Below are 288,358 nucleotides of genomic sequence, written 5' to 3' on the forward strand. Positions count from 1 at the left end.
CGAAACAGTTCCACTTTTTGGTCAAATATCAGTAAAGTTATTTGTTAGTCCCTAGATGAGCCTGTATCATGGTGTTTGTGTGTTTAACCTGTGTGTATAAGCTACATTGTATGATCATTTATATATGAAAGTCTTCATTGATCTGAGCGCGTCTAAAAGAAGAAATCTAAAGTGTACAGTTTTGCCTAATTAAACTGATGGTACAAGTTTTGTTTATATTTGAAGTTAAATTGTTATCAGCTGCCCCAAACTGATGTCGGAATAATTGACTAAATGGAGGTTTTGTAGGATATGAATTTCTGCAATTTTTTGTGCTGTGGAATTTAAGGTACCAATTGTTCTTTATTAAAGGCAATCCCCCGCTTGCATCACCTTTAAAATATATTCTGTTTTAAATCCCTTGGCAAGAAAAAAAACGCAGAAAATCTTCAGTTTGCAAACCGTCCATTCAGTAAATTCACCCCATTGTATCCTTTCCTAAATATAAATATGTGTATCCCACATTCTCAGAGACCATTAGTGCAATCTATAGTTTTTGGCAATTATTCTGCTCCTTTTTACCAAGCTTGCAACAAAGATACTCCGAGCACTCACGGATTCAGCTTTACTTACTTATTTCAAAGAACATTGGGCCTGATTCAGAGCCGGACGCTCTGACCAGAGCACTCGCTCTGAATCAGGGCCCTCCTCCATTAAAATGGAGCATCCTCCTGGACGCTCGTATAGCTGTGGGTCACCACCCACAGCATATACGAGCGTCCAAAAAAGATGGTCACGATGGTCTTGACCATCGCGACCATCGGACTTGCGAGGGAAACCCTGCGGTCGGGTTTCCCAGCCACAAGCCCTGGAGTGATTTTGGCTCTATCAGAGCCAAAATCACTCCCACTGACATCACTAGTGATGTCAGTGGGGCCGGCTTCAGATGGTAGGTGTTCCCATGGGAACGCCACCGTCTGGCAGGCACGCCCCCGGCACGCCCACCAAAGGGGGCGTGCTGTCAATCAACATCGACAGCACGCCCCCTTTGGTGTGAGACCCCGAGCGATGGAAAGCCCGTCGCTCGCCGGGTCTCGCGCGTGCGCACGACGGAGCTCCCTCCGTCGTGCGCATGCGCAGTGAGGAACATCGACCCACTTGCGAGCGTACTGCCGCTCGCGAGTGGGTCTGAATGACCTCCATTGTTGCCAGGGGCAACGACGTCTGTTACACTCTGTATGTCCATCCATCCATTTTTTGTGAATGTACAAGTCTGTCCAACTCCTATAAAGCTGTGACATCCTCTAGACACTGGATTAATTCATGAATTTAAAGACCTAGGGCCTGATTCAGGGCGTGCCTCCCAGACGGGGGCGTTCCCAAGGGAACGCCTACCGTCAGAAGCCGGCCCACTGACATCACTAGTGATGTCAGTGGGAGTGATTTTGGCTCTAATAGAGCCAAAATCACTCCGGGCCTTGCGGTTGAAAAACTCAACCGCAGGCTCCGGCTCGCAGTGGCGATGGTCGCGATGGTCAAAACCATCGCGGCCATCAATCTGCACGCTCGTATAGGCTGTGGGTGGTGACCCACAGCTATACGAGCGTCCAGGAGGACGCTCCATAATTATGGAGGGCGGCCCTCATTCAGAGCGTGCGCTCTGCTCAGAGCGTACGGCTCTGAATGAGGGCCCTAGAAAGGAAGTTTCCACCAAAGAGTTTTAGGTTGCAAAAGACGGATAAATTATAGCATTAAAACAGTATAAATATAATGCACATATACAGTAGCAGTGACGTTTGGTCTTATGATAAGAACTATAATGGAACAATCATTTTAACTTAATATATTTATCTACTTGTAGCAATATGTATAGATGCATTTGTCTTCTCATGCATATTATGTTATGACCTCCGTTGCGCCATGAAATTGTATGAACTGCTACCTGGTAAATATATTTAACCATTTATTTTGTATTGCATTAAGGATCAATTATTAATTGTGATGGTTATTCGTTGCTAAAATATATTTTAGTCATAAAAAAATGTAAGAAAATATTTGGGAGACAGGATAGTTTAGTTGTTTGTGGAGTTTGTAGATTCTGGGCATGACAGAGAAGTGGACGCAAACTGAACGCAGCGTTGATGTTTTTTGCCACTGCACATGCGTGAAAAGTTCTGTTTTAAGGCGCATGTGTTACCCTGGTGGTACGCACAGGCGCGCTGTTGTGTACGGGATTGCTGGCATTAGAACTGGCGACACAAGACCATGGCCGTTCCTGGGAGGTGCCCTGAAGTGTGCTTCAATATAAAGTCAGTCAGAAGACGCCATCTGGCGGCTGATCAATAGTGTGTCACCTATCGCAATTCAGGGAAAGTGTGTGTTCTTTTGCCGCGAGACGGATAGAGCTTGCAGACTGTCACATTGCAACATCAAAATCGCTAATCGTTTAATGCAGTATACACACAAATGCTCTCTTCTCTTTTAGCAGACATTGGGCCTGATTCACATAGCCGGGTGATTATATGCAACTGCGAATGCGCATAAATGTCTGAAAGCCGCTACAGTGCATGCGGTACACAGAGAGTACGCACAAAGGCGTTCGGGTCAGGATATATCAGAAATGTGGTGGAAAAGTGATGGGTGTTCCCAGGCGGTGACTGGGAGGTGACTGGGAGGTGGCTAGTAGTGCACGCACAAATGGTCTGCTCAGTGGGTGTGTTATGGGAGTGTCAATGGGCGTGTTATGAGAGTGTCAGTGGGCGTGTTATGGGAGTGTCAATGGGCATGTTATGGGAGTGTCAATGGGCATGTTATGGGAGTGTCAGTGGGCGTGTTATGGGAGTGTCAGTGGGTGTGTTATGGGAATGTCAGTGGGTGTGTTATGGGAGTGTCAGTGGGTGTGTTATGGGAGTGTCAGTGGGCGTGTCAGTGGGCATGTTATGGGAGTGTCAGTGGGAGTGTCAGTGGGCTTGTTAAGGGAGTGTCAGTGGGCATGTTATGGGAGTGGCAGTGGGTGTGTTGTGGGAGTGTCAGTGGGTGTGTTATGGGAGTGTCAATGGGCGTGTTATGAGAGTGTCAGTGGGCGTGTTATGGGAGTGTCAATGGGCATGTTATGGGAGTGTCAATGGGCATGTTATGGGAGTGTCAGTGGGCGTGTTATGGGAGTGTCAGTGGGTGTGTTATGGGAATGTCAGTGGGTGTGTTATGGGAGTGTCAGTGGGTGTGTTATGGGAGTGTCAGTGGGCGTGTCAGTGGGCATGTTATGGGAGTGTCAGTGGGAGTGTCAGTGGGCATGTTATGGGAGTGTCAGTGGGCATGTTATGGGAGTGGCAGTGGGTGTGTTATGGGAGTGTCAGTGGGTGTGTTATGGGAGTGTCAGTGGGAGTGTCAGTGGGCGGGTTATGGGAATGTCAGTGGGCGTGTTATGGGAGAGTTAGTGGGCGTGTTATGGGAGTGTCAGTGGGAGTGTCAGTGGGCATGTTATGGGAGTGTCAGTGGGAGTGTCAGTGGGCTTGTTAAGGAGTGTCAGTGGGCGTGTTATGGGAGTGTTAGTGGGCGTGTTATGGGAGTGTCAGTACAAGTGGCTGCGTTCTAAGAGGCACGGCCGCAGGCACAGGAGGCCGGGGTCAGACTGGCACACTGCACCTGTCATGGGGCTGGTGCAAGTTTTGATGGAGCAAGCGATAGTCCATGTAAAGATGCGCCAATCGGTATAACATAACACAGAGATAGCCATGGCTGTACAGAACATATTCTACAGTCCGATCAGACAAGCATTGCCAAAGGTAATCCAGTATACGGCTTCCTCCCATTGGGTGCTGCGGTCACTTAAGTGTCTAATAGACAAATGTAGAATCTGTGAAATTTGGGCATAGAAGAAAATATAACTAATGTGTAGGACCCTCTTTAATGGATAAGGGTTTTGCTGTTTAGATTCAGAATCTGACCCCTCCGAGCTATTAGCCGAGCAGGCTATAACCGTTGCTATGGGTCTCGCTACAAAAGGGGCGTGCTGTCGATGGTGAGTGACAGCACGCCCCCTTTGGTGGGCGTGCCAGGGGCGTGGCTGGCCAGACGGAGGCGTTCCCATGGGACCCTACAACAAGGATCTCGTCGCAAGCCCGATGGTCGCGATGGTCTTGACCATCGCGACCATCTTCCTGGCCGCTCGCTATAGCTGTGGGTGGTCACCCACAGCTATACGAGCGGCCAGGAGGCCGCTCTAAAAATTCAGAAGGACAGCCCTGATTCAGAGCGAGCGCTCTATCAGAGCGTCCGTCTCTGAATCAGTGCCTTATTCTGCAGTGCAGGCTAGAGCACTGCTGTACACAGGTTCGATGGTCGGGAATCTGCGCAGGCGCTGGACCCATACCACACATGCTGAGCAGCAGCACACAGTCAGTGATTGACAGTCTGCTCCTGTTAGGGCGGGCAACGGTCTCCATTTCCCAAAAACAGAGGCTTGTCGCTGTCTTTGGTGGGGTTGGGAGGGAAGAGGGCAGGATCTCCGTTGGCTGATGGAGATTTCTTCCCTCATTTGCAATGGCCGGACTGCATGACCCCATTGTCACTCAGCTGGCCAAAGATCATCCAGATGATCCAATGTGCGTCCATAGATGCAGCTTGGATCACTAATGTGCATGCAGGAGGAGTGACACCTCTTACTGCACTAACATAATAGCCACGGACGGAATTGCTTGTGTGCGGCTTGTGTGCGGCTGTGCTATTTCGTCCACTACTGAATCACACCCTGGATGTTTGTTAAGGTGATTCCTGGTAAAAAAACAAAACAGTATTTACTAAACATCTGATTTGACTTTCAATAGAATTCCAATGTATTGTTTTCTGTCTAAAACTCTGTCAGATTCCCCCTTTTTGATAGTCTTCATTGTTAAATAGACTGCAGAATCCACTATCAATCTGCGGCAGATGTAAATATCTGCACAGGTCAGGATGATCTGTGCGGGCTTTGTTATGCGTAAGGGGGATTCATTGTGTGGGGTTTCCCCAAATGCAATAACCAGCGTCAGACCTCTCAGCATGGGCTGATCGCCGTACATGAATATGCCACGTCGCATAGAAGAACAGGTCAGGGTACAAGAATTGGTACTTAGCAAAACTATGGATTGCATCGAACTGATGCGATCTGTAGTGATAAGTAACAATTCTTTACAGCAAAACTTAATGAATAGGCCCATATATATTTTAATGAATAGACCCCTATATATTGTACCTGTCAACATTATGGGGTCAATATTTTGAATGAATAAATTTTTCCAAACTCAAATACCACCGGCCTGTTCTATAACAATCCCATACAATATATATGGGATATATATCTGCTTACTTGCCTACACTATGATATAATCCTACTGTATATGCCAGAGGTGTATAATCTGCCTGTCTGCACTATAATATAGTCCTATGTGTCAAAGGTGTATACACTGCCTGCACTATAATATAATCCTATATGTCAGAGGTGTATACACTGCCTGCGCTATAATATAATCCTATATGTCAGAGGTGTATACACTGCCTGCACTATAATATAATCCTATATGTCAGATACATATACACTGCATGCACTATAATATAATCCTAGATGTCAGATATATATACACTGCCTGCACTATAATATACTCCTATATGTCAGATACATATACACTGCCTGCACTATAATATAATCCTATATGTCAGATACATATACACTGCCTGTACAATAATATACTCCTAGATGTCAGAGGTGTATACACTGCCTGCACTATAATATAATCCTAGATGTCAGAAGTGTATACACTGCCTGCACTATAATATAATCCTATATGTCAGATATATATACACTGCCTGCACTATAATATAATCCTAGATGTCAGAGGTGTATACACTGCCTGCACTATAATATACTCCTATATGTCAGATATATATACACTGCCTGCACTCTAATATAATCCTATATGTCAGAGGTGTATACTCTGCCTGCACTATAATATAATCCTATATGTCTGAGGTGTATACAATGCCTTCACTATAATATAATCCTACATGTCAGATACATATACACTGCCTGCACTATAATATAATCCTATATGTCAGAGGTGTATACACTGCCTGCACTATAATATAATCCTATATGTCAGATACATATACACTGCCTGCACTATAATATAATCCTAGATGTCAGATATATATACACTGCCTGCACTATAATATAATCCTAGATGTCAGAGGTGTATACACTGCCTGCACTATAATATAATCCTATATGTCAGATACATATACACTGTCTGCACTATAATATACTCCTATATGTCAGATACATAAACACTGTCTGCACTATAATATAATCCTATATGTCAGATACATATACACTGTCTGCACTATAATATACTCCTAGATGTCAGATATATATACACTGCCTGCACTATAATATAATCCTATATGTCAGAGGTGTATACACTGCCTGCACTATAATATACTCCTATATGTCAGATACGTATACACTGTCTGCACTATAATATAACCCTATATGTCAGATACATATACACTGCCTGCACTATAATATAATCCTAGATGTCAGATATATATACACTGCTTGCACTATAATATAATCCTATATGTCAGATACATATACACTGCCTGCACTATAATATAATCCTAGATGTCAGATATATATACACTGCCTGCACTATAATATAATCCTAGATGTCAGAGGTGTATACACTGCCTGCACTATAATATACTCCTATATGTCAGATACATATACACTGTCTGCACTATATTATAATCCTATATGTCAGAGGTGTATACACTGCCTGCACTAAAATATAATCCTATATGTCAAATGCATACACACTGCCTGCACTACAATATACTCCTATATGTCAGATATATATACACTGCCTGCACTATAATATAATCCTATATGTCAGATATATATACACTTCCTGCACTATAATATAATCCTATATGTCAGATACATATACAGTGCCTGCACTATAATATAATCCTATATGTCAGATACTTATACTCTGCCTGCACTATAATATAATCCTATATGTCAGATACATATACACTGCCTGCACTATAATATAATCCTATATGTCAGATATATATACACTGCCTGCACTATAATATAATCCTATATGTCAAATGCATACACACTGCCTGCACTATAATATAAAACTATATGTCAGATACTTATACACTGCCTGCACTATAATATAATCCTATATGTCAGATACATATACACTGCCTGCACTATAATATAAAACTATATGTCAGATACTTATACACTGCCTGAACTATAATATAATCCTATATGTCAAAGGTGTATACACTGCCTGCACTATAATATAATCCTATATGTCAGATATATATACACTGCCTGCACTATAATATAATCCTATATGTCAGATACATATACACTGCCTGCACTATAATATAATCCTATATGTCAGATACTTATACACTGCCTGAACTATAATATAATCCTATATGTCAAAGGTGTATACACTGCCTGCTCTAAAATACTCCTATATGTCAGAGGTGTATACACTGCCTGCACTATAATATACTCCTATATGTCAGATCCATATACACTGCCTGCACTATAATATAATCCTATATGTCAGAAACATATACACTGCCTGTACTATAATATACTCCTTTATGTCAGTTCCATATACTCTGCCTGCACTATAATATAATCCTATATGTCAGATACATATACACTGCCTGCACTATAATATAATCCAATATGTCAGATACATATACACTGCCTGCACTACAATATAATCCTATATGTCAGAGGTGTATACACTGCCTGCACTATAACATACCGTAATCCTATATGGCAGAGGTGTATACACTGCCTGCACTATAATATACTCCTATATGTCAGATACATATACACTGCCTGCACTATATTATAATCCTATATGTCAGAGTTGTATACACTGCCTGCACTAAAATATAATCCTATATGTCAAATGCATACACACTGCCTGCACTACAATATACTCCTATATGTCAGATATATATACACTGCCTGCACTATAATATAATCCTATATGTCAGATATATATACACTGCCTGCACTATAATATAATCCAATATGTCAGATACATATACACTGCCTGCACTACAATATAATCCTATATGTCAGAGGTGTATACACTGCCTGCACTATAATATAATCCAATATGTCAGATACATATACACTGCCTGCACTACAATAAAATCCTATATGTCAGAGGTGTATACACTGCCTGCACTATAACATACCGTAATCCTATATGGCAGAGGTGTATACACTGCCTGCACTATAATATACTCCTATATGTCAGATACATATACACTGCCTGCACTATAATATAATCCTATATGTCAGAGGTGTATACACTGCCTGCACTAAAATATAATCCTATATGTCAAATGCATACACACTGCCTGCACTACAATATTCTCCTATATGTCAGATATATATACACTGCCTGCACTATAATATAATCCTATATGTCAGATATATATACACTGCCTGCACTATAATATAATTCCATATGTCAAATGCATACACACTGCCTGCACTACAATATACTCCTATATGTCAGATATATATACACTGCCTGCACTATAATATAATCCTATATGTCAGATACATATACACTGCCTGCACTATAATATAAAACTATATGTCAGATACTTATACACTGCCTGAACTATAATATAATCCTATATGTCAAAGGTGTATACACTGCCTGCACTATAATATAATCCTATATGTCAGATATATATACACTGCCTGCACTATAATATAATCCTATATGTCAGATACATATACACTGCCTGCACTATAATATAATCCTATATGTCAGATACTTATACACTGCCTGAACTATAATATAATCCTATATGTCAAAGGTGTATACACTGCCTGCACTATAAAATACTCCTATATGTCAGAGGTGTATACACTGCCTGCACTATAATATACTCCTATATGTCAGATCCATATACACTGCCTGCACTATAATATAATCCTATATGTCAGAAACATATACACTGCCTGTACTATAATATACTCCTTTATGTCAGTTCCATATACTCTGCCTGCACTATAATATAATCCTATATGTCAGATACATATACACTGCCTGCACTATAATATAATCCAATATGTCAGATACATATACACTGCCTGCACTACAATATAATCCTATATGTCAGAGGTGTATACACTGCCTGCACTATAATATAATCCAATATGTCAGATACATATACACTGCCTGCACTACAATATAATCCTATATGTCAGAGGAGTATACACTGCCTGCGCTATAACATACCGTAATCCTATATAGCAGAGGTGTATACACTGCCTGCACTATAATATACTCCTATATGTTAGATACATATACACTGCCTGCACTATATTATAATCCTATATGTCAGAGGTGTATACACTGCCTGCACTAAAATATAATCCTATATGTCAAATGCATACACACTGCCTGCACTACAATATACTCCTATATGTCAGATATATATACACTGCCTGCACTATAATATAATCCTATATGTCAAATGCATACACACTGCCTGCACTACAATATACTCCTATATGTCAGATACTTATACACTGCCTGCACTATAATATAATCCTATATGTCAGATACTTATACACTGCCTGCACTATAATATAATCCTATATGTCAGATACTTATACACTGCCTGCACTATAATATAATCCTATATGTCAAAGGTGTATACACTGCCTGCACTATAATATAATCCTATATGTCAGATATATATACACTGCCTGCACTATAATATAATCCTATATGTCAGATACATATACACTGCCTGTACTATAATATACTCCTTTATGTCAGATCCATATGCTCTGCCTGCACTATAATATAATCCTATATGTCAGATACATATACACTGCCTGCACTATAATATAATCCAATATGTCAGATACATATACACTGCCTGCACTACAATATAATCCTATATGTCAGAGGTGTATACACTGCCTGCCTGCACTATAATATAATACTATATGTCAGATACATATACACTGCCTACACTATAATATAATCCTATATGTCAGATACACATACACTGCCTGCACTATAGTATATTCATATATGTCAGAGGTGTATACACTGCCTGCCTGCACTGTAATATAATCCTATATGTCAGATATATATACACTGTCTGCACTATAATATAATCCTATATGTCAGATACATATACACTGCCTGCACTATAATATAATCCTATATGTCAGATACTTATACACTGCCTGAACTATAATATAATCCTATATGTCAAAGGTGTATACACTGCCTGCACTATAAAATACTCCGATATGTCAGAGGTGTATACACTGCCTGCACTATAATATACTCCTATATGTCAGATCCATATACACTGCCTGCACTATAATATAATCCTATATGTCAGAAACATATACACTGCCTGTACTATAATATACTCTTTTATGTCAGTTCCATATACTCTGCCTGCACTATAATATAATCCTATATGTCAGATACATATACACTGCCTGCACTATAATATAATCCAATATGTCAGATACATATACACTGCCTGCACTACAATATAATCCTATATGTCAGAGGTGTATACACTGCCTGCACTATAAGATAATCCAATATGTCATATACATATACAATGCCTGCACTACAATATAATCCTATATGTCAGAGGTGTATACACTGCCTGCACTATAACATACCGTAATCCTATATGGCAGAGGTGTATACACTGCCTGCACTATAATATACTCCTATATGTCAGATACATATACACTGCCTGCACTATATTATAATCCTATATGTCAGAGTTGTATACACTGCCTGCACTAAAATATAATCCTATATGTCAAATGCATACACACTGCCTGCACTACAATATACTCCTATATGTCAGATATATATACACTGCCTGCACTATAATATAATCCTATATGTCAGATATATATACACTGCCTGCACTGTAATATAATCCTATATGTCAGATATATATACACTGCCTGCACTATAATATACTCCTATATGTCAGATATATATACACTGCCTGCACTATAATATACTCCTATATGTCAGATACTTATACACTGCCTGCACTATAATATAATCCTATATGTCAGATACATATACACTGCCTGCACTATAATATAATCCTATATGTCAGATACTTATACACTGCCTGAACTATAATATAATCCTATATGTCAAAGGTGTATACACTGCCTGCACTATAAAATACTCCTATATGTCAGAGGTGTATACACTGCCTGCACTATAATATACTCCTATATGTCAGATCCATATACACTGCCTGCACTATAATATAATCCTATATGTCAGATACATATACACTGCCTGCACTATAATATAATCCAATATGTCAGATACATATACATTGCCTGCACTCCAATATAATCCTATATGTCAGAGGTGTATACACTGCCTGCACTATAATATAATCCAATATGTCAGATACTTATACACTGCCTGCACTATATTATAATCTTATATGTCAGATACATATACACTGCCTGCACTATAATATAATCCTATATGTCAGATACTTATACACTGCCTGCACTATAATATAATCCTATATGTCAAAGGTGTATACACTGCCTGTACTATAATATACTCCTTTATGTTAGATCCATATACTCTGCCTGCACTATAATATAATCCTATATGTCAGATACATATACACTGCCTGCACTATAAAAGAATCCTAGATGTCAGATACATATACACTGCCTGCACTATAATATAATCCTATATGTCAGATACATATACACTGCCTGTACTATAATATACTCCTATGTCAGATCCATATACACTGCCTGCACTAGAATATAATCCTATATGTCAGATACATATACACTGCCTGTACTATAATATACTCCTTTATGTCAGATCCATATACTCTGCCTGCACTATAATATAATCCTATATGTCAGATACATATACACTGCCTGCACTATAATATAATCCAATATGTCAGATACATATACACTGCCTGCACTACAATATAATCCTATATGTCAGAGGTGTATACACTGCCTGCACTATAATATAATCCAATATGTCAGATACATATACACTGCCTGCACTACAATAAAATCCTATATGTCAGAGGTGTATACACTGCCTGCAGTATAACATACCGTAATCCTATATGGCAGAGGTGTATACACTGCCTGCACTATAATATACTCCTATATGTCAGATACATATACACTGCCTGCACTATAATATAATCCTATATGTCAGAGGTGTATACACTGCCTGCACTAAAATATAATCCTATATGTCAAATGCATACACACTGCCTGCACTACAATATACTCCTATATGTCAGATATATATACACTGCCTGCACTATAATATAATCCTTTATGTCAGATATATATACACTGCCTGCACTGTAATATAATCCTATATGTCAAATGCATACACACTGCCTGCACTACAATATACTCCTATATGTCAGATACTTATACACTGCCTGCACTATAATATAATCCTATATGTCAGATACATATACACTGCCTGCACTATAATATAATCCTATATGTCAGATACTTATACACTGCCTGAACTATAATATAATCCTATATGTCAAATGTGTATACACTGCCTGCACTATAAAATACTCCTATATGTCAGAGGTGTATACACTGCCTGCACTATAATATACTCCTATATGTAAGATCCATATACACTGCCTGCACTATAATATAATCCTATATGTCAGATACATATACACTGCCTGCACTATAATATAATCCAATATGTCAGATACATATACACTGCCTGCACTCCAATATAATCCTATATGTCAGAGGTGTATACACTGCCTGCACTATAATATAATCCAATATGTCAGATACATATACACTGCCTGCACTACAATATAATCCTATATGTCAGAGGTGTATACACTGCCTGCACTATAACATACCGTAATCCTATATGGCAGAGGTGTATACACTGCCTGCACTATAATATACTCCTATATGTCTGATACATATACACTGCCTGCACTATATTATAATCCTATATGTCAGAGGTGTATACACTGCCTGCACTAAAATATAATCCTATATGTCAAATGCATACACACTGCCTGCACTACAATATACTCCTATATGTCAGATATATATACACTGCCTGCACTATAATATAATCCTATATGTCAGATATATATACACTGTCTACACTATAATATAATCCTATATGTCAAATGCATACACACTGCCTGCACTACAATATATTCCTATATGTCAGATATATATACACTGCCTGCACTATAATATACTTCTATATGTCAGATACTTATACACTGCCTGCACTATAATATAATCCTATTTGTCAGATACATATACACTGCCTGCACTATAATATAATCCTATATGTCAGATACTTATACACTGCCTGCACTATAATATAATCCTATATGTCAAAGGTGTATACACTGCCTGCACTATAATATAATCCTATATGTCAGATATATATACACTGCCTGCACTATAATATAATCCTATATGTCAGATACATATACACTGCCTGTACTATAATATACTCCTTTATGTCAGATCCATATACTCTGCCTGCACTATAATATAATCCTATATGTCAGATACGTATGCACTGCCTGCACTATAATATAATCCAATATGTCAGATACATATACACTGCCTGCACTACAATATAATCCTATATGTCAGAGGTGTATACACTGCCTGCCTGCACTATAATATAATCCTATATGTCAGATACATATACACTGCCTGCACTATAAAATAATCCTAGATGTCAGATACATATACACTGCCTGCACTATAATATAATCCTATATGTCAGATACATATACACTGCCTGTACAATAATATACTCCTATGTCAGATCCATATACACTGCCTGCACTAGAATATAATCCTATATGTCAGATACATATACACTGCCTGTACTATAATATACTCCTTTATGTCAGATCCATATACTCTGCCTGCACTATAATATAATCCTATATGTCAGATACATATACACTGCCTGCACTATAATATAATCCAATATGTCAGATACATATACACTGCCTGCACTACAATATAATCCTATATGTCAGAGGTGTATACACTGCCTGCACTATAATATAATCCAATATGTCAGATACATATACACTGCCTGCACTACAATAAAATCCTATATGTCAGAGGTGTATACACTGCCTGCACTATAACATACCGTAATCCTATATGGCAGAGGTGTATACACTGCCTGCACTATAATATACTCCTATATGTCAGATACATATACACTGCCTGCACTATAATATAATCCTATATGTCAGAGGTGTATACACTGCCTGCACTAAAATATAATCCTATATGTCAAATGCATACACACTGCCTGCACTACAATATTCTCCTATATGTCAGATATATATACACTGCCTGCACTATAATATAATCCTATATGTCAGATATATATACACTGCCTGCACTATAATATAATTCCATATGTCAAATGCATACACACTGCCTGCACTACAATATACTCCTATATGTCAGATATATATACACTGCCTGCACTATAATATAATCCTATATGTCAGATACATATACACTGCCTGCACTATAATATAAAACTATATGTCAGATACTTATACACTGCCTGAACTATAATATAATCCTATATGTCAAAGGTGTATACACTGCCTGCACTATAATATAATCCTATATGTCAGATATATATACACTGCCTGCACTATAATATAATCCTATATGTCAGATACATATACACTGCCTGCACTATAATATAATCCTATATGTCAGATACTTATACACTGCCTGAACTATAATATAATCCTATATGTCAAAGGTGTATACACTGCCTGCACTATAAAATACTCCTATATGTCAGAGGTGTATACACTGCCTGCACTATAATATACTCCTATATGTCAGATCCATATACACTGCCTGCACTATAATATAATCCTATATGTCAGAAACATATACACTGCCTGTACTATAATATACTCCTTTATGTCAGTTCCATATACTCTGCCTGCACTATAATATAATCCTATATGTCAGATACATATACACTGCCTGCACTATAATATAATCCAATATGTCAGATACATATACACTGCCTGCACTACAATATAATCCTATATGTCAGAGGTGTATACACTGCCTGCACTATAATATAATCCAATATGTCAGATACATATACACTGCCTGCACTACAATATAATCCTATATGTCAGAGGAGTATACACTGCCTGCGCTATAACATACCGTAATCCTATATAGCAGAGGTGTATACACTGCCTGCACTATAATATACTCCTATATGTTAGATACATATACACTGCCTGCACTATATTATAATCCTATATGTCAGAGGTGTATACACTGCCTGCACTAAAATATAATCCTATATGTCAAATGCATACACACTGCCTGCACTACAATATACTCCTATATGTCAGATATATATACACTGCCTGCACTATAATATAATCCTATATGTCAAATGCATACACACTGCCTGCACTACAATATACTCCTATATGTCAGATACTTATACACTGCCTGCACTATAATATAATCCTATATGTCAGATACTTATACACTGCCTGCACTATAATATAATCCTATATGTCAGATACTTATACACTGCCTGCACTATAATATAATCCTATATGTCAAAGGTGTATACACTGCCTGCACTATAATATAATCCTATATGTCAGATATATATACACTGCCTGCACTATAATATAATCCTATATGTCAGATACATATACACTGCCTGTACTATAATATACTCCTTTATGTCAGATCCATATGCTCTGCCTGCACTATAATATAATCCTATATGTCAGATACATATACACTGCCTGCACTATAATATAATCCAATATGTCAGATACATATACACTGCCTGCACTACAATATAATCCTATATGTCAGAGGTGTATACACTGCCTGCCTGCACTATAATATAATACTATATGTCAGATACATATACACTGCCTACACTATAATATAATCCTATATGTCAGATACACATACACTGCCTGCACTATAGTATATTCATATATGTCAGAGGTGTATACACTGCCTGCCTGCACTGTAATATAATCCTATATGTCAGATATATATACACTGTCTGCACTATAATATAATCCTATATGTCAGATACATATACACTGCCTGCACTATAATATAATCCTATATGTCAGATACTTATACACTGCCTGAACTATAATATAATCCTATATGTCAAAGGTGTATACACTGCCTGCACTATAAAATACTCCGATATGTCAGAGGTGTATACACTGCCTGCACTATAATATACTCCTATATGTCAGATCCATATACACTGCCTGCACTATAATATAATCCTATATGTCAGAAACATATACACTGCCTGTACTATAATATACTCTTTTATGTCAGTTCCATATACTCTGCCTGCACTATAATATAATCCTATATGTCAGATACATATACACTGCCTGCACTATAATATAATCCAATATGTCAGATACATATACACTGCCTGCACTACAATATAATCCTATATGTCAGAGGTGTATACACTGCCTGCACTATAAGATAATCCAATATGTCATATACATATACAATGCCTGCACTACAATATAATCCTATATGTCAGAGGTGTATACACTGCCTGCACTATAACATACCGTAATCCTATATGGCAGAGGTGTATACACTGCCTGCACTATAATATACTCCTATATGTCAGATACATATACACTGCCTGCACTATATTATAATCCTATATGTCAGAGGTGTATACACTGCCTGCACTAAAATATAATCCTATATGTCAAATGCATACACACTGCCTGCACTACAATATACTCCTATATGTCAGATATATATACACTGCCTGCACTATAATATAATCCTATATGTCAAATGCATACACACTGCCTGCACTACAATATACTCCTATATGTCAGATATATATACACTGCCTGCACTATAATATACTCCTATATGTCAGATACTTATAGACTGCCTGCACTATAATATAATCCTATATGTCAGATACATATACACTGCCTGCACTATAATATAATCCTATATGTCAGATACTTATACACTGCCTGCACTATAATATAATCCTATATGTCAAAGGTGTATACACTGCCTGCACTATAATATAATCCTATATGTCAGATATATATACACTGCCTGCACTATAATATAATCCTATATGTCAGATACATATACACTGCCTGTACTATAATATACTCCTTTATGTCAGATCCATATACTCTGCCTGCACTATAATATAATCCTATATGTCAGATACATATACACTGCCTGCACTATAAAATAATCCAATATGTCAGATACATATACACTGCCTGCACTACAATATAATCCTATATGTCAGAGGTGTATACACTGCCTGCCTGCACTATAATATAATACTATATGTCAGATACATGTACACTGCATACACTATAATATAATCCTATATGTCAGATACACATACACTGCCTGCACTATAGTATATTCATATATGTCAGAGGTGTATACACTGCCTGCCTGCACTATAATATCATCCTATATGTCAGATACATATACACTGCCTGCACTATAATATAATCCTATATGTCAGATACATATACACTGCCTGTACTATAATATACTCCTTTGTCAGATCCATATACACTGCCTGCACTATAATATAATCCTATATGTCAGATACATATACACTGCCTGTACTATAATATACTCCTTTATGTCAGATCCATATACTCTGCCTGCACTATAATATAATCCTATATGTCAGATACATATACACTGCCTGCACTATAATATAATCCTATATGTCAGATATATATACACTGCCTGCACTATAATATACTCCTATATGTCAGATACATATACACTGCTTGCACTTTAATATAATCCTATATGTCAGATATATTTACAGTGCCTGCACTATAATATTATCCTATATGTCAGATATATATACACTGCCTGCACTATAATATAGTCCTATATGTCAGAGGTGTATACACTGCCTGCACTATAATATAATCCTATATGTCAGATACATATACTCTGCCTGCACTATAATATAATCCTATATGTCAGATACATATACACTGCCTGCACTATAATATACTCCTATATGTCAGATATATATACACTGCCTGCACTATAATATAATCCTATATGTCAGATACTTATATACTGCCTGCACTATAATATAATCCTATATGTCAAATGCATACAAACTGCCTGCACTACAATATACTCCTATATGTCAGATACATATACACTGCCTGCACTATAATATAATCCTATATGTCAGATTTATATACACTGCCTGCACTATAATATAATCCTATATGTCAAATGCATACACACTGCCTGCACTACAATATACTCCTATATGTCAGATACATATACACTGCCTGCACTATAATATACTCCTATATGTCAGATACTTATACACTGCCTGCACTATAATATAATCCTATATGTCAGATACATATACACTGCCTGCACTATAATATAAAACTATATGTCAGATACTTATACACTGCCTGAACTATAATATAATCCTATATGTCAAATGTGTACACACTGCCTGCACTATAATATAATCCTATATGTCAGATATATATACACTGCCTGCACTATAATATAATCCTATATGTCAGATACATATACACTGCCTGCACTATAATATAATCCTATATGTCAGATACTTATACACTGCCTGAACTATAATATAATCCTATATGTCAAAGGTGTATACACTGCCTGCACTATAAAATACTCCTATATGTCAGAGGTGTATACACTGCCTGCACTATAATATACTCCTATATGTCAGATCCATATACACTGCCTGCACTATAATATAATCCTATATGTCAGATACATATACACTGCCTGCACTATAATATAATCCAATATGTCAGATACATATACACTGCCTGCACTACATTATAATCCTATATGTCAGAGGTGTATACACTGCCTGCACTATAACATACCGTAATCCTATATGGCAGAGGTGTATACACTGCTTGCACAATAATATACTCCTATATGTCAGATACATATACACTGCCTGCACTATATTATAATCCTATATGTCAGAGGTGTATACACTGCCTGCACTAAAATATAATCCTATATGTCAAATGCATACACACTGCCTGCACTACAATATACTCCTATATGTCAGATATATATATACACTGCCTGCACTATAATATAATCCTATATGTCAGATATATATACACTGCCTGCACTATAATATAATCCTATATGTCAAATGCATACACACTGCCTGCACTACAATATACTCCTATATGTCAGATATATATACACTGCCTGCACTATAATATACTCCTATATGTCAGATACTTATACACTGCCTGCACTATAATATAATCCTATATGTCAGATACATATACACTGCCAGCACTATAATATAATCCTATATGTCAGATACTTATACACTGCCTGCACTATAATATAATCCTATATGTCAACGGTGTATACACTGCCTGTACTATAATATAATCCTATATGTCAGATATATATACACTGCCTGCACTATAATATAATCCTATATGTCAGATACATATACACTGCCTGTACTATAATATACTCCTTTATGTCAGATCCATATACTCTGCCTGCACTATAATATAATCCTATATGTCAGATACATATACACTGCCTGCACTATAATATAATCCAATATGTCAGATACATATACACTGCCTGCACTATAGTACAAACATATATGTCAGAGGTGTATACACTGCCTGCCTGCACTATAATATAATCCTATATGTCAGATACATATACACTGCCTACACTATAATATAATCCTATGTCAGATACACATACACTGCCTGCACTATAGTATAAACATATATGTCAGAGGTGTATACACTGCCTGCCTGCACTATAATATAATCCTATATGTCAGATACATATACACTGCCTGCACTATAATATAATCCTAGATGTCAGATACATATACACTCCCTGCACTATAATATAATCCTATATGTCAGATACATATACACTGCCTGTACTATAATATACTCCTATGTCAGATCCATATACACTGCCTGCACTATAATATAATCCTATATGTCAGATACATATACACTGCCTGTACTATAATATACTCCTTTATGTCAGATCCATATACTCTGCCTGCACTATAATATAATCCTATATGTCAGATACATATACACTGCCTGCACTATAATATAATCCAATATGTCAGATACATATACACTGCCTGCACTACAATATAATCCTATATGTCAGAGGTGTATACACTGCCTGCACTATAATATAATCCAATATGTCAGCTACATATACACTGCCTGCACTACAATAAAATCCTATATGTCAGAGGTGTATACACTGCCTGCACTATAACATACCATAATCCTATATGTCAGAGGTGTATACACTGCCTGCACTAAAATATAATCCTATATGTCAAATGCATACACACTGCCTGCCCTACAATATACTCCTATATGTCAGATATATATACACTGCCTGAACTATAATATAATCCTATATGTCAGATATATATACACTGCCTGCACTATAATATAATTCCATATGTCAAATGCATACACACTGCCTGCACTACAATATACTCCTATATGTCAGATATATATACACTGCCTGCACTATAATATAATCCTATATGTCAGATACATATACACTGCCTGCACTATAATATAATCCTATATGTCAAATATATATACACTGCCTGCACTATAATATAATCCTATATGTCAGATACATATACACTGCCTATACTAAAATATACTCCTATATGTCAGATATATATACACTGCCTGCACTATAAAATACTCCTATATGTCAGAGGTGTATACACTGCCTGCACTATAATACACTCCTTTATGTCAGATACATATACGCTGCCTGCACTATAATATAATCCTATATCTCAGATACATATACACTGTCAGCACTATAATATACTCCTATGTGTCAGATACATATACACTGCTTTCACTTTAATATAATCCTTTATGTCAGATACATATACACTGCCTGCACTATAATATACTCCTATATGTCAGATATATATACACTGCCTGCACTATAATATAATCCTATATGTCAGATACTTATATACTGCCTGCACTATAATATAATCCTATATGTCAAATGCATACAAACTGCCTGCACTACAATATACTCCTATATGTCAGATACATATACACTGCCTGCACTATAATATAATCCTATATGTCAGATTTATATACACTGCCTGCACTATAATATAATCCTATATGTCAAATGCATACACACTGCCTGCACTACAATATACTCCTATATGTCAGATACATATACACTGCCTGCACTATAATATACTCCTATATGTCAGATACTTATACACTGCCTGCACTATAATATAATCCTATATGTCAGATACATATACACTGCCTGCACTATAATATAAAACTATATGTCAGATACTTATACACTGCCTGAACTATAATATAATCCTATATGTCAAATGTGTACACACTGCCTGCACTATAATATAATCCTATATGTCAGATATATATACACTGCCTGCACTATAATATAATCCTATATGTCAGATACATATACACTGCCTGCACTATAATATAATCCTATATGTCAGATACTTATACACTGCCTGAACTATAATATAATCCTATATGTCAAAGGTGTATACACTGCCTGCACTATAAAATACTCCTATATGTCAGAGGTGTATACACTGCCTGCACTATAATATACTCCTATATGTCAGATCCATATACACTGCCTGCACTATAATATAATCCTATATGTCAGATACATATACACTGTCTGCACTATAATATAATCCAATATGTCAGATACATATACACTGCCTGCACTACATTATAATCCTATATGTCAGAGGTGTATACACTGCCTGCACTATAACATACCGTAATCCTATATGGCAGAGGTGTATACACTGCTTGCACAATAATATACTCCTATATGTCAGATACATATACACTGCCTGCACTATATTATAATCCTATATGTCAGAGGTGTATACACTGCCTGCACTAAAATATAATCCTATATGTCAAATGCATACACACTGCCTGCACTACAATATACTCCTATATGTCAGATATATATACACTGCCTGCACTATAATATACTCCTATATGTCAGATACTTATACACTGCCTGCACTATAATATAATCCTATATGTCAGATACATATACACTGCCAGCACTATAATATAATCCTATATGTCAGATACTTATACACTGCCTGCACTATAATATAATCCTATATGTCAACGGTGTATACACTGCCTGTACTATAATATAATCCTATATGTCAGATATATATACACTGCCTGCACTATAATATAATCCTATATGTCAGATACATATACACTGCCTGCACTATAATATAATCCAATATGTCAGATACATATACAGTGCCTGCACTATAGTATAAACATATATGTCAGAGGTGTATACACTGCCTGCCTGCACTATAATATAATCCTATATGTCAGATACATATACACTGCCTACACTATAATATAATCCTATATGTCAGATACACATACACTGCCTGCACTATAGTATAAACATATATGTCAGAGGTGTATACACTGCCTGCCTGCACTATAATATAATCCTATATGTCAGATACATATACACTGCCTGCACTATAATATAATCCTAGATGTCAGATACATATACACTCCCTGCACTATCATATAATCCTATATGTCAGATACATATACACTGCCTGTACTATAATATACTCCTATGTCAGATCCATATACACTGCCTGCACTATAATATAATCCTATATGTCAGATACATATACACTGCCTGTACTATAATATACTCCTTTATGTCAGATCCATATACTCTGCCTGCACTATAATATAATCCTATATGTCAGATACATATACACTGCCTGCACTATAATATAATCCAATATGTCAGATACATATACACTGCCTGCACTACAATATAATCCTATATGTCAGAGGTGTATACACTGCCTGCACTATAATATAATCCAATATGTCAGCTACATATACACTGCCTGCACTACAATAAAATCCTATATGTCAGAGGTGTATACACTGCCTGCACTATAACATACCATAATCCTATATGGCAGAGGTGTATACACTGCCTGCACTATAATATACTCCTATATGTCAGATACATATACACTGCCTGCACTATAATATAATCCTATATGTCAGAGGTGTATACACTGCCTGCACTAAAATATAATCCTACATGTCAAATGCATACACACTGCCTGCACTACAATATACTCCTATATGTCAGATATATATACACTGCCTGAACTATAATATAATCCTATATGTCAGATATATATACACTGCCTGCACTATAATATAATTCCATATGTCAAATGCATACACACTGCCTGCACTACAATATACTCCTATATGTCAGATATATATACACTGCCTGCACTATAATATAATCCTATATGTCAGATACATATACACTGCCTGCACTATAATATAATCCTATATGTCAAATATATATACACTGCCTGCACTATAATATAATCCTATATGTCAGATACATATACACTGCCTGCACTATAATACACTCCTATATGTCAGATACATATACACTGCCTGCACTATAATATAATCCTATATCTCAGATACATATACACTGTCAGCACTATAATATACTCCTATGTGTCAGATACATATACACTGCTTGCACTTTAATATAATCCTTTATGTCAGATACATATACTCTGCCTGCACTATAATATAATACTATATGACACAGGTGTATACACTGTCTGCACTCTAATATACTCTAATATGTCAGATACATATACACTGCCCGCACTATAATATAATCCTATATGTCAGATACATATACTCTGCCTGCACTATAATATAATTCTATATGTCAGATACATATACGCTGCCTGCACTATAATATAATCCTATATGTGAGAGGTGTACACACTGCCTGCACTATAACATACCGTAATCCTATATGGCAGAGGTGTATACACTGCCTGCACTATAATATACTCCTATATGTCAGATACATATACACTGCCTGCACTATAATATAATCCTATATGTCAGAGGTGTATACACTGCCTGCACTATAATATAATCCTATATGTCAGATACATATACACTGCCTGCACTATAATATACTCCTATATGTCAGATGTGTATACACTGCCTGCCTGCACTTTAATATAATCCTATATGTCAGATATATATACACTGCCTGCACTATAAAATACTCCTATCAGATATATATATACACTGCCTGCACTGTAATATAATCCTTTGTCAGATATATATATGACTGCACTATAATATAATCCTATATGTCACAGGTGTATACACTGCCTGCACTATAATATAATCTTATATGTCAGATACATATACACTGCCTGCACTATAATATACTCCTATATGTCAGAGGTGTATACACTGCCTGCATTATAATATAATCCTATATGTCAGATACATATACACTGCCTGCACTATAACATAATCCTATATGTCAGATACATATACACTGCCTGCACTATGATATAATCCTATATGTCAGATACATATACACTGCCTGCACTATAATATAATCCAAAATGTCACAGGTGTATACACTTCCTGCACTATAATATAATCCTATATGTCAGATAAATATACACTGCCTGCACTATAATATACTCCTATATGTCAGATACATATACACTGCCTGCACTATAATATAATCCTATATGTCAGATACTTATACACTGCCTGCACTTAATATAATCCTATATGTCAAAGGTGTATACACTGCCTGCACTATAATATACTCCTATGTCAGATCCATATACACTGCCTGCACTATAATATAATCCTATATGTCAGATATATATACACTGCCTGCACTATAATATAATCGTTTATGTCAGATATATATACTCTGCCGGCACTATAATATACTCCTATATGTCAGATACATATACACTGCCTGCACTATAATATAATCCTATATGTCAGATACTTATACACTGCCTGCACTATAATATAATCCTATATGTCAAAGGTGTATACACTGCCTGCACTATAATATACTCCTATGTCAGATCCATATACACTGCCTGCACTATAATATAATCCTATATGTCAGATATATATACACTGCCTGCACTATAATATAATCAATTATGTCAGATATATATACACTGCCTGCACTATAATATACTCCTATATGTCAGATACATATACACTGCCTGCACTATAATATAATCCTATATGTCAGATACATATACACTGCCTGCACCATAATATAATCCTATATGTCAGATACATATACACTGCCTGCACTATAATATAATCCTATATGTCACAGGTGTATAAACTGCCTGCACTATAATATAATCCTATATGTCAGAGGTGTATACACTGCCTGCCTACACTATAATATAATCCTATATGTCAGATACATATACACTGCCTGCACTATAATATAATCCTATATGTCAGATACATATACGGTACACTGCCTGCACTATAATATAATCCTATATGTCAGAGGTGTATACACTGCTTGCACTATAATATAATCCTATATGTCAGAGGTGTATACACTGCCTGCCTGCACTATAATATAATCCTGTATGTCAGATACATATACACTGCCTGCACTATAATATAATCCTATATGTCAGATACATATACACTGCCTGCACTATAATATACTCCTATGTCAGATTCATATACACTGCCTGCACTATAATATAATCCTATATGTCAGATACATATACACTGCCTGTACTATAATATACTCCTTTATGTCAGATCCATATACTCTGCCTGCACTATAATATAATCAAATATGTCAGATACATATACACTGCCTGCACTATAATATAATCCAATATGTCAGATACATATACACTGCCTGCACTACAATATAATCCTATATGTCAGTGGTGTATACACTGCCTGCACTATAATATAATCCAATATGTCAGATACATATACACTGCCTGCACTACAATATAATCCTATATGTCAGAGGTGTATACACTGCCTGCACTATAACATACCGTAATCCTATATGGCAGAGGTGTATACACTGCCTGCACTATAATATACTCCTATATGTCAGATAAATATACACTGCCTGCACTATAATATAATCCTATATGTCAGAGGTGTATACACTGCCTGCACTATAATATAATCCTATATGTCACATACATATACACTGCCTGCACTATAATATACTCCTATATGTCAGATGTGTATACACTGCCTTCCTGCACTTTAATATAATCCTATATGTCAGATATATATACACTGCCTGCACTATAAAATACTCCTGTCAGATATATATATACACTGCCTGCACTGTAATATAATCCTTTGTCAGATATATATACACTGCCTGCACTATAATATAATCCTAGATGTCAGAGGTGTATACATTGCCTGCACTATAATATAATCTTATATGTCAGATACATATACACTGCCTGCACTATAATATACTCCTATATGTCAGAGGTGTATACACTGCCTGCACTATAATATAATCCTATATGTCAGATACATATACACTGCCTGCACTATAACATAATCCTATATGTCAGATACATATACACTGCCTGCACTATGATATAATCCTATATGTCACAGGTGTATACACTTCCTGCACTATAATATAATCCTATATGTCAGATAAATATACACTGCCTGCACTATAATATACTCCTATATGTCAGATATATATACACTGCCTTCACTATAAAATACTCCTATATGTCAGATACATATACACTGCCTGCACTATAATATACTCCTATATGTCAGATGCATATACACTGCCTGCACTATAATATAATCCTACATGTCAGATACGTATACACTGCCTGCACTATAATATAATCCTATATGTCAGATATATATACACTGCCTGCAGTATAATATACTCATATATGTCAGATACATATACACTGCCTGCACTATAATATAATCCTATATATCAGAGGTGTATACACTGCCTGCACTATAATATAATCCTAGATGTCAGATACATATACACTGCCTGCACTATAATATAATCCTAGATGTCAGAGGTGTATACACTGCCTGGACTAAAATAAAATCCTATATGTCAGAGTTGTATACACTGCCTGCACTATAACATACCGTAATCCTATATGGCAGAGGTGTATACACTGCCTGCACTATAATATACTCCTATATGTCAGATAAATATACACTGCCTGCACTATAAAAAATCCTATATGTCAGAGGTGTATACACTGCCTGCACTATAATATAATCCTATATGTCAGATACATATACACTGCCTGCACTATAATATACTCCTATATGTCAGATGTGTATACACTGCCTGCCTGCACTTTAATATAATCATATATGTCAGATATATATACACTGCCTGCACTATAAAATACTCCTGTCAGATATATATATACACTGCCTGCACTGTAATATAATCCTTTGTCAGATATATATACACTGCCTGCACTATAATATAATCCTAGATGTCAGAGGTGTATACACTGCCTGCACTATAATATAATCTTATATGTCAGATACATATACACTGCCTGCACTATAATATACTCCTATATGTCAGAGGTGTATACACTGCCTGCACTATAATATAATCCTATATGTCAGATACATATACACTGCCTGCACTATAACATAATCCTAGATGTCAGATACATATACACTGCCTGCACTATGATATAATCCTATATGTCAGATACATATACAATGCCTGCACTATAATATAATCCTATATGTCACAGGTGTATACACTTCCTGCACTATAATATAATCCTATATGTCAGATAAATATACACTGCCTGCACTATAATATACTCCTATATGTCAGATATATATACACTGCCTGCACTATAAAATACTCCTATATGTCAGATACATATACACTGCCTGCACTATAATATACTCCTATATGTCAGATACATATACACTGCCTGCACTATAATATAATCCTACATGTCAGATACGTATACACTGCCTGCACTATAATATAATCCTATATGTCAGATATATATACACTGTCTGCAGTATAATATACTCATATATGTCAGATACATATACACTGCCTGCACTATAATATAATCCTATATATCAGAGGTGTATACACTGCCTGCACTATAATATAATCTTAGATGTCAGATACATATACACTGCCTGCACTATAATATAATCCTAGATGTCAGAGGTGTATACACTGCCTGGACTAAAATATAATCCTATATGTCAGAGGTGTATACACTGCCTGCACTATAATATAATCCTATATGTCAGATACTTATACACTGCCTGCACTATAATATAATCCTATATGTCAGATACATATATACTGCCTGCACTATAATATAATCCTATGTCAGATATATATACACTGCCTGCACTATAATATAATCCTATATGTCAGATACATATAAACTGCATGCACTATAATATAATCCTATATGTCAGATACATATACACTGCCTGCACTATAATATAATCCTATATGTCAGATACATATACACTGCCTGCACTATAATATAATCCTATATGACAGATACATATACACTGCCTGTACTATAATATACTCCTATATGTCAGATCCATATACTCTGCCTGCACTATAATATAATTCTGTATGTCACAGGTGTATGCACTGCCTGCACTATAATATAATCCTATATGTCAGATACAAATACACTGCCTGCACTACAATATAATCCTATATGTCAGAGGTGTATACACTGCCTGCACTATAACATACTGTAACCCTATATGGCAGAGGTGTATACACTGCCTGCCTGCACTTTAATATAATCCTATATGTCAGATATATATACACTGCCTGCACTATAATATAATCCTATATGTCAGATATATATACACTGCCTGCACTATAAAATACTCCTATATGTCAGATACATATACACTGCCTGCACTATAATATACTCCTATATGTCAGATACATATACACTGCCTGCACTATAATTTAATCCTACATGTCAGATACGTATACACTGCCTGCACTATAATATAATCCTATATGTCAGATATATATACACTGCCTGCAGTATAATATACTCATATATGTCAGATACATATACACTGCCTGCACTATAATATAATCCTATATATCAGAGGTGTATACACTGCCTGCACTATAATATAATCCTAGATGTCAGATACATATACACTGCCTGCACTATAATATAATCCTAGATGTCAGAGGTGTATACACTGCCTGGACTAAAATATAATCCTATATGTCAGAGGTGTATACACTGCCTGCACTATAACATACTGTAATCCTATATGGCAGAGGTGTATACACTGCCTGCACTATAATATACTCCTATATGTCAGATAAATATACACTGCCTGCACTATAATATAATCCTATATGTCAGAGGTGTATACACTGCCTGCACTATAATATAATCCTATATGTCAGATACATATACACTGCCTGCACTATAATATACTCCTATATGTCAGATGTGTATACACTGCCTGCCTGCACTTTAATATAATCCTATATGTCAGATATATATACACTGCCTGCACTATAAAATACTCCTGTCAGATATATATATATATACACTGCCTGCACTGTAATATAATCCTTTGTCAGATATATATACACTGCCTGCACTATAATATAATCCTAGATGTCAGAGGTGTATACACTGCCTGCACTATAATATAATCTTATATGTCAGATACATATACACTGCCTGCACTATAATATACTCCTATATGTCAGAGGTGTATACACTGCCTGCACTATAATATAATCCTATATGTCAGATACATATACACTGCCTGCACTATAACATAATCCTATATGTCAGATACATATACACTGCCTGCACTATGATATAATCCTATATGTCAGATACATATACACTGCCTGCACTATAATATAATCCTATATGTCACAGGTGTATACACTTCCTGCACTATAATATAATCCAATATGTCAGATAAATATACACTGCCTGCACTATAATATACTCCTATATGTCAGATATATATACACTGCCTGCACTATAAAATACTCCTATATGTCAGATACATATACACTGCCGGCACTATAATATACTCCTATATGTCACATACATATACACTGCCTGCACTATAATATAATCCTACATGTCAGATATATATACACTGCCTGCAGTATAATATACTCATATATGTCAGATACATATACACTGCCTGCACTATAATATAATCCTATATATCAGAGGTGTATACACTGCCTGCACTATAATATAATCCTAGATGTCAGATACATATACACTGCCTGCACTATAATATAATCCTAGATGTCAGAGGTGTATACACTGCCTGGACTAAAATATAATCCTATATGTCAGAGGTGTATACACTGCCTGCACTATAACATACCGTAATCCTATATGGCAGAGGTGTATACACTGCCTGCACTATAATATACTCCTATATGTCAGATAAATATACACTGCCTGCACTATAAAAAATCCTATATGTCAGAGGTGTATACACTGCCTGCACTATAATATAATCCTATATGTCAGATACATATACACTGCCTGCACTATAATATACTCCTATATGTCAGATGTGTATACACTGCCTGCCTGCACTTTAATATAATCATATATGTCAGATATATATACACTGCCTGCACTATAAAATACTCCTGTCAGATATATATATACACTGCCTGCACTGTAATATAATCCTTTGTCAGATATATATACACTGCCTGCACTATAATATAATCCTAGATGTCAGAGGTGTATACACTGCCTGCACTATAATATAATCTTATATGTCAGATACATATACACTGCCTGCACTATAATATACTCCTATATGTCAGAGGTGTATACACTGCCTGCACTATAATATAATCCTATATGTCAGATACATATACACTGCCTGCACTATAACATAATCCTAGATGTCAGATACATATACACTGCCTGCACTATGATATAATCCTATATGTCAGATACATATACACTGCCTGCACTATAATATAATCCTATATGTCACAGGTGTATACACTTCCTGCACTATAATATAATCCTATATGTCAGATAAATATACACTGCCTGCACTATAATATACTCCTATATGTCAGATATATATACACTGCCTGCACTATAAAATACTCCTATATGTCAGATACATATACACTGCCTGCACTATAATATACTCCTATATGTCAGATACATATACACTGCCTGCACTATAATATAATCCTACATGTCAGATACGTATACACTGCCTGCACTATAATATAATCCTATATGTCAGATATATATACACTGCCTGCAGTATAATATACTCATATATGTCAGATACATATACACTGCCTGCACTATAATATAATCCTATATATCAGAGGTGTATACACTGCCTGCACTATAATATAATCCTAGATGTCAGATACATATACACTGCCTGCACTATAATATAATCCTATATGTCAGAGGTGTATACACTGCCTGCACTATAATATAATCCTATATGTCAGATACTTATACACTGCCTGCACTATAATATAATCCTATATGTCAGATACATATATACTGCCTGCACTATAATATAATCCTATGTCAGATATATATACACTGCCTGCACTATAATATAATCCTATATGTCAGATACATATAAACTGCATGCACTATAATATAATCCTATATGTCAGATACATATACACTGCCTGCACTATAATATAATCCTATATGTCAGATACATATACACTGCCTGCACTATAATATAATCCTATATGACAGATACATATACACTGCCTGTACTATAATATACTCCTATATGTCAGATCCATATACTCTGCCTGCACTATAATATAATTCTGTATGTCACAGGTGTATGCACTGCCTGCACTATAATATAATCCTATATGTCAGATACAAATACACTGCCTGCACTACAATATAATCCTATATGTCAGAGGTGTATACACTGCCTGCACTATAACATACTGTAACCCTATATGGCAGAGGTGTATACACTGCCTGCCTGCACTTTAATATAATCCTATATGTCAGATATATATACACTGCCTGCACTATAATATAATCCTATATGTCAGATATATATACACTGCCTGCACTATAAAATACTCCTATATGTCAGATACATATACACTGCCTGCACTATAATATACTCCTATATGTCAGATACATATACACTGCCTGCACTATAATTTAATCCTACATGTCAGATACGTATACACTGCCTGCACTATAATATAATCCTATATGTCAGATATATATACACTGCCTGCAGTATAATATACTCATATATGTCAGATACATATACACTGCCTGCACTATAATATAATCCTATATATCAGAGGTGTATACACTGCCTGCACTATAATATAATCCTAGATGTCAGATACATATACACTGCCTGCACTATAATATAATCCTAGATGTCAGAGGTGTATACACTGCCTGGACTAAAATATAATCCTATATGTCAGAGGTGTATACACTGCCTGCACTATAACATACTGTAATCCTATATGGCAGAGGTGTATACACTGCCTGCACTATAATATACTCCTATATGTCAGATAAATATACACTGCCTGCACTATAATATAATCCTATATGTCAGAGGTGTATACACTGCCTGCACTATAATATAATCCTATATGTCAGATACATATACACTGCCTGCACTATAATATACTCCTATATGTCAGATGTGTATACACTGCCTGCCTGCACTTTAATATAATCCTATATGTCAGATATATATACACTGCCTGCACTATAAAATACTCCTGTCAGATATATATATATATACACTGCCTGCACTGTAATATAATCCTTTGTCAGATATATATACACTGCCTGCACTATAATATAATCCTAGATGTCAGAGGTGTATACACTGCCTGCACTATAATATAATCTTATATGTCAGATACATATACACTGCCTGCACTATAATATACTCCTATATGTCAGAGGTGTATACACTGCCTGCACTATAATATAATCCTATATGTCAGATACATATACACTGCCTGCACTATAACATAATCCTATATGTCAGATACATATACACTGCCTGCACTATGATATAATCCTATATGTCAGATACATATACACTGCCTGCACTATAATATAATCCTATATGTCACAGGTGTATACACTTCCTGCACTATAATATAATCCAATATGTCAGATAAATATACACTGCCTGCACTATAATATACTCCTATATGTCAGATATATATACACTGCCTGCACTATAAAATACTCCTATATGTCAGATACATATACACTGCCGGCACTATAATATACTCCTATATGTCACATACATATACACTGCCTGCACTATAATATAATCCTACATGTCAGATACGTATACACTGCCTGCACTATAATATACTCATATATGTCAGATACATATACACTGCCTGCACTATAATATAATCCTATATATCAGAGGTGTATACACTGCCTGCACTATAATATAATCCTAGATGTCAGATACATATACACTGCCTGCACTATAATATAATCCTAGATGTCAGAGGTGTATACACTGCCTGGACTAAAATATAATCCTATATGTCAGAGGTGTATACACTGCCTGCACTATAATATAATCCTATATGTCCGATACTTATACACTGCCTGCACTATAATATAATCCTATATGTCAGATACATATATACTGCCTGCACTATAATATAATCCTATGTCAGATATATATACACTGCCTGCACTATAATATAATCCTATATGTCAGATACATATACACTGCATGCACTATAATATAATCCTATATGTCAGATACATATACACTGCCTGCACTATAATATAATCCTATATGTCAGATACATATACACTGCCTGCACTATAATATAATCCTTTATGTCAGATATATATACACTGCCTGCACTATAATATACTCCTATATGTCAGATACATATACACTGCCTGTACTATAATATAATCCTATATGTCAGATACATATACACTGCCTGCACCATAATATAATCCTCTATGTCAGATACATATACACTGCCTGCACTATGATATAATCCTATATGTCACAGGTGTATACACTTCCTGCACTATAATATAATCCTATATGTCAGATAAATATACACTGCCTGCACTATAATATACTCCTATATGTCAGATATATATACACTGCCTGCACTATAAAATACTCCTATATGTCAGATGCATATACACTGCCTGCACCATAATATAATCCTCTATGTCAGATACATATACACTGCCTGCACTATAATATAATCCTATATGTCACAGGTGTATAAACTGCCTGCACTATAATATAATCCTATATGTCAGAGGTGTATACACTGCCTGCCTACACTATAATATAATCCTATATGTCAGATACATATACACTGCCTGCACTATAATATAATCCTATATGTCAGATACATATACGGTACACTGCCTGCACTATAATATAATCCTATATGTCAGAGGTGTATACACTGCTTGCACTATAATATAATCCTATATGTCAGAGGTGTATACACTGCCTGCCTGCACTATAATATAATCCTGTATGTCAGATACATATACACTGCCTGCACTATAAAATAATCCTATATGTCAGATACATATACACTGACTGCACTATAATATACTCCTATGTCAGATTCATATACACTGCCTGCACTATAATATAATCCTATATGTCAGATACATATACACTGCCTGTACTATAATATACTCCTTTATGTCAGATCCATATACTCTGCCTGCACTATAATATAATCAAATATGTCAGATACATATACACTGCCTGCACTATAATATAATCCAATATGTCAGATACATATACACTGCCTGCACTACAATATAATCCTATATGTCAGTGGTGTATACACTGCCTGCACTATAATATAATCCAATATGTCAGATACATATACACTGCCTGCACTACAATATAATCCTATATGTCAGAGGTGTATACACTGCCTGCACTATAACATACCGTAATCCTATATGGCAGAGGTGTATACACTGCCTGCACTATAATATACTCCTATATGTCAGATAAATATACACTGCCTGCACTATAATATAATCCTATATGTCAGATGTGTATACACTGCCTGCACTATAATATAATCCTATATGTCAGATACATATACACTGCCTGCACTATAATATACTCCTATATGTCAGATGTGTATACACTGCCTGCCTGCACTTTAATATAATCCTATATGTCAGATATATATACACTGCCTGCACTATAAAATACTCCTGTCAGATATATATATATACACTGCCTGCACTGTAATATAATCCTTTGTCAGATATATATACACTGCCTGCACTATAATATAATCCTAGATGTCAGAGGTGTATACATTGCCTGCACTATAATATAATCTTATATGTCAGATACATATACACTGCCTGCACTATAATATACTCCTATATGTCAGAGGTGTATACACTGCCTGCACTATAATATAATCCTATATGTCAGATACATATACACTGCCTGCACTATAACATAATCCTATATGTCATATACATATACACTGCCTGCACTATGATATAATCCTATATGTCACAGGTGTATACACTTCCTGCACTATAATATAATCCTATATGTCAGATAAATATACACTGCCTGCACTATAATATACTCCTATATGTCAGATATATATACACTGCCTGCACTATAAAATACTCCTATATGTCAGATGCATATACACTGCCTGCACTATAATATAATCCTACATGTCAGATACGTATACACTGCCTGCACTATAATATAATCCTATATGTCAGATATATATAGACTGCCTGCAGTATAATATACTCATATATGTCAGATACATATACACTGCCTGCACTATAATATAATCCTATATATCAGAGGTGTATACACTGCCTGCACTATAATATAATCCTAGATGTCAGATACATATACACTGCCTGCACTATAATATAATCCTAGATGTCAGAGGTGTATACACTGCCTGGACTAAAATATAATCCTATATGTCAGAGGTGTATACACTGCCTGCACTATAACATACCGTAATCCTATATGGCAGAGGTGTATATACTGCCTGCACTATAATATACTCCTATATGTCAGATAAATATACACTGCCTGCACTATAATATAATCCTATATGTCAGAGGTGTATACACTGCCTGCACTATAATATAATCCTATATGTCAGATACATATACACTGTCTGCACTATAATATACTCCTATATGTCAGATGTGTATACACTGCCTGCCTGCACTTTAATATAATAATATATGTCAGATATATATACACTGCCTGCACTATAATATACTCCTGTCAGATATATATATACACTGCCTGCACTGTAATATAATCCTTTGTCAGATATATATACACTGCCTGCACTATAAAATACTCCTGTCAGATATATATATACACTGCCTCCACTGTAATATAATCCTTTGTCAGATATATATACACTGCCTGCACTATAATATAATCCTAGATGTCAGAGGTGTATACACTGCCTGCACTATAATATAATCTTATATGTCAGATACATATACACTGCCTGCACTATAATATACTCCTATATGTCAGAGGTGTATACACTGCCTGCACTATAATATAATCCTATATGTCAGATACATACACACTGCCTGCACTATAACATAATCCTATATGTCAGATACATATACACTGCCTGCACTATGATATAATCCTATATGTCAGATACATATACACTGCCTGCACTATAATATAATCCTATATGTCACAGGTGTATACACTTCCTGCACTATAATATAATCCTATATGTCAGATAAATATACACTGCCTGCACTATAATATACTCCTATATGTCAGATATATATACACTGCCTGCACTATAAAATACTCCTATATGTCAGATACATATACACTGCCTGCACTATAATATACTCCTATATGTCAGATACATATACACTGCCTGCACTATAATTTAATCCTACATGTCAGATACGTATACACTGCCTGCACTATAATATAATCCTATATGTCAGATATATATACACTGCCTGCAGTATAATATACTCATATATGTCAGATACATATACACTGCCTGCACTATAATATAATCCTATATATCAGAGGTGTATACACTGCCTGCACTATAATATAATCCTAGATGTCAGATACATATACACTGCCTGCACTATAATATAATCCTATATGTCAGAGGTGTATACACTGCCTGGACTAAAATATAATCCTATATGTCAGAGGTGTATACACTGCCTGCACTATAACATACTGTAATCCTATATGGCAGAGGTGTATACACTGCCTGCACTATAATATACTCCTATATGTCAGATAAATATACACTGCCTGCACTATAATATAATCCTATATGTCAGAGGTGTATACACTGCCTGCACTATAATATAATCCTATATGTCAGATACATATACACTGCCTGCACTATAATATACTCCTATATGTCAGATGTGTATACACTGCCTGCCTGCACTTTAATATAATCCTATATGTCAGATATATATACACTGCCTGCACTATAAAATACTCCTGTCAGATATATATATATACACTGCCTGCACTGTAATATAATCCTTTGTCAGATATATATACACTGCCTGCACTATAATATAATCCTAGATGTCAGAGGTGTATACACTGCCTGCACTATAATATAATCTTATATGTCAGATACATATACACTGCCTGCACTATAATATACTCCTATATGTCAGAGATGTATACACTGCCTGCACTATAATATAATCCTATATGTCAGATACATATACACTGCCTGCACTATAACATAATCCTATATGTCAGATACATATACACTGCCTGCACTATGATATAATCCTATATGTCAGATACATATACACTGCCTGCACTATAATATAATCCTATATGTCACAGGTGTATACACTTCCTGCACTATAATATAATCCTATATGTCAGATAAATATACACTGCCTGCACTATAATATACTCCTATATGTCAGATATATATACACTGCCTGCACTATAAAATACTCCTATATGTCAGATACATATACACTGCCTGCACTATAATATACTCCTATATGTCAGATACATATACACTGCCTGCACTATAATATAATCCTACATGTCAGATACGTATACACTGCCTGCACTATAATATACTCATATATGTCAGATACATATACACTGCCTGCACTATAATATAATCCTATATATCAGAGGTGTATACACTGCCTGCACTATAATATAATCCTAGATGTCAGATACATATACACTGCCTGCACTATAATATAATCCTAGATGTCAGAGGTGTATACACTGCCTGGACTAAAATATAATCCTATATGTCAGAGGTGTATACACTGCCTGCACTATAATATAATCCTATATGTCAGATACTTATACACTGCCTGCACTATAATATAATCCTATATGTCAGATACATATATACTGCCTGCACTATAATATAATCCTATGTCAGATATATATACACTGCCTGCACTATAATATAATCCTATATGTCAGATACATATACACTGCATGCACTATAATATAATCCTATATGTCAGATACATATACACTGCCTGCACTATAATATAATCCTATATGTCAGATACATATACACTGCCTGCACTATAATATAATCCTTTATGTCAGATATATATACACTGCCTGCACTATAATATACTCCTATATGTCAGATACATATACACTGCCTGTACTATAATATAATCCTATATGTCAGATACATATACACTGCCTGCACCATAATATAATCCTCTATGTCAGATACATATACACTGCCTGCACTATAATATAATCCTATATGTCACAGGTGTATAAACTGCCTGCACTATAATATAATCCTATATGTCAGAGGTGTATACACTGCCTGCCTACACTATAATATAATCCTATATGTCAGATACATATACACTGCCTGCACTATAATATAATCCTATATGTCAGATACATATACGGTACACTGCCTGCACTATAATATAATCCTATATGTCAGAGGTGTATACACTGCTTGCACTATAATATAATCCTATATGTCAGAGGTGTATACACTGCCTGCACTATAATATAATCCTGTATGTCAGATACATATACACTGCCTGCACTATAATATAATCCTATATGTCAGATACATATACACTGCCTGCACTATAATATACTCCTATGTCAGATTCATATACACTGCCTGCACTATAATATAATCCTATATGTCAGATACATATACACTGCCTGTACTATAATATACTCCTTTATGTCAGATCCATATACTCTGCCTGCACTATAATATAATCAAATATGTCAGATACATATACACTGCCTGCACTATAATATAATCCAATATGTCAGATACATATACACTGCCTGCACTACAATATAATCCTATATGTCAGTGGTGTATACACTGCCTGCCCTATAATATAATCCAATATGTCAGATACATATACACTGCCTGCACTACAATATAATCCTATATTTCAGAGGTGTATACACTGCCTGCACTATAACATACCGTAATCCTATATGGCAGAGGTGTATACACTGCCTGCACTATAATATACTCCTATATGTCAGATAAATATACACTGCCTGCACTATAATATAATCCTATATGTCAGATGTGTATACACTGCCTGCACTATAATATAATCCTATATGTCAGATACATATACACTGCCTGCACTATAATATACTCCTATATGTCAGATGTGTATACACTGCCTGTCTGCACTTTAATATAATCCTATATGTCAGATATATATACACTGCCTGCACTATAAAATACTCCTGTCAGATATATATATACACTGCCTGCACTGTAATATAATCCTTTGTCAGATATATATACACTGCCTGCACTATAATATAATCCTAGATGTCAGAGGTGTATACATTGCCTGCACTATAATATAATCTTATATGTCAGATACATATACACTGCCTGCACTATAATATACTCCTATATGTCAGAGGTGTATACACTGCCTGCACTATAATATAATCCTATATGTCAGATACATATACACTGCCTGCACTATAACATAATCCTATATGTCATATACATATACACTGCCTGCACTATGATATAATCCTATATGTCACAGGTGTATACACTTCCTGCACTATAATATAATCCTATATGTCAGATAAATATACACTGCCTGCACTATAATATACTCCTATATGTCAGATATATATACACTGCCTGCACTATAAAATACTCCTATATGTCAGATACATATACACTGCCTGCACTATAATATACTCCTATATGTCAGATGCATATACACTGCCTGCACTATAATATAATCCTACATGTCAGATACGTATACACTGCCTGCACTATAATATAATCCTATATGTCAGATATATATAGACTGCCTGCAGTATAATATACTCATATATGTCAGATACATATACACTGCCTGCACTATAATATAATCCTATATATCAGAGGTGTATACACTGCCTGCACTATAATATAATCCTAGATGTCAGATACATATACACTGCCTGCACTATAATATAATCCTAGATGTCAGAGGTGTATACACTGCCTGGACTAAAATATAATCCTATATGTCAGAGGTGTATACACTGCCTGCACTATAACATAACGTAATCCTATATGGCAGAGGTGTATACACTGCCTGCACTATAATATACTCCTATATGTCAGATAAATATACACTGCCTGCACTATAATATAATCCCATATGTCAGAGGTGTATACACTGCCTGCACTATAATATAATCCTATATGTCAGATACATATACACTGCCTGCACTATAATATACTCCTATATGTCAGATGTGTATACACTGCCTGCCTGCACTTTAATATAATCATATATGTCAGATATATATACACTGCCTGCACTATAAAATACTCCTGTCAGATATATATATACACTGCCTGCACTGTAATATAATCCTTTGTCAGATATATATACACTGCCTGCACTATAATATAATCCTAGATGTCAGAGGTGTATACACTGCCTGCACTATAATATAATCTTATATGTCAGATACATATACACTGCCTGCACTATAATATACTCCTATATGTCAGAGGTGTATACACTGCCTGCACTATAATATAATCCTATATGTCAGATACATATACACTGCCTGCACTATAACATAATCCTATATGTCAGATACATATACACTGCCTGCACTATGATATAATCCTATATGTCAGATACATATACACTGCCTGCACTATAATATAATCCTATATGTCACAGGTGTATACACTTCCTGCACTATAATATAATCCTATATGTCAGATAAATATACACTGCCTGCACTATAATATACTCCTATATGTCAGATATATATACACTGCCTGCACTATAAAATACTCCTATATGTCAGATACATATACACTGCCTGCACTATAATATACTCCTATATGTCAGATACATATACACTGCCTGCACAATAATATAAATAATCCTACATGTCAGATACGTATACACTGCCTGCACTATAATATAATCCTATATGTCAGATATATATACACTGCCTGCAGTATAATATACTCATATATGTCAGATACATATACACTGCCTGCACTATAATATAATCCTATATATCAGAGGTGTATACACTGCCTGCACTATAATATAATCCTAGATGTCAGATACATATACACTGCCTGCACTATAATATAATCCTAGATGTCAGAGGTGTATACACTGCCTGGACTAAAATATAATCCTATATGTCAGAGGTGTATACACTGCCTGCACTATAATATAATCCTATATGTCAGATACTTATACACTGCCTGCACTATAATATAATCCTATATGTCAGATACATATATACTGCCTGCACTATAATATAATCCTATGTCAGATATATATACACTGCCTGCACTATAATATAATCCTATATGTCAGATACATATACACTGCATGCACTATAATATAATCCTATATGTCAGATACATATACACTGCCTGCACTATAATATAATCCTATATGTCAGATACATATACACTGCCTGCACTATAATATAATCCTATATGACAGATACATATACACTGCCTGTACTATAATATACTCCTATATGTCAGATCCATATACTCTGCCTGCACTATAATATAATTCTGTATGTCACAGGTGTATGCACTGCCTGCACTATAATATAATCCTATATGTCAGATACATATACACTGCCTGCACTACAATATAATCCTATATGTCAGAGGTGTATACACTGCCTGCACTATAACATACTGTAACCCTAAATGGCAGAGGTGTATACACTGCCTGCCTGCACTTTAATATAATCCTATATGTCAGATATATATACACTGCCTGCACTATAATATAATCCTATATGTCAGATATATATACACTGCCTGCACTATAAAATACTCCTATATGTCAGATACATATACACTGCCTGCACTATAATATACTCCTATATGTCAGATACATATACACTGCCTGCACTATAATATAATCCTACATGTCAGATACGTATACACTGCCTGCACTATAATATAATCCTATATGTCAGATATATATACACTGCCTGCAGTATAATATACTCATATATGTCAGATACATATACACTGCCTGCACTATAATATAATCCTATATATCAGAGGTGTATACACTGCCTGCACTATAATATAATCCTAGATGTCAGATACATATACACTGCCTGCACTATAATATAATCCTAGATATCAGAGGTGTATACACTGCCTGGACTAAAATATAATCCTATATGTCAGAGGTGTATACACTGCCTGCACTATAACATACCGTAATCCTATATGGCAGAGGTGTATACACTGCCTGCACTATAATATACTCCTATATGTCAGATAAATATACACTGCCTGCACTATAATATAATCCTATATGTCAGAGGTGTATACACTGCCTGCACTATAATATAATCCTATATGTCAGATACATATACACTGCCTGCACTATAATATACTCCTATATGTCAGATGTGTATACACTGCCTGCCTGCACTTTAATATAATCCTATATGTCAGATATATATACACTGCCTGCACTATAAAATACTCCTGTCAGATATATATATATACACTGCCTGCACTGTAATATAATCCTTTGTCAGATATATATACACTGCCTGCACTATAATATAATCCTAGATGTCAGAGGTGTATACACTGCCTGCACTATAATATAATCTTATATGTCAGATACATATACACTGCCTGCACTATAATATACTCCTATATGTCAGAGGTGTATACACTGCCTGCACTATAATATAATCCTATATGTCAGATACATATACACTGCCTGCACTATAACATAATCCTATATGTCAGATACATATACACTGCCTGCACTATGATATAATCCTATATGTCAGATACATATACACTGCCTGCACTATAATATAATCCTATATGTCACAGGTGTATACACTTCCTGCACTATAATATAATCCTATATGTCAGATAAATATACACTGCCTGCACTATAATATACTCCTATATGTCAGATATATATACACTGCCTGCACTATAAAATACTCCTATATGTCAGATACATATACACTGCCTGCACTATAATATACTCCTATATGTCAGATACATATACACTGCCTGCACTATAATATAATCCTACATGTCAGATACGTATACACTGCCTGCACTATAATATAATCCTATATGTCAGATATATATACACTGCCTGCAGTATAATATACTCATATATGTCAGATACATATACACTGCCTGCACTATAATATAATCCTATATATCAGAGGTGTATACACTGCCTGCACTATAATATAATCCTAGATGTCAGATACATATACACTGCCTGCACTATAATATAATCCTAGATGTCAGAGGTGTATACACTGCCTGGACTAAAATATAATCCTATATGTCAGAGGTGTATACACTGCCTGCACTATAATATAATCCTATATGTCAGATACTTATACACTGCCTGCACTATAATATAATCCTATATGTCAGATACATATATACTGCCTGCACTATAATATAATCCTATGTCAGATATATATACACTGCCTGCACTATAATATAATCCTATATGTCAGATACATATACACTGCATGCACTATAATATAATCCTATATGTCAGATACATATACACTGCCTGCACTATAATATAATCCTATATGTCAGATACATATACACTGCCTGCACTATAATATAATCCTATATGACAGATACATATACACTGCCTGTACTATAATATACTCCTATATGTCAGATCCATATACTCTGCCTGCACTATAATATAATTCTGTATGTCACAGGTGTATGCACTGCCTGCACTATAATATAATCCTATATGTCAGATACATATACACTGCCTGCACTACAGTATAATCCTATATGTCAGAGGTGTATACACTGCCTGCACTATAACATACTGTAACCCTATATGGCAGAGGTGTATACACTGCCTGCCTGCACTTTAATATAATCCTATATGTCAGATATATATATACACTGCCTGCACTATAATATAATCCTATATGTCAGATACATATACACTGCCTGCACTATAATATACTCCTATATGTCAGATGTGTATACACTGCCTGCCTGCACTTTAATATAATCCTATATGTCAGATATATATACACTGCCTGCACTATAAAATACTCCTGTCAGATATATATATATACACTGCCTGCACTGTAATATAATCCTTTGTCAGATATATATACACTGCCTGCACTATAATATAATCCTAGATGTCAGAGGTGTATACACTGCCTGCACTATAATATAATCTTATATGTCAGATACATATACACTGCCTGCACTATAATATACTCCTATATGTCAGAGGTGTATACACTGCCTGCACTATAATATAATCCTATATGTCAGATACATATACACTGCCTGCACTATAACATAATCCTATATGTCAGATACATATACACTGCCTGCACTATGATATAATCCTATATGTCAGATACATATACACTGCCTGCACTATAATATAATCCTATATGTGACAGGTGTATACACTTCCTGCACTATAATATAATCCTATATGTCAGATAAATATACACTGCCTGCACTATAATATACTCCTATATGTCAGATATATATACACTGCCTGCACTATAAAATACTCCTATATGTCAGATACATATACACTGCCTGCACTATAATATACTCCTATATGTCAGATACATATACACTGCCTGCACTATAATATAATCCTACATGTCAGATACGTATACACTGCCTGCACTATAATATAATCCTATATGTCAGATATATATACACTGCCTGCAGTATAATATACTCATATATGTCAGATACATATACACTGCCTGCACTATAATATAATCCTATATATCAGAGGTGTATACACTGCCTGCACTATAATATAATCCTAGATGTCAGATACATATACACTGCCTGCACTATAATATAATCCTAGATGTCAGAGGTGTATACACTGCCTGGACTAAAATATAATCCTATATGTCAGAGGTGTATACACTGCCTGCACTATAATATAATCCTATATGTCAGATACTTATACACTGCCTGCACTATAATATAATCCTATATGTCAGATACATATATACTGCCTGCACTATAATATAATCCTATGTCAGATATATATACACTGCCTGCACTATAATATAATCCTATATGTCAGATACATATACACTGCATGCACTATAATATAATCCTATATGTCAGATACATATACACTGCCTGCACTATAATATAATCCTATATGTCAGATACATATACACTGCCTGCACTATAATATAATCCTATATGACAGATACATATACACTGCCTGTACTATAATATACTCCTATATGTCAGATCCATATACTCTGCCTGCACTATAATATAATTCTGTATGTCACAGGTGTATGCACTGCCTGCACTATAATATAATCCTATATGTCAGATACATATACACTGCCTGCACTACAGTATAATCCTATATGTCAGAGGTGTATACACTGCCTGCACTATAACATACTGTAACCCTATATGGCAGAGGTGTATACACTGCCTGCCTGCACTTTAATATAATCCTATATGTCAGATATATATACACTGCCTGCACTATAATATAATCCTATATGTCAGATATATATACACCGCCTGCACTATAAAATACTCCTGTCAGATATATATATACCTTGCCTGCACTATAATATAATCCTATGTGTCAGAGGTGTATACACTGCATGCACTATAATATAATCCTATATGTCAGATATATATATATACACTGCCTGCACTATAATGTAATCCTATATGTCAGATACATATACACTGCCTGCCCTATAATATAATCCTATATGTCAGATACATATACACTGCCTGCACTATAATATACTCCTATATGTCAGATACATATACACTGCCTGCACTATAATATAATCCAATATGTCAGATACATATACACTGCCTGCACTATAATATAATCCTATATGTCAGATATATATACACTGCCTGCACTATAATATACTCCTATATGTCAGATACATATACACTGCCTGCACTATAATATAATCCTATATGTCAGATATATATACACTGCCTGCACTATAATATACTCCTATATGTCAGATATATATACACTGCCTGCACTATAATATACTCCTATATGTCAGATACATATACACTGCCTGCACTATAATATACTCCTATATGTCAGATACATATACACTGCCTGCACTATAATATAATCCTATATGTCAGATACATATACACTGCCTGCACTATAATATAATCCTATATCTCAGAGGTGTATACACTGCCTGCACTATAATATAATCCTATATGTCAGATACATATACACTGCCTGCACTATAATATAATCCTATATCTCAGAGGTGTATACATTGCCTGCACTATAATATAATCTTATATGTCAGATACATATACACTGCCTGCACTATAATATACTCCTATATGTCAGATACATATACACTGCCTGCACTATAATATACTCCTATATGTCAGATACATATACACTGCCTGCACTATAATATAATCCTATATCTCAGAGGTGTATACACTGCTTGCACTATAATATAATCCTATATGTCAGATACATATACACTGCCTGCACTATAATATAATCCTATATGTCAGATATATATATACACTGCCCTCCTGCACTATTAGTGCCCCCCCCCCCTGCTGATGCCAGGGCACTGTCAGTACATGTTGGCCCTCAGCCTGGGCACTGCATCTATTTGGGAGCGTCCCCCAGCACTGCAGCACGCATGTGCTCCCTCATCCTCCTCTCCTGGTAACAGAGGCATCAGCAGCAGCAGCACCAGCCCGGAGGAGGGGGCAGAGCACCAGCCTGTGTTGCATAGAGTAGTAGCTGGGAGGCGGAGGCTGCCTGGTCCTCTGTCATGCACCAGGGGGGGCTGGGAGGGAGGTGCAAGGTGCAGAAAATCTAGGAGAGGGAGCCAGACGGGTGGATACTGCTGGAGGAGGATGCAAGTGTTACAATAAGCAGCTGTAGCTTTAGGGAAGGTCCAGATGGGATCCAGATAACCCCTGGTGGGGTGTTTGTGCCCCTGGTCTGCTGGCGTGAGGAGTATGCACCTTGCTGCTAGGACATAGAGCCTGTGCTGTATCCCAGCTCTGCAGAGCTATGAGATATGGAGGAGGCAGGCAGCTCCCTGCGGCATCCCCGGGCATCCTCTCCCATGCCCCATCTAGCAGCCCACCTCTCCTGCCCTGCACTGCTGCACCTCTTCTGCCTGCTGCTGCTCTCCTGCCCCCAGCCCTGGGGGGCTTCTGCCACGCAGACAGGTGAGTGATGCCCCTGCTCTGTGCTCCCCATTGAATGTTTAGCATTGATTGCAGAACGTGTGATAATAATGTTGCCAGGCTGTAATGCGATCAGCCAGCACCTGCATAGGGCACTTTCTATTTAGTCATCAGGATGATTTCATGCAACCACAATTCCAATAGCCCAATCCATAAAGGGAATTAGTTGTGCAGTTGCTGATGGCAGCCTATGGCATATGTCACTATAGAGACTCACAGCAGGCACCTGAGCAGAGACCCATTACTGTATATAGCACAAGTTTAGGGAGCAGCAGCAGCAAGTTCCCTCTGCACCCAAAATAAAGCCGGTGCTGCTAGGACGGTCTGTGCCTCACTTACAGCAGCAGCTTCCTGCACTTGGTCTAATGCTGGTAACATACAGTCCCCTCTGTCCTGTATCTGGCTGCACATTACAGTAGGTCTAATGCTGGTAACATACAGTCCCCTCTGTCGTGTATCTGGCTGCACATTACAGTAGGTCTAATGCTGGTAACATACAGTCCCCTCTGTCCTGTATCTCTGGCTGCACATTACAGTAGGTCTAATGCTGGTAACATACAGTCCCCTCTATCCTGTATCTCTGGCTGCACATTACAGTAGGTCTAATGCTGGTAACATACAGTCCCCTCTATCCTGTATCTCTGGCTGCACATTACAGTAGGTCTAATGCTAGTAACATACAGTCCCCTCTGTCCTGTATCTCTAGCTGCACATTACAGTAGGTCTAATGCTGGTAACACACAGTCCCCTCTGTCCTATATCTCTGGCTGCACATTACAGTAGGTCTAATGCTGGTAACATACAGTCCCCTCTATCCTGTATCTCTGGCTGCACATTACAGTAGGTCTAATGCTGGTAACATACAGTCCCCTCTATCCTGTATCTCTGGCTGCACATTACAGTAGGTCTAATGCTGGTAACATACAGTCCCCTCTATCCTGTATCTCTACAGTCCCCTCTATCCTGTATCTCTGGCTGCACATTACAGTAGGTCTAATGCTGGTAACATACAGTCCCCTCTGTCCTGTATCTCTGGCTGCACATTACAGTAGGTCTAATGCTGGTAACATACAGTCCCCTCTGTCCTGTATCTCTGGCTGCACATTACAGTAGGTCTAATGCTGGTAACATACAGTCCCCTCTGTCCTGTATCTCTGGCTGCACATTACAGTAGGTCTAATGCTGGTAACATACAGTCCCCTCTATCCTGTATCTCTACAGTCCCCTCTGTCCTGTATCTCTGGCTGCACATTACAGTAGGTCTAATGCTGGTAACATACAGTCCCTTCTATCCTGTATCTCTGGCTGTACATTACAGTAGGTCTAATGCTGGTAACATACAGTCCCCTCTATCCTGTATCTCTGGCTGCACATTACAGTAGGTCTAATGCTGGTAACATACAGTCCCCTCTATCCTGTATCTCTGGCTGCACATTACAGTAGGTCTAATGCTGGTAACATACAGTCCCCTCTATCCTGTATCTCTGGCTGCACATTACAGTAGGTCTAATGCTGGTAACATACAGTCCCCTCTGTCCTGTATCTCTGGCTGCACATTACAGTAGGTCTAATGCTGGTAACATACAGTCCCCTCTGTCCTGTATCTCTGGCTGCACATTACAGTAGGTCTAATGCTGGTAACATACAGTCCCCTCTATCCTGTATCTCTGGCCACCTGGCTGCACATTACAGTAGGTCTAATGCTGGTAACATACAGTCCCCTCTGTCCTGTATCTCTGGCTGCACATTACAGTAGGTCTAATGCTGGTAACATACAGTCCCCTCTATCCTGTATCTCTGGCCACCTGGCTGCACATTACAGTAGGTCTAATGCTGGTAACATTCAGCCATGTGTCCCCTCTATAATGTATCTCTGGCAAATCCACCACTTCTCAGTTTTCCAATCCAAAGAACATAAAAGCCCCAAAACATAAAAAACTGCAGCGACCTCTGCAAGGTGTAACAGCAGCATCTGCAGAGTGATCTCTGCTTAGTTCTAGAAGTGCTGGATGGATGTTGCATAGGGAATTACTGCAGTACATGGAATGCGGATTTCACTGGGATAGGAGAGAAATACTGGAAGATGCTCCTTGTGACCTGAAGCAACTTTGTGCTGCCCAGGATGAAGCTGCCCTCTCCCATTCCTCTGTAACCCTTTCCCTGCTGGAGACTTTTGCAATGCAGCACAGCTCTGGTTCCAAGTTCTTGCAGCAGGATCCAGATCTCACCTTGGGGTAGTACCAACGGTGCCAGGGCATTTACCCATGTCAACTATACAGTAGGTACCTGAGCAGCACAGTGCATGGCCCTGGAAACACACAGGGTTATAGTTGTGCTGTGTACTCTAAGTGTAGTGGGAAGGCCTAGGACGGTGTGTTCCCTGACTGCAGTGGCTATCTGCAATTATTAGTGCAATGCTGACTCTCCTGCATCCAGGGAGAGGGGACGGTCTGCCAGGCACAGAGATCTACCTAGAACCCATTTATGTGTTATCTTTGTGACCTCTAGATCCACTCCCTGAGCCAGCACAAGGGTTTGTTTCAGTAGCCAATGGCCACCTTTATGTAACATACTGTATTATCATTACTACAGCCTATTGTCTTTAACCAGACCTTGGCCATACTTGGAAATGACAATCAATGTATGTACACTGAGACCACAGCTTAGCATTATTGGGGCAAACAGGGACACTCTTCACTCTATTGATTGTACTGCAATGGCTTTTGAATATATATATATCACCATCATCTGTTATTTGTCCATGGAGCATTGTGTATATGTGTATGTGGGTGTTTTTAATATGTTTGGAAATGCTTTGAGAAAGGTGACTCAAAGTTGGTCATAGAGATCTGTAGTTCCAAGAGCTTACTATCAATAGACAAGTGCTATAATAATAGCTAATGCAATCATTAGCAGCATACGATATCCTACTTATCACATCCCACAGGACTATGGATTAAATGCAGCTGGGAATTATTATCAACATACGATATCCTACTGATCACATCCCACAGGACTATGGATTAAGTGTTGCTGGGCATTATCAGCATACGATATCCTACTTATCACATACCACAGGACTATGCATTAAGTGCAGCTGGGAATTATTATCAACATACGATATCCTACTGATCACATCCCACAGGACTATGCATTAAGTGCTGCTGGGCATTATCAGCATACGATATCCTACTTATCACATACCACAGGACTATGCATTAAATACAGCTGGAAATTATTATAAGCATACGATATCCTACTTATCACATACCACAGGACTATGCATTAAGTGCAGCTGGGAATTATTAGCAACATATTTGGAAACTTTCAATCACTGTTCCTGCTTCACATTATTCCGCTATATTTGGGCCTATCACCAGCTGATATTACCCTCCAGCCAGGCACATGGCACTACTCCTTTCAACACTACCTGGCACATTAGGTGCTATTTAAGAAAGCAAATTCATTGGGGTGGCACAGTAAGGACTATAATCCATAGCGAATCCCCTAGAATATTCCTGATATGTTTCTGGTACTGATAAGAATTGGAGCGAGCAGCTGGTTGGTGGGTTTGTTGCAGTTTTGCTCCAGTAACTTTTGTAACAGTTTTCAAATTTGCAAGTTGCATTACTGTACATTGTGTGTAATTATCAGGATTTCAGTTTGCAACATTTCACTTCACACAGAGTTTCCACTGTTGGGATGTTTCTCCTTGTGTTCCTGGCCTAATAAAATGAATTATTCAGTTTAGAAGTTTTGTTTTCTGTAGTTAGTTTTGTAGCTCTCCTGTTATGTACAAACTTTTACAAGGAATGTATATAGGCGATGTATGCCAGGGAATGTATACAGGGGATGTATGCCAGGGAATGTATACAGGGGATGTATGCCAGGAAATTTATGCCAGGGAATGTATACAGGGGATGTATGCCAGGAAATTTATGCCAGAGAATGTATACCGAACTTACAACATGACCCCTTCCACCAGGTACAAAATACTCTGCTCCTGGACTTCCCACCTAACTTATAATTGGAGTCACCTGTGCTGAACTAGGTAATTGATAAGAAGGGTGTTTCAACATAGGTGTCTGCAATGCAATCATAAACTAAGACGGAAGACCAGGAGCAGAGCCTCTTCTACCTGGTGTAAGGGGACATGTTGGAGGGTCTGTGTATATAGGGAATATGACCAGGAAAACAACCAGTAGAGACCAATAAATCTGAGTGTTTGAAAGTGGAGAAACTGCACATCAAACAGAGGCAGTATTCAACATAAGGCCCTTGAGCTGTTATGGAACTACATATCCAAGCATGCCCTGCCACATTTTTGCTATTAGGACATACAGTTCAGCAGCTGGAAGGCTGCACGTTGAATACCCCCAAGAACCAATACCTAGAGTAGCATATAGAACAGAGGTTCTCAAACTCAATCCTCAGGACCCCACACAGGTCATGTTTTGCAGGTCACCCAGCAGGTGCACAGGTGTATTCATTACTTACTGACACATTTTAAAAGATGCACAGGTGGAGCTAATTATTTCACCTGTGATTCTGTGAAGAGACCTGGAAAACGTGCACTGTTTGGGGTCCTGAGGACCGAGTTTGGGAACCTGTGATACAGAAATACTGTGTATATTATATTATTATAGTAGGAACACAAACATCTGGGGACACATTCCTACACACAGCATGAACATTCCAGCTAGTAGCTACCTGTGCTGATTACTGACTGAGGCCAGTTACAGGATAATGCAGAAAGTGTGCGTAATTGTTTATCTGAGTGAGTGATTGATATATACACAGGCCCTATATATTGCATATCCCGGCCTCTTGCACCGTTCAGTGATTTCTGGATTGCTTTATCCATTTATTTCATTCTCCCCCCCCCCCTCCCTTTACACCTTAAATCTATTTAACCAGCAGACAATCTCTGACACAAAAAGACATCCATGCATTTAAATCACTTCATGTTCTTCTCGGATGTGTATAATTTTATGCATCAGAGACTTTGCACCATGGCGGGGTGGAGATGAGGAGATCCCCAGAGCGTGCAGCCTGTCTTGGCAATTTTTTTTTGTTGTTTGTAAAATTAATTAAGGTCCGTCCGCAAAAACGATCAGGCTTGCTGGCAGTTCTTCACAGGCTTCGCCCTTATAACGTGATCTATGTGACGCTGCTGAAAATCTTATGGGGGGGGAATACATTATTAATACATTGGGACAACTACTTTGGGGAGATTGGTCAGTCTGTGGGCACAATTTTACTTTGTGATAGTTTTCTCCATTTATAAGTATTATTATCATTTATTTATATGGCGCTACAAGTGTTCCGCAGCGCCTCACACAGTACATAAACAAATTGTTGACAAGCGACTTACAGAACAATACAATACAGGACCAGGACAAGGATAATATGTAATAATAAAATGATCTTCGCAGTGATAGATACTGACACATTCTATAAACTACTGTACCCCTGGCTAGTGACAGTGCTGCCTGTTACTCTCCCATTGGATATATTTCCTGATACAAGTCCAGTCATGGACTATAGCAAAGTGGTCTGTGCTGAATCTGACAACTGCAATAAATAATTTAGGTCCCAGGAACTTTTTGCTAAGTGGAACTTTATTGTGCAGTAGGATCAGATCTGTGGGCCTGATTCACACCCGGTCGCAAGCGCTGAGCGCTCGCAACCAGGTCGATGTTGGCCCAGTGCGCATGCGCACGATGGGGCCAGCTCCGTTGTGCGCATGCACGAAACCCGGATAGCGACGGGCAATCTGTCGCTCCGGGTCTCGCACCAAAGGGGGCGTGCTGTCGATGTTGAGTGACAGCACGCCCCCTTTAGTGGGCGGGTCGGGGGGTGGCTGCCCAGACAGAGTCGTTCCCATAGGAACGCCTACCGTTTGGGGGCGGCCTCACTGACATCACAAGTGATGTCAGTGGGAGAGCTTTCGGCTCTGTTTGAGCCGAAAGCTCTCTGGGGCTTGCGGCCACGAGACCCTACCACAAGGGTCTCATCGCAAGCTCGATGGTCACGATGGTCTTGACCATCGCGACCATCATCCTGGACGCTCGCATTAGCTGTGGGTGGTAACCCACAGCAATACAAGCGGCCAGGAGGCCGCTCCATAAAAAAAAAAAAGACTGGCCCTGATTCAGAGCGAGCGCTCTGTCAGAGCATGAATCTGAATCAGGGCCAGTGTATGGTTACCAGACACACAGTGTGGGTGCGCTCATTGGGCCCGTTTCTGAATTACGCAGTGGCGCCCGTGTCTGCTTCCTTTGCCGGTGGTAGCTACAAGCCGTTCCCTGGGGTGCAGCCATGTGTCTGAATGTGGACTGAAACACCAACTCTGGGCTCACCTGTGGCATAATGGGTATAAGGGGTACTACTGTGTGGCGTAATGCGTATAAGTGATCTAATGTGAATAACAGACACTACTGTGCAGAGTATTGTGAATAACGGGTGCTACTGTGTGGTGTAATGTGAATCGGTACGTTTGTGTGAACACGCCCCTTCTCATGAGGCTGCGGGGACCAAATTCTGCTTCGCACCAGGCAGCATCGCATCCCCCATAGTAACCTCTGGCTGGCAGAAATGGCGGGACCGCAGCAGATCTCTCCAGGACACATCTGGAGGATACCTAAAATTTGAGGGTATCTCCCGAAAACGGGTGTTTTTGGGGAATGTACCACAAATATTAATTGATAAATCGGCCATCTAGGGGTATATTTACTAAAGTGAGAGTTTTTCCAAGTGGAGATGTTGCCCATAGTATGCCCATATGTTACCATAGGCTGAGAGGCCAGACCTCACGGCACACCTGAGAGGATGATTACAGTACAAATTGCCCTTAGTGTCACAAGCGGACCATGTACATTTCAGTGTCAGCCATTGGTTGATACTGACTCTCTATTTCACGCAGGTTTTCCAGGGTTATTGCTTTGTCTTTTAGATGGGATGTAGTTACCACCCCGGTGGTCTAGATACCGGTGCTCAGAATACCGGTGCCGGCTTCCCGACGGTAATTACTAGGGTTAGATGGATGGGTTTAGGGTTAGGGGATAGGTCTAGGCACTGGGGGGAGGGTCAGGGTTAGGGTTAGAGGGATGGGTTAGGATACTTGCTTAATTGGATCGGGATTCTGACTGTGGGCATCCCGTCCGCTGGGATCCTGTGCCCAACCCTTTGGATGCATCTTTGGTTAGTGGTAGGAAATAATGTCATTTGTTTGTGCATTGGGATCTTGGTTGTGTATGGTTTACTTTACTTTTTATAATGTGGATATTATGACAAAGAGAAATTGACGTGTTGTATCACTAAATAGGACCATTTTGGGGGTTATTTTAAGTTTTATTAGAAAGTTCTGCAAATAGAAACAACAACAAAAACTGCATTTATTTTTCTCAATGAAGCAGAAAATCAGGTAAATGGTCTAGAAGAGCGCACAAATGGCGTAATTAGGAGGTATCATGAGGGGCGCTGAGTGCTCAGGCAAATACTCAGGGTAAGCTAGGTGCACACCTGACAGATTTGCCGATGACTAGACAAATTCCAATAACCGAAACAATGATGATAACACCCCCGTTTCCGACCGCAAAAGCAGCCACCATAGCTGGTTGGCTACGGGATTCCAAAACCGGCATTCTGAGCGCCGGAATCCCCGCGGTCGGGATTATGACCACATCCCCTCATAGCAATGGGGGCTGCTTTGTCGCTGAATTTACCAATCTTCGAAATGCTCTTGGCCTCAGTAACAAACGCCATCTGAAGATGGCATTAGCCATTGTAGCCTATAGTTTACTTTTCACAGAAGGTATCGGGAGAGGGACCAGTATGTACCCTCCCTGGCACTTTCCACTTGCACATGCGTGGTCATGAGAAGTAAGGTTAATGTTCACGTAAATGCAATCACTTTACTTTTACACATAGCAGGTGCTGGGATCCTACCAGAAGCCCTGTCCCTACCTGTATGACATGATACATACCGATAGTAGGCAATTTCTTATTGCCGCGAATAGCGGCCATAATAAATTATAATTATTGATTCAAAAACCCGATAGTTAGTAAATGGGCTCCCCGATATCTGACAGGTCAGACCAAGAATTGTATAGAGCGTACCCAGCTTTACCCAGCTTTAGTTGGCAAACAATGATTAAACATTTCGACGTCTAAGGGTAATAAGCAGGCCAGTTATCTGGGGACAGTGAGCAGCCTTGCTGGCCGGTAGCAGAAGAGCTGCTGTAAGCAGGAGAGCACTGAGGATGGGGAAGCATTGCTGTCACTGCCGTACTGGACATCAGAAAACTGAGGAGTCCACTGTTTCCTTGATTGAGAACTTGAAGTCAGCACAACTTAATGCATTTTTACTTCAGTAACTTTATTAGGCTTCTTGGTATAAAAAAAAATATATAATAATAAAAAAAATTCTGTAAGCTACTTTTCTTTTTAATTACTCTTCTGGTTTCTGCAGCATATGTGTAATATTTCACGGCATTAGAGCGTGGGGTCCACAGATGGTATAGTGGTTAGCGTTACTGCCTCACAGCACTGAGGTCATGGGTTTGCTTCCCACTACGGCCCTAACTGTGTGGAGTTTGTATATTCTCCCTGTGCTTGTGTGGGTTTCCTCCGGGTGCTCCGGTTTCTTCCCACACTCCAAAAATATACTGGTAGGTTAATTGGCTCCCCACAAAATTGACCCTAGTGTGTATGTGTGTGAGCATGTGGTAGGGAATATAGATTGTAAGCTCCACCGGGGCAGGGACTGATGTGAATGGTAAGATATTCTCTGTAAAAGCGCTGCGGAATATGTGTGCGCTATATAAATAACTGGTAATAATAATAAATAAATAAATAAATGGTTACATATTAAATACAGGTTGAGTCTCCCATATCCAAATATTCCAAAATACGGAATAATTATGGCAGGACTGTGATAATGAAACCTTTGATTTTTGATGGTTCAATGTACACAACCTTTGTCTAAGGCACAACTTATTACAAATATTGTATAAAATTACCCGCGGGCTGTGTGTATAAGGTATATATGAAACATAAATGAATTTCATTTCTGTACACAAACTTTGCTTGAGCCACAAAATAATTGAAAATATTGTATAAAATGACCTGCAGGCTGTGTGTATAAGGTGTATATAGTACATAATGCATTCTCTGTTTATATTTGGGTCCTATTCCCAAGATATTTCATTATAATATAAATATTCCACAATACGGAATATTCCGTTATCCAAAATATCCCTGGTCCCAAGCATTTTGGATATGGGAGACTCAACCTGTATTATACAGTTTAATTACTTCCTCTTTTCCAGAATGGGACCCATATTTACAGTGTAGGCATCAGCTTTGGACTGTTCTCCTTTAATTCATTATCGTTGACAAGTGTATTGATTTTATTTAAATATAAGGATGCCCCAAAAATGACATTGGGGCTCATAGTGTGGATTACCCTGGCCTAAAGTATCAGCTTATTAATTAAACAAGTTGGCAAATCTGTAAATTTTTCTTACAAACGTATGACAGTAGGGATCAGAGCATATAGCATTTCATTGGACCTTTTGTTGGAGCCTGTTTGGAATAGACTGATTTGTGACTTTAACTAATGTAACCCAAAATAGTCCTGGGTGGTCTTTCAGCTGGCACGTGCTACAGTAAATGGTCCTATAGATTTGTGAATGCAGCAATAGTTATCAGTCAGTGTATTTACTTTATTAGTGATTTGTTGAGTACAAATATATTTACCACACAAGAATACAGAGAGCATAACTGTGCTTAGATGTAATTATGTAGATAAACACTAATTCCAGGAGCTTACAATTATCGCAGTCTACTAGTTTACTCTTGCATAGATAGCATTAGGAAGCACCAGGGCAGTTTCTGTACTATATGCTTCATAATGTATGTTTATTATACCTTAAGAACATATACAGAACTTGATAGCTCTTTTAAAGCTGAATATCATGATACATTACCACGTGCGGGGTAGAGGTGGCCACTAGGGACAAAGGCCCTCATTCAGAGCCGTACGCTCTGAGCAGAGCGCACGCTCTGAATGAGGGCCGCCCTCCATAATTATGGAGCGTCCTCCTGGATGCTCGTATAGCTGTGGGTCTCCACCCACAGCCTATACGAGCGTGCAGTTTGATGGCTGCGATGGTCGTGACCATCGCGACCATCGCCACTGCGAGCCGGAGCCTGCGGTAGAGGTTTTCAACCGCAAGGCCCGAAGTGATTTTGGCTCTATCAGAGCCAAAATCACTCCCACTGACATCACTAGTGATGTCAGTGGGCCGGCTTCTGACGGTAGGCGTTCCCTTGGGAACGCCCCCGTCAGGGAGGCACGCCCCCAGCACGCCCACCAAAGGGGTTCGTGCTGTCAATCAACATCGACAGCACGCCCCCTTTGATCAGACACAACGAGCGAAGGAAAGTCCTTCGCTCGTCGCGTCTGGCGCATGCGCACGACGGAGCTCCCTCCGTCGTGCGCATGCTCAGTGCAGACCATCGACCCACTTGCGAGTGGACAGCCGCTCGCGAGTGGGTCTGAATCAGGCCCAAAGGCTCCACAGGTTTTCATCCACTGATATATTTAATGTAAAGAATTTCAAAGTATTTAATTTATTCTGTCATTTATCACATGACAGAATTTTACAACCAAATAACCAGAGAGACGCGGAAATTACCAGCGATGGAGCTTACAAACCCAGCAGGTGAACACGCAAACCCAGCAGGTGAACACACATGTCCAGTGAATGAACAATGGGACATACAGATGTGTCCACATACATCTATCCTCCGTGCACTACAAGTCGCATTACAGATAGGACCTCATTCAGAGTCTCGCTCACCCCCAGCGTATGCAAATTTGTGTGATGCCACGTGAAGCGATCGATCGCCAAGGCATAAGCACGCCCACCATGTCTTAGCGAGCGGCAAGCGTACGCCCAATCGCACAGGCAGAGCCACCCACCAGCACACGTCATCTCCAGGAAGTGTATTAAAACATTGGTACATCGAGGACAATCAGAAGCGATCGCAGCGCTTGAGGTTGCCTTACCCTACCGCAAGCACTGCGAGGACTTCAGTGTAAAAACAGGCATGTGACGTGTACTATGACGCTGGCTAATAATTATGCACGCCTCTAAAACAGCGTTGAAACACCCAGGCACGTCTGCGTTCGCACCTCCACTCCTCCGTTATCAGTGTCCTGCCCCTGTTACCACCCACAAACGGCCTCTCCTGTCACTCATTTCACTGGGCTGTCTTTGTTGGGCGAGCGAGCGAGCAGCCTGCGATCGCACAGAGTAGTTCGCACACGTGCAGAACGAAGCGTGTGCATGTGTGTACGCAAACCATCGGGCCTCTCGCGAGCGCACAGCGCTAGCGAGAGACTCTGAATGAGGTCCATAATGCGTGAGCACAGTGCGACTCGGCAGCGCTGAGCGTCTTTTCATGCAACTTTTTCCCTTAAAATGCATCTTATTTGCACAGTGATGTGAATAGGCCCTAAATGCAGCTTCTGCTGATTAAAATGACACGCGGCACGCCTAAATACTGTGCGCAACTGCGGCTGTATCTGCATGTGAAACGCTACGTTACATTGTCACAGCGGCTGTGGTATGCCTATATACTGTGCGCGACTGCTTCGTTACAGTGGCAGCGGCTGTGACACTGTAACGTAGCGTTTCGCATGCAGATACAGCCGCAGTACCTTTCACCACCATTAATTTATATGACAAAAGAGTAAAGGGAAACCAGGGATAGGCAACAATTTTCTTTTTTGGGTGCCAGATGTTCATCACTGCGAGCCAAAAAAGTTTCCGGCGTGCCACCACCATTGTTCAGACATTTACTGATGGGCGTTACAATTTGTCAGTGGCTTCCCTGTCCTTTATTAAAGCCAGTTTACTCTTGCTGGGTATGCAGGCCACCCTCGGGTTCCTCGCAGCTACGCTGGCGAGAGGGGGCCCCACACTGAGACCGCACACTGGCCCCCTCCTCTCTAAGCCGCCCCTGTACCAGCATAAATACTCTCACTACACTAACTAGATGGCAGTAGCATGTAAGATGTTTTTAAAGTCCGTCCTAAGATTTGGAAACATGAGTTTATCTTTTCTGTCCAGCAGCTTTATCTCCTGGAAACGCGCTGTTTGTATTATCTCCTGAATTGTGGATGCAGGCACCATGGTCAGCCGCTTCCTGACGTACACTTTTATTGCCGGCACTAGGTTACCACTAATACTGCTGCATCAGGATTTGCAGAACATTTTTTGTTTTCTTGAACTTTGTAGAAAAAAAAATCTAAATAGCCTCTTCTGTCTGACCTGGTGCATTTATTTGTCCACATTTGAAGCCTCCGCATAAAGAACGTGCTTACTGGCAGGAAACAGGATTTGGGGGGTTATTGGAGAGATTTCTGCAGAAGAGGCAGTACTGGTGCTGAGAAAGGAGGAGTAACTGTGGGCCTGATTCACTACAGAACGCCATTCTGCTTATACGCACGCAGCGCAGTTGCGAATATCAACGGTGCTATTTAAATGTTTGCATTCACATTGTGGTCGCAGCCTGACATAAGGACGCCCACTTCCCCTTACTCATATCCGTATACTAGGGCAACATAGCGAAACCATCGGTAACATCGAGTAACATCGGACCCATAGGCACACTTGCACAGGCCCTGACCTTACTCAGGAATTGCTAACATCCACGCACACTATCAGTGCTATGGCTGCTTATGGCCACGTAGTGGATAATTAATGCACGCCCCCTGCAACGGCACTGCAACGCACTGGCACGCCTGCGTTCACCCTCCCCTCCATCACCACCCACCATCTGCACTTCCTGTCAATCACTCTGCTCTGGGTCTGCGTAGCCTCTGCAATCGCAGTTCCCATTGCAATTGCTAGTTTGCACACTGCATGCGCAGAATGCAACAATCGACCGATTGCGTGCGTCTTTGCAACTGCGTTCCTTGCTGAATCAGGCCCTGTGTCGTCAACATGGGAAAACTGTTTCCTGGTAGTAATGGGCTGTGCTGGAAGCTGGTGTTGTGAATTGTACGGAGATTTACGGGCCCCCAAACCCGGTGCGATTTGCAAACGATCCAATCTCGTGTCCGATTTCCCTTGAATTCCTGAACTCTCCCGGTCAAACGATATTGTGCTCACACACAGAACGATTGTACGAACGATATAGATGGGTCGTAAACGATATATCGTTTGTAGCACACAACCTCACGATGCTGGACTTTAAATAATGGGAGGAAAAGTGACAACATATCGTCCATCGTATCGTTCATCATCCATACACACGGAACGATGTGTGCCAATTCATGAATAGATAGGTCCAGATCTTTCTGCTGGTTCAATTGATCAGCGACAACCATGTACGACAGGGGGGTGGGTGCGCTCTGGCATCGTGATCATCCCCACACACGGCACTTTTTACATGATTGGTTGTTCCAATTGGAGTCTAGAAGGAGATAATGTATTGTGCAGTTGGAAGAATACATTGCTTACACCTACAGAGGTAATGACACCTTGCAATCAGGGCTCAGGGAATGATTCAGCAAGAATTGCGGTTGCAAATATGCACAGAATCGGCCGATTGTTGCGTTCTGCGCATGTGTATACATTGTACTAGCTATTGCGATCGGGGCTGCGATAGCAGAGGTTACAAAGACCCCTCACAGAGTGATTGATAGGAAGTGCCGTTTGTGGGTGGTGATAGCGTGCGTGGTTGTTAGCAATTTCTGAGTAAGGTCAGAGCCTGTGTAAGTGTGTGTGAGGCTGTGATGGTACTCCATGTTACTGATGGTATCTCAGTCTTGTGTAGTCACTGTGTGTGATGAGGTTAGTAATTTCTGAGTAAGGTCAGAGCCTGTGTAAGTGTGTGTGAGGCTGTGATGGTACTCCATGTTAATGATGGTATCTCAGTCTTGTGTAATCACTGCGTGTGATGAGGTTAGTAATTCCTGAGTAAGGTCAGAGCCTGTGTAAGTGTGTGTGAGGCTGTGATGGTACTCCATGTTACTGATGGTGTCTCAGTCTTGTGTAGTGACTGTGTGTGATGAGGATAGTAATTCCTGAGTAAGGTCAGAGCCTGTGTAAGTGTGTGTGAGGCTGTGATGGTACTCCATGTTACTGATGGTTTCTCAGTCTTGTGTAATCACTGCGTGTGATGAGGTTAGTAATTCCTGAGTAAGGTCAGAGCCTGTGTAAGTGTGTGTGAGGCTGTGATGGTACTCCATGTTACTGATGGTGTCTCAGTCTTGTGTAGTCACTGTGTGTGATGAGGTTAGTAATTCCTGAGTAAGGTCAGAGCCTGTGTAAGTGTGTGTGAGGCTGTGATGGTACTCCATGTTACTGATGGTATCTCAGTCTTGTGTAATCACTGCGTGTGATGAGGTTAGTAATTCCTGAGTAAGGTCAGAGCCTGTGTAAGTGTGTGTGAGGCTGTGATGGTACTCCATGTTACTGATGGTGTCTCAGTCTTGTGTAGTCACTGTGTGTGATGAGGTTAGTAATTCCTGAGTAAGGTCAGAGCCTGTGTAAGTGTGTGTGAGGCTGTGATGGTACTCCATGTTACCGATGGTTTCTCAGTCTTGTGTAATCACTGCGTGTGATGAGGTTAGTAATTCCTGAGTAAGGTCAGAGCCTGTGTAAGTGTGTGTGAGGCTGTGATGGTACTCCATGTTACTGATGGTGTCTCAGTCTTGAGTAGTCACTGTGTGTGATGAGGTTAGTAATTCCTGAGTAAGGTCAGAGCCTGTGTAAGTGTGTGTGAGGCTGTGATGGTACTCCATGTTACTGATGGTATCTCAGTCTTGTGTAATCACTGCGTGTGATGAGGTTAGTAATTCCTGAGTAAGGTCAGAGCCTGTGTAAGTGTGTGTGAGGCTGTGATGGTACTCCATGTTACTGATGGTGTCTCAGTCTTGTGTAGTCACTGTGTGTGATGAGGTTAGTAATTCCTGAGTAAGGTCAGAGCCTGTGTAAGTGTGTGTGAGGCTGTGATGGTACTCCATGTTACCGATGGTTTCTCAGTCTTGTGTAATCACTGCGTGTGATGAGGTTAGTAATTCCTGAGTAAGGTCAGAGCCTGTGTAAGTGTGTGTGAGGCTGTGATGGTACTCCATGTTACTGATGGTCTCTCAGTCTTGTGTAGTCACTGTGTGTGATGAGGTTAGTAATTCCTGAGTAAGGTCAGAGCCTGTGTAAGTGTGTGTGAGGCTGTGATGGTACTCCATGTTACTGATGGTGTCTCAGGCTTGTGTAGTCACTGTGTGTGATGAGGTTAGTAATTCCTGAGTAAGGTCAGAGCCTGTGTAAGTGTGTGTGAGGCTGTGATGGTTCTCCATTTTACTGATGGTATCTCAGTCTTGTGTAATCGCTGTGTGTGATGAGGTTAGTAATTCCTGAGTAAGGTCAGAGCCTGTGTAAGTGTGTGTGAGGCTGTGATGGTACTCCATGTTACTGATGGTGTCTCAGTCTTGAGTAGTCACTGTGTGTGATGAGGTTAGTAATTCCTGAGTAAGGTCAGAGCCTGTGTAAGAGTGTGTGAGGCTGTGATGGTACTCCATGTTACTGATGGTATCTCAGTCTTGTGTAATCACTGTGTGTGATGAGGTTAGTAATTCCTGAGTAAGGTCAGAGCCTGTGTAAGTGTGTGTGAGGCTTTGATGGTACTCCATGTTACTGATGGTTTCTCAGTCTTGTGTAATCACTGTGTGTGATGAGGTTAGTACTTCCTGAGTAAGGTCAGAGCCTGTGTAAGTGTGTGTCAGGCTGTGATGGTACTTCATGTTACTGATGGTATCTCAGTCTTGTGTAATCACTGCATGTGATGAGGTTAGTAATTCCTGAGTAAGGTCAGAGCCTGTGTAATCACTGTGTGTGATGAGGTTCGTAATTCCTCAGTAAGATCAGAGCCTGTGTAAGTGTGTGTGAGGCTGTGATGGTACTCCATGTTACAGATGGTATCTCAGTCTTGTGTAATCACTGCGTGTGATAAGGTTAGTAATTCCTGAGTAAGGTCAGAGCCTGTGTAAGTGTGTGTGAGGCTGTGATGGTACTCCATGTTACTGATGGTATCTCAGTCATGTGTAGTCACTGCGTGTGATGAGGTTAGTAATTCCTGAGTAAGGTCAGAGCCTGTGTAAGTGTGTGTGAGGCTGTGATAGTACTCCATGTTACTGATGGTATCTCAATCTTGTGTAATCACTGTGTGTGATGAGGTTAGTAATTCCTGAGTAAGGCCAGAGCCTGTGTAAGTGTGTGTGAGGATGTGATGGTACTCCATGTTACTGATGGTATCTGTCTTATGTAGTCACTGCGTGTGATGAGGTTAGTAATTCCTGAGTAAGGTCAGAGCCTGTGTAAGTGTGTGTGAGGATGTGATGGTACTCCATGTTACTGATGGTATCTGTCTTGTGTAGTCACTGCGTGTGATGAGGTTAGTAATTCCTGAGTAAGGTCAGAGCCTGTGTAAGTGTGTGTAAGGCTGTGATGGTACTCCATGTTACTGATGGTTTCTCAGTCTTGTATAATCACTGCATGTGATGAGGTTAGCTATTCCTGAGTAAGGTCAGAGCCTGTGTAAGTGTGTGTGAGGCTGTGATGGTACTCCATGTTACTGATGGTATCTCAGTCTTGTGTAATCACTGCGTGTGATGAGGTTAGTAATTCCTGAGTAAGGTCAGAGCCTGTGTAAGTGTGTGTGAGGCTGTGATGGTACTCCATGTTACTGATGGTATCTCAGTCTTGTGTAGTCACTGCGTGTGATGAGGTTAGTAATTCCTGAGTAAGGTCAGAGCCTGTGTAAGTGTGTGTGAGGCTGTGATGGTACTCCATGTTACTGATGGTGTCTCAGTCTTGTGTAGTGACTGTGTGTGATGAGGATAGTAATTCCTGAGTAAGGTCAGAGCCTGTGTAAGTGTGTGTGAGGCTGTGATGGTACTCCATGTTACTGATGGTTTCTCAGTCTTGTGTAATCACTGCGTGTGATGAGGTTAGTAATTCCTGAGTAAGGTCAGAGCCTGTGTAAGTGTGTGTGAGGCTGTGATGGTACTCCATGTTACTGATGGTGTCTCAGTCTTGTGTAGTCACTGTGTGTGATGAGGTTAGTAATTCCTGAGTAAGGTCAGAGCCTGTGTAAGTGTGTGTGAGGCTGTGATGGTACTCCATGTTACTGATGGTATCTCAGTCTTGTGTAATCACTGCGAGTGATGAGGTTAGTAATTCCTGAGTAAGGTCAGAGCCTGTGTAAGTGTGTGTGAGGCTGTGATGGTACTCCATGTTACTGATGGTGTCTCAGTCTTGTGTAGTCACTGTGTGTGATGAGGTTAGTAATTCCTGAGTAAGGTCAGAGCCTGTGTAAGTGTGTGTGAGGCTGTGATGGTACTCCATGTTACCGATGGTTTCTCAGTCTTGTGTAATCACTGCGTGTGATGAGGTTAGTAATTCCTGAGTAAGGTCAGAGCCTGTGTAAGTGTGTGTGAGGCTGTGATGGTACTCCATGTTACTGATGGTCTCTCAGTCTTGTGTAGTCACTGTGTGTGATGAGGTTAGTAATTCCTGAGTAAGGTCAGAGCCTGTGTAAGTGTGTGTGAGGCTGTGATGGTACTCCATGTTACTGATGGTGTCTCAGGCTTGTGTAGTCACTGTGTGTGATGAGGTTAGTAATTCCTGAGTAAGGTCAGAGCCTGTGTAAGTGTGTGTGAGGCTGTGATGGTACTCCATTTTACTGATGGTATCTCAGTCTTGTGTAATCGCTGTGTGTGATGAGGTTAGTAATTCCTGAGTAAGGTCAGAGCCTGTGTAAGTGTGTGTGAGGCTGTGATGGTACTCCATGTTACTGATGGTGTCTCAGTCTTGTGTAATCACTGTGTGCGATGAGGTTAGTAATTCCTGAGTAAGGTCAGAGCCTGTGTAAGTGTGTGTGAGGCTTTGATGGTACTCCATGTTACTGATGGTTTCTCAGTCTTGTGTAATCACTGTGTGTGATGAGGTTAGTACTTCCTGAGTAAGGTCAGAGCCTGTGTAAGTGTATGTCAGGCTGTGATGGTACTTCATGTTACTGATGGTATCTCAGTCTTGTGTAATCACTGCATGTGATGAGGTTAGTAATTCCTGAGTAAGGTCAGAGCCTGTGTAATCACTGTGTGTGATGAGGTTAGTAATTCCTCAGTAAGATCAGAGCCTGTGTAAGTGTGTGTGAGGCTGTGATGGTACTCCATGTTACAGATGGTATCTCAGTCTTGTGTAATCACTGCGTGTGATAAGGTTAGTAATTCCTGAGTAAGGTCAGAGCCTGTGTAAGTGTGTGTGAGGCTGTGATGGTACTCCATGTTACTGATGGTATCTCAGTCATGTGTAGTCACTGCGTGTGATGAGGTTAGTAATTCCTGAGTAAGGTCAGAGCCTGTGTAAGTGTGTGTGAGGCTGTGATAGTACTCCATGTTACTGATGGTATCTCAATCTTGTGTAATCACTGTGTGTGATGAGGTTAGTAATTCCTGAGTAAGGTCAGAGCCTGTGTAAGTGTGTGTGAGGATGTGATGGTACTCCATGTTACTGATGGTATCTGTCTTGTGTAGTCACTGCGTGTGATGAGGTTAGTAATTCCTGAGTAAGGTCAGAGCCTGTGTAAGTGTGTGTGAGGATGTGATGGTACTCCATGTTACTGATGGTATCTGTCTTGTGTAGTCACTGCGTGTGATGAGGTTAGTAATTCCTGAGTAAGGTCAGAGCCTGTGTAAGTGTGTGTAAGGCTGTGATGGTACTCCATGTTACTGATGGTTTCTCAGTCTTGTATAATCACTGCATGTGATGAGGTTAGCTATTCCTGAGTAAGGTCAGAGCCTGTGTAAGTGTGTGTGAGGCTGTGATGGTACTCCATGTTACTGATGGTATCTCAGTCTTGTGTAATCACTGCGTGTGATGAGGTTAGTAATTCCTGAGTAAGGTCAGAGCCTGTGTAAGTGTGTGTGAGGCTGTGATGGTACTCCATGTTACTGATGGTATCTCAGTCTTGTGTAGTCACTGCGTGTGATGAGGTTAGTAATTCCTGAGTAAGGTCAGAGCCTGTGTAAGTGTGTGTGAGGATGTGATGGTACTCCATGTTACTGATGGTGTCTCAGTCTTGTGTAGTCACTGTGTGTGATGAGGTTAGTAATTCCTGAGTAACGTCAGAGCCTGTGTAAGTGTGTGTGAGGCTGTGATGGTACTCCATGTTACTGATGGTATCTCAGTCTTGTGTAATCACTGTGTGTGATGAGGTTAGTAATTCCTGAGTAAGGTCAGAGCCTGTGTAAGTGTGTGTGAGGCTGTGATGGTACTCCATGTTACTGATGGTGTCTCAGTCTTGTGTAGTCACTGTGTGTGATGAGGTTAGTAATTCCTGAGTAAGGTCAGATCCTGTGTAAGTGTGTGTGATGCTGTGATGGTACTCCATGTTACCGATGGTTTCTCAGTCTTGTGTAATCACTGCGTGTGATGAGGTTAGTAATTCCTGAGTAAGGTCAGATCCTGTGTAAGCGTGTGTGATGCTGTGATGGTACTCCATGTTACCGATGGTATCTCAGTCTTGTGTAATCACTGTGTGTGATGAGGTTAGTAATTCCTGAGTAAGGTCACAGCCTGTGTAAGTGTGTGTGAGGCTGTGATGGTACTCCATGTTACTGATGGTGTCTCAGTCTTGTGTAGTCACTGCGTGTGATGAGGTTAGTAATTCCTGAGTAAGGTCAGAGCCTGTGTAAGTGTGTGTGAGGCTGTGATGGTACTCCATGTTACCGATGGTATCTCAGTCTTGTGTAATCACTGTGTGTGATGAGGTTAGTAATTCCCGAGTAAGGTCAGAGCCTGTGTAAGTGTGTGTGAGGCTGTGATGGTACTCCATGTTACTGATGGTTTCTCAGTCTTGTGTAATCACTGTGTGTGATGAGGTTAGTTCTTCCTGAGTAATGTCAGAGCCTGTGTAAGTGTGTGTCAGGCTGTGATGGTACTTCATGTTACTGATGGAATCTCAGTCTTGTGTAATCACTGCATGTGATGAGGTTAGTAATTCCTGAGTAAGGTCAGAGCCTGTGTAATCACTGTGTGTGATGAGGTTAGTAATTCCTCAGTAAGGTCAGAGCCTGTGTAAGTGTGTGAGGCTGTGATGGTACTCCATGTTACTGATGGTCTCTCAGTCTTGTGTAGTCACTGCATGTGATGAGGTTAGTAATTCCTGAGTAAGGTCAGAGCCTGTGTAAGTGTGTGTGAGGCTGTGATGGTACTCCATGTTACAGATGGTATCTCAGTCTTGTGTAATCACTGCGTGTGATGAGGTTAGTAATTCCTGAGTAAGGTCAGAGCCTGTGTAAGTGTGTGTGAGGCTGTGATGGTACTCCATGTTACTGATGGTATCTCAGTCATGTGTAGTCACTGCGTGTGATGAGGTTAGTAATTCCTGAGTAAGGTCAGAGCCTGTGTAAGTGTGTGTGAGGCTGTGATGGTACTCCATGTTACTGATGGTATCTCAATCTTGTGTAATCACTGTGTGTGATGATGTTAGTAATTCCTGAGTAAGGTCAGAGCCTGTGTAAGTGTGTGTGAGGATGTGATGGTACTCCATGTTACTGATGGTATCTGTCTTGTGTAGTCACTGCGTGTGATGAGGTTAGTAATTCCTGAGTAAGGTCAGAGCCTGTGTAAGTGTGTGTGAGGCTGTGATGGTACTCCATGTTACTGATGGTCTCTCAGTCTTGTGTAATCACGTCGTGTGATGAGGTTAGTAATCCTGAGTAAGGTCAGAGCCTGCGTAAGTGTGTGTGAGGCTGTGATAGTACTCCATGTTACTGATGGTATCTCAATCTTGTGTAATCACTGTGTGTGATGAGGTTAGTAATTCCTGAGTAAGGTCAGAGCCTGTGTAAGTGTGTGTGAGGATGTGATGGTACTCCATGTTACTGATGGTATCTGTCTTGTGTTATCACTGCGTGTGATGAGGTTAGTAATTCCTGAGTAAGGTCAGAGCCTGTGTAAGTGTGTGTGAAGGTGTGATGGTACTCCATGTTTCTGATGGTTTCTCAGTCTTGTGTAATCACTGCATGTGATGAGGTTAGCTATTCCTGAGTAAGGTCAGAGCCTGTGTAAGTGTGTGTGAGGCTGTGATGGTACTCCATGTTACTGATGGTATCTCAGTCTTGTGTAATCACTGCGTGTGATGAGGTTAGTAATTCCTGAGTAAGGTCAGAGCCTGTGTAAGTGTGTGTGAGGCTGTGATGGTACTCCATGTTACTGATGGTATCTCAATCTTGTGTAATCACTGTGTGTGATGAGGTTAGTAATTCCTGAGTAAGGTCAGAGCCTGTGTAAGTGTGTGTGAGGATGTGATGGTACTCCATGTTACTGATGGTATCTGTCTTGTGTAGTCACTGCGTGTGATGAGGTTAGTAATTCCTGAGTAAGGTCAGAGCCTGTGTAAGTGTGTGTGAAGCTGTGATGGTACTCCATGTTACTGATGGTTTCTCAGTCTTGTGTAATCACTGCATGTGATGAGGTTAGCTATTCCTGACTAAGGTCAGAGCCTGTGTAAGTGTGTGTGAGGCTGTGATGGTACTCCATGTTACTGATGGTATCTCAGTCTTGTGTAATCACTGCGTGTGATGAGGTTAGTAATTCCTGAGTAAGGTCAGAGCCTGTGTAAGTGTGTGTGAGGCTGTGATGGTACTCCATGTTACTGATGGTATCTCAGTCTTGTGTAGTCACTGCGTGTGATGAGGTTAGTAATTCCTGAGTAAGGTCAGAGCATGTGTAAGTGTGTGTGAGGATGTGATGGTACTCCATGTTACTGATGGTATCTCAATCTTGTGTAATCACTGCGTGTGATGAGGTTAGTAATTCCTGAGTAAGGTCAGAGCCTGTGTAAGTGTGTGTGAGTATGTGATGGTACTCCATGTTACTGATGGTCTCTCAGTCTTGTGTAATCACTGTGTGTGATGAGATTAGTAATTCCTGAGTAAGGTCAGAGCCTGTGTAAGTGTGTGTGAGTATGTGATGGTACTCCATGTTACTGATGGTATCTCAGTCTTGTGTAATCACTGTGTGTGATGAGGTTCGTGATTCCTGAGTAAGGTCAGAGCCTGTGTAAGTGTGTGTGAAGCTGTGATGGTACTCCATGTTACTGATGGTATCTCAGTCTTGTGTAATTACTGTGTGTGATGAGGTTAGTAATTCCTGAGTAAAGTCAGAGCCTGTGTAAGTGTGTGTGAGGCTGTGATGGTACTCCATGTTACTGATGGTATCTCAGTCTTGTGTAATCACTGCGTGTGGTGAGGTTCGTAATTCCTGAGTAAGATCAGAGCCTGTGTAAGTGTGTGTGAAGCTGTGATGGTACTCCATGTTACTGATGATTTTGCTATTCTGCTAAGTATTACATATGTGTGTAAGGTAAAGTGGGCATCCTTATGTTGTGCTGAATTTGCATTGCGATCGCAGTGGATTAGCTTGCTATCGCAGTTGAACTGTGTGCATATGCAGTATTGTGATCTGTAGTGAATCAGGGAGCTGATTCAGACCCGCTCGCTAGGATGCGTTCGCTCGTAGCTGGCCGATATTTGCGTATGCATCGCAGTGCACAAACCACTACGAAAGATCGGGAAACGTTCGCTCGCCCAGCATAGACTGCCCAGCTGAATGAGTGACAGGAGAGGCCGTTTGTGGGTGGTAACAGGGGCAGGCCACTAGAAACGGGGGAGTGGAGGTGCAAACGCAGGCGTGCCTGAGTGTTTCAACGCCGTTACAGAGGCGTGCATAATTAACAGGTAGCGTCATTGTACACGTCACCTGGTTGCATTTCACACTGAAGTGATCGCAGTACTTGCGGCAGGGTATAGTCTACCTCAAGCGCTGCGATCGCATCCGATGGTCCTCGATGGACCAATGGCTTCATGCACTTCCAGGAGATGCAAGTGGGCATCTTATGAATGGCTGGTGGGCGTCTGCATACACAAGAGGATCGCACGCCAAGACATGGTGAGCTTGCTAATGCCTTTCCGTGCGATCGCCTGCCTTGCTGGGCGTGCGCTGGATTTGCATACACTGGGTGCGAGCAAACGCATCTAGCGATCGAGTCTGAATGAGCTCCCAGGCCTTCAGCACACACTCCTCTGACCCATGAACTCTGTTGACATAGGTGTATCTATAAGGGGTGTAGGGTGTGCAGTGCACACAGACCACTGGGTTTGGGGGTCTCATACCATACACCCATTCACAATACTTACCTGCATACTTGCCTACCCTCCCGGAATTGCCCGGAGGCTCTTGAAAATTGGATGGCACACCCAGCCACTCGGAAAGGTGGACAAGTCTCCTGGGGTCACTCTGGGCTTCCCATTTCCCCAGTTAATTGGGCAGCCAATGACGCCATTCACACTGAATCATGTTATCTTGGCTCTGCCCACCGCTCCAATAAAGCAATTGCCTCATCACGCCCCCACAGATCCGCCCACCTCAGCCGAGCCTTGGGAACAGACCCTGATACTATCCCTGGTATATAACCTTATACTTTCTCTGACACTGGGGACATAACCTGGCAATAATCCTGTATTCAGAAAACACAATGTCAGGGATGTGATTGCTTATGACATATATACAATAGAACACAGGTTCTCAAACTCGGTCCTCAGGACACCAAACAGTGCATGTTTTCCAGGTCTCCTCACAGAATCACAAGTGAAATAATTAGCTCTACCTGTGGATCTTTTAAAATGTGTCAGTGAGTAATGACTACACCTGTGCACCTGCTGGGTGACCTCGGAAATGTGACCTGTGTGGGGTCCTGAGGACCGAGTTTGAGAACCACTGCAATAGTATATTACTTACAAATTACAATTTAAATATACATTCTGCAATGCAGCCACTGCAAGATTGTATGCATTTTTAATTGATGCTAAATAGCTTAATTACAACTATCAATTAGATGAAGGAAAATAAGAGACAATATTGCAGTCTGTATATAGTGTAAGAAGTCTGTCTCTATAGTTTGCAGCTGTGTCGGTTCCTCTTACAGACAAATGACTGAATGCAGGAAATGTGTCTTCTTTTTCCCCCCACCAGCTCCGCACCACAACGAGACTGCGGGAGGTTCTGCTAGTACCCTGGCAGAGGAAGAGCGGGCATCTCAGCGTAATAACAGCAGCAGAGCCAGCACCAACCACAACCGGAGCTATGAAATGCACAAAGAAATCACACTGCCTTCTAGACTGGTCTATTACCTTAACAAGGAAACAGAAACTCCATATCACATATTGGATACAAAGACAAGGGACCAGCAAAAGCATGACAAGGTATGTGTGCCAACGGGCACCGGGGACGGGGCAATCATTGCAGTATACGGTACATGGAAGATGCAAGGAAATTGTACTGACAAGCAAGTATAATGACATACAGCTAAATACGTATTGCTACATGAACCGCACCGGTCACTATTGTACGAGTTGGCTCTGGGATTTGGAATGACATTGCTCAGCCAGGGTATAACATTACTACTTGTGCCATGTTAATATTGACCAATTAAGGTTACAGATGTACAAGCAGTTGCAGTACAAACCTTAGAACTGTCCATGTTTAAAGCTGACCTAGCACCCTCATTTCTCTGCACATATCATTGATAAAAAGCTTCATTCTTGATTCATGGGTCTATTTACTAAGCAGTGTTAGGAGAAGTGAAAAGTGATAAGGTGCCAGCCAATCAGCTCCTAACTGCCATCTCACAGGCTGTGTTTGAAAAATGACAGTTGGGAGCTGATTGGCTGGTACCTTATCACTTTTCACTTCTCCTAACACTGCTTAGTAAATAGACCCCTCAGACTTGTATACCAATCACTTTACACCTGGCTGTGACTACGTTAGGGCAGAGGTTCCCAAACTCTGCTCTTAAGGTACCTATAGTAGTCCAGGTTTTAAGTACATGCATACTTGAACACAGGTGACTTAATTAGTACCTCAGTGAGCTTGATTTAACCATCTGTGCTCAGCCATGGAAATCCTTAAAACCTGGACTGTTACTGTGCCTTGAGGACCAAGTGTGGGAAACACTAAGTTAATCTACCTGTATGTTTGGGGGGGATGTAGCCAGCATGCCTCCACACGGCATGCCGATGGGCTATAAACTGGTACCGGCTCCAGAATACCGACCGCTGGCATGCCGAAGGTAAGCATCGGGCGGTTAGGGTTAGGCACTAAGGGGGAGGGTTAGGGTAGGGCACTAAGGAGGGAGAGGTTTGGGTCATGGCACCGGGGCGGGAGGGGTTAGGGTTAGGTACTAAGGGGGAGGGTTAGGGTCAGGCACCGGAGAGGGTGAGGTTAGGGTTAGGCACTAGGGGGTGGGTTAGGCTTGGGTACTAATGGGGGAGGGTTTGGGTCAGGCATCGGGGAGGGAGGGGTTAGGGTTCGGCACTAAGGGGGGAGGGAGAAGTTAGGGTTAGGCACTAAGGAGGGAGAGGTTAGGGTTAGGCACTAAGGGGGGAGGGTTTGGGTCAGGCATCGGGGAGGGAGAGGTTAGGGTTCGGCACTAAGGAGGGAGGGAGAGGTTAGGGTTAGGCACTAAGGGGGGAGGTTTGGGTTAGGCACTAAGGGGGGAGGTTTTAGTTAGGCACTAAGGAGGGAGGGTTAGGGTCAGGCACCGGGGAGGGAGAGGTTATTGTTAGGAACTTGGCAGTGGGTTAGGCTTGGGCACTAAGGGGTGAGGTTAGTCATTTTGGGCAGTGCTCTCACCTAACATTGGTCCTGATTCAGAGATTTACGCAAAGCCGATATTACGTACATTGAGCGATTGTTTGCCATTGCGCATGCTTATAAGGCGCACTGCGCATGCGCAGCGATTTGATTGCGCTCTCAATCATTGGCAAAGTGAGTGACAGGTAGTCAGTGATTCACATTAGCGTCCATCTTGGAATTGCGCCCATTGTGCACTTTCCTAAAAAATTAAATGCACAGGATTCTGATTTTGAGGCTTAAATCCACATTACGGTTTTAGTTATTAAAACATTGGCCCTGATTCAGAGCCGGACGCACTGACCAGAGCGCTCGCTCTGAATCAGGGCCCTCCTCCATTAATATGGAGCGTCCTCCTGGATGCTCGTATAGCTGTGGGTCACCACCCACAGCCTATACGAACGTGCAGGATGATGGTCGCGATGGTCTTGACCATCGCAACCATCGCCAGTGCGAGCCGGAGCCTGCGGTTGAGTTTCTCAACCGCAAGGCCAGGAGTGATTTTGGCTCTATCACTAGTGATGTCAGTGGGGCCGGCTTCTGACGGTAGGCGTTCCCTTGGGAACGCCTCCGTCTGGCAGGCACGCCCCCGGCACGCCCACCAAAGGGGGCGTGCTGTCAATCAACATCAACAGCACGCCCCTCTTTGATCAGACACACCGAGCGAAGGAAAGTCCTTCGCTCGTCGCGTCTCGCGCATGCGCACGACGGAGCTCCCTCCGTCGTGCGGATGCGCAGTGCACACCATCGACCCACTTGTGAGCGGACAGCCGCTCGCGAGTGGGTCTGAATCAGGCCCTTTGTCCACTATATAATATGGCTGATTCTGAGTTGCACGCAGCAGCGTCTATTAGCGGTCACCCGATTGCGAGTTTATGCAAATGCCGCTACACACTCGTTCCCTTGTGCACATTTGTTTGCCCAACTGTGAAAGCTGTGAGACGCCCACTGTTAGCATCCATGCGCGCGTAATACCAATTGGTGCGTCCTTATACATCACCATGGGTCGCACCATCGAAACTTGTACCAGCCCTGTGGCAGATCCAGAGTCTCCGTCTGACCACGCTCTCATATGCCTGCGTCTGAGAACGCAGCCACTTACACTGACACACCTGCGACACTCCTATTATACGCCCACTGAATGACCCTATTAATCGCGCACTGCGCAGTCACCGCTCAGGAGCGCCCATCACCTTTCGCCACACTTCTGATACCGTCTGTGCCTGATCGCACCTTTGTGCGTAGACTCTGGGTAACGCAGGCACTTTAGCAGATGGCAGAATTTTTCATGCACATAATTGTTCAGCTACTTGATTTGCACCAATTATAAATGTTTATTGACACTCTTTCATGTTGGATGGGAGTATCACATAAAGGGAGGGACACATCGCAATTTGCGTGCAATGCATCCCGTCACTGGTCTTGGCGCATATAAGAAATGCAGTCAAACCTCTGAAAACGGCATTTTCGGGGGTGAGATGGGCATTTCTGACATTGATGCATCCTGCCTAAAATCCTGTCCCGCTAATTCATGTAGATGTTATTATGTTGCTGTTCTTGTATCTGTCATTTGGGGAAATATACTCTAACTTGTAAAAATAAATAAGAGTAGAGACATTGGGACTTATTCAGATAGGGGCACAGTTGATGTTTCACGCAAGTGGAGCGATTGTTAGCGTTGTACATGCGCCAGAGCTGCACCCTGATTGATTAGCGACCGCACACACATAGAGGAATCCATCGCGAGTGACAAGGAGTCAGCATTTGGGGGAGGTAACGGGGTGGCTAGTCAAACGCAGGCTTGTCGGGACCATTTAAACTCCGTTCCATGGGCGTGCATAAATTAGCCATTGCGATCTCCTTTGCAGTATGAGCGCTCTCAGCCGCAGTGTGTGAGGTAGGTTACTCAGAAGCTGCTCGATGTTCCCGATGTTTACACTGTTGTACGTCATTGGACGGATATGAGAAGGCAGCAGGGGGCGTCCCTGTGCCCGGGTAGGCTATTGAGACATCAGCATATTTTTGCAATTGCGATCAGTGTGAGATTGCGGCTGCTATTGCATGTGCGTCCACATCAGTATCCCACCCATTGTGCATCTATGACAGTGGGTGAGATGTATCAAACCTTGGAGAGAGATAAAGTGGATGGAGATTAAGTACCAACTAATCAGCTCCTAACTGTCACTTTACAGGCTGAGTTTGAAAAGTAACAGGAGCTGTTTGGTTGGTACTTTATCTCTCTCCATCTTCATTATCATTCAATGATTATCAAAGTTAGTGTCAAGATTTTTATGGCGGGGCGTACTAAGCATTGCATCCACGATGCAAGAATATCGCAGAGGACGGCTCTCCCGATAAGAGCTGCCCTTTGCGATGGCTCCGGACAGATGGACTTCCGGGTTTAAAACCCAAAAGTCACTCTGGTGTCCACGGGGGTGGGTGGGGGGGGGGGGGTTGATGGGAGGGATCCCAGTCTAGAGCGTCCCGATAAGAACGGTGTACATTTGCAGAATGTTATACCGCATTTTCACCGATAGTACAACACACCCTTATTCTTTCAATCTCTTTTTAACTTGGGGCCTGATTTAGAGACGTACGGAATGACGATATGTACGCAGGTGAACGATTAGCAGTAATGCATGTAAATCACCCAGCTCATCTGCCATAGCACATTACCGTAGTCTCTCGCATCAACTTTTTACTCCGTGTGATTAACAGTCAGGGAGGTAACAATGAGCGTCAGCAAATAACTCAGACATGTCGCAACCTGCATCTGCGATCCTTTGTGCAGGGAAAGTGTAATAATCGCATTTGCGCACCTCTCTGACAGCGTGCGGGACCGCAGCTCCGATGGCATTTGCGCACATCTCTGAATTAGGCGTATGCTGTACAATATCTGCGTGCACGTATATATTCACCAGTATGGAAAGTTGAACGCATCGTGCGCTGTGGTGCCCGCCCCCATTCATGCGCCTGGTTTGTTACATCAGACTCTATCAGAGTCGCGTCCTCTCATCAGATTATATTAGTTATTGTAGGTTTACATTTAGCTACTGGAGAGACAGAAGTAACTGAGGTTCATAGGACGTTAGTTTATACCCTGATTTTATGTTATTAACAATAGTTATCAATTGCTGATTTTTCTGTAGACACACTTGCTCCCCCCCCGTTACTGGGAGATTGACGCCTAAATGTTATTACATACATTATTACATACTTTATTACATACATTATTACATACGTGCCTCTGACAGGTTGCCTGTCTCATAAGCAGCTGATTTGTGCAGCCCCAGAACGTTGTGATGTCAGAAAGCCGCCTGTGCAATGCGCCCGTCACACTCCTTCCTCCCTCACATCTAGACAGAGAAAGGCCCATAGAGATAAAGGGGCTGATTCTAAATTGTACGTAAACCCTTTGGTTTAGGTAAAACTCTGATGTTTGGCGATCTGCGCATTTGCAGGATCTGTACTGTGCCTATCTTCTTCTGCCAGATCGCTCCCAGTGCCCGGATGCTGCAGCCTCATTGACAGACCGCGCCCGTTTGGTGGCAGAACAGGGGCGACATCCCTGAAAACGGGTGTTTTGGCCCCATTGTCTTATTGTGCTGAAGCCAGTGGTTGCGTCCTTGTACGCAGATTCACTGGCTTCAGTTGCGTGAAAACTACCGGCCCTCTTAGGTGACCTGAAGGTGGCTCAGATGCCCGATTTCATGCAGAGTGATCCGATGCTGCCTCCTGCGCCATTAGCATATTATTGCACAGCCGCTGCGTACTAAGGGCCTGATTCAGAGCCGCTCGTAAGCGGCCGCTCGTTCGCTCCGAGCGATGTTTGCCCAACTGCGCATGCGTACAGATCGTTATACGCATGCGCGAACCAGTCAGTGCGGTCGAAATTCATGTGCTCGCAAAATAGCGAATGCCTGATAATTTGAGTGACAGGAGTAGGCATATGTGGGTGGTAACAGGGGAAGGTGCTTGAAAACGGGGAGTGGAGATCCGATCGCAGGCGTGCTTAAAGGTCAAAACGGGCGTTTTATGGGTGTGCATAATTAATACAGCAGCGTCAATGACCACGTCACTTGGTTTTTTTTTAGCTCAGAACTGCTCGCAAAATAGCGGTTGAAAAAACCAACCACAAGAATAGCGAGCAGTTCATACGCTGTACGATGTACTCGATTAATCTAATAAATATGACGTATGGTGCGAGCGGCCAGGGGGCGTTTTTATCAAATAAACGAGCGTATGTTTTGCTCGCTCGTTCAGACTTAGAGGTGTGAACAGACTGCAATGTGCGAACGGATCATTTGAATAGTCACCCCTTGTTTTTGAACGAACGACCGCAAATAGCGAACGGCTCTGAATGAGGGCCTGTGTCATTAGCTACCTGTAATGTAGGAATGATTGTAAAGAGACTGAAGAATATAGCGATATATATATATATAATGTTCAGTTCTTGACTCAGCTGCACTCTACACTCTGATGTGATAAAGTTGGAAAAGATTGTGAGCTCTTGCGGGCAGGGTTTGCACGTTACACTTGTATTGTTTGTACTATATATGCTTATGTACTTTGTAAGGCGAAGCGGATCCCTTGTGCCAGGGGTGTAACTAGGTATTTGAAGGCCCCATAGCTAAAGTGTGTAAGGGCCCCTATGTACCACCCAATGGTGAAATATGTATATAACACATGTAAGTTTGACAAGGTAAATGCGCCCCTCAGCTCTGGGCCCCATAGCACCTGCACCTAGGGCAGCTGTGTCCATGCCTTGTGACACCATATAAATAACAGATATTATTATTAATAACTAATCCTAAAAAGGACAATTGTCCAGCATCAGGTGAGCTAGAATGGAATCGGGACAGGTGAGACCTTATTTGATCTTAATTCTCAGTTTATACTTTAGCAGGGAGATAGCCCTATAATATGATTGTCTTTATTCCAGTACAAATTAAGCCCCAGACGCACAAAGAATTCTGGGTGTTTTCCTCCATGGATAAGTAGATATTAGCCGGGCGCCTGTTCCTATTGCCCTCCTACTTCTGCATGTAACAAGACGGAACGTTACGTCTCCTGTGAAATGATTTATATTAAAATTTAACAGGCACTAGCGGCATCTCCAGGACTATGCGGTGTAATTGCTGGGTGTGCCGTGGCTTTGACTCTTGTGCAGCTCAGGAGAAATAATGTTACAGCCGGAGCTCTCCCCCCAGCATCCGCCCCGTCCTCTCCCTGTATCTCTCTGTGGGGTGTGCATGCCTGGCCGGGTGTAACTGTAGTGCAGCTCAGGAGAAATAATGTTACAGCCGGAGCTCTCCCCCCAGCATCCGCCCCGTCCTCTCCCTGTATCTCTCTGTGGGGTGTGCATGCCTGGCCGGGTGTAACTGTAGTGCAGCTCAGGAGAAATAATGTTACAACCTGAGCTCTCCCCCCAGCATCCGCCCCGTCCTCTCCCTGTATCTCTCTGTGGGGTGTACATGCCTGGCCGGGTGTAACTGTAGTGCAGCTCAGGAGAAATAATGTTACAGCCGGAGCTCTCCCCCCAGCATCCGCCCCGTCCTCTCCCTGTAGCTCTATGTGGGGTGTGCATGCCTGGCCGGGTGTAACTGTAGTGCAGCTCAGGAGAAATAATGTTACAGCCTGAGCTCTCCCCCCAGCATCATCCCCTTCCTCTCCCTGTAGCTCTATGTAGGGTGTGCATGCCTGGCCGGGTGTAACTGTAGTGCAGCTCAGGAGACATAATGTTACAGCCTGACAGTGTCGGACTGGAGCATGAAGGGCCCACAGGGGGAATTAAGTGGTAGGGGCTCATGCTTAAGCAGTGAGGTCATCCACCAGAGAGGGTGTGGCAAGCCACCACAGACACTTGGCTAATCAATCTTGGTGTAGTTTCTATAGAATGGAACCAAGCCTCCATGTTAATCAGTGCTCCTGTTCCACCAGGTAAATGACATCTAATAGAGTAAAAATCTATAATTTGAAGTCTGGAATTTGACACCTAGAAGTGAGGGTGGTCCCACTGGCAGTGAGGCCCACCGGGGATTTCCCCTATACCACTGTGGGCCAGTCCAACCCGGCAGCCTGAGCTCTCCCCCCAGCATCCCCCCCGTCCTCTCCCTGTAGCTCTATGTGGGGTGTGCATGCCTGGCCGGGTGTAACTGTAGTGCAGCTCAGGAGACATAATGTTACAGCCTGAGCTCTCCCCCCAGCATCCGCCCCATCCTCTCCCTGTATCTCTATGTGGGCTGTGCATGCCTGGCCGGGTGTAACTGTAGTGCAGCTCAGGAGAAATAATGTTACAACCTGAGCTCTCCCCCCAGCATCTTCCCTGTCCTCTCCCTGTAGCTCTATGTGAGGTGTGCATGCCTGGCCGGAAGTAACTGTAGTGCAGCTCAGGAGAAATAATGTTACAGCCTGAGCTCTCCCCCCAGCATCTTCCCTGTCCTCTCCCTGTATCTCTCTGTGGGGTGTGCATGCCTGGCCGGGTGTAACTGTAGTGCAGCTCAGGAGAAATAATGTTACAGCCGGAGCTCTCCCCCCAGCATCCGCCCCGTCCTCTCCCTGTATCTCTCTGTGGGGTGTACATGCCTGGCCGGGTGTAACTGTAGTGCAGCTCAGGAGAAATAATGTTACAGCCTGAGCTCTCCCCCCAGCATCCGCCCCGTCCTCTCCCTGTATCTCTCTGTGGGGTGTGCATGCCTGGCCGGGTGTAACTGTAGTGCAGCTCAGGAGAAATAATGTTACAGCCTGAGCTCTCCCCCCAGCATCCGCCCCGTCCTCTCCCTGTATCTCTCTGTGGGGTGTGCATGCCTGGCCGGGTGTAACTGTAGTGCAGCTCAGGAGAAATAATGTTACAACCTGAGCTCTCCCCCCAGCATCTTCCCTGTCCTCTCCCTGTAGCTCTCTGTGGGGTGTACATGCCTGGCCGGGTGTAACTGTAGTGCAGCTCAGGAGAAATAATGTTACAGCCTGAGCTCTCCCCCCAGCATCCGCCCCGTCCTCTCCCTGTATCTCTCTGTGGGGTGTGCATGCCTGGCCGGGTGTAACTGTAGTGCAGCTCAGGAGAAATAATGTTACAGCCTGAGCTCTCCCCCCAGCATCCGCCCCGTCCTCTCCCTGTATCTCTCTGTGGGGTGTGCATGCCTGGCCGGGTGTAACTGTAGTGCAGCTCAGGAGAAATAATGTTACAGCCGGAGCTCTCCCCCCAGCATCCGCCCCGTCCTCTCCCTGTATCTCTCTGTGGGGTGTGCATGCCTGGCCGGGTGTAACTGTAGTGCAGCTCAGGAGACATAATGTTACAGCCTGAGCTCTCCCCCCAGCATCATCCCCTTCCTCTCCCTGTAGCTCTATGTGGGGTGTGCATGCCTGGCCAGGTGTAACTGTAGTGCAGCTCAGGAGAAATAATGTTACAGCCTGAGCTCTCCCCCCAGCATCATCCCCTTCCTCTCCCTGTAGCTCTATGTAGGGTGTGCATGCCTGGCCGGGTGTAACTGTAGTGCAGCTCAGGAGACATAATGTTACAGCCTGACAGTGTCGGACTGGAGCATGAAGGGCCCACAGGGGGAATTAAGTGGTAGGGGCTCATGCTTAAGCAGTGAGGTCATCCACCAGAGAGGGTGTGGCAAGCCACCACAGACACTTGGCTAATCAATCTTGGTGTAGTTTCTATAGAATGGAACCAAGCCTCCATGTTAATCAGTGCTCCTGTTCCACCAGGTAAATGACATCTAATAGAGTAAAAATCTATAATTTGAAGTCTGGAATTTGACACCTAGAAGTGAGGGTGGGCCCACTGGCAGTGAGGCCCACCGGGGATTTCCCCTATACCACTGTGGGCCAGTCCAACCCGGCAGCCTGAGCTCTCCCCCCAGCATCCCCCCCGTCCTCTCCCTGTAGCTCTATGTGGGGTGTGCATGCCTGGCCGGGTGTAACTGTAGTGCAGCTCAGGAGACATAATGTTACAGCCGGAGCTCTCCCCCCAGCATCCGCCCCGTCCTCTCCCTTTAGCTCTATGTGGGGTGTGCATGCCTGGCCGGGTGTAACTGTAGTGCAGCTCAGGGGACATAATGTTACAACCGGAGCTCTCCCCCCAGCATCATCCCCGTCCTCTCCCTGTAGCTCTATGTGGGGTGTGCATGCCTGGCCGGGTGTAACTGTAGTGCAGCTCAGGAGAAATAATGTTACATCCGGAGCTCTCCCCCCAGCATCCGCCCCGTCCTCTCCCTGTATCTCTATGTGGGGTGTGCATGCCTGGCCGGGTGTAACTGTAGTGCAGCTCAGGAGAAATAATGTTACAGCCTGAGATCTCCCCCCAGCATCCGCCCCGTCCTCTCCCTGTATCTCTATGTGGGGTGTGCATGCCTGGCCGGGTGTAACTGTAGTGCAGCTCAGGAGAAATAATGTTACAGCCTGAGCTCTCCCCCCAGCATCATCCCCCGTCCTCTCCCTGTATCTCTATGTGGGCTGTGCATGCCTGGCCGGGTGTAACTGTAGTGCAGCTCAGGAGAAATAATGTTACAGCCTGAGATCTCCCCCCAGCATCCGCCCCGTCCTCTCCCTGTAGCTCTATGTGGGGTGTGCATGCCTGGCCGGCTGTAACTGTAGTGCAGCTCAGGAGAAATAATGTTACAACCTGAGCTCTCCCCCCAGCATCTTCCCTGTCCTCTCCCTGTAGCTCTCTGTGGGGTGTACATGCCTGGCCGGGTGTAACTGTAGTGCAGCTCAGGAGAAATAATGCTACAGCCGGAGCTCTCCCCCTAGCGTCCGCCCCGTCCTCTCCCTGTAGCTCTATGTGAGGTGTGCATGCCTGGCCGGGTGTAACTGTAGTGCAGCTTAGGAGAAATAATGTTACAGCCGGAGCTCTCCCCCCAGCATCTTCCCTGTCCTCTCCCTGTAGCTCTCTGTGGGGTGTACATGCCTGGCCGGGTGTAACTGTAGTGCAGCTCAGGAGAAATAATGTTACAGCCTGAGCTCTCCCCCCAGCATCCGCCCCGTCCTCTCCCTGTATCTCTCTGTGGGGTGTGCATGCCTGGCCGGGTGTAACTGTAGTGCAGCTCAGGAGAAATAATGTTACAGCCGGAGCTCTCCCCCCAGCATCCGCCCCGTCCTCTCCCTGTATCTCTCTGTGGGGTGTGCATGCCTGGCCGGGTGTAACTGTAGTGCAGCTCAGGAGAAATAATGTTACAGCCTGAGCTCTCCCCCCAGCATCTTCCCTGTCCTCTCCCTGTAGCTCTCTGTGGGGTGTACATGCCTGGCCGGGTGTAACTGTAGTGCAGCTCAGGAGAAATAATGCTACAGCCGGAGCTCTCCCCCTAGCGTCCGCCCCGTCCTCTCCCTGTAGCTCTATGTGAGGTGTGCATGCCTGGCCGGGTGTAACTGTAGTGCAGCTCAGGAGAAATAATGTTACAACCTGAGCTCTCCCCCCAGCATCTTCCCTGTCCTCTCCCTGTAGCTCTCTGTGGGGTGTACATGCCTGGCCGGGTGTAACTGTAGTGCAGCTCAGGAGAAATAATGTTACAGCCTGAGCTCTCCCCCCAGCATCCGCCCCGTCCTCTCCCTGTATCTCTCTGTGGGGTGTGCATGCCTGGCCGGGTGTAACTGTAGTGCAGCTCAGGAGAAATAATGTTACAGCCGGAGCTCTCCCCCCAGCATCCGCCCCGTCCTCTCCCTGTATCTCTCTGTGGGGTGTGCATGCCTGGCCGGGTGTAACTGTAGTGCAGCTCAGGAGAAATAATGTTACAGCCTGAGCTCTCCCCCCAGCATCATCCCCTTCCTCTCCCTGTAGCTCTATGTGTGGTGTGCATGCCTGGCCGGGTGTAACTGTAGTGCAGCTCAGGAGAAATAATGTTACAGCCTGAGCTCTCCCCCCAGCATCATCCCCTTCCTCTCCCTGTAGCTCTATGTAGGGTGTGCATGCCTGGCCGGGTGTAACTGTAGTGCAGCTCAGGAGACATAATGTTACAGCCTGACAGTGTCGGACTGGAGCATGAAGGGCCCACAGGGGGAATTAAGTGGTAGGGGCTCATGCTTAAGCAGTGAGGTCATCCACCAGAGAGGGTGTGGCAAGCCACCACAGACACTTGGCTAATCAATCTTGGTGTAGTTTCTATAGAATGGAACCAAGCCTCCATGTTAATCAGTGCTCCTGTTCCACCAGGTAAATGACATCTAATAGAGTAAAAATCTATAATTTGAAGTCTGGAATTTGACACCTAGAAGTGAGGGTGGGCCCACTGGCAGTGAGGCCCACCGGGGATTTCCCCTATACCCCTGTGGGCCAGTCCAACTCTGCAGCCTGAGCTCTCCCCCCAGCATCCGCCCCGTCCTCTCCCTGTAGCTCTCTGTGGGGTGTGCATGGCTGGCCGGGTGTAACTGTAGTGCAGCTCATGAGAAATAATGTTACAGCCTGAGCTCTCCCCCCAGCATCCGCCCCGTCCTCTCCCTGTAGCTCTCTGTGGGGTGTGCATGCCTGGCCGGGTGTAACTGTAGTGCAGCTCAGGAGAAATAATGTTACAGCCTGAGCTCTCCCCCCAGCATCATCCCCGTCCTCTCCCTGTAGCTCTATGTGGGGTGTGCATGCCTGGCCGGGTGTAACTGTAGTGCAGCTCAGGAGAAATAATGTTACAACCTGAGCTCTCCCCCCAGCATCTTCCCTGTCCTCTCCCTGTAGCTCTCTGTGGGGTGTACATGCCTGGCCGGGTGTAACTGTAGTGCAGCTCAGGAGAAATAATGCTACAGCCGGAGCTCTCCCCCTAGCGTCCGCCCCGTCCTCTCCCTGTAGCTCTATGTGAGGTGTGCATGCCTGGCCGGGTGTAACTGTAGTGCAGCTTAGGAGAAATAATGTTACAGCCGGAGCTCTCCCCCCAGCATCCGCCCCGTCCTCTCCCTGTAGCTCTATGTGAGGTGTGCATGCCTGGCCGGGTGTAACTGTAGTGCAGCTCAGGAGAAATAATGTTACAGCCGGAGCTCTCCCCACAGCATCCGCCCCGTCCTCTCCCTGTAGCTCTCAGTGGGGTGTGCATGCCTGGCCGGGTGTAACTGTAGTGCAGCGCAGGAGAAATAATGTTACAGCCGGAGCTCTCCCCCCAGCATCATCCCCCGTCCTCTCCCTGTAGCTCTCTCTGTGGGGTGTGCATGCCTGGCCGGGTGTAACTGTAGTGCAGCTCAGGAGACATAATGTTACAGCCGGAGCTCTCCCCCCAGCATCATCCCCTTCCTCTCCCTGTAGCTCTCTATGTGGGGTGTGCATGCCTGGCCGGGTGTAACTGTAGTGCAGCTCAGGAGAAATAATGTTACAGCCTGACAGTGTCGGACTGGAGCATGAAGGGCCCACAGGGGGAATTAAGTGGTAGGGGCTCATGCTTAAGCAGTGAGGTCATCCACCAGAGAGGGTGTGGCAAGCCACCACAGACACTTGGCTAATCAATCTTGGTGTAGTTTCTATAGAATGGAACCAAGCCTCCATGTTAATCAGTGCTCCTTCTCCACCAGGTAAATGACATCTAATAGAGTAAAAATCTATAATTTGAAGTCTGGAATTTGACACCTAGAAGTGAGGGTGGGCCCACTGGCAGTGAGGCCCACCGGGGATTTCCCCTATACCCCTGTGGGCCAGTCCAACTCTGCAGCCTGAGCTCTCCCCCCAGCATCCGCCCCGTCCTCTCCCTGTAGCTCTCTGTGGGGTGTGCATGGCTGGCCGGGTGTAACTGTAGTGCAGCTCAGGAGAAATAATGTTACAGCCGGAGCTCTTCCCCCAGCATCCGCCCCGTCCTCTCCCTGTAGCTCTCTGTGGGGTGTGCATGCCTGGCCGGGTGTAACGAGTGCTCTATCCCTTCTGCGCACCTTATGTTTCTGTTTGTTCTGAGACTGGATTAGATGTCAGAATTTCTCTGGTTCTCCAGATGACATTACTAGCATGATTAGCAATTCCAGCATGTTCACATGAGCTTACATGTTACAGACACGTCTTACACGATGACGTCTTGGTAACAGGTGTCAGGGCTACGGCAGTGCGACTATTACTTCTGCTTCTTATATGACCGTGCTGTGATGTGTTTCCCGCTTACTGCGCTGCGGCCAGTGTAAATGAGAAGTGTCGCCAGTCTGTAAAGTGAGGTTTATTCATTTTCTTTATTTGTATAAATTCCATAAATTGTTCAATTGACTTCAGACTTCGGGGCTGGTTCTGAGGTGGATGCAGCAGCGTCGGCGTCTAATGGCGGTCGCCTGTCTGCGAGTTTATGCTAGGAAAGACCTTCCCTGGTGTACATCTAGATGTCTGAATGTACAAGGACTGAGACGCCCACTGTCGTCGCCCGTAGGTGCTGTAACACCAATTGGCGCGCTTTAGACGTCACCATCGAAACTTGCCCCATGACAGTTGCAGTTCTCCATCTCCTATAGGAGCAGTTGATCATCTGTTTACACGACCACTTTCACCGACGTGACTGCGACACTCCCGTAAGATGGGCCATCTCCTTCCATCTGCTAAACCACCTCCCAGTCATCTACCAAATGGAAACGTAAAACAATATCCTGAAATGATAAACCACTGATTAAGAGATTAATTCTAGAAATGGAAAGAAATGTAGAAGAAATCAAGAAAATGTGTGTAAATAAGTAATTAGAATAATAATAATTAATAATAATTGTATTTATATAGCGCTTTTCTCTCGCAGGACTCAGTCGCTTTACAGACATCAGAAAACCTGGTACATTGTACAAGGATTAGGTATTGTAGAAAATGGAAAACCACACGGAGATAATTAAAAACAACCAGAACCTAAAGAGCACAATAATCATATTGCAGGGTTGGTGCAGACATTTTGTAAAATAACTTCCACGGGTTATATATTTCACCAACAAAAGGTACCATATGAGGCAGCCATCTTGGGCGCACTACGTAGGATTACCCTGGGTGGAATAGATTATGCCTAGAAGAGATGACACAAAATGGGTGGTTGCAGCGTCCTAACGCTAGGGGTAGGGGGAATGGGTATGAAATGGCCGCCCGACAGGAGCAGAGTGCGACGCAGCGGAAGCCCGACAGCGCTGGAAATCTCGATCGTGGATAGGTAAGTATCTTCTAACCTAACCTAACCCCCCTAACCCTAACCCTCCTTAGGGGTGCCTAACCATAACTTCCCCCCCAAGTGCCTAACCCGAACTACCCCCTTCCACGGTGCCTAACCCTAAATCCCCCCCGGGTGTGCCTAACCCTAAGTCCCCCCCGGGTGTGCCTAACCCTAACCTTCCCTCCCCCTAGCCTAACGCTGACCCTCCCGGGGGGGTGCCTAACCCTAAGTCCCCTCCGGGAGCACTAAACTTAACCCTCCCCCCCCCGCGGCTGTCCGCTTGCAGCGCCCGGCATCACTACGATCGTGATGCCGGGCGCCGGTCTCCCGGCGTCGGGGAAATGCGGGCGTCTACATCTAGACTACCGGTATTTCACCCTTGCCGGGATAAGACAGTTGGGAAGCCGGCTGCCGGTATATAGGGAGTTGGCTTCCCGATTGCTTCCCGGGTAGGGTCCCACCATAATAGTCAGGTCCATGTATTCTTCATCCCATCCACGAGTGTACCAGGTGAAGCAGCCATGTTGGGCGCACTGCGAAGGTTACACTATGGGAGATAAGCCGTACAAGTACCCAAGGCATATATGGGAAAATTGACGTGTGTGGCAGTATGATATACCCTGTGTGAGTAGAACCATGAGAAGTACATCCTACTCATGGTAGATGCACTTCAGTGGAGGTATAGCACACCAGTATAGCATACAGTGGAGGTATAGCACACCAGTATAGCATACAGTGGAGGTATAGCACACCAGTATATCATACAGAGGAGGTATAGCACACCAGTATAGCATACATTGGAGGTATAGCACACCAGTATAGCATACAGTGGAGGTATAGCACACCAGTATAGCATACAGTGGAGGTATAGCACACCAGTATATCATACAGTGGAGGTATAGCACACCAGTATAGCATACAGTGGAGGTATAGCACACCAGTATAGCATACAGTGGAGGTATAGCACACCAGTATAGCATACAGAGGAGGTATAGCACACCAGTATAGCATACAGTGGAGGTACAGCACACCAGTATAGCATACAGAGGAGGTACAGCACACCAGTATAGCATACAGAGGAGGTACAGCACACCAGTATAGCATACAGTGGAGGTACAGCACACCAGTATAGCATACAGTGGAGGTATAGCACACCAGTATAGCATACAGAGGAGGTATAGCACACCAGTATAGCATACATTGGAGGTATAGCACACCAGTATAGCATACATTGGAGGTATAGCACACCAGTATAGCATACACTGGAGGTATAGCACACCAGTATAGCATACATTGGAGGTATAGCACACCAGGTTTAGCACACCAGTATAGCATACATTGGAGGTATAGCACACCAGTATAGCATACAGTGGAGGTATAGCACACCAGTATATCATACAGTGGAGGTATAGCACACCAGTATAGCATACAGAGGAGGTATAGCACACCAGTATAGCATACAGAGGAGGTATAGCACACCAGTATATCATACCAGTATAGCATACAGTGGAGGTATAGCACACCAGTATAGCATACAGTGGAGGTATAGCACACCAGTATAGCATACATTGGAGGTATAGCACACCAGTATAGCATACATTGGAGGTATAGCACACCAGTATAGCATACATTGGAGGTATAGCACACCGGCATAGCATACATTGGAGGTATAGCACACCAGTATAGCATACAGTGGAGGTAAGGGCACACCAGTATATCATACAGTGGAGGTATAGCACACCAGTATAGCATACAGTGGAGGTATAGCATACAGTGGAGGTATAGCACACCAGTATAGCATACAGTGGAGGTATAGCACACCAGTATAGCATACAGTGGAGGTATAGCACACCAGTATAGCATACAGTGGAGGTATAGCACACCAGCATAGCATACAGTGGAGGTATAGCACACCAGTATATCATACAGTGGAGGTAAGGGCACACCAGTATATCATACAGAGGAGGTATAGCACACCAGTATAGCATACAGTGGAGGTATAGCACACCAGTATAGCATACAGTGGAGGTACAGCACACCAGTATAGCATACAGTGGAGGTATAGAACACCAGTATAGCATACAGTGGAGGTATAGAACACCAGTATAGCATACAGTGGAGGTATAGCACACCAGTATAGCATACAGTGGAGGTAAGGGCACACCAGTATCGCATACAGTGGAGGTAAGGGCACACCAGTATAGCATACAGTGGAGGTAAGGGCACACCAGTATAGCATACAGAGGAGGTATAGCACACCAGTATAGCATACAGTGGAGGTATAGCACACCAGTATAGCATACAGTGGAGGTATAGCACACCAGTATAGCATACAGTGGAGGTATAGCACACCAGTATATCATACAGTGGAGGTATAGCACACCAGTATAGCATACAGTGGAGGTATAGCACACCAGTATATCATACAGTGGAGGTATAGCACACCAGTATATCATACAGTGGAGGTATAGAACACCAGTATATCATACAGTGGAGGTATAGCACACCAGTATATCATACAGTGGAGGTATAGCACACCAGTATAGCATACAGTGGAGGTATAGAACACCAGTATAGCATACAGTGGAGGTATAGAACACCAGTATATCATACAGTGGAGGTATAGCACACCAGTATAGCATACAGTGGAGGTATAGAACACCAGTATATCATACAGTGGAGGTATAGCACACCAGTATATCATACAGTGGAGGTATAGCACACCAGTATAGCATACATTGGAGGTATAGCACACCAGTATAGCATACAGTGGAGGTATAGCACACCAGTATAGCATACAGTGGAGGTATAGCACACCAGTATATCATACAGTGGAGGTATAGAACACCAGTATATCATACAGTGGAGGTATAGCACACCAGTATATCATACAGTGGAGGTATAGCACACCAGTATAGCATACAGTGGAGGTATAGCACACCAGTATAGCATACATTGGAGGTATAGCACACCAGTATAGCATACAGTGGAGGTATAGCACACCAGTATAGCATACAGTGGAGGTATAGCACACCAGTATAGCATACAGTGGAGGTATAGCACACCAGTATAGCATACAGTGGAGGTATAGCACACCAGTATAGCATACAGTGGAGGTATAGCACACCAGTATAGCATACAGAGGAGGTATAGCACACCAGTATAGCATACAGTGGAGGTACAGCACACCAGTATAGCATACAGAGGAGGTACAGCACACCAGTATAGCATACAGTGGAGGTACAGCACACCAGTATAGCATACAGTGGAGGTACAGCACACCAGTATAGCATACAGTGGAGGTATAGCACACCAGTATAGCATACATTGGAGGTATAGCACACCAGTATAGCATACATTGGAGGTATAGCACACCAGTATAGCATACATTGGAGGTATAGCACACCAGTATAGCATACACTGGAGGTATAGCACACCAGTATAGCATACATTGGAGGTATAGCACACCAGGTTTAGCACACCAGTATAGCATACATTGGAGGTATAGCACACCAGTATAGCATACAGTGGAGGTATAGCACACCAGTATATCATACAGTGGAGGTATAGCACACCAGTATAGCATACAGAGGAGGTATAGCACACCAGTATAGCATACAGAGGAGGTATAGCACACCAGTATATCATACCAGTATAGCATACAGTGGAGGTATAGCACACCAGTATAGCATACAGTGGAGGTATAGCACACCAGTATAGCATACATTGGAGGTATAGCACACCAGTATAGCATACATTGGAGGTATAGCACACCAGTATAGCATACATTGGAGGTATAGCACACCGGCATAGCATACATTGGAGGTATAGCACACCAGTATAGCATACAGTGGAGGTAAGGGCACACCAGTATATCATACAGTGGAGGTATAGCACACCAGTATAGCATACAGTGGAGGTATAGCATACAGTGGAGGTATAGCACACCAGTATAGCATACAGTGGAGGTATAGCACACCAGTATAGCATACAGTGGAGGTATAGCACACCAGTATAGCATACAGTGGAGGTATAGCACACCAGTATAGCATACAGTGGAGGTATAGCACACCAGCATAGCATACAGTGGAGGTATAGCACACCAGTATATCATACAGTGGAGGTAAGGGCACACCAGTATATCATACAGAGGAGGTATAGCACACCAGTATAGCATACAGTGGAGGTATAGCACACCAGTATAGCATACAGTGGAGGTACAGCACACCAGTATAGCATACAGTGGAGGTATAGAACACCAGTATAGCATACAGTGGAGGTATAGAACACCAGTATAGCATACAGTGGAGGTATAGCACACCAGTATAGCATACAGTGGAGGTAAGGGCACACCAGTATCGCATACAGTGGAGGTAAGGGCACACCAGTATAGCATACAGTGGAGGTAAGGGCACACCAGTATAGCATACAGAGGAGGTATAGCACACCAGTATAGCATACAGTGGAGGTATAGCACACCAGTATAGCATACAGTGGAGGTATAGCACACCAGTATAGCATACAGTGGAGGTATAGCACACCAGTATATCATACAGTGGAGGTATAGCACACCAGTATAGCATACAGTGGAGGTATAGCACACCAGTATAGCATACAGTGGAGGTATAGCACACCAGTATATCATACAGTGGAGGTATAGAACACCAGTATATCATACAGTGGAGGTATAGCACACCAGTATAGCATACAGTGGAGGTATAGAACACCAGTATAGCATACAGTGGAGGTATAGAACACCAGTATATCATACAGTGGAGGTATAGCACACCAGTATAGCATACAGTGGAGGTATAGAACACCAGTATATCATACAGTGGAGGTATAGCACACCAGTATATCATACAGTGGAGGTATAGCACAAAAGTATAATATACAGTGGGGCGGAAGTACATGGTTCAAAACAGGGAGTAGCAAATACAGCATACAGTGATGCAGTTTGGGTATGATGTATACGGGTGACTGTAACATTAGTAATATAATACACCCTGACTGAATAGATCCATGTGTTGGTTCATCCTGCTAAGAAATAACCATCTAGGCAGCCATCTGGGGCGCGCTGCGTCGGTTACATCTGGGGCACGCTGCGTCGGTTACATCTGGGGCGCGCTGCGTCGGTTACATCTGGGGCGCGCTGCGTAGGTTACATCTGGGGCGCGCTCTGTAGGTTACATCTGGGGCGCACTCTGTCTGGCCCCTTAAAAAAAAAAAATCATAAAAAAATTATATATATATACACCAAAGTAAAACGGCGGCACTCCGTACTTTGAAAAAAGTGTACAAACTGTGACTAATATAATAGTTTTGCACTTTTTTCAAGTTCGGAGTGCCGCCGTTTTACTTAGTGTATTAGGCCAGCTGTATGCTGATTATTCCGGAGGGCACCTGTCGAGTATATCTACCTGGAACCACTGAGTGCCGGATATAGTCTATTTACAGTCAGGTGCATAAATATTGGGACATTGACAGAACTTTCATATTTTGGCCTCTATTCATCACCACATTGGCTTTGAAATGAAACAAACAAGATGTGCTTTATCTGCAGACTTTCAGATTTAATTTGAGGGTAACTACATCCAAATCAGGTCAACGGTGTAGGAATTACAACGGTTTCTATATGTACATCCCACTTTTTAAGGGGCCAAAAGTAATGGGACAAACTAAACAATCCTATATCTAACTTTCACTTTTTAATACTTTGTTGCAAATCCTTTGTAGGCAATTACAGCCTGAAGTCTGGAAAGCATAGACAACACCAGACGCTGGGTTTCATCTCTGGTGATGCTCTGCCAGGCCTCTACTGCAAATGTCTTCAGTTCCTGCTTGTTCTTTGGGCATTTTCCCTTCAGTTTTGTCTTCATCAAGTGAAATGCATGCTCAATCGGATTCAGGTCAGGGGATTGACTTGGCCGTTTCATAACATTCCACTATTTAGCCTTAAAAAACTCTTTGGTTGCTTTTGCAGTATGCTCCGGGTCATTGTCTATCTGCACTGTGAAGCGCCGTCCAATGAGTTCTGAAGCATTTGACTGAATATGAGCATATATTATTGCCCGAAACACTTCAGAATTCATTCTGCTGCTTTTGTCAGCAGTCACATCATCAATAAATACAAGGGAACCAGTTCCATTGGCAGCTATACATGCCCACACCATGACACTACCACCACCATGCTTCACTGATGAGGTGGTATGTTTTGGATCATGAGCAGTTCCTTTCCTTCTCCATACTCTTCTCTTCCCATCACTCTGGTACAAGTTGATCTTTGTCTCATCTGTCCATAGGATGTTGTTCCAGAACTGTAATGGCTTTTTTAGATGTTGTTTGGCAAACTGTAATCTGGTCTTCCTGTTTTTGTGGCTCACCAATGGTTTACATCTTGTGGTGAACCCTCTATATTCACTCTTGTGAAGTCTTCTCTTGATTGTTGACTTTGACACATATACACCTACCTCCTGGAGAGTGTTCTTGATTTGGCCAACTGTTGTGAAGGGGTTTTTCTTCACCAGGGAAATAATTCTTCTGTCATCCACCACAGTTGTTTTCCGTGGTCTTCCGAGTCTTTTGGTGTTGTTGAGCTCTCTGGTGCGCTCTTTCTTTTTAAGAATGTTCCAAACAGTTGATTTGGCCACACCTAATGTTTTTGCTGTCTCTCTGATGGGTTTGTTTTGAGTTTTCAGCCTAATGATGGTTTCACTGATAGTGACAGCTCTTTGGATCTCATATTGAGAGTCGACAGCAACTGATTCCAAATGCAAATGTCACACCTAGAATCAACTCCAGACCTTTTACCTGCTTAATTGATAATGAAATAACGATGGAATAGCCCACACCTGTCCATGAAATAGCTTTTGAGTTGATAGTCCAATTACTTTTGGCCCCTTAAAAAGTGGGAGGCACATATAGAAACCGTTGTAATTCCTACACCGTTCACCTGATTTGGATGTAATTACCCTCAAATTAAATCTGAAAGTCTGCAGGTAAATCACATCTTGTTTGTTTCATTTCAAAGCCATTGTGGTGGTGACTAGAGGCCAAAATATGAAAATTCTGTCAATGTCCCAATATTTATGGACCTGACTGTATATGTATATATGTGTGTGTGTGTGTGGTATGTTATGTTGATGTGCAGATATATATACACACATTTGTACATTTAAGACGTCCTTCTGTATTTAACTAATCAGGGGCCTATTCATCAACACTAAACTAGTGTCGTTACCTTCACAAAAGCAGCGCATGTGCAGCACTGCCTACAGCTGCGGTAATTCTGTTTCCCCCAAAACCCCTTCCTCCCCGACCTACCTGGCCGTCTGGACCCCGACAGGCTGTAGCCGCGGACCTCGACCTCCTGCCCGGTTTGCTGAAGATTTTTTTCTTTTCTTTTTTTCTTTTAAACTTTATTGTTTTTTTTTTTTTTTACTTTACTGTGTTCTGCCGGGAGAACACATTTCAGAGCAGCAGCCGGAGGAGGGACCAGGGTGTGACGGAGGGAGCCGGAGGAGAACCTGCCCAGCTGACAGCAGGTAAGTATAACTCGCTAAACGTCATCTGAGAGTGGCGTATAGTAACACCATCAAATTCCGAAAATACATAATTTTCGGAATCTGATGAATAGTCTAGTTTCTACATCCCCATACTAATGTACTAATATATGGGGAGTGTGGAAATTAACGCAGGAAGACTTACCCAGGAGATATCAGTGATATCTCCTGTGTTAATGAATACTAAAAATATGGTAATTGAGGAAAATGTCCTTTAAAACCGTTATTTTAGTGTTGATAAATAGGCCCCTCAGTGTCTATGAGGAAGATAAAGAGAGATTAGAATAAATGATATGCATAAATTAAATTGACAAATAATTTCTAGGGAATTGTCTGATTCCATGGTAACCTCCAGGTCCCCTATATGTTACCCATGCATGATTTCACCTGCGAGCTCTACACAATCCGCCTCCTCTAACCTTCAGCCACACAGACTTCACCAATCAAAGCTTCTCATTCACCGTCCTTCCCCAATGTCACCTGAGGACATATTCCAAGATTACACGGAGAACTTACAGATCTAAATATTCAATTCTGATACATACTCTGCTCTCAGCTGTTTTTTTTACTCCCAACCTGTTTTGCCTACTCCCCCGAATCGTCCGGGAGCCTCCCGAAAATCGGATGCAGCTCCCGGCCCCCCGGAAAAGCAGACCAGCCTCCTGGCGGGCGCCGATTCCCCCCGACCACCCCGCGAGTAACAGTTAAACCCCTGTAGTGGAGGGGGCCGGTGACGTGATTCACGCTGAATCGCGTCATTTTGGTCCAGCCCCCTGCTTCACAACACCTGTATATAATCGGCATTGTGTAGTGGGGGCGAGGACAAAATGATGCGATCGCGTGGCCCCGCCCCCATCATGCCCACAAATGCCAGTCACCTGCCCGGCCATGCCCCCTTGTACCGGCCACGCCCCCCAGCCCTGCCGATCTGGCTGCTCCCTCCCGGAAGGAGCAGCCAGAAAGTCGGCAAGTATGCTCCAAACTGTATTTCATTTAAATTCAGGGAATGTTTGTTCCAAAATAATGCGATAACTTGTCAGCGCCAGCCAACTACATCATAGTCTCCACCTCCGGCCAATCCCTACACTGACTCACTAACACATGAGAACTGCTCGCCATCATTTGCCACCAGGGGCGCGATGCATCCCACCACTCTTCACATCTATGCCGGCATTAATTAGCCCCTGCCCCCTCCATAGAGAGCTGTGATCCCGGCAATTATTATCTCCTCATGCTGCCAACTTCACTAGTAAGTGGGTGTAATTGCGGGAGATGTGGACACTCTTTAAGGGGTGTGGGGGGCTATCTGAACATTCTTGAGCCTGCTGCAACTTCCAAAAGAGTAGGTAAGTAAGTATGCACTATGCTGTGTATTAACTCTTGTATTAGATTTAAGACAAAGTAGATTATCATTACTATATGTTACTTTTTGTATCTGCCCAACTGGAATTGTGAGCTTCCAATGCCGGAATCGCCTGCAGACCGGCAGCATTACTTTGACTATTGAACTCCCAGGACACCATACGCACAGTGGGCCTGCGATGTGCACTAACTGCACACAATGGCACCCCGATGGTTACCACACGGTAAGATCTCTGCTGCTTTTGACACTGTTGACCACTCTCTTCTCGTACAAACACTACAGTCCCTAGGTCTTAAGGACACAGCTCTTTCTTGGTTCTCTTCCTACCTATCTGATCGCTCTTTTACTGTTCGTTTTTCCGATTCTGCCTCCTCTTCGCTACCTCTATCAGTTGGAGTACCGCAAGGCTCTGTCTTAGGTCCTTTGCTATTCTCAATCTATACCACCTCTCTTGGCAAACTAATTCGCTCTTTTGGATTTCAGTACTATCTGTATGCAGATGATACTCAAATCTACCTATCGTCCCCAGATTTATCACCATCTGTATTGGTCCGTGTCACTGAATGTATTTCTGCCATTTCATCTTGGATGTCATCTCGCCACCTGAAACTTAATATTTCTAAAACAGAATTAATTATATTTCCACCAGCCAATAACAGTTACCAACCTGATCTCTTTATCACTGTTGATACCTTGACCATCCACCCCGCCCCACAAGCTCGCTGCCTTGGTGTCATCCTTGACTCTGAACTGTCCTTTGTTCCCCATATTCAATCTGTCTCAAAATCATGTTACATACATCTAAAAAACATATCCAAAATTCGACCATATCTCACACAATACACTGCAAAAACTCTAATCCATGCACTTATTATTTCCCGCCTTGACTATTGCAATAGTCTCCTTACTGGTCTTCCCAAAAACAAGCTATCACCATTACAATCCATTATGAATGAAGCTGCGAGGCTTATCTTCCTTGCCAAACGTTCATCGTCTGCTGCCCCGCTCTGTCAGTCCCTCCATTGGTTTCCGGTTTTCTACCGTATTCAATACAAAATACTCTTACTTACACATAAGGCCATTAACCAAACCACACCAACATACATCTCTTCACTCATCTCAAAATATCTCCCAACCCGACCTCCCCGCTCAGCACAAGATCTGCGTCTCTCATCCCCACGCATTACCTGCTCCCATTCACGGTTATAGGACTTTCTTCGGGCTGCACCCACTCTATGGAATGCCTTACCACGCACAATACAACTTTCCTCTAGTCTCCAATCCTTCAAGCGATCCCTGAAAACTCACCTCTTCAGGCAAGCTTATCAGATTCCAGAACCGCCCACATAACCTTCATAGCCTCCATATGTAATTACATCCCCTTTCACAGTCCACACACAACCTCACACATCGTCTTTCTCTCACATCCTCATGACTTTTGGCCGACATTCCGGTGTAAATGGATCATGCAGCCCACCAAGAAACTTCATCCTGGCCGGACCAAATTGCAATATATAGCACCTATCCTTGTGTATCTATGCCTATTTCCCTATAGATTGTAAGCTTGCGAGCAGGGCCTTCCTACCTATATATCTATTTGTTATTACCCAGTTTTGTTCTATTAATGTTTACAAGCGCAACCGAATATGCTGTGCTATATAAGAAAAGGTTAATAAATAAATAAATAATAAATAAGATCTGTGGAGTTCATTGTGCATTTCCGGGACGTGACAGGACGCTGGCTTTCCAGATGTTGACGTGTCGCTGACAGGAACTGTATCTAAAGACGTAGGAGCAGGACACCGTGTTCAGACAGAGAAATGTAACCTGTTATTGGGCTGGTGCAAGCTTCAACATTGCAAGTGATGGAGATTAAAGACGCACTGAGACGGATTAGCACCGCTGCTAGTCGGTGTCTCAGTATGAACAGTACCGGTCGCGGCATTAGCATAAATACTCAGAGGCGGCCGCATCTGCGTACTCCATCCTCGGGGCAGGATCCGGAGGTGCGCGTAATGTTCATGCTGCACGCAAGTGGCCGATGTTTCCAGTCTGCGCATGTGTAAGAGTCGCACCGCGCATGTATCCCAATGGTAACTGCTCTAAGACGCAGATCAGAATTGCACACATAGAGATGCAGTTTCGGTGGGCGTTTCTGGGCGGTAACAGGGGTGTGGCTAACCAAAGACTATGTTGTGACTGATGGTGCAACAATGGTGCGTCTTAGTACATCCAGCGATGGAATACTGCCTCTGCCAGGGGGTGTCTCAGTAGGCTGAGAATCACAGCATTTGCATAAAGACGCAGTTGTCGCTGTGACTCCACCCCCTCTGAATCTGGCCCCCAGTATGTTCCGCTCTGTACACCACAACTGAGATTTTTGCTTCTGGACTTTGACTCGAGTACATGGTTGGGCCAATGACGTATTTGTAGGGAATTGCAAAGGAAATATATTAACATTTTCGGGGTCTAGTCACTAAGCAGTGTTAGGATACAGAGTGAAACGTGATAAGAAAGTGATAAGGTGCCAGCCAATCTGCTCCCAACTGTCATTTTCCAAACACAGCCTGTGAGATGACAGTTGGGAGATGATTGGCTGGCACCTTATCACTTTCTTATCACTTTTCACTCTGTCTCCTAACACTGCTTAGTAAATAGACCCCTTAGTCATTTGTACGAGAAAATATAATAAACCTTCTATCGGATGAGGTGTTGTCATGCGTGCAAACCACTTATCATACTAACATAGAATAAAGACACTGAGACGTGGATTTGGCAGATAACTTGATGGCGATTTATTGGAGCAATAATAATTATTATTTATTTAAGGATGTATGGTGGCAAAGAAAGGACGGCCAGAAATCAGCCAGATCTGCTATGCCCACACACAAACAACAAAAGGCATAGCAGGCGTAGATCGCCCAGAGTGCATACACATAACAATGTAACTCCTATCATCAACAAAAGGTAACGCTCACCCTTAGTCTTGACTTCCCACCCGTTTAGGTGGTGATACTGCCCCCCGTTAGGTTGGTACAGCCAACTACCAGTCAACGAAGAGAGCGCCCTTAAATCATAATTGCACCCGGACTGGCGACCTGCCGTTCTTTCCCGCCACCCAAAAAACAAACCCACAACATAGTAAAATTTATAGGGGAGGGAGGGTGGGGAATCTGGAACAAAGAGGCTTTGGCCCACACTTCTAGCCCTTTATATAATGTTCCTGTTACAAACCCGCCCCTGCTTGCCATAGGCTAACTCCCACAAGTTATTTGCATACATGCCGGCCCCCATCCTAGAGGTTTAAAACACCCTTTCTTATGTAATCTTTCGTTTTTTTCTTATTTGGTAAATAAACCTTAGAATGCATTTGAGGGGTTCTCGGTGGGTTGCACCCCCATATACTGGATAGATTTGGTGCATCTGGATTCTGTACGGGCAGGAGATGGCTGCAGTGTATGCTATGACTTAAAGTGCCGATGTGCAGCGTTGAGCTTTTTTTTTTTTTTAAACCGCACATCCGCTGTCGCACTGCGTATATTTATCAGTTGTGTTCGTACATCGTCGCAGATGCGATTTCAGACGCATGCACGGAAAAATACTTTGGAAATATATTGGGCGTTCCTGGGCTGTGACCGGGAAGCGGCTATTCAGTCGCAGGTCATATGGGCGCGTTGTGGGAGTGTCGCTATTTGCTTTCACAAGTGCTTGATTGCTCACACAGGAGGCCATACTTTGCTGGAAAATCTGCACCTGCCGTCTGAAGATGCCCCGATCGGATGCAGGCTGTGGGGGCGTCTCACTCCTCGCACATTCATACAAACGGCTAAACACCAGGGAAGGACTTTGTAGCAGCATTTCCATAAACACACCGACTTCTGACCGGCAAAAGACGCAAGGACGCTGCTGCGTCTGACTCAGAATGAGGCCCATTATTAGTTCCTACTAAACCAATATATGAGCGGGTGTAGGTGCATTGGTAACCTCTTATGTGGGTCACTCACCAGTCATATATATTCTCATTATTCACTTTTATTTCTAAGGCTCCACAGCACCGTACAGAGGGCCTGATTCAGACCCGCTCGTGAGCACTATGCAAGCGGGTCGATGGTGGCCCAGTGCGCATGCGCACGACGGAGCCGGCTCTGTCGTGCGCATGCGCGAGACCCGGATAGCGACTGGCAAACCGTCGCTCCAGGTCTCGTACCAAAGGGGGCGTGCTGTCGATGTTGAGTGACAGCACGCCCCCTTTGGTGGGTGGGCCGGGGGGGTGGCTGCCCAGACGGAGGCGTTCCCATGGGAACGCCTACCGTCTGGGGCCGGCCCCACTGACATCACAAGTGATGTCTGTGGGAGTGCTTTCGGGTCTGTTAAAGCCGAAAGCACTCTAGGGCTTGCGGCAACGAGACCCTACCACAAGGGTCTCGTTGCAAGCCCGATGGTCTTGACCATTGCGACCATCTTCCTGGCCGCTCGCTATAGCTGTGGGTGGTCACCCACAGCTATGTGAGCGGCCAGGAGGCCGCTCTAAAAAAACAGAAGGCCGGCCCTGATTCAGAGCGAGCGCTCTGTCAGAGCGTCCGGCTCTGAATCAGGCCCAGAGTAAACATAGTAACAATGCAGAGTATCAGAGCATAATACACAGCGGCTTACCATAGCATAAGCACTAAACAATAAAATGACTCCACTGACTGGGTGGGACAGATAATGGGGGGGGGGTTAGGGTCTTGCTGAGGGTCGCAGGAGTCCAGGAGTAGTCAGTGAATATCACCCAATGATGTGATTGCTTAAGATGCAATCATGATGGCGGGCGGCGTTTAGAAACCCTAGCGATGACCAGCCAATACAACGTCAGCTACCTCGCCTGCACAACACCTCTCTTTTGGGGGTCTACTTACTAAGCCTTGGATGGAGACAAAGTGCCAGCCATTCAGCTCCTAACTGTCATGCCACAGGCTGTGTTTGAAAGATGACAGTTGTATTTGCAAATGAAAAAAACAACAACACAGGATGGTGGGCGGTCGCATTAACACACCATGGGTTTCGCAGGGATTTTTCTGCAGCGACTGCAAAACCCCCCAAACAATTCCAAAAAGTGGATGGTTTTTAAAAATCACCGTTTGATAAATTCCCCAGAGTATAGTTTGCATAGTTCTTAATTTTTATTAATTAGAGAAATGTGGGTGCGGGTCCGTCAGTGTGGGTCCTTATATCGGGGTCACATTGCCTATTATGACGCAAAGGAGCATATAATTATAATAGGTGTGGTAACCCTGCAGCTTGGCTATGTAACTAGAATAATGAACCATAGATAATGAATATATAATTTCCTGCTGCTCCTCGTGATTGGCGTTTGTATCACAATCGCTGAATACCGGGGATCGTGCTTGTGAAAGCTAAGGGGCTTCTGTTTGGGGGGGGGAGGGGTGCGACCCCTACATAAGGACATCCCTGAGAGGCTGTGGAGTGTGTGCTATGGAACTATGAATCAGGGAATTTCCATGAACCTTAGAGTCCCTGAAGTGCTGCTCTGCGCCTCCGGTCACAGGGTTATGAGACAGGATTGTAGTAGATTTACTAGCAGCCTGACTTCAGCATTTGTCCTCAGCCAGTCTTTGCCTTCTGTCCCTATTATTAGGGTGTTGCAGTAGCCCAGACATAAAGGAGCTGGCCGCTCGCTGGGTCTGTTGGCGGTTTTTATTTAAAAAAAAAAAAAATTGCCGGCCGCTCGCAAAGCTGTGGGAGACCACCCACAGCTTGTGCGAGCGGCCAGGAGACCATCGTGATAATAGAGCAGGAAGACCACTACTGGCATCAGCAGTGATGTCAGTTTGCCCGGCCAACAAACGCCAGGCGTTCCTAAGGGAGCGCCTGCGTTAGTCCAGCCACCCCCCCCTACCCGCCCACAAAACGGGGTGAGCTGTCAGTCACCATCGACAGCCGCCCCGTCTTGTTGCGACCCCCGTAGCGACTGAACTACAGTCCTTCAGCGGGGCTCGCACACACCGGACGCGGCGCATGCACAGTGCGCAAACATCGGGCCGCTTGCGAGGGGCTCTGAATGAGCTCCTCACTGCACAATTGTAATTTTGTACTTTCAGTTTTATTTTTTTAATTCTGCGCCTTCCTCCAGGTAATACTGGATATATAAATATTATTTTTTGCAAAGTGATGCGGTGCCCCCTTTCAGTGTCGGACTGGGACATGAAGGGCCCACTGGTGGAATGCAGTGGTAGGGGCCCAAGCTTAAGGGGAGTGGTCTTCCACCAGATGGGATGTGGCCAGCCACCACAGATGCTTGGCTAACCATTAGGCAAATCTTGGTGTAGTTTCTATATAAGGGAACCAAGCCCCGTGCTGATAAATGGTCCTGCTCCACCAGGTAACTGAATGTCTAATAGAGTAACAATCTCTAATTTGAGATCTGGAACCAAACACCTATAAGAGATGGGTGGGCCCACAGGCAGTGGGGCCCACCGGGGATTTCCCCTGTACCCCTGTGGGCCAGTCCAACCCTGCCCCCTTTCCATCTTGTCTTGCCCGTGCCGTGGGCTCCTTGGCCTCATTGCCTACCGCCGGTCACAGCTGCACCATGACTGACACTTTGAATTTATGAGGTGTGATGATAAAACGTATTTATTTGTCATTCAGAAACATTGTTGGTACAACATAAATGATCTCGCTTTCCGGGCATTGGGCCACCAGCAGAGAACTTGAGAGCATCTTCTGAACAACCGTTGGCTTTGACCTATCTAATGCTTTGAACTACGCAACCTGAGTCACATCATGATAATCTAAGTCTCTCTTTCGCTGTAATGTGTCTGGTGCGCTGGAAAATGTAGCAGCACTTAAATACCTTTCAGAAATGCTCATAGAACACAACAAGACAGTCATTCATAGACATGAGGACCCCTAGGCAAGAGCCAGTTCTGCTGGCAACTAAATAAGGCTCCGCCAAGTAGAGCTTATTCTGGTGCAGAGTATACAAAGCCGAGTCCATTCTGGTTGCAGTTGTACTATACAGAGCCCAGTCTGTACGCTGAGTGTAATCAGACCCTGACGTGGTGATGGCTATATAAATAATTTGCCTTGGAGGTACTCAGCCCATCTCTTTCATTTATTGCATTTGTCATTCTGCAATAGAGAAAATTGATACTGATGAAGGGCCTGTTATCATCGATAGACAGTCTCACTCCATAGCTACATCATGGCCCAAACTGCTTGGAGACCAGGGAATTGTTGGCGCAATTATTTTTGGTGACTGCAAATAAAACTACCTGTATCTTCTCTTCTTCTGCCTGCAGGCTGTGCATCTCGCCCAGGTCAGTTTCCAGATAGAGGCTTTCGGTTCCAAGTTTATCCTTGACCTTTCACTAAACAAGTAAGTTGTGATATCTTTGTAAAGGTCATTTATAATGAATCGGCTACGGGGGCATTTGCTGGGGTCCTCCAAAATATGGGACCAATTGTTACACTTCCCAGTAATTAGGTGAATAGAATCCTAGTAACCTCTCGTATCTAAGAGGGCATTCCTTTTTACCCAACATCAGGGCCGAAACTAGGATTTTTCTCACCCGCGGCAGGACCGTAATTTGGCGCCCCCTGGTAATTCCCCTATAGTAATGCCCCCTGCAGCATTGCCCCTACAGCAATGCCCCATTCAGCAGTGCACCTATAGTAATGCCCCCTGAGGTAATGCCCCTGTAGTAGTGCCCATATGGTTATACCCCTATAGTAGTGCACATAAAGTAATGCCCCTGTAGTAGTGCCCATATGTAATACCCATGTAGTGCCCATATAGTAATGCCCCTGTAGTAGTGTCCATATGGTAATGCCCCCATAGTAATGCCCCTGTAGTAGTGCCCATATAGTTATGTCCCTGTAGTAGTGCCCCCATAGTAATGCCCCTGTAGTAGTGCCCATATAGTTATGTCCCTGTAGTAGTGCCCATATAGTAATGTCCCTGTAGTAGTGCCCCCATAGTAATGCCCCTGTAGTAGTGCCCATATGGTAATGCCCCTGTAGTAGTGCCCATATGGTAATGCCCCTGTAGTAGTGCCCATATGGTAATGCCCCTGTAGTAGTGCCCATATGGTAATGCCCCTGTAGTAGTGCCCATATGGTAATGCCCCTGTAGTAGTGCCCATATAGTAATGCCCCTGTAGTAGTGCCCATATGGTAATGCCCCTGTAGTAGTGCCCATATGGTAATGCCCCTGTAGTAGTGCCCCCATAGTAATGCCCCTGTAGTAGTGCCCCCATAGTAATGCCCCTGTAGTAGTGCCCATATGGTAATGCCCCTGTAGTAGTGCCCATATGGTAATGTCCCTGTAGTAGTGCCCCCATAGTAATGTCCCTGTAGTAGTGCCCCCATATGGTAAAGCCCCTGTAGTAATGCCCCTGTAGTAGTGCCCATATGGTAATGCCCCTGTAGTAGTGCCCATGTGGTAATGCCCCTGTAGTAGTGCCCATATGGTAATGCCCCTGTAGTAGTGCCCATATGGTAATGCCCCTGTAGTGCCCTTACACAAAAACAAAAAAAACAACAACAATACTTACCTTTAAACTCCGCTCCTGCATCCACTGACGTCCGGTCCGCTCGGCTGCTCCTCGGAACTATGGGAGAGACGTCATGACACCATAGTGCCCGTGGGGGGAGCCAGAAGCTGGATTTCAGGAGAGAACTCCAGTCTCCGGCTACCGCGGCGCTGCAGGGAAGGAGCCGGGGCGCCCGCTGGTATTAAATCTACATGTTATTGCACAGCACAGTATACATCACCGGCTACATGTTATTACACAGCACAGTATACATCACCGGCTACATGTTATTACACAGCACAATATACATCACCGGCTACATGTTATTACACAGCACAATATACATCACCGGCTACATGTTATTACACAGCACAGTATACATCACCGGCTACATGTTATTACACAGCACAGTATACATCACCGGCTACATGTTATTACACAGCACAGTATACATCACCGGCGACATGTTATTACACAGCACAGTATACATCACCGGCTACATGTTATTACACAGCACAGTATACATCACCGGCTACATGTTATTACACAGCACAGTATACATCACCGGCTACACGTTATTACACAGCACAGTATACATCACCGGCTACACGTTATTACGCAGCACAGTATACATCACCGGCTACATGTTATTAAGCAGCACAATATACATCACCGGCTACATGTTATTACACAGCACAGTATACATCACCGGCTACATGTTATTACACAGCACAGTATACATCACCGGCTACATGTTATTACACAGCACAGTATACATCACCGGCTACATGTTATTACACAGCACAATATACATCACCGGCTACATGTTATTAAGCAGCACAATATACATCACCGGCTACATGTTATTACACAGCACAGTATACATCACCGGCTACATGTTATTACACAGCACAGTATACATCACCGGCTACATGTTATTAAGCAGCGTAATATACATCACCGGCTACATGTTATTACACAGCACAATATACATCACCGGCTACATGTTATTACACAGCACAATATACATCACCGGCTACATGTTATTAAGCAGCGTAATATACATCACCGGCTACATGTTATTACACAGCACAATATACATCACCGGCTACATGTTATTAAGCAGCACAATATACATCACCGGCTACATGTTATTACACAGCACAGTATACATCACCGGCTACATGTTATTACACAGCACAGTATACATCACCGGCTACATGTTATTACACAGCACAGTATACATCACCGGCTACATGTTATTACACAGCACAATATACATCACCGGCTACATGTTATTAAGCAGCGTAATATACATCACCGGCTACATGTTATTACACAGCACAGTATACATCACCGGCTACATGTTATTACACAGCACAATATACATCACCGGCTACATGTTATTACACAGCACAATATACATCACCGGCTACATGTTATTACACAGCACAGTATACATCACCGGCTACATGTTATTACACAGCACAATATACATCACCGGCTACATGTTATTAAGCAGCACAATATACATCACCGGCTACATGTTATTACGCAGCACAGTATACATCACCGGCTACATGTTATTACACAGCACAGTATACATCACCGGCTACACGTTATTACGCAGCACAATATACATCACCGGCTACATGTTATTACGCAGCACAATATACATCACCGGCTACATGTTATTACGCAGCACAATATACATCACCGGCTACATGTTATTACACAGCACAGTATACATCACCGGCTACATGTTATTACACAGCACAATATACATCACCGGCTACATGTTATTACACAGCACAGTATACATGATATAACTAAAGTGTTTATACATAGGGGCAGATGTACCAAGCCTTGGAATGAGATAAAGTGGGGAAGTTGCCCAAAGTAACCAATCTGCTTTTAACTGTCATTTCAAAGCCTGTGCTAGGTAAGTGACCGAAGCTGATTGGTTACTTTTGGTAACTTCCCCACTATCTCTCTTTCAGACTTGATACATCTCCCCCATAGTAATACAGGTCCTCCATGTTTTCTTTCACTGCTGTGCAGCACATTGTCACCTCGGCAGCCTGGCAGACCTGCTTTGGAGAAATGTACTGTGCTGATTGGTTGGTTGATTTATATAAAGTGATGATGTCACAGCAACTCAAATGACTGCAATCTCTGCTTTATAACCTGCATTGGACTCTAGTAGGACACTGCGCTAAAAGATGTGGATAGGTCGCCAGGTATCTGTAATGGAGTGGGTAGCAAATGTTTTAATTCTTAACACAGATGTAATGGTATGGCGGATTACCTTCATGTTTCTTACCTGAAAAGGTCGATATTGGGGTTTAAGGATCCTTTTTAAACCTACTTAAAAGTGCAGCTCAGTTTCCCAATTAGTGTAAAACTGGCCCAAAAATGGTTTAAACAATAAATGTAGAAGACTTATGGGATCTATAATCAGTGCTTCAGTAACATTATATCGCTGTGCAGTGATACAGAATGTAGATGTGCTGCAATGTAACATCCCGGGTCTCCTGAGTGGAAGATTTCCCTCTCGCCCTACACTGGCTAGTATCCGGGCATGCACATAGAGATACGCCCTGGGGTGGATCCAGCGAAGCTAACTTCATACTGAGGTGGCCTATGTACAAATGAGTAAGTAAGGCGACTTTACAGCATTCACTAGCGACACTGTCAGAGCCCCTTCACTACACTTTAAAAAACTGGTCGTACACACGGAACTGCACGGTTGTTACGCCCAGAGGTGTGCACAGCTTTACTGAGCCCCATTGAGTGGATAAATGGTTCACTCTGGTGTGTTTCAGGGGAAAGTAATGTGATCTATTTGTATTCACAGCTAAGAATGCTAAAGTGCCACGTTATATTTCACAGACCGTTCTGCTGAGCCTGATATAAAGTAAATTACACTGATGTAACGGAATCCGTATGAAATGCCGACAGTCGGGATCCCGACAGGGTTAACATACCGACACTTGTTGGTCGGTATGCTATTGCTAACCCTCCCCCTTTCCCTACTCTAACCCTCCCTCTGTGGTCCCTAACCCTAACCTCCCCCCCTTTGTGCCTGAACCTAACCACCGCCTCCCCGCAGGCATACAATCGGGAAGCCGGCTGCCTTAATACCGATAGCCGGCTTCCCGACTGTCATATCCCGGCGAGGGTGAAATGCCGGGCGTCTAGATGTAGACGCCTGACATTTTCCAGACGCCGGGAGACAGGCGCCCGGCATCCCAGTCGAAGGGATGCCGGGCGCCGTGAGTGGACAGCCATGCGGGGGGGCAGGGTTAGAGTTAGGGCACCCGGGGGGGACGGGGTTAGGCACCCCCCCGGGAGGGTTAGGATAGGGGGAGAGAGGGTTAGGGTTAGGCACCCCCGGGGGGACTTAGGGTTAGGCAGCGGGGAAGGAGAGGGTTAGGGTTAGTAGTCACTTGGGGAGGGGAGGTTAGGGTTAGGCACCCCTAAGGAGGGTTAGGAGGTTAGGTTCGGTTAGTAAGTACTTACCTATTGACGATCGGGATTTCCAGCGCTGTCGGGCTTCCGCTGCCGGGAACTCTGCTTTTGTCAGCCAGGCGCTGCTGGGAATCGGCCGGCGGTATTTCATGCCGATTCTTCCCCGCACCCTAAACCTAACCCTACCCCTTATTGCCTAACCCTAACCCCTAAACCTATCCCTCCCCCCCCACCCTGTTACTTATCTTCAGCATCCTGGAGGTCGGGAAGCCGGTGCCGGGTTTCTGACCGCCGGCGTTGGCATTCTGGCGCCGGTAATGTAAGCGTCGGCGTCCTGACCGCCGGGAGGCCGAACACATACCGATGTAACATACTAGGGGCCGGATGTATCAAAGTTAATAATGCTAAAAACCTCAGAAAACTTCAGTTATGTGAGGATTTCTGCAAATACATATGTATCCCCATGGGTAATCACAGGTGTCTGCAGCAATCCCCCCCCTGCGTCTATTGGTGGTCACCCGTGTGCGACTTTAGGCAAAAGTCGATGCAAAGCCTTCGATGTCACCCGTGGTCGCACCATTGAAACTTGCACCAGCCCTATGGCCTGATATGTGAGCGGTTCAGCATCTGTGTACGAAGCCTCTGCCACTTACCCGCCGGTGAAACTCTCATAACTCGCCCATAAGACAGACCATCGCCGTACTTGCGCTAAGCCACCTCCCAGGAACAGCCAATACCTTTTCCCCTTTTCCGTTCACTTCTCCCTGCGTGCGTCTGCGTGCGCAATAGCAAAATCTCACCGCAGTGTTCTGACTAGCGTGGGTCCATACGTTCTACCCCGAAAACACTCTGGGCCTGATTCAGAGCCGAACGCTCTGACCAGAGCGCTCGCTCTGAATCAGGGCCCTCCTCCATGAAAATGGAGCGTCCTCCTGAATGCTCGCATAGCTGTGGGTGACCACCCGCAGCTTATGCGAGCGTCCATGATGATGGTCGCGATGGTCAAGACCATCACGACCATCGGGCTTCCGACGGAGACCCTGCGGTAGGGTCTCGCTGCCACAAGCCCTGGAGTGATTTTGACTCTAGTGATGTCAGTGGAGCCAGCTTCAGACGGTAGGCGTTCCCATGGGAACGCCTCAGTCTGGCAGCCACGCCCCCGGCACGCCCACCAAAGGGGGCGTGCTGTCAATCAACATCGACAGCACGCCCCCTTTGGTGCGAGACCCGGAGCGACGGAGAGCCCGTCGCTATCCGGGTCTCGCGCATGCGCACGACGGAGCTCCCTCCGTCGTGCGCATGCGCAGTGGGGCAACATCGACCCGCTTGCGAGCGTCCTGCGCTCGCTCGCGGGTCTGAATGACCCCCTCTGTCTGGAATCGGACCCTGAGGGTGAAGCTTGTGCCTTCTCTGTCGCTGCGGTAGAATTAGAGTTTTGCCGACTTCGCACATATTACTCGCACTCTCCTATTTCAGCAGGTTTCAATAGAAAAATGACTCAGCAGAACTGGATATTTAGCCCCAGAAACTGGAAATTATGCTGATGTTTAATAACCGGTTGGTAAAACTACCAATTACACTCTGGGAACGGGTCAAGCTTATTATTAGACCAAGAGATCGCTGAATTAATGTGAAAGTAACAATCATGGACAGAGAACAGATTACCAAAAATTATCCCGGTTGTATTTTAATATTCCAGATTAAATACACTCTGAACCCATCTGATATAATTGTATACATTTATTTAGCAGGACAAATCCACCTTCATTTACAAATGCATTAAGTTTATGCTGAAAAGAAATTGCTTAGTGTCCCTGTAACTGCTGGTAACTGTGTCATTCTGTGCTGCTTTAGGTTTTGTACAAACCTTCTCCATAGCGTACGCCATAATTAGAGATGTGCGTGGCCCCCCCGCAATTTGGTTTTTGTTGTAATTCATTGCCAAATTTTGGTTTTGCCAAAACCGCCCCCAACAGTTTTAGTTTTGGGTCTGGATTTTTAAAAAATAAATAAATACAAACAGCTGAAACCATTTCTTCGGCCTGTTTTTTGTTCCTAAGGTATTGCTAACATTTAATAATATTAAATTCCAGTCATTTCCAGTCAGCTTTGACCAGCTCTCAATATTGTTTTCACCACTATTGGCCAAAGGCTGCAGCGAGCTGACTGCAACAGCAGTGGCACAAACACGTGGCACAAACACGTGGCAGTTCAACCTCAAACATGGCACATCTAGTGTTAGTGGATACTAAATCAGGATTATTATTAGCGCTGTTCCATCTGAAATGAGTGACCTGAAAATTAGAGCTAATGTCATTTTCTATGAAGTAACCTGCAAATTGTGAACACATTGATTATATATATATATATATATATATGTATTGGACCTTTTCATTCTTTAGACCATCCAGTTCCTAACCCTGAGAGTCCTGCACAATTGGTCATGTTTGACCCTTTGCATCTACCTTTTGGAACTTTGTAGACATTTTCTGTCATCGGTCTGTATATTTTTTAGACTAAATTGTATTTGCAGTGTCAGAGTTATTCCACACCAAAACAACACATAGTATAATAAGTCATGCCTTGGGTGTGAAGATTACTTCGTAAAATCTTAGGCTGATAGGTACACTGGTTTTGAAGTTATATGGCTTTAAAGCTGCAATTTTTTAACCAAAAATTTGCTTTTAACATTTTTGTTTTTTTCCAAATTGCATTTACAGCTCACCTGATTGAGCTAGAGCTTTGGGGAAGGTCTTTAAACCTCCTTTTATGGGCTTTAATATGATGTATAACACATCAGTATGTTTCAAATACAAATTTTTAATTTACAAAATTTAGATTTTCGAAAAAAAAAAGATGACAAGTTTAAAAGAAAATAATCTGAAATTGTTCACACTGATGTTAATAAATCCCCAAAGTGTTATTATGGGATCATCTGCTACAAGAAGTTTCACTATGGACTGGCTGTTAAAAATATTGAAAATAAGAACTATTTAGCCCTGTTCATTACTTGATCTCCTTAAACAATCCGGGACCCAGTTGTAATTCTCCTACCATGTTACATGGGTTATTGGAAATGACAAATCCTGAGGAGCGTGCTAGCGGGGTAAGCCATTTTGTTATGACATCCCTGAGTGTTTCTAATAGGTAGACATCGGTATGCATCTTAGTGAAGCCGGTGATACGGAGAGTAGCCTGCCTAGAAATGAGCTGGCGTTCAGTGTTATCCGCTGCTGCTGCTGGAGGTGACGCACCCACCCAGTGGGCTCTCAGTCATGTAATCTTTCATTTGCCAAGGACCACTTGTGCACATACCTGTGGTTAAGTGGACAGTGGGTACAACGGCATTTTATAGGCCAAAAACGATTTTGTTTTTAACGTTCCTGTGCAAGCGAGAAATTGCTGTTCTGGTAAAATGGAATCGAGATGGAATTTGGTAACTGGGACACAGGATCTAAATCACTTACATTGATGGCGGATATTGGACGCAGATATAATACTAGCATAGCCATCATGGTTTCAGTGGTCCGCTGTGCTACTGGATGCCAGCTGTCATGCTTGCTTCCTCTTGCAAAAGATTGTTTCACAGTCAATTGATGTCTGAAACTACTACTCGTATTTTTGGTCCCTTTCTGGGATAGTCAAATCAAATTGACTGAGGTGCTAATTAAAGTCACCTGGGCTCAAGCACAGGGCCGGTGCTACCATTAGGCAACCACTGGAGGGCGGCGCTGAGTCCACAAAAAAAAAAATGAATGGAATCATTCATGGCTGAGTGGCATATTATGAATTTGGGACACTGCTGTGTGGCATGTTGTTTAACTGGGGGGGAGACTGATGCTTGGCATCAGGGGTGTTTTAAGAGAGGAGGGGGCCCGTGAGCAGACTCAATGTGGGCCCCCTCCTCTCTCATCCGGAGCCACGGCGGGTGGTCCATCAATAGATTGCTGCGACAGTGGTACGTCAATCGAGTACTGCGTCAACTAGAGATGAGCGGTTCGGATTCTGTGGAATCCGAACCGCTCCGAACATTGGGGATCCGAGTCCAATCCAGTGACTCGGATCCCCGTTCGGGGCCGAACGGCGGCCGCCTGATGTCGGATTCTCACTAGAGAATCCGACATCAGGGCTCCTATTGTGTAGGGCAGAGCGCAGTGATAGCGCTCTGCCTTACACAGAAACAGACACACAGCCGCCAGCGGCAGCTGTGTGTTTGTTACAGCAGCCAATGAGAGTCACACAGACTCTCATTGGCTGCTGCACGGAGGGAGCCGGCTGGAGCTCACACATGAGCTCCGTCTTCCGGCTCCCTCCGCAGCGTGTGACAGCAGAGCGGACGGCGCGGGAGCGGGGATTCAGGTAAGTTTTTATTTGTGCAAGGGCCGGGGGCGCTACTGGGGGGGGGGTCTGCTACTGGGGGTGCGGGGGGGCCATACTACTGGGGGGGTCTGCACTACTGGGGGGGGTCTGTTACTGGGGGGGGCTATACTACTGGGGGGGCCATACTACAGAGGGGCCTGCTACTGGGGGGGCTATACTACTACTGGGGGGGCTGCTACTGGGGCAGCCTACTACAGGGGGGGCCCATACTACAGGGGGGGCTACTACTGGGGCAGCCTACTACTGGGGGGGGCCTGCTACTGGGGCAGCCTACTACTGGGGGGGCCATACTGCTGGGAGGGCCATACTACTGGGGGGGCATACTACTGGGTGGCATGCTAATGGGGGGCATACTACTGGGGGGTCTGCTAATGGGCATACTACTGGGGGGCATTCTACTGGGGGCACTGCATAGTGGACCCTACTACTAAGGGGACTGCATAGGGGGCACCACTGCTGGGGGACATTGTGTAAGGGACACCGCTACTGTGGGCATTGTGTAAAAGGGGCACTACTGTGGGCATTGTGTAAAAGGGTCACTACTGTGGGCATTGTGTAAAAGGGTCACTACTGTGGGCATTGTGTAAAAGGGGCACTACTGTGTGTCGTAACATAAATAAGAGACACTACTTTATGGTGTAATGTGAATCAGGCCCTATGTGCGGTGTAATGTGAATAAGATTGTGCACTGTGACTCCTTGGGCCGTAGCCCACTTTGTAAACTAGTACTGTGACTCTGCTGGCCGTACCCCACTGGGTGGGTGCACTACTTTTCATTTCTGCCACTGCTGTGTGGCAATGTGTCATAGATGTGCTTTATACTGTGGTGTCTGTGTCGTTGTGCCGCTGCTTTGTCGCTTAGTAACCAGTCAGCTCACTGCAACCTTTGGCCAATAATGTTGAAAACAATATTATAAGCTGTGATATGGTCTAAATTGACTGGAAATTAATGTTATTGAGGTTAATAATACTCTAGGAAGAAAAAAAAGACCAATTTATGTGATTTTAGCTTTTTTTGTCAATTTTTGTAAAAAAATCCAAATCCAAAGCCGGACGACGAATTAGAACCAAATCCAAATCCGGCAAAAATGGTCCGGCGCACATCCCTAGCTTCAACAGTACTGCGCGTGTGCAGAGTCTCCAGGAAAATGGCCGCCGCCAATTTCTCAGTGATATTTGCTGCTCTGCAGCACCAGCTCGGCGCTGCGGAGCAGCACGTTGGCGACTACGGTCGGGTAAGTATGAAACTATATGAATGCAGGGTGTGTGATGTGGTCCCCCCCCCATGGACCTAGGGGCCCGTGTGCACCGCACACCTTGCACCCGTTATAGATACGCCCCTGCATGGCATATTATGAATTGGAGGAAGCCGGGGCTGGTTGGTGAAATGTTGCCGAGGGTGCCCGGAAACCTTGCACCAGCCCTGCTCAAGCATGTACATTATATCCATAAAACCTGGTCTGTAATGGCGGAATTGGGAACGCAAACACTCTATACAACATCCTGTCTACATATGTGCAGCTTTCAAGGGGGGATATAAATGTCTCTGACAGGTAGAAACTGTGGGTTAGGGACACACTTGTTATTGGGATCACTGGTCCCATGAACAGAGAACAGTATTTGTCTGTATATATACACTGTACTCACAAGCAGGCATGGCCTCAGTCAGCCAGGGGAGGAGGCACGGCCTCAGTGCCTCAGTCAGCCGGGGGAGCAGGCACAGCCTCAATGTCTCAGTCAGCCAGGGAAGGAGGCACAGCCTCAGTCAGCCGGGGGAGCAGGCACGGCCTCAGTGTCTCAGTCAGCCAGGGAAGGAGGCACAGCCTCAGTCAGCTGGGGAACCAGGCACAGCCTCAATGTCTCAGTCAGCCAGGGAAGGAGGCACAGCCTCAGTCAGCCGGGGAAGCAGGCACAGCCTCAATGTCTCATTCAGCCAGGGAAGGAGGCACAGCCTCAGTCAGCCGGGGGAGCAGGCACGGCCTCAGTGTCTCAGTCAGCCGGGGGAGCAGGCACGGCCTCAGTGTCTCAGTCAGCCGGGGGAGCAGGCACAGCCTCAGTGTCTCAGTCAGCCAGGGGAGGAGACAACGCCTCAGTCAGCCGGGGGAGGAGGCACAGCTTCAGTGTCTCAGTCAGCCAGGGGAGCAGGCACGGCCTCAGTGTCTCAGTCAGCGACCAGAGGAGGTATGGCCTCAGTCAGCCGGCAGAGCAGGCACGGCATCAGTCAGCTGGCAAAGCTTTATGCAACTTGGAGCCGGTGGGCAACGGCATCTTCAGATGGCGTTGCCCAATAGAAGCCTATGGGTTTCTTATCAGATTTTGAACTGAGAGGGGTGCAATCGGATCCCTCCCCGTGTCCCCAGCGGTGCGCGTGTCATTCTGCGCATGCACAGAAGGATGCCAGAGGGACTTCTCTGTCATAAACCCGGAAGTCCCTCTATGCCAAAGGATAGCGCTTACCAGGAGAACCGTACTTTGCGATTTTCTTTATGCATAATGGCCTTATTAACGCCGGCATGCATGCAATGAGGGGCGGGATGCATCGGTGCACAACTCCATGCTTGGTACATCTGTCCCTGTGTCTATCTCCTCCCACTTGCTTTAGTTTCTGATGAACTAATCTTTGCCAGAGCTGTGAACTAAATTAACTAGTTCATTTTGAAGATTAGTTCATTTTGAGCTGATCATTTGTGAACCACCCATTACTACTGCAGAGTCTCATGGGATTTACCCAACATTGCAGTGCCTGGTCCTCTGCATATAGCCGCCGCCGCCGGGTTCCGTTAACCCGCCTGTGACCTGCAGCCGGATCAGTCAAAACAGTATTGTCCCTATTGTCTCCTGAGGAATACTTTTATTAGGGCTAGTAATACACTTCTATACTGATTTCCAGTGTCGGTTAGGATTTTTATTGGGTACAGACTGATTTCCCAGTAATTGTGCTGTACTTATTGCTAGTTTCGCCATGCACAGTTATTGCATATATGCGTTTTTGTGTGCGTGTGTGTCTAAGTCGCCCATCTTGTGTCATATGGCGCAAACAGGAAAGGTGTGTGAGGACACATCTGGATTCTCCGCTCCTTGTACTGCGTGGATATCACGGGGTGCAGTCAGTGTCACAACCGCAGGGATTTTGCTACTCAGGATGCAGGCGCCAGAAACCTGAGCTCCGCCATCCCGGATAGCCCATATATACACAAATTCATTTAGTTTAACTTTTCTTTTATATCTCCTTTTTTATATTACACTGTACAACAAATTAATACTTTTAATTTGTTTCCTTTCTATAAATAGTCATACATTACTAATTTGAGGTCAAGAAAAACTAAAATGATTTCAGAATGTTACTTGCTCTATTTTTTGAGCTACACTACTTGCACTATACTGTATGTACATTAGTAATATAGTCATAGTGATAAGCTATTTTACAATAATCTGATATTTTCTTGATAGAAAGTAAAGAACAGTTGTTTTAATTCAATCACAAATAAGAACACAAAACGAAACAAACATACAGCATAGGAAACAAACATACAGCATAGGAAACTTACATACAGCATAGGAAACTTACATACAGCATAGGAAACTTACATACAGCATAGGAAACTTACATACAGCATAGGAAACTTACATACAGCATAGGAAACAAACATACAGCATAGGAAAGTACTATGTAATATAGTGGCCTATACATGGGGTGCGTTCTCTTTGCTTGTCGCTTGTCCTCCTCCTCTGGGGCATCTCTTGTCACTGTCACCTCCCCTGATATCTTTGTGCCATTGCTGAGATGTCTTGGTGGAATCGCTCCCTATGCTGTCACTCAGTGCACCACAGTTATCTTGTGGGGGTAATCCCGTGAATCGCATATATTTGAATAGGGGAGGAGACAAATAACTGATTCATTTAATTGGGTCATTAGGCCCCGCCCCCTCTGCGCAGAACGCAGATTGCTGGTAAGATTCTCTCCATTCTGCCCACGTCACTAGGAATACCCCTACATCGTCATACATGGGCTATATCTCGGAACTCAGAGCTAACTGAGAGTTTTACATGTCATATTCATTCTTTACATGCTGACATCAATTAGAAGTAACTATTTTCACATCGGAAACATTTTCATTGTTGTGCAGTGTTACAGCTCATTTGACCCTCATTTGTGCATTATATCACTCGAGGGAAGTAACCGGACGCTTATTAATTTGATGATATTACATTGCTGTATACCTGCGGATTTACCAGGTTGTGTGCTGGAGACTCTGAGACACAACCTGTAAAGTGACGGTAAATCGGGGAGGGAGAGAGCGCCCCAGGATTGATTACACACTTTCTGTTTCCTTACATTTGTATAATCTTAATGCACATTAGAGTGATATACAGGCCTATCTGCCTGGCTTTAGAAATTGATTTTCTGATATTGTGATTATGCGCCGAGACGCTCTTATTCCGGGATTCGTTTATTCCTTTATGTATTTCTACCTTGTAAGACCTTTGCCATTTTTTTTCTTGTTCTGTGTGTTATTTGTCTATAGTTATTTTATTTTAAAGTAAAAAGCCCCCTTCTTGTGTATCATTATTATCTTTTATTTTAAGGTGCAATAAAGTGTCCATAATACTAGACATTATATAACATTACTATAGTACAGCTGGGTACACACTGGTATATATATATATATCGCCCATTGCAATGAACGGGTGCTATATCTATAGTACATCGCCGGGCGTGTGCATCGCATGTGTCTGTGAACGACGTAGCTCAAAGACATCTCCCATCTGCTGTGCCTGCCGGTGTGTACGGGCGACCCGCCGATCGCTGGTACACATACTGCAGGGAGCTGGCAGTGATTGACAGCTCAACTGGGCAAGTCATTTAAATGCCCTCCCAGTTGAGATGTAAAGGCCGGTACATCAGGCAGACGATCGGTAAGTGTGTACCCAGCTTAACATTATAACTTGATATATCATAAATACAAAAATAATACAATGTAAGTTGACATTATCAGACAGTGATAAAGCGAGGATACAGCAACTCACTGTGGGGCCTACTTATCAAGCTAATGAGCCTCGGAATCGTAGTATCCCTGCAATTTACCAAAGACGGAACATGGGAAATATCAAAGATATCTCCAGCGTTCTGCTTAGTCCCCATTTCTGGGGACTGCTGTCGGAAGCTATTTACTAAGCTCCAAATAGCTTGACCAAGAAGTAGGCATTAATAGGCCACTGTGTCTTGTGGGGTGAGTTGTGGTAAGCGGCAGGGAGGGGGAGACAGCCCGGCACACAATGAGACTGTACACAACGTATTGCATAAGACATGGACCACAGAGGCAACAGTAGTGCTGAGAGGCCCTGCTCGTGGGAGCTTACATACTATGGGAAGTTGGCAGTTGAAGGGTGAACATGTATATTTTTAAAGGCTTTATGTGAGTTGAACCTGCATTATGTGTTTGTTATCTCTCGTTTTTTCAGAAAAGCAGGTAAAAAAATACATTGTCACCTGTAATTGTTAAAATAAAGTTATCGGGGCATTCATCAAGAAGGTAAAGCAGGAGATATCATAGATATACACCCCATACACTACTATCACAGATATACACCCCATACACTACTATCACAGATATACACCCCATACACTACTATCACAGATATACACCCCATACACTACTATCACAGATATACACCCCATACACTACTATCACAGATATACACCCCATACACTACTATCACAGATATACACCCCATACACTACTATCACAGATATACACCCCATACACTACTATCACAGATATACACCCCATACACTACTATCACAGATATACACCCCATACACTAGTATCACAGATATACACCCCATACACTAGTATGACAGATATCTCCTGCTTACCATCCTCTCCTGGCATGGCCGCTATCCCCATACACTAGTATCACAGATATCTCCTGCTTACCTTCCTCTCCCGGAATGGCCCGCTGTCCCCATACACTAGTATCACACATATCTCCTGCTTACCTTCCTCTCCCGGAATGGCCCGCTGTCCCCATACACTAGTATCACTGATATATCCTGCTTACCTTCCTCTCCCGGAATGACCCGCTGTCCCTATGCACTAGTGTAACAGATATCGCCTGCTTACCTTTCTCTCCTGGAATGTCCTGCTGTCCTCATACACTAGTATCACAGATATCGCCTGCTTACTTTTCTCTCCCGGAATGGCCGCTGTCCTCATACACTAGTATCACAGATATCTCCTGCTTACCTTCCTCTCCCGGAATGGCCGCTGTCCCCATACACTAGTATCACAGATATCTCCTGCTTACCTTCCCCTCCCGGAATGGCCCGCTTTCCCCATACACTAGTATCACAGATATCTCCTGCTTGCCTTCCTTTTGCAGAATGGCCCGCTGTCCCCATACACTAGTATCACAGATATTTCCTGCTTACCTTTCTCTCCCGGAATGGCCCGCTGTCCCCATACACTAGTATCACTGATATCTCCTGCTTACCTTTCTCTCCCGGGATGGCCGTCTGTCCTCATACACTAGTATCACTGATATCTCCTGCTTACCTTTCTCTCCCGGGATGGCCGTCTGTCCTCTTACACTAGTACCACAGTTTCTCCTGCTTACCTTTCTCTCCTGGAATGTCCCGCTGTCCCCATTCACTAGTACCACAGATATCTCTTACTTACCTTTCTCTCTCGGAATGGCCCGCTGTCCCCATACACTAGTATCACAGATATCTCCTACTTGCCTTCCTTTTGCAGAATGGCCCGCTGTCCCCATACACTAGTATCACAGATATCTCCTGCTTACCTTCCTCTCCCGGAATGGCCCGCTGTCCCCATACACTAGTATCACTGATATATCCTGCTTACCTTCCTCTCTCGGAATGACCCGCTGTCCCTATGCACTAGTGTAACAGATATCGCCTGCTTACCTTTCTCTCCTGGAATGTCCTGCTGTCCTCATACACTAGTATCACAGATATCTCCTGCTTACTTTTCTCTCCCGGAATGGCCGCTGTCCTCATACACTAGTATCACAGATATCTCCTGCTTACCTTCCTCTCCCGGAATGGCCGCTGTCCCCATACACTAGTATCACAGATATCTCCTGCTTGCCTTCCCCTCCCGGAATGGCCCGCTTTCCCCATACACTAGTATCACAGATATCTCCTGCTTGCCTTCCTTTTGCAGAATGGCCCGCTGTCCCCATACACTAGTATCACAGATATCTCCTGCTTACCTTCCTCTCCCGGAATGGCCGCTGTCCCCATACACTAGTATCACAGATGTCTCCTACTTGCCTTCCTTTTGCAGAATGGCCCGCTGTCCCCATACACTAGTATCACAGATATCTCCTGCTTACCTTCCTCTCCCGGAATGGCCCGCTTTCCCCATACACTAGTATCACAGATATCTCCTACTTGCCTTCCTTTTGCAGAATGGCCCGCTGTCCCCATACACTAGTATGGGGACAGAATTCATCAAGCTCCGAAAGTATAATTTTTTCGGAGCTTGACTGTGGGAGCATGCGCCATCTTCAGATGGCAAATGCTCCTGCTCCGGCATCGCAACCCCTCCTTCTCTATGGGTTGTGATGAGGGATCCTTTCGGATGCCTCCTCCCCTGTCTGGCTCCTTCCGCCGGACGTCAGGGCGCTTGTACGTTAGGTAATATGGCATTAGGTAATATCTATGATGCATATTTATCAAAGAATATGTGCAGTATATCCCAAAAAACAGTCGTTTTCGGAGGTGGTACGTAAATATTAAGAACTACCAGGATGTATATACAGGGGACCACAACAGATATTCCAGATATCTGCTGCAATCCCCTAGTCTTCATGTTAGGATAGGCAAGGACCCTTACAGAAAGGGGTGTGGTCACTCAGAAAAGGGTGTGTCTTTGAGATGCGCCTGTTTTTCATAACTGTAGGGGGTGTGCCCAGCACTCACTGAGATGCTGGGCTGCCCCCAAGCTCTCCCTGCACTGTGAATAATGCCGATCACTGTGGGCCACAGGTGGGTTTCACTGTATAATGTACCTTGTGCACATTATGTCACGCAGTAGTGCTCTTTATTCACATGACACCACAGTAGTTCCCCTTATAACTCATTATGCCACGCAGTAATGCCTTTTACCATTTATGCCACACAGTAATGCCCTTTATACATTTATGCCGTGCAACAATATGCCCTTTACACATTTATGCCATGCAATAATGCCCTTTACACATTTATGCCACCTAGTAATGCCCTTTACACATTTATGCCCGCAGTAATGCCCTTTACAAATGCCACACAGTAATGCCCGGCCTTTACACATTATGCTACACAGTTATGCCCCTTATACATTACGCTCCTCTCCCCCTACCCAGCAGCCGCTTACATAGCGATCTCTCAGGCCCCCCCCCATCAGCAGAGAGCCGCTGCACTTCAGCCTACCGCTGCTGTCATTCAAATCTGCCACCGGTTACAAGCCAATCAGAGCTTGCGGTACGACAGCCACTGCTGATTGGCTGCCGGTCTGCGAACTCCGATTGGCTCGCGACTGGCGCCTATTTGAATGACAGGAGTGCTGTCCAATGTCTCTCTCTGCTGTGCGGCTGGGATTGGCTGCAGCAAAGTGTGTCCCTGAGGACCCAGCCCCTATCTAAAAGTGAGTTCCCTGTCCTAAATGCCAGGTAAAATATGGTAGGTTAGATCATAGTTCCCACTGATAATAATGGGACTGCAATCTGCAGCGCTAATTAGCACTTTACTGATTATTTCTGTCAAATCTCCTGCATTGTGCCATTAGTACATAGCAATGATTTTATAAAATTATGCAGTGTAGTTTCTATAATTTATGAAAAAAGAAAGATTGATAAACAGGCCCCCTAGAATCTCCAGGAATGAGGTAGTAGTTCCAGGTTTTAACACCTCACTGGTCGCAGAAACACTGCAGAATAATTTTAATTACTAACGTTCATAGTTTAGGCTGCAGAAGGATCCTTTGAGACTTTGGGGCATATGCAATTGGCCTCAATTTTTTAAATAATCTTGCACTGCTGCGTTCTTCCCATAGGCGCAAGGCCACAGTAATTTCAATAGAATATTTCTGCTGTTTTTTTTTCTCCGCATGTCAGGAGTAGGTGCAAAGTTGTGAAAAATTGGCCTCAAATTATCCTAAAATCTATTTTTTTTTTTCTTCAACTTTTTAGTTTTATTCGTATTTAACATTACTATTTTACATTTTTAAAGGTCAATTTTAAATTTTTTTGGGGGGGTTAACAACTTTATTTGCACTTATTTCAATTTTTAACGTGGATTTTTGCTGGAAAAAGTACTGAAATCATTTTTTTTTTGTACAGTTTGATAGTGCAGGAATCGGGAGCGTGCATACCTGCTTTAATGAGAAAAGGGTTATTTCCCCCTTTATTGCAAGTATATAACAGTAAAATAACTTCAGGAATGAACTGAGTTCTGCATATTTACTTACAGAGCATTATGTAAGTGAATTTGGGATCCGGTAATAGGTGATGTTGGGTATTAATGTTAGACCTCAGCAGTATTTTAGAGATTAGATAAGGGCAGAGCAGAAGTGGAAAACGAGTTTAAGGGTAGTTTTTGGTCGATGTTGCCAGGGTGGGAAGTTCGTGATATTGTTTTTTGGGGAACGTGGGATTTAAATATAAATATAATTTTTATATACGAGAGTTGTTCAAAAAGTAATGCCTAAATGCTCACAACTCAAATTTTATTATAGATACAGATTTGAAAATTTGCAGTAAAATACTTTGAAGTCTTAGTCACAGAATGACTCTACTCAAAAAATTCACCATCTGCCCTCAAACATTTTCTCCACCTCCCAACCCAAGCTGTGAATCCACTTTGGAAAAATTCCAGTGGTTGGTGTTTGACCCAGGAACATATGGCATTTTTAACTACCTTTATGTCTTCAAAATGTTGACAATGGAGACAGTATTTAAGAGGGCTAAACAGATGAAAGTTAGAAGGGGCCAAATCAGGACTGTATGGTGGATGTGGCATTATTGCCCACCCCATTTTGGCAATGGCCGCAGATGTTGCCATCAAAGTGTGAGGTCTGACATTGTCGTGGTGTAAGATGACATTTGACAGTCAAATTGTTGACCTTTTTTTGCGCATGGCTTATTTCAGCTTCTTAAGTGTAATAATGTATCGATCACTGTTGATTGGTTTTGTTCCAAGTAATCAATGAGAATAACACCTCGGCAATCCCAGAAGAATGTGGCCATGACTTTGTTTACGGATCGCTGTGATTTAAACTTTTTTGGCCTAGGTGAACTTGGGTGTTTCCATTGCTTTGATTGGGCCTTTGTTTCTGGGTCATAAAGGAATACCCAGGTCTCATGTCCTGTAATGACATTTTCCAAAAACATCTCAGGGTTGGCTTCAAAGTTGGTCAAAAGGTCATTGCACACTTCCACCATCTGGGCCTTATGATCCCTGGTTAATTGCTTTGGAACCCATCTAGCACACACTTTAGAAACACTAATCAATGATTTGGGATATCGTACAGTGCCATGGCTACATTCCAGTTCATCACTGACCTCTCTGATGGTCACACAATGGTCTTTCTGAATCATGGCATCGACTTTGTGTCGGTTCTCTGCTGTCACTGCAGTTGATGGTCTGCCACCATGAGGTTTGTCACACACGGACGATTCTCCCGATTGATAACACTTCATCCACCTTCTGACATTGCTATAGTCCATTGTACGCTCACCATACACTTTTTTTCAGTCTTCTGTGGATTTCTGTAGCTCTGCAGCCTTCTTTTTCCAGAAATTCAATGACGGCTCTTTGTTTCATCTTGGATTCTATGGTATTTCTTGGACTACCTAAACAAAACTACATATATAGCTAGCAGACTTATTAAACTACAAACTGACAAAGTTTCAAATAAATGTTGCGCATTATTTCAGAGTTACGAGCATCTAGGCATTACTTTTTGAACAACCCTTGTATATAAATAAATAAAGAGCCGAACATGATGAATTCTGTAGTCCGCTAGCGTCCAGTTTATATATGTCGCTACAGTACTTAACAGAACCAGCAAAATATATTGGCAGCTCAGAATTCTTTGATCTTTAGCAGCCAGAAACTCTTAGTGCCCAAATAATTCAGGATTCTGCAGAAATGACGTCCTGTAAATAATTTCCTTGAGACAGACAGAGACACCAGCGCTCTTCTCAGACAGTTTAATAGAGCTGGTTGCGTTGTGTATGAGTAACAGTATCTTCCTTCTGCACCTTATTGATCCCAAAGATGTGCTAAATGCCATTAGGCTTCATAAAATAATAAATATACCAGTGTGTAATGTTTGGGGGATTGGGGAGCTATATATCGTAATTCAGGGGCCGTACATTAGAGTCACAGATTATTGGCAGATGGCAGGAACGAGCATATTAAGGCTCAGAGACAGCCATAATGTACACTAATAATGTGACTGTGACCCTTCCTATAATAAAACAAGTACCCCTTTTATTATTATCTCCATTGTTTATATGGGGGCACAAGGGGTCCGCAGCGCCTAAAAAAGTACAGAAACAGTATGAGGAAAGAAAGAAGTGACTTACAGTACAGAACATAGCAGAACATGGCTTATTAACATTGCTGAATTACAAGTCAGAGGGTGGGATATATGAAGTTAAAAAATGCGGTAAACCCCCCGAAAATGCAGTTTTCAGGGATTTTACCTAATTTCTCATATGTACTAAGCACCAAAATGTGATGCATTCTGGTATTCGTGCCGGTGGGTAAGGCCATCTTTAGATTGGCGTTATGTATGGCGTCGCGGATGCGATGCTTAGTACATCCTGCCCCTTGTACCTAAATAAGCAGTAGGGTTTGATGTCATTGTTGGTAGTGGGGAGCAGATGATGGTATAAGGGCCTGATTCAGACCCGGTCGCTCTGACAGAGCGCTCGCTCTGAATCAGGGCCGGGCTTTTTTTTTTTTTTTTAGAACGGCCTCCTGGCCGCTCGCATAGCTGTGGGTGACCACCCACAGCTATTGTGAGCGGCCATGATGATGGTCGCGATGGTCAAGACCATCGCGACCATCGGGCTTGCGACGAGACCCTTGTGGTAGGGTCTCGTGGCCGCAAGCCTCAGAGAGATTTTGGCTCTAACAGAGCCGGAATTTCTCCACTGACATCACTCGTGATGTCAGTGGGCCGCCCCCAAACGGCAGGCGTTCCCTCTGGAACACCTCCGTCTGGGCAGCCACCCCCCCGACCCGCCCACCAAAGGGGACGTGCTGTCACTCAACATCGACAGCTCGCCCCCTTTGGTGCGAAACCCGGGCGACGGATTGCCCGTCGCTAGCCGGGTCTCGCGCATGCACACGACAGCCGGCTCCATCGTGCGCATGCGCTGTGGGCCACCATTGACCCGGTTGCGAGCGCTCAGCGCTTGCGACCGGGTCTGAATCTGGCCCTAAGTAAAGGAAGAAAAAGCACTTTAGGGAAGAGGGCCCTGCTCGTAAGTGCTTACAGCCAATCAGAATTCTCAATGGAAAGATTGACACCTTCTGTGCTATAAAACAAAATATCTGAAAGAACTCATAGTGATATCTCCGCAAGTGTTACAACAGAAAAAAAAGAAGTGGCTTAAACCTGTAAAAAAATATAAAAAATAAATAATATATATATACTGTATATATAAAATATTTGAAACACAATTAAAAATTGTCACCAATAAATATGTACTGACTGCTCCCAGTATTGCAGGGCTGCATGTAGTCCACTATCTTCTCGCTTTCATGATGACGTACGTGGTAGAACGCAGTGGATGGTGGTACAGCGAGTCCGTCTTAGTAATAACAATTTCACATCTTCCAGATGAACAAAGCCGCATTTGCACCTGACAATTACCTTGATGAGATGTGAAGGTCGGTCATGCTGGGCACGGGAGCCCTGTACCATCAGGTCACGCAGATGGTGTAAGCAGGTGCATCTATGAGCTGCCAGGGTAACAACGTTAGTGTTTTTCTGCCTTGCAAAGCAATAAATCTAGCCTGTGTAAGTCCATAGGGCAAAGCTCCCAACACCGCAGCAGAGATCAGAGCTGAATACGTCCAGATGTCCCCCCCGCCCGCTACTCTTTTTAAAATGCAAGAAAAATAATATAAGATCAATTTAATATCCCCATTTCACATTAACCGTTCCCACGGCCACAGGGGCATACGCCTTACTGGGATTGTATCTCTTAATGAAGGCAGTGGTACTGAAGAGGTTAATATTTGCTTATAGCGTTTGGGATTACTTGTTCAGCAGAATACAAAAGTCCCATATGGACGGAGAAAGTGCTGAAGGGAAGTTTAATGATGCAGCCATACTTTTTTAAATTGTTCTTTTCATAACAAATTAATGAGCTTATGTACTAATGCAGGGCGAGCAGGAAATATACAGCAGCACCATTATTAAAAATGCATCTGTGAGATCCTCAGCGGTGTGAAAGCCGTAGTGCGGCGCTGTCTAAGTTCTCCACCAAAGTGGTTCTATACCGTCCACTCACATCACCGTATCGCACCATAGACTGTATACAGGTTCCCAGCTGCACTGATGCAATCATAGGGCCTGATTCAGGGATGGGAGGATTTGCACAACAGGCCACAAGCAGCTCTGCAAACCCATCCATCTCCGATGCCAATGCAGAAGGTGTCCGCGATCTACTTGCTGCATTAGCGCTCCCAGCACTGAGACCGATGGTCGCTTTTTTTTGGTCAGACTGCGGGAACTGAAGCCTCCCGCAGCCTGACCAAGTGCTGGCCACGTCGTCGCAGATCCTGGCCTCGTCCCCTCTCAGAAAACAGGGTCAATGCAACCCCATTTCCAGGAACGGTGACCAGGCACGTCCCCCCCCCCCCAAACGCCACAGCATGTCAGTCATCCTTCAGCTTGGGGGCTTTGGGGGTCATTCAGACCCGTTTGCTCGCAAAGGACGCTCGCAAACGGGTCGAAGTTGCCCCACTGCGCATGCGCACGACGGAGGGAGCTCCGTCGTGCGCATGCGCGAGACCCGGATAGCGACGGGCTCTCTGTCGCTCCGGGTCTCGCACCAAAGGGGGCGTGCTGTCGATGTTGATTGACAGCACGCCCCCTTTGGTGGGCGTGCCGGGGGCGTGACTGCCAGACAGAGGCGTTCCCATGGGAACGCCTACCGTCTGAATCCGGCCCCACTGACATCAGTAATGATGTCAGTGGGAGTGATATTGGCTCTGATAGAGCCAAAATCACTCCTGGGCTTGCAGAAGTGAGACCCTACCGCAGGGTCTCCGTCGCAAGCCCGATAGTCGCGATGGTCTTTGACCATCGCGACCATCTTTTTGGCCGCTCGCATAAGCTGTGGGTGGTCACCCACAGCTATGCGAGCGGCCAGGAGGCCACTCCAAATTTAGCTGGGACGGCCCTGATTCAGAGCGAGCGCTCTGGTCAGAGCGTTCAGCTCTGAATCAGGCCCTTTGTGATCGAAATCGCAGATTCCGTTCTGCACATGCGCAGACCCCTAACAATCGGAGATGTGCGTTTATTGTCGGATGAATGTACATCTCTGAATCCGGCTCATAGACGGCAACAAGTCGGTGTCTGATTTGCGGATATCGCCATATAGAATCACCGAGGAATAAGAAATACATAATTTACCTAATCATTTCGGCAGATTTAATTAATCGGCGCTAGAGGCATTTCCAACGCCAATGAACTAATTCAGCCCGTATGAGCCCAATTATAGTAATCAGGAACTGTAGGACCCTAATGATTTCTTTCTCTCTTTTGCACTCACACAAGACCGAAAATAGGACTTTCTGCACCTGTATACTCCATAGTGAGTATACGGTGGGTGCAAAACGTCCGGTTCATAATACTTTCTCCTGTGTGCAGGGGACTCTTATCATAGACACAGGGACAGTCAGAGCCGGGGAATAGGCCATACACTCTTCCAGGGGAGCGGGAGGCCATCCGAAAATCAGGAGCCTCCCGCAAGAGTAGGTAAGTGTAGGTGACCAATTGTTCAGGGCCATCTTTGTGCCCAGACAGCCACCAGCTCTACTCTCCAGTTTGCATCGTCTCTCAGTCATGCTGGGCTACTTTCAAAGTTTCCTCTCTGGGAGGAGCCCAGGGAGGAGACGCATCTGACCACTACAGAGGACGGGCACCTATGTCATTAAGCTCTGCCCCCGTCATGGTAAAATGCAGCAAATCGTGGATCTGTGGGGAGGGGGCGGAGCTAAATTGTTGTGATTCATGACATTTTAGCCACGCCCCCTGCCTATGACACAGAGATTTCCGGTATTCTCTCTCCATCCTGCCCACATCATTAGGACGCGGGCGGCATAAGGGAGATGTGTAAGGACTCTCTGGGTGCAGTGGTGGATGTAGAAAAATAAAAAAAAATACTTAAATCCTACATAATAATAGAGATCCAGAGGTATTAGTTACATACATTTGCAAATATATGAACAAGCGCCAGGCCAATCGTCAAGGCTCCTCTATACTGGTGTCCCTAACATTAAGGGGTTCACGTCCGAGAAGCAGGGTACCCCAAAAAATTCCAGCCAAGGACCATCCCCAGGGCATCACACGAAAAGGGGAAAAAAGGTGATAGTGAAGTGTAAAGAATAGATGTGTAAGGATAAATCAATAAGTGTTAATGAAATGTGAAAGAATTAAAATGACATAAATAATAAACAAACAATTAGAAAAGTGATGAAAATATTCTATGTGAATTAAGTGGTGATGCTCTGTACTGTTCTAAATGATGAAAAAGTACATAAAAGATGTGAATCCTCTGATTCAAGCTGAGACATAAATCTTCTCATTCACACACCAGTATTTGATGTAGTTTCCGTTCTCTGGCATTGTGACTCCCTGTGTTATAGGATCCCAGTAGACGGCACCTGCTGCATACACAGAGGATTCGCAAGTCTGTCTTTCCTCAGGAACACTGAATCAGCAGCTAATATTGTCCCTTTCTCCCGAAATTGTGTAATACTTGTTCTCCACTCATACACGTTTCGTGTGTCATCGGCAAAGTTCCTCAGGTATTGAAAACAGCAGGTAAAGTTCAGCTTTCAGTGTTTCCGAGCTGCAGTTACGGATGGCTGCAATTGAGATTCGCTGCTGCTTCCTCGCATGTAGTCTTCTTCTCACAAATACAGAACAGTGCAGCGTTTGAGAAGGCAGTGGGGGATGACGGAGTAGGACTGAGGGGGGTCATCACGCCAAGGGCACGGTTCTTTGAAAATCTACTGGAATAGTCCAGAGATTTCAGCTGTCATTGCTGCTGCCATCTCTGCTCCTCCTTTTGGCGGTCTCTGCTGGACTCCAGCGGAAGGAGGGTCCGCTAAGATAAATGGTGAAGGACTGTCACGGTCATCGGCTGCTGATGAATACACGCATAGAAAATATTATTATATGGGACACGTGACCAGTATTAAGTTGACTTATTGCAGCGGTGACGTCATTTCAAGGTGGGCTGTAAAAAAGGGCTTAATGACATTGTTTTATTGTTTGAGAGGAGCAGCAGTTGTATGTATGTAAAAGTGGGAATGTTTACTGCGTTCCTACGGAGAGAGCTACACAGTATATTCAGATACAGATACAGGAGCCCAGGTCAAGAGAGGGACGACTTTGCATTGTTTCACTGTAGAGCTCATGACTGCAGGTGTAAAAAATAAAATAAATAAAATAAACGTATCGGGGGTCCTTTTTATCCAAGACCACAGGCAGTAATTGGGGGGCTTATTGGCACACGTGTAACTACTGATGTTCTTGCTTACAGAACTCTCCTATAGCTTATTAAGGCTTATCACTGGATCTGTGTAGTTCTTCCCTCTAACAGGCCGAGTTCTGCTGCTGCCTGTCATATTTCCACGCCTTACCGTCGCCCCTAGAGGACACTGAGGTCTATTTACTAAGCCTTGGAACGGAGATAAAGTACCGGCCAATCAGCTCCTAACTGTCATGTCATAGGCTGTGTTTGAAAAATAACAGTAAGGATCTGGTTGGCTGGTACTTTATCTCCATCCACTTTATCTCCACCCAAGGCTTAGTAAATAGATCCCTCTATAGTGTGCACTGTCCAAACATGGAAAGGAGATGTAATTATGTGTGAGATAAAGCATCTGTATCCCATGTGCCTAGAACAGTGGCGGAACTAGAGAGTGGTGGGCCCAGGTGCAAGAATATGTTTTGGGCCCCCCGTGTGTGTATCCTGATGAAGGGGATGTAATCTCAAAATTTTTAAAATAAAACACGTTTGTTCACGAAGGTAGAAGTCTCTGGAGTGCCGCCTATATGTACATAATTACATTATGTTCACATAAAATAAGTTGGAAAAGCAGGATGTAAATGAAATACATTAAAAAAAGTATAATTTACATAAAATACATTGATATAGCCACTTCCACATAAAGTACCACCACTACCCAATGTGTAGTTCAGATGGGTAAGACTTCACCTGCGTCTCCCAGCCCCAAACCCACCCACTGCGTCTCTAAATCCCAAACCCAGCCCCTGCGTCTCTCAACCCCAAACCTAGCCCCTGCGTCTTTCAGCCCCAAACCCATCAACTGCGTCTCTCAGCTCCAGCCCCAGGCCCAGCCCCTGCGACTCCCATCTTCAAACCCTGCCCCGGTGTCTCGCATCCCTCAGCCCCTGTGTCTCGCATCCCTCAGCCCCTGTGTCTCGCATTCCTCAGCCTCCGTGCCTAACAGGCCCCAGCTCCTGGGCCTCCCAGCCCATATCTCCCAACAGCATCTTAATTTCCAGTCCCTCCCCCCAACATCTTCATCTCCAGCTTTGCCCCCTCCCATACCATGGCTCCCCCCCTCAGCCAACACTTACCTGCTGTCTCCTGTGCTGTTCCTCTTCCCGGGCAGCTTGATCCTGGCTCCAGTCCTCCCTGCAACCTGCAGCGTGACGTCGCGCACCAGCATCAAAGTAAACTTTATTGATCCAGGTCTCCCAGTCGCTAGGCTCCGCCTCCCTCTGACAGCTCGCAGCCGTGAGCCAATCAAGAGTGGCCACCGGTCCTCAAGCTGTGTTTGGCCCGCGGTCGGCATTACATCTGAAAATCAGCCTGCTGTCTCTGTCTGGTTGCCGGTCCTTGATCTGCTGCCGGGCTCCCCTCTGTCAGGGCCCGGGACTAGTGTCTGATGGCGACCCTGTTGGGAAATGCTGGTGGCGGGTGCTGGCGGCTATGGGCCCCTGCACCACGGCGGGCCCCGGTGCAAGGCACCGGCTGCACCGCCAGTAGTTCCGCCGCTGGCCTAGAATGTGACATGTCCTTATAAATGTAGGTTTTCTGCACGTACCAGTCTCCATTTAAAAAATGTACATATATTATAGCTTCAAATACAGGGCTGCCTGCACAAAAGCAGCACCCTTACTTAGAGCATTCTGGAGCGATTTCTAAGGCTCCTAATGAAGATAAATTTGGACAAGAGGTACTTCGGAGGGTGTGCTGGTCATTTATTGAAAAATATAATTTTGTTACAAAATTTTGTAACCAGTTGGCGATGCGCTACAAATGCTAAGGCAACACATTACCCAAGAACGGGTCATCAGTTGCTGCTTTCAGACACTAGACCTTACCCCATGTGACTTTACATTGCAAGTTTTTTCTTTGAAGATCTAGATGTATCATGAAGGATGTCATAAAGTAACCTGTCGTATCTGAAATACTGTACTTGACGCAATGTACTGGCTATTCCGCCCATGTTACGTCCTGCTACAGAGAATGTTTTTCTTTTAATGGAAATTGTTTTGACCACAATGGAGGTCACACTGAAAAATTGCAGCTCTCTTCAAGTTATTATGTATCACTACATCGCCGCCTGGGGATGAAATTTGTAACAATTTTTTTTATTTTAAAATAAATGGCCAGTTCATCTTTTGGGGCTCCTGTTGTCCAAGTTTATCTTCATTACAAGCATTAGAAGTTGCTCCAGAGTGCTCCTAAGTAGGCATACTTTCCCTACGTGTGCATCATCTAATTCACACATCCCTGAGGCTTATTATAAAACACAGACTAGACTCAGATTGTAAGTGAAAGTGTCTAAAGGGCAAGGGCGGATTGGCCTTACAATTTACAGAGAAGATTCCCACTGGGCCAAGGGGACTGTGGGGCCGGTCTGCCTGTTGCATGGGCCAGGTACGCGGTCTACTTCAGCACCAAAACCAGATCAGTGCTCCCATACCCCAAGCCCAGTGTCCCCCTCTCCCCCCAGCCCAGTGACCCCATCCCAACAATCTCCCCATCCCAGCTTATCTCCCTTCTCCAGCCCAGTGTCCCCCACCATCTCACTGACCCCCCCCATCTCAGTGTCACCCAGCGAGCCAGCTCAGTGTCTCACCCCTTTCCTCCCTAACCAACCCACTGCCCCCCCTTTAGACCCCCCAGCCAACCCAGTCACAGTGCTTCCCCATTCATCCCAGGAGGTCCCCTTCTCCAGGGTCCCCCCTTTTCTTCTGGTGGGAGTGGCTTGGGGGCATGGCATTTCACATGAAACCAGTCCCTTGTCACAAGGCCACAACCACTTTTTCGGGCCACTTAAAGGGTACTGTATTTTTACTAAAGGTCGATTTTTGAGTCGAGTCGATTTTATGTTGATTGTAGTCAACTGAAATCGACTCAAAATTTACTGTATAAATCACCAGTCATCATTTACTAGATTAGATTTTTAAATCGATGTTGAATGCGATGTGGGGCGATTTTTATGAGTGTAAAAATGCCCGATTTGGAATGTGCACTTCAAAATCGGGATGTGGTTAATATCCCGGGGATGCCAGAGCTTAGAATCGAACTGAAGGTAAGTAGCGGGGTTAGGGGGAGGCTTAGGGCTAGGGTTAGGCACTAAGGGAGGAGTTAGGTTTATGATTTCAGGAGGGGGAGGTTATGGTTAGGCACTAGTGGGGGAGGTTAGGGAGAGGGGGAGGTGTCGGTATCCTAACCCTGTCGGGATGCCGGCGTCGGGATTTTGACCGCCGAGATCATGAGCGTCGGCATCCTGTACCCATCCCACAAAATCGCATACAAAATCAATAAACACTTCCTTATGTACACCTATTGGGTAAAACATAGGGGTGTGGTGGGTCAGCCTGGGACAAATCCAGGGGGGACACGATCAGTGTGATCGCCCCCCCCCCTTACCTTTCCCCGTACTGCCAAAGGAGACAGCACTGCACATGCACTGTAAGCCCCAGACACTCATTATAGAAATGATGGCATACTCTCAAGCAAACTGAAAGGGAGGAGAGAGGTGATTTCATACAGGTGCTTACATAGTGATGACTGAGGGCCTGATTCAGAGCCGCTCGTAAGCGGCCGCTCGGTCGGTCCGAGCGATGTTCGCACATCTGCGCATGCGTATGGGTCGTAATGCACATGCGCCAACCAGTCAGTGCGGTTGGAAATCGAGTGCTCGCAAAATAGCGAGTGCCTGCTAATTTGAGTGACAGGATGAGGCGTTTGTGGGTGGTAACAGGGGAAGGTGCTTGAAAACGGGGAGTGGAGATCAGAACGCAGGCGTGCCAAACGGTCAAAACGTGCGTTTTAAGGGTGTGCATAATTAACAAAGCAGCGTCATCGACCACGTCACTTGGTTGTCTCTTAGCCTGAACTGTTCGCATGATTGCGGTAGGAAAATCCAACTACAAGCACTGCGAGCAGTTCAGACGCCTTTCGATGTACTCGATTAATCTAATAAATAGAGATGACGTAGGATGCGAGCGGCCAGGGGGCGTCTTTACAAAATAGCGAGCGCATGTTTCGTTCGCTCGCTCAGACATAGAGGCGTCGACAGACCGCTCAATTTAAATAGCCGGCCAGTTTTTCTGAACGAGCCAGCGCAAATAGCGTCTGGCTCTGAATCAGGCCCTGAGCCTTTTGTCCGGTGAGTTTCTCTATTATTATTATTGTGATTTTGAAGCTTGTCTTATTTTATGTCTAGTCTATTCTTTTATTTAGTCTCTGTCAGTGTTTCTGTGTGTGCCTAGGGCAGAGGCATTTCTACAGAGGAAGGGTCCCGTGTGCAGTCTCCGACACGGGCCCCCTCCTCTCTGTCCGACGGCCGGCAGCGCACTGAGCTGTGCGCGGCCAGCGCCGGAGTTACAGACTCTGGGCACTAGAGTGCCCCCAGACTCTATAAAGTATGCGCTGGTCACCGGGAAAATGGCCGCGGCGACCATTTTCCCTATACTGCGCATGCGCAAACGACAGGAAAATGACCATTTTACAGTCGTTTTCGCAGCGCTGGACACCCGCTCCGACGTGGGACTCCGGAGAGGTAAGTAATACTATGGGTGCAGGGTGTGCGGTGCGGGGGCCCCCTGCACCCATTGTAGATACGACCCTGGCCTGGGGAGTGTGTGTGTTTAAGTTTTGTGTTAGATTATAAGTGTAGTTTGCATATTTACTTTTCTCTTTGTTATGGAGGCTGCCAGGAGTAGGGCAGGAGAGGATAGGGAGGCGGAGGAGAGGGATCCAGTTGGTGAGGACAGTGTGATGGAGGAGGTAGAGGGCTAGGACTCCGATTCGGGGGGAGGAGCCTCAACTTTGGGTAGGATTGTGCCTCGGTAAACTCCTTGTTGTCTAATTTTGAGGAGTCATTTGGTCGCTGGGCCCAACGCACTTCTGCGAGAAGAAAGCATGCCACATGGCAGGCAGCAGTTGATGCAGTGAATGCTTTCGGGCATTTAAAACGCAACAAGCGCCAGTGTGTTAGACGTTTTTCTGACATCTGACACAGCATCAAAGGAACAGGTGAAGGGAATTATGCAGCAGGAACTGGTGTCAGGAGGTAACGTGCAGCCACAGTGCATCACATCCTTTTATAGGCATCAGAATTACGTTCTTAGCAATAGAATGGTGTTTAGAAGCTAAAATCACCTGGCTTTTTAAGTAGTCTATTTATTTGGGGATTTTTCTGCCAATTTTAAGTCGATTCTCAATCCGATTTTTACTAAATAAGAGAATCATGTACTGGTCTATGTGAATGTATCGATGTATGGTCGATTTTTGGATGGGATTCGGTTCTATAGTTGATTTTGCATTTAGTAAATACCCGATTTGCAAATCACACAGAAAATCACCTATAAATATGTAATACTCATGAAAGTAGTATTGTGTTGTGAGGTGTCTTCCTTAACAGACTTATTAATCTGTTCCACCACTTCAGCGCAGGTCTCACTGCCAGGGACACCAGGGGGGGAGTGGGTACTAATTATCCGGGCTTGGGCTTGATGAAGGGGCCTGGCCCACGTCCTCCGCCCGCCCCCTCTCTCCCTTACATGTCAGTGGCCGGCAGTGTCACTCCTCAGCCCAGGGAGTCTGCGGTCTCCTTTGGCAGTGTGGGGGGGGGGGGGGGGATGGGATTGATCATACCGATTGCGCCGCCCCTGGATTTGCTCCTGGCACAAGGCACCCCCCAAAAAAAACGAAAGATCGTTGCACACAGAAAATATTACAATGTCTAATAACTTTCACCACAATAAAGTTTTATACTGTTTATTTAACTGGAAAATGCACTGAGTAGACTTCTGTGGCTGAGAGAACTTCTGGTAGACCTGCATAAACAATTGTACCTTACAATGAACGCTTTGTAATATTACACTTATGCAGTTGTAATGTCCCTATAATAAATCACTTCTATAGCAAAACAAATTTCTCATACTTACGACCAATTTAATTTTAAAGCATTACACAATAACAGATCACAGTGTCAACAATATTTGACAAGGGACAAGGTAGTCCCATATATTACCTGTAACCTTGGGGCCCCATAAAGATAACTCTCTTCAGTACGATGGGGCTCGGTGGTGCGCTCCCCAGAACGTATATCCTACTTTTAGACTCTTTATCAGCGTTACGGTACCTGAGATTTATATATGTTACACAGCAGGTCCCGTGTTTGCTAAACTGTGCTGAATTAAGGACTAAACTGTATTATTACTTATTTTACACCAAAGTTCCGGATCTGACCCGGGGGTTGGAACAGGGATCCAATCCGGATCGGACCCGGAATTTAAGCCTTTCATACTGCGGCCGTTCACACTGGAGCCAGGTATGCAGTGAGCCGGCTCTTCCGGCGTTGCAGTGGACGCTTGGAGATGACATCAGGTGCAGGGTTTCAAAGGTATTTCCCATGTTAAACCCTGCAAATTACCTGGGTTGGATTACCGGGTCACTCAACCTGGGTTATCCAACCCTGGCACTTTTTACACCTAGAAGCAACCCGGGTTAACCCTGCAATAACCCGAGTTTAAAAGGTGTAAGAGGGGTATTAGTGGGCAATCCAATTAGGTGCGAGTTGGCTTGTGCGAGCTGTTTTCAGGGCAAACGTGCACTGCGCATTGCAGTTGCAATTCAATTCCAAACTCAGATTTTTTTTTCAGAGGAAACTCGTGATTTTTTTTTGTGCACCTCCCTGAGGGTGTGAGATGGTAGGGAAAATCTTATTTTATGGTACAGATGTCGGGACACAGTGCAGTACCCCTTAAACAGTCCCCCCCCAATGACTAATTAGGTATTTAGAAGTTTCCAATTAGCCCAAAATGGCATCAAAGTACTCCCAAATCAACTTTTTCGTTCATTTAGGCATCCTAAAATTAATTACATTATTTTTGAATGGAAAATTAATTGCATTACATTAAAAAAAAAAAACTAGTGTCCTCAAATGACTCCAAAATCACCCTTTTTCCTATTTTTGTTTTTTTGCGTTTTTCATTCAGTTCGTTTGAGATTAAACAAAAAATAATAATTTTTTTAAATATATTTTTTAAAGAAGCACAAATCAGCCATTTAACAGCATTTAAAAAACCTCCAGTACTTTCCGTCTGCCCACAAAAAGCCTTCTATATTGTCCTGCTAACAAAATTATATATTTTTGCGGTCCAGGAGAGTCTCCCCACTTTTTCATGCACTTCTCCCAAGTCGCAAGCAATAGGGAATTTGCACGCCCTCAATGCGAGTAGTGCCAGTTGGCATTCCTAATTGGATTGCTTGAGTCTCGGTAGCAAGCATTCGTGAGTAGTGTGTGAGTTTCATGAGACAAACTCACACTTGCAAACTTGCCCCTAAATGGATTGACCCCAAAATTTTGCATAGAAACAGTCGCAACACACTGATGTTAGCTCAATTGTTTCTATGTAAACATCCAAGCAATTAGCAACAAAGTTTCTTTAGTACTGCGCTCCACAAAGTCTATAGGTGCGTACACATGGTACGATTAAACAGGATGATATGAACGATACCGATATTGATCATATCGTTATTGATCATATCGTCCTGTTTTTGGGCCCTTCCAACCCCCAAACGACGGTCAATGCGTGGGCATGGATGATCGATATCGACTATTGCCCGTGCATGCAAGCCAACCTGTTCGATATTGACCAGGTTAGCCTGGTTACTATAGGTCGTTATAGTTTGGGGGTTGGTGCATGTACTGGATGTTCGATATCGAACATCCAGCACATGCTAGACGATCAGACAACAATATCTGATCGTTGTCTGATCTCTTCATGTATACGGAGCTTATGGCTTAATATTATTATTATTATATGAGTTCGCTGGCTCAGAAGATATTAATAAGATTCTGGAACTGTTCCTTGGCCAGGGCTGAACACTATAACCTCTCTGTTCTGACTGGGAACTAAGTGACAAAACTTTTTGCATATGATAATGGTGCTCCAGCCAATCAGCTCCCAACTGTCATCTGTGTGAAAAACATTACGCTGTTCGGTGCCTGCCTGCCCGCCAAAAATGCCAGGCCCCGGCTCCATTCACCTGCCTGGCGTCGACAGCTGGGTCGTTCCATCGGCCCAACGTGCAGGCCGACTGAATGCCCCCGGTGGACGACCTATAGCAGTGTGCATGGTCGTCCATAGTGGGTACAAATTTGCCGATGCGGACGATATGTCGACCCAATCTGCCGGATCGGCTGACATGTCGTCCAATGTGTGACCACCTTTAGAGGGACTCTCTGTTAGATTATAGTAGTAACTCCTCACTCTGTGTTATTAACATTGCTGTCCTGGCAGGCGTCAAATAGTTTAGGCTACGATTTGTCCAGCTAAAAGTTTATACTGTCTTTGGTGTTGTCCCTCTCTTGGGGTGTGTGTGGACAGTAATGCAGGACTAACGGCCTGTACCATACACTAACGCTGGCTATAACTGAAGACTGACAAGAGGTCCTCTATATCTGTATCCACTGGTCTCCCCAAGTGACTGGATGCCCTCTTCTGCCGCCCACAGAGCTCCTGTCAGGGGAGAAGCCTTCCGGTCACTGGGAAAAACCAATGGGAATCTGGTAAAACACATACTCCCCATACAGATCCACTCCCACCTGACCACAATGCAGCCACCAACTGCCACTCTCCATGGTTCAAATCCTTGAGCCTGCCACAGCACTCACTGGTCCCCTAATGTTCACCACCGCTGAGGGAGCCAGTGCATATATTAGACAAGCCAGAGAGCTCGTCTAACAGCCACCAATTATTCCCAGTACTAACCAAGGCCTGACCCTGTTTAGCTTCCGAGATCAGACAATATCTGGTGGTGTATTCCGGTGGTGTGGCTGTAGGCCTCGGGCACTTTAAGTGAAGAACAGCTCTTATCCCGTTAAAATGGACGGCTACATCGAGATGCGGTATGGGATAGACGAAGGTCTCAACTGAAATATTAGACATAGTGTAGAGAATATAGACCAGAGTACATGGAGGAAACCCACGACAAGTACAGGGAGACTATACAAACTCCACACAGTTAGGAACATAGTGGGAGTCAACCCCACTATCTCACTTGTGAGGCAGTAATGCCAACCATTACACCATCTGTGTAATGGTTCCTCAGTGAGCTGAGGAACTTCAGATGACCGGACAGGGACGCGGCACTATCTAGGCTGGTGCCTGAAGCGCAGTCCTGTCCAGCCTCTGCTGGAAAGATGCAGACACCTGCGCTTAAAGCGAGATGGGCTGCATCCAGGGCTCCTAAGGCAGAATGCTGTAAGATACCCAGCTAGGCCCTAGAAGGGATACTAGTAGGGGGAGCGGGCCCTGGGGTTGCCATCTGTGTGCCATACCTTACCTATAGTCCAGGCCAGTTCCAGGTGGAAGTCATGGCTGACTGACACTCTGGCTGCAAATCTACGAAAACACCAGACACAGAGCCCATCGTGGTACGGAGCCTGAGGAGAAAGTCCTGCAGTTACACAACACTGAGGTACCCCCATCCCAGGCTGTTTTGCCCTTGGAAAACCTGGTACCACAATCCAGGGCAGTCCTCACACACCAGTTGGGTAAACTACTGTATTCAATAAAAGGGGGAGTAAATGAATGTGACCTCACCCCACAATAAGCGAGGCTTTACAGGCAAGGGTTTTACTAAACTGTCAGAAGATAAATTAGAAATAAAATGTACTTCTGAACACAAATACCTGCACACAGAAATATTCAGTGCTGTAACAATGGGCAGTTAATGTTCAACAAACCATATTCCAGTCGGAAGGAAGGAGCATAGGGCCTGATTCAGAGCCGGACGCAATTAGCGCTCGCTCGTCCAGAAAATAGGGGTGGCTATTCAAATGAACCGTTCGCTCTTTGCAGTCTGTTCACGCCTCTAGGTCTGAACGAGCGAACAAAACGCGGTCGTTTTTTGGAAAAATACGCCCCCTGGCCGCTCGCATCCTACGTCATGTCCGCTATTTATTAGATTAATCGAGTACATCGACCAGCGTATGAACTGCTCGCTATTCTTGTGCTTGTTTTTTTACCACAATCTTGCGAGCAGTTCTGGCTATTAAATAACCCAGTGACGTGGTCAATGACGCCGCTGTATTAATTATGCACACCCTTAAAACGCCCGTTTTGACCTTTAAGCACGCCTGCGTTCGGATCTCCACTCCCCATTTTCAAGCACCTTCCCCTGTTACCACCCACATACGCCTCCTCCTGTCACTCAAAATATCAGGCATTCCCTATTTAGCGAACAAACGATTTTCGGCCGCACTGACTGGTTCGCGCATGCGTATAACGATCCGTACGCATGCGTAGTTGGGCAAACATTGCTCGGAGCGAACGAGCGGCCGCTTACGAGCGGCTCTGAATCAGGCCCATAGTGTATAACCTGACCACAGAGGGATAGGTATACAGGGAGACAGGAGCCCTTACTACTCTTCAGAGATTTAAGCCGCACAAAACGGCAGCTGAGTCATCAGCAAACGTTTGCAAGTCCGCTGCGTAAGGAATCGCAGTTGCGACGGGATTTGCGCCAATCTCAGAATCGGGCATCACTCTCCTCTTTTGGCCGGAGAGGCGGAATGGTGGGCCGGTAGGCACAAGCAGGGTACAGAAAGAACCTGCTACAATTTGTAGTATAGTAAATTGAATGACTCAGTTTCTACAGTATAATATCTTTTAAAAAATGTGTAAAAAAAACCAGGAGCTTATCTATTTTTGATTTTTTTGTCTCTCTTATATAAAGTATTGTACACAGAGGCGTGGCGTGGCGTCATGGCGCCCAGAGCAGAGCTAAAACGACACAGTGAAAGGAATCGCATCATATCGTCCCCGCGCCCCCTGATAGTGGGTCTCAGATTGTGATCCGTCAGGGGCGGTTCTGCTTGCGTGCGCCACAGTACTCCCTGGCCGACACCCTCTGTCAATGTCGGCACTCGGAGCATGAGCTCCACATGGTCTGCCAACACTACCCTGTTGATTGTACCAAGTACCACTTATCTATACAATTCATGCAGAACTTACATTTATCCTCTGTCTGTACTCAAACAGCCGACACAGATGTGTGACCGACTCATTTATTTCCACTGTGTACATATTCCTGTTTCTAAACAGAATGAAGATGGCGAGCAGGACCCTCTTCCCTGTTTGTCTGCACCCACCCTTGTTTAATACTGTTCTTCCCAATGTAACATGCTGCAGAATATGCTAATAATAGTAATAGTTGTAGTAACAGGTATATAATAGGATAGTGTATGACAAGTCTAACACTGGCAGTGTCCTTGTGTATGAATATTATCTATTGTTCTCTCTCGTTTCTTGCAGTGGCCTCTTGTCCTCAGATTACGTGGAGATTGAGTACAGTGAAGGACAGCCCAAACTAAACAAGGTAACGTAACTACATTGTATCACAGACATGATGCTCACAGCCATAGACCAATATTTCTATAGCAGAGATAAAGGAGAGAGGGCCTGATAAAGCATTGATCGCAGCTGCGTAGTCGTACACAATGAGTCTGCGAAAATGTGGTAACATCAGCCACAGCTCAGCCAGCATAGAGACACCCACTACTGCTATCTCACATCTGTAATACCTCACAGTCCTGTGTATACATCAGTAACATCAGCCACAGCACAGCCAGCATAGAGACACCCACTACTGCTATCTCACATCTGTAATACCTCACAGTCCTGTGTATACATCTGTAACATCAGCCACAGCACAGCCATCATAGAGACACCACTACTGCTATCTCACATCTGTAATACCTCACAGTCCTGTGTATACATCAGTAACATCAGCCACAGCACAGCCAGCATAGAGACACCCACTACTGCTATCTCACATCTGTAATACCTCACAGTCCTGTGTATACATCTGTAACATCAGCCACAGCACAGCCAGCATAGAGACACTCACTACTACTATCTCACATCTGTAATACCTCACAGTCCTGTGTATACATCTGTAACATCAGCCACAGCTCAGCCAGCATAGAGACACCCACTACTGCTATCTCACATCTGTAATACCTCACAGTCCTGTGTATAAATCTGTAACATCAGCCACAGCACAGTCAGCATAGAGATAACCACTACTGCTATCTCACATCTGTAATACCTCACAGTCCTGTGTATACATCTGTAACATCAGTCACAGCTCATCCAGCATAGAGACCCCACTACTGCTATCTCACATCTGTAATACCTCACAGTCCTGTGTATACATCTGTAACATCAGCCACAGCACAGCCAGCATAGAGACACCCACTACTGCTATCTCACATCTGTAATACCTCACAGTCCTGTGTATCCATCAGTAATATCAGCCACAGCTCAGCCAGCATAGAGACACCACTACTGCTATCTCACATCTGTAATACCTCACAGTCCTGTGTATCCATCAGTAATATCAGCCACAGCACAGCCAGCAAAGAGACACCCACTACTGCTATCTCACATCTGTAATATCTCACAGTCCTGTGTATACATCTGTAACATCAGCCACAGCACAGCCATCATAGAGACACCACTACTGCTATCTCACATCTGTAATACCTCACAGTCCTGTGTATACATCAGTAACATCAGCCACAGCACAGCCAGCATAGAGACACCCACTACTGCTATCTCACATCTGTAATACCTCACAGTCCTGTGTATACATCTGTAACATCAGCCACAGCACAGCCAGCATAGAGACACCCACTACTACTATCTCACATCTGTAATACCTCACAGTCCTGTGTATACATCTGTAACATCAGCCACAGCTCAGCCAGCATAGAGACACCCACTACTGCTATCTCACATCTGTAATACCTCACAGTCCTGTGTATACATCTGTAACATCAGCCACAGCACAGCCATCATAGAGACACCACTACTGCTATCTCACATCTGTAATACCTCACAGTCCTGTGTATACATCAGTAACATCAGCCACAGCACAGCCAGCATAGAGACACCCACTACTGCTATCTCACATCTGTAATACCTCACAGTCCTGTGTATACATCTGTAACATCAGCCACAGCACAGCCAGCATAGAGACACCCACTACTACTATCTCACATCTGTAATACCTCACAGTCCTGTGTATACATCTGTAACATCAGCCACAGCACAGCCAGCATAGAGACACCCACTACTGCTATCTCACATCTGTAATACCTCACAGTCCTGTGTATACATCAGTAACATCAGCCACAGCACAGCCAGCATAGAGACACCCACTACTGCTATCTCACATCTGTAATACCTCACAGTCCTGTGTATACATCTGTAACATCAGCCACAGCACAGCCATCATAGAGACACCACTACTGCTATCTCACATCTGTAATACCTCACAGTCCTGTGTATACATCAGTAACATCAGCCACAGCACAGCCAGCATAGAGACACCCACTACTGCTATCTCACATCTGTAATACCTCACAGTCCTGTGTATACATCTGTAACATCAGCCACAGCACAGCCATCATAGAGACACCACTACTGCTATCTCACATCTGTAATACCTCACAGTCCTGTGTATACATCAGTAACATCAGCCACAGCACAGCCAGCATAGAGACACCCACTACGCTATCTCACATCTGTAATACCTCACAGTCCTGTGTATACATCTGTAACATCAGCCACAGCACAGCCAGCATAGAGACACCCACTACTACTATCTCACATCTGTAATACCTCACAGTCCTGTGTATGCATCTGTAACATCAGCCACAGCTCAGCCAGCATAGAGACACCCACTACTGCTATCTCACATCTGTAATACCTCACAGTCCTGTGTATAAATCTGTAACATCAGCCACAGCACAGTCAGCATAGAGATAACCACTACTGCTATCTCACATCTGTAATACCTCACAGTCCTGTGTATACATCTGTAACATCAGTCACAGCTCATCCAGCATAGAGACCCCACTACTGCTATCTCACATCTGTAATACCTCACAGTCCTGTGTATACATCTGTAACATCAGCCACAGCACAGCCAGCATAGAGACACCCACTACTGCTATCTCACATCTGTAATACCTCACAGTCCTGTGTATCCATCAGTAATATCAGCCACAGCTCAGCCAGCATAGAGACACCACTACTGCTATCTCACATCTGTAATACCTCACAGTCCTGTGTATCCATCAGTAATATCAGCCACAGCACAGCCAGCAAAGAGACACCCACTACTGCTATCTCACATCTGTAATATCTCACAGTCCTGTGTATACATCTGTAACATCAGCCACAGCACAGCCATCATAGAGACACCACTACTGCTATCTCACATCTGTAATACCTCACAGTCCTGTGTATACATCAGTAACATCAGCCACAGCACAGCCAGCATAGAGACACCCACTACTGCTATCTCACATCTGTAATACCTCACAGTCCTGTTTATACATCTGTAACATCAGCCACAGCACAGCCAGCATAGAGACACCCACTACTACTATCTCACATCTGTAATACCTCACAGTCCTGTGTATACATCTGTAACATCAGCCACAGCTCAGCCAGCATAGAGACACCCACTACTGCTATCTCACATCTGTAATACCTCACAGTCCTGTGTATACATCTGTAACATCAGCCACAGCACAGCCATCATAGAGACACCACTACTGCTATCTCACATCTGTAATACCTCACAGTCCTGTGTATACATCAGTAACATCAGCCACAGCACAGCCAGCATAGAGACACCCACTACTGCTATCTCACATCTGTAATACCTCACAGTCCTGTGTATACATCTGTAACATCAGCCACAGCACAGCCAGCATAGAGACACCCACTACTACTATCTCACATCTGTAATACCTCACAGTCCTGTGTATACATCTGTAACATTAGCCACAGCACAGCCAGCATAGAGACACCCACTACTGCTATCTCACATCTGTAATACCTCACAGTCCTGTGTATACATCTGTAACATCAGCCACAGCACAGCCAGCATAGAGACACCCACTACTGCTATCTCACATCTGTAATACCTCACAGTCCTGTGTATACATCTGTAACATCAGCCACAGCACAGCCATCATAGAGACACCACTACTGCTATCTCACATCTGTAATACCTCACAGTCCTGTGTATACATCAGTAACATCAGCCACAGCACAGCCAGCATAGAGACACCCACTACTGCTATCTCACATCTGTAATACCTCACAGTCCTGTGTATACATCTGTAACATCAGCCACAGCACAGCCAGCATAGAGACACCCACTACTACTATCTCACATCTGTAATACCTCACAGTCCTGTGTATACATCTGTAACATCAGCCACAGCTCAGCCAGCATAGAGACACCCACTACTGCTATCTCACATCTGTAATACCTCACAGTCCTGTGTATAAATCTGTAACATCAGCCACAGCACAGTCAGCATAGAGATAACCACTACTGCTATCTCACATCTGTAATACCTCACAGTCCTGTGTATACATCTGTAACATCAGTCACAGCTCATCCAGCATAGAGACCCCACTACTGCTATCTCACATCTGTAATACCTCACAGTCCTGTGTATACATCTGTAACATCAGCCACAGCACAGCCAGCATAGAGACACCCACTACTGCTATCTCACATCTGTAATACCTCACAGTCCTGTGTATCCATCAGTAATATCAGCCACAGCTCAGCCAGCATAGAGACACCACTACTGCTATCTCACATCTGTAATACCTCACAGTCCTGTGTATCCATCAGTAATATCAGCCACAGCACAGCCAGCAAAGAGACACCCACTACTGCTATCTCACATCTGTAATATCTCACAGTCCTGTGTATACATCTGTAACATCAGCCACAGCTCAGCCAGCATAGAGACACCACTACTGCTATCTCACATCTGTAATACCTCACAGTCCTGTGTATACATCTGTAACATCAGCCACAGCTCAGCCAGCATAGAGACGCCCACTACTGCTATCTCACATCTGTAATACCTCACAGTCCTGTGTATACATCTGTAACATCAGTCACAGCTCATCCAGCATAGAGACCCCACTGCTGCTATCTCACATGTGTAATACCTCACAGTCCTGTGTATACATCTGTAAAATCAGTCACAGCTCATCCAGCATAGAGACACCACTGCTGCTATCTCACATCTGTAATACCGCACAGTCATGTGTATACATCTGTAACATCAACCACAGCACAGCCAGCATAGAGACCCCACTACTGCTCTCACATCTGTAATACCTCACAGTCCTGTGTATACATCTGTAACATCAGCCACAGCACAGCCAGCATAGAGACACCCACTACTGCTATCTCACATCTGTAATACCTCACAGTCCTGTGTATACATCTTTAACATCAGCCACAGCACAGCCAGCATAGAGACACCCACTACTGCTATCTCACATCTGTAATACCTTACAGTCCTGTGTATACATCTGTAACATCAGCCACAGCACAGCCAGCATAGAGACGCCCACTACTGCTTTCTCACGTCTTTAATACATCACAGTCCTGTGTATACATCTGTAACATCAGCCACAGCTCAGCCAGCATAGAGACGCCCACTACTGCTATTTCACATCTGTAATACCTCACAGTCCTGTGTATACATCTGTAACATCAGCCACAGCTCAGCCAGCATAGAGACGCCCACTACTGCTATCTCACATCTGTAATACCTCACAGTCCTGTGTATACATCTGTAACATCAGTCACAGCTCATCCAGCATAGAGACCCCACTGCTGCTATCTCACATGTGTAATACCTCACAGTCCTGTGTATACATCTGTAAAATCAGTCACAGCTCATCCAGCATAGAGACACCACTGCTGCTATCTCACATCTGTAATACCGCACAGTCATGTGTATACATCTGTAACATCAACCACAGCACAGCCAGCATAGAGACCCCACTACTGCTCTCACATCTGTAATACCTCACAGTCCTGTGTATACATCTGTAACATCAGCCACAGCACAGCCAGCATAGAGACACCCACTACTGCTATCTCACATCTGTAATACCTCACAGTCCTGTGTATACATCTTTAACATCAGCCACAGCACAGCCAGCATAGAGACACCCACTACTGCTATCTCACATCTGTAATACCTTACAGTCCTGTGTATACATCTGTAACATCAGCCACAGCACAGCCAGCATAGAGACGCCCACTACTGCTTTCTCACGTCTTTAATACATCACAGTCCTGTGTATACATCTGTAACATCATCCACAGCTCAGCCAGCATAGAGACACCCACTACTGCTATCTCACATCTGTAATACCTCACAGTCCTGTGTATACATCTGTAACATCAGCCACAGCATAGAGACACCCACTACAGCTATCTCACATCTGTAATACCTCACAGTCCTATGTATACATCTGTAACATCATCCACAGCTCAGCCAGCATAGAGACACCCACTACTACTATCTCACATCTGTAATACCTCAGTTATGTGTATACATCTGTAACATCAGCCACAGCTCAGCCAGCATAGAGACACCCACTACTGCTATCTCACATCTGTAATACCTCACAGTCCTGTGTATACATCTGTAACATCAGCCACAGCACAGCCAGCATAGACACCCACTACTGTTATCTCACATCTGTAATACCTCACAGTCCTGTGTATACATCTGTAACATTAGCCACAGCACAGCCAGTATAGAGACACCCACTACTGCTATCTCACATCCGTAATACCTCACAGTCCTGTGTATCCATCAGTAATATCAGCCACAGCACAGCCAGCAAAGAGACACCCACTACTGCTATCTCACATCTGTAATATCTCACAGTCCTGTGTATACATCTGTAACATCAGCCACAGCTCAGCCAGCATAGAGACACCACTACTGCTATCTCACATCTGTAATACCTCACAGTCCTGTGTATACATCTGTAACATCAGCCACAGCTCAGCCAGCATAGAGACGCCCACTACTGCTATCTCACATCTGTAATACCTCACAGTCCTGTGTATACATCTGTAACATCAGTCACAGCTCATCCAGCATAGAGACCCCACTGCTGCTATCTCACATGTGTAATACCTCACAGTCCTGTGTATACATCTGTAAAATCAGTCACAGCTCATCCAGCATAGAGACACCACTGCTGCTATCTCACATCTGTAATACCGCACAGTCATGTGTATACATCTGTAACATCAACCACAGCACAGCCAGCATAGAGACCCCACTACTGCTCTCACATCTGTAATACCTCACAGTCCTGTGTATACATCTGTAACATCAGCCACAGCACAGCCAGCATAGAGACACCCACTACTGCTATCTCACATCTGTAATACCTCACAGTCCTGTGTATACATCTTTAACATCAGCCACAGCACAGCCAGCATAGAGACACCCACTACTGCTATCTCACATCTGTAATACCTTACAGTCCTGTGTATACATCTGTAACATCAGCCACAGCACAGCCAGCATAGAGACGCCCACTACTGCTTTCTCACGTCTTTAATACATCACAGTCCTGTGTATACATCTGTAACATCAGCCACAGCTCAGCCAGCATAGAGACGCCCACTACTGCTATTTCACATCTGTAATACCTCACAGTCCTGTGTATACATCTGTAACATCAGCCACAGCTCAGCCAGCATAGAGACGCCCACTACTGCTATCTCACATCTGTAATACCTCACAGTCCTGTGTATACATCTGTAACATCAGTCACAGCTCATCCAGCATAGAGACCCCACTGCTGCTATCTCACATGTGTAATACCTCACAGTCCTGTGTATACATCTGTAAAATCAGTCACAGCTCATCCAGCATAGAGACACCACTGCTGCTATCTCACATCTGTAATACCGCACAGTCATGTGTATACATCTGTAACATCAACCACAGCACAGCCAGCATAGAGACCCCACTACTGCTCTCACATCTGTAATACCTCACAGTCCTGTGTATACATCTGTAACATCAGCCACAGCACAGCCAGCATAGAGACACCCACTACTGCTATCTCACATCTGTAATACCTCACAGTCCTGTGTATACATCTTTAACATCAGCCACAGCACAGCCAGCATAGAGACACCCACTACTGCTATCTCACATCTGTAATACCTTACAGTCCTGTGTATACATCTGTAACATCAGCCACAGCACAGCCAGCATAGAGACGCCCACTACTGCTTTCTCACGTCTTTAATACATCACAGTCCTGTGTATACATCTGTAACATCATCCACAGCTCAGCCAGCATAGAGACACCCACTACTGCTATCTCACATCTGTAATACCTCACAGTCCTGTGTATACATCTGTAACATCAGCCACAGCATAGAGACACCCACTACAGCTATCTCACATCTGTAATACCTCACAGTCCTATGTATACATCTGTAACATCATCCACAGCTCAGCCAGCATAGAGACACCCACTACTACTATCTCACATCTGTAATACCTCAGTTATGTGTATACATCTGTAACATCAGCCACAGCTCAGCCAGCATAGAGACACCCACTACTGCTATCTCACATCTGTAATACCTCACAGTCCTGTGTATACATCTGTAACATCAGCCACAGCACAGCCAGCATAGACACCCACTACTGTTATCTCACATCTGTAATACCTCACAGTCCTGTGTATACATCTGTAACATTAGCCACAGCACAGCCAGTATAGAGACACCCACTACTGCTATCTCACATCCGTAATACCTCACAGTCCTGTGTAGACATCAGTAACATCAGCCACAGCTCAGCCAGCATTGAGACGCCCACTACTGCTATCTCACATCTGTAATACCTCACATTCCTGTGTATACATCAGTAACATCAGCCACAGCACAGCCAGCATAGTCACCCACTACTGCTATCTCACATCTGTAATACCTCACAGTCCTGTGTATACATCTGTAACATCAGCCACAGCTCAGCCAGCATAGAGACACCCACTACTGCTTTCTCACATCTGTAATACTTCACAATCCTGTGTATACATCTGTAACATCAGCCACAGCTCAGTCAGCATAGAGACACCTACTACTGCTTTCTCACATCTGTAATACCTCACAGTCCTGTGTATACATCTGTAACATCAGCCACAGCTCAGCCAGCATAGAGACACCCACTACTGCTTTCTCACATCTGTAATACCTCACAGTCCTGTGTATACATCTGTAACATCAGCCACAGCACAGCCAGCATAGAGACATCCACTACTGCTATCTCACATCTGTAATACCTCACAGTCCTGTGTATACATCTGTAACATCAGCCACAGCTCAGTCAGCATAGAGACACCCACTACTGCTTTCTCACATCTGTAATACCTCAGTCTTGTGTATACATCTGTAACATCAGCCACAGCTCAGCCAGCATAGACACCCACTACTGCTATCTCACATCTGTAATACCTCACAGTCCTGTGTATACATCTGTAACATCAGTCACAGCTCAGCCAGCATAGAGACACCCACTACTGCTTTCTCACATCTGTATTACCTTACAGTCCTGTGTATACATCTGTAACATCAGCCACAGCTCAGCCAGCATAGAGACACCCACTACTGCTTTCTCACATCTGTAATACCTCACAGTTCTGCGTATACATCTGTAACATCAGCCACAGCTCAGCCAGCATAGAGACGCCCACTACCGCTATCTCACATCCGTAATACCTCACAGTCTTGTGTATACATCTGTAACATCAGCCACAGCTCAGCCAGCATAGAGACACCCACTACTGCTTTCTCACATCTGTAATACCTCACAGTTCTGCGTATACATCTGTAACATCAGCCACAGCTCAGCCAGCATAGAGACGCCCACTACCGCTATCTCACATCCGTAATACCTCAGTCTTGTGTATACATCTGTAACATCAGCCACAGCTCAGCCAGCATAGAGACGCCCACTACCGCTATCTCACATCCGTAATACCTCACAGTCCTGTGTATACATCTGTAAAATCAGTCACAGCTCAGCCAGCATAGAGACACCACTACTGCTTTCTCACATCCATAATACCTCACCGTCTTGTGTATACATCTGTAACATCAGTCACAGCTCAGCCAGCATAGAGACACCCACTACTGCTTTCTCACATCTGTAATACCTCACAGTTCTGCGTATACATCTGTAACATCAGCCACAGCTCAGCCAGCATAGAGACACCCACTACTGCTATCTCACATCTGTAATACCTCACAGTCCTGTGTATACATCTGTAACATCAGCCACAGCACAGCCAGCATAGAGACGCCCACTACCGCTATCTCACATCTGTAATACCTCACAGTCCTGTGTATACATCTGTAACATCAGCCACAGCACAGCCAGCATAGAGACACCCACTACTGCTATCTCACATCTGTAATACCTCACAGTCCTGTGTATAGATCTTTAACATCAGCCACAGCTCAGCCAGCTTAGAGACACCCACTACTGCTGTCTCACATCTGTAATACCTCACAGTCTTGTGTATACATTGGGTACTTCTGAGAACATCGGCTCGTCAGGCACAATTACAGAAGCTCTGACCTGTTTGTGAAATTGCAAGTCTTGTTGCACGCAGTTAGTACTCAGGCTTATTTGGTTAATTTATGTACGCCCATGCAACGGCATTCAAACGGACAGGCACACCTGCGTCTCTTTGACCACTCCCCTGTCACCACCCTCAAATGCTGTCTGCCTGTCACTCACTCTGCAATGGATTCCACGGTGCATCCGTAATCGAAGTGCGACCGCCGCGCACAGTATGCACAGTACGCAACAGTTGGCCGTTCTGCATATGCACCAACGTTCTGCAGAGGCTACCAACCAGCTACTAACAAATATATTATGCCTGGATTAGCCATTATTAATGGCCAGGAATTACTCATCACTCTAAGGGGCCATATTCATCATGATAAAAATGTAATTGGTGATACTTTAGTTTTGAACTTGCTGCGAGTTCATTGTTAAATTCAGACCTATTCATCATTCCTTGATTACTAAAGTGTCACTGCCGAAAAGCTGCTATTTCAGAAATAGCAACTTTTCGGAAGTGATACTTTAGTAATCAAAGAATGATGAATAGGTCTGAATTTAAGAATGAACTCGCACAAGGTGCAGTGTAAAAGGCACCTTCTGATAGGTGTCGGGTGCTGTACGCCATCTCAGGGTGGCGTACAGTAAAAAATTCTATTTCAGAACTTGATGAATTACATAATTCCTACGTCCCCATGCTTTAGTATGGGGACTGTGGAAATTATGGGGGAGAATTGTAACCAGGGGATATCGGTGATATCTCCTTCATTACAGTAATGATAAATGAGCCTGCAGCTTAGGGCCTGATTCAACAATGAACGCAGTTGCTTATACGCACGCAATCAGTCGGTTGTTGCATACTGCGCATGTGTATGCATCGAAGAGCGTGTGCTTGAACTACTCGCTGTAGGGGCGTGCATAAATTAGCCTCTGCGTTACCAGACGCAGCTTGAGGTCTCATAGAGTATACGGAAGTAAGCAATTCCTGAATAAGGTCTGGTCTTCCCTAACTGTCCGATGTTACTCAATGTTACCGATTGTTTATCTATGTTGCCCTAGTATACGGATGTGAGTAAGGGGAAGTGGGCGTCATTATGTCAAGTTGCGATCAAAATGCGAATGCAAACATTTAAATAACACAGCTGATATTAGTAACGCAGTGGCGTGGTGCGTATAAGCAGAATAGCGATACGTAGTTAATCAGGCCCTTCATTTCTAAAAAAAATAGGAGTGAATGTTCATTTTTATCTACTTTTATAGAAATTCAGGGTTGATGAATAGACCCCTAAGGTTCAATTCAATTAGCCGCAAAGGGACCAATTGCCATTGTAACCGAAAAGGAAACGCTGCCAACGGCATCACTCCGAAACGCATGGATTTTTGTTTGCAGGCCCACGGGACAAATATCTGCAGCATTTAGCGGCACTTAGGGGGTCATTCAGACCCGGTCGTAGCGGGTCTCGATCCATAGGGGGCGAGCTGTCGATGTTGATTGACAGCTCACCCCGTTTGGAAGGCGGGCCGGGGGGGTGGCAACCCAAACGGAGGCGTTCCCATGGGAACGCCTACCATTTGGGGGAGGCCCCACTGACATCACTAGTGATGTCAGTGGAGAGCTTCCAGCTCAGACAGAGCCAGAAGCTCTCCGGGGCTTACGACAAGTGAGACCCTACCCTAGGGTCTCGTCGTAAGCCCCGATGGTCGCAATGGTCTCTGACCATCGCGACCATCACCGGAGCGGTCGTTAGAGCTGTGGGTGTTAACCCACTGCCTAACGACCGCAACAGAGGCGGGCGGTCAGGATGCAAGCGGCCGCCCAGTTTCTGAGCGACCGCTTGCATCCTCCGACCGCCTCTGAATGAGGCACTTACCCTCTTAGTGAGGGGACCTGCGGGTAATTAAATTTATGCCGATGAGTAAAAAAAATATAAAGTCGCACATTTTTCAAATAAAGTTTAATTGCATAAAAGGCTTTTCAAAAACGTATAATGCCACAGCTGACCAGCAGACCAGTGGCGTCACAAGTGGCGTGCGAGCCGCACCCTGGTGTCACCCTCCTAGGGGTGACACCAAAGTGCTGACTCCTCCTCAGTGACAGGAGCAGGGTGGTGCACTGTAATTACGTGTAGCACCCAGCTCCTGACACAGTGAGGGAGGCGACACTGCACACAGGCTTGTTCCCGTGGATCAGACCGCCGGAGTGACTAAAACGGGGGTTCAGGACGCGAGGCCACGCCGACTTCCTGCAAGGCCATGCCCCCTGTCAGCGAGGCCACACCCATTTTTGCCGGCATGCTCCATTGCCTGCGAGCTCTACAAGCCTCCCCGCATCGGGTGTCACCATGGGGAGGGACGACACTGCAGCAGACCAATACCCACAGCGCGCTGCAGTCATGCGTAAACTGCGCTTCTCACCAAAACCTCATATACTTACAGCGCTTATCAGAAAATCATGTGAATTGCCATAGTATTGCTGTAATAGTGTGGTGGTTAGTGTTATAGTTGGGATACCAAGTTTGTTACTTGGTAAAGGTCCGCACACACACAACGATTTTTTTGAATGATTTAGCTATAACAACATCGTAATCGTTAAAAAAAATCATTCAGTGTAAAACGATGAACGATTATCGTTCATGTGCGGTCACGTTTGTTGATTGTAGTTTGTAGTTCATTCAGACTGGCCAACTGAACGATTTTAAATATAATGGTGCATACACATGATCAGATTTTTCCTTCAGATATGAACGTTAACGATTTAAAAATCGTTCAGTCGTTCATATCTGAAGGAAAATTGTTCATATCTGACATGCCTGAACGATGGACGATCAACGATGCGCGTTCCCGATGGTCAGATAACGATTTCTGACATCTGATGTGTTTGCAGTCAGACTTGGACGATTCCATTCATTTTAATGCAGTCAAAAATCGTTCAAATCGTTCAAAACTTTGGTAAAATCGTTCAAATCGTTCAAATCGTTTAATTGTTCAATCGTTCATCTGACAAATCTGACAAGTCTGACAAATCTGACCGTGTGTATGCTCCATAAGTCGCAACATTTTTCCTTCAACACACAGAAAATCGTTCATAAAATCGTTCATAAAATCGTTGGTAACAAAATCGTTTATTATGTAAAGTAAAACCAACTACTGTACTTTGTAAAACGATTTTCGTTCACGTTTCCAAGGGAAAAATTGAACGATAATCGTTCATTACTAACATCGTTGTGTGTGTACGCACCTTCAAGGTGCATACACACGTAACAATTTTTGTAACGATTTAACTATAGTGACGTCGTTATCGTTCAATCGTTGAAAAAATCATTCAGTTTCAGAGTTATAACGATGAACGATTATCGTTCATGTGCGTTTTCGTTTGTAGTTCATTCTGACTGACCAACTGAACTATTTTCATTAAGGGAAGTTACAAAAATCATTTGTAGTTCAAAAAATCGTTCATTACACTTTAAAAAATCTGACAGAAAATCGTTCATAAAATCGTTGGTAACAAAATCGTTGTGTGTGTATGCAGCTTTAAGGAGCGCACACACTCGCTCCCTGAGCGATATCATCTAGTTTGTCCCTGGCAGGGTGCGCTCTATGTTGTTCATGACATTGTGCGCACCCGCTATCGTTCAGCGCCGGGCTCTCTCCCCCATTCCCCAACATGCAGCAACCTGACGATATCGTCAGGTTGGCCTGCATGTTTGCCCGATGAACGACAATGACGAACGACCGGCGGGAACACGCATCGTCATTATCATTCATTGTTTTGGTGTAAAAAATGGACGCTGCAGTGAACGACAACGATATCGTTATCGTTCAGTTGTCCACTTTATCGCCCAGTGTGTACACACCTCTAGGGGCAGATGTACTAAGCTCTGGAAAGTGACAAATTGGAGAGTAATAAACTACCAGTTACTTAACTTCTAACTGTCATGTTATAGGCTGTGTTTGAAAAATTAGAGTTAGGAGCTGATTGGTTGGTACTTTATCACTTTTCAATTTATCACTTTCCAGTGCTTAGTACATCTGCCCCTTAGGGAGTTATAATAGTAGTACCAAGAAGAAATATACTTTTTAAACAAAAATATATATATATTTAAAAAAAAAATTCTAATGAGAAGAGATCTTTAGGAATTATAAGACACTGACATAGATCCCTGGAGTTTGTATTGCTAATTGCCGTAATGCAGACTGGTTCTAGAGTATTAGTAGCAGATACTTATAAGACAGACGTCAGCATTGCTCTAATAAATATGTGTTCTCTGGGATAGGTGGTTCATGTATCCTAGCTGTGCTCAATCTTTCTAACCCATGGGCCACAAAGCATATACAGTATTTTATGTTCATGGCAGGAAAGAAATTGTACCGATCCTCTGAGACAATTGGTGCCAGTAAGCAGTCTGTCATACTGCAGACATACTGTATATACTACATACTGTATACTACACAGGTACACTGCATACCCCATACAGGGGCCTGGGCCCCAATCCTGCTGTGGCCTTTGGGCCTGATTCAGAGCCGCTCGTAAGCGGCCGCTCGTTCTTTCTGAGCGATGTTTGCACAACTGCACATGCGTACGGATCGTAATACGCATGTGCGAACCAGTCAGTGCGGCTGAAAATCGTTTGTTCGCTAAATAGCGAGTGCCTGCTATTTTGAGTGATATGAGGAGGCGTATGTGGGTGGTAACAGGGGAAGGTGCTTGAAAACGGGGAGTGGAGATCCGAACGCAGGCGTGCTTAAAGGTCAAAACGGGCGTTTTATGGGTGTGCATAATACAGCAGCGTCATTGACTACGTCACTGGGTTATTTGATAGCCAGAACTGCTCGCAAGATTGCGGTAGGAAAAACCAACCACCAGAATAGCGAGCAGTTCATACGCTGGTTGATGTACTCGATTAATCTAATAAATAGCGGACATGACGTAGGATGCGAGCGGCCAGGGGGCGTAGTTTTCCAAAAAACGACCGCATGTTTTGTTCGCTCGTTCAGACCTAGAGGCGTGAACAGACCGCAAAGCGCGAATGGTTCATTTGAATAGCCACCCCTATTTTCTGAACGAGCGAGCGCAAATAGCGTCCGGCTCTGAATGAGGTCCTAGGTCCCAGCACCAATGGTAAAGGTGCTATTTGCTGAGCCTGAGACAGTTCTACAGCAGCACTTCCGTCCTCTGTTGTTAACGCTGTAGCGGTGTAGCGTGATTGGCCGAAAAGCTCAGCTTTAAATCGCTTAGGGCCTTATTTATCAACAAGTTTTATCATTTACAACAGTGATAAATGTCACTGTGTATGATAATGGTGCTCCAGCCAATCAGCTCCAATCTGGCATTTTTCTAACAGATGATAGTAGGGAGCTGATTGGCTGGAGCACCGTTATCCTTCGCTGATTGTGAATGATAAAACTTGTTGATAAATAAGGCCCTAAGCGATTTAAAGCTGAGCTTTTCGGCACTTGCCCAGCAAGCACAGGGCTGTCTGAGGAGGGCGCTATATGTTACTTAACTGTCCTGCTGCCACCTCGTGACACTTTTGCGCATGCACCATTAGTACAAAATGTGGTTTCATGACGTCTCGCGGATGCGCAGTGCGTTTGCTGGGGAATTCCATGTCGCATCAGTACAAGGTAAGGGGTAGGGAAGAGACTGGCAGAGAAGTGAGTTATCGTAATTTGATACCTCTCAGCGCTAAGACATCCTGCATTGCTGCGCTAATCAGCGACGCAGGATGTCTCAGCGCTGAGAAAAGGGACAGGAGAATACATTTGCTCCGTAATAACCTGATCTACATCTGGTGCTGTCTGATGACTAACATTATAGGTGCTATATGTTGAGCCGTGAATGGATCCAAGTCTATTACACAGAGACGTATTTGGTGCCAACTCTAATATGCAGAACAATATCTGGTGTTCAGTCTAATATACAGAGCCTTATCTGGTGCTCAGTCTAATATACAGAACCTTATCTGGTGCTCAGTCTAATATACAGAGCCTTATCTGGTGCTCAGTCTAATATGCAGAACCTTATCTGGTGCTCAGTCTAATATACAGAACCTTATCTGGTGCTCAGTCTAATATACAGAACCTTATCTGGTGCTCAGTCTAATATACAGAGCCTTATCTGGTGCTCAGTCTAATATACAGAGCCTTATCTGGTGCTCAGTCTAATATACAGAACCTTATCTGGTGCTCAGTCTAATATACAGAGCCTTATCTGGTGCTCAGTCTAATATACAGAGCCTTATCTGGTGCTCAGTCTAATATACAGAGCCTTATCTGGTGCTCAGTCTAATATACAGAACCTTATCTGGTGCTCAGTCTAATATACAGAACCTTATCTGGTGCTCAGTCTAATATGCAGAACCTTATCTGGTGCTCAGTCTAATATGCAGAACCTTATCTGGTGCTCAGTCTAATATACAGAGCCTTATCTGGTGCTCAGTCTAATATACAGAGCCTTATCTGGTGCTCAGTCTAATATACAGAGCCTTATCTGGTGCTCAGTCTAATATACAGAGCCTTATCTGGTGCTCAGTCTAATATACAGAGCCTTATCTGGTGCTCAGTCTAATATACAGAGCCTTATCTGGTGCTCAGTCTAATATACAGAACCATATCTGGTGCTCAGTCTAATATACAGAACCTTATCTGGTGCTCAGTCTAATATACAGAACCTTATCTGGTGCTCAGTCTAATATACAGAACCTTATCTGGTGCTCAGTCTAATATACAGAACCTTATCTGGTGCTCAGTCTAATATACAGAGGCTTATCTGGTGCTCAGTCTAATATACAGAACCTTATCTGGTGCTCAGTCTAATATACAGAACCTTATCTGGTGCTCAGTCTAATATACAGAGCCTTATCTGGTGCTCAGTCTAATATACAGAACCTTATCTGGTGCTCAGTCTAATATACAGAGCCTTATCTGGTGCTCAGTCTAATATACAGAACCTTATCTGGTGCTCAGTCTAATATACAGAGCCTTATCTGGTGCTCAGTCTAATATACAGAACCTTATCTGGTGCTCAGTCTAATATACAGAGCCTTATCTGGTGCTCAGTCTAATATACAGAACCTTATCTGGTGCTCAGTCTAATATACAGAACCTTATCTGGTGCTCAGTCTAATATACAGAGCCTTATCTGGTGCTCATTCTAATATATAGAGGCTTATCTGGTGCTCAGTCTAATATACAGAGCCTTATCTGGTGCTCAATCTAATATACAGAGCCTTATCTGGTGCTCAGTCTAATATACAGAACCTTATCTGGTGCTCAGTCTAATATACAGAACCTTATCTGGTGCTCAGTCTAATATACAGAGCCTTATCTGGTGCTCAGTCTAATATACAGAACCTTATCTGGTGCTCAGTCTAATATACAGAGCCTTATCTGGTGCTCAGTCTAATATACAGAACCTTATCTGGTGCTCAGTCTAATATACAGAGCCTTATCTGGTGCTCAGTCTAATATACAGAACCTTATCTGGTGCTCAGTCTAATATACAGAGCCTTATCTGGTGCTCAGTCTAATATACAGAACCTTATCTGGTGCTCAGTCTAATATACAGAACCTTATCTGGTGCTCAGTCTAATATACAGAGCCTTATCTGGTGCTCAGTCTAATATACAGAGGCTTATCTGGTGCTCAGTCTAATATACAGAACCTTATCTGGTGCTCAGTCTAATATACAGAGCCTTATCTGGTGCTCAGTCTAATATACAGAGCCTTATCTGGTGCTCAGTCTAATATACAGAACCTTATCTGGTGCTCAGTCTAATATACAGAGCCTTATCTGGTGCTCAGTCTAATATACAGAACCTTATCTGGTGCTCAGTCTAATATACAGAGCCTTATCTGGTGCTCAGTCTAATATACAGAGCCTTATCTGGTGCTCAGTCTAATATACAGAGCCATGTAACTGGTTTTCCTCTCTGCTTTATCCTTTTACCGGGTCTGGCTTAGAACAGCTAATGGCTGAGAGCGCTGTTCCCTGTCCCGCACTAAGCTCTGCCAATCAGAGTCCAGTGTAGGACAAGAACATGGGCAGCTATTGGTGAGTAATAGAACTGACTGATGGACAGATGTTGGTGATATTGATGATGATATTTGAAAATCATTATCCTTCTAAGGGCCATATTCAATTAGAGGCAAAAAGTCTGAGGTCGGACTATTCGCCGTCATCGCAGCTTTTCCTGGGGATAAAGTATCGGGCGTGTGCCCGCGTATCCCCGAATTGAATTAGGAATCGGTGAAAACGGGACCCAGCGAAAAGGTAAGTATTGAAAAGTCCTGTCAGTTTTGGGGAAATCAGCCTGTCACCCACAAAAAGATGGTCTGATATGGCTGATCACTATGGGTACCCCCGAATTGGCCTGCTAAAGGTATTTGGGGTTTTTAAAACAGCCGCTACAGGTACTTTAATGCATCTTTAAAGAAGTGGTGAAGAATAGAATTTAGGGCCTGATTCAGACCCACTCGCGAGCGGCTGTCCGCTCGCAAGTGGGTCGATGTTATGCACTGAGCATGCGCACGACGGAGGGAGCTCCGTCGTGCGCATGCGTCAGACGCGACGAGCGAAGGAAAGTCCTTCGCTCGTTGTGTCCGATCAAAGGGGGCGTGCTGTCAATGTTGATTGACAGCACGCCCCCTTTGGTGGGCGTGCCGGGGGCGTGCCTCCCTGACGGGGGCGTTCCCACGGGAACGCCTCCCGTCAGAAGCCGGCCCACTGACATCACTAGTGATGTCAGTGGGAGTGATTTTGGCTCTGATAGAGCCAAAATCACTCCGGAGCTTGCGGTTGAAAACCTCAACCGCAGGCTCCGGCTCGCAATTTCGATGGTCGCGATGGTCTCGACCATCGCGGCCATCACAAAGCACGCTCGTATAGCCTGTGGGTGGTGACCCACAGCTATACGAGCGTCCAGGAGGACGCTCCATGAAAATGGAGCCCGGCCCTCATTCAGAGCGTGCGCTCTGCTCAGAGCGTACAGCTCTGAATGAGGGCCTTAGTTTCTTTTTTTTTTTTAAATAACTAGTCCCATCAAATTTGGGGTACATGAAAATGGGTATATTTTTAAGTCCCTAAAGTGATTTTTTTAAAAATCATTAAAAATCCACCTGTTGCAACCAAGCGCATTCTAAAAAGCACCTGCTGCATACTTAGGGACCCAGCCCCCCCCCCACCCCGTGTCTATTTCGCTAGTTTTTTAGTTTGTCCCCCAACTTTTATTTTATGCCCCCAAAAGAAACCACTTTTTTTTGGGTTGTCCTATCGAACTTTTGAATTTGACACAGATTACTTTAAGGAGACATTCCAAGGGGTGCAGGGTACTTTTTTAAGTCTGCACTCCAAAGCCCCAATTCTGCACTTTTTTTCGCCACCTATTCAGTGGTGAAAACTTATCCCCGGTGTTTGACAGGTGCGAAAAGTGTTTGAAATTGAATATAGGGATAAGTGAAAATGGCAAAAATGATGTCATTGGCTATAAATTATCGCCGATAACCCGTTTTCGCTGCCTAATTGAATACGGCCCTAAATATATTTTTTTAACGAATAGTGGTTTCTGTTGCTTGCATATTGTAATAATTATATTGTTTGTTTTGGATTATGTAGGAATACAGTAGCACAATCACTAACCTGCTCCTGTAGTGGGGAGCAAGCTCAGGCCACTCACTGTAGCGCAGTCTATTGATTAAAAAAAGGGCCGTGAGACTGATCAGCTTAGGTATGCAAAAGTTTGGGAGCTCGGATCACCTCCCTGATGCTCATCAGCCCTTCTGGCAAATTTCGGTTAGCTTGTGGTTCCATCCCCTGCTATTTTCTAACACTTTGTGCACCCCCCAGATATACCTATTGTTATAGAGCAACTACTAATATTCATCTTATTTTTTTTTTAGATGGTTATTTGTGTTTTTTTGACCTCACAAAAGTTTTTAGTTGTCCCAATAACCACATAAATGTTGATGGAAAAAAAACTGTATTATACGAGAATCAAAAAATGGTTCACATCAGTGGCGGCTCCAGAGGTGGGTTTGCAGCGCAGTACAAATTTCAAATAGGGGAGTCACACCAACTGCCACCCCAACTGCTGCCAAACATTGCCGGCCGGTACTCCCTGGCAGTTGGTGTGGCTCCCCGATTTGAATTTTGGACTGTGCTGCAAACCCACCTCTGGAGCTTCCACTGGATCACATGCTATATCTGTAGTGACAATTTTTCTTGTATGACATGTTTTTTTTTAATACTATGCAAAGACCACTAATAATATACACAATTACGCACATACGAGTGTGGTTGCCATGGAAGTTCTGCAGTTTGTAATTTATGCCCAATTTATATCTAAGCTTATGTTGGAGCATTAAATGCAAACTCGTTAGAGGGTGCGGGGGCATAAGTCAGAAGTACTCCTGACCTTTCTGGATGTGATCGGGGATCTTCAGATCTGACCTATATGTGGAGCAGGTATTGGTGGGAAGCTACACATGGCAATGAAAGTGTTAAAGAAAGGAGACACAATATAATTTTCCCTTCTCTACAGCACATTAAGTTTTCTTTGCCTGTAGTTGTCAAATTAACATTTAATTTCGGGCTTCCATGATGATGTAGAATTAGGTCACGGTGCTTTATGCCTTGGTATCTATAATTCACAGCAACAAATCATCTGAGTAAAGCAACTGGCATAACTGTCTGGATGGGAAAACCAATGGGATTGGGGCCAGCAGGCACCTTCATTAGAGGAAATACTATTCATCAAATTGGGGGAGTGGGCCCTTCAGAGTTCTCCACCCGGACCGGACACCTATTCTATACATGTCAAATGGAGTTTGAGGTCAAATGTTTTGTTCTTGTGTCCAAAAACTAAACCCTCACATGATGAATCAACAGGACATTGTTACATGGTATGTCCCCCACCTACTTCCACAAGGTGTCTTTAATTAAGTTAATAGACCACTCATTACACCTCCTCCTCCGTTCGGGGAAGAGGCTGTGCACCCTATTACTATAAAGAGCAAAGCCCCTGACCATCCACGGCCCCCCTACAGTCCCTGCATGGTATACGTGCCCAGTAAGAGGGAGGGGGCGCACCGGAACGATTTTATGTTGCCCCCCCAACATAAAATCGTTCTGATACCACTAATCCCGCCCACAATCACTTCTCTATTGTTTTCTTTTTCCTTTTTTTTGTAATCAAAAGTAAAACTCTTAATGGAAATGATATTTTATTCAGATATCTGCAATCTATAAAAACCTTTTATGTCTACATTGTAAATTGCAACATCTAAAATAAACATGTGTCTACTTATTTGTCTGATAGGTTTACTGATAACATAAAGATACAATGTAAGATGCTTTTAGTGACATAAGAGCAGAGTATGAAATGTAATCATCACTGTAGGGCTGATCTCTAAGATATAAGGACATTTCATCCAGATTTCTGAGGTAGTCTCTGCCCGTTCTACCACTTACTGCAGCCAGAAACCCATTAACAAAAGCCATCCCAGGTAACATTTACATTCATTGCTGTGTGTAAAAGCTTCCTGCGGCCCTTTGCCGAACCACTATCTGCAACCTGCACGCTACAAAGGAAGCTTAATACACTTCTAATGAGTAGAGTTATCCTTACCAGCTCTATAGGTATAAACGCCCTTATTATGGTAAATCAGAGGTGGATGTCCTTTTTCATCCATCACCTTATAACAGGTCACTACAGCACAGATGGCTTCCAGGGGCTTTTATAGAAATGATTTACAATGAAAAAGATTCAGAGAACTTCGTCAAAGCAGACACTATACCCACATTATATTGTATGTATATTACATGCATGCATTGGAGTCACTAACTGACTTAAATAAAACGGTTATGTTTATGTCTGTTTGTTTAAAACCAGTGTGGGGTGGGGGGGGGGGGGAGAGAGGGGAGGGGCAGGGGGAGAGAGAGAGTGGAGGGGGGGGAGAGAGAGGGGAGGGGTGGGAGAGAGGGGAGGGGCAGGGGGGGAGAGAGAGGGGAGGGGCAGGGGGAGAGAGAGAGGGGTGGGGCAGGGGGAGAGAGAGAGAAGTATCCACCTCGCAGCGGGACATACTTAACACCAGAGCAATTCATCATTGCTGTGTTACTGACCTTTCCCCAGTTGCCGTTTCTACGCATGAGGTCACACATGTGCAAAGCCACCGGGGAGGTAGTGAGGAGGCTGCGGACGGATCCGCTCGGATTCCTCTTCGCATCCCGGAACTCCTTCCCATAGGAAGAAATGGGCCTACGAGAATAAGCGCCATCTGAAGATGGCGCTTGTTCTCACAGGCAAACTCCGAAAGCCGAACGTTTGCTGAATATTAGGTGGTCCTATTCAGACCCCTCATGATGAATCGCCTGGTAACGTAAATATGTGGAAACTAGCCTTTTCGCATGGTTAATGGGCCATTTATTATATGATGAACAGGCCCCTAAGTCTTTTACTGCTTGGGATAGCGGACAGGAGTAGTGAAACGTCAGCGAGAAATATTTTATCTTATTCTTAGGTTTTCTCTTTCTTTTATTGTTTGTTCTTTATGATTTTATGCCTATATGTTAGTTTTGATGCTGCCGGATGTTTTATAATTGTTATACTTGGCTACATACTGACTCTGTTATAGTGAAAACAACTTTTATTATAGTAATACGTTTGTCCAGGACAGATCAGTAATGTATTATGTGGGACCACATCATGTATGGCTGCACCCATTTGTGAGTGGGTCTAGCATGTGAGATGCACCCACTCACAGGAGCATGGCATAGCACCCAGCAGCTGGAACTAAAGTAGTCACTACTGTATTAGGATGGCGGGACAGTCCCATAATAGCTGAATTTCTTGTCAGGCTGTATATAGATGCTAAAATGTAACACACAAATTAAAGTGCTTCTACTTTACTTTGTACATCTCTCATGTAAATAACACAAACAATCTATTTTCTATCATAGAGATAGATGTATGAAGGACTTAATTTTTACATAACATCAGGTCGTCTTATACACACACATTCCGCAGCACATATCCATTCCTAACCCACTGCTCCATGCTCCTTCTTCACTATCTACCCCTCTGTGTCGCCCCTGTCTGTCTGCCCTTCCCCTTTAGAATGTAAGCTCTCACGAGCAGGGCCCTCATCCTCACGTGCTTCTCCTCCCCCTACTTATAGTATAATTTACTCCTAACTCCCTACAATGGCACCTACCACCTGGTTGCTCATGTCCTGCTGCTTGTGTTTTGCAGCTGAGTTTATAACCTTGTCCTTGTCCTGCATTGTTTTGTATTACTATTAACTGTTTTTCTTGTGTGCTCATTTATGTACTGTGTAAGGCGCTGCGGAACCTTTGTGGCGCCATATAAATAAAGGATAATAATAATAATAATAATATTATAAAAATGCCATTTATAAATAAATGATTATTTTTTTAAAACCTTTTTGAGTTATTCTTATGTTATAAACATCTGGTTATTTATTCTGAGGTTACGTTATTAATCTGTGTCATCCTTGTGGCTTCACCTAAAAATATGCATGGGCTCTCCCTTAGACGGGTGAGCAAGGGAATGCCTAGTTACAGATGGGTGAGTAAGGGAATGCCTAGTTACAGGTGGGTGAGTAAGGGAATGCCTAGTTACAGATGGGTGAGATATGGAATGCCGAGTTACAGATGGGTGAGATATGGAATGCCTAGTTACAGATGGGTGAGATATGGAATGCCTAGTTACAGACGGGTGAGTAAGGGAATGCTTAGTTACAGATGGGTAAGATATGGAATGCCTAATTACAGATGGGTGAGTAAGGGAATGCCTAGTTCAGATGGGTTAGTAAGGGAATGCCTAGTTACAGATGGGTGAGTAAGGGAATGCTTAGTTACAGATGGATAAGATATGGAATGCCTAGTTACAGATGAGTGAGTAAGGGAATGCCTAGTTACAGATGGGTGAGATATGGAATGCCTAGCTACAGATGGGTGAGATATGGAATGCCTAGATACAGATGGGTGAGATATGGAATGCCTAGTTACAGATGGGTGAGATATGGAATGCCTAGTTACAGATGGGTGAGATAAGGAATGCCTAGTTACAGATGGGTGAGGTAAGGAATGCCTAGTTACAGATGGGTAAGATATGGAATACCTAGTTACAGATGGGTGAGATATGGAATGCCTAGTTACATATGGGTGAGATATGGAATGCCTAGTTACATATGGGTAAGATATGGAATGCCTAGTTACATATGGGTGAGATATGGGATGCCTAGTTACAGATGGGTTAGTAAGGGAATGCCTAGTTACAGACGGGTGACATATGGAATGCCTAGTTACATATGGGTGAGATATGGAATGCCTAGTTACAGATGGGTTAGAAAGGGAATGCCTAGTTATAGACGTGTGAGATATGGAATGCCTAGTTACAGATGGGTGAGTAAGGGAATGCCTAGTTACAGATGGGTGAGTAAGGGAATGCCTAGTTACATATGGGTCAGATATGGAATGCCAAGTTACATATGGGTGAGATATGGAATGCATAGTTACATATGGGTGAGATATGGGATGCCTAGTTACAGATGGGTTAGTAAGGGAATGCCTAGTTACAGACGGGTGACATATGGAGTGCCTAGTTACATATGGGTGAGATATGGAATGCCTAGTTACAGATGGGTTAGTAAGGGAATGCCTAGTTACAGACGTGTGAGATATGGAATGCCTAGTTACAGACGGGTGAGTAAGGGAATGCCTAGTTACAGATGGGTGAGTAATGGAATGCCTAGTTACAGATGGGTGAGATATGGAATGCCTAGTTACAGATGGGTTAGTAAGGGATTGCCTAGTTACAGATGGATGAGATATGGAATGCTTAGGGAAGTGACTCACCACTATACAAGTGATCCCCAGAATTATTGGCACCCCTCAAGAAAGTCAGCAAAAACCACCATATATAATGATCCTATAGGAAATGCTGCAACTGGTAGATCCAGATAATTCTGCTTACGAGGATAAAATGCACAAGTTGACATTAACCAGAACCCATCTGTCAATATGCATGTTCAAATGAGGTCAGCGTTTAGCCTAATTAAAGCTCAAGGACATTAATAATTGCATTTAGTCTTCATTTTAAATAGAGCTGAGATATGTTCTTCATTACTGTTACTGTAAATGTCAGGGATGCAATTGGGCTCTGCACGCTGTATATAGACATTTATAACTAATGATAATGCTGATATTTTACCGCAAACACTGGAGATTGTTCACAAGGAGCTTTCTATCTGCCCGACAAAGGCCCTCATTCAGAGCCGTACGCTCTGAGCAGAGCGCACGCTCTGAATGAGGGCCGCCCTCCATAAAATGGAGCGTCCTCCTGGACGCTCGTATAGCTGTGGGTCACCACCCACAGCCTATACCAGTGTGCAGTTTGTTGGCCGCGATGGTCGTGACCATCGCGACCATCGAAACTGCGAGCCGGAGCCTGCGGTTGAGGTTTTCAACCGCAAGCTCCGTAGTGATTTTGGCTCTATCAGAGCCAAAATCACTCCCACTGACATCACTAGTGATGTCAGTGGGCCGGCTTCTGACGGGAGGCGTTCCCATGGGAACGCCCCCGCCAGGGAGGCACGCCCCCGGCACGCCCACCAAAGGGGGCGTGCTGTCAGTCAACATCGACAGCACGCCCCCTTTGATCAGACACAACGAGCGAAGGACTTTCGTCGCGTCTGGCGCATGCGCACGACGGAGCTCCCTCCGTCGTGCGCATGCTCAGTGCAGAACATCAACCCACTTGCGAATGGACAGCCGCTCGCGAGTGGGTCTGAATCAGGCCCAAAATGTCTTTTCATTGGTGCTTCTGTATTGTCTACCCGGACAGACCATGGTGTACGCCTACAATGGGCAAGCGCAGAGGGCGTGGTGATTTGATTTGCATTATAACGCAGATGGTTGCAGCCCACGATGACAGATCACATTGTACAGATGTGTCCTCATGCACTGTGACTCACGTCGTGCCTACTAGCCCCTCTCTGTGCGCCAGATCTTGTGCTGTTTTGCATAATTAAAACAACTTAATGCAGAAAAACGCCATTACTAACATATACTGACCACTGGGGCTTGCGGCATTTGTACATCTGTGTGTGACTGAGTCTGAACGTGCGTAAAGGGCCTCAATGCGAGCAGTAGCGGCTTTTCCTCACGCCGAGTTCTGCTTAATCTGCGAATTTGTACGTGACATCCCAGCATCTCTGGTACACCATAAGGGGCTTTTCACTGTGTCTACGATGTGACTAAGGTGCAAAATTCACGCTGTATGACGTAAAGACGCTCAGTGTATGAGGACATATCTCTAGTGCAGCATCAGCCCAACTTACGCAGGATCCGATCAAATCTAAACTTTGCACTACTCTAAAATAAGAGGTTCATAAATGTACCCCATACTGTACTTCACTGGGAATTTACATTATTTATTTTACTAGCTTATTGTAAACTTTTCTCTATCTATCTATCTATCTATCTATCTATCTATGTCATATCTATCTATCTATCTATCTCATGTCTATCTATCTATCTATCTATCTATCTATCTATCTATGTCATATCTATCTATCTATGTAATATCTATCTATCTATCTCATATCTATCTATATCATATCTATCTATATCATATCTATCTCTTATCTATCTATCTCATATCTATCTGTCTCATATCTATCTATATCATATCTATCTCATATCTATCTGTCTCATGTCTATCTATCTATCTATCTATCTATCTATCTATCTATCTATCTATCTATCTATCTATCTATGAGGTTCATAAATGTATCTACCCCATACCGTACTTCACTGGGAATTTACATTATTTATTTTACTAGCTTATTGTAAACTTTTCTCTATCTATCTATCTATCTATCTATCTATCTATCTATCTATCTATCTATCTATCTATGTCATATCTATCTATCTCATATCTATCAATCTCATGTCTATCTATCTATCTATCTATCTATCTATCTATCTATCTATCTATCTATCTATCTATCTATCTATCTATCTATCTATGAGGTTCATAAATGTATCTACCCCATACTGTACTTCACTGGGAATTTACATTATTTATTTTACTAGCTTATTGTAAACTTTTCTCTATCTATCTATCTATCTATCTCATATCTATCTATCTATTTCATATCTATCTATCTATCTATCTATCTCATATCTATCTATATCATATCTATCTCATATCTATCTGTCTCATATCTATCTCATATCTATCTGTCTCATATCTATCTATCTATCTATCTATCTATCTATCTATCTATCTATCTATCTATCTATCTATCTATGAGGTTCATACATGTATCTACCCCATACTGTACTTTGGGAATTTACATTATTTATTTTACTAGCTTATTGTAAACTTTTATCTATCTATCTATCTATCTATCTATCTATCTATCTATCTATCTATCTATCTATGTCATGTCTGTCTGTCTGTCTATTTTTCTTTGCTTTATTTGGTAATTATGAATTTACCAACACATTGGTTTTCAATTGAAAAGTTGTTTCTGGTTTAAAAATAACAAAAGTGAATTCACAAAAAAATCAGCATATTTTGTGTATGTATCGATGACTATATTAGAGCGATGTGTATAGTAAATTCTCCTGTTATGGAACAGTTTTGACAGGACTGAAGATGTGCATCATAGACTATCATAGGGAGCGTAGTCTGCTTGCACAGGCGTTTTCTCTGTAAGCGCAGTGCGGGCTCTTCCTATACAGCGAGGGTGTAAATCATGTATAATGCGGCTCCTGTATTGTCATAAACAGAATCTAAATATTTGCAGCCAATTGAACTTTTATTTTATTTTCTAGCAGTGATGAAAGGAAAGCTGGTTACTGAATCCGGGATACTGTTCTGGCCGGTTACGGATACATTGTCCATGTCCTGTATTTTATATTTTAGCAGTGATAAAAGGAAAGCTGGTTACTGAATCCGGGATACTGTTCTGGCCGGTTACGGATACATTGTCCATGTCCTGTATTTTATTTTCTAGCAGTGATGAAAGGAAAGCTGGTTACTGAATCCGGGATACTGTTCTGGCCGGTTACGGATACATTGTCCATGTCCTGTATTTTATATGTAAAATTTGATTTTCCTGCAATCTGATGATATGACTGACACTTTCTCTGCCCGCAGGGAGGAGAGCATTGCTACTACCACGGTGCCATCAGGGGCCTCAAGAACTCAAGAGTGGCTCTTTCCACGTGTAATGGTTTACAGTAAGAGTTCCTACTTTCTTTCATATATACTGTGTGTGTATACTGTGTAAATGTACATGAGTGTATAGCCCTAGTGCACGTATTACACAGAGCGCCGATATGCAGGATCGGAGAATTTCTGATGAATGCTTCATTGCAGGATTATAGATCCATCAAAGCCATATTGATACAGCTGACCGTGGGCCTCATTTAGAGATGGACGCTGTAGCACAGCCGATGCGTGTTTGTACTCAGCGGCGGTGCTACAATATGCAAAGGCCGCAGAAGGCGTCTCGTGCAATAGGCGCCTCCTGCTGGCTTCCGTGATCCGCTGCGGCATCGGATCACTTGCGTGACCATCGGACATCTGAGTAACCCGCAGGTTACTTAGGATGTGCGGTGTAATCACACTGCAGAGGACGGGAAATCTGTATCAGAAAACGCAGTCCCTGTCTTTGGCACGCCTTGGAAACGGATGCGACACCCCCCCTCCCCACGCGCGTTTTCAGCCCATAGCCGCTCTTTTCAGCAGCATGTCATGGAGGGCACTGCGAATGTCGCACATATGCGCCAATCACCAAACATTACTATTGTACGGAACCATTGGGTTTGCGTACAGCTCTGAATCGGGCTCTGTGTCATTATATAAATATAATACACAATTGGGATAATGAAAGTATAAACCACTGTATAAACCGCGTGTCCTGGGGTTATCACGACGGAAACCTGTGTATTGTCAGGAATTGCGCTGTAATTGTTGCATGTGTTAGACGTCACATAGAATATCTGGGACTTGTATAAAAACTTTCAGTCTACATCCTAATAAGCCTCCTCTGTGATCGCACCTGTTCTTATAATTTACCGTACTGTAGGCGCGTTATCGCGAGATTTAGTCATAATGTCGGCATTGACATTGCAGATTGTTGACATGTGAAATGTCGACATTCTGCAAGGGTCGGCAGCAGAAGTTTATGCTGGGTACACACTTCACGATATGTACCCAGCGCAATGTGGGGCCGGCGTCAGCAAGTGCATACACACTTGCTGTTGCCGGGAGCGACGGCGCAACAGTGGGGGCCATGCTGCATTCTTCAGCATGGCCCCCGTTGACTATGTTGCTGACAACGCGCGGGAGGGACTGTAGCGGGTACACACTGCCATATGTGGACGATAGCTTTATATTAGGTTGCTGGTGGGTAGTTTAGGGTTAGGCACTAAGGGGAGAATTAGGCTGTGGGATGGAAGGTTAGGGTTAGGCAATAGGTGGGGCGTTAGGCACTAGGGGGGGGGTTAGGCTATGGTAGGGGAGGGTTAGAATTAGGCACTATGGAGAGGGTTAGGCTGCAGATGGGGAGGATTAGAGATAGGCTATGGGAGGGGAGGGTTGTGGAGGGTTTGGGTTAGGCACTAGGGGGAGGGTTAGGGTTAGGCTGCGGGAGGGGTGCGTTAGGATTAGGCACTAGGGGCCGGGTTAGGCTATGGGAGGGGTGTGTTAGGAGGATTAGGCACTAGGGGGAGGGTTAGGATTAGGCACTAGTGGGAGGGTTAGGCTGCAGGAAGGGAGGTTAGGGTATGAATATGGGAGGGGAGGTTAGGATTAGGCACTAGGGGCCGGGTTAGGTTGTGTCAGGGGTGATTAGGGTTAGGCTGGGGGAGGGGAGGATTAGAGTTAGGCTATGAAAGGAAGGGTTAGGCTATGGGAGGGGTGTGTTAGGATTAGGCACTAGGGGAAGGTTAGGATTAGGCACTAGGGGAGGTTTAGGCTGTGGGAGGGCAGATTAGGATTAGGAACTGGGGTGAGGGTTAGAATTAGGCACTAGTGGGAGGGTTAGGGTTAGGCTGCAGGAGGGGAGGTTTGGGTGTGAATATGGGAGGGGAGATTAGGATTAGGAACTGGGGTGAGGGTTAGAATTAGGCACTAGTGGGAGGGTTAGAGTTAACCTATTGGAGGGCAGGTCAGGATCAGGCACTAGGGGAGGGTTAGGCTGCGGGAGCTGGGAGTCTGGGGGTGGAGCCTATGTGATGATATGTCGCGCAGGGAGGTCTTGTGAAGCCCTTCACTCCTGGGAACGACTTAAGGAGAATGAAGAGGTTCTCCCGAGTGGGGAGAGGGGAGGCGGGGTGCTGGCCCAGCAGGGTATGGTTGTCTGGGAGGACGGCCGCTGGCAGCCTGTGACTTGAGACAGTTGTTTTCCGGTCAATGCTGTCTGTCTCCTGTGGGCCTATTTTCATTGGGGGGCCTGGAGCTGCAGCTCCACCCGCCCCATAGTTAATCCAGCCCTGCGGAAGGAGCAGTGATTTTCAGATCAGCTGCCTCCACACCGAAGCAATATTGAATTGCTCTGGTGAACTTGTACCCACTGCTGTGACCCCCGATGATTGGACTCCTATGTCTTTTTCTATTGGAATTGTGTGTATCAATCCCCGGAATCTCGCACAATCCAGACCTTTAAACTTCCTCTATTGCTGGTCAACTTATTCTTTTTTCACAGTTCCGACTGTCTCTCGACATATACTGCGCATAAAGACGTTCTGTACGACTGGCATAACACCTCAGCTGTATTTATTGTGATAGCTTATGTCCTGAAATTTTCTTTGGAGAATCTAGGATCCTCTGTTAAACCGCCCCTGCCGACATATGTTAGCCTTAGGCTAGGGCAGCGAAAACCCTTAAAACTATTGTGGTGAAGCAGGTCCAGATGCCGCCCAGATATATTACAATTTGCCGAACAGGGAGAGTGTTAACTCGCCTCTCCAGCGAATCGTACTCTCCCTATTCCGACATGTGACCGGCGCTTGCAATGAATCTGTGAATCTGCTGTTTATAGAAAAAAAGAAAAAAAAAAACTTTATTATTTATTTTTTGCATGTACAATCCCTGGCTGTCTGAGTCTACAGCCCGGGACAGTGCTGTGTGGTGCGGAAGCGACATCTGTTGAATAGCTGTAGTTGTCGGAACGGCCAGTGCAGCTTCAGTGCCATTCGTACATTGCCACACCGCCCTATCTAGGAATAGTGCCCATGTCATTGTGATCACTTCCCCTACATTTTTACATGCAGGGAAGCGGTAACTGCAGCACATATGTAACGTGCGCAGTTACCGATTTCACAACTATCGCCCCTTCATACATCTCCCCCTCAGTTCCTGTGCACACTGCATGGTGGCTTAGCACTCAGTTCCTGTGCACACTGCATGGTGGCTTAGCACTCAGTTCCTGTGCACACTACATGGTGGCTTAGCACTCAGGGTCTCATTCAGACCCGCTCGTGAGCGCAGGACGCTTGCAATTGGGTCGATGGTACCCAAATATGCATGCGCACGACGGAGGCTGCTCCGTCGTGCACATGTGCTAGACCCGGCGAGCGACGGGGAAGCCGTCGCTCGGGGTCTCGCACCAAAGGGGGCGTGCTGTCGATAGTGAGTGACAGCACGCCCCCTTTGGCGGGCATGCCGAGGCGTGGCTGCCCAGACGGAGGCGTTCCCATGGGAACGCCTACCGTCTGGGACTGGCCCCACTGACATCACTAGTGATGTCAGTGGGAGTGATAGAGCCAAAATCACTCCAGGGCTTACGGCAGCGAGACCCTACCGCATGGTCTCGTCGCAAGCCCGATGGTTACGATGGTTTTGACCATCGCGACCATCATCATGGACGCTCGCATAAGCTGTGGGTGGTAACCCACAGCTATGCGAGCGTCCATGAGGACGCACCAAAAAACCCCTAAAAAACGCCCTGATTCAGAGCGGGCGCTCGTTTAGAGCGTCCGGCTCTGAATCAGGCCCTCAGTTCCTATGCACACTACACTGGAACTAGTCTAGATGAGGACTGCATGGCTCTATAACACAGGTTCTCAAACTCGGTCCTCAGGACTCAAAACAGTGCATGTTTTCCTGGCCTCCTCACAGGATCGCTAGTGAAATAATTAGCTCCACCAGTGGATCTTTTAAAATATGTCAGTGAGAAACGAATACACCTGTGCACCTGCCAGGAGACCGGGACAATGTGACCTGCGTGGGGTCCTGAGGACCGAGTTTGGGAACCTCTGCTCTATAGAACCAGGTTCCAATACATCACATAACAGCAAATGAATTGGTTCTATATTTAGTGCCATAACACTGTACGTCTGCCTGTATCTCTGTACGCATCGTCATTAGGTGGATAAATATAATAACACCAGCAGAATGGAATGAGACAAAACTCGTTCTCAATTAATAAGCATTCGCAGATAAACAGAGTAATTGATTGAAGTGTACAGTTACAGCAACGTCAAAGCTATTAGTGGGAGCCGACCTCAGAACTCAAGCTGATAAATTATTTACAGGGCCGTGTTTCATGCTTCCTTGTGCAATAATACAGCTTTAAGAGCAGCCTCCTTGTGCTGTGTAGGGCAGGCTGAGAGGGCACTTTGCTAGTCTGACAACCTTCGCACTCTTAGACAATTGTTACTAATGCAGCCTTTTCGCTCCTGCACAGAGAGCGCCAGGCGTCCAGCTGATTCCATCCCTTGCTGCAGAATACAGACTGATGCACCGAACCAACCCATTGGTCTCCCCAGCGCACATGACGGTGTACCGACCTCCACCCTGCACTTCTCAGTAGCCTCTGCAAACTAATGGGGAGGGATTGACGTAAAGGGGGCGTACATTACTCAAATGAAACTTGCACGTAAAAATAGCGCATTTTGCACATATGTACAGCTCACAACAGGAACCATTTTATAAGATAGATTTATCGCTCTTGGGTGTGCGGTTGCTCAGTGATATATGCAAGCCCTGTATGTACGTGCGTGCGTACATCAGAATGCGACCGCACACCTAATGCTAGTATATCTAGTGTATAATACAAATAAACAACTTTGCGGAGAGATATAACTGAAAAGCACAGAAAGAAGTCAGACATCTGTATATAATAAGATGCGCACGTAAACGACAGCCGTGTGACTGTTACAAGTGTTGCGTTTGCTTTAATTCGGTATAATGTTTAATTTATAAGACGGTCTCACGGTCTCTCTCTTCTCTCTTCCAGCGGAATGTTTGACGACGACACCCATACTTATACCATATATCCGGTGGACATAACTCACCACGCTGTAAGTAATGCAGATTAACCGATTTATTCACAAAGCATTTGGGTACAGGGTATGATTCAGATTTTGAAAAAAGTGAGAGAGGGCAAGTAACGCAACTCAGTACCTGCACAAACCATGTTGCAATGCAGGGGGTGCAAATACATACATTTTATTTTGCATGCGGGGTAAATACCGGCTGCTTCTGCATGTAGCCCACACATACTGCACTCCTCCCAAACTACATCTCTCTAAACATTGTACATCTGCCCCCCTGCAGTGCAACATGGTGTTACCAAGATGCATAGTTACTTACTATAACTTACTCTATTCCCAAATCCGAATGAGGCCCACTGACAAAAACACAACAGAATAATCTTAACTTACGTGACACATTATTCTCTATACCATGATACAATGTGGAGTTTTATAATAATGCATTAACACATTACTTAAGTGAGAATTCCATCCAAAACTGAGAAGTTGGATTTGGGTGGAATATAATTGACCCCTTCGTGTTAGTTTGCACATTACTAACTGGGATAGTTTTGAGTCTTTGTGTTGCGTTGATTTTTACAGGAACAACTCTTGTATTTTTAAAACCCAGGTGAGCACATTTGGTAGGAGGTGTAATATGGGAGCATATTGGATGAGGACTATTTTTGTTTGAGGTGCCTTACATAGGGATGATGAGCCTATCACAGAAAATACATGCAATTAGCACAATTCCCGAAAATCGCCAGGAAATATACTGAACAGTCCTCCAGAGTATGGAGATCCTACATACGTTTTCCAAGGTTCCGTGCAGTTTTACGGAGGCAATGCATTTTTTTTTATGTTTTTAATTCTTCCCTTTTTTTCTACAATGCTTTACTTATTTTTTTTTTAGTTTAATAAAGTGAAGTCCCTTGTATCTCCAATGCTAATTACATAATCGCAAGGAGAATATAAGCAGCACTATAGTGGTGTAAATTAATCACAGATACAGTACATACAAGTAAAATACCTTATTTATTAAAAAAATATAAAACATATTCTATTAATCAACCTATAATCATAAGCATCCTGTACAAAAACGTATTTGTAATCATACAGTGTACAGAAGAATTACATCGACCAATATGTATAACAATCTCTGTGCAAATATATGAAAAATCTATTCATAGTTATCTCAATGATAAGTTCAGTCCAGAGCAATGTCAGAAAAGAGCCAGAAAGCCGTCTTTGCTAGTAAATATGTGAGCAAAATGATTGATAGCGCCGGCTTGCGACCTGCCGTGTGCTCCAATACAATCACTCACCGCCGGTATCCAACCACTGTGGTGTATTAAAGGGGCGAACGGAGCTGGCTTGCGGCCTGCCAGATGTCGCTCCTATGCGATTGTATCCCCTGATACCTCCGGTATACACTCTCTCTGGTCTCCAGATATTGAGATGTATAATAATGAGGGGGCCAGCGGAGCTGGCTTGCGACCTCCCAAATGTGGTTCCGATGCGACTAAGACGCCCCTAGTCTCATAAATACTGGATCTCTATTGAGCAGAATGTGGCGTAACCTTAGCGGTGCAACAGCACGCCAATAATGATGCTCCTGGGTAACAGCACACCAGCGTTATACTGTCATGGATAACAGCACACCAGCGTTATACTGTCATGGGTAACAGCACACCAGCGTTATACTGTCATGGGTAACAGCACACCAGCGTTATACTGTCATGGGTAACAGCACACCAGCGTTATACTGTCATGGGTAACAGCACACCAGCGTTATACTGTCATGGGTAACAGCACATCAGCGTTATACTGTCATGGGTAACAGCACACCGGCGTTATACTGTCATGGGTAACAGCACACGGGCGTTATACTGTCATGGGTAACAGCGCACCGGTGTTATACTGTCATGGATAGCAGCAGGTAGGAATAAGGAATTTCCAAAGCACACCTGACCGCTTTCTTCTGACAAGTAGATTTTTCCAAAGAACATAGGTGCATGCTGGGTGTCCTCTAAAATGCACTTATATATTCTCCACAGTAGGTTTGATGATGAACACCTGAGTGGTGTAAATAGCTATTAGCAAACATGCTGTGTTAAGGCCCCCATACATCAGCAATCTGAAAACCACAATTGCACAACTTGAAGATTTAATGCCCGATCTTAGGATTTCCCAATCTAGCAATCTGCGCCCATACACTACAGATCTCTTTCAGTGATTTGCAGATCGATTGCAGAAAACACAGATCGGACAATCCTGAAAGGCTCCATCATTTTCATGGTAACGGTCTGCAAATCTGCTGATCATGGCCATACACTAGCAATCTACAGCCCCAATCCATCTGTGATAGGAAACATGTTGGACAATCTGAATTCCTATCACTTTTTGGTTGCAATCTGCGATCTGTGACGTCTCATATATTGCAGATTTTTATACACAATCGATTGCAGAGTTGCAGGATTGCCACAATCGATTGCTGATGTATGGTACCTTCTAAGACAACACGTCATGAGAAGGCAGCTGACACAGCAACAACTATTAGATCTGTTGGGCAGGGATTTACTGTATAAGTAATGCATTGCTGAGTGGGCCAATCCAATGAGCATGGTCATCATACCCAGTAATGGGATTTCTGTGACCTCGTGTCATTTGCTGTATAAATGGAGGACTGTGAGACACTTTAGCATTTAGATCTTTGGGCCTGATTCAGACCCACTCGCGAGCGGCTGTCCGCTCGCAAGTGGGTCGATGGTGTGCACTGAGCATGCGCACGACGGAGGGAGCTCCATCGTGTGCCTGCGCGAGACGCGACGAGCGAAGGACTTTCCTTCGCTCGTTGTGTCTGATCAAAGGGGGCGTGCTGTCGATGTTGATTGACAGCACGCCCCCTTTGGTGGGCGTGCCGGGGGCGTGCCTCCCTGACGGGGGCGTTCCCAAGGGAACGCCTACCGTCAGAAGCCGGCCTCACTGACATCACTAGTTATGTCAGTGGGAGTGATTTTGGCTCTGATAGAGCCAAAATCACTCCAGGGCTTGTGGTCGAAAAACCCGACCACAGGCTTCTGGTCGCACTGGCGATGGTCGCGATGGTCAAGACCATCGCGACCATCATCCTGCATGCTTGTATGTGCTGTGGGTGGTGACCCACAGCTATACGAGCGTCCAGGAGGACGCTCCATTTTTATGGAGGACGGCCCTCATTCAGAGCGAGCGCTCTGCTCAGAGCGTACAGCTCTGAATGAGGGCCTTTGTATCCCATTGGTGTAAGGGTCGTGGGTGCAGAAACCATCCGGTCTGGTTCCTGGCCCAGCAATAGGAGACCCCCAGGCACTGAGAGTCTGAGTTCACAGTCACACAGTCAAAGCTTATATGCAATCACAATAGTGTTTTGGGTTTTTTCATGTTGTAGTTCTGTTTATAAATAGCATCACAGCCTACAGCCCACAGCGTCTCAGGAGGGCAGAACAGGGTCAGTATGGTGCAGGGAGTATGTGGTGGCTGGCATCTTGTAACTCTGTGTGCAAAAAACACCAGTTTGGCAAGAGCAATCAATCAGCGTATTGTCTACTGGTAACGCAATGCCTGCGGGAAGTCGCCGTGTAATGCACAAGACAGTAAACGGTGGGATTATGTTCTGCAGTCTCAATATTAGCGACCATAATGTCACATGGTGTCACACAGTCCTGTGCAGAAGAAATGAGGTGCTAATGAAGTTACAATTCTCCTCAAACGCGTTTCGCTTTAAGACATAACTCCATCAGAAGGGTATAACTCCATCAGAAGGGTATAACGCCATCAGAAGGGTATACAGTACATTTCAGTTTTTACACAAATGTTTCTTAAATAGTCTTAACCGACTCATCAATGTAACCATACAAATGTATCCACAGATTAATTACAAACCTGAAAACCTAGGTGTATATAAAATTTCATAATCTAAACTCAAAAGGCGACATGCGTGTTATAAACAGCTGTGTCGAGAAAACATTCATTATAACAGGTATACCATCTGTAATTGTTACGCATTTCTGGTTGTGGATCTGTGAATATTGAGAGTGCTGATCCAAATACTTTGCGATTACAATGATGGCAACAAGAATTCCTGTCTTCCCGCAGACTCTCAAGAGGTTTCGCAGAGGCTCAAATCAATGAATAAATTAATCATTCCCACTGGTCCATGGAATCTTCAATCAGAGTCTTGTGAATGGTGCCCAAATCCCTATGGCACTAAACATTCCTACAATCACACGTAGACTGTCACATGATGTGAACTAACTTCAGATCCCTTTCCAGCAATACTGAAACACATAGGCTAATGCCCTCTGTAACACTATGTGCATCTTCTCATGCACCTGACCCAGCATGTGGATGTAAATATTATATTTTTATGTGCCTGTTTTTAGAACTTACTTTTTTGACACGTGTGTAATACCCTTGTGTGATAAGGGTGCAAATTATGTGGTGCTGTTACAAGTGGAAGTTACTTTTGTGGGGTATTCTTCCTTCGGCATTAGCTTTTCCCTATACCATAATACCATATACCAGCAGAGAGGCAAGGTTTACCCCAGACAGACACAAAGAAAGGCAGACAAAGCTTTGCATAAAAGAATAAAACAGTTTAACACATAACCTGGAATAGGAGAATAGGAATTGGTCACGGTAACAAAGAGAGAGAATGGATTCAGCTAATTGAAATACACAATCTAATGAAATCACAGACACTATACGGTATCACACGTATGGGAAATATGTAACATTTTAGCTTAATACTATGTTACTCAAACACAGTGGCTTGTCCGTGCGCCGATAGATTAGGGGGCGTGGCCTCGTGGGTGGGGCATGGCCACGTGGGTGGGGGCATGGCCTCTTCTACTGCTCCGAACACCTTTTTTTTTTCACACCGGGGTTGAGGGAGGTGCAGGCTGGCCTTGGGGACCAGCCTGTGTAAAGTGCCGGCCCCCTCACTGTGCTGGGAGCCGAGTGCTGCACGTAATGCAGCACCAGGCTCCTGTCACTGAAGGGGAGCCAGCACTTTGGTGTCACCCCTCTGCTGGTGACACCCATGTGCGGCCCGCATCCCCCTTGTGACGCCAGTGCTCAAACAACAATCTAATCAATCTATGCAGAGAGATTACTAAAGTCCCAGATAACTTTGGTGTAGCTGAGGATGGGGCCGTCTTTATGTGCACATTGGGGTCCAATTATCTTGTTAAGCTGGGGGATTCAAGTGTTAGGGCCTGATTCAGTAGTGAACGCAAATGCGATTGACGGACGTACATCGAGCGATTGTTTGCTTATAAGCCGCACTGCGAGTGTGCAGCGATCATCTTGCAATTATGGACACACGGAGCAATCCATCGCTAAGTGAGTGACAGGCTGCCAGCGTTTGGTGGTGGGGGGTCGAGGCGAAAAACGCAGGCGTGTTTGTACATCTGAACGCCGTTTCATGGGCATGGATAAATGAGCCCCTGTGAATGTATACGCAGCATGAGAGCTCTCTGCGTATGAGGAGACTTGCAGTGTCTGCGGCTGGCAGTGCTGGTGTAAATGCTGCATTACTGCCCGTTGTGCATCGATGCTACCGATGCCTACACAGAAGAGCGACATTGGACGCATGTGAGAAAGCGGCAGTCGGCGTCTTTATGCCAGCGGAGCTTTGGCATTACCATATTTTTGCAGCTGCGTTCAATGCAAAATCCCAGCTGCGATCGCTGCTGAATGAGGCCCCGAGTCCTCTTATAACAATGAACAAAATATTGCAGCACTTGCATGAAAGATGGATGTATCAAAGAAACTGGAATTGCTTCCTGTGTAATCCGCTGTATAGGTATATTAGTGTCTATAGGATAATGTCCTGTGTAATCCGCTGTATAAGTATAGCGTCTATAGGATAATTTCCTGTGTAGTCCGCTGTATAGGTATAGCATCTATAGGATCATTTCCTGTGTAATCCGCTGTATAGGTATAGCGTCTATAGGATAATGTCCTGTGGAATCCGCTGTATAGGTATAGCGTCTCTAGGATAATGTCCTGTGTAATCCGCTGTATAGGTATAGTGTCTATAGGATAATGTCCTGTGTAATCCTATGTATAGGTATAGCGTCTATATGATAATGTCCTGTGTAATCCGCTGTATAGGTATAGCGTCTATAGGATAATGTCCTGTGTAATCCGCTGTATAGGTATAGCGTCTATAGGATAATGTCCTGTGTAATCCGCTGTATAGGTATAGCGTCTATAGGATAATGTCCTGTGTAATCCGCTGTATAGGTATAGCGTCTATAGGATAATGTCCTGTGTAATCCGCTGTATAGGTATAGCGTCTATAGGATAATGTCCTGTGTAATCCGCTGTATAGGTATAGCGTCTATAGGATAATGTCCTGTGTAATCCGCTGTATAGGTATAGCATCTATAGGATAATGTCCTGTGTAATCCGCTGTATAGGTATAGCGTCTATAGGTTAATGTCCTGTGTAATCCGCTGTATAGGTATAGCGTCTATAGGATAATGTCCTGTATAATCCTATGTATAGGTATAGCGTCTATATGATAATGTCCTGTGTAGTCCGCTGTATAGGTATAGCGTCTATAGGATAATGTCCTGTGTAATCCGCTGTATAGGTATAGTGTCTATAGGATAATGTCCTGTGTAGTCCGCTGTATAGGTATAGCATCTATAGGATAATGTCCTGTGTAGTCCGCTGTATAGGTATAGTGTCTATAGGATAATGTCCTGTGTAGTCCGCTGTATAGGTATAGCATCTATAGTAAAATGTCTTGTGTAATCCGCTGTATAGGTATAGCATCTATAGTAAAATGTCTTGTGTAATCCGCTGTATAGGTATAGTGTCTATAGGATAATGTCCTGTGTAGTCCGCTGTATAGGTATAGTGTCTATAGGATAATGTCCTGTGTAGTCCGCTGTATAGGTATAGCGTCTATAGGATAATGTCCTGTGCAGTTGAGAAGATTTCAGTGAAAATATATATATGATTTATCTCACCTAGTCCAATAGATGTTGATGAACCTGTACGCCTTCTCCCAAAATGGCCTCATTATTTCACATGTCCATCCCTGCATGGATCCAGAAGTGCCTGTCTCCTGCTAGAGTCCTTCGTGTACAGTGCGAGAGTCCTTCGTGTACAGTGCGAGAGTCCTTCGTGTACAGTGCGAGAGTCCTTCGTGTACAGTGCGAGAGTCCTTCGTGTACAGTGCGAGAGTCCTTCGTGTACAGTGCGAGAGTCCTTCGTGTACAGTGCGAGAGTCCTTCGTGTACAGTGCGAGAGTCCTTCGTGTACAGTGCGAGAGTCCTTCGTGTACAGTGCGAGAGTCCTTCGTGTACAGTGCGAGAGTCCTTCGTGTACAGTGCGAGAGTCCTTCGTGTACAGTGCGAGAGTCCTTCGTGTACAGTGCGAGAGTCCTTCGTGTACAGTGCGAGAGTCCTTCGTGTACAGTGCGAGAGTCCTTCGTGTACAGTGCGAGGGTCCTTCGTGTACAGTGCGAGGGTCCTTCGTGTACAGTGCGAGGGTCCTTCGTGTACAGTGCGAGGGTCCTTCGTGTACAGTGCGAGGGTCCTTATTGTACAGTGCGAGGGTCCTTATTGTACAGTGCGAGGGTCCTTATTGTACAGTGCGAGGGTCCTTATTGTACAGTGCGAGGGTCCTTATTGTACAGTGCGAGGGTCCTTATTGTACAGTGCGAGGGTCCTTCGTGTACAGTGCGAGGGTCCTTCGTGTACAGTGCGAGGGTCCTTCGTGTACAGTGCGAGGGTCCTTCGTGTACAGTGCGAGGGTCCTTCGTGTACAGTGCGAGGGTCCTTCGTGTACAGTGCGAGGGTCCTTCGTGTACAGTGCGAGGGTCCTTCGTGTACAGTATGAGAGGCCTTATTGTACAGTGCAAGAGTCCTTATTGTACAGTGCAAGTTCTTATTGTACAGCACAAGAGTCCTTCGTGTACAGTGTGAGAGCCCTTTGTGTACAGTGCAAAAATACACCAGCTGCAGCCTCCTGCAATCCGAAAAACACCCGTCCCAACCATATAGGCCACCAAAGTACCAGGTCCCCTGCTTGTATCCCATTTTCCAACACTTTTTACATTTTTGCCCCAAAAATTACATGTCTTTTTTGTGGTGAAGTTATTTATTTATTTATTTATTTATTACCAGTTATTTATATAGCGCACACATATTTTGCAGCGCTTTACAGAGAATATGTTACCATTCATATCACTCCCTGCCCCAGTGGAGCTTACACTCTATATTCCCTATCACATGCGCACACACATACAGACTAGGGTTAATTTGTGTTGGGAGCCAATTAACCTACCAGTATATTTTTGGAGTGTGGGAGGAAACTGGAGTACCCGGAGGAAACCCACGCAAGCACAGGGAGAATATACAAACTCCACACAGAAAGGGGCCGTGGTGGGAATTGAACCGATGACCTCAGTGCTGTGAGGCAGTAATGCTAACCATTACACCATCTGCGCTGCCCAGTTAATATTAAAATTATTATTTTTTGCCCTATTAGTCATTTGGGGGGGGGGGGGGGTTGTCCAAAGGTTTCTGAACCAAGACCCCACATTTGTACCCCAAGATATGGATTTTGTACTTCTTCTCTCCTGCCTTTTGCTGGAGAAACTTTTTTGCCTGTTTTTGCCTATGGAGTTTCCGTGTAGGTGAAAGTTCCGGGGAATTGAATACGGAGATACTTTCAATACAGGCGAAAAGCGCAAATCAGCGAAAACTTTTTCCAAACGGCTCTTTTCGCGGCTAATTGAATAGGGCCCTTGGTGCCAAATTCTGATGAGTAAACGTGAAATTGCAAAAAGGTGAATATTTTGCAGAACAGTTTAGAAAACTACTACAGTTCCCTCTCTCAGTACTGTGCATTGAAGAAAAATGTCCCTGCGTGTGGCGTTTCTGACAAGTGTATGTATGTGCTGTGCAGTGTCCATTATGGGCCTCATTCAGACCCACTCGCAAGCGGCTGTCCGCTCGCAAGTGGGTCGATGGTGTGCACTGCGCATGCGCACGACGGAGGGAGCTCCGTCGTGCGCATGCGCCAGATGCGACGAGCGAAGGACTTTCCTTCGCTCGTTGTGTCTGATCAAAGGGGGCGTGCTGTCGATGTTGATTGACAGCACGCCCCCTTTGGTGGGCGTGCCGGGGGCGTGCCTGCCAGACGGAGGCGTTCCCAAGGGAACGCCTACCGTCAGAAGCCGGCCCCACTGACATCACTAGTGATGTCAGTGGGAGTGATTTTGGCTCTGATAGAGCCAAAATCACTCCAGGGCTTGTGGTCGAAAACCCTGACCACAGGCTTCTGGTCGCACTGGACACTCGTATGTGCTGTGGGTGGTGACCCACAGCTATACGAGCGTCCAGGAGGACGCTCCATTTTTATGGAGGACGGCCCTCATTCAGAGCGAGTGCTCTGCTCAGAGCGTCCAGCTCTGAATGAGGGCCTATAATCGTTGTGCCCGCAGTTTTTGTAGCAGGGGTGTTCCTCCTAGTCCCACTATATTGGCCTCCTCTCTCCTTACTATGTATTGTAACATGCAAGAGAATGTCATCATTGTGCTACACACCCGTATTGTACGGCAAAGGTTCTAGCAATGTATAATGCCGCCTGTAGGCTGAGACCTTGTGCTGGGAGTAATCCTTCCTGGGACTCATTGTGCTAAGTCACCAATAATCTCTGATCTATAATCATACTGAAGGTGTCTCTGCTGTACTTACAGCTCTGTGTGACCAGCTTTAGCTCAGTTCTTCTAATACGTCCTCTATTGATTCATCTGCTGTTGATGTCTTACATAAAACAATTTGTATTGTATCAGTAAGGTCATGTGGGTATTGCAATAAGATTCACATTTCTCTATTAATAGCACTGACTTTCCTGCTACAGGCAGCCCCCCCTTAGTTCACCATGTCCCGTATCTATATATATATATCTGTATTTACTGCAGGTGTCATGGTTGAACACTATTTTTGTTACTGTGACTGTACAAGTGCATGGCTGATTTATATTCCCCACCTCAGCAGATCATGTACTCATAAAAGTAACTGCTATATATATACCTAAACCTTCTATCGTCAGAGGTGTGCCCGTGTATACACCATGTAATAAAACACCTTCTTAAATAAATTATATGAAATAAAGACTCGGAGACATGAGATTTGGCAGAATAATTAGTTAGAAATGTATTAAAATTATATAACTAATATTAAATTAATCTAAACTGATAGATAGTATGGTGGCAAAGAAAGGACGGCAGCATTCAGCTTACTCCAGACATGCAGCACACAGACATGCAGCACACAGACATGCAGCACACAGACATGCAGCACACAGACATGCAGCACACAGACATGCAGCACACAGACATGCATACCAGCAGACATGCATACCAGCAGACATGCATACCAGCAGACATGCAGTACATAGACATGCAGCACACAGACATGCAGCACACAGACATGCAGCACACAGACATGCAGCACACAGACATGCAGACCAGCAGACATGCAGCACACAGACATTCAGCACACAGACATGCAGACCAGCAGACATGCAGACCAGCAGACATGCAGACCAGCAGACATGCAGCACACAGACATGCAGCACACAGACATGCAGCACACAGGCATGCAGCACACAGACATGCAGACCAGCAGACATGCAGACCAGCAGACATGCAGACCAGAAGACATGCAGCACACAGACATGCAGCACACAGACATGCAGCACACAGACATGCAGACATGCAACACACAGACATGCAGCACACAGACATGCAGCACACAGACATGCAGACATGCAGCACACAGACATGCAGCACACAGACATGCAGTACACAGACATGCAGTACACAGACATGCATACCAGCAGACATGCATACCAGCAGACATGCATACCAGCAGACATGCAGTACACAGACATGCATACCAGCAGACATGCATACCAGCAGACATGCAGTACACAGACATGCAGTACACAGACATGCAGACCAGCAGACATGCAGACCAGCAGACATGCATACCAGCAGACATGCAGTACACAGACATGCAGACCAGCAGACATGCAGACCAGCAGACATGCAGACCAGCAGACATGCAGACCAGCAGACATGCAGACCAGCAGACATGCAGCACACAGACATGCAGCACACAGACATGCAGCACACAGACATGCAGCACACAGACATGCAGCACACAGACATGCAGCACACAGACATGCAGCACACAGACAGGCATACCAGCAGACATGCAGCACACAGACAGGCATACCAGCAGACATGCAGCACACAGACATGCATACCAGCAGACATGCATACCAGCAGACTTGCAGCACACAGACTTGCAGCACACAGACTTGCAGCACACAGACATGCATACCAGCGGACACCGCCAAGGTGCAGATCAACCAAGAACTAAACAACTGTCAACAAAATGTATCTACTCAACCCTCTAACATGACTACCCACCCGGCAGGGTGATGACACTATCCCCGGCAGGGTGATGACACTATCCCCGGTAGGGTGATGACACTATCCCCGGCAGGGTGATGACACTATCCCCGGCAGGGTGATGACACTATCCCCGGCAGGGTGATGACACTATCCCCGGAAGGGTGATGACACTATCCCCGGCAGGGTGATCCAGCGAACTAACAAGTCAGTAGTACCAGATGTGCTAAATTCAGACCTCTAGCTCCAGTGGACCTCAGTACTTGTGAAGAGCTTATGGTTACATCCATTTCCAAAATAAAGACACAGACCAAGTTAATGCCATTCGAAATTAAAAGGTCAGCTTTATTTATTACAATAATGAGTATGGTGGCAGCGTGACTTAGGCAAAAGATGTCCACAACTTACCAGGGCCAATATCCCACAATGGTAGGTGAGATACTTGCAAGGGCCAACTCTCCCTTTCTAGCAAGTGAGCGGTATCCAACACCCATACCAATGCACGATTTTAGCCCTCCCGGATGAGAGGCGCTGCTGACCCCAGTAGGGTGAAATCAGCCTAACCCGTGCATTGAACGGGTGTGCACCGCCCTTACTGCAGTAATATGGGCGCTTTACAGATTGCCGGTCTTTCCCGCCATGAAATAAAGCCGACACACAACACAATAGGGAAGGGAGGGAGATCAGAATCAAAGAGGCTGAATAACCTACAGACATTACCCATAAGCGCAGTAACCACTCCCCCCTTAACAACTAACAACCTATCCCTGTAACTTAGCAACTGTCAATCCTAAATTACCCCTCCTTTCACATTATTATCCCCATCCATCCCTGTAAAGAGTTTTATATGCCCTCAGTTCTATGCAAACCTCGGTTATTTTTAGCTCTATGTATGGTGCTGGGCAGTAGGCAGCTGGTTACTCACACATCGCGTGGACACTGACCAGTTCTGGAACTTTGATGGGCTCTCTCTCCTCACTCACTTTCTATTGTAACCTAGCAGCTCTCCTTGTTATATTGGCAGCTCTTTCAGTAAAACTGGCATCTTTCTGTGTTAAGTTGGAATCTCTCTGTCAAACGTGCAGCTCTCTCTGAAAGGCTTGCAGCTCTCACCAAAGGGTTCACAGATCTTCTCATAGTGTCGCCCTCTCTGACTTTACGCTGGGTGTATCAAACCTTGGGGAGAGATAAAGTGGAGTAGCCGCACAGAACAACCAATCAACTTCTAACTGTCATTTCCAACTGTGCTAGATGAATGACAGTTAGAGGTCAGAAGCTGATTGGTTGCTTTGAGACAACTTCTCCAAGGCTTGATACATTTCCCCCTCCACATTTCTTTGCAGCACTCAGTGGGCTTGGCAGCAATCTTAGCTTTCTTGATAAGCTCCGCTTGGCGAGGCTGCAATGTCCACGCATTCTGACTCCCCTACGCTCTTCCCCGCTGGGATGTGTGGTTTCCAGTGATATGCGGCATGCCTATATTCTGTGTGTGACTTTGGTTCATACTTGCCTACTCTCCCGATTCGACCGGGATCCTTCCGAAAATCGAGTGGTGCTCCTAGCCCCCCAGAAAAGCAGACAAGTCTCCCACATCCCCCCTCCCCCCGCAGCTCCCACACAAACCCCTGCAACGGGGTAACTGTTGACGCGATTCCCGCTGAATCGCATCATCATGACCCCGCCCCCTAATTCACAATATCGGTAATCCCAACATTATGTAGCAGGGGTGGTGCCAAAATGACGCAATCACGCCCACAAATACGCGCCTAATGCCGGGTAATATCTGCAGCCATGCCCCGCCACGCCCCTGCTCCTTGCCGACCTGGCTTCCCCCTCCTGCAGGGGGCAGCCAGGATGTCAGCAAGCATGCTACGGTTATATCTGCATGTTAAATGCTACGTTACAGCGTCTGTAGCTGTGACACTGTGACGTAGCATTTGGCGTGCAGATACAGTCGCACAGAGAATATAGGCATACCGCATATCATTTTAATCAGAAGCTGCTTGTGCGCCCAATTCGATTCGCTTTACGAATAAGACGCATTTGACAGGAAAAATAGTTGCACACAACGATGCTTAATGCTACCGAGTCGAGTCACGGCACGGCGCGACCAGAAGGGCTGTTTAATGCGCAAGGAGGCTAGATGTATGAGGACACATCTGTAAGTCCTTCCACAAGTATACACAGTGCTAGATCATGCAAACAGGCATTCTGTATGTTCAACCCGGCACAGACCCAAGGCATCTACAGACATCGGGAAGAGTGATAATAATGAGCACCTGTGCCTGCGTCTTGTCCTAATCTCGCTGCATTTGCACAAAGCAGAATGTGCTCTGCCCACTAATTTCATTAGATTCCAAAATGGTCCTTTGTGTTTGGCTTAGGACAAGTTGCGCAAACGTCCGTTTTAAAGTGTTTTTTTTTTCATTTTGTCGCTCTTTTTGGTAACTGTTGGCAATGACTGTACAGCTGTACTATAGGCTGGATTCTGGAGCGCTGTCACTTTTGGGGATAGAATGCCTGAAATGTTCTTGTATTGTTTCTCAGCATTAAACAAAAAAAAAAACTGAGTAGTCATCATAACTGCGTTACAATTGGCCCCGTCGCTGAGCATTCGTAGTAAGAAGGCATTAATCATATTGACAGCGCCATAGATCATGGCGCTAAGTCTTCCGTGCTTGGATACATTGTGCATCATAGCTCTTAACCACTTCACATCAGAAACACTATTTATGTCCAAAACCAGGGTTTGAATTTTGCACCAGCTATAGAGCGGAGATACCTGGGGCACCTTCCAGATTCATTTTGGCAGAGAAGCACATTTACAGATGCATTTTGCCCGATGTACAAAAGTATAATCTTCAGATATGCAAAAGTGTCACATGTAATTTCTGCTCATGATAGATTTATGATATAAATAAGCCAAACTAAACAGTATTTAGTGGAATGATGGATAAGATTATGAAAGGGACATTACACGGTAGGAGGTTAAACTTTGATGCAACATGAACACCTTTGCACAGCGCACTGCTTCAGATTTTTTGGCCTCCTCACAAAGCTATGGGCGCTTCCACTTTACGGAGATGACTCCCAAACACGCAGAATAGGCGTGCAATTTAAAGTGCACAGGCAGAACTCCGAACAATGAGACATGCAGAATGAAGCCTAAATGAGCACTGCCCCTGATCCACTCAAAGCCCACCCTAATCCCTAATGTACCCACTTTTGGTATAAACCACTTTGTTTTATGTGACCTTATCTATTTACTACAATCAGCATATTGAATGCGGATTGTAGTGTGATATTACCGAGTGAATTCGCATTGCGAATTCAAGCAGTATCACAGGGATTTACTATAAATGCCTTACAGGGACAGAGCTTGTGATAAAGCTCTGTCCCTGCGGATCCCATCCGCACTCTAGTCGCGGTATTTTCGGAAAAAATACCGCGACTAAGAGCCCGCGCATGCGCCGACCCACCGTCGCTGCTACCCCCCCACCGATGCTAAGCCCCGCCCCCCGCGATCGCGGACCCCCACGACCCCCCCTCTCCCCCCCCATGACCCCCCCTCCCTTCATTACACTTACCTGCATCCTTCTGGCCTCCGGTGATCTTCTCCGGGCTTCCCGATCAGGTGATCTCCCATACTGCACTGGGACCCGATCACCTGATGACCGGGCCGCAGTGCACTATGGGAAACCAGCTGACCGGAGAGGAGCCATCACCGGAGGCCCAATCACCGGTCCCTGGAGTCAGGTAAGTAAAAAAAAAAATGTTTCAATTTTTTTTTCTTTTTTTTTTACAGTAATCAGCTTGCGGTCTGTTTAGACCACATAGCTGATTACTGGTACCGGCTCCCGCCTCTGCTCTCCCCGTTAGAGCAGAGTGGGAGCCCGGTAACCGGGGGAGACCCTGGATAACGCCACCTCCAGGTGGCGTTATTATCACAGGGCTTCCCCCGGTATTTTTTTACAATTTATTTTTAGTAACTCTGGTCGGATCACATTTCCCATTACAGTTATGGGAAATGCGATCTGCTTTACTAAAAATAAGTGATACTAGGGGTCGGAGTCGAATTTTACTAATTCTACTCCAATTGCCCTGTAATAACTACAGGTGAAACTAAAATAATGTGAAAAGGGTGTGAAAACACCCTTTTTCACTTTATTTTAGTAAAAATAATGTTAATAAATAGAGCCCTAGAGTTTCATGATTCAGAATTGTCTGGTCCAAACTCTTATAATTGAGAGTTATTTTGAGCAGTCCCCTATGTATGAGCTAGGAGGGCACATAGGGAATTTTTACATTTAAGAAACAGGTATACTTTGTTACATTGCCATATTAAATTTTTCGTATCTGCCTCTAGAAAATGGGAATTACTGTAATCTATTCTTTCAGCATTGTGAAGGCAGTTGGAAATAGCTTCCTAAGTATCAACATTTTGCTGTTTGAATTGGATCTTTCCTGCGTTTCTATAATGCATCTGATAAGCCTTTTTCATTAGTATCCTTTCTTATGTGAATTAGGCTTATGGGTTGCTCATACCGGTCTGTCTGTGTTCTGGTTATTAACCTCTGTTCTGTCTGTAGTAATAACCTCCCTGAAGTCATCTCTGATTAGCAGCAATCTTAACTTTCCACAGCTAATAATTGTTGTATTTTAGCCTTTGTTAGTTTAAGCTCTGAGCTGAATGACATTTTTTTATTTTTTATTTCTTCATGTTCTTTATTTCTTCATGTTCTTTTAATTCAATGTTCAGTGACTCACATGCACGCCATGTTCCTGTAGACCTGCGCATGCGTAGTAGCCTCAGGCACAAAGCCAAAGTGGACGGCACTGCCGGAGAGAAGGGGTCCCGCACGGAGGCTGCACACGGGCCCCCTCCTGTTTTATAGGCTCCTGTTCATAACCTGTTGCAGCCTGTTCCTCTCTGTTCAATCATCAAATGCGCAGGGAAAAACGCAATTTCATAGCATAACCTAACATGGAAGATTAAACAAATAAAATTATATAATAGCGTACACTGTCACGGCTTATTTGTATGTATGAACATTTGAATTACAGTACATGGCTATAGGTCAAGTATAAATGTTCTTACCCAGAGGTATAAAAGTCAGTTCAGTGAATAGGCAGCTCCCAATGACTAGCGCCTCCCGAAAACAGAGTCTATAGCTCAGTTACTGGAAGCAGGTTAAACAGAGCCAGAATCGGAGACAAAACCTAGATTTCAGTACACAGGAACCTCTGGTAGCCAAGGGTAATACAGGGACAAAGAAAAGGGCAGAGCCAGGGGAAGATTACTTACTAATTTATGGTAATGTGAGAATTCGCTTGTGTAACATCTATGCGGCTGCATGTGGAACACTGTCCCCTCCGCTGTAGCTGCAAATGTCATCATTAGTATCTGGGCCTGCACAAGCTCTGTGCTGGGTGCAAAAAATCTGTGTGACGCAGACATCCCATCCACGCCCGCTCGTTACTGAAGTTGGGTCACACGCTCACTATGACTCCCACTAGACAGAACAGTACTGGGCATCCGTATGCCCACTGCCCAGTTCAGAGCCGTAACTAGACTTTTTGGTGCCCTGTGCCAGAGAGCACATTGGCGCCCCCCACCCCCATTTTTTAAATAGGGACATAAGATAGTGCCAGGGAAGAGATAGGGGAGGCCAGGAGATGCTGGGTATGACATAAGAGGAAGCTACAAGTGAGAATGACAACAAACAGAAAAGTGACATTCCCAAACAGCGCCCCCTGCCCTGCGGTGCCCTGTGCCATGGCACAGATCGCACCACCCTAGTTACGGCCCTGGCCCAGTTACCCCATTTGATGGAAATAGTGGTCGGATCAATTTGTCCGCACTTTTGATCTTCGTCCGTGTGCGACTTCCATCTATGGCGCATGCACCGTTGCCGATTTCTTTCTATGGCTCGTGCGCAGTATTCTTTAATGTTAGAGATGCGCCAGCAAAACGATTTGCGGCCCCAGATGTGCAGAGTTAGTGGAGACCAAAACATACTCCCAGCAATGAATGCAGCAAAAGGAGCTTCCGGCAGTTATTAGAACAAGTGGGCGGAAAGTGTTTTATTTATTTAAAAAAAATTTTTTAATTACTTAAGATAAATATGTTTCTGTAGCTTTTTTTCTTTTTGATATGTCCGTGTTCATCAATGGTAAGAATAAGTGAATAAATCCATTTTGTAAGACGCTGAAATGTGAATAATGCTGAAGGGCGTGATTACTTTTTATAGCCACTATATGTACAGTACTTATACCCCTTTTACACCGGAGCTAAAACTCGGGCTATTGCAGGGGTAACCCGGGCAGCTCCTTGGTGTAAAAGGTAACAGGATTGGATTCCCGGGTGGAGTGACCCGGCATTCCAACACAGGTAACTAGCAGGGTTAACACGGGAATAGCCCGTGAAACCTTGCAGTGTAAACGGCGCAATCTGGGTCATGATGACCTGGACCGCGCCGCATGCCACCCGATTGGTCTGGCTTCAGTGGCGCTTGGAGATGACGTCATCTCCAAGCGTCCACTTCAACGCCGGAAAAGCCAGTACTATGCAGACCCGGCTCCGTTGTGAACGGTGCCAACTCGGGAATATCCTGCGTCAGTGCCGGGGAAATTATGGGTCTGATCCGGGTTGGAACTCTGTTCCAACTCCGGGTCAGACCCGGAATTTCGGTGTAAAAGCGGTATTAGAGATGTGTGGTTTGGTTTTCCTGAAAAACAAACATACCCAAACTTAGGGGTCCAGAGTCAAATGAGTCCCGGCTCGGATCCCTTTTGGGCTTCCGAGTAGAACAGAGTCCCGGCTCGGATCCCTTTTGGGCTTCCGAGTAGAACAGAGTCCCGGCTCGGATCCCTTTTGGGCTTCCGAGTAGAACAGAGTCCCGGCTCGGATCCCTTTTGGGCTTCCGAGTAGAACAGAGTCCCGGCTCGGATCCCTTTTGGGCTTCCGAGTAGAACAGAGTCCCGGCTCGGATCCCTTTTGGGCTTCCGAGTAGAACAGAGTCCCGGCTCGGATCCCTTTTGGGCTTCCGAGTAGAACAGAGTCCCGGCTCGGATCCCTTTTGGGCTTCCGAGTAGAACAGAGTCCCGGCTCGGATCCCTTTTGGGCTTCCGAGTAGAACAGAGTCCCGGCTCGGATCCCTTTTGGGCTTCCGAGTAGAACAGAGTCCCGGCTCGGATCCCTTTTGGGCTTCCGAGTAGAACAGAGTCCCGGCTCGGATCCCTTTTGGGCTTCCGAGTAGAACAGAGTCCCTGCTCGGATCACTTTTGGGGTACCTGCACGGCCCGGGTCTGTTGCAAATTCAGAATCTAATAACTGAATCTCTGTTTTAGATTGCAAGTAAAGAGGTCCAAATTACATGATTTTAGCTGTTTTTATCAATTTTAAAGCCATCTAAAACAAAATCCGGCCCAAAATACTTGAGGGTGGTTTTGCCAAAACACGTGGTTCAGCGCCCATCTCTATGTTCTGGCCTCATTTATCCAGTGTAATATATTTTAGGTCAGTGTTTCTTTAATTGAATATTCGCTGCTGCCCCTAATCCTGTAGCATGTGGCAGCTGCCTCGTTACCTCTGACTGTCTCTAATTGGTAGATAACTAATAATGAGGTGGGGTCTTGTATGCACTATAGTTTGTAGTAGACCTAGGCAGCCCCTGGCACTAGTCCCACACGGTGGCAGACAGTCAGGGTTTTGCATGGCACACTCACGTTGGACCATTGTGCTGCTCGGATCCTAATGAATTTATATAATAATTGTAGATTTGGTTGATTTTTTTTGTGCATTCCGTTTCATTGGAGAGTACTGGATTAGCCTTGCGCCTTGTCAGTGGTATGGATCACTGGGGCAGCATATTTTATTATTATAGATTTTTCATATAATAGTCTAGAGCTAGGCTTTCTGTAAATCCTGCATTGCTATAATTGTTTTTTAATGTGTATAGAGCCTTCACAATATTCAGTGTTAATGGGTTCTTAAGAAACAGTGATCTAGGTAATATAATTATAGGGGGTGCTCATCATACTTAGGCTGTTTTGCAATTGATTTTGCATAAACCATTAAAGTGGGCATTTTGCTCTGCGCCTGCTGGTGCATCGCGTCTCCAGCTGTCACTTGCGGATGTACAAATATTGATGATAAGCGAACGGCAGCAGCAGCATAGAGATCTATAATAGCCCTTATTACCCCATGGTAACAGCTCTGCATCAGAGAAAGAACTTGGAATATTGGGCCTGATTCAGAGCCGCTCGTAAGCGGCCGCTCGTTCGCTCCGAGCGATGTTTGCCCAACTGCGCATGCATACGGATCGTTATACGCATGCGCGAACCAGTCAGTGCGGTCGAAATTCATGTGCTCGCAAAATAGCAAATGCCTGATAATTTGAGTGACAGGAGGAGGCGTATGTGGGTGGTAACGGGGGAAGGTGTTTGAAAAAGGGGAGTGGAGATCCGAACGCAGGCGTGCTTAAAGGTCAAAACGGGCGTTTTATGGGTGTGCATAATTAATACAGCAGCGTCATTGATTACGTCACTGGGTTATTTTATAGCCAGAACTGCTCGCAAAATTGTGGTAGCAAAAACCAACCACAAGAATAGCGAGCAGCTCATACCCTGGTCGATGTACTCGATTAATCTAATAAATAGCGGACATGACGTAGGATGCGAGCGGCCAGGGGGCGTAGTTTCCCAAAAAACGACCGCAAGTTTTGTTCGCTCGTTCAGACCTAGAGGCGTGAACAGACCGCAAAGAGCGAACGGTTCATTTGAATAGCCACCCCTTTTTTTTGAACGAACGACCGCAAATAGCGACCGGCTCTGAATCAGGCCCATTGTCAACTGATGCGACATAATTCACATTAAGAATTTGTCTTTTTTGGAAAACTACAGCAAATATTTGTTTTCCCAGAGCTGGGAATGGATATTATTACCATAGACTAGCGCAGTGTTTCCCAAACTCAAGGCACTCTAACAGTCCAGGTTTTATGGATATTCATGTTTGTGCATAGATGGTATAATAAAACTAACGGAGGTTCTAATTAAGTCACCTGTGCTTCAACATGGATATCATTAAAACCTGGACTGTTAAGGTGCTTTGAGGACCGAACCTGGGAACCACAGGACCAGCAGCATTATCCTGGCTCTTGGTGGTGTGATTGGATTTGCTCACTGGCCTCTGCTTCTTCCCCAGGAAAGCACAAGTCGCCCTCACTTCATAGAAAAATCTCCATGGTCCCAAATTTCCAGACTTCCAAACCTTTCAGGTACGTTATATATACACTGCTGGGGGACGCAGATCGGAATTGCACAGAGAGACATGTAATTCCTATAGCCATTCCAGGGCTGTGACAAGGGGGGGCTCGCGATGGCTGCTAACGGCGGCTTGTCGGGGCGTGCAAATGTCAGGGACTGGTACCAACAGACCAACATAGGGTTGCTGAATGTCCGATGTCTGATCAACAGTGCGCACATCGTTGGATTTGTGCCGTGACTTGGCATATCAATAGGATGCCCATCGACCACAGCATTGCCACACAGACGCGGTAGCAGCCACCTATGAACGAGACACACAGTCACATTTAGGGCTTTCCAAAATCAGACAACTTAAATGAAATTTTTCAAACACCCTCCTGTATCTTTATCTTTCTGCTAATGGCCCCTGATATTGATCTGTATACATGTTATGTAAAGCTGCGTATTGTGATGTCATAGCACGCACTAACTCCTGGTGTTATGGCTCCAGGACGATATGTAGAAGACAGTAAGTTACAGTAGTCTGTAAGGGGACGGCCCCTTCTAATATCCTGAAGACATGACAGATCAGACTGACTGAGGATGTGTCTGACTCCGTGTATTCTCTTTTTTAGGGTTTTCTACGTCACAAAATCGCAATGTGGCGCGAGACACTTGGTGCGAATTAGACACTTTTTCCTACATTTTGTGATTTAGTCACATTGTAGCAATGAGCAAAGTCACTCACAGAGGAATTAGTACTTTTGTCACAAAGGAATTGGTATGAAATCGCAGCTTAAGCATAATTATAAGTAGCGCGAGGCATGGCGGGGGCGGTTGTATCGGCGCTCTGTCTTTGGCCTTTTTTACCCAGATAAGTGATTTTAGGGTGCAGAGAGGGGGGCAGCGGGTACTAATACCCCCCTCTTTGCAGTGTGCGGTTCCGCAAAGTATTGTTTATTTAACTTTTAGAGAGAGGGGCCTGGCCACGCCTCCTGGATTCAGCCGCCCTATCCCAGTAACTGGGCCCGCGTCCTCTCCCAGCGGCCCTGGTCAGTATACCCCCTTGCATTGTACTTTTGCCGCATTATTGATGCGGGAATCATGGCGCGGCTAGGTCACAAGGTCTGTGGTGCACCAAATGCGATATGAGCATCTGTAACAGGTTTACAGTGATGGATTTATTGCCTATTGTGTGTGTGACATAATATTGGTCCTTTTATATATGAATAAATGACATTTTCTCACCCACTCCCAGAATCGGAGAGCAAAGACGCCAACAAGCAGCCGTTATTTGCACAAACACGATGGCTGCGAAGGAGAAGAAAACGCGCTCTGACTGTAAGTACGCGCCATACAAATATATAACATACACAGACATACAGACCGCAATAAAGTGAAGGCGCTAATCCAATCCGCAGTCTGGGGCCAAAATGATGAAATCCACAATCTCACCGCTGCGTCCCAAAACCGAGGTGCCGACCCCCATGAATACAGTATATAATGATGGGAGAGAGGAAACGCTGATTAAATGAATATGTGAATAAATTTACGGGTTTGAAATCAATAATTACAATCAGTTACATCAATAAATACAACAGAACGCGTGCGCACATATGTACATAAATAACATACATAAAAACTGGGACTCAAGTAGGGAAAAATAGAATGAATGCACCCTAGGTGCTCCGAGCCAGATAAACCACCCATAGGGGGCTCACAAATAAGTAGATAATAAGCTGTTAAGATCCGAGTCTCAATCCAGTAATGGGCAGCCGGTAATATGTATCGTACACTGGGCCTGATTCAGAGCTGCTCGCAAAAAGCGAGCGCTCGCTCTGAATCAGGGCGGCCGCTTTTTTTTTTTTTGAACCAGCCTCCTGGCCGCTCGCTAAGCTGTGGGTGACCACCCACAGTTTTTGTGAGCGGCCAGGTGATGGTCGCGATGGTCTCGACCATCGAGACCATAGGGCTTGCGACAAGACCCTCTTGGTAGGGTCTCGTCTGCCGTAAGCCCCAGTGAGCTTCTGGCTCTTATAGAGTCGGAAGCTCGTTACTGACATCACTGGTGATGTCAGTAGGGCCGCCCTTAAACGCCTCCGTTTGGCCAACTACCCCCCCCCTCCCCGCCTACAAAACGGGACGAGCTGTCGATCAACATCGACAGCCGCTCCGTTTGTAGCGAGCCCCGGAGCGAGTGAATTTCTCACTCGCTCCGGGGCTTGCACACGCGCATTGTGTACGCCGCATGTGCGCAGTGCCCTGCCATCGAGCCGCTTGCGAGTGGGTCTGAATCAGGCCCACTGTGTACCCTGACGCTTCAGCCAATGATATATATAAATAGACCCCTAAAACTCTCACCACCCCTGATCCAACCATGGGTACTGCTTCAGGACCAAACAATGGGCCTGATACAGACCCATTCGCTAGCAATGCAATCGCTCAGAGCGAGCGATGTTTTGCAATGTGCGCATGCATCATATTGCGTGAGCGCGAACTAGTACGAGCGGTTGGGAAGCACTCGCTCGCCCAGCATAGACTGCCCAGCTGACCGAGTGACAGGAGAAGCCGTTTGTGGGTGGTGACGGGGGCAGACCACTGGAAACTGGGGAGTGGAGGTGCGAACGCAGGCGTGCCTGAGAATCTTAATGCCATTTCAGAGGCGTGCATAACAGCCAGCGTCATAGGACATGTCACTTGGTTGAAATATACACTGAAGTGCTCGCAGTGCTTGCGGCAGGGTATAGTCAACCTCAAGCGCTGCGATCGCATCCGATGGTGCTCGATGTACCAATGGTTTCATGCACTTCCTGGAGATGACGTGCGCAAGTGGGCGTCTTATGAATGGCTGGTGGGCGTCTGCATACACATAGTGATCGCTCGCCAGGACATAGTGGGCGTGCTTATACCTTGCCGTGTGATCGCCTGCCTTGCCGTCACTTAGCCGAATTTGCATACGTTGGGAGCGAGCGTCCGCATCTAACGAACGGGTCTGAATCAGGCCCAATGTCCGATGTGTTTAGAGGGGGGATCTCAGACCACCGCTCCTGTCTGACCACGTGGGTGACCAGTTTGTACTGACCGTTCTCTTTGCGACTTAAAGGTGGAGGCTGATAAGGCTATCCGGTGTCCAGCTGTAATGGCCGTTGGTCTGGCTGTTTGGGTCTACAGCTCCAGTATCAAGTGGTTATTGCTGGACCCAGTTGCAATAACCGGGGACCAAACCCTCTTATGTGAGCGGTGTATCCGCCGTGTGCTGCGGCAGGTGCTCCGGTCCATGTTTGCAGGCAGAGTGGTCGCTGCTGCTGATGTGCACAAAAGTGGTTGACACTTTTTTAAATAGTTTTTTCAATATTGTTAGGGCAGAGTCAGGCACTAGGGGGAGAGTTAGGGAGAGGCACTAGGGGCAGGGTCAGGCACTAGGGGGAGAGTTAGGATTAGGCACTAGGGGGAGAGTTAGGCTGTGGGGAAGACAGGTAGGTTCAGGCACTAGGGGGAGGGTTAGGATTAGGCACTAGGGGAAGGGTTAGGGTCAGGCACTAGGGGGAAGTTTAGGGAGAGCAGGGCCGCAACTAGGGGGGGGCTGGAGGTGCACGTGCACCGGGTGCACCGCTGCACCTGGCGCCAGTGTCCTCCAGCCCGGCGCTGCAGAGATGCTCCAAGCTGGACGCCCACTGAGATGTTATTACCAGCGGGCGTTATTACCAGCGGGCGTTCTCTGCAGCAACGCGGTGTAGCCGGAGCTGGAGGCTGGAGTTCTCTCCTGAACTCCAGCTTCCGGCTCTCCCCATGGGCACTATGGGAGAGACATCATGATGTCTCCCCCATAGTTCCGAGGAGCAGCCGGGCGGACCGGACGCGACGCTGGATGCAGGAGCGCAGGGTTCAAGGTAAGTATTTTTTTTTTTCAATAAGCTGCACTACAGGGGCATTATTATGGGGGCATGGACATTACCACAGGGGCATTACTATGGGGGCATGGCCAATACAGGGGCATTACTCTATAGGCACTATAGGGGCATTACTATTGGGGCATGGGCACTACAGGGGCATTACCAGAAGCATTACAATGGGGGCATGAGCACTACAGGGGCATTACTGTATGGGTACTCCAGGGGCATTACTATGGGACCATGGGCACTACAGGGGCATTACTATGGGGGCATTGGGAATTACAGGTGCATTTCTGTATGGGCACTACAGGGGTATTACTATGGGGGCATGGGCACTACAGAGGCATTACTTCGAGAGCATGGGCACTACAGGGGCATTATTATGGGGGCATGGGCATTTCCACAGGGGCATTACTGTGGTGGCATGGGCAATACAGGGGCATTACTGTATAGGCACTACAGGGGCATTACTAATGGGGCATAAGCACTACAGAGGCATTACCACAGGTACATTACTGTGGGGGCACTACAGGGGCATTACTATGGGAGCATGGGCACTACAGGGGCATTGCTATGAAAGCATGGGCTTTACAGGGGCATTACCACAAGGGCATTAATATGGGAGCATGGGCACTACAGGGGCATTACTGTATGGAGGGCACTACAGGGGCATTACTGTATGGTGGGCTCTACAGGGGCAATACTATGGGGGTATTAACATATGGGCATTACAATTTTGGCACTACTACAGGGGCATTACTATATGGGCTCTACTACAGGGGCATTGCTATGGGGGCATTATCATATGGGCACTACTACAGGGGCATTACTATATGGGCACTACTACAGGGGCATTACCTCAGGGGGCATTACTATAGGGACACTGATGCAGGGGGGAATTACCAGGGGAGGTGCGAAATTACTGTCTTGCCCCTGGTGACAAAAATCCTAGTTTCGGCCCTGGGGAGAGGCACTAGGGGGAGGGTTAGGCTCTCGGGGAAGACTGTTAGGGTCAGGCACTAGGTGGAGGGTTAGGGTTAGGCATTAGGTGGAGGGTTAGGGTTAGGCACTAGGGTGAGGGTTAGGGTTAGGCACTAGGTGGAGGGTTAGGGTTAGGCACTAGGGGGAGGGTTAGGGTTAGGCACTAGGGGGAGGGTTAGGCTCTCGGGGAAGACGGTTAGGGTTAGGCACTAAGGGGAGGGTTAGGGTTAGGCACTAGGTGGAGGGTTAGGGTCAGGCACTAGGGGGAGGGTTAGGGTCAGGCACTAGGGGGAGGGTTGTGGTCAGGCACTAGGGGGAGGGTTGTGGTCAGGCACTAGGGGGAGGGTTAGGGTCAGGCACTAGGGGGAGGGTTGGGGTCAGGCACTAGGGGGAGGGTTAGGGTCAGGCACTAGGGGGAGGGTTAGGGTCAGGCACTAGGGGGAGGGTTAGGCACTAGGGGAAGGGTTTGGCTCCTGGGGAAGACTGTTAGGGTCAGGCACTATTGGGAGGGTTAGGGTTAGGCACTAAGAGGAGGATTAGAGTTCATATTTAAAAACATGTTGACCATTCGTGTGACAACCATTTGAACTTGTCAGCCTTTTGCCCCTGTCGACCATTTGGTGTCAACATGTTGATTGTCGACCTTTTTATTGTCAGTCTTTTATACTACACATACACAGAATATATAAGATAATTTATAGATGTATATAGCCTATTAGTCTCTGTAGTGTCTTTATCCGACTGGTCACAATTACAGCTCCCGTCACCCCCATTTCAGTCACTGACGTTTGTCTCTATGTAATCCTTACACATATACAAAAATATTCTGTAATTCATGATTATTACTCAGAATTAACCACATGCATGAAAGTTTTGGGGGGGACACATCTCCGGACACTACACAATGATAATAATAACTGAACGATGGTGACAGGGGTGTGATCAGGAATAAAAACACTATTTATTGGCTCATAGCAATAGGCAACATCTCTGCATGGATCCACTTATTACAGAACGTTCTCATACTCAGTGTAACAGGTCCCTGGTTTCATAGCATTTACCCTGTGTCACATTTATACACAACAGGTGCCGCGCGGAGTCTTTGAAGAAATGAAATATGTAGAACTTATGATTGTAAATGATCATCAAATGGTGAGTAATAATCCCACGTACAGGTCTGTACTACTCCTGTCCCTCTGTCTGTACTACTCCTGTCCCTCTGTCTCTGTACTACTCCTGTCCCTCTGTCTGTACTACTCCTGTCCCTCTGTCTGTACTACTCCTGTCCCTCTGTCTGTACTACTCCTGTCCCTCTGTCTGTACTACTCCTGTCCCTCTGTACTACTCCTGTCCCTCTGTACTACTCCTGTCCCTCTGTACTACTCCTGTCCCTCTGTCTGTCTGTACTACTCCTGTCCCTCTGTATGTCTGTACTACTCCTGTCCCCCTGCTCTGTACTACTCCTGTCCCTCTGTGTCTGTACTACTCCTGTCCCTCTGTCTCTGTACTACTCCTGTCCCTCTGTCTCTGTACTACTCCTGTCCCTCTGTCTCTGTACTACTCCTGTCCCTCTGTCTTTGTACTACTCCTGTCCCTCTGTCTGTACTACTCCTGTCCCTCTGTCTGTACTACTCCTGTCCCTCTGTCTGTCTGTACTACTCCTGTCCCTCTGTCTGTCTATACTACTCCTGTCCCTCTGTCTGTCTATACTACTCCTGTCCCTCTGTCTGTCTGTACTACTCCTGTCCCTCTGTCTGTACTACTCCTGTCCCTCTGTCTGTACTACTCCTGTCCCTCTGTCTGTCTGAACTACTCCTGTCCCTCTGTCTGTCTGTACTACTCCTGTCCCTCTGTCTGTCTGTACTACTCCTGTCCCTCTGTCTGTACTACTCCTGTCCCTCTGTCTGTACCACTCCTGTCGCTCTGCTCTGTACTACTCCTGTCCCTCTGCTCTGTGCTACTCCTGTCCCTCTGTCTCTGTACTACTCCTGTCCCTCTGTCTCTGTACTACTCCTGTCCCTCTGTGTCTGTACTACTCCTGTCCCTCTGTCTCTGTACTACTCCTGTCCCTCTGTCTTTGTACTACTCCTGTCCCTCTGTCTGTACTACTCCTGTCCCTCTGTCTGTACTACTCCTGTCCCTCTGTCTGTCTGTACTACTCCTGTCCCTCTGTCTGTCTATACTACTGCTGTCCCTCTGTCTGTCTGTACTACTCCTGTCCCTCTGTCTGTACTACTCCTGTCCCTCTGTATGTACTGCTCCTGTCCCTCTGTCGCTGTACTACTCCTGTCCCTCTGCTCTGTACTACTCCTGTCCCTCTGTCTCTGTACTACTCCTGTCCCTCTGTCTCTGTACTACTCCTGTCCCTCTGTCTCTGTACTACTCCTGTCTCTCTGCTCTGTATTGCTCCTGTCCCTCTGCTCTGTACTACTCCTGTCCCTCTGTCTCTGTACTACTCCTGTCTCTCTGCTCTGTATTGCTCCTGTCCCTCTGTCTGTCTGTACTACTCCTGTCCCTCTGTCTGTACTACTCCTGTCCCTCTGTCTGTCTGAACTACTCCTGTCCCTCTGTCTGTCTGTACTAGTCCTGTCCCTCTGTCTGTCTGTACTACTCCTGTCCCTCTGTCTGTACCACTCCTGTCCCTCTGCTCTGTACTACTCCTGTCCCTCTGCTCTGTGCTACTCCTGTCCCTCTGTCTCTGTACTACTCCTGTCCCTCTGTCTCTGTACTACTCCTGTCCCTCTGTCTCTGTACTACTCCTGTCCCTCTGTCTCTGTACTACTCCTGTCCCTCTGTCTCTGTACTACTCCTGTCCCTCTGTCTCTGTACTTCTCCTGTCCCTCTGTCTGTCTGTACTACTCCTGTCCCTCTGTCTGTACTACTCCTGTCCCTCTGTATGTACTGCTCCTGTCCCTCTGTCTCTGTACTACTCCTGTCCCTCTGTCTCTGTACTACTCCTGTCCCTCTGTCTCTGTACTACTCCTGACCCTCTGTCTCTGTACTACTCCTGTCCCTCTGTCTGTCTGAACTACTCCTGTCCCTCTGTCTGTCTGAACTACTCCTGTCCCTCTGTCTGTCTGTACTACTCCTGTCCCTCTGTCTCTGTACTACTCCTGTCCCTCTGTCTCTGTAATACTCCTTTCCCTCTGTCTGTACTACTCCTGTCCCTCTGTACTACTCCTGTCCCTCTGTATCTGTACTACTCCTGTCCCTCTGTCTGTACTACTCCTGTCCCTCTGTCTGTCTGTACTACTCCTGTCCCTCTGTCTCTGTACTACTCCTGTCCCTCTGTCTGTACTACTCCTGTCCCTCTGTCTGTACTACTCCTGTCCCTCTGTCTCTGTACTACTCCTGTCCCTCTGCTCTGTACTACTCCTGTCCCTCTGTACTACTCCTGTCCCTCTGTCTCTGTACTACTCCTGTCCCTCTGTCTGTACTACTCCTGTCCCTCTGTCTGTCTGTACTACTCCTGTCCCTCTGTCTCTGTACTACTCCTGTCCCTCTGTCTGTACTACTCCTGTCCCTCTGTCTGTACTACTCCTGTCCCTCTGTCTGTACTACTCCTGTCCCTCTGTCTCTGTACTACTCCTGTCCCTCTGTCTCTGTACTACTCCTGTCCCTCTGTCTCTGTACTACTCCTGTCCCTCTGTCTGTACTACTCCTGTCCCTCTGTACTACTCCTGTCCCTCTGTCTGTCTGTACTACTCCTGTCCCTCTGTCTGTACTACTCCTGTCCCTCTGTCTGTACTACTCCTGTCCCTCTGCTCTGTACTACTCCTGTCCGTCTGTCTGTATTACTCCTGTCCGTCTGTCTGTACTACTCCTGTCCCTCTGTCTCTGTACTACTCCTCTCCCTCTGTCTCTGTACTACTCCTGTCCCTCTGTCTCTGAACTACTCCTGTCCCTCTGCTCTGTACTACTCCTGTCCCTCTGTCTGTACTACTCCTGTCCCTCTGTCTGTACTACTCCTGTCCCTCTGTCTCTGTACTACTCCTCTCCCTCTGTCTCTGTACTACTCCTGTCCCTCTGTCTCTGAACTACTCCTGTCCCTCTGCTCTGTACTACTCCTGTCCCTCTGCTCTGTACTACTCCTGTCCCTCTGTCTGTACTACTCCTGTCCCTCTGTCTCTGTACTACTCTTGTCCCTCTGTCTCTGTACTACTCCTGTCCCTCTGTCTCTGTACTACTCCTGTCCCTCTGCTCTGTACTACTCCTGTCCCTCTGTCTCTGTACTACTCCTGTCCCTCTGTCTCTGTACTACTGCTGTCCCTCTGTCTGTCTGTACTACTCCTGTCCCTCTGTCTCTGTACTACTCCTGTCCCTCTGTCTGTACTACTCCTGTCCCTCTGTCTGTACTACTCCTGTCCCTCTGTCTCTGTACTACTCCTGTCCCTCTGTCTCTGTACTACTCCTGTCCCTCTGTCTCTGTACTACTCCTGTCCCTCTGTCTGTACTACTCCTGTCCCTCTGTACTACTCCTGTCCCTCTGTCTGTCTGTACTACTCCTGTCCCTCTGTCTGTACTTCTCCTGTCCCTCTGTCTGTACTACTCCTGTCCCTCTGTCTGTACTACTCCTGTCCCTCTGCTCTGTACTACTCCTGTCCGTCTGTCTGTACTACTCCTGTCCATCTGTCTGTACTACTCCTCTCCCTCTGTCTCTGTACTACTCCTCTCCCTCTGTCTCTGTACTACTCCTGTCCCTCTGTCTCTGTACTACTCCTGTCCCTCTGCTCTGTACTACTCCTGTCCCTCTGCTCTGTACTACTCCTGTCCCTCTGTCTGTACTACTCCTGTCCCTCTGTCTCTGTACTACTCTTGTCCCTCTGTCTCTGTACTACTCCTGTCCCTCTGTCTCTGTACTACTCCTGTCCCTCTGCTCTGTACTACTCCTGTCCCTCTGTCTCTGTACTACTCCTGTCCCTCTGTCTCTGTACTACTCCTGTCCCTCTGTCTCTGTACTACTCCTGTCCCTGTGCTCTGTACTACTCCTGTCCCTCTGTCTGTACTACTCCTGTCCCTCTGTCTGCACTACTCCTGTCCCTCTGTCTCTGTACTACTCCTGTCCCTCTGTCTGTACTACTCCTGTCCCTCTGTCTCTGTACTACTGCTGTCTCTCTGTCTCTGTTCTACTCCTGTCCCTCTGTCTTTGTACTACTCCTGTCCCTCTGTCTCTGTACTACTCCTGTCCCTCTGTCTCTGTACTACTGCTGTCTCTCTGTCTCTGTACTACTCCTGTCCCTCTGTCTTTGTACTACTCCTGTCCCTCTGTCTCTATACTACTCCTGTCCCTCTGTCTGTACTACTCCTGTCCCTCTGTCTCTGTACTACTCCTGTCCCTCTGTACTACTCCTGTCCCTCTGTCTCTATACTACTCCTTTCCCTCTGTCTGTACTACTCCTGTCCCTCTGTCTCTGTACTACTCCTCTCCCTCTGTCTCTGTACTACTCCTCTCCCTCTGTCTCTGTACTACTCCTCTCCCTCTGTCTCTGTACTACTCCTGTCCCTCTGTCTCTGTACTACTCCTGTCCCTCTGCTCTGTACTACTCCTGTCCCTCTGCTCTGTACTACTCCTGTCCCTCTGCTCTGTACTACTCCTGTCCCTCTGCTCTGTACTACTCCTGTCCGTCTGTCTGTACTACTCCTGTCCCTCTGTCTGTACTACTCTTGTCCCTCTGTCTCTGTACTACTCCTGTCCTTCTGTCTCTGTACTACTGCTGTCCCTCTGTCTCTATACTACACCTGTACCTCTGTCTGTCTGTACTACTCCTGTCCCTCTGTCTGTACTACTCCTGTCCCTCTGTCTCTGTACTACTCCTGTCCCTCTGTCTGTACCACTCCTGTCCCTCTGTCTGTACTACTCCTGTCCCTCTGTCTCTGTACTACTCCTGTCCCTCTGCTCTGTACTACTCCTGTCCCTCTGTCTCTGTACTACTCCTGTCCCTCTGTCTTTACTACTCCTGTCCCTCTGTCTGTACTACTCCTCTCCCTCTGTCTGTACTACTCCTGTCCCTCTGTCTCTGTACTACTCCTGTTCCTCTGTCTCTGTACTACTCCTATCCCTCTGTACTACTCCTGTCCCTCTGTGTCTGTACTACTCCTGTCCCTCTGTCTGTACTACTCCTGTCCCTCTGTGTCTGTACTACTCCTGTCCCTGTGCTCTGTACTACTCCTGTCCCTCTCTCTGTACTACTCCTGTCCCTCTGCTCTGTACTACTCCTGTCCCTCTGCTCTGTACTACTCCTGTCCCTCTGCTCTGTACTACTCCTGTCCCTCTGTCTGTACTACTCCTGTCCCTCTGTCTGTACTACTCCTGTCCCTCTGTCTCTGTACTACTCCTGTTCCTCTGTCTGTACTACTCCTGTCCCTCTGTCTCTATACTACTCCTGTCCCTCTGTCTCTGTACTACTCCTGTCCCTCTGTCTCTGTACTACTCCTGTCCCTCTGTCTCTGTACTACTCCTGTCCCTCTGTACTACTCCTGTCCCTCTGTCTGTACTACTCCTGTCCCTCTGTCTCTGTACTACTCCTGTCCCTCTGTCTATGTACTACTCCTGTCCCTCTGTCTCTGTACTACTCCTGTCCCTCTGTCTCTGTACTACTGCTGTCTCTCTGTCTCTGTACTACTGCTGTCTCTCTGTCTCTGTACTACTCCTGTCCCTCTGTCTTTGTACTACTCTTGTCCCTCTGTCTCTATACTACTCCTGTCCCTCTGTCTGTACTACTCCTGTCCCTCTGTCTCTGTACTACTCCTGTCCCTCTGTACTACTCCTGTCCCTCTGTCTCTATACTACTCCTGTCCCTCTGTCTGTACTACTCCTGTCCCTCTGTCTCTGTACTACTCCTCTCCCTCTGTCTCTGTACTACTCCTCTCCCTCTGTCTCTGTACTACTCCTCTCCCTCTGTCTCTGTACTACTCCTGTCCCTCTGTCTCTGTACTACTCCTGTCCCTCTGCTCTGTACTACTCCTGTCCCTCTGCTCTGTACTACTCCTGTCCCTCTGCTCTGTACTACTCCTGTCCGTCTGTCTGTACTACTCCTGTCCCTCTGTCTGTACTACTCTTGTCCCTCTGTCTCTGTACTACTCCTGTCCTTCTGTCTCTGTAATACTCCTGTCCCTCTGTCTGTCTGTACTACTCCTGTCCCTCTGTCTGTCTGTACTACTCCTGTCCCTCTGTCTGTCTGTACTACTCCTGTCCCTCTGTCTCTGTACTACTCCTGTCCCTCTGTCTGTCTGTGCTACTCCTGTCCCTCTGTCTGTCTGTACTACTCCTGTCCCTCTGTCTGTACTACTCCTGTCCCTCTGTACTACTGCTGTCCCACTGTCTGTACTACTCCTGTCCCTCTGTCTGTCTGTACTACTCCTGTCCCTCTGTCTGTACTACTCCTGTCCCTCTGTCTGTACTACTCCTGTCCCTCTGCTCTGTACTACTCCTGTCCCTCTGCTCTGTTCTACTCCTGTCCCTCTGTCTGTACTACTCCTGTCCCTCTGTCTGTACTACTCCTGTCCCTCTGCTCTGTACTACTCCTGTCCCTCTGCTCTGTACTACTCCTGTCCCTCTGTCTGTACTACTCCTGTCCCTCTGACTGTACTACTCCTGTCCCTCTGTCTCTGTACTACTCCTGTCCCTCTGTCTCTGTACTACTCCTGTCCCTCTGTCTGTACTACTCCTGTCCCTCTGCTCTGTTCTACTCCTGTCCCTCTGCTCTGTACTACTCCTGTCCCTCTGCTCTGTACTACTCCTGTCCCTCTGCTCTGTACTACTCCTGTCCCTCTGTCTCTGTACTTCTCCTATCCCTCTGTACTACTCCTGTCCCTCTGTCTCTGTACTACTCCTGTCCCTCTGTGTCTGTACTACTCCTGTCCCTCTGTCTCTGTACTACTCCTGTCCCTCTGTCTGTACTACTCCTGTCCCTCTGTCTGTACTACTCCTGTCCCTCTGTCTGTACTACTCCTGTCCCTCTGCTCTGGACTACTCCTGTCCCTCTGTCTCTGTACTACTCCTCTCCCTCTGTCTCTGTACTACTCCTGTCCCTCTGTCTCTGTACTACTCCTGTCCCTCTGTCTGTACTACTCCTGTCCCTCTGTCTGTACTACTCCTGTCCCTCTGTCTGTACTACTCCTGTCCCTCTGTCTCTACTACTCCTGTCCCTCTGTCTCTGTACTACTCCTGTCCCTCTATCTCTGTACTACTCCTGTCCCTCTGTCTGTACGACTCCTGTCCCTCTGTCTGTACTACTCCTGTCCCTCGGTCTCTGTACTACTCCTGTCCCTCAGTCTCTGTACTACTCCTGTCCCTCTGTCTCTGTACTACTCCTGTCCCTCTGTCTGTACTACTCCTGTCCCTCTGTCTGTCTGTACTACTCCTGTCCCTCTGTCTCTGTAATACTCTTGTCCCTCTGTCTCTGTAATACTCTTGTCCCTCTGTACTACTCCTGTCCCTCTGTCTCTGTACTACTCCTGTCCCTCTGTCTGTACTACTCCTGTCCCTCTGTCTGTATTACTCCTGTCCCTCTGTCTCTGTACTACTCCTGTCCCTCTGTCTCTGTACTACTCCTGTCCCTCTGTCTCTGTACTACTCCTGTCCCTCTGTCTGTACTACTCCTGTCACTCTGTCTCTGTACTACTCCTGTCCCTCTGTCTGTACTTCTCCTGTCCCTCTGTCTCTGTACCACTCCTGTCCCTCTGTCTGTACTACTCCTGTCCCTCTGTCTCTGTACTACTCCTGTCCCTCTGCTCTGTACTACTCCTGTCCCTCTGTCTCTGTACTACTCCTGTCCCTCTGTCTGTACTACTCCTGTCCCTCTGTCTCTGTACTACTCCTGTCCCTCTGTCTCTTTACTACTCCTGTCCCTCTGTCTGTACTACTCCTCTCCCTCTGTCTGTACTACTCCTGTCCCTCTGTCTCTGTACTACTCCTGTCCCTCTGTCTCTGTACTACTCCTGTCCCTCTGTCTCTGTATTACTCCTGTCCCTCTGTCTCTGTACTACTCCTCTCCCTCTGTCTGTACTACTCCTCTCCCTCTGTCTGTACTACTCCTCTCCCTCTGTCTGTACTACTCCTGTCCCTCTGTCTCTTTACTACTCCTATCCCTCTGTCTGTACTACTCCTCTCCCTCTGTCTGTACTACTCCTGTCCCTCTGTCTCTGTACTACACCTGTTCCTCTGTCTCTGTACTACTCCTATCCCTCTGTACTACTCCTGTCCCTCTGTCTGTACTACTCCTGTCCCTCTGTCTGTCTGTACTACTCCTGTCCCTCTGTTTCTGTAATACTCTTGTCCCTCTGTCTCTGTAATACTCTTGTCCCTCTGTACTACTCCTGTCCCTCTGTCTCTGTACTACTCCTGTCCCTCTGTCTGTACTACTCCTGTCCCTCTGTCTGTACTACTCCTGTCCCTCTGTCTGTACTACTCCTGTCCCTCTGTCTCTGTACTACTCCTGTCCCTCTGTCTCTGTACTACTCCTGTCCCTCTGTCTCTGTACTACTCCTGTCCCTCTGTCTCTGTACTACTCCTGTCCCTCTGTCTCTGTACTACTCCTGTCCCTCTGTCTGTACTACTCCTGTCCCTCTGTCTGTCTGTACTACTCATGTCCCTCTGTCTGTACTTCTCCTGTCCCTCTGTCTCTGTACCACTCCTGTCCCTCTGTCTGTACCACTCCTGTCCCTCTGTCTGTACTACTCCTGTCCCTCTGTCTCTGTACTACTCCTGTCCCTCTGCTCTGTACTACTCCTGTCCCTCTGTCTCTGTACTACTCCTGTCCCTCTGTCTGTACTACTCCTGTCCCTCTGTCTCTGTACTACTCCTATCCCTCTGTCTGTACTACTCCTCTCCCTCTGTCTGTACTACTCCTGTCCCTCTGTCTCTGTACTACTCCTGTTCCTCTGTTTCTGTACTACTCCTATCCCTCTGTACTACTCCTGTCCCTCTGTCTGTACTACTCCTGTCCCTCTGTCTCTGTACTACTCCTGTCCCTCTGCTATGTACTACTCCTGTCCCTCTGTCTCTGTACTACTCCTGTCCCTCTGTCTGTACTACTCCTGTCCCTCTGTCTCTGTACTACTCCTGTCCCTCTGTACTACTCCTGTCCCTCTGTCTCTATACTACTCCTGTCCCTCTGTCTCTGTACTACTCCTGTCCCTCTGTACTACTCCTGTCCCTCTGTCTCTATACTACTCCTGTCCCTCTGTCTGTACTACTCCTGTCCCTCTGTCTCTGTACTACTCCTCTCCCTCTGTCTCTGTACTACTCCTCTCCCTCTGTCTCTGTACTACTCCTCTCCCTCTGTCTCTGTACTACTCCTGTCCCTCTGTCTCTGTACTACTCCTGTCCCTCTGCTCTGTACTACTCCTGTCCCTCTGCTCTGTACTACTCCTGTCCCTCTGCTCTGTACTACTCCTGTCCGTCTGTCTGTACTACTCCTGTCCCTCTGTCTGTACTACTCTTGTCCCTCTGTCTCTGTACTACTCCTGTCCTTCTGTCTCTGTAATACTCCTGTCCCTCTGTCTGTCTGTACTACTCCTGTCCCTCTGTCTGTCTGTACTACTCCTGTCCCTCTGTCTGTCTGTACTACTCCTGTCCCTCTGTCTCTGTACTACTCCTGTCCCTCTGTCTGTCTGTGCTACTCCTGTCCCTCTGTCTGTCTGTACTACTCCTGTCCCTCTGTCTGTACTACTCCTGTCCCTCTGTACTACTGCTGTCCCACTGTCTGTACTACTCCTGTCCCTCTGTCTGTCTGTACTACTCCTGTCCCTCTGTCTGTACTACTCCTGTCCCTCTGTCTGTACTACTCCTGTCCCTCTGCTCTGTACTACTCCTGTCCCTCTGCTCTGTTCTACTCCTGTCCCTCTGTCTGTACTACTCCTGTCCCTCTGTCTGTACTACTCCTGTCCCTCTGCTCTGTACTACTCCTGTCCCTCTGCTCTGTACTACTCCTGTCCCTCTGTCTGTACTACTCCTGTCCCTCTGACTGTACTACTCCTGTCCCTCTGTCTCTGTACTACTCCTGTCCCTCTGTCTCTGTACTACTCCTGTCCCTCTGTCTGTACTACTCCTGTCCCTCTGCTCTGTTCTACTCCTGTCCCTCTGCTCTGTACTACTCCTGTCCCTCTGCTCTGTACTACTCCTGTCCCTCTGCTCTGTACTACTCCTGTCCCTCTGTCTCTGTACTTCTCCTATCCCTCTGTACTACTCCTGTCCCTCTGTCTCTGTACTACTCCTGTCCCTCTGTGTCTGTACTACTCCTGTCCCTCTGTCTCTGTACTACTCCTGTCCCTCTGTCTGTACTACTCCTGTCCCTCTGTCTGTACTACTCCTGTCCCTCTGTCTGTACTACTCCTGTCCCTCTGCTCTGGACTACTCCTGTCCCTCTGTCTCTGTACTACTCCTCTCCCTCTGTCTCTGTACTACTCCTGTCCCTCTGTCTCTGTACTACTCCTGTCCCTCTGTCTGTACTACTCCTGTCCCTCTGTCTGTACTACTCCTGTCCCTCTGTCTGTACTACTCCTGTCCCTCTGTCTCTACTACTCCTGTCCCTCTGTCTCTGTACTACTCCTGTCCCTCTATCTCTGTACTACTCCTGTCCCTCTGTCTGTACGACTCCTGTCCCTCTGTCTGTACTACTCCTGTCCCTCGGTCTCTGTACTACTCCTGTCCCTCAGTCTCTGTACTACTCCTGTCCCTCTGTCTCTGTACTACTCCTGTCCCTCTGTCTGTACTACTCCTGTCCCTCTGTCTGTCTGTACTACTCCTGTCCCTCTGTCTCTGTAATACTCTTGTCCCTCTGTCTCTGTAATACTCTTGTCCCTCTGTACTACTCCTGTCCCTCTGTCTCTGTACTACTCCTGTCCCTCTGTCTGTACTACTCCTGTCCCTCTGTCTGTATTACTCCTGTCCCTCTGTCTCTGTACTACTCCTGTCCCTCTGTCTCTGTACTACTCCTGTCCCTCTGTCTCTGTACTACTCCTGTCCCTCTGTCTGTACTACTCCTGTCACTCTGTCTCTGTACTACTCCTGTCCCTCTGTCTGTACTTCTCCTGTCCCTCTGTCTCTGTACCACTCCTGTCCCTCTGTCTGTACTACTCCTGTCCCTCTGTCTCTGTACTACTCCTGTCCCTCTGCTCTGTACTACTCCTGTCCCTCTGTCTCTGTACTACTCCTGTCCCTCTGTCTGTACTACTCCTGTCCCTCTGTCTCTGTACTACTCCTGTCCCTCTGTCTCTTTACTACTCCTGTCCCTCTGTCTGTACTACTCCTCTCCCTCTGTCTGTACTACTCCTGTCCCTCTGTCTCTGTACTACTCCTGTCCCTCTGTCTCTGTACTACTCCTGTCCCTCTGTCTCTGTATTACTCCTGTCCCTCTGTCTCTGTACTACTCCTCTCCCTCTGTCTGTACTACTCCTCTCCCTCTGTCTGTACTACTCCTCTCCCTCTGTCTGTACTACTCCTGTCCCTCTGTCTCTTTACTACTCCTATCCCTCTGTCTGTACTACTCCTCTCCCTCTGTCTGTACTACTCCTGTCCCTCTGTCTCTGTACTACACCTGTTCCTCTGTCTCTGTACTACTCCTATCCCTCTGTACTACTCCTGTCCCTCTGTCTGTACTACTCCTGTCCCTCTGTCTGTCTGTACTACTCCTGTCCCTCTGTTTCTGTAATACTCTTGTCCCTCTGTCTCTGTAATACTCTTGTCCCTCTGTACTACTCCTGTCCCTCTGTCTCTGTACTACTCCTGTCCCTCTGTCTGTACTACTCCTGTCCCTCTGTCTGTACTACTCCTGTCCCTCTGTCTGTACTACTCCTGTCCCTCTGTCTCTGTACTACTCCTGTCCCTCTGTCTCTGTACTACTCCTGTCCCTCTGTCTCTGTACTACTCCTGTCCCTCTGTCTCTGTACTACTCCTGTCTCTGTCTCTGTACTACTCCTGTCCCTCTGTCTCTGTACTACTCCTGTCCCTCTGTCTGTACTACTCCTGTCCCTCTGTCTGTCTGTACTACTCATGTCCCTCTGTCTGTACTTCTCCTGTCCCTCTGTCTCTGTACCACTCCTGTCCCTCTGTCTGTACCACTCCTGTCCCTCTGTCTGTACTACTCCTGTCCCTCTGTCTCTGTACTACTCCTGTCCCTCTGCTCTGTACTACTCCTGTCCCTCTGTCTCTGTACTACTCCTGTCCCTCTGTCTGTACTACTCCTGTCCCTCTGTCTCTGTACTACTCCTATCCCTCTGTCTGTACTACTCCTCTCCCTCTGTCTGTACTACTCCTGTCCCTCTGTCTCTGTACTACTCCTGTTCCTCTGTTTCTGTACTACTCCTATCCCTCTGTACTACTCCTGTCCCTCTGTCTGTACTACTCCTGTCCCTCTGTCTCTGTACTACTCCTGTCCCTCTGCTATGTACTACTCCTGTCCCTCTGTCTCTGTACTACTCCTGTCCCTCTGTCTGTACTACTCCTGTCCCTCTGTCTGTACTACTCCTGTCCCTCTGTCTGTACTACTCCGGTCCCTCTGTCTCTGTACTACTCCTATCCCTCTGTCTGTACTACTCCTCTCCCTCTGTCTGTACTACTCCTGTCCCTCTGTCTCTGTACTACTCCTGTTCCTCTGTCTCTGTACTACTCCTATCCCTTTGTACTACTCCTGTCCCTCTGTCTGTACTACTCCTGTCCCTCTGTCTCTATACTTCTCCTGTCCCTCTGTCTGTACTACTCCTGTCCCTCTGTCTCTTTACTACTCCTCTCCCTCTGTACTACTCCTGTCCCTCTGTCTCTGTACTACTCCTGTCCCTCTGTCTCTGTACTACTCCTGTCTCTCTGCTCTGTACTACTCCTGTCCCTCTGCTCTATACTACTCCTGTCCCTCTGCTCTGTACTACTCCTGTCCCTCTGTCTCTGTACTACTCCTGTCCCTCTGTCTGTACTACTTCTGTCCCTCTGTCTGTGCTACTCCGGTCCCTCTGTCTCTGTACTACTCCTGTCCCTCTGTCTCTGTACTACTCCTGTCCCTCTGTCTCTGTACTACTCCTGTCCCTCTGTCTCTGTACTACTTCTGTCCCTCTGTACTACTCCTGTCCCTCTGTCTCTGTACTACTCCTGTCCCTCTGTCTCTGTACTACTCCTGTCCCTCTGCTCTGTACTACTCCTGTCCCTCTGTCTGTACTACTCCTGTCCCTCTGTCTGTACTACTCCTGTCCCTCTGTCTCTGTACTACTCCTGTCCCTCTGTCTGTACTACTCCTGTCCCTCTGTCTGTACTACTCCTGTCCCTCTGTCTGTACTACTCCTGTCCCTCTGTACTACTCCTGTCCCACTGTACTACTCCTGTCCCACTGTCTGTACTACTCCTGTCCCTCTGTCTGTCTGTACTACTCCTATCTCTCTGTCTGTCTGTACTACTCCTGTCCCTCTGTCTGTACTACTCCTGTCCCTCTGCTCTGTACTACTCCTGTCCCTCTGCTCTGTACTACTCCTGTCCCTTTGCTCTGTACTACTCCTGTCCCTCTGTCTGTACTACTCCTGTCCCTCTGCTCTGTACTACTCCTGTCTCTCTGTCTCTTTACTACTCCTGTCCCTCTGTCTGTCTGTACTACTCCTGTCCCTCTGTCTGTGCTGCTCCTGTCCCTCTGTCTGTCTGTACTACTCCTGTCCCTCTGTCTGTTCTACTCCTGTCCCTCTGTCTGTCTGTACTACTCCTGTCCCTCTGTCTGTACTACTCCTGTCCCTCTGTTTGTACTACTCCTGTCCCTCTGTCTGTACTACTACTGTCCCTCTGTCTCTGTACTACTCCTGTCCCTCTGTCTCTGTACTACTCCTCTCCCTCTGTCTCTGTACTACTCCTGTCCCTCTGTCTCTGTACTACTCCTGTCCCTCTGTCTCTGTACTACTCCTGTCCCTCTGTCTGTACTACTCCTGTCCCTCTGTCTCTGTACTACTCCTGTCCCTCTGTCTCTGTACTACTCGTGTCCCTCTGTACTACTCCTGTCTCTCTGTCTCTGTACTACTCCTGTCCCTCTGTCTCTGTACTACTCCTGTCCCTCTGTCTCTGTACTACACCTGTCCCTCTGTCTGTACTACTCCTATCCCTCTGTCTCTGTACTACTCCTGTCCCTCTGTACTACTCCTGTCCCTCTGTCTCTGTACTACTCCTGTCCCACTGTACTACTCCTGTCCCTCTGTCTGTCTGTACTACTCCTGTCCCTCTGTCTCTCTGTACTACTCCTGTCCCTCTGTCTGTACTACTCCTGTCCCTCTGTCTGTACTCCTCCTATCCCTCTGTCTGTACTCCTCCTATCCCTCTGTCTGTACTACTCCTGTCCCTCTGTCTCTGTACTACTCCTGTCCCTCTGTCTCTGTACTACTCTTGTCCCTCTGTCTCTGTACTACTCTTGTCCCTCTGTCTCTTTACTACTCCTGTCCCTCTGTCTCTGTACTACTCCTGTCCCTCTGTCTCTGTACTACACCTGTCCCTCTGTTTGTCTGTACTACTCCTGTCCCTCTGTCTGTGTACTACTCCTGTCCCTCTGTCTGTGTACTACTCCTGTCCCTCTGTCTGTGTACTACTCCTGTCCCTCTGTCTCTGTACTACTCCTGTCCCTCTGCTCTGTACAACTCCTGTCCCTCTGTCTGTACTACTCCTGTCCCTCTGTCTCTGTACTACTCCTATCCCTCTGTCTCTGTACAACTCCTGTCCCTCTGTCTCTGTACTACTCCTATCCCTCTGTCTCTGTACTACTCCTATCCCTCTGTCTCTGTACTACTCCTGTCCCTCTGTCTCTGTACTACTCCTATCCCTCTGTCTGTACTACTCCTGTCCCTCTGCCTTGTACTACTCCTGTCCCTCTGCCCTGTACTGCTCCTGTCCCTCTGTCTCTGTACTACTCCTGTCCCTCTGTCTGTACTACTCCTGTCCCTCTGTCTGTACACCTGTCCCTCTGTCTGTACTACTCCTGTCCTTCTGTCTGTACTACTCCTGTCCCTCTGTCTCTGTACTACTCCTGTCCCTCTGCTCTGTACTACTCCTGTCCCTGTGCTCTGTACTACTCCTGTCCCTCTGTCTGTACTACTCCTGTCCCTCTGTCTGTACTACTCCTGTCCCTCTGTCTCTGTACTACTCCTGTCCCTCTGTCTGTACTACTCCTGTCCCTCTGTCTCTGTACTACTCCTGTCCCTCTGTCTCTATACTATTGCTGTCTCTCTGTCTCTGTACTACTCCTGTCCCTCTGTCTTTGTACTACTCCTGTCCCTCTGTCTCTGTACTACTCCTGTCCCTCTGTCTCTATACTACTCCTGTCCCTCTGTCTCTATACTACTCCTGTCCCTCTGTCTGTACTACTCCTGTCCCTCTGTCTCTGTACTACTCCTCTCCCTCTGTACTACTCCTGTCCCTCTGTCTCTGTACTACTCCTGTCTCTCTGCTCTGTACTACTCCTGTCCCTCTGCTCTGTACTACTCCTGTCCCTCTGCTCTGTACTACTCCTGTCCCTCTGTCTCTGTACTACTCCTGTCCCTCTGTCTGTACTACTCCTGTCCCTCTGTCTGTGCTACTCCGGTCCCTCTGTCTCTGTACTACTCCGGTCCCTCTGTCTCTGTACTACTCCGGTCCCTCTGTCTCTGTACTACTCCAGTCCCTCTGTCTCTGTACTACTCCTGTCCCTCTGTCTCTGTACTACTTCTGTCCCTCTGTACTACTCCTGTCCCTCTGTCTCTGTACTACTCCTGTCCCTCTGTCTCTGTACTACTCCTGTCCCTGTGCTCTGTACTACTCCTGTCCCTCTGTCTGTACTACTCCTGTCCCTCTGTCTCTGTACTACTCCTGTCCCTCTGTCTGTACTACTCCTGTCCCTCTGTCTCTGTACTACTCCTGTCCCTCTGTCTCTGTACTACTGCTGTCTCTCTGTCTCTGTACTACTCCTGTCCCTCTGTCTTTGTTCTACTCCTGTCCCTCTTTCTCTGTACTACTCCTGTCCCTCTGTCTTTGTACTACTCCTGTCCCTCTTTCTCTGTACTACTCCTGTCCCTCTGTCTCTGTACTACTCCTGTCCCTCTGTACTACTCCTGTCCCTCTGTCTCTATACTACTCCTGTCCCTCTGTCTCTATACTACTCCTGTCCCTCTGTCTGTACTACTCCTGTCCCTCTGTCTGTACTACTCCTGTCCCTCTGTCTCTGTACTACTCCTCTCCCTCTGTCTCTGTACTACTCCTCTCCCTCTGTCTCTGTACTACTCCTGTCCCTCTGTCTCTGTACTACTCCTGTCCCTCTGCTCTGTACTACTCCTGTCCCTCTGCTCTGTACTACTCCTGTCCCTCTGTCTCTGTACTACTCCTGTCCGTCTGTCTGTACTACTCCTGTCCGTCTTTCTGTACTACTCCTGTCCCTCTGTCTCTGTACTACTCCTGTCCCTCTGTCTCTGTACTACAGCTGTCTCTCTGTCTCTGTACTACTCCTGTCCCTCTGTCTTTGTACTACTCCTCTCCCTCTGTCTCTGTACTACTCCTCTCCCTCTGTCTCTGTACTACTCCTGTCACTCTGTCTATGTACTACTCCTGTCCCTCTGTCTCTGTACTACTCCTGTCCCTCTGCTCTGTACTACTCCTGTCCCTCTGCTCTGTACTACTCCTGTCCCTCTGTCTCTGTACTACTCCTGTCCCTCTGTCTGTACTACTCCTGTCCCTCTGTCTGTACTACTCCTGTCCCTCTGTCTGTGCTACTCCGGTCCCTCTGTCTCTATACTACTCCGGTCCCTCTGTCTCTATACTACTCCGGTCCCTCTGTCTCTGTACTACTCCTGTCCCTCTGTCTCTGTACTACTCCTGTCCCTCTGTCTCTGTACTACTCCTGTCCCTCTGTCTGTACTACTCCTGTCCCTCTGTCTGTACTACTCCTATCCCTCTGTCTCTGTACTACTCCTGTCCCTCTGTCTGTACTACTCCTGTCCCTCTGTCTCTGTACTACTCCTGTCCCTCTGTCTCTGTACTACTGCTGTCTCTCTGTCTCTGTACTACTCCTGTCCCTCTGTCTTTGTACTACTCCTGTCCCTCTGTCTCTATACTACGCCTGTCCCTCTGTCTGTACTACTCCTGTCCCTCTGTCTCTGTACTACTCCTGTCCCTCTGTACTACTCCTGTCCCTCTGTCTCTGTACTACTCCTGTCCCTCTGTCTGTACTACTCCTGTCCCTCTGTCTTTGTACTACTCCTGTCCCTCTGTCTCTGTACTACTCCTGTCCCTTTGTCTGTACTACTCCTGTCCCTCTGTCTCTGTACTACTCCTCTCCCTCTGTCTCTGTACTACTCCTGTCCCTCTGTCTCTGTACTACTCCTGTCCCTCTGTCTCTGTACTACTCCTGTCACTCTGCTCTGTACTACTCCTGTCCCTCTGCTCTGTACTACTCCTGTCCCTCTGTCTCTGTACTACTCCTGTCCCTCTGTCTCTGTACTACTCCTCTCCCTCTGTCTGTACTACTCCTGTCCCTCTGTCTCTGTACTACTCCTGTTCCTCTGTCTCTGTACTACTCCTATCCCTCTGTACTACTCCTGTCCCTCTGTCTGTACTACTCCTGTCCCTCTGTCTCTGTACTACTCCTGTCCCTCTGTCTCTGTACTACTCCTGTCCCTCTGCTCTGTACTACTCCTGTCCCTCTGTCTCTGTACTACTCCTGTCCCTCTGTCTGTACTACTCCTGTCCCTCTGTCTGTACTACTCCGGTCCATCTGTCTCTGTACTACTCCTATCCCTCTGTCTGTACTACTCCTCTCCCTCTGTCTGTACTACTCCTGTCCCTCTGTCTCTGTACTACTCCTGTTCCTCTGTCTCTGTACTACTCCTATCCCTTTGTACTACTCCTGTCCCTCTGTCTGTACTACTCCTGTCCCTCTGTCTCTATACTACTCCTGTCCCTCTGTCTGTACTACTCCTGTCCCTCTGTCTCTGTACTACTCCTCTCCCTCTGTACTACTCCTGTCCCTCTGTCTCTGTACTACTCTTGTCCCTCTGTCTCTGTACTACTCCTGTCCCTCTGCTCTGTACTACTCCTGTCCCTCTGTCTCTGTACTACTCCTGTCCCTCTGTCTCTGTACTACTCCTCTCCCTCTGTCTGTACTACTCCTGTCCCTCTGTCTCTGTACTACTCCTGTTCCTCTGTCTCTGTACTACTCCTATCCCTCTGTACTACTCCTGTCCCTCTGTCTGTACTACTCCTGTCCCTCTGTCTCTGTACTACTCCTGTCCCTCTGTCTCTGTACTACTCCTGTCCCTCTGCTCTGTACTACTCCTGTCCCTCTGTCTCTGTACTACTCCTGTCCCTCTGTCTGTACTACTCCTGTCCCTCTGTCTGTACTACTCCGGTCCATCTGTCTCTGTACTACTCCTATCCCTCTGTCTGTACTACTCCTCTCCCTCTGTCTGTACTACTCCTGTCCCTCTGTCTCTGTACTACTCCTGTTCCTCTGTCTCTGTACTACTCCTATCCCTTTGTACTACTCCTGTCCCTCTGTCTGTACTACTCCTGTCCCTCTGTCTCTATACTACTCCTGTCCCTCTGTCTGTACTACTCCTGTCCCTCTGTCTCTGTACTACTCCTCTCCCTCTGTACTACTCCTGTCCCTCTGTCTCTGTACTACTCTTGTCCCTCTGTCTCTGTACTACTCCTGTCCCTCTGTCTCTGTACTACTCTTGTCCCTCTGTCTCTTTACTACTCCTGTCCCTCTGTCTCTGTACTACACCTGTCCCTCTGTTTGTCTGTACTACTCCTGTCCCTCTGTCTGTACTACTCCTGTCCCTCTGTCTGTGTACTACTCCTGTCCCTCTGTCTCTGTACTACTCCTGTCCCTCTGCTCTGTACTACTCCTGTCCCTCTGCTCTGTACTACTCCTGTCCCTCTGTCTGTACTACTCCTATCCCTCTGTCTCTGTACTACTCCTGTCCCTCTGTCTCTGTACTACTCCTATCCCTCTGTCTCTATACTACTCCTATCCCTCTGTCTCTGTACTACTCCTGTCCCTCTGTCTCTGTACTACTCCTATCCCTCTGTCTGTACTACTCCTGTCCCTCTGCCCTGTACTACTCCTGTCCCTCTGCCCTGTAATGCTCCTCTCCCTCTGTCTCTGTACTACTCCTGTCCCTCTGTCTGTACTACTCCTGTCCCTCTGTCTGTACACCTGTCCTTCTGTCTGTACTACTCCTGTCCTTCTGTGTGTACTACTCCTGTCCCTCTGTCTCTGTACTACTCCTGTCCCTCTGCTCTGTACTACTCCTGTCCCTCTGCTCTGTACTACTCCTGTCCCTCTGTCTGTACTACTCCTGTCCCTCTGTCTGTACTACTCCTGTCCCTCTGTCTCTGTACTACTCCTGTCCCTCTGTCTGTACTACTCCTGTCCCTCTGTATCTGTACTACTCCTGTCCCTCTGTCTCTGTACTATTGCTGTCCCTCTGTCTTTGTACTACTCCTGTCCCTCTGTCTTTGTACTACTCCTGTCCCTCTGTCTCTATACTACTCCTGTCCCTCTGTCTCTAAACTACTCCTGTCCCTCTGTCTGTACTACTCCTGTCCCTCTGTCTCTGTACTACTCCTGTCCCTCTGTACTACTCCTGTCCCTCTGTCTCTATACTACTCCTGTCCCTCTGTCTGTACTACTCCTGTCCCTCTGTCTCTGTACTACTCCTCTCCCTCTGTACTACTCCTGTCCCTCTGTCTCTGTCCTACTCCTGTCCCTCTGTCTGTACTACTCCTGTCCCTCTGTCTGTGCTACTCCGGTCCCTCTGTCTCTGTATTACTCCGGTCCCTCTGTCTCTGTACTACTCCAGTCCCTCTGTCTCTGTACTACTCCTGTCCCTCTGTCTCTGTACTACTTCTGTCCCTCTGTACTACTCCTGTCCCTCTGTCTCTGTGCTACTCCTGTCCCTCTGTCTCTGTACTACTCCTGTCCCTGTGCTCTGTACTACTCCTGTCCCTCTGTCTGTACTACTCCTGTCCCTCTGTCTGTACAACTCCTGTCCCTCTGTCTGTACAACTCCTGTCCCTCTGTCTCTGTACTACTCCTGTCCCTCTGTCTGTACTACTCCTGTCCCTCTGTCTCTGTACTACTCCTGTCCCTCTGTCTCTGTACTACTCCTGTCCCTCTGTCTCTGTACTACTCCTGTCCCTCTGTCTCTGTACTACTCCTGTCCCTCTGTCTTTGTACTACTCCTGTCCCTCTGTCTCTGTACTACTCCTGTCCCTCTGTCCGTACTACTCCTGTCCCTCTGTCTCTGTACTACTCCTGTCCCTCTGTACTACTCCTGTCCCTCTGTCTCTGTACTACTCCTGTCCCTTTGTCTCTATACTACTCCTGTCCCTCTGTCTGTACTACTCCTGTCCCTCTGTCTCTGTACTACTCCTCTCCCTCTGTCTCTGTACTACTCCTCTCCCTCTGTCTCTGTACTACTCCTGTCCCTCTGTCTCTGTACTACTCCTGTCCCTCTGCTCTGTACTACTCCTGTCCCTCTGTCTCTGTACTACTCCTGTCCCTCTGTCTCTGTACTACTCCTATCCCTCTGTCTGTACTACTCCTGTCCCTCTGCCCTGTACTACTCCTGTCCCTCTGCCCTGTAATGCTCCTCTCCCTCTGTCTCTGTACTACTCCTGTCCCTCTGTCTGTACTACTCCTGTCCCTCTGTCTGTACACCTGTCCTTCTGTCTGTACTACTCCTGTCCTTCTGTGTGTACTACTCCTGTCCCTCTGTCTCTGTACTACTCCTGTCCCTCTGCTCTGTACTACTCCTGTCCCTCTGCTCTGTACTACTCCTGTCCCTCTGTCTGTACTACTCCTGTCCCTCTGTCTGTACTACTCCTGTCCCTCTGTCTCTGTACTACTCCTGTCCCTCTGTCTGTACTACTCCTGTCCCTCTGTCTCTGTACTACTCCTGTCCCTCTGTCTCTGTACTATTGCTGTCCCTCTGTCTTTGTACTACTCCTGTCCCTCTGTCTTTGTACTACTCCTGTCCCTCTGTCTCTATACTACTCCTGTCCCTCTGTCTCTAAACTACTCCTGTCCCTCTGTCTGTACTACTCCTGTCCCTCTGTCTCTGTACTACTCCTGTCCCTCTGTACTACTCCTGTCCCTCTGTCTCTATACTACTCCTGTCCCTCTGTCTGTACTACTCCTGTCCCTCTGTCTCTGTACTACTCCTCTCCCTCTGTACTACTCCTGTCCCTCTGTCTCTGTCCTACTCCTGTCCCTCTGTCTGTACTACTCCTGTCCCTCTGTCTCTGTATTACTCCGGTCCCTCTGTCTCTGTATTACTCCGGTCCCTCTGTCTCTGTACTACTCCAGTCCCTCTGTCTCTGTACTACTCCTGTCCCTCTGTCTCTGTACTACTTCTGTCCCTCTGTACTACTCCTGTCCCTCTGTCTCTGTGCTACTCCTGTCCCTCTGTCTCTGTACTACTCCTGTCCCTGTGCTCTGTACTACTCCTGTCCCTCTGTCTGTACTACTCCTGTCCCTCTGTCTGTACAACTCCTGTCCCTCTGTCTGTACAACTCCTGTCCCTCTGTCTCTGTACTACTCCTGTCCCTCTGTCTGTACTACTCCTGTCCCTCTGTCTCTGTACTACTCCTGTCCCTCTGTCTCTGTACTACTCCTGTCCCTCTGTCTCTGTACTACTCCTGTCCCTCTGTCTCTGTACTACTCCTGTCCCTCTGTCTTTGTACTACTCCTGTCCCTCTGTCTCTGTACTACTCCTGTCCCTCTGTCCGTACTACTCCTGTCCCTCTGTCTCTGTACTACTCCTGTCCCTCTGTACTACTCCTGTCCCTCTGTCTCTGTACTACTCCTGTCCCTTTGTCTCTATACTACTCCTGTCCCTCTGTCTGTACTACTCCTGTCCCTCTGTCTCTGTACTACTCCTCTCCCTCTGTCTCTGTACTACTCCTCTCCCTCTGTCTCTGTACTACTCCTGTCCCTCTGTCTCTGTACTACTCCTGTCCCTCTGCTCTGTACTACTCCTGTCCCTCTGTCTCTGTACTACTCCTGTCCCTCTGTCTCTGTACTACTCCTGTCCGTCTGTCTGTACTACTCCTGTCCGTCTGTCTGTACTACTCCTGTCCCTCTGTCTCTGTACTACTCCTGTCCCTCTGTCTGTACTACTACTGTCCCTCTGTCTGTACTACTCCTGTTCCTCTGTCTCTGTACTACTCCTGTCCCTCTGTCTCTGTACTACTCTTGTCCCTCTGTCTCTGTACTACTCTTGTCCCTCTGTCTCTGTACTACTCCTGTCCCTCTGTCTGTACTACTCCTGTCCCTCTGTCTGTACTACTCCTGTCCCTCTGTCTGTACTACTACTGTCCCTCTGTCTGTACTACTCCTGTTCCTCTGTCTCTGTACTACTCCTGTCCCTCTGTCTCTGTACTACTCCTGTCCCTCTGTCTGTACTACTCCTGTCCCTCTGTCTCTGTACTACTCCTGTCCCTCTGTCTGTACTACACCTGTACATCTGTCTGTCTGTACAACTCCTGTCCCTCTGTCTGTACTACTCCTGTCCCTTTGTCTCTGTAATACTCCTGTCCCTCTGTACTACTCCTGTCCCTCTGTCTGTACTACTCCTGTCCCTCTGTCTCTGCACTACTCCTGTCCCTCTGTCTCTGTACTACTCCTGTCCCTCTGTCTCTGTACTACTCCTGTCCCTCTGTCTCTGTACTACTCCTGTCCCTCTGTCTTTGTACTACTCCTGTCCCTCTGTCTCTGTACTACTCCTGTCCCTCTGTCCGTACTACTCCTGTCCCTCTGTCTCTGTACTACTCCTGTCCCTCTGTACTACTCCTGTCCCTCTGTCTCTGTACTACTCCTGTCCCTTTGTCTCTATACTACTCCTGTCCCTCTGTCTGTACTACTCCTGTCCCTCTGTCTCTGTACTACTCCTCTCCCTCTGTCTCTGTACTACTCCTCTCCCTCTGTCTCTGTACTACTCCTGTCCCTCTGTCTCTGTACTACTCCTGTCCCTCTGCTCTGTACTACTCCTGTCCCTCTGTCTCTGTACTACTCCTGTCCCTCTGTCTCTGTACTACTCCTGTCCGTCTGTCTGTACTACTCCTGTCCGTCTGTCTGTACTACTCCTGTCCCTCTGTCTGTACTACTCCTGTCCCTCTGTCTCTGTACTACTCCTGTCCCTCTGTCTCTGTACTACTCCTCTCCCTCTGTCTCTGTACTACTCCTGTCCCTCTGTCTCTGTACTACTCCTGTCCCTCTGTCTCTGTACTACTCCTGTCCCTCTGCTCTGTACTACTCCTGTCCCTCTGCTCTGTACTACTCCTGTCCCTCTGTCTGTACTACTCCTGTCCCTCTGTCTCTGTACTACTCCTGTCCCTCTGTCTGTACTACTCCTGTCCCTCTGTCTGTACTACTCCTGTCCCTCTGTCTGTGCTACTCCGGTCCCTCTGTCTCTATACTACTCCGGTCCCTCTGTCTCTGTACTACTCCTGTCCCTCTGTCTCTGTACTACTCCTGTCCCTCTGTCTCTGTACTACTCCTGTCCCTCTGTCTCTGTACTACTCCTGTCCCTCTGTCTGTACTACTCCTGTCCCTCTGTCTGTACTACTCCTGTCCCTCTGTCTCTGTACTACTCCTGTCCCTCTGTCTGTACTACTCCTGTCCCTCTGTCTCTGTACTACTCCTGTCCCTCTGTCTCTGTACTACTGCTGTCTCTCTGTCTCTGTACTACTCCTGTCCCTCTGTCTTTGTACTACTCCTGTCCCTCTGTCTCTGTACTACTCCTGTCCCTCTGTCTGTACTACTCCTGTCCCTCTGTCTCTGTACTACTCCTGTCCCTCTGTACTACTCCTGTCCCTCTGTCTCTGTACTACTCCTGTCCCTCTGTCTGTACTACTCCTGTCCCTCTGTCTCTGTACTACTGCTGTCTCTCTGTCTTTGTACTACTCCTGTCCCTCTGTCTCTATACTACTCCTGTCCCTCTGCTCTGTACTACTCCTGTCCCTCTGTCTCTGTACTACTCCTGTCCCTCTGTCTGTACTACTTCTGTCCCTCTGTCTCTGTAATACTCCTGTCCCTCTGTACTACTCCTGTCCCTCTGTCTGTACTACTCCTGTCCCTCTGTCTCTGTACTACTCCTGTCCCTCTGCTCTGTACTACTCCTGTCCCTCTGTCTCTGTACTACTCCTGTCCCTCTGTCTGTACTACTCCTGTCCCTCTGTCTGTACTACTCCTGTCCCTCTGTCTCTGTACTACTCCTATCCCTCTGTCTGTACTACTCCTATCCCTCTGTCTCTGTACTACTCCTGTCCCTCTGTCTCTGTACTACTCCTGTTCCTCTGTCTCTGTTCTACTCCTGTCCCTCTGTCTGTACTACTCCTGTCCCTCTGTCTCTGTAATACTCCTGTCCCTCTGTACTACTCCTGTCCCTCTGTCTGTACTACTCCTGTCCCTCTGTCTCTGTACTACTCCTGTCCCTCTGCTCTGTACTACTCCTGTCCCTCTGTCTCTGTACTACTCCTGTCCCTCTGTCTGTACTACTCCTGTCCCTCTGTCTGTACTACTCCTGTCCCTCTGTCTGTACTACTCCTGTCCCTCTGTCTCTGTACTACTCCTATCCCTCTGTCTGTACTACTCCTATCCCTCTGTCTCTGTACTACTCCTGTCCCTCTGTCTCTGTACTACTCCTGTTCCTCTGTCTCTGTTCTACTCCTATCCCTCTGTACTACTCCTGTCCCTCTGCTCTGTACTACTCCTGTCCCTCTGTCTCTGTACTACTCCTGTCCCACTGTACTACTCCTGTCCAACTGTCTGTACTACTCCTGTCCCTCTGTCTGTCTGTACTACTCCTGTCCCTCTGTCTGTACTACTCCTGTCCCTCTGTCTGTACTACTCCTGTCCCTCTGTCTCTGTACTACTCTTGTCCCTCTGTCTCTGTACTACTCCTGTCCCTCTGTCTCTGTACTACTCCTGTCCCTCTGCTCTGTACTACTCCTGTCCCTGTGTCTCTGTACTACTCCTGTCCCTCTGTCTCTGTACTACTCCTGTCCCTCTGCTCTGTACTACTCCTGTCCCTCTGTCTCTGTACTACTCCTGTCCCTCTGTCTCTGTACTACTCCTGTCCCTCTGTCTCTGTACTACTCCTGTCCCTCTGTCTCTGTACTACTCCTGTCCCTCTGTCTCTGTACTACTCCTGTCCCTCTGTCTCTGTACTACTCCTGTCCCTCTGTCTCTGTACTACTCCTGTCCCTCTGTCTCTGTACTACTCCTGTCCCTCTGTCTCTGTACTACTCCTGTCCCTCTGTCTCTGTACTACTCCTGTCCCTCTGTCTGTACTACTCCTGTCCCTCTGTCTCTGTACTACTGCTGTCTCTCTGTCTCTGTACTACTCCTGTCCCTCTGTCTTTGTACTACTCCTGTCCCTCTGTCTGTACTACTCCTGTCCCTCTGTCTGTACTACTCCTGTCCCTCTGTCTCTGTACTACTCCTGTCCCTCTGTCTCTGTACTACTCCTCTCCCTCTGTCTCTGTACTACTCCTGTCCCTCTGTCTCTGTACTACTCCTGTCCCTCTGTCTCTGTACTACTCCTGTCCCTCTGCTCTGTACTACTCCTGTCCCTCTGTCTCTGTACTACTCCTGTCCCTCTGTCTCTGTACTACTCCTGTCCCTCTGTCTGTACTACTCCTGTCCCTCTGTCTCTGTACTACTGCTGTCTCTCTGTCTCTGTACTACTCCTGTCCCTCTGTCTTTGTACTACTCCTGTCCCTCTGTCTGTACTACTCCTGTCCCTCTGTCTGTACTACTCCTGTCCCTCTGTCTCTGTACTACTCCTGTCCCTCTGTCTCTGTACTACTCCTCTCCCTCTGTCTCTGTACTACTCCTGTCCCTCTGTCTCTGTACTACTCCTGTCCCTCTGTCTCTGTACTACTCCTGTCCCTCTGCTCTGTACTACTCCTGTCCCTCTGCTCTGTACTACTCCTGTCCCTCTGTCTGTACTACTCCTGTCCCTCTGTCTCTGTACTACTCCTGTCCCTCTGTCTGTACTACTCCTGTCCCTCTGTCTGTACTACTCCTGTCCCTCTGTCTGTGCTACTCCGGTCCCTCTGTCTCTATACTACTCCGGTCCCTCTGTCTCTGTACTACTCCTGTCCCTCTGTCTCTGTACTACTCCTGTCCCTCTGTCTCTGTACTACTCCTGTCCCTCTGTCTCTGTACTACTCCTGTCCCTCTGTCTGTACTACTCCTGTCCCTCTGTCTGTACTACTCCTGTCCCTCTGTCTCTGTACTACTCCTGTCCCTCTGTCTGTACTACTCCTGTCCCTCTGTCTCTGTACTACTCCTGTCCCTCTGTCTCTGTACTACTGCTGTCTCTCTGTCTCTGTACTACTCCTGTCCCTCTGTCTTTGTACTACTCCTGTCCCTCTGTCTCTGTACTACTCCTGTCCCTCTGTCTGTACTACTCCTGTCCCTCTGTCTCTGTACTACTCCTGTCCCTCTGTACTACTCCTGTCCCTCTGTCTCTGTACTACTCCTGTCCCTCTGTCTGTACTACTCCTGTCCCTCTGTCTCTGTACTACTGCTGTCTCTCTGTCTTTGTACTACTGCTGTCTCTCTGTCTCTGTACTACTCCTGTCCCTCTGTCTTTGTACTACTCCTGTCCCTCTGTCTCTATACTACTCCTGTCCCTCTGTCTGTACTACTCCTGTCCCTCTGTCTCTGTACTACTCCTGTCCCTCTGTACTACTCCTGTCCCTCTGTCTCTGTACTACTCCTGTCCCTCTGTCTCTGTACTACTGCTGTCTCTCTGTCTTTGTACTACTCCTGTCCCTCTGTCTCTATACTACTCCTGTCCCTCTGTCTGTACTACTCCTGTCCCTCTGTCTCTGTACTACTCCTCTCCCTCTGTCTCTGTACTACTCCTGTCCCTCTGTCTCTGTACTACTCCTGTCCCTCTGTCTCTGTACTACTCCTGTCCCTCTGCTCTGTACTACTCCTGTCCCTCTGCTCTGTACTACTCCTGTCCCTCTGTCTCTGTACTACTCCTGTCCCTCTGTCTCTGTACTACTCCTGTCCCTCTGTCTGTACTACTCCTGTCCCTCTGTCTGTGCTACTCTGGTCCCTCTGTCTCTGTACTACTCCTGTCCCTCTGTCTCTGTAATACTCCTGTCCCTCTGTCTCTGTACTACTCCTGTCCCTCTGTCTCTGTACTACTCCTGTCCCTCTGTACTACTCCTGTCCCTCTGTCTGTACTACTCCTGTCCCTCTGTCTGTACTACTCCTGTCCCTCTGTCTCTGTACTACTCCTGTCCCTCTGTCTCTGTACTACTCCTGTCCCTCTGTCTCTGTACTACTCCTGTCCCTCTGTCTCTGTACTACTCCTGTCCCTCTGTACTACTCCTGTCCCTCTGTCTTACTCCTGTCCCTCTGTCTCTGTACTACTCCTGTCCCTCTGTCTCTACTACTCCTGTCCCTCTGTCTCTGTACTACTGCTGTCTCTCTGTCTCTGTACTACTCCTGTCCCTCTGTCTTTGTACTACTCCTGTCCCTCTGTCTCTATACTACTCCTGTCCCTCTGTCTGTACTACTCCTGTCCCTCTGTCTGTACTACTCCTGTCCCTCTGTCTCTGTACTACTCCTATCCCTCTGTCTCTGTACTACTCCTGTCCCTCTGTCTCTGTACTACTCCTGTCCCTCTGTCTCTGTACTACTCCTGTCCCTCTGTCTCTGTACTACTCCTGTCCCTCTGTCTGTACTACTCCTGTCCCTCTGTCTCTGTACTACTCCTGTCCCTCTGTCTGTACTACTCCTGTCCCTCTGTCTCTGTACTACTCCTGTCCCTCTGTCTCTGTACTACTGCTGTCTCTCTGTCTCTGTACTACTCCTGTCCCTCTGTCTTTGTACTACTCCTGTCCCTCTGTCTCTATACTTCTCCTGTCCCTCTGTCTGTACTACTCCTGTCCCTCTGTCTCTGTACTACTCCTGTCCCTCTGTACTACTCCTGTCCCTCTGTACTACTCCTGTCCCTCTGTCTCTGTACTACTCCTGTCCCTCTGTCTGTACTACTCCTGTCCCTCTGTCTCTGTACTTCTGCTGTCTCTCTGTCTCTGTACTACTCCTGTCCCTCTGTCTTTGTACTACTCCTGTCCCTCTGTCTCTATACTACTCCTGTCCCTCTGTCTCTATACTACTCCTGTCCCTCTGTCTGTACTACTCCTGTCCCTCTGTCTCTGTACTACTCCTGTCCCTCTGTCTCTGTACTACTCCTGTCCCTCTGTCTCTGTACTACTCCTGTCCCTCTGTACTACTCCTGTCCCTCTGTCTGTACTACTCCTGTCCCTCTGTCTGTACTACTCCTGTCCCTCTGTCTCTGTACTACTCCTGTCCCTCTGTCTCTGTACTACTCCTGTCCCTCTGTCTCTGTACTACTCCTGTCCCTCTGTCTCTGTACTACTCCTGTCCCTCTGTCTCTGTACTACTGCTGTCTCTCTGTCTCTGTACTACTCCTGTCCCTCTGTCTTTGTACTACTCCTGTCCCTCTGTCTCTATACTACGCCTGTCCCTCTGTCTGTACTACTCCTGTCCCTCTGTCTCTGTACTACTCCTGTCCCTCTGTACTACTCCTGTCCCTCTGTCTCTGTACTACTCCTGTCCCTCTGTCTGTACTACTCCTGTCCCTCTGTCTTTGTACTACTCCTGTCCCTCTGTCTCTGTACTACTCCTGTCCCTCTGTCTGTACTACTCCTGTCCCTCTGTCTCTATACTACTCCTCTCCCTCTGTCTCTGTACTACTCCTGTCCCTCTGTCTCTGTACTACTCCTGTCCCTCTGTCTCTGTACTACTCCTGTCCCTCTGCTCTGTACTACTCCTGTCCCTCTGCTCTGTACTACTCCTGTCCCTCTGTCTCTGTACTACTCCTGTCCCTCTGTCTCTGTACTACTCCTCTCCCTCTGTCTGTACTACTCCTGTCCCTCTGTCTCTGTACTACTCCTGTTCCTCTGTCTCTATACTACTCCTATCCCTCTGTACTACTCCTGTCCCTCTGTCTGTACTACTCCTGTCCCTCTGTCTCTGTACTACTCCTGTCCCTCTGTCTCTGTACTACTCCTGTCCCTCTGCTCTGTACTACTCCTGTCCCTCTGTCTCTGTACTACTCCTGTCCCTCTGTCTGTACTACTCCTGTCCCTCTGTCTGTACTACTCCGGTCCCTCTGTCTCTGTACTACTCCTGTCCCTCTGTCTCTGTACTACTCCTGTTCCTCTGTCTCTATACTACTCCTATCCCTCTGTACTACTCCTGTCCCTCTGTCTGTACTACTCCTGTCCCTCTGTCTCTGTACTACTCCTGTCCCTCTGTCTCTGTACTACTCCTATCCCTCTGTCTGTACTACTCCTGTCCCTCTGTCTCTGTACTACTCCTGTCCCTCTGTCTCTGTACTACTCCTCTCCCTCTGTCTCTGTACTACTCCGGTCCCTCTGTCTCTGTACTACTCCTGTCCCTCTGTCTCTGTACTACTCCTCTCCCTCTGTCTCTGTACTACTCCTGTCCCTCTGTCTGTACTACTCCTGTCCCTCTGTCTCTGTACTACTCCTGTCCCTCTGTCTCTGTACTACTCCTCTCCCTCTGTCTCTGTACTACTCCGGTCCCTCTGTCTCTGTACTACTCCTGTCCCTCTGTCTCTGTACTACTCCTCTCCCTCTGTCTCTGTACTACTCCTGTCCCTCTGTCTCTGTACTACTCCTGTCCCTCTGTCTCTGTACTACTCCTGTCCCTCTGCTCTGTACTACTCCTGTCCCTCTGTCTCTGTACTACTCCTGTCCCTCTGTCTCTGTACTACTCCTGTCCCTCTGTCTGCACTACTCCTGTCCCTCTGTCTCTGTACTACTCCTGTCCCTCTGTCTCTGTACTACTCCTGTCCCTCTGTCTGTACTACTCCTGTCCCTCTGTCTCTGTACTACTGCTGTCTCTCTGTCTCTGTACTACTCCTGTCCCTCTGTCTTTGTACTACTCCTGTCCCTCTGTCTGTACTACTCCTGTCCCTCTGTCTGTACTACTCCTGTCCCTCTGTCTCTGTACTACTCCTGTCCCTCTGTCTCTGTACTACTCCTCTCCCTCTGTCTCTGTACTACTCCTGTCCCTCTGTCTCTGTACTACTCCTGTCCCTCTGTCTCTGTACTACTCCTGTCCCTCTGCTCTGTACTACTCCTGTCCCTCTGTCTCTGTACTACTCCTGTCCCTCTGTCTGTACTACTCCTGTCCCTCTGTCTCTGTACTACTGCTGTCTCTCTGTCTCTGTACTACTCCTGTCCCTCTGTCTTTGTACTACTCCTGTCCCTCTGTCTGTACTACTCCTGTCCCTCTGTCTGTACTACTCCTGTCCCTCTGTCTCTGTACTACTCCTGTCCCTCTGTCTCTGTACTACTCCTGTCCCTCTGTCTCTGTACTACTCCTCTCCCTCTGTCTCTGTACTACTCCTGTCCCTCTGCTCTGTACTACTCCTGTCCCTCTGCTCTGTACTACTCCTGTCCCTCTGTCTGTACTACTCCTGTCCCTCTGTCTCTGTACTACTCCTGTCCCTCTGTCTGTACTACTCCTGTCCCTCTGTCTGTACTACTCCTGTCCCTCTGTCTGTGCTACTCCGGTCCCTCTGTCTCTATACTACTCCGGTCCCTCTGTCTCTGTACTACTCCGGTCCCTCTGTCTCTGTACTACTCCTGTCCCTCTGTCTCTGTACTACTCCTGTCCCTCTGTCTCTGTACTACTCCTGTCCCTCTGTCTCTGTACTACTCCTGTCCCTCTGTCTGTACTACTCCTGTCCCTCTGTCTCTGTACTACTCCTGTCCCTCTGTCTCTGTACTACTCCTGTCCCTCTGTCTCTGTACTACTCCTGTCCCTCTGTCTCTGTACTACTGCTGTCTCTCTGTCTCTGTACTACTCCTGTCCCTCTGTCTTTGTACTACTCCTGTCCCTCTGTCTCTGTACTACTCCTGTCCCTCTGTCTGTACTACTCCTGTCCCTCTGTCTCTGTACTACTCCTGTCCCTCTGTACTACTCCTGTCCCTCTGTCTCTGTACTACTCCTGTCCCTCTGTCTGTACTACTCCTGTCCCTCTGTCTCTGTACTACTGCTGTCTCTCTGTCTTTGTACTACTGCTGTCTCTCTGTCTCTGTACTACTCCTGTCCCTCTGTCTTTGTACTACTCCTGTCCCTCTGTCTCTATACTACTCCTGTCCCTCTGTCTGTACTACTCCTGTCCCTCTGTCTCTGTACTACTCCTGTCCCTCTGTACTACTCCTGTCCCTCTGTCTCTGTACTACTCCTGTCCCTCTGTCTGTACTACTCCTGTCCCTCTGTCTCTGTACTACTGCTGTCTCTCTGTCTTTGTACTACTCCTGTCCCTCTGTCTCTATACTACTCCTGTCCCTCTGCTCTGTACTACTCCTGTCCCTCTGTCTCTGTACTACTCCTGTCCCTCTGTCTGTACTACTTCTGTCCCTCTGTCTCTGTAATACTCCTGTCCCTCTGTACTACTCCTGTCCCTCTGTCTGTACTACTCCTGTCCCTCTGTCTCTGTACTACTCCTGTCCCTCTGCTCTGTACTACTCCTGTCCCTCTGTCTCTGTACTACTCCTGTCCCTCTGTCTGTACTACTCCTGTCCCTCTGTCTGTACTACTCCTGTCCCTCTGTCTCTGTACTACTCCTATCCCTCTGTCTGTACTACTCCTATCCCTCTGTCTCTGTACTACTCCTGTCCCTCTGTCTCTGTACTACTCCTGTTCCTCTGTCTCTGTTCTACTCCTGTCCCTCTGTCTGTACTACTCCTGTCCCTCTGTCTCTGTAATACTCCTGTCCCTCTGTACTACTCCTGTCCCTCTGTCTGTACTACTCCTGTCCCTCTGTCTCTGTACTACTCCTGTCCCTCTGCTCTGTACTACTCCTGTCCCTCTGTCTCTGTACTACTCCTGTCCCTCTGTCTGTACTACTCCTGTCCCTCTGTCTGTACTACTCCTGTCCCTCTGTCTGTACTACTCCTGTCCCTCTGTCTCTGTACTACTCCTATCCCTCTGTCTGTACTACTCCTATCCCTCTGTCTCTGTACTACTCCTGTCCCTCTGTCTCTGTACTACTCCTGTTCCTCTGTCTCTGTTCTACTCCTATCCCTCTGTACTACTCCTGTCCCTCTGCTCTGTACTACTCCTGTCCCTCTGTCTCTGTACTACTCCTGTCCCACTGTACTACTCCTGTCCAACTGTCTGTACTACTCCTGTCCCTCTGTCTGTCTGTACTACTCCTGTCCCTCTGTCTGTACTACTCCTGTCCCTCTGGCTGTACTACTCCTGTCCCTCTGCTCTGTACTACTCCTGTCCCTCTGCTCTGTACTACTCCTGTCCCTCTGTCTGTACTACTCCTGTCCCTCTGTCTGTACTACTCCTGTCCCTCTGTCTCTGTACTACTCTTGTCCCTCTGTCTCTGTACTACTCCTGTCCCTCTGTCTCTGTACTACTCCTGTCCCTCTGCTCTGTACTACTCCTGTCCCTGTGTCTCTGTACTACTCCTGTCCCTCTGTCTCTGTACTACTCCTGTCCCTCTGCTCTGTACTACTCCTGTCCCTCTGTCTCTGTACTACTCCTGTCCCTCTGTCTCTGTACTACTCCTGTCCCTCTGTCTCTGTACTACTCCTGTCCCTCTGTCTCTGTACTACTCCTGTCCCTCTGTCTCTGTACTACTCCTGTCCCTCTGTCTCTGTACTACTCCTGTCCCTCTGTCTCTGTACTTCTCCTGTCCCTCTGTCTGCACTACTCCTGTCCCTCTGTCTCTGTACTACTCCTGTCCCTCTGTCTCTGTACTACTCCTGTCCCTCTGTCTGTACTACTCCTGTCCCTCTGTCTCTGTACTACTGCTGTCTCTCTGTCTCTGTACTACTCCTGTCCCTCTGTCTTTGTACTACTCCTGTCCCTCTGTCTGTACTACTCCTGTCCCTCTGTCTGTACTACTCCTGTCCCTCTGTCTCTGTACTACTCCTGTCCCTCTGTCTCTGTACTACTCCTCTCCCTCTGTCTCTGTACTACTCCTGTCCCTCTGTCTCTGTACTACTCCTGTCCCTCTGTCTCTGTACTACTCCTGTCCCTCTGCTCTGTACTACTCCTGTCCCTCTGTCTCTGTACTACTCCTGTCCCTCTGTCTGTACTACTCCTGTCCCTCTGTCTCTGTACTACTGCTGTCTCTCTGTCTCTGTACTACTCCTGTCCCTCTGTCTTTGTACTACTCCTGTCCCTCTGTCTGTACTACTCCTGTCCCTCTGTCTGTACTACTCCTGTCCCTCTGTCTCTGTACTACTCCTGTCCCTCTGTCTCTGTACTACTCCTGTCCCTCTGTCTCTGTACTACTCCTCTCCCTCTGTCTCTGTACTACTCCTGTCCCTCTGTCTCTGTACTACTCCTGTCCCTCTGCTCTGTACTACTCCTGTCCCTCTGCTCTGTACTACTCCTGTCCCTCTGTCTGTACTACTCCTGTCCCTCTGTCTCTGTACTACTCCTGTCCCTCTGTCTGTACTACTCCTGTCCCTCTGTCTGTACTACTCCTGTCCCTCTGTCTGTACTACTCCTGTCCCTCTGTCTGTGCTACTCCGGTCCCTCTGTCTCTATACTACTCCGGTCCCTCTGTCTCTGTACTACTCCTGTCCCTCTGTCTCTGTACTACTCCTGTCCCTCTGTCTCTGTACTACTCCTGTCCCTCTGTCTCTGTACTACTCCTGTCCCTCTGTCTGTACTACTCCTGTCCCTCTGTCTGTACTACTCCTGTCCCTCTGTCTCTGTACTACTCCTGTCCCTCTGTCTCTGTACTACTCCTGTCCCTCTGTCTTTGTACTACTCCTGTCCCTCTGTCTCTGTACTACTCCTGTCCCTCTGTCTGTACTACTCCTGTCCCTCTGTCTCTGTACTACTCCTGTCCCTCTGTACTACTCCTGTCCCTCTGTCTCTGTACTACTCCTGTCCCTCTGTCTGTACTACTCCTGTCCCTCTGTCTCTGTACTACTGCTGTCTCTCTGTCTTTGTACTACTGCTGTCTCTCTGTCTCTGTACTACTCCTGTCCCTCTGTCTTTGTACTACTCCTGTCCCTCTGTCTCTATACTACTCCTGTCCCTCTGTCTGTACTACTCCTGTCCCTCTGTCTCTGTACTACTCCTGTCCCTCTGTACTACTCCTGTCCCTCTGTCTCTGTACTACTCCTGTCCCTCTGTCTGTACTACTCCTGTCCCTCTGTCTCTGTACTACTGCTGTCTCTCTGTCTTTGTACTACTCCTGTCCCTCTGTCTCTATACTACTCCTGTCCCTCTGTCTGTACTACTCCTGTCCCTCTGTCTCTGTACTACTCCTCTCCCTCTGTCTCTGTACTACTCCTGTCCCTCTGTCTCTGTACTACTCCTGTCCCTCTGTCTCTGTACTACTCCTGTCCCTCTGCTCTGTACTACTCCTGTCCCTCTGCTCTGTACTACTCCTGTCCCTCTGTCTCTGTACTACTCCTGTCCCTCTGTCTCTGTACTACTCCTGTCCCTCTGTCTGTACTACTCCTGTCCCTCTGTCTGTGCTACTCTGGTCCCTCTGTCTCTGTACTACTCCTGTCCCTCTGTCTCTGTACTACTCCTGTCCCTCTGTCTCTGTACTACTCCTGTCCCTCTGTCTCTGTACTACTCGTGTCCCTCTGTACTACTCCTGTCCCTCTGTCTGTACTACTCCTGTCCCTCTGTCTGTACTACTCCTGTCCCTCTGTCTCTGTACTACTCCTGTCCCTCTGTCTCTGTACTACTCCTGTCCCTCTGTCTCTGTACTACTCCTGTCCCTCTGTACTACTCCTGTCCCTCTGTCTTACTCCTGTCCCTCTGTCTCTGTACTACTCCTGTCCCTCTGTCTCTACTACTCCTGTCCCTCTGTCTCTGTACTACTGCTGTCTCTCTGTCTCTGTACTACTCCTGTCCCTCTGTCTTTGTACTACTCCTGTCCCTCTGTCTCTATACTACTCCTGTCCCTCTGTCTGTACTACTCCTGTCCCTCTGTCTGTACTACTCCTGTCCCTCTGTCTCTGTACTACTCCTATCCCTCTGTCTCTGTACTACTCCTGTCCCTCTGTCTCTGTACTACTCCTGTCCCTCTGTCTCTGTACTACTCCTGTCCCTCTGTCTCTGTACTACTCCTGTCCCTCTGTCTGTACTACTCCTGTCCCTCTGTCTCTGTACTACTCCTGTCCCTCTGTCTGTACTACTCCTGTCCCTCTGTCTCTGTACTACTGCTGTCCCTCTGTCTCTGTACTACTGCTGTCTCTCTGTCTCTGTACTACTCCTGTCCCTCTGTCTTTGTACTACTCCTGTCCCTCTGTCTCTATACTTCTCCTGTCCCTCTGTCTGTACTACTCCTGTCCCTCTGTCTCTGTACTACTCCTGTCCCTCTGTACTACTCCTGTCCCTCTGTACTACTCCTGTCCCTCTGTCTCTGTACTACTCCTGTCCCTCTGTCTGTACTACTCCTGTCCCTCTGTCTCTGTACTTCTGCTGTCTCTCTGTCTCTGTACTACTCCTGTCCCTCTGTCTTTGTACTACTCCTGTCCCTCTGTCTCTATACTACTCCTGTCCCTCTGTCTCTATACTACTCCTGTCCCTCTGTCTGTACTACTCCTGTCCCTCTGTCTCTGTACTACTCCTGTCCCTCTGTCTCTGTACTACTCCTGTCCCTCTGTCTCTGTACTACTCCTGTCCCTCTGTACTACTCCTGTCCCTCTGTCTGTACTACTCCTGTCCCTCTGTCTGTACTACTCCTGTCCCTCTGTCTCTGTACTACTCCTGTCCCTCTGTCTCTGTACTACTCCTGTCCCTCTGTCTCTGTACTACTCCTGTCCCTCTGTCTCTGTACTACTGCTGTCTCTCTGTCTCTGTACTACTCCTGTCCCTCTGTCTTTGTACTACTCCTGTCCCTCTGTCTCTATACTACGCCTGTCCCTCTGTCTGTACTACTCCTGTCCCTCTGTCTCTGTACTACTCCTGTCCCTCTGTACTACTCCTGTCCCTCTGTCTCTGTACTACTCCTGTCCCTCTGTCTGTACTACTCCTGTCCCTCTGTCTTTGTACTACTCCTGTCCCTCTGTCTCTGTACTACTCCTGTCCCTCTGTCTGTACTACTCCTGTCCCTCTGTCTCTATACTACTCCTCTCCCTCTGTCTCTGTACTACTCCTGTCCCTCTGTCTCTGTACTACTCCTGTCCCTCTGTCTCTGTACTACTCCTGTCCCTCTGCTCTGTACTACTCCTGTCCCTCTGCTCTGTACTACTCCTGTCCCTCTGTCTCTGTACTACTCCTGTCCCTCTGTCTCTGTACTACTCCTCTCCCTCTGTCTGTACTACTCCTGTCCCTCTGTCTCTGTACTACTCCTGTTCCTCTGTCTCTATACTACTCCTATCCCTCTGTACTACTCCTGTCCCTCTGTCTGTACTACTCCTGTCCCTCTGTCTCTGTACTACTCCTGTCCCTCTGTCTCTGTACTACTCCTGTCCCTCTGTCTCTGTACTACTCCTGTCCCTCTGTCTCTGTACTACTCCTGTCCCTCTGTCTGTACTACTCCTGTCCCTCTGTCTGTACTACTCCGGTCCCTCTGTCTCTGTACTACTCCTATCCCTCTGTCTGTACTACTCCTCTCCCTCTGTCTGTACTACTCCTGTCCCTCTGTCTCTGTACTACTCCTGTTCCTCTGTCTCTGTACTACTCCTATCCCTTTGTACTACTCCTGTCCCTCTGTCTGTACTACTCCTGTCCCTCTGTCTCTATACTACTCCTGTCCCTCTGTCTGTACTACTCCTGTCCCTCTGTCTCTGTACTACTCCTCTCCCTCTGTACTACTCCTGTCCCTCTGTCTCTGTACTACTCCTGTCCCTCTGTCTGTACTACTCCTGTCCCTCTGTCTCTGTACTACTCCTGTCCCTCTGTCTCTGTACTATTGCTGTCCCTCTGTCTTTGTACTACTCCTGTCCCTCTGTCTTTGTACTACTCCTGTCCCTCTGTCTCTATACTACTCCTGTCCCTCTGTTTCTATACTACTCCTGTCCCTCTGTCTGTACTACTCCTGTCCCTCTGTCTCTGTACTACTCCTGTCCCTCTGTACTACTCCTGTCCCTCTGTCTCTATACTACTCCTGTCCCTCTGTCTGTACTACTCCTGTCCCTCTGTCTCTGTACTACTCCTCTCCCTCTGTACTACTCCTGTCCCTCTGTCTCTGTCCTACTCCTGTCCCTCTGTCTGTACTACTCCTGTCCCTCTGTCTGTGCTTCTCCGGTCCCTCTGTCTCTGTATTACTCCGGTCCCTCTGTCTCTGTACTACTCCAGTCCCTCTGTCTCTGTACTACTCCTGTCCCTCTGTCTCTGTACTACTTCTGTCCCTCTGTACTACTCCTGTCCCTCTGTCTCTGTACTACTCCTGTCCCTCTGTCTCTGTACTACTCCTGTCCCTCTGTCTGTACTACTCCTGTCCCTCTGCCCTGTACTACTCCTGTCCCTCTGCCCTGTAATGCTCCTGTCCCTCTGTCTCTGTACTACTCCTGTCCCTCTGTCTGTACTACTCCTGTCCCTCTGTCTGTACACCTGTCCTTCTGTCTGTACTACTCCTGTCCTTCTGTCTGTACTACTCCTGTCCCTCTGTCTCTGTACTACTCCTGTCCCTCTGCTCTGTACTACTCCTGTCCCTGTGCTCTGTACTACTCCTGTCCCTCTGTCTGTACTACTCCTGTCCCTCTGTCTGTACTACTCCTGTCCCTCTGTCTCTGTACTACTCCTGTCCCTCTGTCTGTACTACTCCTGTCCCTCTGTCTCTGTACTACTCCTGTCCCTCTGTCTCTGTACTACTCCTGTCCCTCTGTCTCTGTACTATTGCTGTCCCTCTGTCTTTGTACTACTCCTGTCCCTCTGTCTTTGTACTACTCCTGTCCCTCTGTCTCTATACTACTCCTGTCCCTCTGTTTCTATACTACTCCTGTCCCTCTGTCTGTACTACTCCTGTCCCTCTGTCTCTGTACTACTCCTGTCCCTCTGTACTACTCCTGTCCCTCTGTCTCTATACTACTCCTGTCCCTCTGTCTGTACTACTCCTGTCCCTCTGTCTCTGTACTACTCCTCTCCCTCTGTACTACTCCTGTCCCTCTGTCTCTGTCCTACTCCTGTCCCTCTGTCTGTACTACTCCTGTCCCTCTGTCTGTGCTTCTCCGGTCCCTCTGTCTCTGTATTACTCCGGTCCCTCTGTCTCTGTACTACTCCAGTCCCTCTGTCTCTGTACTACTCCTGTCCCTCTGTCTCTGTTCTACTTCTGTCCCTCTGTACTACTCCTGTCCCTCTGTCTCTGTACTACTCCTGTCCCTCTGTCTCTGTACTACTCCTGTCCCTGTGCTCTGTACTACTCCTGTCCCTCTGTCTGTACTACTCCTGTCCCTCTGTCTGTACAACTCCTGTCCCTCTGTCTCTGTACTACTCCTGTCCCTCTGTCTGTACTACTCCTGTCCCTCTGTCTCTGTACTACTCCTGTCCCTCTGTCTCTGTACTACTCCTGTCCCTCTGTCTCTGTACTACTCCTGTCCCTCTGTCTTTGTACTACTCCTGTCCCTCTGTCTCTGTACTACTCCTGTCCCTCTGTCCGTACTACTCCTGTCCCTCTGTCTCTGTACTACTCCTGTCCCTCTGTACTACTCCTGTCCCTCTGTCTCTATACTACTCCTGTCCCTCTGTCTCTATACTACTCCTGTCCCTCTGTCTGTACTACTCCTGTCCCTCTGTCTCTGTACTACTCCTCTCCCTCTGTCTCTGTACTACTCCTCTCCCTCTGTCTCTGTACTACTCCTGTCCCTCTGTCTCTGTACTACTCCTGTCCCTCTGCTCTGTACTACTCCTGTCCCTCTGTCTCTGTACTACTCCTGTCCCTCTGTCTCTGTACTACTCCTGTCCGTCTGTCTGTACTACTCCTGTCCGTCTGTCTGTACTACTCCTGTCCCTCTGTCTCTGTACTACTCCTGTCCCTCTGTCTCTGTACTACTCCTGTCCCTCTGTCTGTACTACTACTGTCCCTCTGTCTGTACTACTCCTGTTCCTCTGTCTCTGTACTACTCCTGTCCCTCTGTCTCTGTACTACTCTTGTCCCTCTGTCTCTGTACTACTCCTGTCCCTCTGTCTGTACTACTCCTGTCCCTCTGTCTGTACTACTCCTGTCCCTCTGTCTGTACTACTACTGTCCCTCTGTCTGTACTACTCCTGTTCCTCTGTCTCTGTACTACTCCTGTCCCTCTGTCTCTGTACTACTCCTGTCCCTCTGTCTGTACTACTCCTGTCCCTCTGTCTCTGTACTACTCCGGTCCCTCTGTCTGTACTACACCTGTACCTCTGTCTGTCTGTACTACTCCTGTCCCTCTGTCTGTACTACTTCTGTCACTCTGTCTGTGCTACTCCGGTCCCTCTGTCTCTATACTACTCCTGTCCCTCTGTCTGTACTACTCCTGTCCCTCTGTCTCTGTAATACTCCTGTCCCTCTGTACTACTCCTGTCCCTCTGTCTGTACTACTCCTGTCCCTCTGTCTCTGCACTACTCCTGTCCCTCTGCTCTGTACTACTCCTTTCCCTCTGTCTCTGTACTACTCCTGTCCTTCTGTCTCTGTACTACTCCTGTCCCTCTGTCTGTCTGTACTACTCCTGTCCCTCTGTCTGTACTACTCCTGTCCCTCTGTACTACTCCTGTCCCACTGTACTACTCCTGTCCCACTGTCTGTACTACTCCTGTCCCTCTGTCTGTCTGTACTACTCCTGTCCCTCTGTCTGTACTACTCCTGTCCCTCTGTCTGTACTATTCCTGTCCCTCTGCTCTGTACTACTCCTGTCCCTCTGTCTGTACTACTCCTGTCCCTCTGTCTTTGTACTACTCCTGTCCCTCTGTCTCTGTACTACTCCTGTCCCTCTGTCTGTACTACTCCTTTCCCTCTGTCTCTGTACTACTCCTGTCCCTCTGTACTACTCCTGTCCCTCTGTCTCTATACTACTCCTGTCCCTCTGTCTCTATACTACTCCTGTCCCTCTGTCTCTATACTACTCCTGTCCCTCTGTCTGTACTACTCCTGTCCCTCTGTCTGTACTACTCCTGTCCCTCTGTCTCTGTACTACTCCTGTCCCTCTGTCTCTATACTACTCCTGTCCCTCTGTCTCTGTACTACTCCTCTCCCTCTGTCCCTGTACTACTCCTCTCCCTCTGTCTCTGTACTACTCCTGTCCCTCTGTCTCTGTACTACTCCTGTCCGTCTGCTCTGTACTACTCCTGTCCCTCTGCTCTGTACTACTCCTGTCCCTCTGTCTCTGTACTACTCCTGTCCCTCTGTCTGTACTACTCCTGTCCCTCTGTCTCTGTAATACTCCTGTCCCTCTGTACTACTCCTGTCCCTCTGTCTGTACTACTCCTGTCCCTCTGTCTCTGTACTACTCCTGTCCCTCTGCTCTGTACTACTCCTGTCCCTCTGTCTCTGTACTACTCCTGTCCCTCTGTCTGTACTACTCCTGTCCCTCTGTCTCTGTACTACTCCTATCCCTCTGTCTGTACTACTCCTATCCCTCTGTCTCTGTACTACTCCTGTCCCTCTGTCTCTGTACTACTCCTGTTCCTCTGTCTCTGTTCTACTCCTGTCCCTCTGTCTGTACTACTCCTGTCCCTCTGTCTCTACTACTCCTGTCCCTCTGTCTCTGTCCTACTCCTGTCCCTCTTTCTGTACTACTCCTGTCCCTCTGTCTCTGTACTACTCCTGTCCCTCTGCTCTGTACTACTCCTGTCCCTCTGTCTCTGTACTACTCCTGTCCCTCTGTCTGTACTACTCCTGTCCCTCTGTCTGTACTACTCCTGTCCCTCTGTCTCTGTACTACTCCTATCCCTCTGTCTGTACTACTCCTATCCCTCTGTCTCTGTACTACTCCTGTCCCTCTGTACTACTCCTGTTCCTCTGTCTCTGTTCTACTCCTATCCCTCTGTACTACTCCTGTCCCTCTGCTCTGTACTACTCCTGTCCCTCTGGCTCTGTACTACTCCTGTCCCACTGTACTACTCCTGTCCAACTGTCTGTACTACTCCTGTCCCTCTGTCTGTCTGTACTACTCCTGTCCCTCTGTCTGTACTACTCCTGTCCCTCTGTCTGTACTACTCCTGTCCCTCTGCTCTTTACTACTCCTGTCCCTCTGTCTGTACTACTCCTGTCCCTCTGTCTCTGTACTACTCTTGTCCCTCTGTCTCTGTACTACTCCTGTCCCTCTGTCTGTACTACTCCTGTCCCTCTGTCTGTACTACTCCTGTCCCTCTGTCTGTACTACTACTGTCCCTCTGTCTGTACTACTCCTGTTCCTCTGTCTCTGTACTACTCCTGTCCCTCTGTCTCTGTACTACTCCTGTCCCTCTGTCTGTACTACTCCTGTCCCTCTGTCTCTGTACTACTCCGGTCCCTCTGTCTGTACTACACCTGTACCTCTGTCTGTCTGTACTACTCCTGTCCCTCTGTCTGTACTACTTCTGTCACTCTGTCTGTGCTACTCCGGTCCCTCTGTCTCTATACTACTCCTGTCCCTCTGTCTGTACTACTCCTGTCCCTCTGTCTCTGTAATACTCCTGTCCCTCTGTACTACTCCTGTCCCTCTGTCTGTACTACTCCTGTCCCTCTGTCTCTGCACTACTCCTGTCCCTCTGCTCTGTACTACTCCTTTCCCTCTGTCTCTGTACTACTCCTGTCCTTCTGTCTCTGTACTACTCCTGTCCCTCTGTCTGTCTGTACTACTCCTGTCCCTCTGTCTGTACTACTCCTGTCCCTCTGTACTACTCCTGTCCCACTGTACTACTCCTGTCCCACTGTCTGTACTACTCCTGTCCCTCTGTCTGTCTGTACTACTCCTGTCCCTCTGTCTGTACTACTCCTGTCCCTCTGTCTGTACTATTCCTGTCCCTCTGCTCTGTACTACTCCTGTCCCTCTGTCTGTACTACTCCTGTCCCTCTGTCTTTGTACTACTCCTGTCCCTCTGTCTCTGTACTACTCCTGTCCCTCTGTCTGTACTACTCCTTTCCCTCTGTCTCTGTACTACTCCTGTCCCTCTGTACTACTCCTGTCCCTCTGTCTCTATACTACTCCTGTCCCTCTGTCTCTATACTACTCCTGTCCCTCTGTCTCTATACTACTCCTGTCCCTCTGTCTGTACTACTCCTGTCCCTCTGTCTGTACTACTCCTGTCCCTCTGTCTCTGTACTACTCCTGTCCCTCTGTCTCTATACTACTCCTGTCCCTCTGTCTCTGTACTACTCCTCTCCCTCTGTCCCTGTACTACTCCTCTCCCTCTGTCTCTGTACTACTCCTGTCCCTCTGTCTCTGTACTACTCCTGTCCGTCTGCTCTGTACTACTCCTGTCCCTCTGCTCTGTACTACTCCTGTCCCTCTGTCTCTGTACTACTCCTGTCCCTCTGTCTGTACTACTCCTGTCCCTCTGTCTCTGTAATACTCCTGTCCCTCTGTACTACTCCTGTCCCTCTGTCTGTACTACTCCTGTCCCTCTGTCTCTGTACTACTCCTGTCCCTCTGCTCTGTACTACTCCTGTCCCTCTGTCTCTGTACTACTCCTGTCCCTCTGTCTGTACTACTCCTGTCCCTCTGTCTCTGTACTACTCCTATCCCTCTGTCTGTACTACTCCTATCCCTCTGTCTCTGTACTACTCCTGTCCCTCTGTCTCTGTACTACTCCTGTTCCTCTGTCTCTGTTCTACTCCTGTCCCTCTGTCTGTACTACTCCTGTCCCTCTGTCTCTACTACTCCTGTCCCTCTGTCTCTGTCCTACTCCTGTCCCTCTTTCTGTACTACTCCTGTCCCTCTGTCTCTGTACTACTCCTGTCCCTCTGCTCTGTACTACTCCTGTCCCTCTGTCTCTGTACTACTCCTGTCCCTCTGTCTGTACTACTCCTGTCCCTCTGTCTGTACTACTCCTGTCCCTCTGTCTCTGTACTACTCCTATCCCTCTGTCTGTACTACTCCTATCCCTCTGTCTCTGTACTACTCCTGTCCCTCTGTACTACTCCTGTTCCTCTGTCTCTGTTCTACTCCTATCCCTCTGTACTACTCCTGTCCCTCTGCTCTGTACTACTCCTGTCCCTCTGGCTCTGTACTACTCCTGTCCCACTGTACTACTCCTGTCCAACTGTCTGTACTACTCCTGTCCCTCTGTCTGTCTGTACTACTCCTGTCCCTCTGTCTGTACTACTCCTGTCCCTCTGTCTGTACTACTCCTGTCCCTCTGCTCTTTACTACTCCTGTCCCTCTGTCTGTACTACTCCTGTCCCTCTGTCTCTGTACTACTCTTGTCCCTCTGTCTCTGTACTACTCCTGTCCCTCTGTCTCTGTACTACTCCTGTCCCTCTGCTCTGTACTACTCCTGTCCCTGTGTCTCTGTACTACTCCTGTCCCTCTGTCTCTGTACTACTCCTGTCCCTCTGCTCTGTACTACTCCTGTCCCTCTGTCTCTGTACTACTCCTGTCCCTCTGTCTCTGTACTACTCCTGTCCCTCTGTCTCTGTACTACTCCTGTCCCTCTGTCTCTGTACTACTCCTGTCCCTCTGTCTCTGTACTACTCCTGTCCCTCTGTCTCTGTACTACTCCTGTCCCTCTGTCTGTACTACTCCTGTCCCTCTGTCTGCACTACTCCTGTCCCTCTGTCTCTGTACTACTCCTGTCCCTCTGTCTCTGTACTACTCCTGTCCCTCTGTCTGTACTACTCCTGTCCCTCTGTCTCTGTACTACTGCTGTCTCTCTGTCTCTGTACTACTCCTGTCCCTCTGTCTTTGTACTACTCCTGTCCCTCTGTCTTTGTACTACTCCTGTCCCTCTGTCTGTACTACTCCTGTCCCTCTGTCTCTGTTCTACTCCTGTCCCTCTGTCTCTGTACTACTCTTGTCCCTCTGTCTCTGTACTAATCTTGTCCCTCTGTCTCTTTACTACTCCTGTCCCTCTGTCTCTGTACTACTCCTGTCCCTCTGTCTCTGTACTACACCTGTCCCTCTGTCTGTCTGTACTACTCCTGTCCCTCTGTCTGTACTACTACTGTCCCTCTGTCTGTGTACTACTCCTGTCCCTCTGTCTGTGTACTACTCCTGTCCCTCTGTCTGTGTACTACTCCTGTCCCTCTGTCTCTGTACTACTCCTGTCCCTCTGCTCTGTACTACTCCTGTCCCTCTGTCTGTACTACTTCTGTCCCTCTGTCTGTACTACTCCTGTCCCTCTGTCTCTGAACTACTCCTATCCCTCTGTCTCTGTACTACTCCTGTCCCTCTGTCTCTGTACTACTCCTATCCCTCTGTCTCTATACTACTATCCCTCTGTCTCTGTACTACTCCTGTCCCTCTGTCTCTGTACTACTCCTGTCCCTCTGTCTCTGTACTACTCCTATCCCTGTGTCTGTACTACTCCTGTCCCTCTGCCCTGTACTACTCCTGTCCCTCTGCCCTGTACTGCTCCTGTCCCTCTGTCTCTGTACTACTCCTGTCCCTCTGTGTGTACTACTCCTGTCCCTCTGTCTCTGTACTACTCCTATCCCTCTGTCTGTACTACTCCTGTCCCTGTGCTCTCTACTACTCCTGTCCCTCTGTCTGTACTACTCCTGTCCCTCTGTCTGTACTACTCCTGTCCCTCTGTCTCTGTACTACTCCTGTCCCTCTGTCTGTACTACTCCTGTCCCTCTGTCTCTGTACTATTGCTGTCTCTCTGTCTCTGTACTACTCCTGTCCCTCTGTCTTTGTACTACTCCTGTCCCTCTGTCTCTATACTACTCCTGTCCCTCTGTCTCTATACTACTCCTGTCCCTCTGTCTGTACTACTCCTGTCCCTCTGTCTCTGTACTACTCCTGTCCCTCTGTACTACTCCTGTCCCTCTGTCTCTATACTACTCCTGTCCCTCTGTCTGTACCACTCCTGTCCCTCTGTCTATGTACTACTCCTCTCCCTCTGTACTACTCCTGTCCCTCTGTCTCTGTACTACTCCTGTCCCTCTGTCTCTGTACTACTCCTGTCTCTCTGCTCTGTACTACTCCTGTCCCTCTGCTCTGTACTACTCCTGTCCCTCTGCTCTGTACTACTCCTGTCCCTCTGTCTCTGTACTACTCCTGTCCCTCTGTCTGTACTACTCCTGTCCCTCTGTCTGTGCTACTCCGGTCCCTCTGTCTCTGTACTACTCCTGTCCCTCTGTCTCTGTACTACTCCTGTCCCTCTTTCTCTGTACTACTCCTGTCCCTCTGTCTCTGTACTACTTCTGTCCCTCTGTACTACTCCTGTCCCTCTGTCTCTGTACTACTCCTGTCCCTCTGTCTCTGTACTACTCCTGTCCCTGTGCTCTGTACTACTCCTGTCCCTCTGTCTGTACTACTCCTGTCCCTCTGTCTGTACTACTCCTGTCCCTCTGTCTCTGTACTACTCCTGTCCCTCTGTCTGTACTACTCCTGTCCCTCTGTCTGTACTACTCCTGTCCCTCTGTACTACTCCTGTCCCACTGTACTACTCCTGTCCCACTGTCTGTACTACTCCTGTCCCTCTGTCTGTCTGTACTACTCCTGTCCCTCTGTCTGTCTGTACTACTCCTGTCCCTCTGTCTGTACTACTCCTGTCCCTCTGTCTGTACTACTCCTGTCCCTCTGCTCTGTACTACTCCTGTCCCTCTGTCTGTACTACTCCTGTCCCTCTGTCTGTACTACTCCTGTCCCTCTGCTCTGTACTACTCCTGTCCCTCTGTCTCTGTACTACTCCTGTCCCTCTGTCTCTGTACTACTCCTGTCCCTCTGTCTCTGTACTACTCCTGTCCCTCTGTCTCTGTACTACTGCTGTCTCTCTGTCTGTGCTGCTCCTGTCCCTCTGTCTGTCTGTACTACTCCTGTCCCTCTGTCTGTTCTACTCCTGTCCCTCTGTCTGTCTGTACTACTCCTGTCCCTCTGTCTGTACTACTCCTGTCCCTCTGTCTGTGCTACTACTGTCCCTCTGTCTCTGTACTACTCCTGTCCCTCTGTCTCTGTACTACTCCTCTCCCTCTGTCTCTGTACTACTCCTCTCCCTCTGTCTCTGTACTACTCCTGTCCCTCTGTCTGTACTACTCCTGTCCCTCTGTCTCTGTACTACTCCTGTCCCTCTGTCTCTGTACTACACCTGTACCTCTGTCTGTACTACTCCTGTCCCTCTGTCTCTGTACTACTCCTGTCCCTCTGTACTACTCCTGTCCCTCTGTCTCTGTACTACTCCTGTCCCACTGTACTACTCCTGTCCCTCTGTCTGTCTGTACTACTCCTGTCCCTCTGTCTCTCTCTACTACTCCCGTCCCTCTGTCTGTACTACTCCTGTCCCTCTGTCTGTACTCCTCCTATCCCTCTGTCTGTACTACTCCTGTCCCTCTGTCTCTGTACTACTCCTGTCCCTCTGTCTCTGTACTACTCTTGTCCCTCTGTCTCTGTACTACTCCTGTCCCTCTGTCTCTGTACTACTCTTGTCCCTCTGTCTCTGTACTACTCTTGTCCCTCTGTCTCTTTACTACTCCTGTCCCTCTGTCTCTGTACTACTCCTGTCCCTCTGTCTCTGTACTACACCTGTCCCTTTGTCTGTCTGTACTACTCCTGTCCCTCTGTCTGTACTACTCCTGTCCCTCTGTCTGTGTACTACTCCTGTCCCTCTGTCTGTGTACTACTCCTGTCCCTCTGTCTGTGTACTACTCCTGTCCCTCTGTCTCTGTACTACTCCTGTCCCTCTGCTCTGTACTACTCCTGTCCCTCTGTCTGTACTACTCCTGTCCCTCTGTCTCTGTACTACTCCTATCCCTCTGTCTCTGTACTACTCCTGTCCCTCTGTCTCTGTACTACTCCTGTCCCTCTGTCTCTGTACTACTCCTATCCCTCTGTCTCTGTACTACTCCTATCCCTCTGTCTCTGTACTACTCCTGTCCCTCTGTCTCTGTACTACTCCTGTCCCTCTGTCTCTGTACTACTCCTGTCCCTGTGCTCTGTACTACTCCTGTCCCTCTGTCTGTACTACTCCTGTCCCTCTGTCTGTACTACTCCTGTCCCTCTGTGTCTGTACTACTCCTGTCCCTCTGTCTCTGTACTACTCCTGTCCCTCTGTCTCTGTACTACTGCTGTCTCTCTGTCTCTGTACTACTCCTGTCCCTCTGTCTTTGTACTACTCCTGTCCCTCTGTCTCTGTACTACTCCTGTCCCTCTTGTCTCTGTACTACTCCTGTCCCTCTGCCTCTGTACTACTCCTGTCCCTCTGTACTACTCCTGTCCCTCTGTCTCTATACTACTCCTGTCCCTCTGTCTCTATACTACTCCTGTCCCTCTGTCTGTACTACTCCTGTCCCTCTGTCTCTGTACTACTCCTCTCCCTCTGTCTCTGTACTACTCCTCTCCCTCTGTCTCTGTACTACTCCTCTCCCTCTGTCTCTGTACTACTCCTGTCCCTCTGCTCTGTACTACTCCTGTCCCTCTGCTTTGTACTACTCCTGTCCCTCTGTCTCTGTACTACTCCTGTCCGTCTGTCTGTACTACTCCTGTCTGTCTGTCTGTACTACTCCTGTCCCTCTGTCTCTGTACTACTCCTGTCCCTCTGTCTCTGTACTACTCTTGTCCCTCTGTCTCTGTACTACTCTTGTCCCTCTGTCTCTGTACTACTCCTGTCCCTCTGTCTGTACTACTCCTGTCCCTCTGTCTGTACTACTCCTGTCCCTCTGTCTGTACTACACCTGTTCCTCTGTCTCTGTACTACTCCTGTCCCTCTGTCTCTGTACTACTCCTGTCCCTCTGTCTGTGCTACACCTGTACCTCTGTCTGTCTGTACTACTCCTGTCCCTCTGTCTCTACTACTCCTGTCCCTCTGTCTCTGTAATACTCCTGTCCCTCTGTCTGTACTACTCCTGTCCCTCTGCCTCTGTACTACTCCTGTCCCTCTGCTCTGTACTACTCCTGTCCCTCTGTCTCTGTACTACTCCTGTCCCTCTGTCTGTACTACTCCTGTCCCTCTGTCTTTACTACTCCTGTCCCTCTGTCTGTACTACTCCTGTCCCTCTGTCTCTGTACTACTCCTATCCCTCTGTCTGTACAACTCCTCTCCCTCTGTACTACTCCTGTCCCTCGGTCTCTCTACTACTCCTGTCCCTCTGTGTCTGTACTACTCCTGTCCCTCTGTCTCTGTACTACTCCTGTCCCTCTGTCTGTACTACTCCTGTCCCTCTGTCTCTGTACTACTCCTGTCCCTCTGTACTACTCCTGTCCCTCTGTCTCTGTAATACTCCTGTCCCTCTGTCTGTCTGTACTACTCCTGTCCCTCTGTCTGTCTGTACTACTCCTGTCCCTCTGTCTGTCTGTACTACTCCTGTCCCTCTGTCTCTGTACTACTCATGTCCCTCTGTCTGTACTACTCCTGTCCCTCTGTCTGTACTACTCCTGTCCCTCTGTCTCTGTACTTCTCCTGTCCCTCTGTCACTGTACTACTCCTGTCCCTCAGTCTGTACTACTCCTTTCCCTCTGTCTCTGTACTACTCCTGTCCTTCTGTCTCTGTACTACTCCTGTCCCTCTGTCTGTCTGTACTACTCCTGTCCCTCTGTCTGTACTACTCCTGTCCCTCTGTACTACTCCTGTCCCACTGTACTACTCCTGTCCCACTGTCTGTACTACTCCTGTCCCTCTGTCTGTCTGTACTACTCCTGTCCCTCTGTCTGTACTACTCCTGTCCCTCTGTCTGTACTACTCCTGTCCCTCTGCTCTGTACTATTCCTGTCCCTCTGTCTGTACTACTCCTGTCCCTCTGTCTGTACTACTCCTGTCCCTCTGTCTTTGTACTACTCCTGTCCCTCTGTCTCTGTACTACTCCTGTCCCTCTGTCTGTACTACTCCTGTCCCTCTGTCTCTGTACTACTCCTGTCCCTCTGTACTACTCCTGTCCCTCTCTCTCTATACTACTCCTGTCCCTCTGTCTCTATACTACTCCTGTCCCTCTGTCTGTACTACTCCTGTCCCTCTGTCTCTGTACTACTCCTGTCCCTCTGTCTGTACTACTCCTGTCCCTCTGTCTCTGTACTACTCCTGTCCCTCTGTCTCTGTACTACTCCTGTCCCTCTGTCTGTACTACTCCTGTCCCTCTGTCTCTGTACTACTCCTCTCCCTCTGTCTCTGTACTACTCCTGTCCCTCTGTCTCTGTACTACTCCTGTCCCTCTGCTCTGTACTACTCCTGTCCCTCTGCTCTGTACTACTCCTGTCCCTCTGCTCTGTACTACTCCTGTCCCTCTGTCTCTGTACTACTCCTGTCCGTCTGTCTGTACTACTCCTGTCCCTCTGTCTGTACTACTCCTGTCCCTCTGTCTCTGTACTACTCCTGTCCCTCTGTCTCTGTACTACTCTTGTCCCTCTGTCTCTGTACTACTCCTGTCCCTCTGTCTGTACTACTCCTGTCCCTCTGTCTGTACTACTCCTGTCCCTCTGTCTGTACTACTCCTGTCCCTCTGTCTGTACTACTCCTGTCCCTCTGTCTCTGTACTACTCCTATCCCTCTGTCTGTACTACTCCTCTCCCTCTGTACTACTCCTGTCCCTCTGTCTCTGTACTACTCCTGTTCCTCTGTCTCTGTACTACTCCTGTTCCTCTGTCTCTGTACTACTCCTATCCCTCTGCTCTGTACTACTCCTGTCCCTCTGTCTCTGTACTACTCCTGTCCGTCTGTCTGTACTACTCCTGTCCGTCTGTCTGTACTACTCCTGTCCCTCTGTCTCTGTACTACTCCTTTCCCACTGTACTACTCCTGTCCAACTGTCTGTACTACTCCTGTCCCTCTGTCTGTCTGTACTACTCCTGTCCCTCTGTCTGTACTACTCCTGTCCCTCTGTCTGTACTACTCCTGTCCCTCTGTCTGTACTACTCCTGTCCCTCTGCTCTGTACTACTCCTGTCCCTCTGTCTGTACTACTCCTGTCCCTCTGTCTCTGTACTACTCCTGTCCCTCTGTCTGTACTACTCCTGTCCCTCTGTCTCTGTACTACTCCTGTCCCTCTGTCTCTGTACTACTCCTGTCCCTCTGTCTCTGTACTACTCCTGTCCCTCTGTCTCTGTACTACTCCTGTCCCTCTGTCTCTGTACTACTCCTGTCCCTCTGTACTATTCCTGTTCCTCTGTCTCTGTACTACTCCTATCCCTCTGCCCTGTACTACTCCTTTCCCTCTGTCTCTGTACTACTCCTGTCCCTCTGTACTACTCCTGTCCCTCTGTCTCTGTACTACTCCTGTCCCTCTGTCTCTGTACTACTCCTGTCCCTCTGTCTGTACTACTCCTGTCCCTCTGTCTCTGTACTACTCCTGTCCCTCTGTCTCTGTACTACTGCTGTTCCTCTGTCTGTACTACTCCTGTCTCTGTACTGCTCCTGTCCCTCTGTCTCTGTACTACTCCTGTCCCTCTGTCTCTGTACTACTCCTGTCCCTCTGTCTCTGTACTACTCCTGTCCCTCTGTCTCTGTACTTCTCCTGTCCCTCTGTCTGTACTACTCCTGTCCCTCTGTCTCTGTACTACTCCTGTCCCTCTGTCTCTGTACTACTGCTGTCCCTCTGTCTGTACTACTCCTGTCTCTGTACTGCTCCTGTTCCTCTGTCTCTGTACTACTCCTGTCCCTCTGTCTCTGTACTACTCCTGTCCCTCTGTCTCTGTACTACTCCTGTCCCTCTGTACTACTCCTGTCCCTCTGTCTCTGTACTGCTCCTATCCCTCTGTCTGTACTACTCCTGTCCCTCTGCCCTGTACTACTCCTGTCCCTCTGCCCTGTACTACTCCTGTCCCTCTGTCTCTGTACTACTCCTGGCCCTCTGTCTCTGTACTAATCCTGTCCCTCTGTCTCTGTACTACTGCTGTCCCTCTGTCTGTACTACTCCTGTCTCTGTACTACTCCTGTCCCTCTGTCTCTGTACTACTCCTGTCCCTCTGTCTCTGTACTACTCCTGTCCCTCTATACTACTCCTGTCCCTCTGTCTCTGTGCTACTCCTGTCCCTCTGTCTGTAATACTCCTGTCCCTCTGTCTGTACACCTGTCCCTCTGTCTGTACTACTCCTGTCCCTCTGTCTCTGTACTACTCCTGTCCCTCTGCTCTGTACTACTCCTGTCCCTGTGCTCTGTACTACTCCTGTCCCTCTGTCTGTACTACTCCTGTCCCTCTGTCTGTACTACTCCTGTCCCTCTGTCTCTGTACTACTCCTGTCCCTCTGTCTGTACTACTCCTGTCCCTCTGTCTCTGTACTACTCCTGTCCCTCTGTCTCTGTACTACTGCTGTCCCTCTGTACTACTCCTGTCCCTCTGTCTCTTTACTACTCCTGTCCCTCTGTACTACTCCTGTCCCTCTGTCTCTGTACTACTCCTGTCCCTCTGTCTGTACTACTCCTGTCCCTCTGTCTCTGTACTACTCCTGTCCCTCTGTCTGTCTGTACTACTCCTCTCCCTCTATCTCTGTACTACTCCTGTCCCTCTGTCTCTGTACTACTCCTGTCCCTCTGTCTCTGTACTACTCCTGTCTATCTGTCTGTACTACTCCTGTCCCTCTGTCTCTGTACTACTCCTGTCCCTCTGTCTCTGTACTACTCCTGTCCCTCTGTCTATATACTACTCCTGTCCCTCTGTCTCTATACTACTCCTGTCCCTCTGTCTGTACTACTCCTGTCCCTCTGTCTCTGTACTACTCCTGTCCCTCTGTCTCTGTACTACTCCTGTCCCTCTGTCTGTACTACTCCTGTCCCTCTGTCCCTGTACTACTCCTGTCCCTCTGTCTGTCTGTACTACTCCTCTCCCTCTGTCTCTGTACTACTCCTGTCCCTCTGTCTCTGTACTACTCCTGTCCCTCTGTCTCTGTACTACTCCTGTCCCTCTGTACTACTCCTGTCCCTCTGTCTCTGTACTACTCCTGTCCCTCTGTACTACTCCTGTCCCTCTGTCTCTGTACTACTCCTGTCTCTCTGCTCTGTACTACTCCTGTCCCTCTGTCTGTACTTCTCCTGTCCCTCTGTCTCTGTACTACTCCTGTCCCTCTGTCTGTACTACTCCTGTCCCTCTGTCTCTGTACTACTCCTGTCCCTCTGTCTCTGTACTACTCCTGTCCCTCTGTCTCTGTACTACTCCTTTCCCTCTGCTCTGTACTACTCCTGTCCCTCTGTACTACTCCTGTCCCTCTGTCTCTGTACTACTCCTGTCCCTCTGTACTACTCCTGTTCCTCTGTCTCTGTACTACTCCTATCCCTCTGTCTGTACTACTCCTGTCCCTCTGCCCTGTACTACTCCTGTCCCTCTGCCCTGTACTACTCCTGTCCCTCTGCCCTGTACTACTCCTGTCCCTCTGTCTCTGTACTACTCCTGTCCCTCTGTCTGTACTACTGTCCCTCTGTCTGTACTACTCCTGTCCCTCTGTCTGTACACTTGTCCCTCTGTCTGTACTACTCCTGTCCCTCTGTCTCTGTACCACTCCTGTGGCCCTCTGCTCTGTACTACTCCTGTCCCTCTGCTCTGTACTACTCCTGTCCGTCTGCTCTGTACTACTCCTGTCCCTCTGTCTGTACTACTCCTGTCCCTCTGTCTGTACTACTCCTGTCCCTCTGTCTCTGTACTACTCCTGTCCCTCTGTCTGTCTGTCTGTACTACTCCTCTCCCTCTGTCTCTGTACTACTCCTGTCCCTCTGTCTCTGTACTACTCCTGTCCCTCTGTCTCTGTACTACTCCTGTCTATCTGTCTGTACTACTCCTGTCCCTCTGTCTCTGTACTACTCCTGTCCCTCTGTCTCTGTACTACTCCTGTCCCTCTGTCTATATACTACTCCTGTCCCTCTGTCTCTATACTACTCCTGTCCCTCTGTCTGTACTACTCCTGTCCCTCTGTCTCTGTACTACTCCTGTCCCTCTGTCTCTGTACTACTCCTGTCCCTCTGTCTGTACTACTCCTGTCCCTCTGTCTCTGTACTACTCCTGTCCCTCTGTCTCTGTACTACTCCTGTCCCTCTGTCTGTCTGTACTACTCCTCTCCCTCTGTCTCTGTACTACTCCTCTCCCTCTGTCTCTGTACTACTCCTCTCCCTCTGTCTCTGTACTACTCCTGTCCCTCTGTCTCTGTACTACTCCTGTCCCTCTGTCTCTGTACTACTCCTGTCCCTCTGTACTACTCCTGTCCCTCTGTCTCTGTACTACTCCTGTCTCTCTGCTCTGTACTACTCCTGTCCCTCTGTCTGTACTTCTCCTGTCCCTCTGTCTCTGTACTACTCCTGTCCCTCTGTCTGTACTACTCCTGTCCCTCTGTCTCTGTACTACTCCTGTCCCTCTGTCTCTGTACTACTCCTTTCCCTCTGCTCTGTACTACTCCTGTCCCTCTGTACTACTCCTGTCCCTCTGTCTCTGTACTACTCCTGTCCCTCTGTACTACTCCTGTTCCTCTGTCTCTGTACTACTCCTATCCCTCTGTCTGTACTACTCCTGTCCCTCTGCCCTGTACTACTCCTGTCCCTCTGCCCTGTACTACTCCTGTCCCTCTGCCCTGTACTACTCCTGTCCCTCTGTCTCTGTACTGCTCCTGTCCCTCTGTCTCTGTACTACTCCTGTCCCTCTGTCTGTACTACTCCTGTCCCTCTGTCTGTACTACTCCTGTCCCTCTGTCTGTACACTTGTCCCTCTGTCTGTACTACTCCTGTCCCTCTGTCTCTGTACCACTCCTGTCCCTCTGCTCTGTACTACTCCTCTCCCTCTGTCTGTACTACTCCTGTCCCTCTGTCTCTGTACTACTCCTGTTCCTCTGTCTCTGTACTACTCCTATCCCTTTGTACTACTCCTGTCCCTCTGTCTGTACTACTCCTGTCCCTCTGTCTCTGTACTACTCCTGTCCCTCTGTCTCTGTACTACTCCTGTCCCTCTGTCTCTGTACTACTCCTGTCCCTCTGTGTGTACTACTCCTGTCCCTCTGTCTCTATACTACTCCTGTCCCTCTGTACTACTCCTGTCCCTCTGTCTCTGTACTACTCCAGTCCCTCTGTCTGTACTACTCCTTTCCCTCTGTCTCTGTACTACTCCTGTCCCTCTGTCTCTGTACTACTCCTGTCCCTCTGTCTCTGTACTACTCCTGTCCCTCTGTCTGTCTGTACTACTCCTGTCGCTCTGTCTGTCTGTACTACTCCTGTCCCTCTGTCTCTGTACTACTCCTGTCCCTCTGTCTCTGTACTACTCCTGTCCCTCTGTCTGTCTGTACTACTCCTGTCCCTCTGTCTGTCTGTACTACTCCTGTCCCTCTGTCTGTCTGTACTACTGCTGTCCCTCTGTCTGTACTACTCCTGTCCCTCTGTCTGTACTACTCCTGTCCCTCTGTACTACTCCTGTCCCACTGTACTACTCCTGTCCCACTGTCTGTACTACTCCTGTCCCTCTGTCTGTCTGTACTACTCCTATCTCTCTGTCTGTGCTGCTCCTGTCCCTCTGTCTGTCTGTACTACTCCTGTCCCTCTGTCTGTTCTACTCCTGTCCCTCTGTCTCTGTACTACTCCTCTCCCTCTGTCTGTACTACTCCTGTCCCTCTGTCTCTGTACTACTCCTGTTCCTCTGTCTCTGTACTACTCCTATCCCTTTGTACTACTCCTGTCCCTCTGTCTGTACTACTCCTGTCCCTCTGTCTCTGTACTACTCCTGTCCCTCTGTCTCTGTACTACTCCTGTCCCTCTGTCTCTGTACTACTCCTGTCCCTCTGTGTGTACTACTCCTGTCCCTCTGTCTCTATACTACTCCTGTCCCTCTGTACTACTCCTGTCCCTCTGTCTCTGTACTACTCCAGTCCCTCTGTCTGTACTACTCCTTTCCCTCTGTCTCTGTACTACTCCTGTCCCTCTGTCTCTGTACTACTCCTGTCCCTCTGTCTCTGTACTACTCCTGTCCCTCTGTCTGTCTGTACTACTCCTGTCGCTCTGTCTGTCTGTACTACTCCTGTCCCTCTGTCTCTGTACTACTCCTGTCCCTCTGTCTCTGTACTACTCCTGTCCCTCTGTCTGTCTGTACTACTCCTGTCCCTCTGTCTGTCTGTACTACTCCTGTCCCTCTGTCTGTCTGTACTACTGCTGTCCCTCTGTCTGTACTACTGCTGTCCCTCTGTCTGTACTACTCCTGTCCCTCTGTCTGTACTACTCCTGTCCCTCTGTACTACTCCTGTCCCACTGTACTACTCCTGTCCCACTGTCTGTACTACTCCTGTCCCTCTGTCTGTCTGTACTACTCCTATCTCTCTGTCTGTGCTGCTCCTGTCCCTCTGTCTGTCTGTACTACTCCTGTCCCTCTGTCTGTTCTACTCCTGTCCCTCTGTCTGTCTGTACTACTCCTGTCCCTCTGTCTGTACACTTGTCCCTCTGTCTGTACTACTCCTGTCCCTCTGTACTACCCCTGTCCCTCTGTCTCTGTACTACTCCTGTCCCTCTGTACTACTCCTGTTCCTCTGTCTCTGTACTACTCCTATCCCTCTGTCTGTACTACTCCTGTCCCTCTGCCCTGTACTACTCCTGTCCCTCTGCCCTGTACTACTCCTGTCCCTCTGCCCTGTACTACTCCTGTCCCTCTGTCTCTGTACTACTCCTGTCCCTCTGTCTCTGTACTACTCCTGTCCCTCTGTCTGTACTACTCCTGTCCCTCTGTCTGTACTACTCCTGTCCCTCTGTCTGTACACTTGTCCCTCTGTCTGTACTACTCCTGTCCCTCTGTCTCTGTACCACTCCTGTCCCTCTGCTCTGTACTACTCCTCTCCCTCTGTCTGTACTACTCCTGTCCCTCTGTCTCTGTACTACTCCTGTTCCTCTGTCTCTGTACTACTCCTATCCCTTTGTACTACTCCTGTCCCTCTGTCTGTACTACTCCTGTCCCTCTGTCTCTGTACTGCTCCTGTCCCTCTGTCTCTGTACTACTCCTGTCCCTCTGTCTCTGTACTACTCCTGTCCCTCTGTGTGTACTACTCCTGTCCCTCTGTCTCTATACTACTCCTGTCCCTCTGTACTACTCCTGTCCCTCTGTCTCTGTACTACTCCAGTCCCTCTGTCTGTACTACTCCTTTCCCTCTGTCTCTGTACTACTCCTGTCCCTCTGTCTCTGTACTACTCCTGTCCCTCTGTCTCTGTACTACTCCTGTCCCTCTGTCTGTCTGTACTACTCCTGTCGCTCTGTCTGTCTGTACTACTCCTGTCCCTCTGTCTCTGTACTACTCCTGTCCCTCTGTCTCTGTACTACTCCTGTCCCTCTGTCTGTCTGTACTACTCCTGTCCCTCTGTCTGTCTCTACTACTCCTGTCCCTCTGTCTGTCTGTACTACTGCTGTCCCTCTGTCTGTACTACTGCTGTCCCTCTGTCTGTACTACTCCTGTCCCTCTGTCTGTACTACTCCTGTCCCTCTGTACTACTCCTTTCCCACTGTACTACTCCTGTCCCACTGTCTGTACTACTCCTGTCCCTCTGTCTGTCTGTACTACTCCTATCTCTCTGTCTGTGCTGCTCCTGTCCCTCTGTCTGTCTGTACTACTCCTGTCCCTCTGTCTGTTCTACTCCTGTCCCTCTGTCTGTCTGTACTACTCCTGTCCCTCTGTCTGTACTACTCCTGTCCCTCTGTCTGTACTACTCCTGTCCCTCTGTCTGTGCTACTACTGTCCCTCTGTCTCTGTACTACTACTGTCCCTCTGTCTCTGTACTACTCCTGTCCCTCTGTCTCTGTACTACTCCTCTCCCTCTGTCTCTGTACTACTCCTATCCCTCTGTCTCTGTACTACTCCTGTCCCTCTGTCTGTACTACTCCTGTCCCTCTGTCTCTGTACTACTCCTGTCCCTCTGTCTCTGTACTATTCGTGTCCCTCTGTACTACTCCTGTCTCTCTGTCTCTGTACTACTCCTGTCCCTCTGTCTCTGTACTACACCTGTCCCTCTGTCTGTACTACTCCTGTCCCTCTGTCTCTGTACTACTCCTGTCCCAACGTACTACTCCTGTCCCTCTGTCTCTGTACTACTCCTGTCCCACTGTACTACTCCTGTCCCTCTGTCTGTCTGTACTACTCCTCTCCCTCTGTCTCTCTGTACTACTCCTGTCCCTCTGTCTGTACTACTCCTGTCCATCTGTCTGTACTCCTCCTATCCCTCTGTCTGTACTACTCCTATCCCTCTGTCTCTGTACTACTCCTGTCCCTCTGTCTGTACTACTCCTGTCCCTCTGTCTCTGTACTACTCCTGTCCCTCTGTCTCTGTACTACTCGTGTCCCTCTGTACTACTCCTGTCTCTCTGTCTCTGTACTACTCCTGTCCCTCTGTCTCTGTACTACACCTGTCCCTCTGTCTGTACTACTCCTGTCCCTCTGTCTCTGTACTACTCGTGTCCCAACGTACTACTCCTGTCCCTCTGTCTCTGTACTACTCCTGTCCCACTGTACTACTCCTGTCCCTCTGTCTGTCTGTACTACTCCTGTCCCTCTGTCTCTCTGTACTACTCCTGTCCCTCTGTCTGTACTACTCCTGTCCCTCTGTCTGTACTCCTCCTATCCCTCTGTCTGTACTACTCCTGTCCCTCTGTCTCTGTACTACTCCTGTCCCTCTGTCTCTGTACTACTCCTGTCCCTCTGTCTCTGTACTACTCTTGTCCCTCTGTCTCTGTACTACTCCTGTCCCACTGTCTCTGTACTACTCTTGTCCCTCTGTCTCTGTACTAATCTTGTCCCTCTGTCTCTTTACTACTCCTGTCCCTCTGTCTCTGTACTACTCCTGTCCCTCTGTCTCTGTACTACACCTGTCCCTCTGTCTGTACTACTCCTGTCCCTCTGTCTGTACTACTACTGTCCCTCTGTCTGTGTACTACTCCTGTCCCTCTGTCTGTGTACTACTCCTGTCCCTCTGTCTGTGTACTACTCCTGTCCCTCTGTCTCTGTACTACTCCTGTCCCTCTGCTCTGTACTACTCCTGTCCCTCTGCTCTGTACTACTCCTGTCCCTCTGTCTGTACTACTTCTGTCCCTCTGTCTGTACTACTCCTGTCCCTCTGTCTCTGTACTACTCCTATCCCTCTGTCTCTGTACTACTCCTGTCCCTCTGTCTCTGTACTACTCCTATCCCTCTGTCTCTATACTACTATCCCTCTTTCTCTGTACTACTCCTGTCCCTCTGTCTCTGTACTACTCCTGTCCCTCTGTCTGTACTACTCCTGTCCCTCTGCCCTTTACTACTCCTGTCCCTCTGCCCTGTACTGCTCCTGTCCCTCTGTCTCTGTACTACTCCTGTCCCTCTGTCTGTACTACTCCTGTCCCTCTGTCTCTGTACTACTCCTATCCCTCTGTCTGTACTACTCCTGTCCCTGTGCTCTCTACTACTCCTGTCCCTCTGTCTGTACTACTCCTGTCCCTCTGTCTGTACTACTCCTGTCCCTCTGTCTCTGTACTACTCCTGTCCCTCTGTCTGTACTACTCCTGTCCCTCTGTCTCTGTACTATTGCTGTCTCTCTGTCTCTGTACTACTCCTGTCCCTCTGTCTTTGTACTACTCCTGTCCCTCTGTCTCTATACTACTCCTGTCCCTCTGTCTCTATACTACTCCTGTCCCTCTGTCTGTACTACTCCTGTCCCTCTGTCTCTGTACTACTCCTGTCCCTCTGTACTACTCCTGTCCCTCTGTCTCTATACTACTCCTGTCCCTCTGTCTGTACTACTCCTGTCCCTCTGTCTCTGTACTACTCCTCTCCCTCTGTACTACTCCTGTCCCTCTGTCTCTGTACTACTCCTGTCTCTCTGCTCTGTACTACTCCTGTCCCTGTGCTCTCTACTACTCCTGTCCCTCTGTCTGTACTACTCCTGTCCCTCTGTCTGTACTACTCCTGTCCCTCTGTCTCTGTACTACTCCTGTCCCTCTGTCTCTGTACTACTCCTGTCCCTCTGTCTCTGTACTACTCTTGTCCCTCTGTCTCTGTACTACTCCTGTCCCACTGTCTCTGTACTACTCTTGTCCCTCTGTCTCTGTACTAATCTTGTCCCTCTGTCTCTTTACTACTCCTGTCCCTCTGTCTCTGTACTACTCCTGTCCCTCTGTCTCTGTACTACACCTGTCCCTCTGTCTGTACTACTCCTGTCCCTCTGTCTGTACTACTACTGTCCCTCTGTCTGTGTACTACTCCTGTCCCTCTGTCTGTATACTACTCCTGTCCCTCTGTCTCTGTACTACTCCTGTCCCTCTGTCTCTGTACTACTCCTGTCCCTCTGCTCTGTACTACTCCTGTCCCTCTGCTCTGTACTACTCCTGTCCCTCTGTCTGTACTACTTCTGTCCCTCTGTCTGTACTACTCCTGTCCCTCTGTCCCTGTACTACTCCTATCCCTCTGTCTCTGTACTACTCCTGTCCCTCTGTCTCTGTACTACTCCTATCCCTCTGTCTCTATACTACTATCCCTCTGTCTCTGTACTACTCCTGTCCCTCTGTCTCTGTACTACTCCTGTCCCTCTGTCTGTACTACTCCTGTCCCTCTGCCCTTTACTACTCCTGTCCCTCTGCCCTTTACTACTCCTGTCCCTCTGCCCTGTACTGCTCCTGTCCCTCTCTCTGTACTACTCCTGTCCCTCTGTCTGTACTACTCCTGTCCCTCTGTCTCTGTACTACTCCTGTCCCTCTGTCTGTACTACTCCTGTCCCTCTGTCTCTGTACTACTCCTGTCCCTCTGTCTCTGTACTATTGCTGTCTCTCTGTCTCTGTACTACTCCTGTCCCTCTGTCTTTGTACTACTCCTGTCCCTCTGTCTCTATACTACTCCTGTCCCTCTGTCTCTATACTACTCCTGTCCCTCTGTCTGTACTACTCCTGTCCCTCTGTCTCTGTACTACTCCTGTCCCTCTGTACTACTCCTGTCCCTCTGTCTCTATACTACTCCTGTCCCTCTGTCTGTACTACTCCTGTCCCTCTGTCTCTGTACTACTCCTCTCCCTCTGTACTACTCCTGTCCCTCTGTCTCTGTACTACTCCTGTCTCTCTGCTCTGTACTACTCCTGTCCCTCTGCTCTGTACTACTCCTGTCCCTCTGCTCTGTACTACTCCTGTCCCTCTGTCTCTGTACTACTCCTGTCCCTCTGTCTGTACTACTCCTGTCCCTCTGTCTGTGCTACTCCGGTCCCTCTGTCTCTGTACTACTCCTGTCCCTCTGTACTACTCCTGTCCCTCTTTCTCTGTACTACTCCTGTCCCTCTGTCTCTGTACTACTTCTGTCCCTCTGTACTACTCCTGTCCCTCTGTCTCTGTACTACTCCTGTCCCTCTGTCTCTGTACTACTCCTGTCCCTGTGCTCTGTACTACTCCTGTCCCTCTGTCTGTACTACTCCTGTCCCTCTGTCTGTACTACTCCTGTCCCTCTGTCTCTGTACTACTCCTGTCCCTCTGTCTGTACTATTCCTGTCCCTCTGTACTACTCCTGTCCCTCTGTACTACTCCTGTCCCACTGTACTACTCCTGTCCCACTGTCTGTCTGTACTACTCCTGTCCCTCTGTCTGTCTGTACTACTCCTGTCCCTCTGTCTGTCTGTACTACTCCTGTCCCTCTGCTCTGTACTACTCCTGTCCCTCTGTCTGTACTACTCCTGTCCCTCTGTCTGTACTACTCCTGTCCCTCTGCTCTGTACTACTCCTGTCTCTCTGTCTCTTTACTACTCCTGTCCCTCTGTCTGTCTGTACTACTCCTGTCCCTCTGTCTGTGCTGCTCCTGTCCCTCTGTCTGTCTGTACTACTCCTGTCCCTCTGTCTGTCTGTACTACTCCTGTCCCTCTGTCTGTCTGTACTACTCCTGTCCCTCTGTCTGTGCTACTACTGTCCCTCTGTCTCTGTACTACTCCTGTCCCTCTGTCTCTGTACTACTCCTCTCCCTCTGTCTCTGTACTACTCCTGTCCCTCTGTCTCTGTACTACTCCTGTCCCTCTGTCTGTACTACTCCTGTCCCTCTGTCTCTGTACTACACCTGTCCCTCTGTCTCTGTACTACTCCTGTCCCTCTGTCTGTACTACTCCTGTCCCTCTGTCTCTGTACTACACCTGTCCCTCTGTCTGTACTACTCCTGTCCCTCTGTCTCTGTACTACTCCTGTCCCTCTGTACTACTCCTGTCCCTCTGTCTCTGTACTACTCCTGTCCCACTGTACTACTCCTGTCCCTCTGTCTGTCTGTACTACTCCTGTCCCTCTGTCTCTCTGTACTACTCCTGTCCCTCTGTCTGTACTACTCCTGTCCCTCTGTCTGTACTCCTCCTATCCCTCTGTCTGTACTACTCCTGTCCCTCTGTCTCTGTACTAATCCTGTCCCTCTGTCTCTGTACTTCTCTTGTCCCTCTGTCTCTGTACTACTCCTGTCCCTCTGTCTCTGTACTACTCTTGTCCCTCTGTCTCTGTACTACTCTTGTCCCTCTGTCTCTTTACTACTCCTGTCCCTCTGTCTCTGTACTACTCCTGTCCCTCTGTCTCTGTACTACACCTGTCCCTTTGTCTGTCTGTACTACTCCTGTCCCTCTGTCTGTACTACTCCTGTCCCTCTGTCTGTACTACTCCTGTCCCTCTGTCTGTGTACTACTCCTGTCCCTCTGTCTGTGTACTACTCCTGTCCCTCTGTCTCTGTACTACTCCTGTCCCTCTGTCTCTGTACTACTCCTATACCTCTGTCTGTACTACTCCTGTCCCTCTGCCCTGTACTACTCCTGTCCCTCTGCCCTGTACTGCTCCTGTCCCTCTGTCTCTGTACTACTCCTGTCCCTCTGTCTGTACTACTCCTGTCCCTCTGTCTGTACACCTGTCCCTCTGTCTGTACTACTCCTGTCCTTCTGTCTGTACTACTCCTGTCCCTCTGTCTCTGTACTACTCCTGTCCCTCTGCTCTGTACTACTCCTGTCCCTGTGCTCTGTACTACTCCTGTCCCTCTGTCTGTACTACTCCTGTCCCTCTGTCTGTATTACTCCTGTCCCTCTGTCTCTGTACTACTCCTGTCCCTCTGTCTGTACTACTCCTGTCCCTCTGTCTCTGTACTACTCCTGTCCCTCTGTCTCTGTACTATTGCTGTCTCTCTGTCTCTGTACTACTCCTGTCCTTCTGTCTTTGTACTACCCCTGTCCCTCTGTCTCTATACTACTCCTGTCCCTCTGTCTCTATACTACTCCTGTCCCTCTGTACTACTCCTGTCCCTCTGTCTGTACTACTCCTGTCCCTCTGTCTCTGTACTACTCCTCTCTCTCTGTACTACTCCTGTCCCTCTGTCTCTGTACTACTCCTGTCCCTCTGTCTCTGTACTACTCCTGTCTCTCTGCTCTGTACTACTCCTGTCCCTCTGCTCTGTACTACTCCTGTCCCTCTGCTCTGTACTACTCCTGTCCCTCTGTCTCTGTACTACTCCTGTCCCTCTGTCTGTACTACTCCTGTCCCTCTGTCTGTGCTACTCCGGTCCCTCTGTCTCTGTACTACTCCGGTCCCACTGTCTCTGTACTACTCCAGTCCCTCTGTCTCTGTACTACTCCTGTCCCTCTGTCTCTGTACTACTTCTGTCCCTCTGTACTACTCCTGTCCCTCTGTCTCTGTACTACTCCTGTCCCTCTGTCTCTGTACTACTCCTGTCCCTGTGCTCTGTACTACTCCTGTCCCTCTGTCTGTACTACTCCTGTCCCTCTGTCTGTACTACTCCTGTCCCTCTGTCTCTGTACTACTCCTGTCCCTCTGTCTGTACTACTCCTGTCCCTCTGTCTGTACTACTCCTGTCCCTCTGTCTCTGTACTACTCCTGTCCCTCTGTCTCTGTACTACTGCTGTCTCTCTGTCTCTGTACTACTCCTGTCCCTCTGTCTTTGTACTACTCCTGTCCCTCTGTCTCTGTACTACTCCTGTCCCTCTGTCTGTACTACTCCTGTCCCTCTGTCTCTGTACTACTCCTGTCCCTCTGTACTACTCCTGTCCCTCTGTCTCTATACTACTCCTGTCCCTCTGTCTGTACTACTCCTGTCCATCTGTCTCTGTACTACTCTTGTCCCTCTGTCTCTGTACTACTCCTGTCCCTCTGTCTGTACTACTCCTGTCCCTCTGTCTCTGTACTACTCCTGTTCCTCTGTCTCTGTACTACTCCTATCCCTCTGTACTACTCCTGTCCCTCGGTCTCTCTACTACTCCTGTCGCTCTGTGTCTGTACTACTCCTGTCCCTCTGTCTCTGTACTACTCTTGTCCCTCTGTCTGTACTACTCCTGTCCCTCTGTCTCTGTACTACTCCTGTCCCTCTGTACTACTCCTGTCCCTCTGTCTCTGTAATACTCCTGTCCCTCTTTCTGTCTGTACTACTCCTGTCCCTCTGTCTGTCTGTACTACTCCTGTCCCTCTGTCTGTCTGTACTACTCCTGTCCCTCTGTCTCTGTACTACTCCTGTCCCTCTGTCTGTACTACTCCTGTCCCTCTGTCTGTACTACTCCTGTCCCTCTGCCTGTACTATTCCTGTCCCTCTGCTCTGTACTATTCCTGTCCCTCTGTCTGTACTACTCCTGTCCCTCTGTCTGTACTACTCCTGTCCCTCTGTCTTTGTACTACTCCTGTCCCTCTGTCTTTGTACTACTCCTGTCCCTCTGTCTCTGTACTACTCCTGTCCCTCTGTCTATACCACTCCTGTCCCTCTGTCTCTGTACTACTCCTGTCCCTCTGTACTACTCCTCTCCCTCTGTCTCTGTACTACTCCTGTCCCTATGTCTCTGTACTACTCCTGTCCCTCTGCTCTGTACTACTCCTGTCCCTCTGCTCTGTACTACTCCTGTCCCTCTGTCTCAGTACTACTCCTGTCCATCTGTCTGTACTACTCCTGTCCGTCTGTCTGTACTACTCCTGTCCCTCTGTCTCTGTACTACTCCTGTCCCTCTGTCTCTGTACTACTCTTGTCCCTCTGTCTCTGTACTACTCTTGTCCCTCTGTCTGTACTACTCCTGTCCCTCTGTCTGTACTACTCCTGTCCCTCTGTCTGTACTACTCCTGTCCCTCTGTCTCTATACTACTCCTATCCCTCTGTCTGTACTACTCCTCTCCCTCTGTCTCTGTACTACTCCTGTCCCTCTGTCTCTGTACTACTCCTGTTCCTCTGTCTCTGTACTACTCCTATCCCTCTGCTCTGTACTACTCCTGTCCCTCTGTCTCTGTACTACTCCTGTCCGTCTGTCTGTACTTCTCCTGTCCGTCTGTCTGTACTACTCCTGTCCCTCTGTCTCTGTACTACTCCTTTCCCACTGTACTACTCCTGTCCAACTGTCTGTACTACTCCTGTCCCTATGTCTGTCTGTACTACTCCTGTCCCTCTGTCTGTACTACTCCTGTCCCTCTGTCTGTACTACTCCTGTCCCTCTGCTCTGTACTACTCCTGTCCCTCTGTCTGTACTACTCCTGTCCCTCTGTCTCTGTACTACTCCTGTCCCTCTGTCTCTGTACTACTCCTGTTCCTCTGTCTCTGTACTACTCCTATCCCTCTGTACTACTCCTGTCCCTCTGTGTCTGTACTACTCCTGTCCCTCTGTCTGTACTACTCCTGTCCCTCTGTCTCTGTACTACTCCTGTCCCTCTGTACTACTCCTGTCCCTCTGTCTCTGTACTACTCCTGTCCCTCTGTCTCTGTACTACTCCTGTCCCTCTGTCTCTGTACTACTCCTGTCCCTCTGTCTCTGTACTACTCCTGTCCCTCTGTCTGTACTACTCCTGTCCCTCTGTCTGTACTACTCCTGTCCCTCTGTCTGTGCTACTCCGGTCCCTCTGTCTCTGTACTACTCCGGTCCCTCTGTCTCTGTACTACTCCTGTCCCTCTGTCTCTGTACTACTCCTGTCCCTCTGTCTCTGTACTACTCCTGTCCCTCTGTCTCTGTACTTCTCCTGTCCCTCTGTACTATTCCTGTTCCTCTGTCTCTGTACTACTCCTATCCCTCTGTCTGTACTACTCCTGTCCCTCTGCCCTGTACTACTCCTTTCCCTCTGTCTCTGTACTACTCCTGTCCCTCTGTACTTCTCCTGTCCCTCTGTCTCTGTACTACTCCTGTCCCTCTGTCTCTGTACTACTCCTGTCCCTCTGTCTGTACTACTCCTGTCCCTCTGTCTCTATACTACTCCTGTCCCTCTGTCTGTACTACTCCTGTCCCTCTGTCTCTGTACTACTCCTCTCCCTCTGTCTCTGTACTACTCCTCTCCCTCTGTCTCTGTACTACTCCTGTCCCTCTGTCTCTGTACTACTCCTGTCCCTCTGCTCTGTACTACTCCTGTCCCTCTGCTCTGTACTACTCCTGTCCCTCTGTCTCTGTACTACTCCTGTCCGTCTGTCTGTACTACTCCTGTCCGTCTGTCTGTACTACTCCTGTCCCTCTGTCTCTGTACTACTCCTGTCCATCTGTCTCTGTACTACTCTTGTCCCTCTGTCTCTGTACTACTCCTGTCCCTCTGTCTGTACTACTCCTGTCCCTCTGTCTCTGTACTACTCCTGTTCCTCTGTCTCTGTACTACTCCTATCCCTCTGTACTACTCCTGTCCCTCGGTCTCTCTACTACTCCTGTCGCTCTGTGTCTGTACTACTCCTGTCCCTCTGTCTCTGTACTACTCCTGTCCCTCTGTCTGTACTACTCCTGTCCCTCTGTCTCTGTACTACTCCTGTCCCTCTGTACTACTCCTGTCCCTCTGTCTCTGTAATACTCCTGTCCCTCTTTCTGTCTGTACTACTCCTGTCCCTCTGTCTGTCTGTACTACTCCTGTCCCTCTGTCTCTGTACTACTCCTGTCCCTCTGTCTGTACTACTCCTGTCCCTCTGTCTGTACTACTCCTGTCCCTCTGTCTCTGTACTTCTCCTGTCCCTCTGTCTCTGTACTACTCCTGTCCCTCTGTCTGTACTACTCCTTTCCCTCTGTCTCTGTACTACTCCTGTCCTTCTGTCTCTGTACTACTCCTGTCCCTCTGTCTGTCTGTACTACTCCTGTCCCTCTGTCTGTACTACTCCTGTCCCACTGTACTACTCCTGTCCCACTGTCTGTACTACTCCTGTCCCTCTGTCTGTACTACTCCTGTCCCTCTGTCTGTACTACTCCTGTCCCTCTGTCTGTACTACTCCTGTCCCTCTGCCTGTACTACTCCTGTCCCTCTGTCTGTACTATTCCTGTCCCTCTGCTCTGTACTATTCCTGTCCCTCTGCTCTGTACTATTCCTGTCCCTCTGTCTGTACTACTCCTGTCCCTCTGTCTGTACTACTCCTGTCCCTCTGTCTTTGTACTACTCCTGTCCCTCTGTCTCTGTACTACTCCTGTCCCTCTGTCTATACTACTCCTGTCCCTCTGTCTCTGTACTACTCCTGTCCCTCTGTACTACTCCTGTCCCTCTGTCTCTATACTACTCCTGTCCCTCTGTCTCTATACTACTCCTGTCCCTCTGTCTGTACTACTCCTGTCCCTCTGTCTCTGTACTACTCCTCTCCCTCTGTCTCTGTACTACTCCTGTCCCTCTGTCTCTGTACTACTCCTGTCCCTCTGCTCTGTACTACTCCTGTCCCTCTGCTCTGTACTACTCCTGTCCCTCTGTCTCTGTACTACTCCTGTCCATCTGTCTGTACTACTCCTGTCCGTCTGTCTGTACTACTCCTGTCCCTCTGTCTCTGTACTACTCCTGTCCCTCTGTCTCTGTACTACTCTTGTCCCTCTGTCTCTGTACTACTCTTGTCCCTCTGTCTGTACTACTCCTGTCCCTCTGTCTGTACTACTCCTGTCCCTCTGTCTGTACTACTCCTGTCCCTCTGTCTGTACTACTCCTGTCACTCTGTCTCTATACTACTCCTATCCCTCTGTCTGTACTACTCCTCTCCCTCTGTCTCTGTACTACTCCTGTTCCTCTGTCTCTGTACTACTCCTGTTCCTCTGTCTCTGTACTACTCCTATCCCTCTGCTCTGTACTACTCCTGTCCCTCTGTCTCTGTACTACTCCTGTCCGTCTGTCTGTACTACTCCTGTCCCTCTGTCTCTGTACTACTCCTTTCCCACTGTACTACTCCTGTCCAACTGTCTGTACTACTCCTGTCCCTATGTCTGTCTGTACTACTCCTGTCCCTCTGTCTGTACTACTCCTGTCCCTCTGTCTGTACTACTCCTGTCCCTCTGCTCTGTACTACTCCTGTCCCTCTGTCTGAACTACTCCTGTCCCTCTGTCTCTGTACTACTCCTGTCCCTCTGTCTCTGTACTACTCCTGTTCCTCTGTCTCTGTACTACTCCTATCCCTCTGTACTACTCCTGTCCCTCTGTGTCTGTACTACTCCTGTCCCTCTGTCTGTACTACTCCTGTCCCTCTGTCTCTGTACTACTCCTGTCCCTCTGTACTACTCCTGTCCCTCTGTCTCTGTACTACTCCTGTCCCTCTGTACTACTCCTGTCCCTCTGTCTCTGTACTACTCCTGTCCCTCTGTCTCTGTACTACTGCTGTCCCTCTGTCTCTGTACTACTCCTGTCCCTCTGTCTCTGTACTACTCCTGTCCCTCTGTCTGTACTACTCCTGTCCCTCTGTCTGTACTACTCCTGTCCCTCTGTCTGTGCTACTCCGGTCCCTCTGTCTCTGTACTACTCCGGTCCCTCTGTCTCTGTACTACTCCTGTCCCTCTGCTCTGTACTACTCCTGTCCCTCTGCTCTGTACTACTCCTGTCCCTCTGTCTCTGTACTACTCCTGTCCGTCTGTCTGTACTACTCCTGTCCGTCTGTCTGTACTACTCCTGTCCCTCTGTCTCTGTACTACTCCTGTCCATCTGTCTCTGTACTACTCTTGTCCCTCTGTCTCTGTACTACTCCTGTCCCTCTGTCTGTACTACTCCTGTCCCTCTGTCTCTGTACTACTCCTGTTCCTCTGTCTCTGTACTACTCCTATCCCTCTGTACTACTCCTGTCCCTCGGTCTCTCTACTACTCCTGTCGCTCTGTGTCTGTACTACTCCTGTCCCTCTGTCTCTGTACTACTCCTGTCCCTCTGTCTGTACTACTCCTGTCCCTCTGTCTCTGTACTACTCCTGTCCCTCTGTACTACTCCTGTCCCTCTGTCTCTGTAATACTCCTGTCCCTCTTTCTGTCTGTACTACTCCTGTCCCTCTGTCTGTCTGTACTACTCCTGTCCCTCTGTCTCTGTACTACTCCTGTCCCTCTGTCTGTACTACTCCTGTCCCTCTGTCTGTACTACTCCTGTCCCTCTGTCTCTGTACTTCTCCTGTCCCTCTGTCTCTGTACTACTCCTGTCCCTCTGTCTGTACTACTCCTTTCCCTCTGTCTCTGTACTACTCCTGTCCTTCTGTCTCTGTACTACTCCTGTCCCTCTGTCTGTCTGTACTACTCCTGTCCCTCTGTCTGTACTACTCCTGTCCCACTGTACTACTCCTGTCCCACTGTCTGTACTACTCCTGTCCCTCTGTCTGTACTACTCCTGTCCCTCTGTCTGTACTACTCCTGTCCCTCTGTCTGTACTACTCCTGTCCCTCTGCCTGTACTACTCCTGTCCCTCTGTCTGTACTATTCCTGTCCCTCTGCTCTGTACTATTCCTGTCCCTCTGCTCTGTACTATTCCTGTCCCTCTGTCTGTACTACTCCTGTCCCTCTGTCTGTACTACTCCTGTCCCTCTGTCTTTGTACTACTCCTGTCCCTCTGTCTCTGTACTACTCCTGTCCCTCTGTCTATACTACTCCTGTCCCTCTGTCTCTGTACTACTCCTGTCCCTCTGTACTACTCCTGTCCCTCTGTCTCTATACTACTCCTGTCCCTCTGTCTCTATACTACTCCTGTCCCTCTGTCTGTACTACTCCTGTCCCTCTGTCTCTGTACTACTCCTCTCCCTCTGTCTCTGTACTACTCCTGTCCCTCTGTCTCTGTACTACTCCTGTCCCTCTGCTCTGTACTACTCCTGTCCCTCTGCTCTGTACTACTCCTGTCCCTCTGTCTCTGTACTACTCCTGTCCATCTGTCTGTACTACTCCTGTCCGTCTGTCTGTACTACTCCTGTCCCTCTGTCTCTGTACTACTCCTGTCCCTCTGTCTCTGTACTACTCTTGTCCCTCTGTCTCTGTACTACTCTTGTCCCTCTGTCTGTACTACTCCTGTCCCTCTGTCTGTACTACTCCTGTCCCTCTGTCTGTACTACTCCTGTCCCTCTGTCTGTACTACTCCTGTCACTCTGTCTCTATACTACTCCTATCCCTCTGTCTGTACTACTCCTCTCCCTCTGTGTCTGTACTACTCCTCTCCCTCTGTCTCTGTACTACTCCTGTTCCTCTGTCTCTGTACTACTCCTGTTCCTCTGTCTCTGTACTACTCCTATCCCTCTGCTCTGTACTACTCCTGTCCCTCTGTCTCTGTACTACTCCTGTCCGTCTGTCTGTACTACTCCTGTCCCTCTGTCTCTGTACTACTCCTTTCCCACTGTACTACTCCTGTCCAACTGTCTGTACTACTCCTGTCCCTATGTCTGTCTGTACTACTCCTGTCCCTCTGTCTGTACTACTCCTGTCCCTCTGTCTGTACTACTCCTGTCCCTCTGCTCTGTACTACTCCTGTCCCTCTGTCTGTACTACTCCTGTCCCTCTGTCTCTGTACTACTCCTGTCCCTCTGTCTCTGTACTACTCCTGTTCCTCTGTCTCTGTACTACTCCTATCCCTCTGTACTACTCCTGTCCCTCTGTGTCTGTACTACTCCTGTCCCTCTGTCTGTACTACTCCTGTCCCTCTGTCTCTGTACTACTCCTGTCCCTCTGTACTACTCCTGTCCCTATGTCTCTGTACTACTCCTGTCCCTCTGTACTACTCCTGTCCCTCTGTCTCTGTACTACTCCTGTCCCTCTGTCTCTGTACTACTGCTGTCCCTCTGTCTCTGTACTACTCCTGTCCCTCTGTCTCTGTACTACTCCTGTCCCTCTGTCTGTACTACTCCTGTCCCTCTGTCTGTACTACTCCTGTCCCTCTGTCTGTGCTACTCCGGTCCCTCTGTCTCTGTACTACTCCGGTCCCTCTGTCTCTGTACTACTCCTGTCCCTCTGTCTCTGTACTACTCCTGTCCCTCTGTCTCTGTACTACTCCTGTCCCTCTGTCTCTGTACTTCTCCTGTCCCTCTGTACTATTCCTGTTCCTCTGTCTCTGTACTACTCCTATCCCTCTGTCTGTACTACTCCTGTCCCTCTGCCTGTACTATTCCTGTCCCTCTGCTCTGTACTATTCCTGTCCCTCTGTCTGTACTACTCCTGTCCCTCTGTCTGTACTACTCCTGTCCCTCTGTCTTTGTACTACTCCTGTCCCTCTGTCTCTGTACTACTCCTGTCCCTCTGTCTATACTACTCCTGTCCCTCTGTCTCTGTACTACTCCTGTCCCTCTGTACTACTCCTGTCCCTCTGTCTCTATACTACTCCTGTCCCTCTGTCTCTATACTACTCCTGTCCCTCTGTCTGTACTACTCCTGTCCCTCTGTCTCTGTACTACTCCTCTCCCTCTGTCTCTGTACTACTCCTGTCCCTCTGTCTCTGTACTACTCCTGTCCCTCTGTCTCTGTACTACTCCTGTCCCTCTGCTCTGTACTACTCCTGTCCCTCTGCTCTGTACTACTCCTGTCCCTCTGTCTCTGTACTACTCCTGTCCATCTGTCTGTACTACTCCTGTCCCTCTGTCTGTACTACTCCTGTCCCTCTGTCTGTACTACTCCTGTCCCTCTGTCTCTACTAGTCCTGTCCCTCTGTCTGTACTACTCCTGTCCCTCTGTCTCTATACTACTCCTGTCCCTCTGTCTCTGTACTACTCCTGTCCCTCTGTACTACTCCTGTCCCTCTGTCTCTGTACTACTCCTGTCCCTCTGTACTACTCCTGTCCCTCTGTCTCTGTACTACTCCTGTCCCTCTGTCTCTGTACTACTGCTGTCCCTCTGTCTCTGTACTACTCCTGTCCCTCTGTCTCTGTACTACTCCTGTCCCTCTGTCTGTACTACTCCTGTCCCTCTGTCTGTACTACTCCTGTCCCTCTGTCTGTGCTACTCCGGTCCCTCTGTCTCTGTACTACTCCGGTCCCTCTGTCTCTGTACTACTCCTGTCCCTCTGTCTCTGTACTACTCCTGTCCCTCTGTCTCTGTACTACTCCTGTCCCTCTGTCTCTGTACTTCTCCTGTCCCTCTGTACTATTCCTGTTCCTCTGTCTCTGTACTACTCCTATCCCTCTGTCTGTACTACTCCTGTCCCTCTGCCCTGTACTACTCCTTTCCCTCTGTCTCTGTACTACTCCTGTCCCTCTGTACTTCTCCTGTCCCTCTGTCTCTGTACTACTCCTGTCCCTCTGTCTCTGTACTACTCCTGTCCCTCTGTCTGTACTACTCCTGTCCCTCTGTCTCTGTACTACTCCTGTCCCTCTGTCTCTGTACTACTGCTGTTCCTCTGTCTGTACTACTCCTGTCTCTGTACTGCTCCTGTCCCTCTGTCTCTGTACTACTCCTGTCCCTCTGTCTCTGTACTACTCCTGTCCCTCTGTCTCTGTACTACTCCTGTCCCTCTGTCTCTGTACTACTCCTGTCCCTCTGTCTCTGTACTACTCCTATCCCTCTGTCTCTGTACTACTCCTGTCCCTCTGTCTCTGTACTACTCCTGTCCCTCTGTCTGTACTACTCATGTCCCTCTGTCTCTGTACTACTCCTGTCCCTCTGTCTCTGTACTACTCCTGTCCCTCTGTCTCTGTACTTCTCCTGTCCCTCTGTCTCTGTACTTCTCCTGTCCCTCTGTCTGTACTACTCCTGTCCCTCTGTCTCTGTACTACTCCTGTCCCTCTGTCTCTGTACTACTGCTGTCCCTCTGTCTGTACTACTCCTGTCTCTGTACTGCTCCTGTCCCTCTGTCTCTGTACTACTCCTGTCCCTCTGTCTCTGTACTACTCCTGTCCCTCTGTACTACTCCTGTCCCTCTGTCTCTGTACTGCTCCTATCCCTCTGTCTGTACTACTCCTGTCCCTCTGCCCTGTACTACTCCTGTCCCTCTGCCCTGTACTACTCCTGTCCCTCTGTCTCTGTACTACTGCTGTCCCTCTGTCTGTACTACTCCTGTCTCTGTACTACTCCTGTCCCTCTGTCTCTGTACTACTCCTGTCCCTCTGTCTCTGTACTACTCCTGTCCCTCTATACTACTCCTGTCCCTCTGTCTCTGTGCTACTCCTGTCCCTCTGTCTCTGTACTACTCCTGTCCCTCTGTCTGTACTACTCCTGTCCCTCTGTCTGTACTACTCCTGTCCCTCTGTCTGTACACCTGTCCCTCTGTCTGTACTACTCCTGTCCCTCTGTCTCTGTACTACTCCTGTCCCTCTGCTCTGTACTACTCCTGTCCCTCTGCTCTGTACTACTCCTGTCCCTCTGTCTGTACTACTCCTGTCCCTCTGTACTACTCCTGTCCCTCTGTCTCTGTACTACTCCTGTCCCTCTGTCTCTGTACTACTCCTGTCCCTCTGTCTCTGTACTACTCCTGTCCCTCTGTCTGTACTACTCCTGTCCCTCTGTCTCTGTACTACTCCTGTCCCTCTGTCTGTCTGTACTACTCCTCTCCCTCTGTCTCTGTACTACTCCTGTCCCTCTGTCTCTGTACTACTCCTGTCCCTCTGTCTCTGTACTACTCCTGTCCCTCTGTCTATATACTACTCCTGTCCCTCTACTACTCCTGTCCCTCTGTCTGTACTACTCCTGTCCCTCTGTACTACTCCTGTCCCTCTGTCTCTGTACTACTCCTGTCTCTCTGCTCTGTACTACTCCTGTCCCTCTGTCTGTACTTCTCCTGTCCCTCTGTCTCTGTACTACTCCTGTCCCTCTGTCTGTACTACTCCTGTCCCTCTGTCTCTGTACTACTCCTGTCCCTCTGTCTCTGTACTACTCCTGTCCCTCTGTCTCTGTACTACTCCTTTCCCTCTGCTCTGTACTACTCCTGTCCCTCTGTACTACTCCTGTCCCTCTGTCTCTGTACTACTCCTGTCCCTCTGTACTACTCCTGTTCCTCTGTCTCTGTACTACTCCTATCCCTCTGTCTGTACTACTCCTGTCCCTCTGCCCTGTACTACTCCTGTCCCTCTGCCCTGTACTACTCCTGTCCCTCTGCCCTGTACTACTCCTGTCCCTCTGTCTCTGTACTACTCCTGTCCCTCTGTCTGTACTACTCCTGTCCCTCTGTCTGTACTACTCCTGTCCCTCTGTCTGTACACTTGTCCCTCTGTCTGTACTACTCCTGTCCCTCTGTCTCTGTACCACTCCTGTCCCTCTGCTCTGTACTACTCCTGTCCCTCTGCTCTGTACTACTCCTGTCCGTCTGCTCTGTACTACTCCTGTCCCTCTGTCTGTACTACTCCTGTCCCTCTGTCTGTACTACTCCTGTCCCTCTGTCTCTGTACTACTCCTGTCCCTCTGTCTGTCTGTACTTCTCCTCTCCCTCTGTTTCTGTACTACTCCTGTCCCTCTGTCTCTGTACTACTCCTGTCCCTCTGTCTCTGTACTACTCCTGTCTATCTGTCTGTTCTACTCCTGTCCCTCTGTCTCTGTACTACTCCTGTCCCTCTGTCTCTGTACTACTCCTGTCCCTCTGTCTATATACTACTCCTGTCCCTCTGTCTCTATACTACTCCTGTCCCTCTGTCTCTGTACTACTCCTGTCCCTCTGTCTCTGTGCTACTCCTGTCCCTCTGTACTACTCCTGTCCCTCTGTCTCTGTACTACTCCTGTCCCTCTGTCTCTGTACTACTCCTGTCCCTCTGTCTCTATACTACTCCTGTCCCTCTGTCTCTATACTACTCCTGTCCCTCTGTCTCTATACAACTCCTGTCCCTCTGTCTGTACTAATCCTGTCCCTCTGTCTCTGTACTACTCCTGTCCCTCTGTCTCTGTACTACTCCTGTCCCTCTGTCTCTGTACTACTCCTGTCCTTCTGTCTGTACTACTCCTGTCCCTCTGTCTGTACTACTCCTGTCCCTCTGTCTGTACTACTCCTGTCCCTCTGTACTACTCCTGTCCCACTGTCTGTACTACTCCTGTCCCTCTGTCTGTACTACTCCTGTCCCTCTGCTCTGTACTACTCCTGTCCCTCTGCTCTGTACTACTCCTGTCCCTCTGCTCTGTACTACTCCTGTCCCTCTGCTCTGTACTACTCCTGTCCCTCTGTCTGTATTACTCCTGTCCCTCTGTCTGTACTACTCCTGTCCCTCTGTCTCTGTACTACTCCTGTCCCTCTCTCTGTACTACTCCTGTCCCTCTGTCTCTGTACTACTCCTGTCCCTCTGTACTACTCCTGTCCCTCTGTCTCTGTACTACTCCTGTCTCTTTGCTCTGTACTACTCCTGTCCCTCTGTCTGTACTTCTCCTATCCCTCTGTCTCTGTACTACTCCTGTCCCTCTGTCTCTGTACTACTCCTGTCCCTCTGTCTCTGTACTACTCCTGTCCCTCTGTCTCTGTACTACTCCTGTCCCTCTGTCTCTGTACTACTCCTGTCCCTCTGTCTCTGTACTACTCCTGTCCCTCTGTCTCTGTACTACTCCTTTCACTCTGCTCTGTACTACTCCTGTCCCTCTGTACTACTCCTGTCCCTCTGTCTCTGTACTACTCCTGTCCCTCTGTACTACTCCTGTTCCTCTGTCTCTGTACTACTCCTGTCCCTCTGCCCTGTACTACTCCTGTCCCTCTGCCCTGTACTACTCCTGTCCCTCTGTCTCTGTACTACTCCTGTCCCTCTGTCTGTACTACTCCTGTCCCTCTGTCTGTACTACTCCTGTCCCTCTGTCTGTACACTTGTCCCTCTGTCTGTACTACTCCTGTCCCTCTGTCTCTGTACCACTCCTGTCCCTCTGCTCTGTACTACTCCTGTCCCTCTGCTCTGTACTACTCCTGTCCGTCTGCTCTGTACTACTCCTGTCCCTCTGTCTGTACTACTCCTGTCCCTCTGTCTGTACTACTCCTGTCCCTCAGTCTGTACTACTCCTGTCCCTCTGTCTGTACTACTCCTGTCCCTCTGTCTCTGTACTACTCCTGTCCCTCTGTCTCTGTACTACTCCTGTCCCTCTGTACTACTCTTGTCCCTCTGTCTCTGTACTACTCCTGTCCCTCTGTCTCTGTACTACTGCTGTCCCTCTGTCTCTGTACTACTCCTGTCCCTCTGTCTCTGTACTACTCCTGTCCCTCTGTCTGTACTACTCCTGTCCCTCTGTCTGTACTACTCCTGTCCCTCTGTCTGTGCTACTCCGGTCCCTCTGTCTCTGTACTACTCCGGTCCCTCTGTCTCTGTACTACTCCTGTCCCTCTGTCTCTGTACTACTCCTGTCCCTCTGTCTCTGTACTACTCCTGTCCCTCTGTCTCTGTACTTCTCCTGTCCCTCTGTACTATTCCTGTTCCTCTGTCTCTGTACTACTCCTATCCCTCTGTCTGTACTACTCCTGTCCCTCTGCCTGTACTATTCCTGTCCCTCTGCTCTGTACTATTCCTGTCCCTCTGTCTGTACTACTCCTGTCCCTCTGTCTGTACTACTCCTGTCCCTCTGTCTTTGTACTACTCCTGTCCCTCTGTCTCTGTACTACTCCTGTCCCTCTGTCTATACTACTCCTGTCCCTCTGTCTCTGTACTACTCCTGTCCCTCTGTACTACTCCTGTCCCTCTGTCTCTATACTACTCCTGTCCCTCTGTCTCTATACTACTCCTGTCCCTCTGTCTGTACTACTCCTGTCCCTCTGTCTCTGTACTACTCCTCTCCCTCTGTCTCTGTACTACTCCTGTCCCTCTGTCTCTGTACTACTCCTGTCCCTCTGCTCTGTACTACTCCTGTCCCTCTGCTCTGTACTACTCCTGTCCCTCTGTCTCTGTACTACTCCTGTCCATCTGTCTGTACTACTCCTGTCCGTCTGTCTGTACTACTCCTGTCCCTCTGTCTCTGTACTACTCCTGTCCCTCTGTCTCTGTACTACTCTTGTCCCTCTGTCTCTGTACTACTCTTGTCCCTCTGTCTGTACTACTCCTGTCCCTCTGTCTGTACTACTCCTGTCCCTCTGTCTGTACTACTCCTGTCCCTCTGTCTGTACTACTCCTGTCCCTCTGTCTCTATACTACTCCTGTCCCTCTGTCTCTGTACTACTCCTGTCCCTCTGTACTACTCCTGTCCCTCTGTCTCTGTACTACTCCTGTCCCTCTGTACTACTCCTGTCCCTCTGTCTCTGTACTACTCCTGTCCCTCTGTCTCTGTACTACTGCTGTCCCTCTGTCTCTGTACTACTCCTGTCCCTCTGTCTCTGTACTACTCCTGTCCCTCTGTCTGTACTACTCCTGTCCCTCTGTCTGTACTACTCCTGTCCCTCTGTCTGTGCTACTCCGGTCCCTCTGTCTCTGTACTACTCCGGTCCCTCTGTCTCTGTACTACTCCTGTCCCTCTGTCTCTGTACTACTCCTGTCCCTCTGTCTCTGTACTACTCCTGTCCCTCTGTCTCTGTACTTCTCCTGTCCCTCTGTACTATTCCTGTTCCTCTGTCTCTGTACTACTCCTATCCCTCTGTCTGTACTACTCCTGTCCCTCTGCCCTGTACTACTCCTTTCCCTCTGTCTCTGTACTACTCCTGTCCCTCTGTACTTCTCCTGTCCCTCTGTCTCTGTACTACTCCTGTCCCTCTGTCTCTGTACTACTCCAGTCCCTCTGTCTGTACTACTCCTGTCCCTCTGTCTCTGTACTACTCCTGTCCCTCTGTCTCTGTACTACTGCTGTTCCTCTGTCTGTACTACTCCTGTCTCTGTACTGCTCCTGTCCCTCTGTCTCTGTACTACTCCTGTCCCTCTGTCTCTGTACTACTCCTGTCCCTCTGTCTCTGTACTACTCCTGTCCCTCTGTCTCTGTACTACTCCTGTCCCTCTGTCTCTGTACTACTCCTGTCCCTCTGTCTCTGTACTACTCCTATCCCTCTGTCTCTGTACTACTCCTGTCCCTCTGTCTCTGTACTACTCCTGTCCCTCTGTCTGTACTACTCATGTCCCTCTGTCTCTGTACTACTCCTGTCCCTCTGTCTCTGTACTACTCCTGTCCCTCTGTCTCTGTACTTCTCCTGTCCCTCTGTCTGTACTACTCCTGTCCCTCTGTCTCTGTACTACTCCTGTCCCTCTGTCTCTGTACTACTGCTGTCCCTCTGTCTGTACTACTCCTGTCTCTGTACTGCTCCTGTCCCTCTGTCTCTGTACTACTCCTGTCCCTCTGTCTCTGTACTACTCCTGTCCCTCTGTCTCTGTACTACTCCTGTCCCTCTGTACTACTCCTGTCCCTCTGTCTCTGTACTGCTCCTATCCCTCTGTCTGTACTACTCCTGTCCCTCTGCCCTGTACTACTCCTGTCCCTCTGTCTCTGTACTACTGCTGTCCCTCTGTCTGTACTACTCCTGTCTCTGTACTACTCCTGTCCCTCTGTCTCTGTACTACTCCTGTCCCTCTGTCTCTGTACTACTCCTGTCCCTCTATACTACTCCTGTCCCTCTGTCTCTGTGCTACTCCTGTCCCTCTGCCCTGTACTACTCCTGTCCCTCTGTCTCTGTACTACTCCTGTCCCTCTGTCTGTACTACTCCTGTCCCTCTGTCTGTACTACTCCTGTCCCTCTGTCTGTACACCTGTCCCTCTGTCTGTACTACTCCTGTCCCTCTGTCTCTGTACTACTCCTGTCCCTCTGCTCTGTACTACTCCTGTCCCTCTGCTCTGTACTACTCCTGTCCCTCTGTCTGTACTACTCCTGTCCCTCTGTACTACTCCTGTCCCTCTGTCTCTGTACTACTCCTGTCCCTCTGTCTCTGTACTACTCCTGTCCCTCTGTCTCTGTACTACTCCTGTCCCTCTGTCTGTACTACTCCTGTCCCTCTGTCTCTGTACTACTCCTGTCCCTCTGTCTGTCTGTACTACTCCTCTCCCTCTGTCTCTGTACTACTCCTGTCCCTCTGTCTCTGTACTACTCCTGTCCCTCTGTCTCTGTACTACTCCTGTCCCTCTGTCTATATACTACTCCTGTCCCTCTACTACTCCTGTCCCTCTGTCTGTACTACTCCTGTCCCTCTGTCTGTACTACTCCTGTCCCTCTGTCTCTGTACTACTCCTGTCCCTCTGTCTCTGTACTACTCCTGTCCCTCTGTCTGTACTACTCCTGTCCCTCTGTCTCTGTACTACTCCTGTCCCTCTGTCTGTCTGTACTACTCCTCTACCTCTGTCTCTGTACTACTCCTCTCCCTCTGTCTCTGTACTACTCCTGTCCCTCTGTCTCTGTACTACTCCTGTCCCTCTGTCTCTGTACTACTCCTGTCCCTCTGTACTACTCCTGTCCCTCTGTCTCTGTACTACTCCTGTCCCTCTGTACTACTCCTGTCCCTCTGTCTCTGTACTACTCCTGTCTCTCTGCTCTGTACTACTCCTGTCCCTCTGTCTGTACTTCTCCTGTCCCTCTGTCTCTGTACTACTCCTGTCCCTCTGTCTGTACTACTCCTGTCCCTCTGTCTCTGTACTACTCCTGTCCCTCTGTCTCTGTACTACTCCTGTCCCTCTGTCTCTGTACTACTCCTTTCCCTCTGCTCTGTACTACTCCTGTCCCTCTGTACTACTCCTGTCCCTCTGTCTCTGTACTACTCCTGTCCCTCTGTACTACTCCTGTTCCTCTGTCTCTGTACTACTCCTATCCCTCTGTCTGTACTACTCCTGTCCCTCTGCCCTGTACTACTCCTGTCCCTCTGCCCTGTACTACTCCTGTCCCTCTGCCCTGTACTACTCCTGTCCCTCTGTCTCTGTACTACTCCTGTCCCTCTGTCTGTACTACTCCTGTCCCTCTGTCTGTACTACTCCTGTCCCTCTGTCTGTACACTTGTCCCTCTGTCTGTACTACTCCTGTCCCTCTGTCTCTGTACCACTCCTGTCCCTCTGCTCTGTACTACTCCTGTCCCTCTGCTCTGTACTACTCCTGTCCGTCTGCTCTGTACTACTCCTGTCCCTCTGTCTGTACTACTCCTGTCCCTCTGTCTGTACTACTCCTGTCCCTCTGTCTCTGTACTACTCCTGTCCCTCTGTCTGTCTGTACTTCTCCTCTCCCTCTGTTTCTGTACTACTCCTGTCCCTCTGTCTCTGTACTACTCCTGTCCCTCTGTCTCTGTACTACTCCTGTCTATCTGTCTGTTCTACTCCTGTCCCTCTGTCTCTGTACTACTCCTGTCCCTCTGTCTCTGTACTACTCCTGTCCCTCTGTCTATATACTACTCCTGTCCCTCTGTCTCTATACTACTCCTGTCCCTCTGTCTCTGTACTACTCCTGTCCCTCTGTCTCTGTGCTACTCCTGTCCCTCTGTACTACTCCTGTCCCTCTGTCTCTGTACTACTCCTGTCCCTCTGTCTCTGTACTACTCCTGTCCCTCTGTCTCTATACTACTCCTGTCCCTCTGTCTCTATACTACTCCTGTCCCTCTGTCTCTATACAACTCCTGTCCCTCTGTCTGTACTAATCCTGTCCCTCTGTCTCTGTACTACTCCTGTCCCTCTGTCTCTGTACTACTCCTGTCCCTCTGTCTCTGTACTACTCATGTCCTTCTGTCTGTACTACTCCTGTCCCTCTGTCTGTACTACTCCTGTCCCTCTGTCTGTACTACTCCTGTCCCTCTGTACTACTCCTGTCCCACTGTCTGTACTACTCCTGTCCCTCTGTCTGTACTACTCCTGTCCCTCTGCTCTGTACTACTCCTGTCCCTCTGCTCTGTACTACTCCTGTCCCTCTGCTCTGTACTACTCCTGTCCCTCTGCTCTGTACTACTCCTGTCCCTCTGTCTGTATTACTCCTGTCCCTCTGTCTGTACTACTCCTGTCCCTCTGTCTCTGTACTACTCCTGTCCCTCTCTCTGTACTACTCCTGTCCCTCTGTCTCTGTACTACTCCTGTCCCTCTGTACTACTCCTGTCCCTCTGTCTCTGTACTACTCCTGTCTCTTTGCTCTGTACTACTCCTGTCCCTCTGTCTGTACTTCTCCTATCCCTCTGTCTCTGTACTACTCCTGTCCCTCTGTCTCTGTACTACTCCTGTCCCTCTGTCTCTGTACTACTCCTGTCCCTCTGTCTCTGTACTACTCCTGTCCCTCTGTCTCTGTACTACTCCTGTCCCTCTGTCTCTGTACTACTCCTGTCCCTCTGTCTCTGTACTACTCCTTTCCCTCTGCTCTGTACTACTCCTGTCCCTCTGTACTACTCCTGTCCCTCTGTCTCTGTACTACTCCTGTCCCTCTGTACTACTCCTGTTCCTCTGTCTCTGTACTACTCCTGTCCCTCTGCCCTGTACTACTCCTGTCCCTCTGCCCTGTACTACTCCTGTCCCTCTGTCTCTGTACTACTCCTGTCCCTCTGTCTGTACTACTCCTGTCCCTCTGTCTGTACTACTCCTGTCCCTCTGTCTGTACACTTGTCCCTCTGTCTGTACTACTCCTGTCCCTCTGTCTCTGTACCACTCCTGTCCCTCTGCTCTGTACTACTCCTGTCCCTCTGCTCTGTACTACTCCTGTCCGTCTGCTCTGTACTACTCCTGTCCCTCTGTCTGTACTACTCCTGTCCCTCTGTCTGTACTACTCCTGTCCCTCAGTCTGTACTACTCCTGTCCCTCTGTCTGTACTACTCCTGTCCCTCTGTCTGTACTACTCCTGTCCCTCTGTCTCTGTACTACTCCTGTCCCTCTGTCTCTGTACTACTCCTGTCCCTCTGTCTGTACTACACCTGTCCCTCTGTCTCTGTACTACTCCTGTCACTCTGTCTCTGTACTACTGCTGTCCCTCTGTCTCTGTACTACTCCTGTCCCTCTGTCTCTGTGCTACTCCTGTCCCTCTGTACTACTCCTGTCCCTCTGTCTCTATACTACTCCTGTCCCTCTGTCTCTATACTACTCCTGTCCCTCTGTCTCTATACAACTCCTGTCCCTCTGTCTGTACTAATCCTGTCCCTCTGTCTCTGTACTACTCCTGTCCCTCTGTCTCTGTACTGCTCCTGTCCCTCTGTCTCTGTACTACTCCTGTCCCTCTGTCTGTACTACTCCTGTCCCTCTGTCTGTACTACTCCTGTCCCTCTGTCTGTACTACTCCTGTCCCTCTGTCTGTACTACTCCTGTCCCTCTGCTCTGTACTACTCCTGTCCCTCTGCTCTGTACTACTCCTGTCCCTCTGCTCTGTACTACTCCTGTCCCTCTGCTCTGTACTACTCCTGTCCCTCTGCTCTGTACTACTCCTGTCCCTCTGTCTGTACTACTCCTGTCCCTCTGTCTGTACTACTCCTGTCCCTCTGTCTCTGTACTACTCCTGTCCCTCTGTCTGTACTACTCCTGTCCCTCTGTCTGTACTACTCCTGTCCCTCTGTCTCTGTACTGCTCCTGTCCCTCTGTCTCTGTACTACTCCTGTCCCTCTGTCTGTACTACTCCTGTCCCTCTGTCTGTACTACTCCTGTCCCTCTGTCTCTGTACTACTCCTGTCCCTCTGTCTCTGTACTACTCCTGTCCCTCTGTCTCTGTACTACTCCTGTCCCTCTGTCTGTACTACTCCTGTCCCTCTATCTCTGTACTACTCCTGTCCCTCTGTCTGTACTACTCCTGTCTTTCTGTCTGTCTGTACTACTCCTGTCCCTCTGTCTCTGTAATACTCCTGTCCCTCTGTCTCTGTAATACTCCTGTCCCTCTGTAATACTCCTGTCCCTCTGTCTCTGTAATACTCCTGTCCCTCTGTACTACTCCTGTCCCTCTGTCTGTACTACTCCTGTCCCTCTGTCTGTACTACTCCTGTCCCTCTGTCTGTCTGTACTACTCCTGTCCCTCTGTCTCTGTACTACTCCTGACCCTCTGCTCTGTACTACTCCTGTCCCTCTGTCTGTCTGTACTACTCCTGTCCCTCTGTCTCTGTACTACTCCTGTCCCTCTGCTCTGTACTACTCCTGTCCCTCTGTCTCTGTACTACTCCTGTCCCTCTGCTCTGTACTACTCCTGTCCCTCTGTCTCTGTAATACTCCTGTCCCTCTGCTCTGTACTACTCCTGTCCCTCTGTACTACTCCTGTCCCTCTGTCTGTCTGTACTACTCCTGTCCCTCTGTCTCTGTACTACTCATGTCCCTCTGTCTGTACTACTCCTGTCCCTCTGTCTGTACTACTCCTGTCCCTCTGTCTCTGTACTTCTCCTGTCCCTCTGTCTCTGTACTACTCCTGTCCCTCTGTCTGTACTACTCCTTTCCCTCTGTCTCTGTACTACTCCTGTCCTTCTGTCTCTGTACTACTCCTGTCCCTCTGTCTGTCTGTACTACTCCTGTCCCTCTGTCTGTACTACTCCTGTCCCACTGTACTACTCCTGTCCCACTGTCTGTACTACTCCTGTCCCTCTGTCTGTCTGTACTACTCCTGTCCCTCTGTCTGTACTACTCCTGTCCCTCTGCCTGTACTACTCCTGTCCCTCTGCTCTGTACTATTCCTGTCCCTCTGTCTGTACTACTCCTGTCCCTCTGTCTGTACTACTCCTGTCCCTCTGTCTTTGTACTACTCCTGTCCCTCTGTCTCTGTACTACTCCTGTCCCTCTGTCTATACTACTCCTGTCCCTCTGTCTCTGTACTACTCCTGTCCCTCTGTACTACTCCTGTCCCTCTGTCTCTATACTACTCCTGTCCCTCTGTCTCTATACTACTCCTGTCCCTCTGTCTGTACTACTCCTGTCCCTCTGTCTCTGTACTACTCCTCTCCCTCTGTCTCTGTACTACTCCTGTCCCTCTGTCTCTGTACTACTCCTGTCCCTCTGCTCTGTACTACTCCTGTCCCTCTGCTCTGTACTACTCCTGTCCCTCTGCTCTGTACTACTCCTGTCCGTCTGTCTGTACTACTCCTGTCCGTCTGTCTGTACTACTCCTGTCCCTCTGTCTCTGTACTACTCCTGTCCCTCTGTCTCTGTACTACTCCTGTCCCTCTGTCTGTACTACTCCTGTCCCTCTGTCTGTACTACTCCTGTCCCTCTGTCTCTATACTACTCCTGTCCCTCTGTCTCTATACTACTCCTATCCCTCTGTCTGTACTACTCCTCTCCCTCTGTCTCTGTACTACTCCTGTCCCTCTGTCTCTGTACTACTCCTGTTCCTCTGTCTCTGTACTACTCCTATCCCTCTGCTCTGTACTACTCCTGTCCCTCTGTCTCTGTACTACTCCTGTCCGTCTGTCTGTACTACTCCTGTCCGTCTGTCTGTACTACTCCTGTCCCTCTGTCTCTGTACTACTCCTTTCCCACTGTACTACTCCTGTCCAACTGTCTGTACTACTCCTGTCCCTCTGTCTGTCTGTACTACTCCTGTCCCTCTGTCTGTACTACTCCTGTCCCTCTGTCTGTACTACTCCTGTCCCTCTGCTCTGTACTACTCCTGTCCCTCTGTCTGTACTACTCCTGTCCCTCTGTCTCTGTACTACTCCTGTCCCTCTGTCTCTGTACTACTCCTGTTCCTCTGTCTCTGTACTACTCCTATCCCTCTGTACTACTCCTGTCCCTCTGTGTCTGTACTACTCCTGTCCCTCTGTCTGTACTACTCCTGTCCCTCTGTCTCTGTACTACTCCTGTCCCTCTGTACTACTCCTGTCCCTCTGTCTCTGCACTACTCCTGTCCCTCTGTTCTACTCCTGTCCCTCTGTCTCTGTACTACTCCTGTCCCTCTGTCTCTGTACTACTGCTGTCCCTCTGTCTCTGTACTAATCCTGTCCCTCTGTTTCTGTACTACTCCTGTCCCTCTGTCTGTACTACTCCTGTCTCTCTGTCTGTACTACTCCTGTCCCTCTGTCTGTGCTACTCCGGTCCCTCTGTCTCTGTACTACTCCGGTCCCTCTGTCTCTGTACTACTCCTGTCCCTCTGTCTCTGTACTACTCCTGTCCCTCTGTCTCTGTACTACTCCTGTCCCTCTGTCTCTGTACTACTCCTGTCCCTCTGTACTATTCCTGTTCCTCTGTCTCTGTACTACTCCTATCCCTCTGTCTGTACTACTCCTGTCCCTCTGCCCTGTACTACTCCTTTCCCTCTGTCTCTGTACTACTCCTGTCCCTCTGTACTACTCCTGTCCCTCTGTCTCTGTACTACTCCTGTCCCTCTGTCTCTGTACTACTCCTGTCCCTCTGTCTCTGTACTACTCCTGTCCCTCTGTCTCTGTACTACTCCTGTCCCTCTGTCTCTGTACTACTCCTATCCCTCTGTCTCTGTACTACTCCTGTCCCTCTGTCTCTATACTACTCCTGTCCCTCTGTCTGTACTACTCATGTCCCTCTGTCTCTGTACTACTCCTGTCCCTCTGTCTCTGTACTACTCCTGTCCCTCTGTCTCTGTACTTCTCCTGTCCCTCTGTCTGTACTACTCCTGTCCCTCTGTCTCTGTACTACTCCTGTCCCTCTGTCTCTGTACTACTGCTGTCCCTCTGTCTGTACTACTCCTGTCTCTGTACTGCTCCTGTCCCTCTGTCTCTGTACTACTCCTGTCCCTCTGTCTCTGTACTACTCCTGTCCCTCTGTCTCTGTACTACTCCTGTCCCTCTGTACTACTCCTGTCCCTCTGTCTCTGTACTGCTCCTATCCCTCTGTCTGTACTACTCCTGTCCCTCTGCCCTGTACTACTCCTGTCCCTCTGCCCTGTACTACTCCTGTCCCTCTGTCTCTGTACTACTGCTGTCCCTCTGTCTGTACTACTCCTGTCCCTCTGTCTCTGTACTACTCCTGTCCCTCTGTCTCTGTACTACTCCTGTCCCTCTATACTACTCCTGTCCCTCTGTCTCTGTGCTACTCCTGTCCCTCTGCCCTGTACTACTCCTGTCCCTCTGTCTCTGTACTACTCCTGTCCCTCTGTCTGTACTACTCCTGTCCCTCTGTCTGTACTACTCCTGTCCCTCTGTCTGTACTACTCCTGTCCCTCTGTCTCTGTACTACTCCTGTCCCTCTGCTCTGTACTACTCCTGTCCCTGTGCTCTGTACTACTCCTGTCCCTCTGTCTGTACTACTCCTGTCCCTCTGTCTGTACTACTCCTGTCCCTCTGTCTCTGTACTACTCCTGTCCCTCTGTCTGTACTACTCCTGTCCCTCTGTCTCTGTACTACTCCTGTCCCTCTGTCTCTGTACTACTGCTGTCCCTCTGTACTACTCCTGTCCCTCTGTCTCTGTACTACTCCTGTCCCTCTGTACTACTCCTGTCCCTCTGTCTCTGTACTACTCCTGTCCCTCTGTCTGTACTACTCCTGTCCCTCTGTCTGTACTACTCCTGTCCCTCTGTCTCTGTACTACTCCTGTCCCTCTGTCTGTCTGTACTACTGCTCTCCCTCTGTCTCTGTACTACTCCTGTCCCTCTGTCTCTGTACTACTCCTGTCCCTCTGTCTCTGTACTACTCCTGTCCCTCTGTCTATGTACTACTCCTGTCCCTCTGTCTCTATACTACTCCTGTCCCTCTGTCTGTACTACTCCTGTCCCTCTGTCTGTACTACTCCTGTCCCTCTGTCTCTGTACTACTCCTGTCCCTCTGTCTCTGTACTACTCCTGTCCCTCTGTCTGTACTACTCCTGTCCCTCTGTCTCTGTACTACTCCTGTCCCTCTGTCTGTCTGTACTACTCCTCTACCTCTGTCTCTGTACTACTCCTCTCCCTCTGTCTCTGTACTACTCCTGTCCCTCTGTCTCTGTACTACTCCTGTCCCTCTGTCTCTGTACTACTCCTGTCCCTCTGTACTACTCCTGTCCCTCTGTCTCTGTACTACTCCTGTCCCTCTGTACTACTCCTTTCCCTCTGTCTCTGTACTACTCCTGTCTCTCTGCTCTGTACTACTCCTGTCCCTCTGTCTGTACTTCTCCTGTCCCTCTGTCTCTGTACTACTCCTGTCCCTCTGTCTGTACTACTCCTGTCCCTCTGTCTCTGTACTACTCCTGTCCCTCTGTCTCTGTACTACTCCTGTCCCTCTGTCTCTGTACTACTCCTTTCCCTCTGCTCTGTACTACTCCTGTCCCTCTGTACTACTCCTGTCCCTCTGTCTCTGTACTACTCCTGTCCCTCTGTACTACTCCTGTTCCTCTGTCTCTGTACTACTCCTATCCCTCTGTACTACTCCTGTTCCTCTGTCTCTGTACTACTCCTATCCCTCTGTCTGTACTACTCCTGTCCCTCTGCCCTGTACTACTTCTGTCCCTCTGCCCTGTACTACTCCTGTCCCTCTGCCCTGTACTACTCCTGTCCCTCTGTCTCTGTACTACTCCTGTCCCTCTGTCTGTACTATTCCTGTCCCTCTGTCTGTACTACTCCTGTCCCTCTGTCTGTACACTTGTCCCTCTGTCTGTACTACTCCTGTCCCTCTGTCTCTGTACCACTCCTGTCCCTCTGCTCTGTACTACTCCTGTCCCTCTGCTCTGTACTACTCCTGTCCGTCTGCTCTGTACTACTCCTGTCCCTCTGTCTGTACTACTCCTGTCCCTCTGTCTGTACTACTCCTGTCCCTCTGTCTGTACTACTCCTGTCCCTCTGTCTGTACTACTCCTGTCCCTCTGTCTCTGTACTACTCCTGTCCCTCTGTCTGTCTGTACTACTCCTCTCCCTCTGTTTCTGTACTACTCCTGTCCCTCTGTCTCTGTACTGCTCCTGTCCCTCTGTACTACTCCTGTCCCTCTGTCTCTGTACTACTCCTGTCCCTCTGTACTACTCCTGTCCCTCTGTCTCTGTACTACTCCTGTCCCTCTGTACTACTCCTGTCCCTCTGTCTCTGTACTACTCCTGTCTCTCTGCTCTGTACTACTCCTGTCCCTCTGTCTGTACTTCTCCTGTCCCTCTGTCTCTGTACTACTCCTGTCCCTCTGTCTGTACTACTCCTGTCCCTCTGTCTCTGTACTACTCCTGTCTATCTGTCTGTTCTACTCCTGTCCCTCTGTCTCTGTACTACTCCTGTCCCTCTGTCTCTGTACTACTCCTGTCCCTCTGTCTATATACTACTCCTGTCCCTCTGTCTCTATACTACTCCTGTCCCTCTGTCTGTACTACTCCTGTCCCTCTGTCTCTGTACTACTCCTGTCCCTCTGTCTCTGTACTACTCCTGTCCCTCTGTCTGTACTACTCCTGTCCCTCTGTCTCTGTACTACTCCTGTCCCTCTGTCTGTCTGTACTACTCCTCTAACTCTGTCTCTGTACTACTCCTCTCCCTCTGTCTCTGTACTACTCCTGTCCCTCTGTCTCTGTACTACTCCTGTCCCTCTGTCTCTGTACTACTCCTGTCCCTCTGTACTACTCCTGTCCCTCTGTCTCTGTACTACTCCTGTCCCTCTGTACTACTCCTGTCCCTCTGTCTCTGTACTACTCCTGTCTCTCTGCTCTGTACTACTCCTGTCCCTCTGTCTGTACTTCTCCTGTCCCTCTGTCTCTGTACTACTCCTGTCCCTCTGTCTGTACTACTCCTGTCCCTCTGTCTCTGTACTACTCCTGTCCCTCTGTCTCTGTACTACTCCTGTCCCTCTGTCTCTGTACTACTCCTTTCCCTCTGCTCTGTACTACTCCTGTCCCTCTGTACTACTCCTGTCCCTCTGTCTCTGTACTACTCCTGTCCCTCTGTCTCTGTACAACTCCTGTCCCTCTGCTCTGTACTACTCCTGTCCCTCTGCTCTGTACTACTCCTGTCCGTCTGCTCTGTACTTCTCCTGTCCCTCTGTCTGTACTACTCCTGTCCCTCTGTCTGTACTACTCCTGTCCCTCTGTCTGTACTACTCCTGTCCCTCTGTCTCTGTACTACTCCTGTCCCTCTGTCTGTACGACACCTGTCCCTCTGTCTCTGTACTACTCCTGTCACTCTGTCTCTGTACTACTGCTGTCCCTCTGTCTCTGTACTACTCCTGTCCCTCTGTCTCTGTGCTACTCCTGTCCCTCTGTACTACTCCT

General features: G+C 46.4%; 1 protein-coding gene across 1 annotated transcript; it reads left to right on the forward strand.

Moving 5' to 3' along the window:
• Nucleotides 1-47,762: 47,762 nt before the first annotated feature.
• LOC148502694 (disintegrin and metalloproteinase domain-containing protein 23-like) lies at nucleotides 47,763-200,600 on the forward strand (the record flags this gene model as incomplete). Its single annotated transcript, XM_088449486.1, has 9 exons — nucleotides 47,763-48,070; nucleotides 72,208-72,437; nucleotides 103,166-103,242; nucleotides 140,326-140,389; nucleotides 168,716-168,798; nucleotides 173,805-173,868; nucleotides 194,511-194,583; nucleotides 195,810-195,892; nucleotides 200,512-200,600. Coding segments are annotated over exons 1-9 (917 nt in total), but the record flags the coding sequence as incomplete, so codon positions are not given.
• Nucleotides 200,601-288,358: the final 87,758 nt, after the last annotated feature.

Source organism: Taudactylus pleione, unplaced genomic scaffold, assembly GCF_031769625.1.
Source record: "Taudactylus pleione unplaced genomic scaffold, aTauple2 ptg000486l, whole genome shotgun sequence".
Taxonomy (NCBI): Eukaryota; Metazoa; Chordata; class Amphibia; order Anura; family Myobatrachidae; genus Taudactylus; species Taudactylus pleione.